Genomic DNA, 202,090 nt, shown 5'->3' with positions numbered 1-202,090 from the left:
CATGGCTTGTGTCCTTAGAGAAGATGATAACTGCACCATTCTTGCATATATATTCACTTCCGGATCTTGTCTGCATTTTGGACAAAACCACACATTATTTATTACACATTAGTTGCTGAGTTTAGGAGAAAACCCAAATATGAAGGCAACTCCATACCATAAAATATAAAAGAGGACCATGTTTTTGGCTCACTACGGACTCCATAAACTGTTTCATTCTTCTCTTGTTGTTCTGACAGGTCAGATCCGTAGAAGCCTTACTGATATACTCTGGTTTTTACAAACCTTTGACGTGGTTTTTACGTTTTAGGGCATGATTGGTTTTTCCGCTACCGTCTGCAAACGCAATTTTTGCGGTTGATTGCGGTTGTTGGCATTTTGCATCAATCACTCTGCATCAATCACTCAAACCGGTTTAAACCGTTTTAAACCACACTAAACCAATCTAACCTTCTTAAATTCAAAAGTTAGTTGCAGCTAACTTTTGCAGTTGCGAACGGTTTGTACAAAGGTAATTTTTTTTTCTTTTTAAAAAAACAACATAAATACAAAAATAAAAATAAAAATAAAATTTTTAAATTGAAATAATAGAAATACTAAAATTTATCTATTATATTTTGATTTATATTATAAATTTTTAAAATAAAAATACTTTTTATAATTTTTTAATTTAAAAATATAATTTTATAAATGTAATTTTTATATTTATTATAATATTATATTATTTAATATTTTTATAATTACATAAAATATAAATATTGTTAATTTATTATTTAATCGTTGTTGTATTTAATGCTTACCAGTCAAGTATCTCGCAAACGCACCAATTTCTAACCGGAGTACTAGTCATACAAATTTCTTAAAACCGCTTAAAACCGCAACCACCCGCATCTGCAAACTCCCAACAACAACTGCAGTTACACCAGTCAGTCTGTTTTAGGTTTTCTGGAGTTTTTTAATCTATGTTTTCAGGTGCTTTAGGTGATTAAGAGCTTTTAATGAATGTGGTGAGTTTTACAAGAATTTAAATGAATTTTGAGATGATTTGAAGAAGTTAAAATGAAGAATAAGAACTGGTGAATTAATTACATAAACGGATCGAGCGAAGGGCGACGGACAGAAATAGTGATCAATCAACGTGACATCATGATCGACGAAAACGTTCCTCGACCAGAAAGGACTGATCGATCTCATTTTCTGATCGTTTGATCCGATGCACACGACCCGTCTAAAGTTTTGCTTTCTCCTGTTTGATTTTTCCATTTTCAAGAGAGTCAGTGGTCCATTGTCTCTGAATTTACCATTTATGATGAAAATTAGGAGTTTACGTTTTATTCTTACAGACTTTAAGAGCTTTCGAGAATGTCAGCTTTGGAAAGGCCATTCTTTGACTATGTACTTTTTTGGACAAGTTTTCTAAACCTCTTTAATTATGCAATTTTATTCTTCTTTGTTTTTGTGTTCTTTAATTATGTCTGATTAATTTCACAGTTAGGTGTCAGGTAGGGTTCAGTGAAGTGAAGAAACTGAATGTTTAGGGTTCTTAGACTAGATAGTTATCATTAAAGTACTTCACTTGTATTGTGCTTAATGCTTCAACTTTATTAACTACCTACTTCATGATCATAAGTTAACTGAATACAACTAGAGTTGATTTAATTACTTAAAAATAATTCATGTGAGCAAAGTGTCATGTTGATGTTATTGTTATTTGTGAACATATCAAAACTCGAACTTTATGCAACTATAATATACTTCATTCATCCGTTCTTAAAAGATTTATATTATAGAAGAAAAAAAATTTGTTTCAAAAAGATGCATATTTTATATTTCCAATGTAATTTTTATCAACTAATAATGAGAAATTATGAAGTTCAAGAATATTAATTGCATTTCTTAAAATCTTATTGGTTTAAAAAATAAGAAATATAAAATTACCAAAATTTAAATGATAAGATCAGAGACTAAATGTAATATGACTTTCTAGAAATAGGTCAATTAGGTCCATTTTTAAAAAAAATCACACATGAATTAAAGTTGTGAGTTTTGTTTTAATATATAAGAAGTAGTTTTTAATTGATTTTTTAACTAACTATTCATAATCATGATCTGATTTCTTGCGTAGACGTCTATGCTGTCATAGCCAGAACCATTTATTTCTCAGAGATGAATTTGCAAGGTCTGTTGACTTATTTACTTTTGCCGCCTGCTAACTTGATGGAACTCATTCTCTGAGAGATATAATCATCAAACGTGAATCCTCCATTGTAATGAGTGAACGCTTTTGCCTCTAGGGTGTATCTTCCCCTGTTTCTCGGAGTCAGAGAATTGGAAATAATGGGTCACCAGCAGTGAGTGGATTACGAAGGAGAATAAACTAATGGGTCTACGGTCAATGATGGGATTCATCACTTCTAAGGTCCCACACACTGAAAAAAAAAAGTCATTGAAAGGCCACAAAGCAAGATTTGTAACCGATCAAGATAATAGCAACATCGGAAGAAATGAGGATCAAAAGCTGGTCGAGATTTCTCTCCCAGGCACTTTAACCGAGGCGTTGACATGAAGAAAGAGGATCAAAAGCGACTGATTGGGACAACTCCCACTGGTTACCGTTTTTAGCAAGTATCCCCTAGTGTCCTGCGGTCCGAAAGGTGGTTACCCTAATTTATTTCTACAAGCAGCATCCTCCACCCTTCCTCCGAACAAACTTCGCAGATCTAGCAGCAAAAGATCCTCCACACCAAGATTCCACCGTTCAATCTACGTTTCTTTGGTGCTCACAAGTTGCTCGATTACCTATTTCTTCATCCGCTGAAGTTACAAGACCTCCACGTTTTCTCTCGGAGTCGACTTGATCTTCTCCAAATGGAGCGCAGACTAACTTATGCAGAGAAAGGAAAAGGAGTAGTTCTGGAGCTAAAGGAACCAACCGTCAGAAGAATCAGAGCCCCCTCCCTTGACACAACACTTCTGGTAAGAGATAATGAGCTCACTCTGATAGGAAGACTCACGAACCCTAAGGAGCAGCGAATCTGGAACCTCATCCCTTCTCTACCACGCAAATGGAATATTCAAGGAAGAGCAGATGATCTTCAGAGCGTTTTAGACAACAGGCCCTACCACTTTGGGTACTGGATGATCATCCTCCAATGCTGGGAGCCGATTATCTCTGACTCGTTCCCCTCCCTCATCCCATTCTGGGTTCGAATTAAAGGCCTACCCCTCCACTACTGGCACGAGACCATGGTCCGGAACATCGGAAAGGAACTAGGCACCTACGAAGCCCACATGATAACAAAAACGTCAGCAAAGGTCCGAGTGATGGTCAATGGCCTCAAACCTATTATCAAAGAGACCATCATTGAATTTGACTCAGGAGAAGAGTGCAAAATTACCTTAGAGTATGATAAGCTGGAGAATCACTGCTCACTCTGCGGTCTCCTCTCACATCAAGCCTCACGCTGCCCTACGCTGTTAGTGGAGGAGGTCCACAAAAGAGACCAGAGTAGAGCCTCGCGGGGAGTAGCAACAGAAGCTCTGAACCAGTCTGCTGAGGAGAAGCAAGAAGATCCAAGCTATCATTCCCAGGCGTTTCACCAGAGAGTAGACCGCCATGGAAGAAGCTTTGGAAATAGAATCAGTACCAAACAAACCCGGGTGCCTCCCCCTCAACAGGATAACACATCACTGGTCATTAGGAACCAGCCTAGCCAACCCTCCCAAGAGAGGAAAGCATTACAAATAAAGAAAACATCCCGAAGCTGGAGGGAGAAGTCACACCATGATAGACCAAAGGAGGGCATGTTTCCACCGTACACAAAAGAGAGAGCGGTGCCCATCAGAAACTATCAACGCGGTAAAGACCTCTTCTCCTCAAGAAGTGAAGGTCAGTGGAGGCCCAAACAATTTCGAAACATGGAAGAGCATCCCCCCCCCTCAACACTGAGACACAAAATAGACGATCAGAGGTAGTCCTTTCCTCAGGAATTGCTAGAGAAGCAGAACCTGCCCCCCTCGTACCATCTATGGAAACAGTGATGGAAGAACTACAAGAAGCTACTAGACAATACCTCAGCTGCCCCGATCCTGTGGAGGCTGCAGCAAGAAGACAACGGGTCAACATAGGAGACGCGAAAGGAGAGATGGAAGCAGCGGCTCTGTCTATCATAAAAGCGGCAGAAGGGAAATTGGCGAGCTCCTATATAGTAAGAACTGGTGATAGCAACCCTGTGACACCTCCTCCTCTGCACAATGGTTACCCTGTGACACATCCTCCTCTGCAAGAGGTTTGCCTTCAAGATCTTGCCTCATCTGACTGTGTGGTTCTCCATACCCCCCAAGACAATGGAAAAGGAGAAGGTTCTTCGAATCAGCCTCTCAACGAAGTGATCATCCTTCGCTCTCCCTCTACCCCACTTGAAAAGAGGGCAGAACCAAAAAAACTCAAGTCGATCATCATTAGCCCGCCAGATGCTACCACGGGAAATAACCTAACGAGGGATGAGCCTACCCCACCTGTGGAAGTAGTGCAATCACCTGCTAACGTAACATTGCTAGAGTTTCAAAACAGAACGAGGAAAAGAGCACCTAAAACAACTCGAGCAAGAACTCAAAGAAGCTCACCTAACATCTTAAGAGGCGCAAGCTCGAAGAAGAGGAAGCTCTCTCAAATCCAGAACTCGCCGAGAGGTAGGAAGAAAACTCTGGCAGGTTCTTCCTCTAGAGGGCAAGTAAAGGCGTCTGGCCCACCACAAGCTGCTAGTTCACCAGCCTCTATCTCTAATCCACCGATCCAACTGATCCCACCTACGTCAAAGAGAAACTCGGATTTTCGGTTTCTCCCAACCCAGGCTCCTTAGTCGTACTGAGCTGGAACGTTTGTGGGCTGGGGAACCCCATTACGGTCCAGCGTTTAAAGGAGCTTCGAAACAAGAGGCGTCCTGATATCATCTTCCTGAGTGAATCAAAGAATACCGAAGAAAACATTAGAAAAGAACTACCATGGCTGAACGAAGAAGATAACTATTTTGTTCCCCCTCATAGCCCTGGTGGAGGCGGCCTGGTCCTAAGTTGGAAGAAAGATGTGGAAGTGTCAGTTCTATCAGCATCACAAAACTTCATAGACACGCGAGTTACATCAAAAGGAAAATCTTTCCTAGCTACCTTTGTGTACGGTGAACCTGACCATACGAAGAGAAATGCTATTTGGAATGCATTATCAAACCTCCATCCTAACCCTAAAGGCCCCTGGTTCCTCACTGGTGACTTTAATGAACTCATTGATAATAGTGAGAAAAAGGGGGGGCAGGTTAGAGCTGAGGGTACCTTTGGCGCTTTTCGATCTTTCCTCTCCGAGAATGACCTTTTTGACTTAAAACACTCGGGTAACGCCTTCTCCTGGAGGGGAAAGAGAGGCAACCACCTTGTCCGCTGTCGTCTTGATCGATCTCTCAGCAACCCGGAGTGGACTGAGCTATTCCCTTCCTGCCGGTGCCAATATCTCAAGTTCGAGGGATCTGATCATCGTCCACTGATCTCCTTCCTGGACACAAGACAGAAGAAAGGCCATAATCTCTTCCGGTATGATAGAAGACTCAAAGACAATAGAGAAATTAAGGAGCTGGTTGCAGAAATCTGGTTAAATTGCTCGTACCTTAGTGTAGAAGCACGGCTGTCGCTCTGCAGGAAAGCTATCTGCAAATGGTGCGAGCTGTTCCATGAAAACAGCAGAAAAGTCATTGAAGATCTTCGTGAAGAACTTGAGACTCAGATGACAAAAGACCACCCAAATGAGGACAGAGTTCGTGAACTAAACAAGAATCTCCTAAAGGCATATCAATCTGAAGAAGCCTATTGGAAACAGAGAAGCCGTCAATTATGGTTAACTTTAGGAGACTCAAATTCTGGGTTTTTCCATGCAGTTACAAAGGCTAGGAAAGCCCGAAATAGACTCACAGTTTTAGAGAACGAAGATGGAATACCTTCCTTTGAAGAGGATCAGATCTCAGCTCTGGTGTGCGCCTACTACGATAAGCTCTTCACTGCAAATGAAAAAGATCCAGATGAAGCTATATCAAATGATATAATCACCAAAGCCCTCAAACCGTGTGTCTCTCAGATATGGAGTGAACATCTTACCAGGGATCCCACGCCAGTGGAGATAAAAGAAGCTCTATTTGCCATTCATGCAGACAAGGCCCCGGGACCTGACGGCTTCTCAGCAAGCTTTTTTCATTCGAACTGGGAAACTATAGGCCACTCCATCGTCACTGAGGTCCAGAGTTTCTTTTCTTGCGGAAGCCTGCCACCTACGCTCAATGAGACACACATTAGATTGATACCAAAGACCTTAAGCGCTAAAAGAGTTGAAGAGTACCGTCCCATTGCTCTCTGCAATGTGCTCTATAAAATTATCTCCAAGCTGCTGTCCCTTCGTCTAAAACCGGTCCTCCACTCAATCATCTCTGAGAACCAGTCTGCTTTTATCCCTGGTAGAGCAATCACTGACAATGTGTTAATCACACATGAGGTGTTGCAATATCTAAAGACATCTCAAGCACAAAAGCACTGTTCTATGGCAGTTAAGATGGACATGTCAAAAGCATATGACCGTGTAGAATGGGACTTCATCGCACAGGTTATGTCAAGACTGGGTTTTCCAAATAAATGGATTAATTGGGTGATGCAATGTGTATCTATAGTGTCCTACTCCTTCCTAATCAATGACTCAATTTATGGGAGAGTGAAACCTCACCGTGGAATCAGACAAGGCGATCCAATCTCCCCCTATCTCTTCATCCTTTGTGGGGAAGTCCTTTCAGGTCTCTGTAGGAACGCTGAACGGGAAGGAGCGTTGCAAGGAATAAGAGTGGCTCGAGGAAGTCCTCGAGTCAATCACCTCCTTTTCGCAGACGATACAATGATGTTTTGTGAATCCTCCACAGAATGCTGCAACTCCCTGGTCCAAATCCTGCAAAAATACGAGAGAGTCTCAGGGCAAAAAGTCAACATCTCCAAATCGGCTATAACTTTCTCAGTCAAAACCCCTCAAGAGGTAAAAGACTCTGCTAAAGTGATTCTGGGAATACAAAAAGAAGGAGGTGTGGGTAAATATTTAGGTTTGCCAGAGCATTTCGGGAGAAAGAAAAAAGATTTATTCACCTCAATAGTGGATAGAATCAGACAGAGAGCTTCAAACTGGTCTACACGCTTCCTTTCAAGAGCTGGCAAGCTCACCATGTTGAAGGCGGTCCTCACAGCCATCCCCACGTATTCAATGTCCTGTTTCCAGCTACCGGGGAGTCTCTGCAAAAGAATCCAATCTACGCTTACTCGTTTTTGGTGGGATAACTCATCAGTGAAGAAGAAGATGTGTTGGGTGGCGTGGGAAAAATTGACTAAGCCTAAAGCAGCAGGAGGCCTTGGTCTAAGAGATATTCAACTGTTCAACCAAGCGTTATTAGCAAAAGGGGCTTGGAGAATCATGTCCTCACCTCACTGTCTGCTGGCACGAGTACTAACGGGGAAGTACTGCCACAAGAGAAGCTTCCTTGATGCTCCTATTCCAGCGGTTTGCTCACACGGTTGGAGAAGCATTCTCTATGGAAGAGAACTACTGCGGGAGAATCTAGGGAAAGCAATAGGCAACGGTCAGTCCACAAGAGTTTGGAAAGATTCATGGATTTCACCTAACACTAAGCTTCAACCTATGGGTCCAATACCTGAAGCAGCCCTTGACCTGAGAGTCTCGGACTTCCTTACTGATGACCTTCAATGGAACAAGAGCAGAATAGAACAATTCCTACCGGAGTTCAGTTCGCAAATCCAATGCCTTCACCCCAGCAAGGAAGGAGCAGAAGACACCTACGTCTGGCTCAAACATGACTCGGGGGTTTATTCAACGAAATCCGGGTATAATGCAGTAACAACCCCCCCCCCCCCCCCCCCCCCCCACAGATGGTCACTCCCAATGTTCTTGCTGCAACCAATCAACAGAACCTGGATTTTAATTGGCAAAAAGACATTTGGTCATTAAAAACGTCCCCAAAACTTCAGCTTTTCCTTTGGTCAACGGTTCAAGGAGCCTTACCTTTAGGAGTGGAACTCCAACGAAAGGGAATGAACTCTGCTGCGCTCTGCCCTCGGTGTAAAGCAGTGGAATCAGCAACACATGTTTTCTTCCACTGTCCATTTGCCAAAGAAGTCTGGAGCCACATCCCTCTAGCCACCCCAGTTCACATAGCTGAGGGCGTTGACTTTAAAGGGGCTTTGGTTCGCTTCAGACAAGCCCTCTGCCTCCCCCCATCAGGTGTAGTCTCACCCGTCCTCCCTTGGATCTGTTGGACTCTCTGGACAGCCCGTAATAAACTCATCTTTGAAGACAAGGCAACTCGACCTATAGAGACAGCAACAAAAGGCGTATCGGCAGCGTTAGAATGGTGTCAAGCTCAATCCACAAAGAACAGTGAAATAGTTTGTCGCTTACCTTCGAGAAGTGAACCCCGAAACGCTACGAGATCACCACCGGAGTTTTCTTGTTTTGTCGATGCTGCTTGGGACGCCTCCACGAAGCGAGCAGGGCTAGCTTGCTTCTTTCCAGGTGATCGATCAGAATCACCATTCACAGGAGCACAGATGATCGCGTCGGTTAGTTCCCCTCTTTTAGCTGAATCACTAGCTCTCCGAAGAGAAATCGAGAAGGCGCTAGAAGCAGGATTCACAACGATCACCATCCTCTCCGATTGCTCAACGCTCATCCGAGCTATCACCACCAAAAGCCAGATCACAGAGCTCTACGGTGTTCTCCAGGACATCCACCGCCTCTCGTCTCGCTTTGCTACAATCGACTTTCGTCTCATCCCTCGTTCACAGAACAGGGTCGCAGACAGCCTAGCAAAACAGGCCCTTAAGGCCCATTCTCAATTATCTTCTGTTCCGTAACTTTGCCCACGGGCCTGAACTCTGTTTTTCGCTTCTTCTAATTAAAAGTTCGTCGTTCAAAAAAAAAAAAAAAGCAACATCGATTGATTCAACATGGGTATGACTTCTATCGTTATTACTGTAGTTTTCTTCTCGTATTGATAAATTTCTTGGGCTTCCAACTTAAAATCAATTGGCAATTAGTGGATTGGCCCAAGTCCCTTATATATTACTCAAGTCCCTTTCATATATATCCGATGTGGGATCTTCTCTCCAATACTCTTCCTCGAGATAATGGTGCGTATAACCATTAATCTCGCAGAATCCATCGTATCCCCTCCGAAATCATATTTTATTTTCTAGCGATCTCGGCGGAACTGAGCCTTCTATGGGCCATCAGCTAATGGGATGATCGGGCCACTGTCCGGGCCGGATTAATGGGTCAGGGTATTAGGCCCGCTCTGATACCATGATAAGTTTTCTGGGCTTGCAACTTAAAACCAATTGGCAATTAGTGGATTAGCCCAAGTTCCTTATATATTACTCAAGTCTCTTTCATATATCCGATGTGGGATCTTCTCTCCAATATAGGAATCTAAAACTTGGTACGGTCGAGAGAAATTATCATACATGGGAAGTCCATGATTCAAAGTATAGCACTTTTGTTTTACTGAATTGAATTGTACAGTCAAGATTCTGACTTGTACACATTATTTTTTTCTTACGTTACAAACTTACACAAGATACATTTATCTCAGTAAATAAAAATACAATAGGTAACTCTTAAGCTAAAGACAAACATCTTACATCTTAGTGTATTACAAGTTCTGTTTTTCCAGGTGAAGAATAGTTAAACTTGTCGTGAGATTTTCTCTTTACATAGCCTAAAAATTTAATAGGTTAACTATAGGTGTAAGATTCTGGAGCCATGGGCTTATACTCAAGAACTGGTCTTGTCCCCATTCGAATCCTTGTTTAGGTAACTGCAGCTCAGGTAGTGGTAAGACTCCACACGGCAGCTTCAGTGATGAAGAAGGTTCTTTCATCTCTGTTTCCCTCTGTTTCTCTTCGGTATGCCCTTGAAGCATGAAGTTGTTGTTGTTTGCTTCTTTCATGGCTGCTTCTTGAGGAAAAGGGAAAGAAGTCATCATCATGTCTTCTTCTTTTCCGACGAAAGATATGGTGTCGGAAGATGAGAGAGGAGAGTTTGGGCATGTTTGGTTCATCTTAGCTCCCATCTCTGCTCTTTGCTCCAATACTTTAAGTGAAGTGGCTTTTCTATATACCTTACAAAGCACAACGTCCTGCGATCAAAAGATAACATAAGATTAATAACAAAGCTGTTACTTGATCAAATAACTGATTCATAACTTAAAAAGGTACCTTTGGTAAGGTGCAATTGTCAGGCATCCGGAACTCGTTCATGACCCAATCAGTCTTGCTTCCTCCAGGTGCTCTTCCGCTGTAGAACACAAGGGTCTTCTTTAGCCCAATCATACGTTTTGGTTCAGACAAGCTTATGATCTTACGATCGGAACCAGTTGCTTTCCAATATCCTTTCTCGGTTGTCCTGCTTGGTCTACCTCCGTTGCCATGCTTCCTTTCCCTTGGCACAAAGAAATACCATTCCCTCTCCCCAATTGTCGATAAGTCTGTAATCAAAAAAATTCAAACTTATTAATACCAATTTGAGAATAATGGATTTTATAGAAATGAAGAAAGCTAGATATACGTACGAGGTAAGTCCCATGGATCATGACGATAGATGTTGAGAAAACCAATGACCTCAACTTTGGATATGTTGCCGTAAACCATGTTTTTGAGGTAGTAATTAAGAAGCTCCTCCTCGGTCGGGTGGAATCTGAAACCTGGCAGCTCAATCTCTTTTGACATGATCTCTCACTGTCCCTCAAAAACACTTACCAAGTTTAGGTTGTCTTAAAAGCTGTGCAAGTGGAAAAGGTTGTTGCTGGTGATATCACTTAGTTGATTCTATGCACCTTTATATACAACACTAGGACATAATGCGTTAATAGAGGGGATTTTTTTTTTCTCTGGTTGATGTGGAAGCAGACCAAGTCAATAAGAAGTTGTGGAAGCATGATTTAACATATAGAATTTTGCGTCCTTTGTGTATTTTTTTCTAATGTCTATACTTTTAGCGGTTTGTGATGTTTACTGAGAAATAAGGGTCTTGATCAAAGTGGATGGAGCCCACGCGCTTTTATCTTAGAAAGAGTCTTGAGAGTTTGGACCAGAGCTTTGCTGCCTTTGTTTTTGCTTGAGAAAGGATTTTGCCTTTGTGTTTCTTCTCTGTTTTTTCTTTTAAACAATTATGTTTAACCATTTATTTTAATGTGAAAAAGAATCAAACATGTTGATCGTGGGACTTCCACCATTTGTTTTATCTTAAGCTTGACTTTGGAAGTCTCCTCCAAAGACTGAAAGTCTTGCCTCTGTGGGACAGAACCTTGAACCTCCATTTTCTGTTTTTCTTTTACCAGCCGAATTTTTGATTGAGATTTGTTTAACTATTTTCACTTGAGGTTAATTGCTCTTCTTCTGATAATAAAATTACTCTTTTTATATAAAAAATGCTTTCTTCCTCTAAATATATTACCAATATGTGAGTTTTCGGTTAGTTTAAATGTAATCAACAAAAACCAATATGATATACAACAAAAACAGAAAACCAAGAATCAATCATTTTGATAATATATTTTGTGAAAAAAAGAAAACCAAGAATTAATCATTAATAATATAAAAGTACATAAATTTACGTTAACATATAATAGAACGAAAGCATTTGTTAGAACATTTTGGTGAAATGTCATTAGATTTATATAAAGGGAATTGATTATAAGACATAACTAAATAAGTAAAAAAAATGTTACTCTTTATTAGTAATCACTTAACAAAATCTTAGAAGTTTTTCAATCCAATTTATACTTCACACACGTGATTCAATATAGGCCTCGCCAAAGCATAAACTATTGAGACAAAAGAGAGTATTTTTAGTTAGCTTTTTCATATGGAGCTTTTTATTAATGTTTATATGTAACTTAGTTTATATATTTTTAATAATAGTCATATGTGTATATACAGTATAGTTGTAGTATTGTTTATAAAAAAAATATTGACAAATATATAGACATGGCCAAGCAATCGATTAGAGCATATTTAGTTTGAGGGGCATATTTTAATTTATTCTATTCATATTTAAAAAATAGTATTTATATGTAAATAGAATTTATAATTTGTTAAATAATAATATCTATAAGACTTTTTAGCATTTTTATGAAATTTTTATTAATAACTATTTCGAATAAGTGTATTGTTAGATAATAATTATTGTAATTGTAAATTTTTTTATTAACAAATAATTTTAATGAAGTTATAATTGACTATAGTAAAACAATTATGGTAACATAGAGAAACATTACTATATATTTAAATCAGTTTATAATTTTTCAGCAATCATTAATATAATTAAATTTGTTTATAAAAAATTAAGAGACTTCTATTATGAGTGTATATATATATATATATATGTGATGTAAAACATCAAATATGATATTAGAGGGTTATTTTTTAAATCAGAATATCTAAAATCTGATTTAAGTATTGGATCTTAACAAAAAAAAACATTAAAAATATACTGTTAAAATTCTGTTTAGGCTATCTAAAATTGTTTGAAGGCACTGGATAAGTCGATATATATAGATTAAATATAATGTCAAAACTTATAATTTTCAGTAGAATTATCTTTTAGAATGAAAAATAAAACAGACGTCAAAAAAAAAAAAATGAAAAATAAAACTATGAATGACGTGGAAGAGGTTTAGTTCTTCTCCTGCTTTGATGGATTTGATTTTTCTTATTCACCTACAGTCTTCTTTTTATTATTGTCATTGTCATATATATATATATATATATGTATGTGTATGCATATATATATGTATGTGTATGTATTCATATATGTATGTGTATGTATATATATATATATATATATTTGTCAAAAATGTATGAGCTCTTTTTTAAACTACTTAAGTAGAAACCATACATTTTATATTATATAGGATAATAAGATTCGTGATGGTCAGCTGTTCTTTATGATAAGATACATTAAGTACTTTTTGGTTAATTAAGTGAAGTTATCTTCAAAATATTTATGAAGTTATATTGTAAAATTTAAATATGTTCTCTTATTCTCTAATCTATACTATTAATTAAAAAATATATTAATACATATTTTATAGAAATTTGCATGAAGCATTCAAAAATTTTAGAGCATGTCCATCCATAAAATTTCTTAAGTAGTATATCAAAACAAAAATATCATATTTGAATACAACTTATTTATGTAATTTTAAACATTAAAATAGATCACTTAAAAAGTGATATCTGTATTAAGGGAATTACGTTGATCAAAAAAAAATATTAAGGGAATTACTTCATGAATATATTGAGTTCTCAAATGAAATATTTTTTCTTCTTTTTCATCCTTCTATATTTTGTTCGTTTTGTGAGAAACTCAATCAATTTTTTTCACAGAAGGTGCTCTTAGACCGATTGATTCAGTACTCACAAATCTTTAGAGTTACCTAGAGGCTAAAACCTTACCGCACACCAACAATTTCACTTTTTGCTCAAAAGATTAATAACTACGGCAATTTTTTCTTTGTTCAATCACCTGAACCTAATCTAATCTCTCTTAGTTCGTCTGATGCTCCACTCTTTTTCTCTTAAAGCCGCAACTCTCTTATGTCAAGTTTCTCAGTTATTTACCACAGCCTTCTGCTTTCCTTATTCTTGAATCTCCACATGCAAACCAGAATATATTTACGAATATCTCTCTTGCATGCATATCACGTATATAGCAGAGGTTTGCAGTATGCGCCACATCATTGTTATCTTGGCATGTAACACAGGCTCGTAGCTCGTCTAAGGATTCACTTCCTGGTCATACAAAAAAAAAATCATTGAAACGAATCATCTAGGTTTATGAGTAAGATAGTTTAGATAAATCTTTTTTTTTTTGAAAGAAAAATATATACAAATTTAAATTCTGACCTGCCCGCGGAAACGAACCAGCAGTTTAGATAAATCTTGAAAAGTCACATATGCTACATTTAGGCAATATATGTGTGTTTATCACGAGTTCATGTGGTTGGTTTTAAAGATGTTCAAGTGTGCAATTCTATAACGATATTTGGCTGTGACAATTGTTTGAAAATTGTGGGATCGAAAGAGAAGTTTGAGATTTTCTGATTGTGAATTAAGAAAATAAAATAGTTTTCCATATTTTAACAAAAGAACAGACAACAATTAATGGTAATGAGAGCGACTAGTGCGTCGAGGTATATGTGTTAGCATATGAAAGTTTCTCGGCAATTGCAGAAAAGGATACTTTAATTCAATCGTTGTCTTTACATATGCCCAACAAGCAACATCAATACACTATTCAGTTCAATATCGACGAAACTACCCAAATAACAAGTAGGGTCCTAAGAAGATTTCCCTTATCTAATAGTACGCCGAAAGCAAAAACAAAGTTTTGTAAACTGTAACGAAGAATCTTATTAACCATAAATAAATGATTGATGTTTTATTTTGTATTTTCTTAGCATGGTTGATGATTTTTATTTTGTATTTCTTGACATGATTGATGATTTCTTTTAAAACCAAATGTATGGCCGCGTGATTGATGATTATTCAGAAAGAAATATCAAATAACCATATGCACTTTCTCAAAAAAAAAAAAAACCATATACATCTCTTTCAAAAAAAAAATATAACCCATATGTATAATTGAGACTTACTTTCTCAATTAATGGTATATTGTGTGTTTACTTATTTATACGATTTATAACGTTTCTGTATTTTATTTTATCGAGTTAAATTGTGTGTTTTAAGTATATTTTGAAGATTTTAGTAGTTTATCAATTTTTACAAATTTTAAGCTTTTTTAAAAGAAAAAAATTAGTTAACTTTAATGCAAAGAAACATTTTTGAAATGCAACATTGTGCAGGAACGTGAGAAAAAAATAAGATTTCCTTTCTTAATTAATGATAATTATGGTTTTTATAGAGTTAACATGTGTGTTTTAAGTATATTTTAAAGTTTTAGTAATTTGTCGAATTGTTTTTCAAGTTTAAAGTTGTTTTGGAAGAAAACTGAATAAAGAACATTTGAAAATTGCAAAACCGTGCAGAAACTTGATAAGTTTGGCATTTCAATTGTTTTACACAGATATATCTATCAGTTAACAAATGTACTCTACGTATTTTGTATAAATGTACTGCAATGTATTTGTCATTACAACAAGAAACCATTCAGTCTTGAAACAAAAACTCACTGATTACAAAAACTGCTAAAGAGTCACATCCATTAGCACATTATTGTGCTCTGTGTACTGTTTAAAATACTATTAAAACTTGTGAACCCAATGATTAAACTCACAGTTAAAATAATTTCATTGGCAAAGCCATTCTTTAACTGTTTTCCCCTTAGCAATAAAACAACCAACGTTCTTCCTGTCGATTCTCATAGGGCTTCCGGTACGAACCATCATCTTTTTCACCAATGCTTTAACCGGTGACTCTCCTCTCACGCTACTGTGCTTTCCAGAGCCAGAAACAACTACAATCTCTGCAGGAACCACACACTTGTCTCCACTAAACCTAACCTTGATCTCATCCATCCACTGCATCATTATCAAATACGCCGAGCTCAAGTGCATACCATGCAAATCCAGCTTGCCTTCTAACGAACTCCACTCCATGGCTTCATGTAAAACCGAGGACTGAGTCAATACGCGTACCAGAACCACCTCGTCTTCATTGAGAAAAGTAAGCAGTTCGGAAACAGAGAGCGGACAGCTATTCAAGTCTTTTAACAGTGATGTGATGTTAGGACAGGAATTCAAGACCGTGTTGTACGTTCTTAAGGACAAAGGAACGTTGAAGTCCTTCAGTCTCTGTAGCCAAGAACCCATTTGGGGAAGAGCGTCATGAGCTCCGTAGGAAGACAGAACCATGTTTGAACAAACCGTGTCGACTCTGTGACCTTCTGTCTCCATCCTATGCACTATTCTGTTCATGTCATCAAACAATCCTAACCTTCCGTAACCGTATAGAACAGACTTATATTCAAACACACCCGGCTTTAGTTTTTCGAGTCTCATCTCTTCGATAACGGTTTCAGCATCGTTAGGCTGGTCCATGTTGCATAGTCCAGAAACCATAGACTTGTAAGCTTGGGTTTTGACGTAAACTGATGACGATGTTTGGAGTATCTCTCTCAAACGAAGGCAGGCTTGGTTGAACCCTTGTGCTGAGCCTTGTTTGGAGTTTGATTCAGCCAAATTGCAGAGGAAGAGAGCCAAGTCTCGTTCGTTTGACTTGAGGTTTGTAAGGGTAGTGGAGAGTAGAGTTTCTGATTCTTGGAGTCTTTCTAGTTTATTGAGCAGAGCAACAAGATCAGCAATGAGCTTCGGGTTCCAATCAAACCACGAAGCTTGAGTAATTTCTGAATATAACTTGAGATATAAAACAAGAAAAATAAATCAAAAACCCAATTTCGAATAATTGACTGAGAGAGAGAGAGAGAGGAAAAAAAGAAGAAGTAAGACTCACATAGAGAGCAAAGAAGGAGAGATGGGGAAGTGAAGTGTGAGGTGAGAGGAGATGAGAGAGGACATTGAGAGACACTGACTTTGGGGAAGCAGCTACGAACTTCTTAATGTGGCGGTTAGTAGCTGATGGATCTCCAGCCAAGGCTGGGGAAGAGAGGGACGAGAGAAACTTGTGGCTTTGCTTCATCAAAGGCACTGCTCCTGCCTTGCACCGAACCTCCATTAGCTTTTCTCTCCTACCTTGGCTCAGGCTCTGAGGCGGCGGAGTGAAAAGGAAGCGTTGCAAAGCGATGCTACAGGTGCTTATCGTCATCTGGGTTATGAACAGCAGTGTTAGAGGATAAACAAGAGTCGAGGTTCTGGTAACAACCACACCTGCATAGAATAGTGTAAGTAACCAAGTACATAACAATAAAATCAACGAAGTGAGATCCAATTTTTCTAAAATTACATACTTCATTCATTCATCAGAATCAAAACCCAGACTTCGATTTCATCAGTTGCAGCAATTCAAGATTAAACGACAGATTCTCTAGTAAGACTACCCAATTCGTAATCAGAAAAAGGAAAGACCTTTGTAATTAATATGCTTTTAGGGGATGAAGATGAGGCAATTCGGGTTAGGCCGGTTGGCAGTTACAAAACCGACATTTTTCTTGACCGGACAGAGTTCAACAACGACTATCTTTCTGTTTGGTCGTAAAATCTGTTACCAACCTCACTCGCTCTCCATACGTTTTCACTCATCCACTGCATCGCCGAATACCGAACATCGGTTTAGAAATTTGAAACCGGTTTATGCCATGTCTTCTATTCGATATTTAACATTTTCTGTATTAAATCATCAACATCTAATTGAGTTCCAGAATTATTAAAATCCATGTGTTACTGTTTTTTCACATAAAAATCATTACTTGGCTGGCTCTTGCAGGGTGTAACAAAATATTTTGGAAGAAAACATGGGTTTGGTTCTTCAACAAATATCATCCATCATCTTTGAGAAAAAAAAAACAAAGAGAGAGTTTATCTATGTACAAATGCAAAGTTACTGAAAACATGGAAAGGGTGGGTAAACGTAAAAGAACAGACATAAACATGTGATATAAGTAAGAGCCTGCCTCTATTGGTTCTTAATCTCACAAATATCAGAGAGAGATAATTAACCTCCGTATCTGTTGAATCTCCAAGGCCGTAAACTCCAAATTACACATTTAACATTTTGATGATGTTTCTCCCGGATGATCTTCAGCGCGCTGAGACAGTAAAGGGTTTCACATATTAGCAATGAGCAGACATTTAGCGAGACTAATGGGAAATGAGAGCATCATGATAGTAGAGATAAAAAAAAATGATGGAAAAGCAAACTTATAAGAAACCTAATGTATGTTCAGAGACTACTAACTAACTCAAAAAAGGAAGGACGGAGATAGAGGATAATGCCATAGAGTCTCCGTAGCTACAATACACAACTAACTAACTAACTAAAAGCAAAGGATCCTAGAGACAAACAGTATTTCAAATGTTCCACTGACCACATGAGAAGTAATCCAAGGAGGTGGAGGCCAGAACAGCTTAGCATACTCAGGGAGTTTATGCACAAGCTCTATCTTCCCACTCCTGAAATCAAACACTCCCAAATCTCGATCCTGCATTGCATCCACATTATCCTCGTTGAAGACATTGCCGGTAAAGAACACACAACTCCCACCACATGAAGGCAACAAATCAGAAGCTGACGCGGTGAAGTTACAGTCATCCCCAAGGAACAACATCTTACCCCCAAGATCCTTAACCTCAACCCAACTCTTCTCCCTTTCCAAAAACTTAAAAACCTTAAACTTCACCGTCCTCTCATTCATAAAAACCGCATGATGCTCAAAAACCTCCTCGCCGAACCCAGGATCCCCATCCACCTCCTCCATGCTCAAATACATATCCACCATCAACATCTCGCCACACGACTCAATCAAGAACTTCTTGTCGCCGCCATACACAGGACTCGCAACCAACTCAAGCTTCAAAGATTCAAAATCCACAACCACAGTCCTCCCATTGTTGTCAACACCGAAGAAACGTCCGTTAAACACAATCACATCATCGTAAGGAGAAGGCATGTCGTTGATCACAGTCCAAGCCCGATCCCACGAGGTGAACACAGCTAACTTCCCGGAAACATGAATCGTAAGCAACACGAACTTGCTGCAACTATCTAAGTACCTAACAACGGCCTTCTCCAAGTACAAACTGTTGACGATATCACCCACTGTGTTGAAGTAATGAAGCTTGAACTCGCGGCCTAGCTCTCGAATCTTGAAACTGGACACATCGAGAGATCGAGGGAAATGCTCAGGGAGAGCGCGTCTCGTCTCGCTCATCGGATCGAGAAGCGTCGTCACCTTACGAGGGGCGTTGAGGTCTTCCTCGACCTTGACGAGCCATCCGAACAGATCGGACTCGCTGATCGGCGGTTTGTGAGGTTTGACGAGGAGGATGCTACGCTGCGAGAGGCGGAACCCCACGGCGGAGTCAGGGAAGAGGCTTGTGCCGTTATCGGGGAGGATCGGGAGGTGGTGAGTCGGGAGAGGAGGCTTGGGGTCGGCGGAGGAGCGCCATGAGGAGCAGACGGAGCGGAAGTGGAGGAGATCGAAGGAGGAATCGAGGGATTTGGAGATTAGGTTTAGGAGATCCTTCGGGAGTGTTGCCCAATCGACCATGGATGGATGGATGAATTTGAGGGGACCTTACAAATCTCTCTCTCACCAGAGGGATTATGATAATATCTCAGAGATCAATTCTGACCCGACTGGATACGAATTTTTAACGGGTCGATTTTAGACCTCCTTGGATCCTGGTATACTTCGAAGGTATCAATCACAAGGATCCACGATTCCCTCTTAAACGCTGCCGTTTTCAATCGTACAGAATCTCGCTTCCAAAACGCAGAATTAATATGCAGAATTATAATTGTAAAATTAATATGTGCATATATTTAAATTGCAGAAATAATATGTAGAATTAAAATTACGAAAACATTTTTTTTGAACAACTGGAATTTTTTTACAATATTATCACTACAAGAAAACAGCGACATACTGAGGGAAAAATCGTCGGTATGTCGTCGGAATAACGCTATTCCGACGACATACCGACGAAAAAAATCCTCGGAAATAACTCCTCGGAAATTCATTTTTCCTCGAAAATTCCTCGGAAATTTCCGACGGAATTCCGAGGAAATGAGTTTCCGAGGAAATTCCGAGGACCACAAGTTCGTCGGAAAGTCCTCGGAATATTCCGAGGAAGATGTCGTCGGAATATCCCGAGGGATACACTTCCTCGGAATATTTCCAAAATTAAAAAAAAAATATAAATTTATTTTTTTAAATTGAAATTCGAAAATATAAAATTAAAATTAAAATAGAAAACATATTTAAAATACAAAAAATAATAAAATAGTTTTTATAAATAAAAAAATGTTTTATAAATACAAAATTAGTTATAATAAATATAAATATTATTATAAATATGAAATCATCTTTTATAAATACAAAATAGTTTTTATAAATACAAAAAATTAATAAAATAGTGTTTATAAATCAAAAAAATGTTTTATAAATACAAAATTATTTTTAATAAATATAAATATTTTTATAGATATGAAATCATCTTTTTATAAAAATAAAATAGTTTTTATAGATACAAAAAATTAATAAAATAGTGTTTATAAATCAAAAAATGTTTTATAAATACAAAATTAGTTTTATAAATATAAATATTTTTATAGATATGAAATCATCTTTTTATAAATACAAAATAGCTTTTATAAATACAAAAAATAATAAAATAGTGTTTATAAATCAAAAAAATATTTTATAAATACAAAATTAGTTTTAAAATATGAAATCATCTTTTATAAATCCAAAAATCGAATTTATATACAAAAAACGTTTTTTATATTTAAAAATAGTTTTTATAAATACAAAATAAAAAAATAGTGTTTATAAATCAAAAAAATGTTTTATAAATACAAAATTAGTTTTAATAAATATAAATATTTTTATAAATATGAAATCATCTTTTATAAATCCGAAAATCGAATTTATATACAAAAAACGTTTTGTAAAATCGAATTTATATAGAAAAACGTTTTGTAAATACAAAAATAATAAAAACTTTATAAAAAAATTCTAAATCAATTCAACACAACCAAATCACAATTCTAAACCTATTACACAACAAATCACAATCCTACCCAATCACCCTAACAAAAATCTATCAAAAAACTTCTAAAATCATCAAATCTACTTAAGAACCTAACAAATAGGACATAAGAGAGTGGGATAAGGTCCTTACATGATTTGTAAGGGAATGGAGAGGATTCGCCGGAGATATCGTCGCGAGAGAAGGTGGAGAACGCCGGAAGGAGAGAGAGATCGCCGAAGAGGAAGAAGAGAGAAATGGGGAAGAAGATGTGTTTCGAGTTTATAAAACCTAGGGTCCGACGGATATTTTCCGTCGGAATTTCCTCAGTATTTTCAATTTCAATTTTCGCGAAATATTTGGCGGCTTGTTTGCCCGGTTAAATGAAAATATTCCGAGGAAATTCCGACGGCCACTTAAATATCCGTCGGAATTTCCTCGGAATAATTACATTAATTCGAGGAAAAAGAATATCCTGTGCATGTATTTCTATTAATTTATATTGTTCCTCGGAATTTCCTCGGAATATTCCGAGGAAATTCCGAGGAACACATGTTTGGGGTTTCAAAACATCAATTTTTTTTTGCCCTATATCATTTCTTATACAAATGCAATGCATACCATTGAGGAATCTTTATATAGATGATCATAAACCATGAAATAACAAAATTTCAAAACGAATTGTAAGTATTCCCTTTACCGTTCATTAAAGTGTATAAGTGTTTCTCTTATGTTGTGGGGATTTCGTTCACACAATCGGAAAAGTGTTATATAAGTGTTTCACTTAAACAAATTTTGACTTCATAATCAGTCTAAGACACTTAATAGGGGTTATATAAGTGTTATTCAAACCGCAAAACGTTGTTTTCGGTTTAAAAACCCTACTTCCTCGGAAAAGCCTCGGAATATTCCGAGGAAATTCCGAGGAAAAACAAGTGTTCCTCGGAATTCCCTCGGAATATTCCGAGGCTTTTCCGAAGAAACAGAAACCCTAAAAGCAAAGCCCTGAATCGTCGGAAAAGCCTCGGAATATTCCGAGGAAATTCCGAGGAACACTTGTTTTTCCTCAGAATTTCCTCGGAATATTCCGAGGCTTTTCCGAGGAAGTAGGGTTTTTAAACCGAAAACAACGTTTTGCGGTTTGAATAACACTTATATAACCCTTATTAAGTGTCTTAGACTGATTATGAAGTCAAAAATTTGTTTAAGTGAAACACTTATATAACACTTTTCCGATTGTATGAATGAAATCCCCACAACATAAGAGAAACACTTATACACTTTAATGAACGGTAAAGGGAATACTTACAATTCGTTTTGAAATTTTGTTATTTCATGGTTTATGATCATCTATACAAAGATTCCTCAATGGTATGCATTGCATTTGTATAAGAAATGATATAGGGCAAAAAAAATTGATGTTTTGAAACCCCAAACATGTGTTCCTCGGAATTTCCTCGGAATATTCCGAGGAAATTCCGAGGAACAATATAAATTAATAGAAATTCCGAGAAAATATGATTTCCTCGGTATTTCATCGGTATATTCCGAGGAAATATGATTTCCTCGGTATTTCCTCGGAATATTCCGAGGAAATATGATTTCCTCAGTATTTCATCGGTATATTCCGAGGAAATTCTGAGGAACCCCAAATTTTGGGTTTCCTCGGAATTTCCTCGGAAATTTGTTGGAATATTCCGAGGATCTCATTTTCCGTCAGAATGTCCGTCAGAATTACGCTGTTTTCTTGTAGTGTATGAGTTACACGAAAGCTTTACTGGAACCGAAATCAGAGTCCAAACTTTGTGGAATCTTACGGTTGAAAGCTTACAGTTCTGATTTGGAATCACGATTTCGTCTAAAAAATCACAATATCATAGATAAATCAAAAATATAAAATCATGTTTTTGTTTCTATATAAAATCTAAAATTTAATAGTAATGAAATTTAGAGAATAGAAATATATAGAATTAGTACGATAATTATTTTTATGCGTTGAGATTTTTATTAGAGATATAGTATATGTATATTTAAGTAAATACATGTCAATTATTTATGAAATGTTAAAAATGATTAATATAATAATTTCCAATTAATTTATGTGTATTTTCTCACAGCTGAAACCTATTACATGTGTCACAACTGACTCACACGTTGACACTTCGTCAAGAGGAAGACCATCCAAGCTTGAATGTAATTGCCCCAAATTATGTCAGTTTTCTGCTATAATTAGTTGCTATATTGTATCTTCCCCTATTATCATTTCACGAATTAAATCTGTTCCACAAATTTTTCTTATTAATAAAAAACTTGAAGAATCGCATATTTTAAGGTAATTCAGTCAATCTAAAGCTTTCCAAATTCCAATCAAAGTCTACGTCCCATGAAATTACACGTAAAGCTTCTTTCCAAACAATGTAAAGTTTTGTGCCATGCATCATAACAAGCGCCGAAGTTTATGTTTCCTTGTCTAAACATTTGTAATTTTGTTTTTTTTTTCATTTCGTTCATTTTTTTTCCGATGAGTTTCAGAAACTCTTTCAAATCTCACAGCACGTACAAACAGATACGAAGCCCCGGTAATCAAAGCGAAGCAAACCCTGAGAACCGTCCGATTCTCCATGACCACGATCACCACCTTGGCATGGCCCACCGCAAAACAGAGAGCTCTCGTTCTAGCCTCGACGACGGCCGAAACGCACCCCTGGACCGAGATTCCAGCTACAAGTTCTGGCAAGAAAACACTGGAACTTCCGAGGAGCCGGCACGAACCAGCCTTAAAGATCCGACCACTATTAATCGACAGAGCGGGACACTGAGCGACAGCTTCAACTTCGGATCAGGGAAGCCGCAGCCGCCTATGGAGGAGCCAAAGTCTGGAGGAGAACATCGACAATGGGGAGGTAGAGGAGAGATCACACTCGACGTGGATCATGACAACGATGACGTAAGTCACCAGACACAACCAACCCCTACATCAACGGCTCGTTCATCATTCGACCCGGCGAGGGACTTACGAGTCTCTTTCAACGTTCAAAAAGCTGGTATAAACTTCGTCGGCTCGGTTCCATCTTCGTCCACTACTCCAAGGTCCACTACTCCTTCGTCTTGTTGTTCGCCCAGAACAATGAGGACGAATCAAGAGTCCCATCAGCAGGAAGAAGAGGTTGTGAGATGCACATCAAACAGGTCATTTCAAAAGTACTAATTAACATGATGTAAAAAAGTTTTTTTTGAGTGAATAAATTTAACATTCTTTAAAAAAAAAAAAAACAGGTCGTTTCAGAGGAAAGCAGAGCTTGTTTCAAGAACCAAGACAAGATCCAGGCTTCAAGATCCGCCACCCGAGGAAGACTCATCGTACTCTGGATGGCGATCGGGTCAGTTAAAATCCGGTTTACTCGGGGATATCGATGAAGAGGATGATCCATTAGCGGAGGAAGATATACCTGACGAGTATAAGAAAGGGAAACTCGACGCTATAACCTTGCTCGAGTGGCTTAGCTTAGTGGCTATAATAGCTGCATTAGCGTGTAGTTTATCGATTCCTTCTTGGAAGAAAGTGAGAGTTTGGAACCTTCATTTATGGAAATGGGAAGTGTTCTTGCTTGTTCTTATATGCGGGAGGCTGGTCTCTGGATGGGGAATCAGAATCGTCGTCTTCTTCATCGAGAGAAACTTTCTTTTGCGAAAACGAGTTCTTTACTTTGTCTACGGTGTCCGGAGAGCTGTTCAGAACTGTCTCTGGCTCAGTATGGTTCTTATCGCTTGGCGTTACTTGTTCGACAAGAAAGTGCAAAGAGAGACGGATAGCAAGTTTCTTCCTTACGTAACCAAGATCTTGGTGTGTTTCTTGTTGAGCACTATCTTGTGGTTGATCAAGACGCTGGTGGTCAAAGTTCTCGCTTCTTCGTTCCACGTCAGTACTTACTTTGACCGGATTCAAGAAGCTTTGTTTAACCAGTACGTGATTGAGACGTTGTCGGGTCCTCCCATGATTGAGCTGAGCAGGATTGAGGAAGAGGAAGAGAGGGCGCAACAAGAGATTTTCAAGCTGCAGAACGCAGGTGCTAAGTTACCGCCTGATCTCTGCGCGGCTGCGTTCCCGCCGAGAAAGAGCGGGAGAGTGCTGAATCCGAAACTCTCAACGGTCATCTCGAAATCAGCAGCTGATGGTGGAATCAGCGTGAAGCACCTTCAGAGTATGAATCACAAGAACATCTCAGCTTGGAACATGAAGAGGCTAATGAAGATTGTGAGGCATGTTTCGCTCACCACGTTGGACGAGCAGATGCAAGAAACCACGAACGAAGATGAATCCACCCGACAGATACGGAGCGAAAAAGAAGCTAAAGCAGCTGCAAGGAAGATTTTCACAAACGTGGCTCGACGCGGTTCAAAGTCTGTCCAAAGTTTCCTCTTTTTCTTACAAAGTTATCCGCACTGAGGATCTATCAACTAGAGAAACTCTGAAATGAGTCTCTCTAGTTTTTCTAGAGACTCTACTATTAAAATATTATTATTTTTAGTGAGAAACTCTAGTTGAGAGATATTCAGTATGGATGACCTGCATTTTTTAATTTATAATCAATGTTGAGCTTCCTAATAATCTTCTATATTTGAATGAAAAATTAGGCACATTTACTTGGATGATTTGATGAGATTTTTGCGTGAAGACGAGGCGGTGAAGACAATGTACCTCTTCGAAGGTGCACCAGAGACAAGAAAGATCAGCAAATCAGCTTTGAAGAATTGGCTGGTAATTTTTAATTTCTGCAAAGAACTTTATGTCCTCCTAGATTCTCTCTATATATATATACATATCTGTTTGTTGACTTTGAGTAGGTCAATGCTTTCAGAGAGCGAAGAGCTCTTACCCTGACACTCAACGACACCAAAACAGCTGTGAACAAGCTTCATCACATGATCAATATTGTCACTGCCATTGTCATAGCTGTAATATCGCTTGTACTTCTGGAAATCGCATCCTCCAAAATACTTCTCTTTGTAAGTTCACAAGTTGTACTACTGGCCTTCATCTTTGGGAACACGGTCAAGACTGTCTTCGAGTCAATCATCTTCTTGTTCATCGTGCATCCTTACGATGTTGGTGATCGCTGTGAGATTGACGATGTACAGGTAAAACCAACAAAACGTGACACATTTTAAAGTGTACAGGTAGCTAACGAAATGTTGATTAAATACAGTTGGTGGTGGAGGAGATGAACATACTTACCACAGTGTTCTTGAGATATGACAATCTGAAGATTATGTATCCGAATAGTCTTCTATGGCAGAAATCGATCAGCAATTACTACCGCAGTCCAGACATGACTGATACAATCGAGTTTTGTATCCACATTACTACTCCTCATGAAAAGATTGCAACGATCAGGCAAAGAATATCAAAGTAAAAAAAAAAAAAAAACATTTGGTCTTTTAATGCTTATTATACTTTTGAAAATACATTGTGCTGATCCTTCTTTTTAATGAAAATGTATAGCTACATTGACAACAAGCCAGAGTATTGGCACCCATCAGCTAAGATCGTTGTAAAGAACGTGGAACAGTTGAACATGGTAAGGTTAGTAATTTGGCCAGATCACAGGTTTAATTTCCAAGACATACTTGAGAGATGGGCAAGAAGATCCGTCTTGGTCGAAGAAATAATTAAGATCCTCCTCGAACTCGACATTGAGTACCGGTTTTATCCAATGGGTATCAATGTCAAAGCAATGCCTACAGTTGTCTCCAGCAGAGTTCCACAAGGCTGGTCGCAAACCCCTGCTTGAACTTCATGAAGAGACCCTACTGCTTTTCTTTTTGCCTAAATGTAAGCAAAAGCAGTAAACAAATTTTGTAACCAAGATACAGTAGTTAGTTTCTAAATACCAATCATTAACCATCTATGACTCTACTCTTACATGTGTAAGGAAACAATTGTATACTATTTTGCACAGTTAAGGCTAATTTCATTTCCATCCACTGAATCATTACAGTTTAATTTGACATTTTGAAGATTAATATTTCACCTTTTGGCATGTGATACCACAAACACCAACCCATGAATCAAATCTTGCATGTGCTTTTAGGATGAAGGAAAATCTATAACCTCTTGACTAATCACACACTTAAGCCTAATCTCATCCAACCATTTAATAATTACTAATAACAAGAAATTGTGTCAAATTTTGTTACCTTCTGCTTCTAATCTATGAATTACTGTATTCATATCTAACATGCATTATAGTTTCTTACTGAGTAGAGCCCTGAAGATCCAATCAGCTATGGATTCTAAGATCATATCATGGTGATTTATTTCTGAGTATAACTGGAGAAAAAATAAACCACCGAAGTCTAAGGTTTTTTATCTCCTCCTTAATGACGTGACGAACAAGGGAAACATGAATAAAATGTCGCAGGTACTCAAGGTATTCAATGAATGACTAAGAGAAGGTGTTGTGTTTAGGTGCTAAATCTTATTAAATGTGCCAACCCTAATACTACAAAAATCATCATCATACCAAAATAGAACGTGATATGTGCAAAAACATTGTATTAAATTTAGTGATCGTTAGTCAAAACACGAATTAATTGCTATATTAAGATTAATCCAACTCATGGAGGTTTAAAAACTCGTAAACACATCACAATTGTTAATACAGTTGAGTAACAGAGAATCAAAAAAGATCATAATGCGATTAAATACAAATAAAAACTCGTAACTCTTCTTTCAAACTATAACGTAAGAAAAAAAAACAATGCATCATCACAGATTCAGAAAGCTTCCAAGTTTATGTTTCTAAAACATTCTTGATATGTTCATGTCTTTTCTCTTTCTTTCACCTTGTTTTGTTATGGTTTTGCGATGGATTTGCGAAAACCCTTTAACTCTTATAGGTCTTACAAAAAGATTATAAGCACACAGAGCGCAGGCTCCAGCCTCGACGGCAACAAAGCAGACATGGAACGTGACTCCAGCTACACGTTCTGGCAAGACATTGGAACCGACGACCACACGCAAGGCCAGAAGAGCGGTAGTTTCGATTTCCCGCAATACCGCGACGAGATTACACTCGATGTGGACGAGGAGGAAGCAGCGGAGGATATCACCAACACACCAGCCTCGGCGTTAGACGCGTCGAAAGTCTCTTTCAAAATCAATGATTCTTCAGGTTCGGTCCGTTCTCGTACGTCTTCCACTTCTTTTTCCTCGGCGACAATGCGGATGAACTTAGACCCGCAAGACCAGGACGAAGAAGTAGTTGTGAGATGCTCATCGATGAGGAAGACAGAGCTCGTCTCTAGGGCGAAAGCAAGATCAAGGCTGATAGATCCTCCACAAGAAGAGGAGCAGCAGTATTCGAGTTGGATGGGGACATCAGAACAGCTAAGATCCGGTTTACTTGCGAGACAATCAAGTCTCGAGGAAGAAGATGATCATTCATTAGCTGAGGAAGATGTTCCTGAAGAATATAGAAGGACAAAGATGGACGCTATAACGCTGCTTCAATGGCTGAGCTTGATAGCAGTGGTGATACTACTAGTGCTGAGCTTAGGGCTTCATTCATGGAGAGACACGACGCTTTGGAAGCTTCACTTGTGGAAATGGGAAGTGGTGTTTCTTGTTCTCATCTGCGGGAGGCTTGTCTCCGGGATGGGAATCCGAATCATCGTCTTCTTTATCGAGAGAAACTTCCTTTTGAGAAAGAGGGTTCTTTACTTTGTCTACGGCGTGAAGACGGCTGTTCAGAACTGTCTCTGGCTAGGGCTGGTTCTCATCGCGTGGCATTTCTTGTTCGACAAGAAAGTAGAAAGAGAAACTCAGAGCGACGTTCTGCTTTTAGTGACCAAGATCTTGACGTGTTTCTTGCTGAGCACCATCTTGTGGTTGATCAAGACGTTGGTGGTTAAAGTTCTCGCCTCTTCGTTCCACGTCAGCACCTACTTTGATCGGATTCAAGAAGCGCTGTTTCATCATTACTTGATAGAGACGTTATCCGGACCGCCGATGCTTGAGCTGAGCAGGATCGAAGAAGAGGAAGAGCGAGCGCAAGAAGAGATCTTCAAGATGCAGAAAGGAGGTGCTGATCTATCGCCTGACCTATACTCAGCTGCGTTTCCGCCGGAAAAGAACGGGAGTGTGTCGAACAGCGTGAAGACTCCGATCATCCCAAAGACAGGAACTGATAGTGGAATCACGATGAATGATTTGAATAGGATGAATCAGAAGAATGTATCGGCTTGGAACATGAAGAGACTGATCAAGATTGTGAGACACGTCTCCTTGACGACATTGGATGAGCAAGCGCTTCAAAACACATCTGAAGATGAGTCTATCAGACAGATACGGAGCGAAAAAGAAGCTAAAGCAGCTGCAAGAAAGATTTTCAAGAATGTAGCTCAACGTGGAACAAAGTGAGAGAGAGTCTATAACATTTTTATCTTCTTTCTTTAACGAAGGATTCCTTTTTAAAACCTCTAACGAACTCGTATATATATGCATGGAAACTAAAAAGGCACATTTACTTGGAGGATTTGATGAGATTTTTACGAGCAGACGAGGCGATTAAGACAATGAGTCTCTTTGAAGGTGCATTAGTGACCAAAAAGATTACCAAATCAGCCTTGAAGAACTGGCTGGTAAATTATTACAACAAGTTTTGTTGTTCAGTTTATGCATTCTGTAATTATGTTCTTGACTTTGGCCTTATTAGGTGAATGCTTTCAGAGAGAGAAGAGCTCTTGCCCTGACACTCAACGATACCAAAACAGCAGTGAACAAACTCCATCACATGATTAATTTTCTCACTGCAATTGTCATAGTGATCATATGGCTAGTCCTTCTTGAGATTGCCACTTCAAAGTCTCTTCTCTTTTTAACTTCACAAGTTGTACTCTTAGCCTTTATGTTTGGAAACTCTCTCAAGACCGTCTTTGAATCAATCATTTTCCTCTTCATTATTCACCCTTATGATGTTGGTGATCGGTTGGTGATTGATACTGTAGAGGTAATTTACAAAAGAAAAAACTAAAATATGAAATGTGGTTTTGAGTCTATTTACTGAATCTTAAATGATCAAACTTGCAGATGGTGGTGGAGGAAATGAACATTCTCACAACAGTGTTCTTGAGGGCTGATAATCTGAAGATTGTGTATCCGAATATTCTTCTATGGCAGAAAGCTATCCACAATTACAACCGTAGTCCGGACATGGGAGATGAAGTGCAGTGTTGTGTCCACATTACTACTCCACCTGAAAAGATTGTTGCAATCAAACAGCGAATCTCAAGGTAAAAAAACACATTATACCTAAATGTTATAGACAGCATAATGACAATGATGATGATCTCTTTTTTTCTTTTTGGAAAACTGCAGCTACATCGATAGCAAGCCAGAGTATTGGTATCCGAAAGCTGATATAATTGTAAAGGATGTGGAAGATTTGAACATTGTGAGGTTAGCAATATGGCCACGACATAAGATTAACCACCAAAACATGGGAGAGAAATTCACAAGAAGGGCCTTGTTGGTTGAGGAGGTGATCAAAATCCTGCTTGAGCTTGACATTCAGTATCGTTTTCACCCGCTTGACATCAATGTCAAGACAATGCCTACGGTTGTCTCAAGTAGAGTTCCACCTGGTTGGTCACAAAACCCTGATATACAGGGTAGTAACTAGATGAGTTGGTTTTATGCCTAAGTGGATAACCATACTATATGGGTGTTAAAGTAACAGTGGTATCTGAAAGAGAATGAGAGACATTAAACTATATTTTAGTAATGAGGGTGTTGTATATATTAGATATATATGAAATGCTAATATTTTATGTAGCTTGATTACTTCCATGGTGTTTTTTATCAATATAAGATAACAATAAAAATAGAGATTTTCATAAGATTAGACACACAGAAAACCTCTGGCTTTTAGACAAAATTATATACGGTTCTCTCTTGTGTTCCTAGTCATCGATGAAAACCCCAAAGAAAGGCTGCAACAAAATAAAGCTTGTATTGCTGACATCATGCTCTCTTGTTTCCTGAAATCATTTACTTGTTTGCTACACAATCAAGAACACTCTCTTTATATACTTAATTAGTGAGTTCCTGTAATCACACTTCCTCCCTCGAGCAGTTGTTGATTTCTTTGTTCAATTGTTGAGGAGGTACATCTTTTATCATTAGGCTCTGCAAGAAACCAATCATCTGCACATGGATGAAAAGTTTGGGTCATCATAATTCATAGTCAATGGAATCAAAGTACTCATGAAGGATGAAATGGTCACACCGAAGACAAGGCGATGCACAGAAGGCTGAATCCAGGGAAATAAAATGGTGCATTGTTGGAGAGGAACAACGCTGTACAAATTAAACCAATATATATCAATAGACTAAATGAAACTTAGCAGTAAGTTGTGTACTTGCGGCTTCACAAACCTGTCAGTGGACTGAAAACAAATGGTGCCACAACTTTCCCAAAAGATTTCACTCCAGATATGCATCCTTGCACTTTTCCCTTCATCAACTCAAAAACATAATTCACAAAACCAACACTCAATCCTTACAACAATATATACTAGTTCTTACCTGTTCACCGGGTCCGGCTTGTCTTGAAGCAATACCACAAACCTATAACCAAATTGTTTAGACTCAGTTAAGTAGAAAAAAACACCACTGTTAAGGACTAATGATAATGTCAACATTCTTACTGATGGCATCACAATTATGGCTCCAGGTACAAACACAGTGGTGAGATACGGAACCTGATGAGACATTAGAAACAAAAAATCAAAACAAAACATAAAATCATACTGAAATTTGAACATTGACTCAAGTCACTTAGTTTCGACCCACTCACCCATGGTGCCCAAGAAATGCTGACAATGGCCATCTGCATCAGAAACACATGCACACGTCTAATTACATGCCAATATCAATTATTTAGGATTTCACGAGAAATTAAATAAAGAAAAAAACATGCTTACATTCATGAATTCCATAAAAAGACCCGTAGATAAAAGTTTGCGTTCTCCAATGCTAGAAGCAAATCTTGGCAATACAAAAAGCTGATAAAAATACATTTATTTAAATCATGTTGTACAAAAAATATTGAAGTGTTATTTACTCATAATATCACTCGTAACTAATTACTTGAGAGATAGACCCAACGATGGTAATCAACAACAGGAGATCAGCAAACTGATTCTTGTCAAAGGCAAAACGCGCTTTCAGAAAATACTGCATAGTTAAAAAAAAATTCATATGTTTTTATTAACTAGTTGCTAATAATAAATAGTAAAAAAATAAAAAATAAAATGATATATATATGAGCTAGACCAAGAAAGCAGACTGCATTCCACTATCTGAGAAACTGCTGAAGAATGTAACAACCAATGCTTGCACGAATATGGTACTGCAATACAAATTCAGATCCATCAATATATCTAGAGTGATATATACACACAAATGCATGCATTTAAATATACCTAGTTTTCATCAAGAATATCATATCTTTCAATGAAGATTGCTTCTTGTTAAAGACACTTGTTTTAATAGTTGTGTCATTCAGAATCGGCTCTTCTAACATCGTAACCTCACTGCTAGCGTGGTCATCTTGATGATGATCACCAACTTCATCATTGTTTATCCTTTCCTTTAGGAAAATTCTCATGTACAACAGACCAACAAGAAACGATATAGCTGAAACCTAATTTATCCACACAAAAGCATGTCTCTTATATTTTCTAGAAAAAGTTCGATTGATTAGATTTTGAAGCACATGAGGGTTTGACCCTAAAGAAGACACCATACCTTAAAAATCAATGCTACAGGTAGAAATCGAGCAACTAATGTTCCGCAAAGTCCAGAGATCACTTTGATACCAGCTAAAATGCTAAATGCTGATATTCTTGTTCTGTCGTGAATATTTTCTCCCTGAAAGTTAAAAATGAAATGAAGTAGAATGACACAATTGATATAATTATTATACTAACAAGTAACAATAATATTACAACTTAAAATAAATCATAGGAAAAACAGAGAAAAATTACCACATAAGCAAAGGCGAGGCAGTCAACGGCACCTTCGCATACCAAAGCGGTCAGAATTTTGATTATGTAAAACAGGTAGAAAAAATGCGTATCCCTTCTGTAGCCTAATATTACTGAGAAAAAAAATATTTTCAGCCGCATAATCTTGATTTTATCGTCATATCATGAACTATTCAAAAATAATAAATACGAAAAACCGGTTCAAGTTGGGTACAGTTTTTGTTAAATACCCAAATAATCTTTCATTGTGGGTTATTTTGGATATCAGTTTGGGTCAGATGGTACCCAAGAACGAAACTAGTAACCAAAGTATCCATACATCTAATCAGAGTTTTACCTACATATACATACTTAGCTTTTCATACATGTAACAACGATATATAAATTTTCTTTGAGTTTATAAAAAACATTAATTTGGATTATTCTAACAAATTAAAATTATATGAAAAGAAAAAAACCAGAACTGTTGTTTACAGTTTTTTTTTTGTTTGGGCCTTGGAATCAAAATGTTTATTATATACCTTCTTCTACCTTCACGAGGCTTGATTCCGCTTCAGTGAGCCAATTATTTCTTGATTTTACTATGTTCGTGGGTTTTGCAAATCGTTTGTAGCCCTTGGATATATCTGGCTAGTGTCTACATGCATTGTTATTTGTTGGTATTTTAGTGTAGAAAGAAAAATCTTTCAATTTGTTTAATCCTTAAAGGTAGCAATTGTGACAGTTTCACTTTGATTTCAGTAGTTGTGACAATTTCTTGGAAGCTACTATTTTGTGTTCAAAACTACCAAACACTTTTCTCTTGCATGTTAGTCATTTTTAGTCGCATTTCAAGTGAATATTAAGATGGTTACTAGGTTGGCAGGGTGACAAAGCAGTGCTACTTAGAATTGCTGTTTATAGCTAATTGTTCATAGTTGTTCCTTCCTTTAATATACTCCATTCTCATGCTTTTTTTACAGGAGGCGTTTAGGATTGCTGTCTCAACAACATTGAAGAAACTGTACATGAGTGAAGAGGCTATTGTTACTCCAGCTAATAGTGTTATTAGCTAAGTTTTATATTAAAATTGTTGATATGTTCATTTATGAAATATAAGTTTGAAGTTAGATCTTTTTTCATGATTGAACATATAGCATAATTATAAAGTATAAAACATTTGAGTAGTCTAAGTATGTGTAAATATGTGAACAAAAATAATTAATGAAATTGGTTTGTGAAAATCGGTTTTGGCTAATACACACGAAATGAATTATATAAAAAAATGAAGTATAAACCACTTGGATTAGTATAAGTTTTTGTAAATATGTTAAACAAAAATAAAATATGCAATTTGTAAATGTATTGTGATAAAATATGAAATTCGTAACTGTTTTTGCGCAAATCTGTGTTGGTTTATACATACAAAATTAATTATAAAAACTGATGGAATTTGCAATCCGGTTTGTGCAAGTCATTTGCGGTTTACTCCCATGAGTCAATTGACTTGCTTTATTATAAAGCATATAAGAGTATACTCGTATAAATATTTAGATTTTGAACTATTCAAAAATAATAAATACGAAAACCGGTTCAAGTTGGGTACAGTTTTAGTGTCAAAATATCATTCTAAATTAATAAAATAGATGTACTGTTCAGTGGAATACCAACATTGGATTACTAAAATTCAAAATCAGAGAAAATGGGTAATGGTCCAATTAGTTTTGTTTTTATTACAGAAAAGGAAGATGGTCAAGTTTTTGGTATCTGTCTTTTAATTAAATAAAAATGATGGTCCAGCTGGAGTATATTCGTATCACGTTCAGAATTTTTTTGATGTACCTGTAGAGTTTCGGTTTGATTCTTTACGATTCGGTTTTCAATTTTTCAAAATTGATAAATATCTAAAAAATTAGATAGAGATTCGCATATTTATTATCCAAAATACATAAATATCTAAAACTCGTAAGTATCTAAAAAAAAACTATAAATCTGAAATATAAATAATATATTTGAAATACTAAAAATATACTTGAAAATTCATAAGAAACAAAATATACATTTCAATTATTTTTGTAATATCTAGAACCGAACTGACACTTACAGATAAGGACATATATGAACCATCAAGAATTTTTTTATAATTTATATATAAAAAATTATCTTTTTATTTTTTTGACAGTGAAAAAGAGGTTTGATAACATTTTTTTTCATTTTAAGTATTTTTTCTATTAGATTATTGTAATTTGACCAAATATTTTAATTATACACTATTTAATTATTCTCACGCTAATATAAAATTGATAATTTATTTTATTGTTTACCAAAATTCAAGATTATAAAGAAATAAAAAAATAATAGAAATATATTTTAAATATTTAATTTATTCACAACTAAAAATAACATAATTTTTTGTTGTTTTATTATTTTTTTACCATTTATTATTATTTTATTTATAAATTATATATTTATTTAAATTTTAAAAATATAAAATGACCAAATTAATAAGAAGAAACTGGAGTACAATATATATTCTACTTAAAACCTTTCACAATCACAGAAAAACACAAAATATTGTAGTAACACTAATTTAATAAATATTTGGAACTGAAAATAGATCAAGATTAACTTATTTCATTTCACCATAGAATATTTTGTTAGAACAAACAGATGTTAGAAAAAAAACTAAAAAAAAATTATGAGACAAAACAATCATTCGAACATAAATGATCGCTATCAAGTATTATCACAAAAAGCCAAAAAAGGAATTAGAGAAAGAATAATCATTGGAAGAATAAAGTCACCATGAAACAAAAAGACACGTGCATAAAATATTGGAAGGACAACCACCATCTAAAAAGTAAAAAGCACCTCACAAATTAACAAGCATATACAAAGCATCTATGCTAGCAAAGAAACCAAAGCTCCAAAAGACTAACTTCACACATCTACACCAAAAAACGCAGAAAAAGAAAAAAAATAAACTGAGTAAAGGAGAAACCTGAAGTAGCAAATATGGCAAAAATAAAGAGAACCACCAGAAACGTGATCAGCGATGAAAGGTGCAACGAGATGAGAGAACAAAAAAAGACAAAATGAAATCAACAAATCATAGAGCCATCCTCGAGTTATGAAAAAAAGCATAGAGGTCAAATCACCAAAAATCAGATCTTTATTACCATGATGAGGAGAGATTATCGGCGGTAAACCAACGACGAAGAAGACAACATCAAAGACAACTAAACTCTGACCCAACCCAATGAGATATAGTTTCTATCATTAGCCAAAATCTAAGGAAGATACCAAAATAACCTACAATGCCATAAGAAATAAATGCACAACTGGGAACTCATAAGCATGATCTATAACAAATATCAGATAATTTCACAGAAAAAGAATGTGAAGAAAAATAAGAGCACGGAGGTGAGTCTTTTTCCAGTGATGGTGAGAAGTACTGCACACCAGAAAAATAAACGAAATACATAGATGGTGACGGCTCAAAATCAAAATATTAGGAGAGTGCAAAAAAATCTGAAAAGAGTAATATTCAAAAATGTGAAAAAATTAAAATACAACTTTGTCGCTGAAACCGTTAATCTTAGAATCAGCAAATGCCTAAATGCAAAGTTATTGAAATACACACAACATCACATTATTAAAAAGACACATAATATATTAATTTATTACCTAGTACTACATAACACAATAAAACACCAAATAATGGTCTTCACAAATAAAGACTGGCCACATAATCACATCATCCAAAAAAATATATTTAACAGCTATAAAACAATATTCGCACGGATACCCCCTAGTATATTATATAATCAATCTAAAATGGAAATAAGATTCCAAGTACAAGCTGACTAGAATAAAACTACCCAGTTTCTTAATTCTCTTAAACTAGCTTTGTTCAACCCATCACCTCGGCATATATCCCTGGTCTGGATCCAAAATCACCGAGCATCGGTTACCATTCTAAACTATCATTGATAACCACAGAAACATGAGATTCACCTCGTTGACTCGGGTGCTGAGAATTCCCATGTTGTCTCTGTAGTAGCTGGATCCCGATGAACTTGTCTAAACTTGTAATCTTCACTGTCATTTAAGTGCAAGATGATCAAAAAGAGATAACGGGTGAAGGACAATAACCATGAGTGGCCGTAGACCCGACGGAAACACACACTTTTGCCTCCCAAAAGCAGGCCTCACCTCTAAGCTATACATCGACCGGACATAACTCTAACGACCTGCAGAAAATGTCACCCAAGCAACATTATTGATAGCAAGTCAAACAACCCACTATTGAAACTTGGAATTGAGCAAGACACAAATGTGACACCGCCACGACAGTGACGAGATCATGACGCCATTTACCGGCTTTGAGAAACAGATAAATGTGATTCGTAGAAGCTAACCACCAGTGGCGACGGGAAAATCTGAATGAGGGCCCGAGATTTAACCCTCTTAAAGAAAAGATGCTGCTTTCTTCTGCATATACCAGTCAGTGACGGAAGTAGGATATCCAATTACAGAGGATTACTGAAAAACAGTCATAACGACCATATTATAACATAAGATTATACATTGAACCTCATATTATAACTAAACCAACCTGAGTTAGCTCAAGAAAGATCCGAGTTCACTGTGATCTGATTTGAGCTGAGGGAGTCACGTCATTTTGACACCCCTAACCATCATAGAAGTCCGTCAACCTATCCCCATTGGAAGTGCTCTAATTTCCCAGCCCCAACAAATACTGTCTATCACTATGTCATTTAATCCAATGAGAGAACCATGTTTATGTTTGTATGTACTATTTAATTTATTAATTTATGGTAATTTATTTGCGTTATTTAAATGTGATAAATACTTTTCATTTAAGGCAATTTTTAACGGGGTCTCTCTTTAGTCCCCCATAATCTTCAACCTCCTTTCCTCTGCGTTTCTACTGTTGACCGGTGTGTGGCGGCTCTCTTAGCGCCAGTGTCGGTTCTAATCGGTTTCATTTCATTATTTTCATGTTTGGCTCTTCAGGTTGTGGTTGTGTCTTGTTTTTGTGAGGACAGGTTTTTCCCCAAATTGATTTCAAAGTCAGATCTAGAATGGGTTTTGAAGATAAAAATTTTGGATCTGCGGATTCACGGTGTGGCTTTGTCAATAAAGTTTTTATCTTTGTTTTTCTAAACTAGTTCCTGGTAGATTTGTCGATTTTGCAGTTTTCCTTTGCTGTTGGTATGCTTTCTTTTTACAGGTTTCTTTTTTCTTTTTGGAGATGACTGTGGATTCTTTTCTAATCTGTCTTATGCCATTGATGGCCCGCGCTTATTGTGACATGGATTGGAAGGGATTGGCTTCTAGATGTTTTAGCAGATCTTGCAGAGATTTGGTTCTTGAAAAACTTCATACGTAGGCGTTCAACAGTCGTGATCGACTCAGCCACTTCCGAGATGTGTGGTATCTATAGATGATTCTTATTTGTCGGTAGTTGAAGTTATGGTTACTCGGTTCTTGAGGTGTTTTTCTCTTTGGTCTAGAAGGAAGCGAGTTGCGGTGGTTTGGCCGAGGGCATTCCCGTTAAACATAGTTCATATGTTCTCCATAAGTTCAAGATAAATTTAAGGTTGAGACTATTGCTGATAGTTTGAGATTCTAGTCATTTTAGTTCAAGGTCTAAATGTTTAAGTTTTTCATATGGTTTCTATGGTTGGGATTTGCTGCATGTATGTTGGGTTTTAGTTTCTGGAGATATTTATGTTTCTGCAGGCTTAGGTAACTGAGGTTGTTCAGTTCTTTATTTCTAATAATATCAGATGATAAAATAAAAATACCTTTCATTTTTAGTCAATTTCAGATGAAACTGTAAAAGACTGATTTTCTTCTTTTTTTTAGAGAAAGGTTTATTGATTTTTTTTGTGTTTTTTTTTTAATTTTGTAGAAAAAAAGGGTTAAACCCGGATCTATTAAAAACACAGACCTAATCTCCAGGTGGGAGGTGCAACCCACAGATGGATCCTCTCCCGGGTATTCAAATGGGCCGTAAGCATGGATCCATATCCGCGTGGCCACATGTGGAGCTAATAATTTTGCACTAGAGGAGAATCGATCCCTGGTCTGGACCAACAGGGCAACTCTTCCTCTAGTGGAAACCACTAGGCCACCACAATGTGGTTTTTTTTTTAATTTTTCTGTTGTGTTGTCATTAAACTAAAGGAAGGAACGATGATGAACAGGCGTGCCAATCGTTGTAGTGGAGCAAAGCTTTTGTTTCTTCCACGCGTTTGTTTCCTAATAAATTACACATATCATATTCGTCGTGTGTTTTGTTATAGTGAAAACAGACATCGAATTATTATTATTTTTCTCTGTCAGTTTGTTAATGCGTCTAAAGCATCATTATCGATACATAAAAACTTTCTTAAAAGTATCTTACATAGTTACATATATATCGTCTAAAGCATCATTATCAATACATAAAAACTTTCTTAAAAGTATCTTACATAGTTACATATATATCAGTTGTTGAAATTTACTTATAAAATGTTGAATCAATTAGAAATTGACATATATTATAGAATTTTTAAAAAGGTTAAAAATTTCCTGAGAAAGGTAACGTATCCTTTTTTTTCTCCTTTTTTTTTTAATTTCATTATATTAATGTGGAAAAAGCGGTCAATGTGATCCTCTAAAATGTCTAACAAAAGAAACGTAAAAGGAAGTGTGAAAACTGACCAGGAGGAAGAATGGAGAGACACATGGGAAGAGTTAGAATTGCTTTAGTCCCATATCTGTCTGATAGATTCCCAATTACTGGCATCATTACCATAGTCCCCAAACCTATTGCCTTCATCAATAGCCACCCATCATCACTCAAATACTACTACTTATCTGTTTATTAAATCGCTTAAACATATTCGAATTATATGGCCGAAACAATATAATAAAAAATAAAAATTAAAAATTATATGATATTTTCTTAGGAAAATCATAATTTAAACCAAGTCTATCAAAGAGACAACAAATATTTTAAAAATCATTTGCTTTTAAAACAAATTCGATTATATGAGTAATATGTTCTCATTTTCAAGTTTAGAGACATCCTAAAGAGACACATAAATATATATATATATATGGAAGAATCTGACATTTTGAGTTTACGCAAAGATTTTAACAGAAAAAAGAGAAAGAAAAAAAAAACTTTAAGAATCAAGAAATTTAGATGATTTTACCAAAAAGAAAATCAGATTAAGAGAAAGTAAAGGTAGTAACTAATATATGTTAGCGAAGGTGTGTACCACTTGTTGGAAACCGGTGAGGTAGACAGCGAGAGAACATGAGTCGTCTGGTCTGGAGCAAACGGCGGCGACGGTTACGTCAGTAATCACAGGTGCTTCCATGAATCCGGCGAACCCAGAGAGGAACACAATCGTCAACATGTGTCTCAACCCTACAAACCCATCCTCCATCACCACCAATAAACCAAGTAAAGTGTTTAAGATTTGTTTCGATTTTCCAAAAGGAAAAGAGCTTGTTTAGTGAGAACTAGAGAAGATATGTTTTCACAAGTCGGCAGATACTTTTTTGAGTTTTTTTCATTCTATTCTTTACTTAAACAATTCGAGTGAAGCATGATCACAGCAGATTGGTAAGGACATTTTGGTATTTTGCGGACTCCAGCCAATCAGTCACTATCTCGTGTTCATTTACGTTACGCATTGCTAATTATGTGACATGGTGTAAGAACTATGATCGACATGAAGTTAAGACAAATGGAAAAGATTTATAGTACCTGTTTCAATCAGTTTAGAGAAAGAAAAAAACTTAGATTTGATTATCTTGCAATACTAAAAGGGGAATATGGTGAACAGAGAGTATGTCCACATCAGCATGGAAATTATAACCAATAAAAAAGTGTTATTTTGCCATGTCACTATAAATGCTTTCTCAACTAAAAAATCAAAACTAGGCTTTTCATGTAGTTTCAAAAAATTAACTCTTCGTCTTCTTCGCCTCTCCATTCACGTTGGCTTAACTCTCTCCTTTTCACCTCCTCTGAACCTCATTTGAAACGTCACCTTTCCACATTCATGAATCATAATGCTCATTATTAGCTGCAACAATAATGGCTATTCAATTCTTGCCCTTCCCTAAAACTTATAGCTTCATATACCTCTTCTCCAAATCTCTTCGCTTAGACTAATTCTCCACCTCAAAATAATCATCAATTGAGAAGGGAGTGGAAATCAATTGCGATTTACAATGTTAGATTCTATGGTTTTCATATATTAACTTGGAAACTTAACAAAATGGTTTTTTTCTTCCGGATAAGAATCAAGCGTTTCTTTTTTCGGGATAGTACCACGAGAATGGAGACTCAGTTTAATTTAACGACGTCAAATTGCTGAAGATGCAGCCTGAGGTCTGGTGAACCTTATTCAGTAATGATCTTCTTGCTAAGCCAATATCCATATTATAATTTTGTTTTAGTTTGGGTTATCTCTGTAATGTGACACGCTGTAAAGAGATCATCTTCTACTCAATAGTAACTTAGTATCAATGTTTTTAAAACCGGACCGGATACCGACTCGATAAAGCTACTGGTTAGGTGGTCGGACCGGTTCAACCGGTCGAACCGGATTTTCTATTTAAAAATAAATAAATCTAAATAATCATATATTTACACTATATAGATCTAAAATGTAGTTCTAGATATAATATGTTCTATGTTCCCTTTTATTAATTAGATAATAAACAATGACCATAAGTTTAGTTATATATACAAATGAATACTATATCAACTAAAACTGATTAAAAAAAATGAATGACCGTTTAAATTACATATTTATTTATTTTTACAACTAAAAGTCTTAAATTTTATGAATATAGAAAAATGAGAATAAAATATGAGAGTCAAAAAAAAATTTTTTTTTTTAAAATTCTTAAAAAAAGAATCAAGAGAAAACTAATTAAATAGCGTAAATAAAAATTAATTATGAAATATTATATTTTAATAAAAATTGCAAATACATTAATTATATGTTTATTTCTATTGAACCGGGTTTTAAAATTGAACCGGGTCACCGGCTTTACCGGTTTTTAGCCGGTTTCACCGGTTTATCTCAAATCCGGGTTTTAAACCGAACCGGACTCGGCTTCTTTAACGAGTCACGGTCGGACCAGTTCGACCGGCCGGTCCGGTCCGGTTTTCAAAACCTTGCTTAGTATAGATTAGTGTGTAAACTGATTTTTAGAAGAAGACCCATAGAGTTGAGTTCCAAAAAAAAAAAAGAAAAAAAAAGAAGACTCATTGAGAGATCTATATATATAAAGAAATGTTCGCCTCTCTCCCGTGAAGCCACGTCATCAATTCGTGCGTTCTGGGAGTGACACGTGTCCCATTTTATATTTAGGGCAAAAATAAATGAATGCAGTTAAGGGTAATTGAACCCAGCACCTCTAGCACTGGTAGTTTCTCTTAGAACCACTAGGCTAAAGTCACTTTTTATAAATATGTGGCCGCGAAAATACTTATTATCGTGTCAGCTGAAAGTCCATGCTTCTTCTGCTTGTGGCCAGGGCCGACACTGAACTGACGTCAAGATGAAGATCGTGAAGTTAAAAACTTTGCTCCAAACAGTTTTGCAATGTTTCCAACATTTATAACTTGATGCATATAATATATATCAAAATACATTTGTTGTACACGCTTTATTAGTTTTGCTTTTGAAAGAAGTTATTTACAGTTATAAATATTTTGTGCCAGTGAAGTAATGGTTGAAAAATCTCTATACATATGTCATTTTAAAATAACACTCAACTTCTATATATAGTCAATACATATGTCCATGTTATATTCTAGACTAAATATTTTCTCTTTTAAAAATATAGAAAACAAATTTTTTAATCTACAAGCAAATGTTGTAGAGCAAGTATGCATTATACAAAATAATATATATTTAAAATCCATACACAAAAACATAAAAGTTGTTATATGCCTCTTTCTGACACATGCACACTCCACTATGAATAAGCATTAAAAAAAACACAGTATTGTCATCAAACTTTATCACAAATCCACATTTGTACATCTATAATTATGAGTTGGACAATTAGTTAATTTGATACAATATCAAAGCAAGAATAATCGAAAAACAACTATACCACCGCATACTAATAAGTAAGACATAACATATAACCAAATTCTTGAATCTTAAAACAAATTTCAACTCGAGCATTTAGTGAATATCAAATTAACTAATATCCCGCCCGTAGGGCGGGCCGACCCTAGTTTAAATATAAATGCAATAGAACATTTGTAATGAATATTTGTCGTAATACTAGTGTCAAATAGAGTAACCAAACTCAGATGAGCATGATGGCAGAAGACAAAACACATTCTTTTATTGGTATCCACTAATCCACATGTCCAATAGTTCACCAAGTTGATGCACAATGAATATTGAATCTTCCTTAAGCTCCATCGGTTTAGAAATCTGATAGCCAAAACTGCTTTAACCTTCCATAAAACGTTGCCCACCAAAGATAAAGGACGAAGAGTTGATGTAGTAACAGAAAGTATATATATATATATATTTTTTTTTTGATCGAGTAATAGGAAGTATAGAAGACGTTAAAACCATGTTATCTGAAGAGCCCCACCCACACATACCAAACTCTGTACTGTTTCTTTTCTCTTGTGACCTTTCTGCCCTTCCATCTTAATTGTGTGTCAAAAGCGCCTTCTGCTCATCAAGCTCAGTGAATCTATTTGTTGTTTGCAATGAATAAGATAGATCAGATCTTTCTCATATTTGAGAGTAACCGGTGTACAATCATTATTACACTTGGTATCTCGAAAGCCTTTCTTTTACAGGAGGTTCCAAAGCAGACCAACATTCCGCCCATGAGTTTCCAAGCATCTGAAACCAAAAGACGTTATTAATCATCATCAGATTAGGAGCATAGTTTACGAGTTTATACTGAGCACAGCTTACGTGTTTATAGCCGTTCAGAACTTGGGAGACTTCGTTTTTGACGTCCTCGTTTCTTATTTCCTGTGATAAAAAAGTTGTCAACCAATTGTTCCAACGAAATTGACTTTCTGTTTACTTACATGCCAGCTTGCAATGGCTTTGCATATGAAAACAAGTGAGCTGACACCTCCTGATGGATTCACTTTAACCTGAAATGTAAGGAGAACACTCGGTAAATATCAAACTTGATTTACACGTTCCAAATAGAAAGTAAAGGGTAGAGAGAGAGAGAGAAATACCACTGCACATAATCCTCTAAATGCCTCTTCTTTCTCAATGTCATCACGTACCCTAAAAATAAAGTATAATACGAAGAAACTGTTATATGGAGCAGACGTTGGGAGTTGTACAGAAAGGTTTACTAACATTGACAATGCCAAGCACCATGGCTTCATGAAGTGCTCCATGTGAGGTGCAACGAGGTCTGGACGAATCCATGCTAGTCTCCCCAAAGTAATTGCACTGTTCTCAACTAGTGACTTATTAACAGCCTATTTTTACAAGAAAGGGTTCGTCAGATACCACAGTTGATAGAGTCGGAAACGGCCAAGAGGCTCTGGAAGTACCTCTCCATGCTGAAGAATCAGGCCCAGGGAAGAGACAACGTTGGTCACAATTGGTGAGACTTCTTGACGAACCTGAAACATTCGAGTTCATATTATCATTCACGAGTTTGCCCTTAACCCAAAAACTTCAAGCTTTCATAGCAAACATAGTATTACCTTGACTGCTAATTCTCCAATGGCCCAACAAGCATTATTTGCGACAGAAAGGTTTTCTCTACTGAGGTTTGCATTCTGTTACAAAGCATATAGATATATGATCAAATACAAAAACAAGAAGAGATAGTCGGAGTAAGACTTGGATACCAACCAGTTGCTGGCTTGCAATTTCAAGGAACTCAAGCAGACGAGGTTGTAGGTAGGCCGGGAATACCTGTCAGAGGTAGCCAAAACTGCATTATTACACTCATATAAATAGCAGAACGCCATCGAAATTATAGCATATGATAACCACATAACTATGGAATAAGCAAGCTTACTCTTGCAAGATCACCCATGAGGGCAAAAGCACTTTGTCTGACATCAGAGGTTTCATCCATGCAACACTTAAGAAGCACATCTCTTAGGTTACTTTGTGAAATCTGGGAAAAAAAATGGCAATGAAATGAGATATTATGAACAGAAAACTGAGCGAGTAAAATATTGTGAAAAGGGAATAACCAGAGACTCTATCCCACTGCCAAGTCCTTCAGCAAGTCCAGAAAGTAAATCAAGAGAGCAAACAATGAATTCTCTATCGTACTGAGCCCCAGCAGAAGCAGGATCAACCTACAAACAACACAACCAAGCTTTCATCAGAGAAAAAAAATACACATGCGTCCAATTTGAAGAACTGTTCCTATACGCACGCCTGTGATGCTTATAATGGGTAAGGAAAACTGGAAAAGAACGTTCTATTTCTCCAATGAGATGAAAACATCAAAAGTTCTGAATGAAACCTTAGCCAGTTGTTGTAGCTGGATGATATCCATACATCTCTGGAAAACAGGCTGAGCAAATGGAGCGAACCCAACACCCAAAGCCTGAGAGATTGACAACATAATTTGTTATAGACTAGACATAGACAGTTCATGCTGCATACTGTCTTAGATTCCCTCAAGATAAACTTGTCTGAAGTTAAATGTTATCTCCTACTACTCCTAGTAATTTCAGGCTCAACTAATCTTATGCCAATGAAAGAAATTTTGGCCTTTTTTAGCCGACCAACAACCGACAAGACTTTACAGATATTATTAGGAAGGCCTTGACAAATAGCACATACCTGCGAAATAGACGTGAAGCATTCCAGCAATGGAAATAGATCTTTGTCTGAATTTGAAAGTTGTTGCCACTTTGCGACCAGTGGAGGCATCAGAATTTCAAGATAAGCAGGCTGCAGTATATGGAATAAAAATACAATATTTAAGGAGCTAAAAATTTATTAGAACAAACTAAACTTAGTCAAACCCAATCGTCGTCATACCTTATTCAACTCTTCTCTAACCGAATCTGCCAGTGTTCCAATAGCATCATAAACAATTCTTAAGTTCCGCCTCTGTACATGAAAATAGTGTATAGAAACAGTTGTTTGAAGTAGTAAATAATAGCCTGTCACAGAGATTTATTCTGGCAAAGAAAGGATATATAACTACCTGATACTTTCCAAAAGCGCACATTAGATGCTGCAGTATTACTCCTAGGTGTGGCACTAACTCTTCAGCGGCATCCTCTTCAACAGTTGCAAAAGCTGAACAGGCAGCCTCCTGGACCCGCTTGTTCGTATCCAAGAGTCTGCGGAGAAGACCCATAAGAACTTTCTCAAACTGTTCGTAACCCTTTGGATTGCCAGTTTCCTAGAAAACAAAAAGAAGTAAGTCATCTTAAGACCGTTTTGAAGCATGGAATCTTCTGTTTCAAATCATACCTGGATAAGATACTTGCCAAATCGAGAAAGCGTCCAGCAAGATATGCTCCGTATGAGAGGGAACTTGTCATCTAAAAGAGGAAGAAGAAATGCTACGATCTGCAAAAATAAGGCACTAGAACATCAACGTACTTGAACTGAGCGATAATGCAGAACAAAAACGAACTTGCCTCAGACAAGTGAGGGTAAAGACCGTTAAAGCAGCCTTCAGCAATAGCCCCAAGGGTCAAAACAGCAGCTTCCCTTTCTTTCCAGGTCTCATCACCAGAAGTTGATATTTTCGCCTGCAGCTTGGAAGAACATGGTTTAGCTAATTGTATTCATTTTCAAAGAGCGAGAGACAAAAGCATATACCTGAATAAGAGGCATGAGTGCTGGAAGGATTTCATCTCCAAATACATTAGAGAGAACGTCAATAGCTGCTGCACTGCACTTTCTTAAATTCCAGACGTTAAACGAGTCATCATCCTATACCCAGAGATAGTCATTAATTAATTGTACACACATACTCAACATCTATATATCAAATAATACTAAAAGAAGTAGCTTACGTACATCGTCATCAAAATACTCTGATCCATGAAGCCTTGATGTATGAAATCGAGGTTTCAAATCCTGTAGGGGAAACCAAAATTCGTGAAAATAACTTTCTTAAGAAAAATTAAAGTGCAGGGAACAAACAAGTGCACCTGATCTCTGTCTGGTTGAGACTCATCTTCCTGCAAAAGTTAACAGCTTCTATAAGATTTTATAATTCACATTTATACAAAGTGTGACAAAACATATAATATCAACAGAAAACAACCTCCGCATCCAAAAGCGACTCGTCGTCATCTGCATAAGCCATGTTTGAGAGCAACACCTGAAACCGATAAAAAAAATTACATAAATTTCAAACTACACCTGCAAGTGCCCAAAAATTACAGAAGAAAAAGGAGAAGGTATCACTATACTGGAATAAGTCGTGGTAGTAACTCTTTTAAATTGTCCGGCGGAAGCTGAGCGTCACAGTACGCAGACCTGCGAAATAACAATATAGCTTTTTTTTTAAACTGAGGACAATGATGGAAAATAAAGACAAATAAAATTTTACCAAATGAGAGAAAAAGGTATAATAAAACAGTCATCCATAGAGCAAACAAAAAAAAAAGACAATAACACTACCAAAATTCACATGCTTCAAGAGCGACTTCTTCGTCAGGGTATTTGTTGACTTGTAGCATGTATTCCATTACATTCCTGAGATGTGGCTGAAATAGACAAAAACGGTAGAAGAAAGGCACGAACTAAGCATAAGAAGTGACGCTTAAGAGTAGATTTGAAATAATGTGTATGTTAAAACCAAAATGAAATATACCTCTATAGACGAGGGGAGAACTTCCGTGAGCTGCACAAATGCTGCGCATACCTTTTAAACAGAAGAAGAGTTATTATACATTATTAGCAAAAGAACTTCGAAATGAGATAAAAAAAAAAATCTGATAGAATCATGTATAATCAACATAAGATTAAATAAGTGACTTACTAATTTTCTGACTTCTGCTACAGGATCATTGGCAAGGACAAACAGGCCCTGGAGGTACTTATCCATGGAATTGTACAAAGCCTGCAAAACATAATCCACCGTACTTCATAAAACGAAAAAAGAAAAAAAAAGAATTATTGTAAATGGTCTTCTCAATACTTACAGCAGGCATAATTATGACATATTGGTTCACACACCCTAGGGAAAGCTTCCTCAGCGAAGCATGTGGCGATTGGAAAAACTGCTCAAACAAATGGTAATCAATCTTACAGAAACCAATCCATCAATAAGAAAAATAAATTTAGCAAGTACGAATATGAGAGATGTTCACCTGAAATAGCCTAGGCAAGAAAATGTTGATAGGGGTGGTTTCTGCTAAACCAGGCACTTCTGAATCCAATACATGTGGGATATCCTCACAAATCTGATCGATAAAACATGTTTAATATTACAAAAACTCTGAAAACCAAAAAAAAATAAAAATAAATACCTTTGACAATGCATCCATTGCACCATCCATGTGATTCAGATCATTGCTGTCTAAACAAGTTACAAGAGCTGGCAAAAGCTCAAGCCATCCAGAAACACCATCTATATTAACAATTTCACTGATGATAGTTCCAACCGTTGTCCGGATATGTCTGTCCACTGCTCCCAGACAAGGCAGCAGCTCCGACTTGATGTACTTTCGGTTCTCTTGAGCCATGGATGAATATCCACCTTTCAAATTGTTTTTCAGCAGCAATCCAGCAGCTTGGCGAATCTCTACTGACTTACCCTGATGCATCATAACATTACACATCAACAGAGATATATAAAAACCTCAGGCTAGCCTTTTGTCATTAATTACAAAACAACCAAACTAAAGTTCAAAACATCAACTATTAATATAAAAACCTAAGGCTAGCCTTTTGTTCCATTACAGAACACCAAAAAAGTTCTCTAACGACAAAGACAATCCGACAGGCAAATAAAAGTCTCAGGCTAGACATGTCTCTAAAGAAAGTCAAGTCGTCTCGGACAAGAAGAGACAGACAAATGTCAAGAAACGGAGAAGAACCTGAGCGCGGACGAGGATGAAGACGAGATAGTTGTTGAAATCGGGAATCTGGGAGAAGTGCTCAAGTTGCTTCCAAATCTGAGACTTGTCAACGGCGGCGGAGGAAGGAGAAATCTGTTGCTCGAGAAGAGCACAGATCTCAGAGAGGCCATCCTCTCGGGGCTGCCAGACCGCCATGATTGTCGTGGGGGAAATGGTCACTCGTGTGAGGAGAAGAATATATGATTCTTTGTACAACAATAAAGCACAGCAAAGTTTTGAAAAAGACAGTGGAGGAGGAGGATGCAGAGAAAGACCCTCCCCTCCCCCTCCTGAGTTGGGTTTAGGGCATCATTAACGCTGAAATCCGTTGAAGGTTTCTAAAAAAAAAATTATATTAATATTTAATTATTTTAGTGTTTTGAAACGTTGCAGGAACGACAACTGTCTCAAAATATGTGGAACCGGTTCCAAAACTTACTAAATAGGAACCTTTTGGCTGTTTCTCTTTCATGATTTATTAATTTTCATTTAATTTTAATTCTTAAGAACTCCTATATATCTTTGCGTTAAAGGTGCTCTTAAAATTCTTTAAAAAGTTTCTGTTATGGGCTTTTTATGACTTTTGCTAGTATTTCTTTTCTACTTTTTAATACAAAATGACAAATCTTATATATTAAAATAGAAGTCATGATTCATGTGTGATTTTTTTTAAAATGGACTTAATGAACCTATTCCTAAAAAATCATGTTACATTTAATATCTAATTTTATCATTTAAATTTTGGGCCTACAAAAATTTTTTATTGGGCTATCAATAATTAAATTTAAACAATAGATGATTCATTGGATTTATATATAGTATAAATAAAATAAATATAATTTAATATTGTAATACTATACCTCATGTTGAATATTTAAATATTTTTCGAAGTTAACTTTTAAAATTATAAAGATTTTTGTGTTAAATAACAAAAATCATATTATCTAACAATGATTAATCTTTAATACCTTAAACCAATGAAAACAAATTTTAAACTATATAGTTTATTTTAAAAACTAAACAAAAATTAAATGTTTAGTTATTTACTCAATAATATAAATCATTGAAACGAAAATTTTAATTTCATAAAAACTTTCTAAATTTGTGAAATATTACAATATCTTTGAATATGACAATAAAACAATATTTTACTAATCTTTATATATATAGTTATGATTTTAATAATGAAATAATAATCCGAAAATATATATATAGAAGAAGATACAAATACATGTGAAAGTATGAAACAATCTATTCAATGAAAAAAATATACAGTAAGCTTATTATGTTTTAAAAATTGATAAACACATATATATTATAATATATACTAATCTTATATATTAAAACATAAGTCACAACTTTGATTCATGTATGATTTTTTTAAAAATTGATCCTACCTAAAAATCAGTTATCATTCATTTATTACTAATAATATGGATTAATAATATCATTCCTAATATAACATCGACTCCTAAAAACTCGGATTGGTTAACAAACTCACCTTGATTCATGTGTGATATTTTTATTTAAATCATCATTTAAAATTTGTAGTAAATGTATTTCCTTAATGCTAATATATAATATTTTAACTGCTGAAATCATAATATAATTTGATATCCTTTAATTTAAAATATAAATATAAATATTTAATTTTCTTAACAAATGTGTTGAAAAACGTTATAACAATATCTTAATTATCAAAAAATTGTATATAAATATTTTCTCTAAATTTGTAATTAGTAATAAAATTAATGTTATTATACATTAATATATATATTTTATTATATATTAATTTTATTATACAAATAATCAGTTATCTTTTATAAAATGAAAAACAATATATCAAATTTTACTATTTTATAGTTATATTTATCATTTTAAAATAAAAAATTGTATTTAACTAAATATGATAAAATTATTTTAAATTGATAAATTAATATATTTTATTTTGACAAACATTAAAAATTTATGCTAGAAATATAATATTTTGGTAGAACGGATTAACATTAGTAAATTAGATAATTCATGTATAAAATTAACTTATCTTAAACTTTTATATATATATATATAGTTATTATCTTAAATGAATAATCATAAAAAAATACTGATAAAGAAAATCTAGCGCTTTGAATTACGGATCAGGATCATAATAATTGAATAAAAATAAATTTAAAATATATATAATAAAAAATACCAAATATATGTGATGATTTGAAATAATCAGTTAACTTACAGCATGAAAACTATCAAATTGTTATATTTAAGATAGTTATATATAAACATTTAAATATATAACTAACTTTAAAAATATATTCTAATTATGTAATATATATATATATATATATAAACATGAAAATTAATACCCGCACGGTTGTGCGGGTCCAAATCTAGTCAGTACTATTAAAACATGATACTTTTTTTTTAGATTTACCCTTATTTTACCTCGGCATATTACTTTTTGTGCCATTATGATTTTGCATAATAATTAAAATCTCATTAAAGATAAATCTGTAAATGAGAAAAGAACCACAACTATTGTATTTAATAAAATCTGGCCTTATAATTATATTGATATCTAATGAGTATATTTATATTATTAAAAGTAAATTACATTTCGTTACTGTTTGAAAACATAAATAGCAGTATAAATGAGAATTATTTGTAAACATGGATATCAGTATCAAAAAAAAATATAATATAATTTTAGTAATTTCATTAATATAATTACATTAATTATATTTCTATATTTCATTCAGTTTAAAAATTTCATTAATTATATTACCTTAACAATACATCACATCATTAATTATATTACCATAGTAATAATAGTGAAATTTTTTATTTATTAGTTAATTAAAATTAATTTTTTGCCAATTATAAAATAAAAAATATAAAATAATTGGATTTTGCATATGGTTAAACGTTTGATTTAATTTGTTTTACTAATTTTTTTATATTTTAGTTTCAATCGGTGGAAAATTACGTAGCCAAAAACATAACTCAAAAATATGTTTTGTGAATAAAATAATAACTTAAATCAAAATAATAAAAATGCATTACATTTATTGTCACTTAATTTTTCACTCCATATAATTATTTTACTAAATAAAAAAACTCTTTCTATTTCACTTAATTTAGCCCAACACATAGAAAGAGTCATTTTTATTAAGTTACAAAACCAGTTAGGTATGAACATTGGTTATCCATTTAGATACGGATTATTCTTTTCGGGTATCATTATTTTTTTTTGTTTTGAAATTATGCTTCGTTTTTGAATATTATAAATTTATGTGTGAGTTTTGAGTTGAGTCTTTCTGGGTCTTGATGTGTTCGGTTCTGATGTATAGAAACTTAAAAATATCAATGTATAAATATCTAAGAACCAATATCCACACGGGTGCGCGGATCATTCTATAGTATATTGTCTCTCTCATTAAATTAACATAGCATTGGAGAAACACGAAGAATAACAACTTCGATTGCTTCCTTTCTTCTTCAAGTTTCTGTCTCACCTTTTACGGATTCCACTCCAAGCGAGTTTTTTTTCCACCGATTCATGGACAAGTTGACTCAAGCCAACGTCGTTTACTTGGCTCGGTCGTTTAAAGCATTGAAGAATTTGGTGAACTGCTTTATGTTTTCTGTCTGACTCTTTTTCAGATCCTTCGTACCGTGGATTACATCATGCTCTCTCTGAAGATGTAAGGTGTCTGACTTGAAGTAGTCGATGACGTAGTTGCTAAGACAGACGTCGTGTTGAGTGGTAAAGACCATGTGGAGTCAAGATGCTGAGTTGGAGTCGTGTTGACTTGGAAAACAAGAGAGTATCTTGGAGATAAGGAAAGAAGAATAAACTTGAGAAACAAGTTTATAACTTAACGGAAGAGGAATAAGTGCATTTCAAGAAAAAGAAAGTTGCACTTAATGTTATGGAAGATGTTCATATCCATGTTGCCTTGGAGACTAGGGTTTTGGGAACATGGAGAATAACTATAAGATAGATATGGATCGTTTGTAGAGAGACAAAGACACATTCACTGATCTTATAGAGAGAGAGAGAGAGAGAGAGAGAGAGAGAGAGAGAGAGAGAGAGAGAGAGAGAGAGAGAGAGAGAGAGAGAGAGAGAGAGAGAGGTAAGCTCTTGGAAGTGTTCTGGGGTCGTGTTGAAGCAGTAGCTGAAGTACTTTACGGAAGAGAGACATAAGCGGGTAGCTTAGGAATCTTTCAGTAGCAGTTGTCAGGATATATCAGACTATGTAAAGCTGATTAAGCAGATCTTGTAATAGAGTGTACAAGATAATTTCTAATAAAGTATTGGTGTTTGTTTGTGTAATTTGTCTCTTGTTTTATCTTCTGTTTTACCTTAATTGTGTTTGCATCTGCATTTACAATTGGTATCAGAGCATGTCACCTAAATTACCGGTGTGATCCTTAAGGTGGAGATGGACACGATTATTTCTATGCAGAAGGCGAGATCATGCTGAATGCGGACCAGTATGGTCATTGGAAGGCTCGCATGAAGCAGTTGATTTGAGAAATCAATGAAGTGTGGACATATGAGATGAGAAGAAGCCAAAGCCAAAAGAGGATTGGTCAGAGGCAGAGTGCAATGCATCAAAATTTAATGCAAATGTGTTGTCGGTAATTTTTGGAGCCGTTGAAACAGAACAATTGCAGCTGATTCAAAGGAGTACTTCAGTTTAAGAGGCATGGGAGATCCTGCTGAATTCGTTTGAAGGAGATAATAGTGTCAAGAGGACACGTCTGGATCATCTTAGGTCACAATTTGAGAATCTCAGGTGGTCTGATAATGATTTGTGGCTAACTTCACTGCCAAACTCAGTGTCATGGCGCATGAAGCATGTGTACTTGGAAAGAAGTACAATGAGAAGCAGCTGGTAAAGAAGTTACTACGATGTCTTCCAACAAAGTTTGGAGGTCATAAGGTGGTCTTGAATATGACCACAAACACAGATGAGCTCAAGTGACAAACTTGTGGATATGCTGAAAGCAGAAGAGATGGAGACATACAGTAGCTCGATCTCTGCGTCAGGTGGTGCATCAAGGAGTATATCGCTTGTTGCTGACAAAGAAGGTGACACATCTCTGAATCTTGAAGATGCCATGGGGATGTTGACTAGGAATATTGGTAAGATGATGAATCCCTCTGGTTGGAGGAATCACTATTGTCGCTGGAGGTGATCATAGCAATGGTAGAAGAAGAAAATGTCTTAAGTGCTACGAGTATGAAGGAGTTGGTCATATAAGGGCTGACTGTCATGTAGCACAACAAAGAGAACTTAAGTGTTCTGAGTGTAGAGGTGTTAGACACACTCGGCGTGAATGTCCAAACTCAAAGAAAGAAAAAGGCGTTCCATTGCAGTCGTTAGATGATTCAGAGTATGTAGAAGATGGAAAGGTATTGAAGAACCTTGTTGCATTTGGTGTACGCAAGGAGGAATTCAGTGAATCCTCGGATTCAGATATTGATACAGACTCTGAGGATTATCACGTGATGCTCAACAAATGGTTTCAGCTCAAGGATCAGAATTTGAGATAGGAGAATGTGGCTCAGAAGCAAACCAATTTGCTTGAAGAAGTGCTTGAAGAACTTGCGACTGTAAATAAAGAGAAGAATGAGTCTCTTGAGCAGGAAGTTAGCAAGCTCAGGGAAGGATCTATTGGTGAATGAGAGAGAGCAAGGATGCTGGAAGATGATTTGGCTGAGAATCACAAGCGGGTCAGGATGCTCAATAGTGGAACCAATGATTTGGATAAGACACTTTCGATGGGACAACCAACTAAGACAAAATGGGGACTGGGATACCGAGGAGCTCAGAGTACTGGCGTACATCAGAAGGGGTTGTCACACTTCGTGCGAGGAAGCACATCAAAAAGTGAAGCTAAAGAAGTTCGTCCAAAAGTACGCCGGGACGTACGACAAAGAGTACAACAGGAAGGTCTACAACACGTAGATGTGAGTAACAAGTCGAAGACAATACATCACTACAGCAACATGAATGTCAGACAAGAGTTTCTGAAACATGATTGTGCATCTGGTACAAGGAAGGAGACTGATCAGTGCATCATCAACTGTGTCAGGCCAAACAAGAAGCAACATCGGATGTGTTGTTGGTTCTATGGGAAGGTTGGACACAAGAAGGTGATGTGTTTTGCTCGTGAGAAAAGCAGAAACATGGCCAAGAAGGTGAACAAGATGTTCATTAAACTCAAGAGGGTTGAAGAGGTAGTCTTAGCCAAGAGTGATCTTGAGGAAGGTCAAGAAGCATCAAATCTGGAGCCAGGACACGGAGTTGATTATGGTACAGAGTGGAATGAGATCAAAGTGCGCCAGGAAGTGATGCGAGATGATCTTCATGAGGATGATAATGAAATCACTCCAAGACAATAGCAATGAGTGCAAAGTGCACTCGGTGCGGATGGAGAAAGGCTCATGGTCAAGAAGACTACACATAAAGGAAGCCAAGTCCTCAATAGAAGCTAGTCGAAGAGTAGTTCGACATGTGCGTCAGATTGTGATGCAGTACTTGTAATATATTCTACTGCATGAGGAGTATAAACTAAAAAATTAATCAAATACTTACTATTTTTTTGATATATTTTAATAATTTTGTTATGTGTGAGCCATCCACCTAATAAACTGTACATTTAAATAGTAATATTTTAAAAAGTAACTTTATTGACATTTATTTAAATAAATTCATAATTCTGAAATAACAATAACTTTTTGAGAACATCAAAATTATTTATGCGCATAGGAAATAAATCCTTTTATTTGCTTATTGGAAAATGAACGAGTCTAAAGCTTTTACACATATTATATGAGAAAAACTTGGATTTTTCTAAATTAGATTCGTTTAAATCGGAACATATTAACGTGAGTTTCTAAAATTAGATTTTTGTTATGTATATATGTAAGAATACTTTGTATGATGTAACAAATAGAATAATTCATCTCTTTCCTAAACTTTTAACTCACTATCAATCCATTTCTATAATCCAAGATGAGGAAATCCGTTCAAATCTTGTCTACATTCTTAATCATCTTCATTATTCTCTCACTAGGTTTGTATTTACATCTTAATATATTGCATAAATTCATTTTATAGGAAATTGAATATAATACTTAGATCTTTATTACTTTTAATATATTGTGAACCCATATAAAAGTTTTTTTTGCTATATAAAATATAGCATTAAATTATCTCTTTTGTGTTCGAGAAGGCAACAAAATATAGAAAACTGATTCAAACATTTTGTGTGTTAAAATTAAAAGGATCATACCTGAAGTGCTTAAGATTTTGGTTTTTATATTTGTTTATTTTTATTTTTTTAATGTATAGGGTTAATATACGATGAAGAACAACTATGATTAAACAATTTTAAATATTTTCATTGTTTTATCATCTATTTATGTACATTTTGTCCTGCACATACAAATATGCTAACCAACATTTTCATAGTAGGGATGAACTATAGTCCTTATATAAATTTATGAGATATTTTGAGATTTATATATTTTATAGGTGATATGTTATGCTTTTCCAATATAAACATTAATTTCTCTTAAAAGATAAAAAAAAATATATTTTTATTAATATACACGCAATCCTTAAAAATATATACTTTGACCTAATCATATGCTCGTTTTTTATTTACTAGCAAAATATGTTTCTCTTTTTGCTTATAATGCTAAAAATAATAGTTCATTAAGCAGTTTTTGTTGATAAATAAGTTTTATAATTCTGAAATTTTTATATATTATCTCCCAACTAAAATTTTAGATTTTTTTTTATATTACAGGAATGATGGCAGATGCGAAAAAACAGTGTCCATATAAAATTCCAATTAATAAAAAATTCTCGTATTGTGCTGCAACACACTGTTTGGCTGATTGTAAGAAGCAACATGGAGCTGATGCTAGTGGTAGTTGTTCCGAAGAAAAGGGATTTTGTAATTGCGTTGCTAATTGCAAGGGTTCTCGCTAAGTGTTGTGAATATAATAATATCCAGCCAAAGTTTTATACTATCTTTTTACCAATAAATATCTAAATGTTAAAATGTTTGTCTCAGATTTGTGGATCTATTTATAATAAATAATAATAAGAGAATTTAATACATACAAATGTGAATAACAAGATTGTACTTTAAATAAAATAAATGATCACAATATTATTAGATGTATCCAAAAATATGTATATGATCAAAAAAGTTTAAGACGAGTTTTAAAAGATAGCGATGAAATCACAACTAATATTTAAATGATATATCATCATCACCTAACATGTCAATTTTGTGTACATTGTAAAGATATAAAATAAAAATAGCAAGACTAGATTAACTACACTAAATAAAAGGCACTTATTTGAAGGCCTCTGTAAATGTCTACATGAGCTAAAATTTGAAAACTACGTAGGGCTCGACTCTAACCGGTTAATAGTATTATTCCAAACCATCATAATGATCTCTTATAATTAATTTGGTTCACCTACGCAATTCTGAGAACACTATTTGTTAATGCGAATTATTAGTTTCAATTTATGCATCCAATGACTTTTCTTTAGGACAGTTTTAGATTAATAGTTTATATATTCGACATGTATCATGTATGATAAACCGGACTGAAAGTTTTGTTTATGTTAAGTTTAAAAATAAGACTAGTTTAATATCGTAAATTGTTCTTGGTTTATCCTAAGATGTACAAAATCTGCTTGCTTTGGTAAACAAAACATGAAAAACTTTTGAATCGGCTCTATTAGACTTTACGTAATCAACACAATATGATTTAGGTATCCAAACGAAATAATAGTTTGGATTAGATCTGATATATATATATATATATATATACTAGTTTAAGATCCGCGCAATTGTGCGGGGCGAATGTTATATATAAAACTAACTTTTATCTATTATTATTTATTTGTATTCATTTATGTATTATGTATATAATTAAATTAGAGTAAAGACATAAATTAAAACAATATATCTTGTTTATTTACGATAATGTTTTGGTAAATTCATTAAAACAATCATTTTATTTATTTTATATGGTATATAACTAAATTTCAATGATATGGAGATAGATATATAGTATATTTTAATATAAATATTTATTATTGAGAATTCATACTCACATGATAACACAAAATTTCTAATGTGTCATGTTTTGAATGCAAATTTCAAAATTAATATGTTAAGGTTTCAATACTTTTTCAATACAAATTTAGAAATAACCATATTTTAAGTATTTTTCTATGTTATATAATTTAATTTTAAACTATATTAATATGTAATATGAATGTCTACTAAATGACACTTCATATTCTTACGATTTATGGTCATTTGTATCTTGTTATTAACTTTCACAAAACTTTATTGTGACACATTTAGTAATTTATAGTCGTTTTAAAAATTAAAAAAATGATTAATGTGGTTGTTTAATATCTTTTAATGATATAAAATTAAACAAAAAGAGCTAAGATACAAAAGTTATTTATCAAATATTTATTATTCATAATCATTGATTTTCACATTACGTTAATCATATTAGGTAATTCTGTAGCTTTTATTTAAGAAAAGTGAGAGAATATTCTTTTGTATACTATTTATCAATTTAATAGTTAGTTTAATAAAAATTTATTATAAATTAAGATAGACCAACCAATTTCTCTAAGAATTGTGAATTTCGTTTTCATGGTGACACGTGACTAGAAAACGATGTTGTAATGTTTCTCAATTAATATATAAGGAATATATATATGTTTATTAATGACAGGTTCATTAAGTTTTAATTCGAGTTTGCTGAATGCAATAATACTGGTGGCCCACTTAAACCGAAAACAATGTATATGCATATTAATGTAATGTTTGATGCCTTGTTAATTTACAAAAACATCATTACTGAAGATCTTAAGATTAGTTATAAATTCAGTGACAAAAGTTGTAAAATACCTCATAAGAATAGGGTTATCTTATATTTATATAGTACATTTGTTTTAATGGGATACATATATATATATATATATATATTTCCTCACACTAACAAAAAACGTTTTGTCCAATTTTTGACATAGGTTAGTTTAGTTATTTATACATCAAATACATCTAGTCTATTAAAACAGAAGTACATTCTGTACTTAACCCTAAGTTTTACTCAATATTTACATTCCATGCCACTCTTTTTAATTAAAGATTATCTAATTAAATATAACACATACACAAATAATATTTATTATCAGGCCATGCAAATCCAAAATGTGATTCTCTAACATATATTTTGCTTTAATTAACTACATTGCCTTATAAATCAAAAACGTATTTATTATCTTGCCATATATTTCTCTATTATTAAAACTATATTGCCATGTAAATCTAAAACACGATTAATACATTATTATCATCTAAATAAACTACATTGCCATTATTATATTCCAAATATATAGATCATGTCCTATGTGTGATTACTCCTAAATATCATTCCAATTTTTTTTAATTTAAAAAATCTTCAGGTACAAATAAATAATCCATTTTTATAATTTACAATAACTAAACTGAAAAAGTATTATAATTTTGTATGTGAGTAACATAAATTCGACATAAACGAAAAATTTCGAATAAAATTTTGTATTACTAGCTGTTTTATACGAATTAAAAAACATTTAATACACATATTAATATATAAAATCAATATGACTGCTTTTTAATGTTTAATTAATATTGAACATATATTTTTGTCAAAAAATAAGTTGTCCATTTATAATATAGATATAATTACTAATTTTAACATTTAAAATAGAGAAATTTCCAATAATAGCCCGTTTTAGTTTTTCTATAATTGCCTGTTTTAGTTTTTACTAATTTTAACATGTAAAATAGAGAAATTTCCTATATTAATTTATATTTATATATTAAAAACCACTGAAGAGTCTTTTTTTACCTCCTTTGAACAATATTCTCTCAAATGTCTTTTAATCTTTTTCTTCTTTGAAGACATTTTGGTGATAAAAACTTAAAAAAAAAATGATATTGAGAAAATTACCTTTTTAAATATTAGGGTTTGAGCACAATATAAAATTAGCAGAAAAAAAAAATTATACTTGAATGTATTTGTAATCATTTATTTGTGATACTAATACATTCAATACAATAATAATCAAACAATAATCTAATATTGTTCGATCACAGTAAATAAAATGCAGTAATTACCAATATATTATAAGGTAACAATGATTTTACAAGTTAAAATAAATAGCCGCGTCGGCGCGCAGGTCAGACTCTAGACATGTATTTATTTAAAAAATCAAATAGATCAGATATGAACTTTATATATATATTTCAATAAAAATATTTGGAATGTAATTTAATAAAACTTAAAAGTATATCTAGATCTCTAATATTTACATTTTTTTGTTTAATATATCAAAATAAATTGAAAAAAAAGTTTGAAGAACGTGAAAACAAAATTTCTAATATTTTGGAAGCTAAACGTATTGAACATGATACACAAATGTCAAAACTAAGTAACATATTAATCTACAGCATGAACACAAAAAAACAAGTTGATAACATTACAAGAAATTAGAATATATAAGAACATAAAATAAATACCCGTGCAGACGCACGGGTCAACCTCTAGTTAATAACTTAAAACGCACATATCAGGTTTTGCAAGTTTGCTAGACACGTAAAAGAACTCTTTTTCATATCAAACTTTTTTTCTTCATTTCATTTTCGCTAATTTATTAAATATAAGTAATTAGGTCTAAAATAAAGTAACTCTAATTTTCATTTATATAAAAACTAAATTTTTATTTAAGAAATCCAATTTATATATATAATGCATAATATAAAATACAAATATTTACCTTTTTACTATTGGTTCCAAACCATATTTCTTTTTGTTACCATTCACATTTTATCATTCACCGTTCTTTTGTTTAACCGCTAATATTCTGCAGCTTATAAAACAATACTTAAACGGGACTGCATAACATTATCCGCTTATTCCGCTGTTCCCATTCAGTCTAAAAATTACTCTTTCTATCTAAATCTAAAACTGAATTCAATTAAATTATTTGAAGATTGCACAGTTTTCACTATTCTCTATTTTAATGTATAAACTAAAAAATTTGAGAACATCAAAATTATTTACTGATATCACTTAAATTACCCTAAGGAGTGATTTATACTCTCTCAAATAAGAGGTCGAGCTGTATTACTTAGGGATCGAATTCGTAGGGAGCTAGAGAACCAAATAAATCTAATAAGATGGATTAAGCTAGGTTGATTTAATGATTAAATGTAAAGTTGCAAGTTTGTGAGCAAGACAATTGCTCGATTGATTTGATTGGAGTTTTGGTGGAAGGATGGTTTGCTAGACTTAGGGTCTCTATCAGGAAATCATGATTATAATCCTACAGATGTCTAACAAGTTGTATGCATGATATTATAGAATTCAACACTTATAAACAAACCATTAGGCTCTCGCTTTCTAGGTTTGTCTATTGACCCACTATAAGTGTTGATCGATGATTCTATAAGAATATCGATCGATACACTTGTTGAACCGTCGACTGATTATTCGATTGAAATATCGATCGATGCGTTTGGTCAAGTTTTAACGTGCGGGTTGAATGTACTCACTAAGCTTCCTAGATCAACTATCACCTTACTCTAGCAATCTTAGCTCAATAAGGATGGATTCAGGGTGAGATGCAAGCTATCGCTTATGTCTACAACTCTTAGGGTACGTTCTAGGTAGCTAATCTAGAAACAGACATTAATGAGAATCCTAAAGATGAATATCACAACTTAACAATCTATAGTTGGGACTAATCCCTCATAACATATCTAAACCCTAAACCTAACAGGTGGATCTATTCAAGCAAGAAGTTTGTCACATTAATCATAGAAAGAATAAATAAAATTGCATTAGAATAAATATAAAAACCAAAACCAATGGAGTTCCAGGAGGACTCTGGAGGAGTTACTCCATTCTCTCCTCACTAAGAGAAAACAATGAATAAAATAAAGCTTAGCGGTTAACAATGGCTTAGAAAACACATAAATAGGATTTTAGGTTGTCCAAGGATATTCTGGTAATTTGTGGTTGCTTTTGGGCTTCAACGGTCATAAAATATGCTCAGTCCATATTCTGGGATCACCGTCGATCGACACCAATGATGTTTCATCGATCGACAGTTCTGTATCTTCTCGACAACTTCCTCTCGCGAGGCAGACTGACCACTCTTCAGTAAAACGGGAATGACCTCGGCTACAGGATGCTGATTAACCTCAAACTGGCGGTATTGCAAAGCTAACTCAAAGATCTATCTTGTTTAAAAATATGGGCTCAATCGAACGGTGGGAAGGTCTCCATCCAAAGATAAACATCTGACGCGTCTGTGCAGCTCTGCATTCAAAAGGCTCCAAAAGACACCAAAATCACCAATTTTCTCCAAATTGTCTCTGAACCTTTAAATACCCTAAATAGACTCTTTATAGTAGTAATTAGTTATTAAAACACTTATAAACCATGGCTAAAAGTGAGTAAAATCCATGCCTATCATTTACACGCATATGACACGTACCCTTTTATTTGCTTATTGGAAAATGAACGAGTCTAAAGCTTTTTCACATATTATATGAGAAAAACTTGGATTTTTCTAAATTAGATTCGTTTAAATCGGAACATATTAACGTGAGTTTCTTAAATTAGATTTTTGTTATGTATATATGTACGAATACTTTGTATGTTGTAACAAATACAATAATTCATCTCTTTCCTACATTTTTAACTCACTATCAATCCATTTCTATAATCCAAGATGAGGAAATCCGTTCAACTCTTATCTACGTTCTTAATCGTCTTCATTATTCTCTCCCTAGGTTTGTATTTACATCTTAATATATTGAAAAAATACATTATATAGGAAATTGAATATAATACTTAGATCTTTATTACTTTTAATATATTGTGAACCCATATAAGAGTTTTTGTTTACTATATAATATAACATTAAATTATCTCTTTTGTGTAAAATTCATAAATTTCCAGAAGGCAACAAAATACAGAAAACTGATTCAAACATTTTGTGTGTTAAAATTAAAAGGATCATACCTGAAGTACTTAAGAATTTTGTTTTTATATTTGTTTATTTTTATTTTTTTAATGTATAGGGTTAATACGATGAAGAACAACTATGATTAAACAATTTTAAATATTTGCATTGTTTTATCATCTATTTATGTACATTTTGTCCTGCACATACAAATATGTTAACCAACATTTTCATATTAGGGATGAACTATAGTCTCTATATAAATTTATGAGATATTTTGAGATTTATATATTTTATAGGTGATATGTTATGCTTTTCCAATATAAACATTAATTTCTCTTAAAAGATAAAAAAATTATATGCTTTTATTAATATACACACAATTCCTAAAAATATTTGTTCACAAAACAGAAAAAATATATACTTTGACCTAATCATATGCTCGTTTTTTATTTACTAGCAAAATCTGTTTCTCTTTTTGCTTATAATTCTTAAAATAATAGTTCATTAAGCAGTTTTTGTTGATAAATAAGTTTTATAATTCAGAAAATTTATATATATTATCTCCCAATTAAAATTTCAGATTTTTTATATATTACAGGAATGATGGCAGATGCGAAAAAACAGTGTCCATATAAAATTCCAATTAGTAAAAAATTGCCGTATTGTGCTCCAGCACTCTGTTTGGCTGATTGCAAGAAGCAACATGGAGCTGATGCTAGTGGTAGTTGTTCCGAAGAAAAGGGATTTTGTAACTGCGTTGCTAATTGCAAGGGTGCTCGCTAATATCCAACCAAATTTTTATACTATCTTTTTACCAATAAATATCTAAATGTTAAAATGTTTGTCTCAGATTTGTGGATCTATTTATAATAAATAATAATAAGAGAATTAAATAAATACAAATGTGAATAACAAGATTGTACTTTAAATAAAATAAATGATCACAATATTATTAGATGTATTCAAAAATATGTATATGATAAAAAAAAAGTTTAAGACGAGTTTTAAAAGATAGCGATGAAATCACAACCAATATTTAAATGTGATATCATCCTAACATGTAAATTTTGTGTACATTGTTAAAAAATAAAATAAAAATAGCAAGAGTTGATTATCTACACTAAATAAAAAGCACTTATTTGAAGGCCTCTATAAATGTCTACATGAGCTAAAAATTTGAAAACTACATAGGGCTCGATTCTAACCGGTTAATAGTATTATTCCAAACTATCCTAATGATCTCTTATAATTAATTTGGTCCACCTCCTTTTATACGCAAGACTGAGAACACTATTTGTTAATGCGAATTATTAGTTTCAATTTATGTATCCAATGAATTTTCTTTAGGACAGTTTTAGAATAATAAGTTTATATATTCGACATGTATCATGTATGATAAACCGGACTGAAAGTTTTGTTTATGTTAAGATGAAAAATAAGACTAGTCTAGTATTGTAAATTGTTCTTGGTTTATCTTAAGATGTACAAAATCTGTTTGCTTTGGTCAACAAAACATGAAAAACTTTTGAATCGGCTCTATTAGACTAACGTAATCAACACCATATGATTTAGGTATCCAAACAAAATAATACTTTGGATTAGATCTGATAGGTATATATATGTCTATTAATGACAGGTTCATTACGTTTTAATTCGATTTTGCTGAATGCAATAATACCGGTGGCCCACTTAAACCGAAAACAATGTATATGCATATAAATGTATTGTTTGATGCCTTGTTAATTTACAAAAACATCATTACTGAAGATCTTAAGATTAGTTATAAATTCGGTGACAAAAGTTGTAAAATACCACATAAGAATAGGTTATCTTATATACTACATTTGTTTTAATGGGATACATATATATCCTCACACTAACAAAAAACGTTTCGTCCAATTTTGACATAGTTTAGTTATTAATACATCAAATACATTACTAATAACTTAAAACGCACATATCAGGTTTTGCAAGTTTGCTAGATACCTAAAAGAAAATTATTTATATGAGATAAGATATGCGTTTTGCGCAAGGTGAATGTATATGAAAATTATTTAAAAAAATATTGTATGAAAGAGTAAAATTTATATTCTTGATCGAATTAATATTTTTGGCCCTTAAACAAATTTTTTAAATTTTTTTTGTTAATTACCTAATTTGTTTACTGATGAACTGTTCACATTTTAAAAAATATTTTAGGTCAAAATATCACTTATCGCATAAGAACCTAACGTTTACGCCGAAGAATCTCAAGCCTACTATTTGGTTACAATGAAACTATGTCAGCTCGGTGTTATATCATGATTTAGCAATTTAAAATTTAATTATGGTTATGAGAAGTTTACGTTCACGTGTCAATCCTATCTATCTTCAATATTTTTCTTAATTTTGTGTCGTTTTTTCTCATTTTGGTTATTGCTCGATATAAATATTGATTTTTGAGTTTATTCTCATTTCGTTATTTTGTTTTAGCCTGAGATTTAAAAAATGTTTAAGATTTTAAAATTATTTAAAAAATACATACTTAAGTAAGATTCACGTCTTGTGCAGAATAAATATTTTATATGTATTACTTATTTTATGTTTTTCTGTATATTAAAAGACTGGCCATTGCAAAGGATTTGGTTTTATTCAGGTAGGTTGAGTTAATGTCAGTCTTGAATTCTTACTGATGTGCTTTTTGATTAACAGAGATCTTGTCTTTTAAATACCTTGCAGTTTGCTCGCCTGGAGGATGCAAGGAATGCACTGAATCTGAACGGGCAGTTGGAGATTGCAGGTCGTGCAATCAAGGTATTGGTTGATCTTATTTTGAAATATTTATTTATATTAACCCGTAAGGCTGTAGAGAGCTGTAGCTGTGTTAAGTATTTTCTAGACTCTAAAAAACAAGCATCCTTTGTAAGAAACAAACATTCATGTTCTTTCTGCTTAGTGATGGTACATTATTTTGTCTACTAAGGAAAATGAACCATGACAACCTGCATGTTGAATTTTTTCCCGGATATTTAGAGCAGCCAAACAATTTTGAACCAGAGCCCATCAAAGCCAAAGGCTTCTAAATATGTATATTACACCATATGTTATGTCTGTTGATGATTTAGTATCACGTTTCATTAGGTGTCAGCTGTAACAGAACAACGGTGATCTGGATGATGATGATGGACAGGTCCTTGTAAGTAGTTTTCTTAAGCTTGCTAACTTATCCTCCAAAAGAGAACATATCTCATCGGTATATAGGTAGAACTGAAGTGATCTGTTTCAAATAATAGATATAGGCACTGCAATCACGTAGGATTTGGTATATAATCAACTTAATAAACCCGTCTTCTCTGCAGCCTCGCTGCAGTGCTATCTCCATTGGTGGCTCCTCTCGTAAAAGGGGGTTTTCCGCTGTTGTCGGTATTCCAGCTGTGGTCGACCCTGTTGGTGCCCCCAGCGAATGTCTACTGCTTAAAAACATGTTTGATCCCTCTACAGAGGTTGGCGATCTGCTGAACATTCTCTCGTCTCTTAATACTTTGTACCTGAAGCTAATTCTTCTTTACACATGTATATGTTTCGCAGACTGAACCTGAGTTTGACTTTGACGAGCATATCAAAGAAGATGTTAAAGACGAATGCTCCAAATTTGGAGAACTGAACCATATCTTTGTTGACAAGTGAGTGAACTTTTAGTATTTTTCATCCTCCAAAAGAGCATTACTAAAGTAACATTTGATTGCTCGAAACAGAAACAGCATAGGTTTTTTGTCTACTTGCCATTTGAAAATGCGCAAGCAGCAATGGGAGTGTAACGTGCTCTCCATGGTAGATGGTTTGCTGGAAAGATGATTACAGCGACTTACATGGGTAGTACATGACTTGTAACATTTTCAAGCTGTTCGGTTTAATTCTCTACTAACGAATCTTCTTCCTCTTTTGTGATGTCAGACTACGAAGCCAAGTTCCCTGAGAGGAAGTAGTTGATAGATTCATGAGAATGTAAGCCGAGAGAGATTTTAGGATTGTTTTTAAAAGCATCAATGAAGATGGTATTTAAGATAATGAAAGCTTGTCGTATGGCTTGTGTCACGTCTATTGTTTATGCTTTCACCCGCTTCTTACATTATTAAACATTCGAAATTGTGTGTTTGGTTACTTTCATTGATACCTTTCTTTAGGTTCAATTTAATATTTTAGGCCATAAGAATGTTTCGACTCTTTATATTCGGTTCGAAACCAAAAGAAAGTTGACTATTTTGGTTTGTATATATTCATATATTTTTTTGTTGGAATTGGTCTTTCACTCTGCCTTATTATAATGATCTGAACTCTGCCTAATCACCAAGTCATAATCATTCTTTAAGTAGTTAATAACAAATATATTAGTTTCATACCCTATCATTAAAAAAAATCTACTAGCCAAGACCCTTAATCGTTTGTATATTGTCATGTTTGTATAAACTGATTAGAAAATTTTGGATATTCCGGTTACAATTACAATTTCTTTTGATTTTTTTTTTCAAATGTTTTGGTTTATGATAATTATATCTTAAAATAATGGAATACATTGCTGTAATTTTGAAAATACATACATTTTTTTTTAACATATGATTTCAAAAGAAATGGTAGGTTGTAGTCTTGTAGATGAATACTTCCCCGGTTAGGTAAACAATTCGAATTTAAAATCGGTTTGGTTTGGATAGGAAGCGTGAACCGGGCGACAAGGTAAGCAAAAATCCAAGGGCCCAGATTGAATAGTTTGGATCATCGGTAATGCGGGTGGAATGTCAAGAAAAAAGGAAGAGAGAAAGACGTGAAGATACATTAGTGACGAATATATCCTTCCTTGACGCCGCTCCGAGCTTGAGAGAAACAATCCATCCCCAGAGGAAGATCGAACATTATTGCACATAAGATCGAACGAGAATAGAATTGAAATCTCCTCCTCTTTGCTTTCCGAACTTGGTACTCGCTTCTCTATCGATTCGTCATCTGTTTGAATCTATCGAACATTTCATCGGCGAGCTAAATGTGATTATTTTCCTCGTAAAATCTTTATTAGCTATTTGTAGTTTCGTAGCTTAACGAATCATCGAAATGTTCTGTTGAAGGTGGGATGATTCTGTTATGAATCATCGGAATGTTCTATGGACATGCTTTAGCTATTTAGCTTCGTTTAATAAATCATTTTGTTTTCGTTTTGACTTTTTTTTTTTTTTTTTTGCTATTACTTTGGATTGTTGAAGACTCTCATCATATAGGCACTTTTTTGTTTCAGATGGAGCATGAGCAAGATGACCCTGGGGTTGACTTGCCACTTGATGGTTCATTGGAAAGTGAGCCTATATGTGATGATCCAAGTCGTATAGATAAGGCTGATGATTCAGGAAGCAACGAGCATCCCAACATTTATAGACACGATATTGTGAGAAACAACAAGACAGGTAGTATTGGGGTTGTGAGCGAAGTTGCTGGTGATTCTGACTCTGAAAGTGATATTAGCGATGAGGAAAATTATGGTGGTGATGATGAGGACGATGATAATGATGATGATGGGGCTGAAGAGGAAGGGAAAAAGGCCAACGAGGAAAATGTTGGTCGTGGAGAGAAAAACTACAAATGTGGTACTCTTGAGGGTGATCAGATTCGTGTTCTGTGGATGGACGACACCGAGCCAGTTCAGGATGTTAACAATGTAACAGTTGTAGATCGTGGTTTCTTACACGGAGACTATGTTGCTTCATCTTCTGACCCAACTGGGCAGGTGGGAGTAGTAGTGGATGTAGACATGTCGGTAGATTTACTGGCTCTGGATGGTTCTACCCACAAAGACATCTCAACAAAAGAATTGAAACGCGTCAGGGATTTTTGTGTTGGTGATTACGTGGTTCACGGCCCCTGGCTAGGTAGGATCGATGATGTGTTGGACAATGTGACTGTGTTGTTCGATGATGGATCCATGTGTAGAGTCCTACGTGCTGAGCCTCTTCAACTCAAACCTGTTTCCCAGAGTAACCTTGAAGAAGACGCAAACTTTCCTTATTACCCGGGCCAGCGTGTCAAAGCAACCTCCTCGTCGGTTTTCAAGAGTTCCCGTTGGTTGTCTGGATTGTGGAAGCCCAATCGCTTAGAAGGTACTGTGACTAAAGTCACCGCTGGATCTATTTTTGTCTACTGGATTGCTTCAGCTGGCTTTGGGCCAGATTCTGCTGTCTCCCCACCTGAGGAGCAGAGTCCAAGTAACTTGACGTTGTTGTCATCTTTCACTCATGCTAACTGGCAAGTTGGTGACTGGGGCCTTCTTCCATCGGTGAATCAGTCTGCTACGATTCCCTTGCACAAGCATGTTTCTAAATTACGACTTTATGATTCTCAAGCAAAAAGGGCAGACCGGGAACAGAATAAATCCGATTTAGAAGATGAACTAAGCGAAGAAAAAAGTGAGCCTGTTGGCATTACTGCTGAAGCTTTGCCAAAAGAAACTACTGTTTCTTCTACTTCTAAGGAGCCTGCGCATGAACCTTGGCCTCTCCATCGTAAGAAGATACGCAAACTCGTTATCAGAAAGGACAAAAGGGTAAAGAAAAAAGAGGAAAGCTTTGAACGAGCTCTGTTGATAGTTAACAGCAGAACGCTTGTTGATGTAGCCTGGCAGGATGGTACAGTTGAATGTAGACGGGAAGCAACAACATTGATTCCGATTGAGACCCCTGGCGATCAAGAATTTGTCCCTGAGCAGTATGTGGTGGAGAAGGCTTCAGATGATGATGATAATAACACAACTGAACCTAAGCGTGTTGGGGTTGTTAAAAGCGTCAATGCAAAAGAACGTACTGCTTCTGTGAGATGGTTGAAGCCGCGTCTAACGGCAGAAGAGCCTCGTGAGTTTGACAAGGAAGAAATTGCAAGTGTTTATGAGCTAGAGGTCCATCCCGATTATGACTACTGTTATGGGGATGTTGTTGTTCGGCTGTCACCTGTTACCATGGCCTTACCAGCATCTTCTGAGGCAACAGAGCAAGACGATGGGCACCAAGATGCAGAATATCATCAAGAAGCTAAAGTCCATGATAAGGAAGAAAACGAAGTTGATACGAACATTCCGGAGCTCTCATGGGTTGGAAATATTACTGGACTTAAGGATGGTGATATTGAAGTAACATGGGCTGATGGAATGGTCTCAACGGTACGTCCACCTCAAATAATCTATTCACTTACAAACCCCTTGCTGGTCTGGCTTTTCCTCATTATATGATTCGGAACATGTGCAAATGTTTGAGTGCTTTACTACACTTGATGTTCTAGTTTAGAACTCTTTTGTTTTATTTCGATGGTCTGATGGCACTTTTATGAGAATTAGTCTATAATATATGCAAATTAGTTCTTTTTTTACGAGACTCTCTGCCTCTGAGCGAGAATAAACTCTTCTATTTTTTGAACTGATGGCACTTTTCCTGCAAACAAGGCTAAGTATTTATTAATTTTACTTTTCGTTTTCTTTTGGTTTCTCCTAGGTTGGCCCTCAAGCAATTTATGTAGTTGGTCGGGACGATGATGAATCAATTGCTGCAGAAAGTGAAGCAAGTGATGCTGCTAGTTGGGAAACTGTAGACGACGACAATGGTGGTGCTCCTGAAGAGGTTTGTTTTGTAAAGAAAACGTTACTGGTTCTTTTTGCCTAAACCCAGAACATTATGTTGCACAATCATTTTCTACGAATTAATGAGAATCGTTGATTTACAGGATCTTGGAAGGGGTAGTTTTCTTGAGGAAAACTCTGATGCAGGAAACAATGGTGAGAATGATTCTGGGAGGAATGGTGCCCTAGCTCTCCCACTAGCTGCAGTTGAATTCGTGACTCGAATGGCTAGTGGAATCTTTTCACGTGGACAGAAAGCTGAAGATTCTTCCAGTTCTAGTCTCACAGATGACAATGGATTGACGAACTCTTCCCACGAGAGGGGTTCTTTCCTTGATGATCATAGTCCTACAAATTTCAGTGCCACTGATAACTGTGATTTAGAGGGAACAGTTGTAGAAAATGAAGCAGTGGAAAGATCAGAGGGTGAAAAATCTGAAGAGCCAATACCTTCTGAAAGTGATAGTTGCAGTTTCAAACGCTTTGATATATCACAAGATCCTCTGGACCACCATTATCTTGGCTCAGATGAGCAGGTAGGTCAAGTACTTTACACTTCAGATGATTCCCGTAGAAAACGGTTTCTTCACGTTACAGTTGATATTTGAAACTTGAGTTTGAATCTTAAAGTGTCTTATCAAACTTGCAGAAAACAAAGGAAAGACGGTGGTTCAAAAAGGTTGATCAAGACTGGAAAATACTTCAGAACAATCTTCCGGGTAAGATTGTATAGATGTGCAGTTAAATCATTCACCAGTGTTTCATGATTGGTAACTTCTTATTGGAAAGAAATTCATTTACCTTTAACAGATGGAATATTTGTTCGAGTTTACGAAGATCGAATGGATCTGTTAAGGGCGGTTATAGCTGGGGCTTATGGAACACCATACCAAGATGGTCTCTTCTTTTTTGATTTTCACCTTCCATCTGACTACCCTAGTGTGCCACCGGTAAGAGTTTCTAGTTTTAGTATTGCTTGTTGCACACAACGCAAGTGAATCCATTTTAAAATTATGTTCTGTCTGCCTTTTCGTTCTGCAGTCGGCACATTACCATTCTGGTGGTTGGAGGTTGAACCCCAATCTGTATGAAGAAGGCAAGGTCTGTCTTAGCCTTCTTAATACGTGGACAGGCAGAGGAAATGAAGTCTGGGATCCCAAATCATCTAGCATCCTTCAAGTCCTTGTTTCACTCCAGGGATTAGTGTTGAATTCAAAGCCTTATTTCAATGAAGCCGGGTATGATAAGCAGATAGGAACTGCAGAAGGAGAGAAAAACTCACTGGGGTATAACGAGAATGCCTTTCTTCTAAATTGTAAAACCATGATGTATCTTATGCGGAGACCACCAAAGGTAAGGAGAAGAACTCTGCTTCTCTTTCTTTTACTCCATTACATTGATTTTTTTTTGTATTTTTCCCTAACCTTCCTTTGCTTAACTTGTGTTGAAATCTGTAGGATTTTGAAGAACTCATCAAAGATCATTTCAGAAAACGCGGTTATTACATCTTGAAGGCATGTGACGCCTACATGAAAGGATATCTAATAGGTTCTCTCAGCAAAGATGCCTCGGTTATTGATGAAAGCTGCAGTGCTAATTCAAATTCGGTTGGTTTTAAGCTTATGTTGGCTAAGATTGCGCCAAAGCTATTCTCAGCGCTGAGTGAGGTAGGCGCTGACTGCAATGAATTCAAGCATCTTCAGCAGCAGCAATAACACAAGCCTCAAAGGATATACACCAATTATATTGCCAATTAACCAAGTGAAGGTTTTGTGGCTTCTTTATTATTACAAGTTTTGAACTCAGATATGTCTGAAATGTGCGGGTCAGAGTTTTTTTTTGAGTTATGCAAGAATTGCATGTTCCTGAGTTGTAACCCCATCTGCTCCAGCAATATTGACAAAGTTTTTTTTGGCTGTTTTGGAGTTTGCTTAAAAGTTTTAGGGGTGTACACTACAACACTTGTTTTGTCATATGGATAATTAACTTCAGACAGATTATTTCAAATGAAGTTATTTTGCTTTTATAGTGTTCCATGTGAATCTACCACAGTCCATGTTTATAGTATTGGATACAGGAATTTCTCTCGAACTGTCATTCCTTTTTTTATTATCTGATGAAATGGAAAAAGACCTTTGAAGTGTATTTGCGCAGATTTTAATGTTTCTTTCTCATGTAAAGAAACACATCTTGGTAGCTCAGGGAACATGTTCCTTATTGGTTTTGGTAATGGTTGATGTGTTGGTGGTGATGGTGAGCGCTCTGGTTCATCTGATGATCATGTAGTTGATGATGACCGCCGTGATGGTGGTGATCATCATAGTGTTGATAGCCAACTTCGTTCTTTTCGTTTTGTATGGAACCAGTTGCCATCTGATCATCATGCCATCCTCTAGATGTGTTCCTGGTTATTTCCAGCAACGAGTTTCTCACATGTTCAGCTGGCACCATCTCGCTATCATTTTTCTGTAAAATGAATAAAAAAAAAGAATCATTTTGATTTTCTTCATTAAGCAGGTCCTTCTCCTTCAGATCATACCTCGACTTTAAAGACATTGGAGACAAGGCTGAGGAAACGAGTCGTGTTAGCATTTGTGACCTCAAGTCCAAGAGAATCAAGTGCCTCCATTAGCCTTGTGAAGCCTCCTGGTTTGTATTCACAAATCACCTTTACGAAAAACTCTCTGCCATCTAAGTGAGCCACGTCCACTTGCGGCTGAAACCCCTCACCCAAAACATAAAACCAAAATCATCAGCATGTGGTGTTGAGAGTTCGATACATATAGAAAGGTGAGAGTTTATGTTCTAACTTCCATTTCTTGTCCTTTATCATTGCAGTTCTCAAGATCAACATCTTGTTTCATGTCAGGAAGATTCGAGTTACACGAAAGCCCCTGGTGAAACCCAGTGAGCACTGTCCCGTTCATGCTCATCCCTCCTTGCTGCCTATTAGATCCATCCTCAGTCTCTGAATTATCTTCAAGCTCGTCTTGAAGCTCCTTTGCCTCATTCTGCAACTCCTTAACGTAGTTGATAGCGTCACCAAGAATCGATGCCCTATCCAACTTCCATGCCACAAAAAACTTGCTTCAGCCAAGAAAGAAAAACAAGAAACAAACCTTATCGTTATTCTATGTACCTTAGTTATCCTGGGAACAAGCGACCTGAGAGCGTAAAGCCTATCGTTAAGCTTCTTCCTCCTCCGTCTCTCAGCATGCAGGTTCTTAGCTTGAGTATGTTTTCCTGTCTTTTTCTTACACTTTGGATCATCTTCATCATCAATCTGGTCGCTACAATCCGAACCAGTTGCGTTCTCATTCATTTCCTTATCGTTACCAACTTGCTGTTCGTTCACAAGCAAGCTAGCCTCGCCCATCACTGACATCCCCTCTTCTGCCACCGTGTTAAAAGGGTTCATGTTGTTACCATTCTCCGGGAGATCATACCCCAACGTTTGATGATGGTGATCATAATCACTCTTCATCTTCAAGTGTTGTTGTGACTCGTAATCATTCATCTGAGGCAAGAAGTTGAGACGGATTTGATCAGCTGAGATATCGTATGGGGATGGGAGATTCATCATCTCTTCATCCTTTGATGAACCCTTTTGATGGATGTCACCAGGTAACAACATCCCATACGGCTTGGACTCGACCTCAACCCCTACCATCATGTTGATCGTTACGGTTTCATCCATCAACATGTTGCAATGCCCCATTACAAAGTCCACCACGTTCTGATCTTCAGCGACCTATACGTTACACACATCATGACAAACCAAGGCATTTTTTTAAACTTATACAACACTTGACACAACCAAGAGACGTTTATTACACATACATGTCTGGTTGCAAAGAGCTCCACTAATCCTCCCGGTATAGGAACCAAAACCCTAGTACAAATTGTTTCCTGGATTTTTAAAATACTGATGTTTTTTAAGAGTTCTTGTTCTTGTAGATCAATCATGTGACTGGTGATGCTTCAAACTAGAAAATTGGATAATACCTGCATAAAACCTGGTTCTGAGCTCTCAGTTAACCAACCGGTCTGGTTAGTCAGAAGAGTCTCCGCATATATCCTATAACACAAGTCCATTTTTTCCATCTCTAGATATATCATATGAAACAAACAATATAGTCTTATGTGCGCCGCATGTATATATGTTCATACCCGGAATCAAGAGGGATGGAAGAAGGAAGATGGGAAAGAACTTCACAAGATTTGGTTCGAGGATGATGGAACATTACATCTCTACAACTTCCGAAGCTAAACTCTTCTGTTCCAGCTTCCTCTATGAGCTGTGTCCCACCACAACAACATCCCATCCACTTCACAAACCTGTCTCCTCCCAAACCAAAAAGGAAACAATGTGACGAAAGAGATTCTTTAAAACTTTATTGCATTGAAGAACTAAATTAACCTTTGGTCCTCGTTTAGTCTCCAAAGAACACAATAGTCCCAAGCTCTTGCACCCACAAGAGGCCTTAATTTCTCCAACAAGTTTTGCATATTACTCTCCATTTCTCAAAATGATTACTACACAAAATAAGAAAAAATATTTTTTTTTAATATATCACACCTATATATAAAGTCCCAAAACGGCAAAGATCCCTTCAAACAGTATTGTGCCAATATTTTTAATGGTTTTGTTTGTCTACAAAGGAGAAATTTGAGATGGCATAAATAATTAGAAAAGAAAAAGATGCATCATTCACATGATTTTAAACTAAAGATAGAGCTACAGTATCATGAAAATATAAGCCAACAAGAAACTACACAAGATTCTTGAAAGAATATTCCTCAAAAATCTTGTGAATGTTGAAACTTGACAAGACAAAGCAACAGCTAGGAAAAGAAGACAAGAGACTGCAAGAAATTAAAGAAGAAGAGAAATAGAAGCTAGTTACATTCATACAAGGTTTTTTGCTTTTCGTGTAAAATAACGTCACCAATAACTTTTTATATATGTGTGATAATTTTCTTGCTTTCTCTGTTAGGAGAGATTAATTGTGGCTTTGGTAGGTAAAGTGCAAGACATGCATGACGATCAAGTATACATGTATATACGAATATGAGATATAAAATAAATACATTAAAAATAGAATTGGAATGATGAAAAGCGAAGATTGCATGACAAAAGGTAACGTGCAAAACCCTAACTACCTTTGTTGAGAGGTTCTCTTCGTACCGTTTTGGTTATGCATTCTTCTTCTGGCGTCTCAACAACTATTTTTGCTTTTCTTCTTTGTTATTTTATTTATTCGATTTATTTTCTTTTTCTTTTGGGGGAAATTTCGATTTATTAAAAGTATCTAACAAAACCAACATAGTTTAAGTTGTCATTGAATTTTTTTTTAGTTTCAACGTAAATATGTTCTCATGTCTTGAGAGATAACATTCACATAATTAGCATGTAGACTTATACTGTTATATGAGTTGACAATAAAGTGAATAGCGTACATATTTTATTATATATGTACATAATTATGTTTAGTTTTAGTGGGAAAATATGGCTTTGTCTCCTTTTCAATATACATAGATCCAACTGTCCACCTTTTATGAAGCTGAAATCCGATTACGTAACAAACCACTCCCATAGTCCGACGTAAGTTTCCGCGTCCTGATAAGTCTCTCATCAACAGTGAATGAGTTACATAGTTATTTTGTCTGTAAAAGTTATCTTGTTCTTTTTAACTTTTTTTGTGGCTCTCTACAACACAATTGCTTTCATTAGCTGCTTAGATACTTAGGATTTGATCTTCAAAGCCATGTATCTCCCTGCATCATTATTGATTTAATGAAGATTCACATACTTAACCCAAAAAATGGTTTACCAGTGATCTAAGAGCACTCCTAATGGAGGATTATTTGTGTCAAAATTGTGGTTAGAAAAGCCACAGAATAGTCATAGACAAAAACGTAGCTACAAATAGACACACTATAAAGTATTCATAGAATAAAACACAACTAACATCATAGGTAATCGATAAAAATATCTTGTTGTCATGATTTAGATACAAATTGTTTCGTGATTTTTTATATAATAAGCACGAGTTAGAAAAGCCACGGTATAGTCATCGACAAAAACGTAGCTACAAATAGACACATTATAGCTATGATTTGTTTGTGACAAAGTAGTCATAGAATAAAACACGACTAAAATCATAGATAATCGATAAAAAAAAAAATTTGTCATGATTTAGTCACAAATTGTTTCGTAACCTTTTATATAATAACCACGGATTAGAACTAACTCACGGAATAGTCATCGACAAAAACATAGCTTCAAATAAACACATTATAGATACAATTTGTTTGTGACAAAGTAGTCATAGAATAAAAGACGACTAAAATCATAGCTAATCGATAAAATATATTTTTGTCATGATTTAGTCACAAATTGTTTCGTGAGTTTTTTTATATAATAGCCACCAGTTTACTACAAATTTTTGCGATAAACTAATAAACTTCTATTAAATAATGTATACAACGTTAAACAAAATTATATACAAGTGAAAATACATAATTTATAGATACAATTTTAATTCTATTAAATAAAATTTTGTAAATAAAAATAGTTTCATGTATTTATGTTCTACAAAATTTCTAATTCATTAGTACAGTTTTATGACTATTTTTTGGTATTTTATCTACTGATTTTTATTTCTGCCCCCATACAAATAATTTCTAGATCCGCACAGCCACTGAGGAGAAGGTTTACAAGACAAAGAGACATCAAGGTGGTGACTGCGAGTGACGTCCACATGGTCTTGGACTCTTGTTGATCCATGGATTTGTATGATTTTTTTTTGTTCTCTATTAATCACCGGCCACATATATCGATTTTTTATTTTATTTTCATAAATTATTTTCGTTTTTCTTAGTTCAAAAAATATTATAGTTACTTTTCTTTTCTCGTCATGGTAAATTTACACTCCTTTCATTTTATTTTAATTGTCGTTTTAGACTTTTGTATACAAACTAAATTTTTTTATATATTTTATAAATAAAAACATCATAACGTATATATTTAACCATATTTAAACCGACAGAAAAATAAACAGGAGAATATAAGAAATTATGTAGCATATAAAGTTGATAAATTTTATATTGAAATTTTAAAACAGCATTTACTTTGAAATGAAAATTGTACTTTGACAACTAATATAAAACAGAGAGAGAGTACATATTTTCAGTAACTGATTATTTTATTAATTATTTTTGTTGAAAATATTAATGCATGCAGTCACTCTAATTAATGTTGTAATAAGTAGATGGCATTTTAAAAATGTTGAAGTAAGTAGATCTATTTCTCCATCATTAAAAAGTGAAAACAAAAATAATGTGAGGTGCATGTGATTTCCATTGAAAAGCGAATCCATGATTATATTTTTATCAGAATCAATATATATATTCTGTCCGAAATCAATATTATATATATTTGTGAAAATACTATACATCAAAGGAGATAATTAATTAATATAAAAGTAATTATAATATCACAAAATAGTAAAACAGCATTGTATGCACAAATTTTACAAATTCATAGTATCTAAGTTTGATAAAAATGACAAATTCTGGCTAAAAATATTTATTTGATCAAAACACTGATATAATTAGTTATTTGCTGAAAAGATATGGAATACTATAACGAGCAGAACATAAAGATATCTCCATAAACAAAGCCAAAAAGGGAATCAAATCCGAACAAGGACAACTTAATCAAATCAAACCACAAATAAATACTACTAAGAAACAATAGTAAGTTAGAATTACTGAACGAAGCAATAATACTTACGCAATTTTTATAGTAACCAAAACCCAAATCTAAAGAGTATAAATATAATATATAGTAGATATCTCCACAACTAAAAATAATCGCAAAGACGAGTCAAGCAATGAACTTATATAAAAGCGAAGAAACTAGAACAGAGAAATCCCTGAAGAGAAGCGGTAGCACCACGACACCAATACTAGTAACTATCTCAACTAGCCAAGCTGAACAGGAACTACCACAGATACGAGGAACACGATCTGATAAATTAAGAAAGTCCCAGGAAACTAACATGGCGTCCTCCCAACTCAAAGAAGCAACAAAACAAGCAAAACCAAACCAACAAAAGAAGCAAAACCGAAATAAGAACAAATCAGCACCTACACGTTTGTGTGACGAATCAAGAAAAAATGTACTACACCACCATCCACAAAAGAGATCCGGACCTGCGACTTCAGCACAAGGAAGAAGATTATCATATCTGAAACTTTATACCTCACCTGCTCCCATAAAAGCTCCCTATCACCGCAAAGCGAAATCTTGAAGAATTACAACTAAATACATGAGAACCACATGAAAAATAGGAGGGGAGACCGGCTTCAATACTGTCAGAGCCATCAAAACCAGTCTCATGCAAGCTTGGCGGCATTGCTACTTGCTAGGTTTATCACAGCAGAGGAGTTCAGAGCTTTTTAGCAATCGAAGAAAGCGTTTAGACTAACAAAACTCTGAAGTCTGAACATTAAATAATGAATAGTGTTACGTTATATTTCGAATATTACTGTTCATTTCTTATATTTGGTGTAACATATAGCTTATCATTGTAAATTATTTTACTTTATAAATATCATTTAGAAAAAATAGAATATTATTAGATATATTTTAAATAATTATTTTATCAATTTGATTTTGAACACCAAGATACTTTCTTCTCTTAAATAACAATGTAGTGCATAGTGCATAGTTTTTGTTAGATATAGTGCATATAGTGCGATGTGCTTGCTTTCTAACTTATAGTTTTTTTGTTAGATATAAAATCAAATTATTCTTTGCAAAATGTATATATATTCTTTTAACAAAATATAAATCTAGCATATGTAGAAAAATGTTCATTTACAAAAAAAAAGTTAAAAGAAGTTATATATATATTTACCAATATAATCATTTAAGTGAATCATTTTGGTTAAAATAATAAATTGAAATGAAAAGAGTGAAAAAAATATGTGATAAAAGGTAAAAAAAAAGGAAAAATGTTATTTATAGTTTGGTATTAATATATAAATATGCAGAGAAAATTCACATTAACTTTTTCTAAAAATATATATTTTGGCTAAATCTGCTAAGTTTTCCATTAATGAATTCATTTTGAGTTAAAAGAAAAACAATATCTCACACGTGCCCAATAAAGTAATAAAATTGGTTAAATAAGTAGGTATGAACAGAAAGAAGCCTTCTCGGTAACTACTTTCTTCGTCTCTCTCTGTTGTTGTCAGCTTCTAGAAGGCCATTTCATTGATTGTAACGTCTGCATTTCTCATGCGCAAATTAAATGAATAGTCTCAGTCAATCTCTTCGAATCTTCAACCCTTCTCTTTACAAAAGGTTTCGGTCAAATCACATCACCTCTTCTTATATAAGTTAGTAAATTCGTACAACGATCAACGAAACTCTATTTCGCTTCCATCTTCTCCGCTCAGGACCTTTCTTCACCACCACCGTTCCCTAGGTATCTTTTTATCTCTCAAGAAAGATCGGTGCTTTATTAGTATTACAAAGATCATTGCGGTCGGCCTGGACACATGTCTTAAATGATTGTCTGATTGGAGTTGTTGTTGTGGGGATTGCCTGATACAATATTATTAGTTTCTTCAATGTATATATGTATTAGAAAAAGTTATCATCTTTTTATTTTTTGAAGATATAAGTGAAACCAGAAAGGGCATCCAGTGGAGTTGTTGTTGTATGAGTTGTAACCTTTTTTTTTTGATCAAAAGGTTGTAACCATTTTAATATTTGAATTTGAGGTTTAAAGTCTAGACCTTTTTGCATACCCTGCATTGACTTTTGTTCAACCCACCAACAAAAAGTAAAAAAAAAACTTTATTTGTTTGGTTCTTTTCTACAATTCATGTTGTTGACAAAGCTCCTTCTTATTGCAGTTCTTGCATCTGGTTTTGAATCTACACATTAAGATATGGATACAAATAGGAAAATTCACCCGGATTGCAAATACTCTGCAAACCCTTTCCATGAATGTGCTTCAGATTGTTTAGAGAAGATTGCTCAAGGCCGTGGAAAGAAGACTTCAAAAAAGCAAGGTACCTTTTTAACTTTCTCTCTTCTTAGGGACTTGATGATGTGTCCTTCATTGATTGATTCTTGAATTATTTATTACAGCTGCGACGAACTTTAGCCTACCAGAGAGTTTAGGTAAGAAAAAGGTGGGATCACAGCCACCTTCACCTCTCAACACAAGGCCATATCAGAACGGTACCGCAAATTCACCAAGGGTTCATCAGTCAAGACCTTCACCAGTAGCTGTAACGAAGAGGTCAACAGTTGCAGAAACCAACATCTCTTTCCCTTCTCTATCTTCTGATGAAGTCTTTATTAACCTCAACGGTCAACATGATTCTTTTAACCATATGCCAGAGAAGCCCTCGCAGATGGTTCCTCTATCCCCAAACAACATGGTACTAAGATCCGCGCCTTGCGCGGAATGAACATTATATATATAAATTATTTTATATATTATATGTTTATAACATATTATAAAATAATAAATATATATTGAATAATTAAAAAGTCATTATCTACTACTTATATATTTAAATTGGTGCGAACATATAAATAAATTTTATAAATCGAAAAAATATTTTTCTATTTGATATGATATATAATTAAATTTAAATGATAGTAACATATATATGGTATATTTTAATATTAATATTTATTAGATGATGCTTTTTGTTATATTTTTATCATTTGTATTTGCATCTGTTATAGCAAAAAGTCTAAATTAGTGATAACAAAATTTTCACTGTGGGATTAATAGTTTAAGTAATTTATAATATTTTAAAAAATCAAGTTGTCAATATTTTTCAATTTTTTTATCAAAAAAATATTCAAAGTAAATTTCAAAATTAAGATATTTATGTATTTTTATATGGCATATAGTTTAATTTAAAATGAAACATATATTTATATTTTATTTTTGATACTTATTAAATAAGATTTTCAACTTATATTATTTTTTAATTATTTGTATCATGTCATAACAAAATTTTTAAATCATAGATCACAAAATTTGAATGTGAAACTTTTAACAATTTTAGTAATTTATATTCGTTTTTAAAAATTCAAAATATAATATATAAATATTTTTTAAATTTTTATTATATGGTTACTATGATTGTTTAATTTATTTTAATAGCTTAAAATTAAACAAATATAATTATAATACATACTTATTTTTATCAAATCTTTATTATTCAAAATCATTAATTGTCATATATATATTTTAGCCACATTAGGCAATTCCGTAATCTTATTTAAGGAAATAATGAAGCACATTAATAATATATTTATTGTGGTTTACTAAAAAGTTTATTATATATTTAGATGGACCAACCTATTTCTCTAAGGATTCTAAGAATCATTCTAGTGATGACATGTGGCTACAAAAAAATGTTGCAATGCTTCTCAAATAATATATAGGGGATTTCTAACTTATCATAAAGTCTAGCTTTTTTGGATTTTTATTATTTTCGAATTTTTAATATATTTAATAAACAATTAAGTAAAATTATTAATATCAAACATATAATATTAGGAGACCCATAGAGTCTTAGGTTACTAGGTCTGAATAGTAACATAGGATGAATCTTGCAAGTAAAGAGTGTCATCTAAACATGTTCTGTTTTGTTATAATATTCTTGGTCAGCCTGATCGTAGCAAAACCGTATCACCAACACCTCGAGAACATGAACACAACGGTAAGAATGACACAGCCAGTGAGATTAGTGAGTTCAACTTTGTAAGCCCTCCAAGGTCTTACGCCAACGATGATGATGATGATGAGAACGGAGTAGAGCTCGACCTTCAATCAGTAATGTCAGACTCGTGTGTTTCGGTTGGAAAGTACCGTGTGAACTCTAGTGTCTCCATAATCCTAAGGTCAATCATAGACAAACACGGAGACATAGCTGCAAACTGCAAGCTAGAATCAGCATCGATGAGGTCCAGATACCTAGAGTGCTTATGCTCATTGATGCAAGAGCTTGGGTCAACCCCGGTCGCGCAGTTGACCGAACTAAAGGTGAAAGAGATGCTTGCGGTTATTAAGGACTTGGAGTCAGTGAACATGGATGTTGGCTGGCTAAGGGCCGTTCTTGAAGAGTTTTCTCGGTTCCAAGAAAACGCAGACTCGGAGAAAGAGAGGCAAGAAGGATCAGTGAGGTCTAAGAAACAAGAACTGGAGATTCATGAAGCAGATTTGGGCAGGATGGAGGAGGAAGTAAGGGAAGCGAGGTTGAAGGTGGAGGAGATGAAGGCGGAACTGGCTGAGCTTGAGACAGAGAGGTTGCGGATGGAAGAGATGGGATTTAAGGTTGATAAGTTTAGAGGGAGGTCGTTTCTTGATGAGCTTCTTTGATGTTAATAAGAGTAATTAAACTAAATAAGTGTAATGTTTAATTAAAATTTGATAATGTTCTTTAATCTTAATCAAAAGGTGAACGATACTACGGTTGCTAGTGAATGGTCTAAATATTCACCGAGAGTATTATTTTCTTGTTTGATTCTTTTGTATCTGTAAGAATTATTTACTTTGTACGTTATTTTATTTTATTTTATTTTATTTTTTAACAACAAAAAACTAAAGAGAAACTAAGTAGATTCTTAATCTAAGAGCCAATTCGGGAGAATCGAATCAACATAAACCATAGCTGCAGGCTGATTTCTAGCATCTCGTGCTAGCTTATCCGCCATTGTATTTTGTACCCTTGGAATATGCTGAATAGTAAAAGGATGAAAAAATTTCTTACATCGCAGAAACTCCTCCATATGTGTAGTGAACGCCGGTCATTCTGTTGGTGTAGATACCATCTTCACCAGTTGAGAGCAGTCGGTTGCAAAAAAAAAAAGAAGAAGAATTATTTACTTTATTTTTATTAACACGTTTCTGAATATTAATGTAACCTCATATATATTACTCCCCTAATTTCACAAAGATTGTCATCTCCTATATATTAATTAAGAAACATTAACGACCTTTATTTGTATTCATGTGTCATTTCTAAGATGATTCTTAGAATCATTAGAAAAATATGATTGTCCATCTAATTATATAATAAGTTTTTTATTAAATTAACCACAAATTTATTATTAATATTTTTTATTATTTTTTAAATAAAAGTTACGGAATTTCCTAATGTGGCTAAAGTATATATGGCAATTAATAATTTTGAATAATAAAGATTTGATAAAAATTAATGTATCTTCTATCATATTTATTTAATTTTAAATTATTAAAATGAATTAAACAACCACATTATACCATATAATAGAAATTTAGATTTTTCTGTATATGTTATATTTTGAAATTTTAAAAACGACTGTAAATTATTAAAATTCTTAAAAGTCTCACATTCAAATTTTGTGATCCATGGTTTAATTTTTTTTATTACACAATACAAATGATTAAAAAATCATATAAGTAAAAAGTATAATTTAATTAATTATTAAGATTAAAAGAGATGTATATATATATATATATATATATATCATTTTAAATGAAACTATCTTCCATACAAAAACATAAATATTTTACTTTCGTATTTTGCTTTGAACATATTTTTTTGAAAAAAAGTTTGTATGAACATTGACAACTTAATTAAAAAAAATTATAAATTACTAAAACTATTAATGTCACAGTGAAAATTTTGTTACTAGTAATTTAAAGTTTTTGCTATAAAATATACAAATGATAAATAAATTATATGAGTAGAAAATATCATTTAATAGACATTAATATTAAAAATATACTATGTATCTTAATATCATTTAAATTTAATTACATATCCTATCCAATAAAAAATATTATTGTGTGGATTAATAAAATTAATTTATATGTTTACACCAATTTAATTATATATAATAGTTATTGACTTTTAATTATTTAATATATATTTATCATTTCATAATATGTAATATATATATATAATGTTCTTCTTGCCTAAGGGATCTTAACCTAGTTTTCTGAATATTAGTGTAACTTCATATATATTACTCCCTTCGTATATTTTTAAATATTAATATATTTCTGAATAATAATTTAACTTCGTATTATAATTTCCGACAAAAAATCGTCAGGAATAATTTTTGACAAAACAAAATCATCAAAAATTATTCTTAGTGAAACCTAAATGGTTGGTAATTTTTTGAAAAAAAAATCTCGATCATCATAAATTATTCTGGACTAACTTTAAATTGTTGAGAAAAACCTTGATGAATCTATGTCGATTGGGAGAATTTCTTACAAACATGAGTCGTTAAGAATTTTTTTCCGACGATTAATAATTCGTCGAATATTTTTCTAACGCAGGTCCGTCAAATTTTGTTTCCAATCGACTTAGGTCTGTCAATTTTTTTTTTCTAGATTTTTGTCTAATTTTCCAATGAATTATTTTGTCGGATATTCGTTAAAAAAATGGTCATTGAAATTTGTCGATGTCTTCTAACAAATTTCTTATGAGATTTTTTTTCTAATAAGTAGATTCGACGAAAATGTATTCATCAGGGAGCGTGTGGTCATCAGGATCAGGCCCGGCTATATTTCTTGTGTATTATGATTATCTGAGGAGAAGATGAATAGGTTCGACATAAGTGCGGACCAACCTTCTAACAAAATAAATATCTAAACTATATTTCTTGTGTATTATGATTATTCCAGACTATGCAATTTCTTGCAGATTGCACAGGAAATCCAGGTTTCAATTTCCGGAGCGAGCGATTTATTCAACAATTATGCGATTACGGAAGAAAGGATTACAAGAGTTTCTCAACATGGTGGAAGTAAATCCGGCCAGGCGTGATCTTCATAGGACGGCTCAAATGAGACAGTTAGGCGTAGATCCTCATAAGGCAGGTAGTATTGTCGGTAATCGAATCGTCTTTGTAATCTTTCTCATAATTGTAATATTTAAATAAATCTTCGACAAAAAAAAAACTATATTTCTTAGTTTTTTATTTATGTATGATCATGAATCAAATGAAAATTTAACTATTCCTAAGGTTAGGGTTTATTGTTTTCTCCACCGGTTTAGTTGATACTGATTGAATTTTCAAGTAAACCAAAACAAAACTTATATATATATTGGATATATTGATTTGATTATACCAACCGGTCTAAACCTGGTTAAGTTAACCAGTCCTCAGTCTTCATACTTACTAGTTATTAGCCTCGTTTGTCTCTCCACTCTTACACAACTTTTCAAAAAGCAAATCTAAATTCTTCCAAGATGAACCAGTCTCTTGGATAAGTGCTGCTTTAGCCATTTTTGAGTAGTCTTTTACATTCTTTCTTGATGTTTTCCCCGTTTCTCCTTCCATTAGTTCTTCAACCTGTAAAATAAAAATAGTTACATAAAAACATAAGATATATATATATATATATAGTGATTAATGATTAATAATATATGTTGTAATTTGTTAGATCTATGAATAAAATAAAATCAAAATAACCATTTATGTAATCATCATCTAGATACCTTTCGACTTAGTTCCTCTCTTCACTACAAGAAAACATCGGGATACTGAGGGAAAAAATCGTCGGTATGTCGTCGGAATAACGCTATTCCGAGGACATACCGACGAAAAAAGTCCTCGGAAATAACTCCTCGGAAATTCATAATTCCTCGGAATTCCGTCGGAATTTTCCGACGGAATTCCGAGGAAACAAAATTCCGAGGATACTCCGAGGACACGAAGTTCGTCGGAAGGTTCCTCGGAAAATACCGAGGGAATTCCGATGGCCCAATCCTCGGAAGTTTCGACGAAATATTCCTCGGAATGTTTATCGGAAAATACCGAGGAACATTTGTTCCTCGGACTTTTCCGAGAAACTCCTCTCCCTCGGAAATTTCCGAGGGAGTGGAGTTTCTCGGAAAATTCCGAGGAACTTTTTCCCTCAGAAAATTCCGAGGAACTTAAAGTTCGTCGGAATTTGCCGAGGGGAGAAAGTTCCTCGGAATTTTCCGAGGAACTCCATTCCCTCGGAATTTTGAAAAAATTTATTTTTTTTAAAAATTTATTTTTTTTTAAAATTAATTTTATTTTTAAAAATTAAAATTTTTAAAATTTAAAATTAAAATTGAATAAAACATAAAATAAAACATAGTAGATAATATTCAAATTTAAATAAAACATTCAGAGTTTTTGGAAAAAAAAAAACTACGGGTCTTGAATGTTCGGGAACGTCTCGTTCGGGTACATCCTCTTCATCATCTCCATCATCTGCTCGTTCAGCCTCTTCTGGGTCTCATAGCCCACCTGTTGAGCTGCCATCTGAGTCTCCAACGCAGATATCCGATCATCCTTGTCCTTCAGCTGAGCCGTAAGAACTTCTGGATCAACATACGCATGTGGTGCAGAAGAAGGAGCAGCCGACCGGGAGCGACGACCCAAACCGACCAAACGTCCCTTTTTCTTTGGAACCGACTGAAATATAAATAACCAAGTTTAGATAATTTAAATTGATGATAAAATAAAAATCAAGAAATAATTAAATTGAACTTTAAAAAAAAAAAAACTTACCGATTCAACGATTTCGTTGATTCGAACCCGAGACAAGTTGGTCGAGGCCGTCGAATCGTCATCATCGGTTTGAAGCTGAGACACTTCGTCATACACCTGAGTTTGGACCAGGTCGACCACGTCCCTCACAAGACCATCATCAATCTGGCCGGTCTTCTTGTTGGTATACGCCCTTTTCATAAGGGCGAGATCATCAACTGGGTGGCCTTCATTTTCTTCCGCCTTGAAAAAAAATAAATTAGACAAACATTAGAAATTTGAAAATGCAAAAAAATAAAATTCTGAAACTTAAATAATTGAAGAAAAAGCGGTTGAGCTTACCATGCGATCCGCCAGAGTGGCAATAGATTGAGCACCCAAGTTATGCTTGTAGATGCCCTTTCCTTTACGGTCGCTCCTGCGGTTGTTGGAGTTGGTGGAAGAAGTTTCTTTCGTCTCTTCTTTATCCCAATGCGCACACAACTCCTTCCAGACCGTGTCGTTCATCGACTTTGGGACCTTTTAATTTAAAAAAAAAAGTTTAATAATTTTAAAAATAGTGTAATAAATTAAAAATTGTTAATAAATTAAAAACTACCTTGTTTACTTCCCACTTCTTCTTCCACTCGTACATCTGCTTCCCATAGTTGTCCATAACTTTATGGACAAAATGGTGATAGATAGAGAGCGTATCATCGGCATTCCAGTTGAATTCTTGCTGAAATAGTTTAAAAATAGTTTTTAAACACAAAAATATAATAGTTTAATAATTACAAAAATCGTCGTTTTAATAAATAAAAAATAGTTTAATAATTAAAAAAATAATTTAATAATTACCAAAATAAGTTTTAATAATATTTAAAATGTCTAATAAATATAGAAATTAGTTTAATAATTACAAAAATAAGTTTTAATAATATTTAAAATGTCTAATAAATATAGAAAATAGTTTAATAATTACAAAAAATAGTTTTAATAATATAAAAAATATAATTTAAAAATTAGAATACTTACCGCAAACTGCTGAAACCACATATGCTGCTTCTCGACAGGGAAGTGAGTGAAAGTCGGATGTCCGCTGTCGAGGGCCGAGTACATCATACGGTTGATCCATGCGCTGATCCCATTCCCGGATCGGTTGAACCTAATAAAAAAAAATTATTAATAAAAAAATAGTTTAAATAAAAAATAGTTTAAAAAATAAAAGTTTAAATTACCATGTTTGACCATGTCCATGTGGATACTCAGTGAGATAGGGAAGATGGTCACGACCGGGCTGTCGAACCAACTCCGCAACCCTCATCACTCCCAGAGGACCGGGTGCAGCAGCGGGACCAGGAGCGGGTGCAGCAGCGGGAGCGGGAGCAGCATGAGCGAGTAATGGAGAGGGAGATGTATGGTATGAGCTGTGGGGCGAAACGGAATCCTGAACATGGCTGGAAGAACCCCGAGACTGGCTCCCCATACCACCCCGGCTACGACGCTGGCGAGGCCGGATCTGATCATCATTAGACCTGTAAATTAAAAAAAAAACATATTTAAAAATTAGTTCTAATAATTTTAATTAAAAAAAACAGTTTAAATAAAAAAAGTTTTAATAAATAAAAAATAGTTTAAAAATTTTAAAAATAGTTTAAATAAATCCCAAAAACATAATAATTACGAAAAATAGTTTTAAAAATGTTTAAAATGTTAAATAATTACAAAAATAGTTTTCATAATATTAAAAATGTTTAATAAATATAGAAATTTATATTTTACATATAAAATACAAAAAAAATGTTTTTAAATATTATATAAATGATTTTTAATCTTAAAAAAAGTTTTATAGATTTTAAAAATGTTTAATAAATATATAAATGAATTTAAAATGCAAAAAATAGATTTTATATACAAAAAACGTTTTCAATATATATATATAATTTCAAATTCGATTTTTATAACCACAAAATTAATAAAAACTCTAAAAAAAAAATTCAAATCAAGTGAAATACATAATCAAACTCGATTTTACACAAATCTACCATTCACCCTAACAAAATCTATAAATCTCATTCCAAAATCATCAAATCTACTTAAAAACCATACAAATCTAACCTAAAAGAGTGGGATAGGGTTCTTACATGATTATGGGGGAGGATTAGGGGAGATTCGCCGGAAAAACGCGAGAGAGAACGGTGGAGTCGCCGGAAATCGCGAGAGGAGAGGCTCAGCGGCGCGGAGAGAAAGAGAGAAATGGGGAAGAAGATCCTACTTCTACGATATGGATGATCTGGTGGTAGAAATCTCCTGTGACAGTCAAACCAACACGTTTTCCTTCCGTGTTTTAGTTGGAAAGCATCAGTGTTATCTTGACAATATGGACATGATAGCCTTCCATGCGTTGTCCATCCAGATAACATACCATATGCTGGAAAATCACTTATTGTCCACATTAGTACTGCCCGCATTTGAAAGTTTTCTTTATACGAAACATCGTATGTTTCAGCACCTTGAGTCCATAGTTGTTGCAACTCATATATTAGTGGCTGAAGAAACACATCAAGTGATCTCTTAGGATGCTCTGGTCCGGGAACGAGAATCGAGAGAAACAAAAACTCTCGTCGCAAGCACAAGTTTGGGGGTAGGTTGTATGGTGTAAGAATGACTGGCCATAGAGAATACTGTCTTCCACTCTTGCCAAACGGGCTGAAACCATCAGTACATAATCCAAGGTAGACATTTCTTCTCTCATACGCAAAGTCGGGATACTTTGATTGGAAATGCTTCCACGCTTTTGCATCTGAAGGATGTCTGATCTCACCATCTGTTGAGTGCTCCGCATGCCATCTCATTGGTTGCGCTGTGCGTTCAGACAGATACAGCCTCTGCAACCTTTCCGTCAAAGGCAAATACCACATCCTTTTATATGGTACTGGAACTCTTCCACTCGTATCTTTATAACGAGGCTTCCCACAAAATTTGCATGAAACCCGCTGTTCATCCGCCCTCCAATAAATCATGCAGTTGTCTCTGCATACATCTATTACCTGATACGATAAACCAAGACCAGCTACGAGTTTCTGAACCTCGTAGTATGAGCCAGGAGCTACATTATCTTCGGGTAGAATACCTTTTACATAATCAGCAATCGCATCCACACAGTCTTCAGCCAAATTATAATCCGTCTTAATGCCCATCAATCTTGTAGCAGATGATAAAGCTGAATGACCATCTCTGCAACCTTCGTACAATGGTTGCTTTCCAGCATCCAACATATCATAAAATCTCTTAGCTTCGGCATTGGGTAAATCTTCCCCTCTAAAATGATCATTTACCATCTGCTCAGTACCTACACCGTAATCTACATCCGTTCTAATTGGATCTTCTAATCTAACCGCTGGCTGAGGTTCGCTAGTACTACCAAGTTCATAATCAGTTTCTCCATGATGATACCAAATTTTGTAACTTCGTGTAAACCCACTCAAATATAAATGAGTCCAAACATCCCATTCTTTAATAACTTTTTTATTTTTACAATTAGAGCAAGGACATCTTAACATACCTGTTTTTGCTTCCGGTTGTCGGTGAACTAACCCCATGAATTCGGTTATACCTTGTTGGTATTCTTCCGTAAGCAATCTCGTGTTCGGATCCAAATGAGGTCGATCGATCCAAGAACGAAAATAATTTGAAGAAGACATGTTTTTTATGAATCAAATTCGTGTGTAAAGAAAGTGAGAGGGAGGATGAAGATATGGTGTGAATGAAGAGGAAGAGGGGTGCTTGTATTTATAGTTGAAATCCTGCCGACGGTCCGAGGAAATTCCGACGGAATTCCGATGCAAACGGCTAGTTCGTCGGAATTTCCTCGGAATTTTTAAAATCCCCCCAACGGCTCTCCAACGGCTCTCTAACGTCTATAATATTTCCTCGGAATTCATCGGTTTTTTCCGAGGAATACTAGTTTCCTCGGTATTCCGTCGGAATATTCCGACGAAATGAATTTTCCTCGGAATTCCGTCGGAATATTCCGACGGAATTCCGAGGAAGCAAAATTTTGTGTTTCCTCGGAATTGCCTCGGAAATGCCTCGGTATATTCCGAGGAATTCATTTTCCGTCGGAACGTCCGTCAGAATACCGCTGTTTTCTTGTAGTGCTTGTCACGAGTCCTTGCACATTCCCACATTGGGTTTCAACTCTTACACCAACTTTTATCTCTTCCACTACCATCTTCGCATTCAGTGGTTGCTCGGCCATCATCGGCCAAGCCAACAACGGGATCCCAACGCATATACTCTCTAGTGCTGAGTTCCATCCACAATGACTCAAGAAACCTTTGACACTTTCATGTGACAAAATCTCCCACTGGTCCACCCAATCTCTCACTATCATCCCAGTCTCTCTTATTCTATCTTTGAATCCTTCTCCAATAATCTCTTCCACGTCTTTTCTTGTGACCCATAAAAAGTTTACCTTGAAAATCATACGCCATGAAATAAATAATAAATTAGTACTTATTCAACATATATTTCATATGTAATCATATCTTACACTTAAAACCTTACTTGAATAGTCAGTATTTAAACAACATAAAATATGATATGGTATAGTTTACTGGCTTGTATTGATATCGATACACATCACCCATTCATATACAAATTCGCATGATGCATGTTACTGATTTGGAATTAGGTCGACGCAAGGCCTACGAGTCTACTTTAATGGTTTAATAGGCAAACTTGTATTTTGTAGACATTGCACGGCATCAATTATTTATTTACAGATTTTATGTCTCACGTCATCTATTGTGATCCACACAAAAAACAAACTACCTAGTACAATCAAAACACGTCATATAATACAATGTTTATTGTATCAATCGAGACTTGCTTTTATAAACTTAAGGCCAACTTGTAGCCACACTATAAATTAAAGTCATGGAATTCAGTTGACAAAAGTATTACGTCTACTTAATTAAAGTATTGACGCCTAATATACATAATACATGTGTGTATGTCTCCAGCCTCCTTTCAATCAAAACCGTTTCTATATATTTTGTAACTATAGTATTTGGATTGCATCATGGTCTATAGTTATGTGTACGTACCTTGGAATCTTCTAAGCCTAAAGCTAGTTCCTTGAGTTGCTTGTTTGATATCTCTGCCTGTGTTCCAAACGCCACGTACAAGACTGGACGTCCTTCCTCTCCTTTCTGGTCCAACCAATGAATCCAATCCGGTTTAGCACGCTTCGGTTTAGGGGGATCAGTCAAACACAATGGCCCAATACACCACGACTTTGGTGTTTCGGAGTTGTTGTTGTAATCCACAAATGTTGTCTCAAGCTCGTAGAAGCTATTTACTAGAAACCCATGACTTGTCGTTATCGACATGATTTGGTCCATGAATAATTCGGCCGCTGGACCAGATTGGTTATCAAGGTTGAGCTCGCACTTCTTAACCCGTATCCATGGAAAGTCCGGTACAGTGACCGGTTCTGTATCAGATTTAGTGTCCGGTTCGGTAAAGAGTTTATGTTTGAACGCTGAGATGGAGACGGCAGAGGCATAAGAGTTCATGCCGTAGAAGACCAATCTTGGAATCTTGAACTTAGCTGCAGATTCCGATGTCCACCAGAGGAATCCATCGGAGACCATGAAGGAAACTTCTGGAAGATTCTTTAGTGATTCTTCAAAGAAAGGTTGGAGAAGCTTTGTGGCGCGCGTGAAAGGTACAAAAAGTGACATGGAAGGGAGCTTGTCGGTGCTCTCGACGCCGGAAGGGATGCCGGAGATATTTTCCGGGAAAGGGAGAGAGATGACATTGATCACCGGCGTGTCGGAGAGGAAGTCGGAGACGAAAGGTTGGTTCTTAGGAGTGGTGAAGACTGTGACGGTGACGGAGATAGTTGATTGTTTACGGCGGTGACGGAGGAGGAGACGGGCGAACTGGAGGAGAGGGATTGTGTGGCCCTTGGACATGTAAGGAAAGAGAACCACATGATGTGTTGACACTGCCATTTTGTTATCTCTTATGTTTCTGACGTTGTGTTCGCATGCTTTTATATAGGACGTTGTCCTCGCATGCTTTTGAATAAATTATTAGTTACTTATATTGTTTAATAATGTAATATAGATTGCATTGATAACAACTTATCTATCCCTTATATATTAATTGAGGAACATTTGAAAAGATGTAACCTCAATTTTGTATTAATTAAAAGAAGCCCCAATGCATAGGTGGCACTCAATTAGGTAGTCAATTACATTCAATTGAAAAATAAGTAGGTCCACATTCGATTTTTATATGTTGTTAGATACATAAGTTGGTAAAACTATATGATATAATGATATGATATGATATTTTCTTTCCTTAAATAAAACCTACGGAATTACCATAAAGGACTAATATATATATGACAATTAATGATTTTAATAATAAAGATTTGATAACAATGTATATCTCCTCCATCACTTTTTGTTTAATTTTATATTATTAAAATAAATTAAACAATCAAATTAGCTATAAAAATAAAATTTAGTTTTTTTTCGTATATGTTATATTTTGAATTTTTAAAAACGACAATAAATGACTAAAACTATTAAAATTATTATGTTAAAAATTAATGATCAATAGTTTAACATTTTTATTATAAGAAGATACATATGATTTTAAAACCATATGAGCAAAAAATATCATTTAATAATAAAATAAATATATATATATATATATATATTAAACACTATATACCATAAGATTACATAAATATTTTAATATTAAAACTTTCAATGAATTTTCAAGAACATTTAAAAATTATAAACTTATTAAAGATTTCAGATTGAAAATTTTGTTATCGATGATTTAAATATTTTGTTATAAAACGATATGAACGATCATAGAACCGTATGATTATAAATTCCTATTTAATAAATAACTATACAAAATATACTATTCCTAGAAAAATAGGTTGGTCCATCTTAACTTATATTACACTTTTTATTAAACTAACTATCGAATTGATAAATAACGTACCAAAAAATGTTTTGCACTTTCCTTAAATAAAAGCTACGAAATTACCTAATATGATTAACGTATATGTGAAAATTAATTATAATGAATAATAAATATTTGATAACAATTTTTGTTTCTTAGTTCTTTTTTTAATTTTATATTATTAAAATATATTTAAAAATCACATTAAATATATAATAAAAACATTTAAAATTTTTCTTATATGTTATATTTTGAATTTTTCAAAACGTCTATAAATTATTAGAAATTTGAAGATCTCCACTCTGAAAATTTTGTGATCAATAGATTATTTTTTTGTCATAATAAGTTACAAATGATCATAAAATTGTATTAATATGAACTTTTATTTAATATTATAAGAATATACACATTATTTTAAAACCATATGAGTAAAAAAATATCATTTAATAATAAAACATATATATATATATATAGATTATACTATATACCATAAGATTACATAAATATTTTAATATTAAAACTTTCAATGAATTTTCAAAAACATTTATAATTTATAAACTTATTAAAGATTTCACATTGAAAATTTTGTTATCGATGATTTAAATATTCATTTATAAAATGATATGAATGATCATAGAACTGTATGATTAAAAATTCTCATATAATAAATGACTATATAAAATATACTATTCTTAGAAAAATAGGTTGGTCCATCTTGACTTACATTATATTTTTTATTAAACTAACTATCGAATTGATAAATAATCTACCAAACTTTTTTTTGCACTTTCCTTAATTAGAAGCTACGAAATTACCTAATATGATTAACGTATATATGAAAATTAATTATTATGAATAATAAATATTTGAGAACAATTTTGGTATCTTAGTTCTTTTTTTTTAATTTTATATTATTGAAAGATATTAAAAAATCACATTAAATATATAATAAAAACATTTTTATTTTTTCTTATATGTTATATTTGAATTTTTTAAAACGTCTATATATTATTAGAAATTTGAATATTCCCACTCTGAAAATTTTGTGATCAATAGATTATTTTTTTGTTATAATAAGTTACAAATGATCATAAAATATAACGCATATGAATTTTTATTTAATAAATATTCAAACTAAATAATATATATATATATATATATATATATATATATATATATATATATATATATATATATATATATATATATATATGTACACTAATGATTTAAAGCAACAAGATTGGCTGATCAATTTAGTCGTCCAGTTGAAATCTTTCAAAAGTATGTGAAAGACTAAAGTCAAAGTAAATATGGATTTAGAATAGTAGTTATATTTTACTAACCAAATACCGAAAAAACCGAACCGAACCGAAACCAACCCGATATCCGGATTGAACACCTGTAATCCAAATGAAGCCAAACTATTGTTTCATTCTCCAAAATATAATAAAAATAATAACTTAATTCTGCGCAAGGCGCGGGTCTTATCCTAGTGTACATGTTAAAAGCAAAAAATGCATATGCACATGCGAAATGTGACACAGCTTTGCATATTCTATACGCCTAATAAAGTAATAATGTGTGTATAAAATATATCGTACACACTTCTAGAAAATGTTACATAAAATATCAAATTCTAAGCAAATTATACGAAGTTCAACTAACTAATTTCAGTTTCAGATTTGTTAGATTTTTTCCATATTTAAATAGTGAGTTTCATTAAGAAGAACTATGTTTCGTTGTTCACAATTGATCGATCCTATGCCAACATGAAACTTTTCCTTCGCTTCCAAAATTTAAATGGTTAATATATATATAGATCATTCAGTTTTTAAATTGATCAAAAATAAAATTGATCATTTACCCCTGAATATATCAAATCCTAAAAATATCAGGACCAATTGCTTAAATAATTTTAAAGTTCATACTACACTTTATTTAGTATATGTGTGTAAAGTTGATCTTTGGTGTAACACTGAGAATGATTTTTAGGACTCTGGACATAAACAAAAATGTCAAAAATGGTTCCATTAAATCAAAAGATAGGGTTGGGAATAGATGCAAATTCTGGGAATATAATAGTCTTATCTTATCGATATCTGATACTTTTTCTTCTTTTGATATCTCTCATACTTTACTTAATACGTTTTTAATATGTGCAACAGTGCATGTGAAGAAGCGGTCAAATATAGTTATGATTCTAAAGTTTTTAAATTTTAAAAAATAAATGTATAAATTAGAGTATAAAAACATTAAATTTTTAATTATATTTATAAATTTATGATCTCTCATTTCAAAAAAAAATACAGATATTAATAGCACTAATAATTTTTAAAATTAAATCATCATCTTATATATATATTGTTAATATTTTTTGAATATGGCTTAGAAAGAATTTGAGATGTGATGGAGATTTCTTCGATTGTTGAGCAAAGTCTATAGATTCTCTGGAACTCTTCTAGAAACCAATGTTTAGGTCATATGATGCAGTTGCTAAAAAAAAGGGTCATATGATGCAATTGACATAGACGTGAAAATATTACCGTTAGGGTTCATGTTGGCTACTGTTAAAACTCACGTTGGATACTCATATTGTAGAGGATATGTCTTTTTATTTTTGAAACTTAGGATGTGTTGTTGTTCATTCAAAATCAATTCCACGAAGTGATAGAAGATTAGGGTGTTAGCACTCGTAGCTTTTTAGATTAAGTCTTTGAAGATTTGATGATCACATCGCTGATTTCATTATATGTCTTGTAATCAATCACCAATGAAACGTTTTTAATAACTTACCATTGCATTGGGGATATATCTATATATGGCGAATTCAGATCAAATAATTAACAACGGCATGAGGAAGGAGCTTACTTGTGATATTCACCAATCGAGAAGTAACTGCATTTACTATAACCAGCAGCATCCAATTTTAACTAGGAAGTAACGTTAGATATTTTTTGTCGATGAAACGAGCCAACATGACGTACAGAAAGTAAGCTTCTAGAAAAAGGGATTATATATAACGTTAGATATTTTTTGTCGATAAAACGAGCCAACATGACGTACAGAAAGTAAGCTTCTAGAAAAAGGGGTTATATACACGTATATATCTTTTAAAAAAATAAATACACGTATCTAGAAAATATTGATGTGAAGGGAATAAAGTTGGATGAATTTTGTGAATATTCATATTAGACCCTGATATTAAACTTATAACTATTTTACAGTAGAAAAGTTTTTGATGGTATTAGTTACATTCAATATTATCAGGATTCAGGAATAATCCTGCAAACGCGTGGAGGGAGTAAAGATAAACATATGTGCTTAATTTGTGTCTGCATGTTAGGTTATGAAAAAATACATAAACAATATTATACTATAGTTTATGTAGTCTAGTTAAGTTCTGTTACACACGAAGTCACAACAATTAGTAACTGTGTATTCATAAGAGACCTGAAAATATACAATACACCATCACAGAAACGAGACTACCTTATATTCAATGTAGTATGCTCACATTTCGGTAAAAACCATATACGTCCAAGTTCGCTTTGTTTCCACGTTTTAATGTGATGTTGAATAATATTCCAATACATATGTAGGAAGTGACCCAAACAAAGTTATACTATACAATATATGGTATAGTTTAGGCAAGGAAGTCAGATCTTCAATACATGCGTTCAAACAAGTTGCAGTGGTCTAATGTTGTGACATAGATTGAGGCGACATAAACACACAAAATAGAAGGCAATTATTAAAGGTAAGCAAGGAAAATGGGACCATACATTGCCTACTAGTCGCAAGATAGAATATGTTAAAGATGACATGAAGATAAACGTGATAATACAATACATAAGCATACACTGCTACGTAATGAAATGGAAAGCAAAGTTATAACAAACACGACTAGAGGATTTAGGTCACAAATAAAGGAAACATAAGAGAGGAAAACATAATAGGTATTTTGCGGCAACCCAAAACACTTTATGAGAATAGAAAATGAAAACGAGTATAAGACATGTGCGGAGAAGGACCATTCTTCGATGAGTTACTGCAAAACTGTGGAGAAAATGATAGCAATGGCTAAGAAAAACTATGCTCAGGAAATGGCAATAAATTGTCGAATCAAATTCTGTTTTTCAGCAGCCTTGAGAACTTCGAATTGAAGCTTCTTATTATCATCAAAAGCCCTGGAGGCATCACCGGAAGCGTTAGAGCCTTCGTGAACATAATTTCTCTCACGTAGGAATTCATTGTTCACTGCTTTGAGCTGTCTAATTTTGTCTCGTTGGCTGTGCATGATGTAGCAAGCCTCCATTAAGCTGGCCTTCTGCCATAGACATTGTGTTTCCTGGTCCGCCCATCCAATAAAGTGAGGGCGTAAATAAAGTTGTACCAAATAAGAAAAAACAAAATGCAAGGAAGGGGGGTATTCAGAAAAACAAAAACAACAATTGTAAACAGGGGTACTTTACTATTTAGTTGTATAGTACAAAAACATGTGAAATATACATCATAACATTCTATACTTTTTATGTTGTATTATATTTTCCAAATTTTTCAGCTGGTACATTTGGCATCATCCCTACAGCAACACATGTACTTACATTTCCACACATCAACCAAATCCAGAACTGTGTGTAATCCAATAGACCAAACAAGACAACAAACCAACCAACACACAAATATAGACATCGACAATTCCTGGTTTTCTAATGAAATCTAAAACTCATGTTTATACCGCAACTCAAACAGTTGTCTGAAAGCTAAAGGTTTCCATATATTATACTGACGGCCTTCACCTGGTACATAAAAAAAATTGCAAGTAAATATGTATATAGTTCACAGTACACTGAGGGGGTGACTGGTTTTCCCGCTACCACCCGCAAACGCAGCTTTTGCGGTTGGTAGCGGTTGTCGGCAGTTTGCAACAATCACTCAAATCGCTGTAAATCGTTTCAAACCGCTCCGAATCTCATTAATTCAAAAGCTGGCTCCAGCTAGCGTTTGCGGTTGCGGACGGTTGCAGGAGGGTAAAATTTTTTTCTTTTTTCGAAAACAATATATATACAAAAGTAAAATATTTAATAAAAATTTTAAAATTGAAATTATGAAAATAGTAAAATATATTTATTATATTTTAATTAATATTATAAAATTTTATAATAAAAAAAATTTCAAAAATTAAAATTATAACTTTCCAAATATAAATTTTATATTTATTATAATTTTATGATTTTTGATATTTTTATAATTATATTAAATGTAAATATTGTTAATTTATTATTTGACTGTTACCGCATTTGGTAGTTAACCAGTCATAAGTCACCCGCAAATGCACCAATTTTTAACCGCAATACCAGTCGTACAAATCTCTTAAAACCGCTAGAAACCGCAACCGTCCGCATCCACAAACTTCCGCAACCGCAACCGCTGCGTTTGAACCAGTCAGGCCCTGAATCAGTTTCATTAGTACAAGTACAATTGAATTACTATACTATTTATGTTTTTATATAGTATAAGCATATATCTTTACAGATTTATTAAGTTTATACTCACACCCAAACCCAAAAACGTCTTTGGGACAACAAACAAAGCAAAAAAAAACAGACACATACATGGCTAGAGATGGCATTTGGTACCACCCGCCCCGCATTGGCCCGCCCCGCTGCGGTCTCTCTCTCCGGCGGTTCTTTGCGGGTAAGCCCGCCGTGACCCGCGGTACTTAAACCTCTGCCCAAACCCGCCCCGCTTACTACATAGGACATTGCGGGCTGGCCCGCGGGTATGCAAAACATGATGTTTCATTGGGGTGAGCTTGAGAAGATGTTGTTGTTGTTGTTGCACGGTGCAACTTGCTTCGGACGAGGAGATGGAGAGTTCCAGTGGAAGCTCGAGGAAGGAGAGAAGCTCCAGTGGTGGTGGAAAGAAGATGGAGAGAAGCTCTGATGGTGGTCTTAGTCGAGGAGAAGAAGAATCGGTTGGTGGTGCTGCTCCTCTGGTGCTCGTTGGTGGAGTCGTGCTGTAGAGAACCCTGATCGCCATTTTCGTCTCTTGACTCTTTTTTTTCAGGTGTAAAGACAGCAAATGAGGAAGTGGTCGCGGGTTATGTCGACCCCGCAAGACCCGCTGAGCCTAGACCGCAAAAGCCCAAACCCGCATGACACTTACCCGCGAGACCCGCTTTTAAATGGGCTTCGATTACCTTTACCCAAATCCGCCCCGCATGGGTCTTGTACGGGCCAGGCCCGCGGGCTGCGGTCAAAATGCCATCTCTATACATGGCCGGTTCCCATTTTGAGGAGAAAACAATAAACCTTATGTCTCAAGTGCCACACTTACTGGTTAACTAAAAAATTGTCAAAAATTACTTTTGTCTTCAACAACCATTAAACTCTTCCATCAGATCAGCAAAATATATGTCGGATCTGATTTAATTACCAAAACCCAGATTAGGGTTGCTGCGAAAATATTATATTTTTTCATACTGCTAATAAATCAGATAGACTTACCTTAATTTATGCCCTTTGCGTTCAGCAATCACTCACACCGCAGTTAATTTTATCCAACTTCTGTAACGCTAACTTTTTCTTAACTCTTACAAAGATTGCTACAACCGTTAACGACGAGGTAATTTTTTTTCTTTCCCAAAAGCTAACAAACAAAAGTTCTCACTCTCCAAATCTATATTTTTTTGACGCATTTTTTCTTTTGTAAAGTGAAAAAGGATTTTTCAATTTCGAAGTAAAAAAAAACACAAAGAATAGTTTTGGAAACTGCATAACAATATGTATAGTCTAAAGTCTAAACTATGGCAATAAAGTGGTCTAAAGATAAGACTAAAAGCGAAAAAGACAAGAAACAATGATTTAAAATAGAAAATGAACAGTGGAAAATTAACGGAGAAGTATTCATTGCCTAGTACAACATTGTCACGGCAAGAGGGGTTGGCTACTGTCGCTTTAATGGAAAAGTGGGCCGAAATAATTATATGACCGAAAGTAGGTCTGAAATGGAAAAGTGAATAAATACGTACGTGAAAATGTTACCGTTAGGGTTCATGTTTTAACTTTATGGGTTTTGGCATTTCTAGTTTAATGATGCTTAATAAGAAGATTCATAATCTTCAAACCATATATCTAGATGTAAATTGAGATGTATATAATGACTAAAACTCTTGTTAGCTTTGTTTTGGTTCATCCTTTCAACCACTATTACACATTATAATCTTTTTAGCATGTACATTCGAGATATATCTATTTAATCTACATGATTGTTAACCTATAATCCACCGTTATTATCAGTTTTTTCCTTGAAAACTTTTGCACATTTATACTACTCTCGTTTGCTTTTAGGAAGCCGATATCTTGCGGTTCCGCAATCCATTGTTTCCAGACGTAGATTTTGAGATCGCGTGTGACCAATACAAGGAAAGTTCCTCAAGCAAGAGCAATGGGGTGAACTCAGGATTTATATACCTCAAGGCAACAACAAAACCCACTAGATTTTGTGAATATTGGTGCAAGTGATTTCCCTGGCACGAGAAGGGAGTGTTTAACCTTTATAAAAAAAGGAGATATTTTTGCAAGGGCTTAAACAGCAAAACTTGTCATCTTAGCGATATTTTTCGTGTTTGGAAGCCATATCTGTTGGAGGGAAAAAATGGAAACGTCGTCGTACCCATAGGTGTGGTCGTAATTTCTCTGCTTATAGATAGTGTTAGCGGATGTAGCTCAGGTATTATAATCAATTTGCTTATTAGTACTTCTCAACATCACTTCTGAGAAAATGATTCCATGGTGAGGTCTTTGGTTCCGAGCAACCACTGCTACAATGTGTTTACTCTGTGCATTTGATGAGTTTAGGTTCCTCTTTTTTTTTTTTTGGTCAACTAGTTTAGCGTCCTCAAGTAGGTGTAAACTACTATCTCAACTGTCACAAACACAACCTATGTTCCTTACAAACACATATATTCATCGTTCACTCTGTTTCTATTAAACTAGATCAGCAAAGCCAAGCAATTGAAATCCATAAGAACAGAGTGATGAGACTAATATCGTTCAAGTTCGAAACTGCAACTTAATTAGAAAAACAAGAACAGAGAGTACTGTCACTCAAAAATAAAGCAAAACATAAAACCGAACAACATTCAGATCATAAAGGCAAAAGAACTGCACCAGCTTTAGTCGACTTCCTCGATCTTGGGGCCAGCACCTCCAGCAAAAGGAGGAGCTTCATCATCATCCATACCAGAGGGGCCACCTGCTTCACCACCAGCTCCTTGATACATCTTAGCAATAATCGGATTGCATACGCTCTTCAACTCCTTCATCTTGTCTTCAAACTCGTCAGCTTCAGCCGTCTGGTTCCCATCAAGCCACTGGATCGCCTCCTCAACAGAATCCTCAATCTTCTTCTTGTCAGCAGCAGGAAGCTTCTCACCAATCTTCTCATCACGGATCGTGTTCCTCATGTTGTAAGCGTAGTTCTCAAGCGCATTCTATGCTCCAACCTTATTCAACTAACTTAGTTTTAGTTTCAGGTTTGTTAGACGTTTTTTTTTTGAGAAAAGCTTTGCTAGATTTTTTTTCCATATGTTATATGGTGAGTTTCGTTAAGAAAAACAATGTTTTGTTGTTCACAAGATCGATCCTATGCTGGCATGAAATATTTGTGAGATATCGAACAAAATTCACATTAGAAATTTAGATAAATAATGTTTAATATATAATACAAAGTCTAATTTTAATTAGTTTGAATTTTTTTGGAAATGAAATCAAAAGTAAATCCATGCAGATCACTCTCTTAGGTCTAAAATGGACAATATTATACTAATTGAAAAATAAAGAATTAGATATTAGCTTAACAATCCAAACAATTTGTATTAAAAGGGAATGAAGAAAAATCTGCAAGAATACCAAAATACAATTCGAAAAATAAATGGTATTAAAAGTATGTGGGATCAAGTCACAAGATTTTGGATGTAATACGAGACCTTTAGAAAGAAAACCAAAAATAAATCTATATGGACAAGCATTTTAAACCCAAAACAGATAATATCATATTAATCGGACAATAAATAGTCGGACATGAACTTTCACAATTCCAACAACATTTCTTTTTGTTCCAAAATTTAAATGGTTAATATATAAATCATCTACCCCTGAATAAAATCCTAAAAATATCAGGACCAGTTGCTTTAACAATTTTAAAGTAATTGTACACTTTATTCAGTATATATGGAAAGTTGATCTTCAATATAACACTGAAATTGATTTTTAGGGCTCTGAACATAGACAAAAATGTCAAAATAGTTCTATTAAACCAAAAGATAGGGTTGGGAATCGATGCAAATTCTGGGGATAAAGTCTTATCTTACAAATATCTGATACTTTTTCTTCTTTTGATATGTCTCATGCATACATTACTTAAGGCTTGTTCGTTTTATAAACGCCACTATTTGCGGCTGCGGCCGAAAATAAAACTAGGACAGGAAAAAATTCTTTGATGATCTGATTAAAAACAGCCGCAACGGACAATCAGAGAAACAAAAATAGAGTCGCCGCGACCGCTGAAATTTTGAGCGTCATTTGAATTTGACGCAGCGACCGTAAAAGATGGAGGATGCAGTTGTTTTACCAAAACCCAGCGACATCAATTAATGACGATGCCGTAAAAGATACTTATTTCCTTCGTATTTTTTGAAAAGCCGACGCTGCCGCGGCGTCTCTAAAAAGAACAGGCCTTTAATACATTAGAACGTAAACGTTTTTAATATTTGCAATTGAAGAAACGTTTTCATTGCTATTATTTATGGTTACACGTACTGTAGTTGTTGGAATTTTTATACCGATTATAGCTCACATTACAATCGTAAGGTATCGATTTTAAAAAGTGTTTATTAGATAAACTAATATAATAAACAATTGCCAAAAAAATAAAAAAATATTTTAAAATATAAAGATAATTCTTATATATACTGTGTTTTTATCCACAATAATATAACGATGTATAATTAAATACAAATTAAGGAAAAAAATCCAGTGAAGTAGTTTTCAAAAATAATTTTTAAAATATTTCTATTATTTGAGTATTTTCAAAAACAAAATTGAACATTGAATTATTTATATAAAACAAAAAATCAATAATTATTTATATACATAACAGTATAAACAATAACATATTATACTGATCTTTGAATTACTATTGATTGTATTAATAAATATTTATAAGATAATTATGCCTGCAAAACACCTAGTATAGTTATGATTTTAAGATTTTTAAATTTTTTTACAATAAATGTATAAATTAGAGTATAAAACTTTTAAATTTTAATTATATTATAAATATAAGATCTATCATTTCAAAAGAAATTACATATATTAATAGAACTATAAATTTCTAAAATTACATCATTATTTTAAAATACACTGTCGATATTTTTCGAATATGGTTTAGAAATAATTTGAGATGTGATGGAGATTTCTTCGATTGTTGGTGTATTTCAATAACTCACGGAAGCAAAGTCTATAGATTCTCTAAAACACTTCTAGAACCAATGTTCAGGTTTAATATGATGCAATTGACATAGACAGACATAGGCGATACAAAGGTGTATCATTTCGGCCCACTTTTCCATTAAATCGACACGTAGCGTTGCGTGACAATGTTGTTGTTCTAGGCAATGCTTCTCCGTTAGTTTTCCACTGTTCATTTTCTATTTTAAATAATTGTTTCTTGTCTTTTTCGCTTTTAGTCTATCTTTAGACGACTTTTTCCCCTTCACATCAATATTTTGTAGATACGTGTATTTTTCTTTTGAAAAAGAAAATACGTGTATATAATCACTTTTTTCTAGAAGCTTACTTTATGTGCGTCATGTTGGCTCGTTTCGTCGACATAAAATATCTAACGTTACTTCACTAGCTAAATTGGATGCTTTATAGTAATGCAGTATTGCAGTTACTTCTCAATTGGTGGATATCACAAGTAAGCTCCTTCCTCATGCCGTTGTTAATTATTTGATCTGAATTCTGTTGGGATAAGCTTGAAATAGCTTGGAAATCAAGCTATCCTAATCCTATATTGTTTGTGTTTATCTATAAGGATTAGGAAAATATAAAACCTGTTGAGTTTTGGAGTTATCTATTGATATATAAGGAGTTGCAGACTTGTTGCAACACTTAAGCGTTTTGGTGATTGTTTGAGTTGACTTGAGTTTTGAGGAATTTTCTCAAGTGATTAATAAGAGAGCAAGTTCTTGTTAATTGTGTTCTTACAATCAAATACGTGAAACTTAGAAACTATATTTGGTATCAGAGCTTCTAGGAAACGATCGCACTAGCTATGGGAGATCTAGTTACTACGAAAGTTAAAGGAGGAGGTGGACCTACCACCATAAGCTGTCCCATGCTATCATCGACAAATTACACTGTCTGGTCAATACGGATTAAGGTGCTACTGAAGATACACAAGGTCTGGGACGTCATTGAGGTCGAATCTGATAATGGGGAAAAGAACGACATGGCCACTGCTCTACTGTTTCAGTCAATACCCGAGTCACTGATTCTCCAAGTAGGAGAGTTAGACACAGCCAAGAAAGTATGGGATGCGATTAAAGCAAGACATATGGGGGCAGATCGAGTTCGAGAAGCAAGACTACAAACTCTAATGGCTGAGTTCGACAGATTAAAGATGAAAGACAGTGATACAATCGATGACTTTGTGGGGAAGTTATCCGAAATATCATCGAAGTCAGCTGCTTTGGGAGAAGTTATTGAAGAAACAAAACTAGTAAAAAAGTTTCTGTCTAGTCTGCCACGACGCAAATATATACACATTGTGGCATCATTAGAACAGGTACTTGATCTCAAGACGACAAGCTTCGAAGACATTATCGGACGGTTAAAAACCTATGAGGAAAGAGTTGCAGAAGAGGAAGAAGAGACGCAGGATAAACTCATGTACGCAGCAAACTCTGAATCTCAACCGGCTTCAAATTCTTCAAACCGAGACTACAACAGTAACTATAGGGGTCGAGGACGAGGAGGCCGATTCTATAACAGAGGACGAGGCAGAGGAAGGTATAATGATCGATACCAAGACAACTTTGATATGGCAAAGATCATGTGTTTCAGGTGCGACAAGATGGGACATTTTGCTTCTGTATGTCCTGACCGTCTACTCAAACTACAAGAGGCAACAGAAACAAAGGACAAAGACGCTGACACAACGGAGGCTGAAGAACTGATGGTTCATGAGATCGTTTACCTAAACGAAAAGAAGGTAAACCCGCTGAACTTTGAGACAAGTTCAGACAACGACAGAGTGTGGTATCTAGACAATGGGGCGAGCAACCACATGACTGGAAATCGAAGGTACTTCAAGACACTTGATGAAACTATTACTGGTAAAGTAAGGTTCGGTGATGACTCTCGTATCGACATAAAGGGAAAGGGACCAATACTGTTTCACACAAAGGACGGAGGAAAGAAAATACTAACTGACGTTTACTACATACCGGACTTGAAGAGCAATATAATTAGTCTTGGTCAAGCCACAGAGTCCGGTTGCGACATCAGGATGAAAGATGAGTTTCTTACGCTGCGAGACAAAGACGGAAAACTGATAGTCAAAGCTCAACGGTCTAGAAATCGTCTATACAAAGTCACCATTGAAAGCAACCAACAGTGCCTTCAGGTATCAGTTGGTAGCGACTCTGCAAGATGGCACGCGCGTTTGGGTCACATAGGGAGAGAAGCAATGCGAGTGATGATGAAAAAAGAGCTAGTATACGGACTACCAAAGCTCGTGATCGAGAAAGAGACATGTTCTTCTTGCTTACTTGGGAAGCAAGCAAGACAAGCCTTCCCACAAGCTACTACGTATCGAGCTGAGAAGACACTAGGTCTCATACATGGAGACCTTTGCGGACCCATCACGCCACCAACACCATCACAGAAGAGGTACATTTTTGTTCTCATAGATGATCACTCTAGATACATGTGGACTATCTTGTTAAAAGAGAAGGGAGAAGCCTTCGACAAATTCAAGAAATTCAGAGCCATTGTTGAGCAAGAAACCGGGGCTGTTATCAAAACACTCAGGACAGACAGAGGAGGTGAATTTGTATCAAACGAATTCAGAGAATTTTGTGAGTCGAAAGGGATAACAAGACATCTAACAGCTCCCTATACTCCCCAACAGAATGGGGTAGTAGAAAGACGAAACAGAACGTTACTTGACATGACCAGAAGTATCTTGAGACACACAGAGCTACCAAACTACCTTTGGGGCGAAGCGGTAAGACACGCTACTTACCTAATAAACAGAGCTGCAACTCGTGTCATTAAGGCAAAGACGCCATATGAGCTGTTCAAAGGACGAAAGCCGAACATAGAACATCTGCGCGTTTTTGGATGTATTGGATTTGCCAAGATAGAGTCGCAGCATCTCAGGAAATTAGACAACAGATCCCGAATGCTGGTTCACCTAGGGACTGAGCCAGGATCGAAAGCTTACAGGCTACTTGATCCAACAAATAAGAAGGTGGTGGTGAGTAGGGACGTGATATTTGACGAAACTAGAAGTTGGGATTGGAAGACAGGTAACAAGGATGAAGGAACAGGAACATTCCGCATCGCTATTGATAGTGGTACACTGAGCCAAGAAGAAGAAGAAGAAGAAGTACTTGATGAGGTCGAACCAGAGCTGAGGAGATCGCAAAGAGAACGTCGAGCACCAAGCTACTTGGACGACTACATTTTATTGGCTGAGATAGAAGGAGAGCGTCTATTACTAAGTTTAAACGATGAGCCGTGGAGTTATGATGAAGCTAAAGAAAAGAAAGTATGGAGAGATGCATGTGAAGATGAAATCAAGTCCATTGTTAAGAACAAAACATGGGAGTTAGCTGAGCTTCCAATAGGGGCAAAACCAATCGGTCTTAAATGGATCTTTAAGGTTAAACGCAACTCAGATGGGAGCGTCAACAAGTTCAAAGCGAGGTTAGTAGCAAAAGGCTACATACAGAGACACGGCATTGACTTTGATGAAGTGTTTGCGCCTGTAGCACGCATTGAAACAGTCCGATTCCTACTTGCTCTTACGGCATCTAGAGGATGGCAAGTACATCACCTAGACGTCAAAACCGCGTTCTTGCACGGAGACCTAAAAGAAGAAGTATATGTCTTACAGCCTGAAGGTTTTGAAGTCAAAGGGCAAGAGAGCAAGGTATACAAGCTAAGAAAGGCACTCTACGGTTTGCGACAGGCTCCAAGAGCATGGAATGAGAAGTTAAACAAGGTACTAGGAGATCTTAAGTTCGTGAAGTGTACAAAGGAGCCAGCAGTGTATCGACGCCAAGAGAAAGAGCACGTACTGCTCATAGCGGTCTATGTTGATGACCTCCTCGTGACTGGTTCGAGTATTGAGATGATTGACGAGTTTAAAAAGGGAATGTCTGAGAGGTTCGAGATGAGTGATTTGGGAACTTTAACCTATTATCTAGGGATCGAGGTTGATCAAAACGACGAAGGTATTACGTTAAAGCAAGAACGTTATGCCATGAAAATATTGGAGGAAGGTGGAATGCGTGACTGCAATGCTGTTCACATACCTATAGATCCGAGTTTAAAATTGTCTAAAGCACAAGATGAGCGAAGCGTGGATGAGAAGGAATATAGAAGGAGCATCGGATGTCTTAGATATTTGTTGCATACTCGACCTGATCTATCGTTCGCGGTAGGAGTCATGAGCCGATATATGCAGCATCCAAAGACCTCTCATGCCGCAGCAATAAAACAGATACTGAGATACTTGCAAGGCACGCTTAGCTTCGGACTAGTGTTCAGACGTGCAGCAGAAACAAAGTTGATAGGTTACAGTGATGCAAGTCATAATGTAGATGAAGACGATGGCCGAAGCACCACAGGGCACGTTTTCTATTTCGGAGAATCACCTATAACCTGGTGTTCTCAGAAACAAGAAACAGTTGCTCTCTCGTCTTGTGAAGCAGAGTTTATGGCAGCGACTGAGGCGGCCAAGCAGGCTATCTGGTTGCAAGAACTGCTTGCTGAGATCGTAGGAAAGGAAAGCGAGAAAGTGGTGGTTCTGATTGACAATAAGTCTGCAATAGCTTTGACGAAAAACCCGGTGTTCCATGGGCGTAGCAAACATATACATCGGCGCTATCATTTCATTCGTGAGTGTGTTGATAGCAGTCTGATCGAGGTCCATCATGTACCAGGAAGTAAACAACGCGCTGACATTCTAACGAAAGGACTTGCAAGAATTCGATACAAGGAAATGAGACAGATGATTGGAGTTGAAGATTTGTCTAAAGGAGACTTCAAGCTTAAGAGGGAGATTGTTGGGATAAGCTTGAAATAGCTTGGAAATCAAGCTATCCTAATCCTATATTGTTTGTGTTTATCTATAAGGATTAGGAAAATATAAAACCTGTTGAGTTTTGGAGTTATCTATTGATATATAAGGAGTTGCAGACTTGTTGCAACACTTAAGCGTTTTGGTGATTGTTTGAGTTGACTTGAGTTTTGAGGAATTTTCTCAAGTGATTAATAAGAGAGCAAGTTCTTGTTAATTGTGTTCTTACAATCAAATACGTGAAACTTAGAAACTATAAATTCGCCATATACCAGTGCAATAATAAATTATTAAAAACGTACGTTTCTATTGAAAATAATTGGTGATTACAAGACATAATATTGAAATCAGCGATGTGATAATCAAATCGTCAAAGACTTAAAAAGCTATGAGTGCTAAACCCCTAATCTTTCTATCACTTCGTGGAATTGATTCTGAATGAACAACACATCTTAAGTTTCAAAAAAAACATATCCTCTATAGTTTCCAACGTGAGTTTTACGGGTCAGCTGAGGTTTGGAATGTGCAAAAATACATACGTGAAATATTAACGTTAGGGTTCATGTGTTTTAATTTTTGGGGATTTTGGCATTTTCTAGTTCATTATTAAAAAAATGATGCTTAATAAGAAGACTCATAATCTTCAAACCATATATCAAGATAAATTGAGATGTGTCAGTAAAATGACTAAAACTCTTGTTAGCTTTGTTTTGGTTCATCCTTTCAACCACTATTACACAGTATAATCTTTTTAGTATGCACATTAGAGATATCAATACTATTAAAACAAAAGCAATTTTTATCTACTTACAAATAGTCTAGGTTGGACCATTATATTTAATTATATTTCCTATTATTTCTACTCATATCTAATTTAATTGTTAAATATACATCATACCTAAAATTAAGGAACTAACTAACTAATCTATTGTTTTTTAAACTAATGAATTTAATTTATATTAATTCGAAATTCAAATAACTAATCAATTATATTTTAGTTATTAATGTAATAAATAATTATATATATATATATATATCTATTCATTCGTATATATACAACTATATATTAATCCAAATGCAAAAAAAAAAAAATTGTTCAAAACCCTCACCAAATACATAAAAATATAATTCTTATAGTTAGAGTGTATATATATATATATAAATATATATTATAAAATAAATATTAATAGTAATTATATGATGAAACATGTTACTATTGATAGTTTAATGAATATATTTTTTACGGATTACTCAAACAGACATGTAATATATATATATATATATCAAATATAAACCAATTGAACAAATATTAACACAAATATATCATAAAACATTACATCAACATAAATCGAAGCCAGAGAGTAAGAGTCAATATTTTAATTGTTTAAAAATATAATTATATACATAAATTATAAAAATTAAGAACTAAATATAATAAAAATATATATCAAAATTAAAATAATAAATATTTACATTTCTAATGCGAATAATAAAACTAACTTTTAAATTTAAAATAAGCCATAGACAAAACATCAAAAAGTATCTAATAATATGTGAATAACAAAAGTAAACTAACTAAATAAACAATTATATTTTTTTGCAAACGTAAATCATTAATTTGTAATAGACGTATACACATTATTGATACTCAAATCTATTTTATTTTTTAGTATGCATCCACTCAAATATTAATCCATTAACAAGATGAAATTTTAGTTGGACTAAAATTGTATTAAAATTGGAATATCATTTCATAATATATTCACTATTCATCTGAACGTTCATGAATATATATTACAATACTTTAAATATAATAATAAATCAAACCGGATTACATATTAGGTCATCTATCAGTTCAACCGATAACCAGATCTCGGGTTTTAGCGGTTGTTACGGGTTTTATAGAATTTTTAAATAAGAGTTAAAAAAAAACCAAAATGGATTATATATGAACCACCGAATTTGGCAATTTAATTGCGGGTCGGGTCGGATTTCAAAACATTAAATATAATTTTTGTAATATCTAAGTGTAGATACAATTAAAATACAAATTTATATCAAATAAAATTGGAATGTTTCGAAAATAATCCCGCGCTTTGAAAGCGCGGGTCAAAATCTAGTCTTATATATTAAAACAGAAGTCATGACTTTTTTTCATGTGTGATTTTTTTAGTTTGGACCATTCCTAGAAAATATCATATTTTACATAAGTTCATTATTATATTTTTTAATATCTTTATATTTTTATTTGAAATACAAATGAATATATTTAAAATGTTCTAACAAAAATCTTTTTAAAATCTTCTTAGAATCTTTTTAAATTTACTTTCAAAAATTAGTTAGTTTTAATTTAAATTATCATAAAATATAATTAGAAATTAAAATTGAATATAGTTTTGGTTTATAAACGAAAATTTAAATAAAATGAAATTAATTAATTTCACAAATACGTTTACTAATAATTTTTAAATATATACTTTCATTTGTAGCCCTTTTATCAAAAAAAAAATTAATTTTTAAATATTTTGTTAGAAATAACTATTTATTTTTATTTTAATTTTTTCAAATTTGTTTTCTAATAAAATAAAAATCATGATTTTTTGATGAGTAATATTTTTATTTGGACCATCATTTAAATTTTATATTAAATGTATATCACTAATGCTAATATACATAATATTTTTAACTACTTTAATCATAATATTTTTTATATCTTTTAATTTTTTTAAAAAAAATTAAAATTATAACAAATCTCTTGAAAAAGATTATAATAAGATCTTAATTGTTATAAATTGAATATAAATATTTTCAACTAATTTTGTAATTAGTAATGAAATGTTACTAAAAGAATAAAATCATATCCTATTTTATCAAATTTATAATAATATCTATCATTTTAAAATAAAATTTTTATATTGAACAAAATATGATAAAATTATTTTAAATTGATAAGTTAACATATTTTATTTTCATAAATATAAAATATTTATGCTAAAAATATAATATGTTGGTAGAATGGGTTAATATTAGTAAACTATATAATACATGTATAAAAATTTAATTTATCTTAAACTTTTTAATATACAGTAATTTATTATATAAATTAATAAACATTAAAAATTTACTACAAAAATCTAGAAATTTGAATTACGGATCATGATTATAATAAATTAAATAAAAAATTGTTTTTATATATGTTGTTTCATGCATTAAAAAATTTAGTTTAGTAATCAAACACAAATTCAATAAGACAAATATATAATAAGCAACATATATATGTGATGATTTTAATTTACAACATGAAAACTATAAAATTATTATATTTGGTTTAATTATACAAATATTTAAATATGTGAATAATATTAAAAATATATAATAATTATGTAAAACAAATATCTATATATATAAATGTGAAAATATATACCCGCATGGTTGTGCGGGTGGAAATCTAGTATATATTTAAGGGTGTAAGAGGAATAGAGGATGTAGAGGTCTTTGGTTCCGAGCAACCAACGCTACAACTCTGCATTTGATGAGTTTAGGTTCTTTAAAAGAAGATGACACAAACCGATCAAGCAAGAATCATCTGAAAACATAAATGCAAAGAAAAGATGTATTGATACACATCTCTAATCGTTCCTCACTCTGTTTCGGTTAAATTACATGAGCAAATCCAAGCAGTTAGAACCCAAAAACAGAGAGAGTAATGTGAGACTAATATCAGCCAAGTTCGAAACTGCAACTTAATTAGAAATATAGAAAAGGTTCCAGAGTACTACATAGCTCAGAAATAAAGCAAAACATAAAACCAAACAACACTTGAAATTCAAACCATCAAGGCAAAAGAATGCACCAGAGGCTTAGTCGACTTCCTCAATCTTGGGGCCAGCACCTCCGGCAGAAGGAGGAGCTTCATCATCATCCATACCAGAGGGGCCACCTGCTTCACCACCAGCTCCTTGATACATCTTAGCAATAATCGGATTGCACACGCTCTCCAGCTCCTTCATCTTGTCTTCAAACTCGTCAGCTTCAGCCGTCTGGTTCCCATCGAGCCACTGGATCGCCTCCTCAACAGAATCCTCAATCTTCTTCTTGTCCGCAGCAGGAAGCTTCTCACCAATCTTGTCATCGCGGATCGTGTTCCTCATGTTGTAAGCGTAGTTCTCAAGCGCATTCTTGGCTTCAACCTTCTTCTTGTGCTCCTCATCCTCAGACTTGTACTTCTCAGCCTCTTGCACCATCTTCTCTATCTCGTCCTTAGACAAGCGACCCTTGTCGTTGGTGATGGTGATCTTGTTCTTCTGCCCCGTGGTCTTGTCCTCCGCAGAGACATTGAGGATACCATTCGCGTCAATGTCGAAGCAGACAGTGATCTGAGGAACACCACGTGGAGCAGGAGGGATGCCAGAGAGCTCGAACTTCCCGAGGAGGTTGTTGTCCTTGGTCCTGGCTCTCTCACCTTCGTAGACTTGGATCAAAACACCAGGCTGGTTGTCAGAGTAAGTGGAGAAGACCTGTTCCTTTTTGGTCGGGATGGTAGTGTTCCTCTGGATCAAGGTCGTCATAACTCCACCGGCGGTTTCGAGACCGAGGGACAGAGGAGTCACGTCCAGCAGAAGAAGGTCTTGCACCTTCTCATTCCCTTCACCGCTTAGAATAGCACCCTGAACAGCCGCTCCATAAGCCACAGCCTCGTCGGGGTTAATGCTCTTGCAGAGCTCTTTGCCATTGAAGAAGTCTTGGAGAAGCTGTTGAACTTTGGGGATACGGGTGGAGCCACCGACGAGGACAACGTCATGGACCGTGCTCTTGTCCATCTTAGCATCACGCAGACACTTCTCCACAGGCTCCATACACTTCCTGAAGAGATCCATGTTGAGCTCCTCGAACCTAGCACGCGTGAGAGCAGAGTAGAAATCAATCCCCTCAAAGAGAGAGTCAATCTCGATGGTGGTCTGAGCAGTGGAGGAAAGAGTCCTCTTCGCTCTCTCACAAGCCGTCCTCAACCTCCTCAAAGCTCTGGGGTTACCGCTAATATCCTTCTTGCTCTTCCTCTTAAACTCTTGAACAAAATGGTTAACCATTCTGTTGTCAAAGTCCTCACCACCGAGATGAGTGTCTCCAGCAGTAGCCTTCACCTCAAAGATACCTTCTTCGATAGTCAAAAGCGAGACATCAAAAGTACCACCGCCGAGATCAAAAATCAAAACGTTCTTCTCCCCAACGCTCGTCGCCTTCTTATCAAGACCGTAAGCAATAGCCGCAGCAGTCGGCTCGTTGATGATACGCATCACGTTCAGACCAGCGATGACACCAGCGTCCTTTGTAGCTTGACGCTGAGAGTCGTTGAAGTAGGCTGGGACAGTGACCACAGCGTTCTTGATGGTGACGCCAAGGTAAGCTTCGGCGATCTCACGCATCTTGATGAGAACCATGGAGGAGATCTCCTCGGCTGCGAAGTGCTTCTCTTCTCCTTTGTAAGAGACGACAATCATTGGCTTGTCTGCTGGGCCAGGGATGATCTTGAAAGGCCATAGCTTCATGTCGCTTTGGACTGATGCGTCACTGAATCTCCGACCAATCAATCTCTTTGCATCTATCATAATAATAATAAAAAACATTAAATCATCAGATCTTCTTATAAACCCAAAAGATTAAAACTTTCGAATTCAACAAAAATCTTCTTATAAACCCAAAAAGATTAAAACTTTCGAATTCAACTAAAATCTTCTTATAAACCCAAAAGATTAAAACTTTCAAATTCAACTTATAAACCCTAAAAATCACAATCAGCTAAGATCTAGCTATAAACCCTAAAAATCAAAACTTTAGATTTACATACCGAAGACGGTGTTGATGGGGTTCATGGCGACTTGATTCTTGGCGGCATCACCAATCAACCTCTCGGAGTCGGTGAAGGCGACGTAAGAGGGGGTGGTTCTGTTACCTTGATCATTAGCGATGATCTCAACGCGGTCGTGTTGCCATACTCCGACGCAAGAGTAGGTGGTGCCGAGATCGATTCCGATAGCTGGACCTTCTCCTTTACCCGACATTGTGTGAGTGAAGAAGCTTTTGAGATTGGGTTTGAGTTTTATGGTGTGGGGAGAGAGAGCGTAATAGGTTTGAGCTTATTATATAAGCACGAGGAGGGTTTGGTGTTTCCATTATGCATTAGGTTTTTTTCCACCGTTCGATTGATCCGACGGTTCTTAAGAGATTATGATTTTTCCTTTTTTTTTTTAAACAACTATTTTTCCAAATTTAAAAAAAAAAACTGCGTAAAATAGAAAAATCACAATTGGTGGAGCGTTCACATGTGGTCGGCTTGTATGTCCCAGTGAAAAATCAAAACAAAATAATGGGTTGTTTTCGGTTCAACTTAGGCGTAGACATTTTATCCGGATCCGAAGATCCGATCCGAAACCGACCCAAAAAACCCGGTTCGGGTAGAAACCGATCCGATCAAATTACCCTATCAGTCTTGTTGCAGAAGACCCGTGAGTCTTGGACCCGACCCGACCCAAACCCGAAACTCGATGGCTACCCGAATTAATAATGAAAATTAAATGCATCAAGGGGAAATCAAAGACGGGTTATTCGTCTAGAGAACATAGGAGTCAACCACTAGGAGACAACGAATTGTTGTTGTATCTCGCATAGTTTTTTATATATACACATTTTAATATAATAAAAACACAAATTTTGAATAAAATTTCGAATATTTTCGGATATATAAATATTTTCAGATATTTTTTTTGTATTTTTAGTTCTTTTTAAATCAAACCGGAATCGAATCCGACCCAAAACCGAACTGAATCCGAACCGATAAATTCTAGTTACCCGAATGGGTAACTATCTAAGACCCGACCCGACCCGGACCCGGCACGATCCAAACCGATCCGGAACCAAAAATTTGAAATTACCCTATTGGGTTCTAAACTCTTAGATCCGAAAGATCTGGACCCGAAAGGACCCGATCCGAATCCGACCCGACGATCCAAATGCCCAGGCCTAGTTCAAATATGAACTAGTCAACACATTTTTATTCATATACGATTTTTTAATATAATATATTTATTTTATAACAATTACTGTTACATATAATTTGTTAAAAAAAAGAAAAATACAAGTGATATAAAGATTTGAATTCACAAACGATATTAACTTTACTTTTGAAGCATTCACCACAAATTCATTGGAAACATTGACATGTAGCAACCTTGTGCTTATAATTAAAAGTAGGGAATTACTTTGGAGTAAAAAATCAACATTACTCTATATTTTACTCTAAAGTAACTCTATTATATAGTAAACTACTGAAGCAATTCTAATTCTATAATAAAGTTACTCTATTTTATAGTGAAACTAGGGGTTGGCCCGTCCTACGGAGGGTGAGTTTACACTAAAACTATTTTATAATAAAATATATTTTAATTTTATAAGACATTTGGAAATTTACTCTATATTGAAAATAATAAAGATAATTTATTTTTATTCTAAGATCAAATTGTAAATTTTATTAAATTTGTTGGTTTGAGTTAAAAAAAACCACTAACATAAGTTACAAAAATGACCACTAACATTATTTTTTGTCAGAAAACACAAAATTATTAAATTTTAAAATTATGGAAAATGTAATGATTTACATTTTTCCTATTTGATTTCTATTTGAATTTGACACTGAAGAAAATTTAAACTAAGAATAACTAAAAAAATCAGGCATGGGCATTCGGGGTCCCAATCGAGTTTCGGTTTTATCCATTCGGGTTTCGGTTTTTCGGGTTTATCAAAATCAACCCCATTCGGGTTATATAAAAGTTCGGTTCGGGATCGGTTCGGGTTCTATCGGGTTCGGGTCGGGGTTAGTAAATCTTCAAAGAACCGGTATAACCCATTGTACTTTCGGGTTCGGGTCCCAATCGGTTCTTCGGTTTAAAAATACCTGATTTGTACATATTTTGTAACTAAAACATAAATGAAATCGGTTCTTCGGATTTAAAATACATGATTTGTACATATTTTAATAGCCAAAACATAAGTAAAATCGATTCAAAAATAAGAAAAAACATCAAACGTGATCATTCAAAATCAAGCGAAAGATAAACATAGTTAGTGATAGAAAGAAAACCAGATAAATGAAATCATAAAACAAAAAATAAGTTCTCATGAAATGAGAAACATTATTCAATAAAAACAAAACCAAAATCTAAAAACTTCAGGCATCAACCGCCACATTCCACCATCAACCTTCATGTAACATATAATTATTTTAGAAGTTCAATAATATCTTAAAGTAGTTTGGATACATATTAAGAATTAAGATCATATTTGGTAGAAGTTCTTTTTGTGATTTTAAATATTTCGGGTTCTATCGGATATCCATTTAGGTCCGGGTTCGGTTCGGATAATACCCATAACCCAAAATACCAAAAAACAGGATCCATTCGGTATTTATGTCGGGTTCGGATCGGTTCGGATTCATTTTTATCGGATCGGGTTCGGTTCGGATTTTCGGGTTCGGTTTATTTGCCCAGCCCTAAAAAAAATTTATACTGTTGTTAATTATTTTTCCTATTGATTTGGATTTCATGTGTTTTTTATGTAAAGTTGGTACGATATTTATTGTATCTTATTTATAGTATTATCATGTTTGTTTGATTATGATGTGTGTTATAATTCTTTCCGGTGATTGTAGATGATTATTGTCCATACCACAAAATGAAATTTGGTTTGAAAATAATAAGTCAAACAATTTAGGAGGTCATTTGCCTATTACGTGTTAGCTGTAAACTTTGTTGTAGGAGAAGCTTTTGGTGATTGTGATTGGTGCTTAGGAGGCAAATGAGATTATTATTGGGATGTGCCTGTGTATTGATGTAATGGGATGTAAGCTATTTTATTAATCCGAAACGTTTAAAAGTGTTCGACTGCGTTTTTTGGAAAGTTCCCAACTGTTCGCGTTGTTTAAGTTTTGTTTATGCTTGAATAGGTTGCACCACAATTGTTAATTTGACTGAGTGAGCAGTGAAAGTTGAGATTTTAGTAGAATAGATAACTTGCTTTCTTGATCGTGTGAATGTTCGTTAGCTTATTGCAAGTGGTGCACATGCTACAAAAGGTTTTTCGTTAAAGAAACTTTTACTACAGTAAAGTTCAAAAAAAAAACGTGTACTACAGCCGATATATGCTCTACAAATATAGTAACATGCAATGATAATTTACGACGGTGAAGATTGAGTTAAGTGTGTGATACATGATATGAACCCTTTTTTTAAGGGAGTTAATGACTTTTTTTTTTTTGAACAAAGTGAGTCAATGACTTAATTGTTGTAAAGTGGTGCTTAAAATATGCGACTACATTGAACATTCAAGTCAGTGCCTCCACCGAGTTCATAAGGTGGTTTTTATTTATATATATATACATGTAAAAACAGAGCTTACTTGATGAGATATAACATGACGGTGGGAATGATTCTTAAGTCATATTTCATTAATATGCAAAATTTAAAAAAGCTCCAGCATAGTTTGTAGGAGTCGACAGGAGGGTCATAGACTCCCTTACTTAAGATTTTACTCAATGCATGCCTTCTTTACAAAGAGCCCATGTTCCAGAACTGTTGGCTTCTCCGCACTCCGCAGTCATTTCGGGAACAATAGCTCGAGCACCTGGTAGAGCTGTCCCGATTCTGTTTTCTTCAACCATCCCATGACTATCAAGCCTTCTGCTGGTCATAGAAACACCAATGTACACACCATGCGAGGGATTTGTTATTACAGATGCAGCTCCCGGCATATCAGCGCTGGGATCATTGAATATATGTCATCATGTAAGGAGGATGAACATGTAAGTTGTTGAACTGACCTGGACAGTAAAATAGAGGTGCAAGTTCATATAACTACGATAACAGCCACTGTGTAAAATAAATTCTTTAAATTTAGTAATGATTCAAACATATTGTTCAAGTCGCATATTTGCCATAGTGTGTTTTACCGTTGTGGGTGGTTTTGATGCCCATAACTTCCCCACCAATATCTTATATCAAAGAGTAAGGAGTTATAACATTTCCAATCTCAAACAAAACAATCGTAATCCATATACTATGGAGGCAAAGTTGAGAAAAAGACCTGGTAAGAGGATGTTTGTGTTAGCCAGTAACAACACTTGATCAAAGCTCCAGAACAGGAAGACCTCTGCCGGTATAGGATTAATGGTTTCTGTGATCTCTATCAAGGTAGTGTGCTAAGTGAACCTAACTGAGACGGGTGCAGTAGTCAGCTTGAAATACTGATTGCTCTTTGTCACATCAAATGAACTCAGCTCATAAATACCTCCTTATCTGAGGGGGGTTAGAAAGTGTTCAACCAGTGGACGCTAATTGATCCCTGGATCATCATGGACTGCTTCCTTTTTTTAAAAAAAACAAGATGTTATAAACACAGTCATATCCAGTAAGTGAAAGTAACAGAATATTCAGTGACTTCCCGTTTATGGAGTATCATAAACGTATACAAAAACAAATCATGAAGATCTTTATTAAGAAACATGAACTGAAACTTTTAAAAAAATCCAAGCAATACCTGTAGATATTTTGATATTATGATTTGATTTCAGAGGTCTTGGCAGAGGCTTTTGGTTTGTCGATTGGATTGTGGAAGAACATGTTTTGTGAACTTTCTAAAGATGATCACAAATATCAGGGGAGATGCCATTAAAATCATTGATCATGAGTGAAGATAACATAAGACATATCACCGGATAATATAAATATTACAAAAAATATTTACTTTTTTGGGCAAATACAAAGTTTCTAAATTTACGACTGGATCATAAAATAGTCACCATAACCATTAAAATTAAGAGGATGAACATGCCTACAGATGAACACATGATACGGAGCCACAGGCCCACAACCAAAGGTCTTGAAGAGAGCATGGAACGATTTGACATGTCTTCTCATCGACCTTGATCTGAAGCTTAATAACATCATTCTTTCTTAGTTAACTTGATGATTAAGCTTCACGTTTATTTTCAACTTCGTTCTCGACCCGTCCTTCTTCTGCTGATCCTCAATGGTTTAGTCAAATGAAAATTAGAAAAGATTTTGTTCCTAAAAAATAAAAAATTGAAAACGGAATAGTAGTGGGTTGAGAGCTCTACCTTTCCTCAAGCAATCATAGTGCAGTAAATTCAATTTTCAAATAATTATGATACAAACAGATAACATATCACAAAAAAAAACATGATAATAAGCCTATTTAGGTTGGGTCAAAAGTTTTGACTCAAAATCCACACTAAAAAAGCATCAGACGCATGAATCATAAAAAATCGTGACCGTAAACATCATCGGAGGAATTAATTTTTACCAAGATCCATAGAGGTCATTCCAAAAGAGACTTCAGTGACCGGGTGATTGTGGTCGAGTGGTAAGGAGACGGGGCTGAGACAGCAACATGTTTCAGGTTCGATCTACCTGCTGCGCGAAACTAAATCACAATTATCCTGGTCACCCAACACCGGATATGGGCCCATGCTTTAGGGTCCATTTGAATACCCGGAGAGAGTGTCTATCCGTGGGCTGCACCTCCCCTTGGGGATTAGTCTGGGCCTCTCCATGGGCCTGGGATATCCCAGGTTAATCAAAAAAAAAAAAAAAAAAAAAAAAGACTTCAGTTGAAACCATAGTGAGGCGGCTATAGTTGTGACTCGTGCAGAGATGAGGATGCTTGATTTGGAATCTCTAGATGACACTGTGGCTTTAGGTTAGAGCGGATTTAGATGATGATATAAAAAGTGGGAGAGGAGGAGAAGCCGAACAGTGATTCCAGATTTGTGTTTCGGATCTTATAAATGCAAAGTTATTGAGTGAGTGGAGCAGAAATTTAAGGCTCTTGACTTTTCAATTTCTCAGTAAGCTACGAAGGTTGAGGAAGAAATACAGCGAGAGGTTTGGTTATCTGACGTGTCGAAATAACTTTTTTTTATTGGTCGATTTGTATGCTGACGTGTCACAAAATGCCCTATGCTATACGATGAGCTGGATAGCTTAAGAAGAGAGACATATGGAGTAAAGTTTTGTGTATTATTGGAGATTCTCTAAGAGAACTTAACCATGACTCCTCGGTTTCTACGGCCACGATCTCCATAGCCACCTGAGTTATCACAGCCTTGTCCACCATGCTCCCCTGACCTATATTTTGTAGAAACATTTCATTTGCTTTTGCAGAAGCTTTGAGTGGTCGCTCTCTGAGAATTTTTTTTTCCTAGAGGTGTGTCATCAAATCCACCTTCTCGGATTCTTGTTCTAGCTCAGAATCAGAAGCTTCTGAGTTTGATTCTTCACCTTCAGAATAACTTTAAACGTACTTGCTAATGCTAATTAAAAAGGAAAAACCTTATCGCTTTGCACTACCTTCAAGCAATTGTGATTCTGCATTAGTGGAGACATATACAAAATCTGAAAGAGTTTATTTGGTATTAGCTGATGTAGATCATGGAACCTTCCTTGGAGATTCAATTGATGGGTTACCTTTGACTAGTTATGGTTTGGTTTGTTGAGTTTTATGAGTAGGGAGTTTGACAACCCTGTCTGCTGATTCAGTATTTTTGGAATTCTCCATGTGATTGAATTGAATGTTCTCAATAGAGATTGACAGCATAACTTCTTCTGTTCGTTATTGAGTCACTTGAGAAATGTTAATCAGAATGAAGAATAGAGAAAAGAGATATGGAGAAATTGGTATTCATGTGTTTGGTAAGTATTTATGTTACAAATATATTTGTGATGGAACACATTTGTTAAAAATTGAAACGGTCTAATGGCGGATATATTACAGAAAATGTCATAGGATCATCGAAGAATCTCCATTGAATGTTGTGTTAGATTGGACAGCTCGAGTATTAGTAGCTATGACAGTAGATAAACCTTTACACGAGAAGATAGATCTTGGTTTATAATTAAAAGTTCATTAACCTATGAGGATCAACATATTAATAAATCAAAGTTCTTTAACGAATTTGTATTTTTATTCAGCAAATAAGTTTTATTGTTACACATATAAAGACACTTTTATCATTTTAATTGGTAGGTGGAGGTCCTCCACTACCACCACCACGTCTTTTATTTTCTGCAAGATAATTGTTTCTTGAAGAATTAACATTAATTTTATTCCTAGCTTTTTTCCCAAAGTAGCACCTATGAAGGTCACAAAATGCATCTTCGCATCTACATGCGTCCATGCATTCATCGGTTGTTTCACATTTGACATATCCTCCTTAAAACACAAAATATACAAAAATGATATTAGAAATAAAATTACTGAAATATAAATAAACAAACCAAAAACTAATTCAGAATGAGTAATTTCATTCGAATTTACAAGGTCAATCATTTTTTAACATCAAAAGTTTGTATTATCACTCGAGCAGTAGTCTGAAAATCCAGACCGGAATAAAATAATTAACAAAAACTAGATTTCTATAAAAAAGCGCAAGCAATCCTGGCTAGAGCATCTGCAATCATATTCTAGGCCTTTGGTACATGAATGATCTTGCTACAAGCTCAATCACTGATACAGAGAGATATATAATTCTGGTGGTTTTGGGAGATCCTATTGTTAGTATGACATGTTTACTTACTAACGGTGACGAGAAGGGTAGATATCAAAAGCAAAAGCAAAAGTTTAAAAGAAACAGTTTTCATTTTCCTAAGTAAATATTTTTTTGTTTTTTTTTCAGTTGTGAGTTTGAAGACTACACCTCATTTGTTTTTATAGTACAATTTAGGTGATCAAATTATATTATATGATTTGACCATAAAATATTGAAGTTTTGATTGCGGATATACATAAAATATTATAGCTATAATCTTTTATGTATTGACTTACCATAAATCTATATTATTAGCAAACATTGACATGTAGCAACCTTGGAGATATATTAGACTAAGCATTTAAAGTAGTTTATCGGGTTTTATATTTGAGAAAATTTTATGATTTGGAATATCTGAAGAAGTTGCAAGATTCTTTACTAATTATGTAAGATTTATACTATTTTCTGAGATTTATGGTGAAGTTTCAGAAGATTTTTTTTACTAAATATGTAAGATTTTAGCTGCAATTAGTGACCATGTTTTATGAAACAAATATGATGAATTTGCTATTCTTTAGAATTAATACCAGTTAAGTTGAATTTTTTTTTTGCAAACTAGTAACATGTGGGCCCCATTTTATTCCTCACTTTTCCTCATATATAATTGAACTAATGAAAAAATATTTTTCTTGTCTAATTTTGATGTGGAGAGTCTGTTCCTCTCTTTTCAAAATTTTTTTTTCAATTCATTTCTTCAAATGAATTTTTGTTCAACATTTTTTTCTATTTATTCCATTCAATAAGTGGTCACCAATTAAACTTTTATGATTTGAAATATCTGAAGAAGATTTGCAACATTTTATACTATTATATTTGCTGAGATTTATGGTGAAGTTTTAGAAAATATTGAAGTAGTTTATGGAATATTATCTTAGACTTCTTATTCAAAAGGTGAACAAAAAAAAGGTGTTATTCAATAACAAATTTAAATTTAATTCTATATGATTTACAAACTACTGTTATTCAGCGATTGAGTTTAAGGGGGGGGTGTTAGTGGAAGTTTGATTTATGAGATTGTTAGAATTTCTACAATCTAATATTATTGGTTTATACATTTTCATTAAAACCTAGTGTTATTGGTTTGATGATTTAGTAATTCTATACACAATTTTTTCTAATTTAAAATTTTTAAATTTTAATGATTTTTTTAAATCTATTAAAGTAGGTGTTATTGCCAGTTGTATTCTCCATCATTTAACTCATAACACAAGATTTTGAGAATACTACTTATATACCTAAGATCCTTAGAATCATTATATCAATTTATTTTCATAGACTTTCACAATATACAAAACTCTTTACAATTGTTTTCAAATTTTAAAAATCTCTGATCTTTCAAATTAACAAACTCAATATAAATCTTATTTTCACTAATACCCCCTAAATATTTTATTAAGACTAGGAGTTGGTCCATGCTACGTTCCGAATTATTTATATATGTGAGTTTCAACCATATTGGTAAGAGAAGAAGAGTAATTGTTAACAATTCAAATTATCTATTTCTTAAATTATCTTAATGTGAGCATCATCTGAAGGAAATACACATCTACACTTAACTGTTGTCTATATTACGTGGTAGTTAAACATTTTATCACTTATTTAAACATCAACAATAAATTTTAGCCAATAACCTTTCGGGGTGGGCGTTCGGATATCCGTTCGGGTTCGGGTCGGGTATTTCGGATTTTCGGGTATTTCGGTATAGAGGTGTAGAATCCGTTCGGGTGTTTTTGTACTTCGGGTCGGGTTCGGGTATTTTTAGTTCGGATTCGGTTATTTCGGATCGGGTTCGGATATTTAGATTTTTTTTAAAAAAAATTAAATTTTTTATTTCTCAAGTTTCTTGTATTTAAAAATATAACTTTCAGTTAACTAATTTTTTATTTTTAATAGATTGAATGGTTAATATATTTGGACATAACATTTTAAAACTAAAAAGACATTAATTTAGTTATTCTTCTTCAAATTTTGGATGTAACTTTTTGTTAATTTTTGAAATAAAAAACTTGACATGCATTTTAAGTGAGTAGCAAATCATTTTTTTCCTTAATTGTATTTATATCATATGAACTTAAAGTATGTGTAGTATCAATATAAATATTTTATATAAAATGAGAGATGTAAACTAGAAATATAAGGTTAACTATACATATGTTCGGTTATCTTCGGATATCCATTCGGGTTCGGGTATTATCCGTTCGGTTCGGATATCCAATCTCTCCTTATTCAATACCCGTCGGGTATTTTGTTACTTCGGTTCGGATTTCGGTTCGAGTTTTTCGGATCGGGTTCGGGTGCCACTTCGGATATCGGGTAAAATGCCCACCCCTGTTACAGACTCTATAAAAAGGGCATAAATTACGAGAGTAATAATAATTAAGATTGTCACTATGGACCATTAATGTTTGTTGTTCCTTATATTTTATTCTCAAGCATCGATCTATTCCCGGTACATCACCTAAACTAATATATTAAAGATATAATTTCAATTCACGTTTGGTTTTCAAAAGGTTATAATGTTTGTTATCATATGGAAAATCAATAGTACGTGAAGCGTGAAAAAAAATACTTTGGTATGATAAATCGGTCAAAAACCTACATAAAATAAAAAATAATAATATTAGTTAGAGTTAGTATCATTTTTATCATATATCAGCTAAGCATACAAATAAGTATCATCTCGTGGTCATCTTCATAATATAATGTCAATCATTTAAGTTATCTAAGTGGGATAAAAAAATATTCATTTGAAAACCTACATAGAAAATGTTTCCCATAGCATATTAGACAGAGTTAGCTTCATCTTATGATATATCAGCATAATAACAACTAAGAGTTAACTATCAGCCTACATACAAGTAGGATCAAAGCACATTCTGTCCAACTTCATAATTTATTTAGTTCAAGTGATGTATGGTGGATTAAAATATCGATACTTAAACAAACTATTGTACCTAATATTTGTTAGTTCATGAATAACTAACAAAGTTTAGTTAGCGTTATCACCTACCTATTGTATAACTTACATGTTATGTGATGATACTATTGCATTTTGTTTAGCTTACATGTACATTTCATCATCATTTGTACGTGCATTTTGTTTAGCTTACATGTACATTTCATCATCATTTGTATGTAATGTATATGTTTTGATAGAAATTGATTGGACATTAATTTAGATTCCAGAATTGTAATCGGACTTACTTAGTTTCTGGTTCAATGGTTATTTACTTTAACATATAGATCAAAAAGTTTTCACATGCTAACCGGTTCAATCGTCGGGTATGCAAAGTCCTGCTAAGATAGACTAACCCATCAAAAGATATAAATCTCAGAATCACCTTGTTATAAAATATTATGTGATTTGATTATATAGTTAATACGTTAAATTTTTTAACTTGAAAAAAGACTCTCGTATTGTGGAATACATGACACATAGATAAATTTTAATCTTCCTAGTCACAAAAATACTGGAATAAATGATGACTTTCAACTCACCGTGAGGCTAAATTATTAATGTACATTGACATGCCTTGCTTAGTAGAGCATTAGCATAAGAATTATGCTCTACATTATTTCAATCAATATTTGTTGGAAAAACATTTACCAAATGCTAATGTTTTTTAAATGCTCTTTGATCAATGCTTTCATATGGAGTATTTAGTAGAACATTTGCATTTATAGTTTAAGAAAAAATATATAACTAATTCATTTGTTTTATTTAATAATATGATAAAATTATTTTTATATCCAAAAAATAAAATTTATATTTTTAAAATAAATTTCACAATTAAAGTATATCTTAAAAATATATTATTTAATTGTAAAATATATTTTTATAATAACATTTTTTGATATAAATATAATTTTTGACATTATTAAATAAAATAAATTAATTATATATATATATATATATTAGAAATATATTCAGTAGAAACAAATATATTATATATTGTATACTACTTTTTATAATAATGTTCATTTTACTTTACCAATCATTCTATTTAATAGTTTAGTAAGAGAATACAACTTATGTAGCATACAACTTATGTAGCATACTGCTTATAAGCAGTATAATATTGTTTTATCATCCGCTCTGTCAATCAAGGTTCCGATCCAAATATTTAAGCTAAACCAATATTTATGTAAGTTTAAATATTTTGGCAAACATTATTCGTATGTAATATTTTATTTTATTTAGATTTTTAAAAAAATTTAAAGTATATATAAATTTTAATTTTTAAAAAATAATTTAAACGGATGATGATTATCGGTTTGGTGATACGGGACACACGAACAAACCAAATGCAACACCAAGTGAAAATTCACGAGAAAGAGGTAAGAACCATTTCTGAATATATCTAATGACTGAGGAGAGGACTGATATTTCAAGCTTGCATGTCCTGTTCCACAGCTTCCTAAGACTCAACGGTTGCCTTGTTTGACCTATGGAAGCTGAATGTACCATTGCACGTCTTGAGCAGCCAAGTAGCCAACCACTTAAAACAAAGATTTGGATTACAGGGGAGAAGCATTCCAAGTGTAGTGGGATCTTAGCCATGTAACGGTGCTTGCATCTTCCGGTGAAGACAGAAGGCTGATGGTCTGGGACCTGAACAGGTACACTCACCTTTTTTGCAGAACTCTAAATATGGACTTTTTTATTCTGAAGATTGCTCAACGTTGAGTAAGAAGAGCAGCTTGAGATAGAGTTAGATGCTGTTGAAGACGGTCCACCAGAGTTACTCTTCTCTCATGTAGGCCACAAGGCTAAGATATCAGATTTTGCTTGGAACGAAAAGGAGCCTTGGGTCATTGCAAATGTAGCAGAAGACGACAGTCTTCAGGTCTGGCAAATGACGGAAAACATCTATCGAGACCAAGATGAAGCTGAGAACGATGAGGATATCAAACAAGGATAAACTACATAACAGCAACGAAATTAGGAAATGATCTGGTCTCTCCGTTACTTTACTTGTAAGTGAAGTTTGAGTTCCTGTGTTACTACTGAACATACAATAGTAAGCAAGAGGATTCAAGAATCATTATAATTTTTGTTCCAGTTTCCGCATCTCTACAAGACTGATCAAAATAATCGTCCCCAAATGCAATATTGAACATCTTCCATCAAAGCTTCAAGAACGAAGCTATTAAAGTACATAATTCGAATTTAATATAAACAAGTCTTACTTCTAGCTTCAACAAAGAAATGCAATTACATAAGAAACACAAAAAGAGAGATTCAAAAAATGAAAAATAGCACAAAAGGACCCGAGACAAGCTGGTGATGCAGTTCAACTCTACTACTTATTGGAAGATAATTTAACTACAGCCTTGTGAAAATGGAGAGCAGCCACATTACCGGTGGTGATACTTCAAACTGCTTTAGCTGCAAAAGTCCCACCTGTTGCAAAAAAACAAGAGCAAACACCATGAGTTCACAAACTAACTAAATCCACACAAAACAAAAGCTCAAAAGACATGATGACAGAGTCTCACGTTTTCTCTTATTACCAACCCCGGATGCATTGACACCGAACGTTCCATTTCCATTACTACACCCAGCTAAATCCTGATCACCACCCAAGCACTGAAGCTGGTCAAACTCACAACCATTCATCCCTTGCCCATTCATCAACGCACCTTCTCCACCATCCCCATCCTGAAAGCAGTACAAGCTGTTGTCAACACCGCACGGCACATTATTGCAAGGCTGCATCGTATACGAGTTGGGAACCACGCGTTTCTGATAAGGGAAAGCACCAATCTCTCCTTCGATCCTCCCTCTAATATCCACAAGCAAACACTTGAGCCTCGTAACCTCAGCCTCCAAGGCAGCTTGGCCTTGCAGCCTCTTCATCAGCTGACTATTCACAGCCCTGAGCCTGATGACTTCATCCTCCAAGGAAGCAGCTTTAGCCTTCTTCTTCTCTCTGTACTTTCTAACGGCTTCCCTGTTCCCCAAGGGCGTCTTCTTGCTCTTGCTCCCTGAAGACTCCGAGGTGTCGTCGGCCTGAGCGGGGAGGATCTTGGTGTGGACGTGGAGACAGGTGTGAGTATGTGTGTTCTCTGGTCCAGGAGGGTTGCAAGTGTGGGTGTGGGTACAAGCGTGAGAGTCCCGGAGAAGCTCGTCGAAGAAAGAGTCCATCGAGGAGCTGCTTAGTGGAAACTCAACCTCGCCGTCGTCCATTGTTACAGGAACCGAACAAAGACTCGAGCTTTTGTCGATCGAGTAAAGACCTGATGCAATTGAGATCCGATTATGGATTTGGAATCATCGGGTGATACTGAATTGGGAGAAAGTTCGTACCTTTATGACCCTAGAAGCTCGGAAACAGGTGAATTGGGTCACGAGAAGTGGAGGAGAATCGGCGGCGAATCGGGGAGAGGAGTTTAAAGAGAGAAAGAGGGGAGAATTAGAAAAGGAAAACCTAGAGAGGAGACGGAGACAATGATGATAACAGATGGCTTTATTTCCATGGCGGAGAGACATGGACGTACCAAAAGAGATTTCGATTTCCAGAGATTCCTTATTTTTTTTAAGTAATAGCAGTCAACAATGTTTTTTCTTACTGTATATTGGTGAATGGTTAAATTTTACATTCATACCGAAATTAAAACAATTTGTGTGTTGAATTCGACTACCATAAACATAAATAAACACAATTTGAAATGACATCAAATAGCTCTATAGTCTACAAAAGTCAAGATAATGATGCTGTTTTTTTAAGCTGATTTATTATAACGTTACAATTATGAAAGTTATTACATAGACGATTTAACAACCGGCAATACTACCTACCTTATAATCTACAAAAGTCAAGATAATTATGCTGCTTTTTTAAATCTCCTATTCTTTTAAACTATTAACAAGTAAACAAATAGGATTGTACATATTTTTTTTGTTGCAATGATCAATAAATTTAAAATTTCATCAAAAAAAGTCAAGATAATGTTTAAAAAAGTTGTTAGGCCATGGTTGCCTTTTAATGATTATTGCTTATGCGGATACCTAAATCAACTTTTTAATGTCAAGTTTTTAACATTTAAACTAATTTTTCAATAAATAAAAAATTCTATAATTTTTTCTCACCCAAAATCGATTTGCCGACTAGTTGTCACACATATACCATTTCCTACCGATATATTAAACAAAATTAATGATTTTTAAAATATTACATTAAAAAAATTCATATTATTGAATAAATATAATATATCTTAAAATTTAAGAAGATACTGATAAATATGCATAATATCTTCATAAAATTTAACAAAATATTCATAAATGTGTATTAAAAATATATTATGAAATCTATATCTAAGAAAATCTTCAAGACTATATATTTATTATAATTTACTGAATTTTAATTATATATATATATATATATTTAGTAAGATATTCTTGAATATGTATAATATTTTCTTAAAGTTCTAGGAAGACCTTCTTCAATTTGATTTTTGAATTTTATAAGAATATTACACATATTAAATATGCATATATGTAAAATTGAAGAAGATGTCATACACATTTAGAAAGACTTTCCTAAATATACATATAAACTATATTTAAAAGGTTTTAATTACACGTTTATGAAGATTTTTCTGAATTCAAAAAATAAATTTATAAATTCAAGAAGGTATCATCAATATTCAAGAATTTTTCCTAGCCCAAATTTTTTGCAGGAAATATTTTTCAAAAATAAATTGAATTTTTATTTAAAAAATATTTCGAAAATAATTTTAAAATAAAGTATTTCGAATTTATTATTTTAAATTTTTCAATATTTATTTGTTTTTATATACTAATAAATATCTTAGTTAATGTATAAATTAAAATATAGATATCATTTAACCCTTTAATGAAATTTAAATTGGTTATTTTGATTTTTGGGATCTATAGGGAACTGGATATTTAGAAAATTTACCCTTAAACAATTATTAGTGTCAAATTAAGGATAAAACCACCAGTTTAATTAACTCTTTTATTTCTATTATTATTTTGATGCATAATTTTACAATTTATGCTCATATTATATAAGACAGTGTAATATATCCGTTGGACTAATGTATTAATTACTTTTCCATTTTTTAGTAATTTTTCATTTTTCTAAACTTATATTTTAATATCATATTGCATCATTAAATAATTGTATCTTTAAAAAAAGTAATAATTGTGTCTTTTCTTTCATTGTGTTTACCATCGAGGAAGAAATTGTTTAGATATCTGAACTATCTTTCAACAAATCATAACACTCAACATGCAACGGATCTCACTGTTTAGTATATTTAGAGTAAATGAAATAAGTGAAAAAAAATTTCATCTGATTTTCTCTAATTTCAACAAATAAGATAGTGAGTGTAGAAAATCAGTTTTACCCGTTTACTCTAAAAGTGAAAATACAAATAAAAAAATAAAGTAAAATTTTCCACAACTCGAATGAAATAAAGAAATTTACCTAACGATACTATTTTTCTTCAATCTTATTTCCACTTTTGTTTTCCACCTTTTAACTCCATTATACAACCAAAACATGTGTGGAGTTTGCAAAAGGTTCTCAGTTCTCACTACAATTTTTGTATAACAATTTAAAAAATATAAGAATTATCTAAAATGATTTAGTTTGTCAAATTAATAACAAAAAGCAATATAAATATTTATCACAAAAACATATCATACTAATTATAACCATTAGTCCTGTTTGTAGAGCAAGAATTGTATTCTTTTTTAGTCAAAAAAAGAATTGTATTCTTTGCATGATATATTCTTGATCAAATTCTTTAAACTTGAATTGAAATTGAATGAAAACACTAATCAATTGCTCAATCATTGAAATCATTTTCACCATGTCAGTGACTTCCGTGAAACGACTTAATGCTTCAACAGTTCCTGACACGACAAAAAGAAAGCACAACATTGTAGAATTTTCATCGTTAATTTCAGACCATCAGATTTTACACTATAAAATAACATATATTTTGATTCCATCAAAAGTTAGATAAATAGATCCCCAGTCACCATCGACTATATTTCCCTTTTTCCTTTTCTTTAAAAATTATATTAACATGTGTGATGTGAACCAGTGATCGTGAAAGAAGTAGCTTTGTCAAAAAAAGCTTTATCTAAAATAACCCTTAGATTTGATTCTAGGTTCTTGATCTGTGGTCTCTGGTTAGTGGAAAATTATCTTATTCGATAGTTTTCCATTAGCTTTTTGCTATGTTCTGTGGACGGTGGACCGTGACCAGGATTGCTCCAATTTCTTACGCTCTGAAATTGTTTGTAACATCGGCTCTACCAGTAAAATATCTAGATTTTTTTTAAAGTAATACTAGTTTAAAACCTGTCACAAATTAAACTCAAGTACATATATGATCTTAAGATTCTCAAAATTCGAAACTAGATACACTACTTACTTTTGGCTACACCAGGGTTCATAACAATTCTCTGCTTATATAACGTAACTATGAATATAATCAGAACCAAATCTGATATTAGCAGATAATCAAATTTGCGTTTGAGATCGCTGATGTGTTTAAAGTTTTAGGCACCAATTTTTGTTTTTTTTAACAAACTCGTATTTGTTCATATCAATAGAAGAACGTGCTGGGTTTGTAAAAACTTATGTCCAATTCTACATTGTCCGATTAGTACAACATCGTCCACTATGGGTTTCAGAAATCAGCCTACATGGATTTACTTTTGGTTTCTTTCCAAAACTAAAAGTTTCGTACTAATTAAAGTTATACACGCATCAGGGTAAGCCTGTTCAGAAGCAAACCCGTATGGATTTATTTTTAGTTTCTTTCACAAAGAGCCTATACTAATTAGAGCTTGACACTTCTTTATATGTTAGACTTTATCTTGTCTAATTTCTGATGTGGGACTTAAATTGACATCTCTAAGAAGGAAACAAGTCAATTCCTTGTGAATGAATGGATCATCTCCTGAAAATAAATGTTGATGTTGCATGCATATTTGAGTACCTTGGCGTTTGGGAAAAGAAAATACCATCTTGAGGGATATACGTACAACACGTTGACACTGAAACCGATACTTAAGGCTGAGTTACCATGCACCAAGAATATAGTTTGATGTCGTGGAGAAAGTTCCATGTATCTGCCCAAGAAAAGGAAACTGACATGAGGATTGTGGAGTCTCTTGTAGATTATATGTGGCACAAGTAATAAGAGGAAACTTGCCTTTTGAGAAGATGGTGTGGCACCAATAAAAAAGGTTGGATCTCCGTAGAATAAAGAAAATTTGGAGGCATAAAAGTAGAATGAACCTAATGAAAATTAGGTAAACCGAAATAAAGAGAGTAAGAGAACATGCAAGAAGACTAGGTTTATGATTTTGGTGTATGAGTTATCTTGTGCGAGACGATTGCTGTGTAGGGTATTTTTGGATAATTAAGAATAAGTCAGTAATGGTGAATCACAAGTGTGTTGTCATATAAAACTGATTGAACATATCTTGTAAGATTGTTCATGTAACTGCTAATAGAAAATCATCGTTGGTGATATTGATTCGAGTCACAATCTTTCATTTTACCACTGCTCTAGGTTTTACAGCCATGGGGTGGACTAGACTCGGCACTGTGGAAATTCATCCAAGATAATTGAAAGATACTTTTGAAATATATAGTTTTTGCGCACTTTCTAATATAGACAATGATATCTGAACGTGTAAAACATATAAAACCGCAAAACTTATCATGAATACTGCAACACATACGAGCTCTGATCTATTATTTCTGTTATAAAAAAGAACTAGATGATAACCCGCGCGCATGCGCGGAGTTAGTTCTTATAACAATGTTTGTTTATGAAATTGTTTTAATATTTTGCAGCACTACAATCTTTATCCAGTATAAAATGACGAATACAAATGTTGGTCTCTTAAATATATCATCGTTGTTGAAGATTTTACGTATTACATCTCATTTTAATTTTTTTTAAGACTTCATATACACAAAAAAAAAATTAAGTTTTGCAGCTGACACAAATCACCAAAACTAAATATGCAACATCGATTGTATAATGACGAAAGAGGATTAGGTTTTCTGCTCTCGAATTGTTTACTATTGACTCTCCATAAGTGATTTCACTTTCTACTTCTATAGAATTGTGTTTTCATTATTGTCTTTGTTTTATTGATATGAGTTAAGTTTCTTTTTAACTTCTTTTATGAATCCGGTGAATTACATAAGTGTCAACTAAAAAAAAATGGACATCTGTAAAAATTAGTTTCACTTCATATATATATCTAAGAATCAAAATTTTGAAAAAAAATCACCTGCAAACTATATTAACAGGTTAGTGTTCAAATCTAATATATCAAGCTGTTGTAAAATATACGTGTAGACTCGAAATATAAATGTATGTCTAGTATATATTCACCATCTCGGTCTAAAAATTATCTAATTAAAACAACAAAAGTTTTACTTACTTCACCAGTTCGGGTAATATCAGGATATCTGAAAATAACCAAACATAAGTATACTTAAAAATTTCTAGTTTATTTCTCTCATTTTATTCAAAATATTTATATTAATGATGCTTATTGCTCAAAATTAGATATTATACATATAATTATGGACAAAATTATTTGTTACTCACTTAAAAAACATATCATGCTCTTGTTTCTTGCATTGACAAAAGTTGAATCTAAAATTTCAAAACAACAACTAAACTAGTGTTTTTCTATTTTTAAAGTTTTATCTCCAAACCTATTAATAGTTTAATCTTTTAAAAATTAGAAAACCAATTAGGCTAAAATATATTTTAAATAAAAAAAACTTAAACAATGAATAATTTATTTACTTTTTCTTCAAAATTTAAATATCCGAACCCGATCCAAAATATCCAAACCCAAACATAAAATACCGAACCCGACTCGAAGTGTAGAAATACCTGAACAAGTTCTATAACTTTATACAGAAATATCCGATACAACCCCGAACTGTATCCGAACACTCACCCCTATGATTTATTATCATTTGTATCTTATTTGAACTAAAAAAATTAAATTATTGATCACAAAATTTTCAATGAAAAAATCTAATTTTTTTTATTGTATGCTTAATGTGATTGTTTAATTTCTTTTAATATTATAAAAGTAATAAAAAAAAGAGAGATGTTAGAATTTTTTATATCAAATATTTATTATTCATAATAATTAATTGTCATATATATGTTAACTGTATTAGGTAATTCTGTAGCTTTTATTTAAGGAAAGAAAAAATATTCTTTTGTACACTATTAATTAATTTGATAGTTAGTTTAATGCAAAGCATATTATATGTTTATATGGACCAACTTATTTTTCTAACAATTCTAAAAATCATTCTTGTGATGACACGTGACTACGAAAATATATTGTAATGCTCCAAGATTTAATATATGGGGGGATGAGATTGCTCAACCACCAAGAAGCAAATAATCAAATTCAGCTTGAATGCCATTAAACTAATACAAAAAATAGAGGCATGAATCAAAATCGATATCAAATATAGTCAGAAAATATCCTAGGATAGCACTAAAAAAGACTTTTGTCAGAAATATAGATTCTAAGGCAACCTCAACGCATGTTTATTAGATAGATATCTGAACCTTTTAAATAGTAAAATAAATGAATGTGTGAGAAAAAGGTAGAGAGAAGGGAAGGAATGGTCCTCTGCCTAGGATCTCAACAAAAAAAAACTTACATACTGTCTGTATATCTGTTATTCTATGATTGGCTTAGCTCTTTTGGAGATTTATATTTTATTTATTAATTAAGTTGTAATAAAATTATAGATCTTAGATACTTGTCGCAATATACTCACCGTTAAGAATGCTCTAAGAATTAAAATGACCAAAATATTTTATTAAAAAGACAAATATACATTTATACCGGAACCCTAGGGTTAACTAATCCAAACCTTAGGGTTTAGAGTTAAGTGGCGGAATTTGGGATTAAGTTTTAAAATTTTATAAAATTAAAAATAATTATTAAAAATAAAAATTTGAAAATAGTTTCAAAAAGTATTTCGAATTACAAAAAAAAATTTCAAAAAAAAATTATAAAAAAATTTGAATTTGAAAACATATAATCTGAAACTATAAAACTTATTTATTTATTTATTTGTATTTATATATCTATGGTATTAAAGTCTTTTTTACCTATTAAATGAAACATTTTGATTATTTTTCTCCTTGTAATCTATTTTTATGATAAAAACTTGAAAATGATCTATTTAGAAGAATTGCCCATGTAGTAGTGACACTAATTAATTTTAAAACAAAGCAAGGAGAAATAGAGACCGCCAATAATATTCTACTTTATTGTTTTATAATAAGACCAAACGCAAAAGAAGAAGAAAAAGGACAAGTTGTAGACATTTTGCATAAGAATGAAGAAAGGTTAACTTGGAGTCTTGAGTTTTATTGCGACGCATACTTCTGGGTCCAGCTTCGAGCCGTGGCTTCATACCTGACCCTATCGGTCTTGTAAATGTTAGCTATCTCTGGAACCAGAGGATCGTCAGGGTTTGGGTCTGTAAGAAGAGAGCAAACAGAAAGAAGCACCTGCAATACCAAATATGTTGAGTAACTTGTGCTATCTATGCAATGGAGCCAAAATCATCTTGGTATATAATCTTAAAAATGATTTAATTTAAATGATTTCAAACAAACCTTAGAGATTGTAAGGGCAGGGCTCCATTGGTCTTTGAGAATGTCCAAACATATGCTTCCATTGCTGTTGACGTTCGGGTGAAAGACTTTGGTTTTGAATACAACCTGAAATCATCAACCAAAAACATAACAACAACAATCCAATCATGATGGTTTTTGTTTTGAGCCCTAGGGAAGAGACTATTTATAGAGTTGCGTATTGTTGAAGTTATATATACACCTTGGGAGGTTTAAAAGGATAATCTTTAGTGAAATTGATATCGACAAGGAAAACACCACCCGTGTATGGACTTTCGATCGGACCAATTATCGTAGCTTGCCAGTGAAACATATCTTCTCCTATTGGACCTGAATATCAAAAACAAAGGAGACAGAGAGACAAAAAATCAAATCTCCTATTGGATCATTACTTTGGTGCATGGCTTATAGTGTTACGTGCACTAGATATCTACGATGAAAAGTTCTTCTCTTTACCGGCACTGCATAATACAGGAGGGTCTCTCTGCAACTCCCTTAGCTCTTTCAATATCCGTTTCGTTGCCATCGTGTTTGTTTGATTCAAAGGAAATCAAAAACTAAACCTAATCCTTATATATATGATGATAAATATAAAAAGTTTAAATAAAATCCGAAAAGGAAATAAGAGTAAATATAAATTTTAAGTAATTTACCAAAATCACGAAAGGGAATAGAATGAACGAGTGGCCTGTTTTTAAAGCGTGAGCCGTAAGCCTCTTGCTGATTCTCTGAATGGTCTTACACGTGTTTAAGCAATATGGCCGCCAGCTTTGTCCCATAACGGTAATGGAGAAAGAATCATTCTTTGGTTCTGATTCTGAAAGAGAAGACTTGCCTTGAAGTGAATGATCTTTGCATGCTTGATGCAATGTACTATACTACTATATATATATTGAACGGTCTTTAAATGAGTCATGTTAAATTTCTCCAGAAAGAATCTGAGAATACGAATTTTTAACATAGAGAATCGTTATTACAATATCCTTTGGTATTGTCTTCTTGTTCATGTTCATTGGACCAGGAAAATGAACTGTTACCAACTTGCAAATCAAAGTCGTTTACGAGTACACAAAAGCAAGTAGTGTGAAAGAGAAGGCTCTTGGTCTCTTCTTGCGACCATCTCTTCTTCTTACACACCACCTAGCTTGGGAAAACCTTTAGAGCAGGATTATCGCGGTCTTTAAGGGGGGGGGGGGAGTTTAGTGTTTTTAGGATTAAAAATAAAAGATAAATATGTAATTAAGGTGAAAACGTCCCTTAAATGGAACATTGAAGAGGCGTCTCTTCTTAACACGTGTCACGCATTGATGGCATTTCTCTCCCGAGACGAAACCAAACCTTTCGTTTGGTCATTCATCGTCGACTCCGCTTCTCTCTCTCGTGCTCTCTCTCTCTTGCGTCGAGTCGACGGAATCAAGCGGTGTTCTCTCGTCGACGGAATCAATCGGCGGCGCTGTCGGTGTACTCGTCGTATCTCACCCTCTTCTCGACGGAATCAAGCGGAATCAATCGCTGATCACTCGACGACTCCGCGTCTCTCTCTCTCACCTCGACTGACACCTCGTCTCTCTCCCTCTCCTCGACGAGAACCCTTCTCTCTCCCTCTCCTCGACGATGCCGCGTCTCAATCTCTCTCCGCCTTGACTCGAATCGAAAGGTAATCATTTGTTCTTGTGTTCTTCTTTCATGCATGTCTTTGATTAGGCTGCTTCTTGTTCTGATCTCATGTTTGATTTGTTTTGTCGGTTTGATTCTGTTTCGCGGTGGCTCTCTACGACGGCGACGGAGCTCTCTGCGGTGGCTCTCCTCTGATCAAAAGGTAAAGTTTCTGATTCATGTTTTTGAACAAATGATGTCTGAGATTGTGGTTCTTCTGTAACGATATTGATTGGTTTGTTCAGTTCGATACCGTATGTAGATTGATTGGTTTGTTGTGTTGGATTAATTGTGATATGCTTGGTGGTAGTTTATTAATTTAGATTTTGTTTCAGTCTGTTGATAAAAACTTTTGTTTCTGTGTTTGCCGTTGTGAGATAGAGAGGATCAAAGACGTTTTTTGTTGCTTGGAAAGAGACACGGGGAAGGTTCATCGATCAAAGGACTTCAATTTCAAAACAAGGTTAGTGTACGTTTATGGTTGAATAGAGTTGCATAGAGTTTAATAGAGTAGAATTGAGTTAGCGTCTGTGAAAGAAAATATAAATTCATGTAGTTACAGTTTTAGCGTGCAAAGAACGAATACAAACTCGAAGTTTCAGTACTTAACAAATGTGTTTTCATTTTTTAGGACTACAAACAACCGATTCTAAACAAGGATTAGTCAACTGTTGATTCGTGTTTCTTCTTCTCCCAATCACAATATAGAACAGCCTTTCTGAGATTTTTTGTTTTTCTTGTTCTTGTTTTTGGGTAGCTCGAGAACTACTTTGATGGCCACATCAAAGACAGCTTTAACATTCTGTATAATTGTTGACCAAAAAAAAAAAACATTCTGTATAATTGAACGAGTTCTCCCGTCAGCAAGATTCTGAAAGAAAACTATAAAAATGATGTTGAATTTTGTAGTTACCTGTTGTGTCTTTGCACTGCATTCTGTATAAGCAAAAGCTCCAACAAGCTTCATTAGTTCTACACCCTACCATGAATAAAGGAAGCATATAAGAAGAAGAAACTTACTTCAAAGAAAACGATGATGAGGAGAGTTACATGAGAAGTAGATATAGGCACAGCTCCAGGGTGCTCAAGCAAGTACTCCTTATCATCTCGAAGATCTGAAAAAGCATCCATTAGTCAGAACTCTCTTTTATCTTTTAACAGATAATAAATGAAATAAAAACAGAACCAACCAAGCTTTGTCCCAACAAGGAATATGGGAACACCAGGAGCATGATGTCTGAGTTCCGGAACCCACTGAGAAAAAAACATATTGTATCAAAATGACTTAGATAATATCTCAGAATATGATTTATATCTAACCTTTTTAGCAACATTTTCAAAGCTAGCTTTGCTGACGAGAGAGAATGCGAGCAAAAAGACATCAGGAAGATGATAGTTCAATCGTCTTAGTCGATTATAGTCAGCTTGTCCTATATTGGTATTTAAGGCAAAGCATTAACACAGAAAGTTTAAAGACAAAGAGACTCGAGAACAAAAGAAAGGTTTCAAAGTTATACTATAACTTGCCTGCAGTGTCCCACACCCCCAAGTTGATGGAGTTCCCATCGACAATCACATTAGCGCTGATAATATCAAATACAGTTGGCACATAATCCTGTCACCACAACATTCCACAAAAACAATTGAGTATGTTATGGAAGCAGACAATCTCAATCCTATAGATCACCAAAGTAACATCAGTGAGACAAATGTCCTCCTAACTTTCTAATGATCGGTAAAACGAAGTTTTGGGATTAACCAAAAAGTGAACTCACGGTGGGGAAAGTGTTGCTAGTGTAGGAAATGAGTAGACAGGTCTTGCCGGTGGCGCCATCACCGACGGTGACACACTTTATAAACCTTGGATCACTCATCTTTTGGCCGTTGACTTCAGACCCTACTTTTGATTTGAGCAGTGGATTTTTTGTAAAGGGAGAGAGAGAGACTAGGATGTCGATTCTCTGACTTGGATTCTTGTTACATTTTATTTTCCTATTTGTTCTTGGGTTGACTTTTCTTGAGACCCCTCTACTATTGAATTCCACCTTCTATTCCCCAAACTTTTGATTTGTCATTTAACCTCCCAGTCCTGAAAATTTTATAAGTAAACTGTAGAAGCCGGTAAACCGGACTGATGTAAACGATATAATAAAAGCGAAGTTAAGGAAATAGACGAAGGCCATCCACCCAAGCCCAAGCCCACGCCTCTCGCAACAGTTTCGAAATAGACGAAGGACCTTTGGTTCGGAGTGGAACGTTGAGCAGCTTTCTCCGCAAATTTCTCTCTTGTTGACTCGTACTGATCCATTTCGAACAGATAAACTTTGTGTTGTTTTTAAACGAACTACATGTTGAGCTTGGTCCAAAAAAAATAATTCTTATCGGGCCCTCGGCCCTCGGACCAAGCCGGGCCGGGCCGGGCGGCAGCGGCGCGTGCGTGGGGAGCCTTCTCCTCTCTCAAGCTGTTTAACTCATGATATCATGGGATCATATATAAACACCTCAAATTTGCTTCTCCTGGCCGATGTGGGACTTTCCCCACTTCACCATTTCATTTATTTAGCATTTCTGATGGCCCAGATCCATATAATTTGCTATTCACATTTTAATAAAGCCCATTGGCTTTATTGTTCCAACATAAACTACCTATACTATTCAATTGGAATTAATTCCACAAAATACAAATCAATGAAATTTGTTTATCACGTTTAGTTTACTAAAACATGATTAACTAATTGAATTTTCCTAAAATGTGATTAATTGTATTTTGTGCCACATCTTCCCTTGCAGTCATCTTACTCCTTTGATGATTCAAAACCTCCTTAGTCGTATCCAAAATTTTGGATCTTTGGCCTCGAGATCACAGGTTAGAGCAGAAGCAACAGTTGAGGTTGAAGAGATGCCCATTTTAGTGCATCCTTTTGCCCCACTAGATCGTAGAATTTTTAACATAAAGAATCGTTAATAGAGTATCCTTTGTTCCTGTCTAGAGTCCATGTTCATTGGACCATGAAAATGAGCTTACCAACTAGCAAATCAAAATCGTTGCAAAGCAAGTAGTGTGGAAGAAAAGGCTTTGGTCTCTTCCCGCAACCATCTCTCGTTACAACACCACCGAGCCTGTGCGTAAACACTTAGGAAGAATAATTTCCAATGGAATCGAAGCAAATGTAAACACTTAGGAATAATTTAAAGATACAGAGTGCACACAAAGATACAACCCCAAAGTTTAAATACTTGACCAATGATGAGTTCTGCTTTTAGGACTACAAACAACAGATTCTTGTTTATTTAATGGAAATAAGAGAAAATGGGCACTCGGAAACAATGATTAGCTAACTGTTGATTCGTGTTTATTCTTTTCTCCAATCACAATATGGAACAGCCTTTCTGAGATGTACTAATGTTGTTGTTATTGGGTGGCTCGAGAACTACTTTGATGGCCTCGTCAAAGACAGCTTTAACATTCTGTATGAATGAAGAAGATATCTCATCAGCAAGATTTTAAAAGAGAATAATAAAAATTATGATGAATTTGACGTACCAGTTGTGTCTTTGAACTGCATTCTATATAAGCAGAAGCTCCAACAAGCCTCTTTAGTTCTTCACCCTATAATGAATAAGGGAAGCTAAGAAGCAGAAACTTCCTTATAAAAAGATCAGCGAGAAGACGATGACGAAAGTTACCTGAGCAGTAGATATAGGAACAGCTTCAGGGTGCTCAAGAAAGTACTGCTTATCATCTCGAGCATCTAAAAGAGAACCTGTTAATCTCTTTGAAGGATAACAGATGAAAAAAAAAGGTTAAAAAATAACCAACCGAGCTTTGTTCCAACAAGTACGATGGGAACATCAGGAGCATGATGTCTGAGTTCAGGAACCCACTGCGGAATCATAAGCAAAACATCAAACTTATTGTATTAAAAAATGCCTAGATAAATACCAAAGAACTGATGATTAATATTTAACCTTTTTAGCAACATTTTCATAGCTCGCTTTGTTAACAAGAGAGAATGCGAGCAAGAAGACATCAGTACATGGATAGCTTAATGGTCTTAGTCTGTTGTAGTCATCTTGTCCTGTGTTGTTTCAACAAGGCAGAACATAAACACAGAAAGCTTGACAAAGAGACAAAAGAAGAAAAAAAAATAGATATCAAAGCTATAACTCGCCTGCAGTGTCAAACAATTCCAAGTTGATGGTGCTCCCATCGACAATCACATGGGCGCAGACATTATCAAAAACATTTGACACATCACCCTGTCACCACAACATTCCATCAGTCAGAGTCTACATAAAGGGTAAATGGGCAGAAAAAAAAAGCGAGAGGGACAAACAAAAATAAATCTAGCGTTAATACTTAATATTGTCTCTTGTGTTTTGGAGAGGGAAAAAATTTCTTTACTTTTTCTGGTTTTAAGCTGAAAGTCAGCAAAAAATCTGATTAGTAATTTAAACCTAATTATGTTACGAAACAGACAAAAACTGTAAGACCCAAAGAGTTTTTTTTTTTTTTTTTTTTTGACCCAAAGAGTTTACTGTAAGACTATGTAATGAAGCAGACAATCTCAATCCTACAGATCACTAAAGTATCAAACACAGAGAGAAATGTCCTCCTAACCTTCTAATGATCCGTAAAACGGAGTTGTGGGATTACGCAAAACCAACCAGATAAAAATATCAACTTTACGTCTACACAACAAATTCAATGATCAGCTCATCGTTTTACCCAACGATTTTATTGGATCACAGAAAAAAGTGAACTTACGGTGGGGAAAGTGTTTCTAGTGTAGGAAATGAGTAGACAAGTCTTGCCGACGGCGCCGTCACCGACGATGACACACTTTAACCTTGAAGCACTCATCTTCTCGCCGTTGACTTTAAACCCTCCTTTTGATTTGGGCAGAGAGAGAGAGAGAGAGAGAGAGAGAGAGATGCTCTTTAGGCAGCTAGGAGACAAAAGAACAGCAGCTGAAAGTCTGAAACTCAAAAGTCTCTGGCAGACTTTTCGACTCTCTGACTTCTTGTTCCATTTCAGCATCTCCAACCCATAGCTATTTTCACTTCTATAATTATTTTGAGGTGAAATTGTTTCAACCCATCTATAATAGAGAAGAAATAGAATTCCTCTATTTTTTACTATACATTTAGAGATTGCTATTTTAAAGGAATACATTGGAGCATATCTCAACTCTATTATAGAGTTCCTCTATTTTAGAGGTAAAAATAGCAAAATACATTGGAGATGGTCACCTTTGTTTCTGCTCTATATTTACTTATATTTTTTTGTCCTGGTTGTGATATTTTATAAAAGATATTCATCTACACTACACAAGAGAAGGAAGTAATTGATGGCTCATCTTTCTCTCTTTATTTTCTCAAACTTCTTTCTAAAAGCTGTTTGAATAAAGATAATCGGTGACCTTAGCCGCCGGTTACTCTCTTTCTCTTTGCTTTTTGTTGTACATGTCGGAGGCAACTTCGGTTCCACTTCGTCGGTAGTTTTTTTCGCTGGGCAACTTTTTTTGTTGTGTATCTTTAAACTAATCAGAGTTTTTTGTCGTATCTTCATTTTCTATCTCTGATTTGCTTGAACCACTTCTTCCCGTGCAAGTTTAATTTCTTTATTCCAGATCTTTGATTTGTTCTCTTGTGATCTTCGAATGCTAGATCTCCTACATTGAGAGTAGTCTTTTTCTTCTTGTTGAAATAAGTCAGGAAGTTTTTCCTTCTTGGTTGAGATTCGAAGTTAATGGATGAGGCTTATCGATTGGAAGCGGATTAAGTGAAGTTGGGGTTTTGTTATAAAAAAATCCTGACACATGATCTGTTTTCTTGATTGGTCCCATAGTTTAATGATCATTTTGAGCTCAAATTAGAAGAACTGGCGAGCATTGCATGTGGGTTTCAAGACGGGTACGACGACAGAGCTTCATGCGTCATTTCCAAATAGACGATCAGAGGGATGATCGGAAAGTTGAACGGAGCACCGGTGAACAGAACTGGATGGATGACTCGGGAAACTTCTCACCCCCAATGACCAGCCCTTTCCTTAGCACTTGTAACGTTTGTATTATAGTTATCTATGATTTGACATTTTTTTTGTCTTTTAACTGGGGTTCTTATCTTCGTCATTAATCCAAGTCTCTTAGCTGGAGTTTTTATTTTTGGCTAAGAGATGGTTCTTAGCTTTTCTTAGATTTTAACTAAGAAAAGTTAAGAACCGTCTCTTAAATAAAAGATATAAAAGCTGTCTCTTAGCCAAAAAATGTAATAAAAAAATAAAAAAACAAAAAATATCAAATCATGAATTAAGAACCCCGGCTAAGAGACCAGGGTTAATGATGCCCTTAAGTTTTGTATTGGGCTCTTAATGTTTGTATTGGTCTTTAGAATCCACTTGTACTATTAAGCTTTTATAAAAAGCAATTAAAAAAATGACTACACAAGAAAAGCCAAGACATTATTATAGACAAGTCCATTAACCCATATGTTTAGGGTTTCTTAGAGCATGATTATCAGTGATTTGGGTTTTGGGTTTCTTAATTTTTTTTTCTTTTTGTCTGATTAAAAAAATATAAATGAAAAAATGAACCAATCGCCGACCACCACGTGTCAGTGGGGCCGCGAATAATGTTTGGTGACTTCTGTCACCAGTTTTTGTGTGTTTTGTAGGTTCCCCCTCTAAAAAACTCCTAAACTCTCCCGATAAACATGGTCTTACCACCCATGTCGGTTTTGTTTTAGCAAAAAAGAACACTTATAAGATTCTACCAAACGAGATTTTGGTAAATTCTCTTTACTTGGAAAAGCCTTAGTTTAGCTTTTCTCTCTCGACTAAAAATGATCGCCACTTGATATCTTCTGGCTGCTCCACTTTACCATGTTGTCTTTGTGGCCTCCTTCTTTCATATTCAAGATTCTATTTTGTATCCGTTGCATTATCTTCACTTGCAAAATAGAGTGGAAGCCATGAGGTATTATCTCAGTCAAATCCAATACTGGTCGCTGGAACATACATAACTAGGGAAAACCAAATGGCCATGAAAATTGCAAGGACTGTTACCAGAGACCAGAGATCACAGCCCTCCTCAGCTCATCATGTTCCCCTCAATGAGTAGGCTGGTCAACAGGGGCGAAGCTAGACTTATATTTCATTGTGGGTGCAATAATAATGAAATTCCATTTTATCTAATCTCTAATTTTTACTTTACAAAAATAATCAAAAATGAAAATTCAGTGGGTGTCTACTACTTGGCTTTGCCCCTGCCGGTCAGTAAATGCTAGCACCTTGACCTTGAGAGTTAGTACAAAAGTCAGTCTATTGGTTGGTATTACCTCAATCCTTCTAGGTTTTATTTTATATGTTCTTTTCAGTTCGGGTTCTATATATATCTGCTCTTTTAAACTTTTATGTCATGTATACTGGTAATTTCGTTTTTGTTTATCTTCATCTTTTAAACTCAACAGTGTGAAAAAATATATATATGTATTCTCCCAAACAGTTCGGTGCAAAGAGTATTTATATTGATAGATCATGCATATGTGTATCATATACTTTTGACAAATGATTTGATTAGAGACTCCACCTCAGATAGTTTTATATAATGAAAACAACAATCAATGGTTCTCCATGAACAAAGTTTTAAGCATTTCCTCAGCATAAGCATTGGCTCACATTTTTTCTTCCTTTTTGATGGTGAGAGAAGTGTATGTGTGTATACCCGCCAAGTTAGGCTCTCCAAACAAAAAAACTTAAAATTAGAAAATTCAACGTAAAAAAGAAAACAAAATTAAAGGAGAAAATTAGGAAATAAAAAGAAGAGTTCTTTATAACAAACCTTATTTCATTGTCCCAAGAAAAAAAAAGAAAAAGAAGACAAAGAAGATAGTCAAATGAGAATACATTCTTCTAATCATCCATGGCTTTTACTAGCCATTCTCGTTGTTCTCCTCTGCTTCCCTGGAGCTCTCTCAAGCAAGGACGAGGAGAAGGCAACCTCGAAGAACACGAAGAAAGAAGTAACTTATGATGGAACGTCTTTGATCATCAATGGAAAAAGAGAATTGCTTTACTCTGGCTCCATACATTACCCTCGTAGCACTCCTGATGTAAATCATTCGTAAATCATTTCTTTAAACTTTTATTTTAATTTTGTACTTACCTGGCCAGAATGTTTTGTTTTAGATGTGGCCCAAGATTATTAAGAGAGCAAAACAAGGTGGTTTGAACACGATTCAAACATATGTTTTTTGGAATTTTCATGAGCTTGAACAGGGGAAGGTAATTTCTTAGAGAATATATCAGAAAAATTAATAAGAAAACTTATATCATTTTTTGAGGTTATTTGTTTATTTTTGTTGGGACAGTTCAATTTTTCGGGTAGAGCCGATTTGGTGAAGTTTATAAAACTGATTGAGAAGAATGGTATGTACGTAACCTTGAGGCTTGGACCATTCATTCAGGCTGAATGGACTCATGGGTAATTTCTTTGACTCTCTTCTTATTCATAATGGTTTTGGTGTTTTGAGTTGTTATGTGACATGTTTCATGGTTATGGTTGTGATTAAACATCAGGGGACTTCCTTACTGGCTTAGAGAAATTCCCGGGATCTTCTTCCGTACAGACAATAAACCATTCAAGGTATTTTTATTTATACATGTGCATGTATGATATGTTTATATGAGTGTGATAATAGAATCAAAAGGTTTACAATAATTTGATGAAACTGCAGGAACATACAGAGAGGTATGTTAGGGTGATACTTGATATGATGAAGGAGGAGAAGCTTTTTGCTCCACAAGGAGGACCCATCATATTAGGACAGGTATCATTGACCCCAAAAATATATTCTTAGTTATATATGAATTTGGAACTATTGAAAACTTTGTAAACTGAAAACTGGATGCAGATAGAGAATGAGTATAGTGCTGTTCAACGTGCATATAAAAACGATGGATCAAACTACATTAAGTGGGCATCTAAATTGGTACATTCTATGAATTTGGGGATCCCATGGGTTATGTGTAAGCAAAATGATGCTCCTGATCCTATGGTAAGTCATATTTCTATCACATTACTTGATAATTATAACAAGGTAATTTTAACATCAAGAACTTTAATATTTTAATAGATCAACGCCTGTAATGGAAGACATTGTGGTGATACATTCCCTGGTCCCAACAGAGAGCACAAGCCATCTTTATGGACAGAGAATTGGACTACTCAGTGAGTTCTTCACTTGAGCTCCTTAATTATCATCAACTAGAAACAAAAGACAATGAGGTCAAACTTGTCTTGTACATTGATTGTAGGTTCCGCGTTTATGGCGATCCTCCGGTGCAACGATCTGTAGAAGATATAGCCTTTTCTGTAGCCCGGTTCTTTTCCAAGAATGGAAGCCATGTTAACTACTACATGGTAGATAAGAATACTGTATAAACCCCCAATTATATGTTCGAAGAACGTTATCAAATTGTTTGTTTTCTTGTAGTATCATGGAGGTACTAACTTTGGAAGAACCTCTGCTCATTATGTAACCACTCGTTACTATGATGATGCACCTCTTGATGAATACGGTAAAATAAAATAAAAAACACAAGTAGCAGAATTTTTTTTTTTAATTAATAAAATCTAGTTGATGATTAATGTATTTTTCTCGTGTGCCTTTTTGTTACACACATAGGATTGGAAAAGGAGCCTAAGTACGGTCATCTAAAACATCTTCACAACGCACTTAACTTGTGCAAGAAGGCACTTCTCTGGGGCCAATCTCGAACTGAGAAGCCTGGCAAAGACACAGAGGTAACTGCATCTATATATATGCATCGATAAATCCAAACATTTGAAATCTTTCTAACAGAATAAATAGAAATGCTCAATTTCTTGATTTTGATATGTATTGTTGTAATTGCAGATAAGATACTACGAGCAGCCTGGAACTAAAGTTTGTGCAGCGTTTCTAGCTAACAATAACACAGAATCTGCAGAAATAATCAAATTCAGGGGCAAGGATTACGTTATACCGCCTCGTTCCATCAGTATTCTCCCTGACTGCAAAACTGTTGTGTATAGCACCGGAGAGGTGATGATGATATATCAAAAATCTTGTTACAAATCAAGTAATTACTAAGAGAAATAAAAGATTCTTTAATTACATTTTTTTTGGCTGCTATATGTTTCAGATTGTCTCTCATCACACTGCAAGGAACTTTATGAAGTCAAAGAAGGCAAATAAGAAGTTTGATTTCAAAGTGTTCACCGAGACCGTTCCACAGGAGCTTAAAGGTGATTCTTATGTCCCCGTTGAGCTCTATGGCTTGGCCAAAGACGAGTCTGATTACGGATGGTACACAACAAAGTAAGCGTACAAATGGATTTAATTATTTTATGTATCAAATTTTTAAAGAAGAAAACATCAAAAAGAAACATAAGAACTTTATCTGATTAATTTTCTATATTATAGCTTCAAGATAGATGATAGTGACCTTAAGAAGAAGGGAGGCAAGCCTACTGTGAGGGTTGCTAGTCTTGGCCACGCGTTGCATGCCTGGCTCAATGGAGAATACCTTGGTAATATTGATAAGTTACAATATTTAGATTTCATGATTAGAGAACTGGAATAATTAATGAATTTTTTTTCAGGAAACGGACATGGTAGCCATGATGAGAAGAGTTTCGTCTTTCAGAAGCCGATTGCACTAAAAGAAGGAGATAACCACCTCACCATGCTAGGGGTTTTAACAGGATTTCCAGTAAGAAAACATATATTTTCTTACAAAAAATTATGTAATAACAAAAACATTCAAGTTTACTGATGATATCATCTATGATTTTCTTGTGTGTCAACAGGACAGTGGGTCTTATCTGGAGCATAGATTCACAGGTCCACGTAGTGTTTCCATCTCAGGGTTGAGCTCTGGACCAATGGATCTTACTGAGAAAAGCAAATGGGGAAACAAGGTTTGTCATGAATCTTACTTTCTCAACCGTCTAGCCGATTTTGATCTGATTTTCCAAATCTGTAGGTGGGTATGGAAGGCGAAAAGCTCGATATTCACACCGAGAAAGGACTGAAGAAGGTTAAGTGGGAGAAATTCTCAGGAAAAGCACCAGGACTTACATGGTACCAGGTGGAATTACTAAAATCTTTTCAGAAAAAGATATATTTGATCATCATATCAGCCATCATATAATAGGAGATAATTTAAATGATCTAATTAATGAACAATATTTGAAATATATGATGCAGACATACTTTGATGCGCCAGAAAGCCTAAGCCCTGCAGCAATAAGGATGAATGGAATGGGAAAGGGTTTGATTTGGGTTAACGGAGAAGGTGTTGGTCGATATTGGATGTCGTTTTTATCTCCTTTAGGCAAGTCAACACAAATCGAGTATCATATCCCTAGGTCTTTCTTGAAGCCCAAGAAAAATCTTCTGGTTATATTCGAGGAAGAACCAAATGTGAATCCAGAGCTTATCGATTTTGTCATCGTCAATAGAGACACCGTGTGTTCTTACATTGGAGAAGACTACACTCCTAGTGTCCGACACTGGGCTAGGAAGAATGACAATGTCCAGGCCATCACTGATGATGTGCAGCTCACGGCTAATCTCAAATGTTCCGGCACTAAGAAGATCTCCGCGGTGGAATTTGCTAGCTTTGGAAACCCTACTGGGAGTTGCGGAAACTTCACCCGTGGATCTTGCCATGCTCCTGTCACTAAACAAGTCGTCGAGAAGGTAAGAAATTTGAACTGGCGATAGTTTTGTAAATAATGTTTCTTGCTACAAAAGTAACGGGGACTGGTTTTCTTTGTTGCTGCAGTATTGTTTGGGTAAAGCAGAATGTGTGATTCCGGTTAACAAGAGCACCTTCCAGGAAGATAAAAAGGATTCATGTCCCAAAGTTGTGAAGACGCTTGCTGTGCAAGTCAAGTGTGGCCGTCCAAAGAAGAACTAAGTATATATATCTATACTTGCTTCGCTGAACTGTTTTGTATTTCATGTTGTGTAGATACAAAAGCTATGCATTGTTTTGTTGTTCCATTTTTGAATTTATTAAGTAAAACGTATATTATAAGATGTAACGAATTTTGAAATTATTCCTTATAAACTATAACTAAATTTGGTAGAGTGTAGCGAAGAAGACTGATTGTTAAATGAAATGGACTTCTTGCTATTGAAAAAAAAAGTTTAAAACAAATTTGTTATGCTTTTAAAAACCGATGTCGAAAACTGACACCGGCCGTTTACGCGGTGAAGACAGGGGCGTCCCTTGGCACAGCCAACTGAAGCATTGGCCTAGGGCCCCCATTTTTTAAGACCTCCATTTTTAAAAGTTTTATTATAATTTTTATAAATAATTTTGGATTTTACTGTTTTGTAAAGTAAAAAAAATATACCAATGTCAAAATGAATTAAATTCAGTCCATTACTAATATGTCAGTGAAAAAACAAAATAATATTAATATGGAAACATTAAAAATAAAATGAATCCACAATTAGATAGGCCCCCAATTTACTTTTTGTTTATGGCCTCCATAACTCTAGGGACGCCCCTGGGTGAAGATCGGTGGTTGGTTGGGAACTGTTTTAGATATATTGTAGAGTAGAAAGGAAAAAAATAATAAATCTTACATAATACCCTAAGAATGCGTTTTTAAGTGTATTGAATCGTGATATGATTTTTATTGAGTTTCTACATGATTGTAGATGAATCTGAGAATATAGTGTGATTTTTGTTAAACAACACTAGAATTTCATTTAAAGACTAAAAATATGAAATTTGAGTTTTTATTTTTATAATTAAGAAACTCTTTTCAAACATTTTAGAAATATTTTTTTTATTTTTGACCAATTCTAAAACATTTAAATCATTTTAATATCTCTAGTTTAAATTATGTTCAATAACACTAGATTATTCAGTAATACTGAAGTCTTTTTTTATAAATCCATATTTGAATAACAGTAAATTTATCATTTTAATATAAAACACCTCGGATTCGTAGTTGAATTCACCCCCTAAATGTCTAACACCAATCTTATAATTTACAATTTTTCGGTTTTAGGAAATTAGTATTTTGACAAACGTAAACCAAAATTTTTTAGACTTCAATTGGTGATCATAATTTAGAGAAAAATAATGATAAATTTTTCATTCATCAACTTTTATGCCATTTATGTTGAATATTTTGTTAGATTATATTCATGAGTTCCACTCTATTTCTTTCATTTCCTTATAAATGAAAAAAATTAAGAAGAAAAAAAATCTCTCTAGTTTTTATGAAGAATGGAATGAACACAAATTCATCTAGATATGCTTTTTCATTTTCTCGACTGAATATTTTTTCATTGTATTATTCACTTTTCCATTGAATTTAACGGTTACCCATCAAAGCCATAGATGGATTATAAAGAAAGAAATGTTTCTTAATACAAAACATGCTTGCCGTTTTATAACTATGTATTAACTCTCATGCCGTTTAGATGCTAGAAAAACAACATGCAGATAATAATACTCTTATTAGGCGAAATCCACTAGAGGTTAGATACTGCAGAGAACAGAAGATCACTGACACCGATCCATCTATTCTTTTAAGCCCATTTCCCCATTGGGTGGTTTTATCTCTTTGGCTCAAACTTCAACGTTAACTAAAAAACAATATTTGATTACATTATCTTCCTTTGAACCATATATTGTTTCTTATATATCTTCATCTCTCTCTCTCTCAAAAGACTCAAGGCTAACAATGGCGGCACTCATCGTTGACGCCGAGTACCTTAAGGAAATCGACAAGGCTCGCCGTGAACTCCGTGCTCTCATCGCCAAGAAGAACTGCGCTCCGATCATGCTCCGTTTGGCGTAAGTTTCTGTTTCTGTCGTTTGAATTTTTTTTGTGTACTGCATGTGCGATTTCGGTCTTGTCTGGTTTGTGAAAAGGTGGCATGATGCTGGAACCTATGATGCTGAATCCAAGACCGGTGGACCTAATGGCTCCATTAGGAACGAAGCAGAGTACAGTCATGGTGCCAACAGCGGTTTGAAGATAGCGCTTGATCTCTGTGGTGAGGTTTTATTTTACCTTCTCTATGTATGGAATAACGTTTCGATTTTGAGGTTCATTGATTGATTGTGTGTTTGATATGGGTTATGATATCTTTATAGGTTATACACATACTTTGAGATGGTTGGCTATGTTTCACCTGGATTTACTTGTACCTGTGATGAGATAGTTCTATTAGTATTGATTATGAGAAATCACAGGTTTAAGTTGTCAGAGTGTGTCTTCTATGCTCATCAATTTAGGAAACCTTTACCTTGTACTCATGTGGGGTGTATTTTTGTTGTCTTATGACTTGAATAATTTTTTTAAATATTGTTACTGCTTATATTGAATTTTAATGTTGATTATTTGATATTTCAGAGGACGTGAAAACGAAGCATCCCAAGATCAGTTATGCGGACCTGTACCAGGTAACTAAAACGAATGTTGCTTGAACGTCAATGATGATATGATCATTACAATTAAGACTCTGAAGTAAAATCAGTATCCCTTTTTGGTCAGTAAAGGTTACAAGACTTTTTATTAGTTGCCTTTATAACCTGATCAAGTGTGTTAGTTTGTTAGATATATTTGTTTCAGTTGTCGTGCAGTCCTTTGGGTATAGAAACAGGGAAACTGAGAATTACTTGTACTGAAATTATTTCGGCTTATTTTGTCTTTTTGTGTGTTTCTGGCTTTTACAATTGTAACCATAAAGTGAATGCTCAGAACAAAAAGTACACAACCAGCAAAAGTACACAACCAGGGCCAATATTATCTTATAGAAAACATGTTTTGCTCATTCATTTTCCCATGAATTTGATTATGCCAATTTCAGCTTGCTGGTGTGGTAGCAGTTGAAGTGACTGGTGGACCTGACATCAGTTTTGTTCCTGGCAGAAAAGTAATATTTTCTCAGCAATTAATAACATCTTACTGTCAAAAAGCAATATAACAACATTAGCTTTATGTTTCTTTCTTATAGGATTCAAATGCATGCACGGACGAAGGACGACTTCCTGATGCTAATCAAGGTAGGATGAAAGTTATATGCTAATAATCACAAGCTTTGTGTTTGTGTAGTAAATAAGTAAAATGGTGGATGAACGCATGGAATATCTGGAGTGTCATGGTTTTACCCCAATATACAATATACTTTATCTGTTGGAATTGTATTATTTCCTGAATGAGGATTTAAATATGAAGTTATGTCTTGTTAATTTGCATGTAGGTTCCAAACATCTGAAAGATGTCTTCCACCGGATGGGACTGTCTGACAAAGATATTGTGGCACTGTCAGGGGCACATACTCTGGTAAATTCTTTGTTGCACAATTCATATTAGTCATTTGGTATTAAATATAATCAATAATTTGTGTATAAAGTTTACAAAGTTTACAAAAAATAAGATTCCGGTGATTAGGGAATGGCTCATCCAGAGAGATCAGGTTTTGACGGACAATGGACTCAAGATCCTCTCAAGTTTGATAACTCATACTTTGTGTAAGATTCTTTAAATTCCTGTGACATTTGGGAACAACAACTAGTAATTATGGTTAGTGGTTTGTTTAAACCATGATCATTGTTGGTACCAGGGAATTGCTAAAAGAAGATGAATCAGATGGCTTGCTGAAACTTTCAACGGACAAGTCTTTGTTGGAAGTTCCGGAGTTCCGTCAATATGTTGAGCTTTACGCAAAGGTATGTAATATCTTCATTATTGTGCCATCTTGATTTTTTTTTTTTTTTGGTTAGCCATTTTGTTTGTTGAAGTTTGTAACTCTTTTTCCCAACAGGACGAAGATGCATTCTTCAGAGACTATGCAGAGTCACACAAGAAACTTTCAGAACTTGGATTCACACCAACGTCTACAGTCACTATGGCGATAACAGACTGCACCGCACTGGCACATACTGCAGTCGGAGTCGCGGTGGCTGCTGCTGTTGTGGCCTTTAGCTACTTCTATGAAATTCGCAGAAAGATGAAGTAGATGAAATAGAAAGAACGCATTCCCCTTCTCTTCTCTCTAGTTTGTAAGCATGCATTTATAAAAGATAATATGTACTGATAGATTCTTATATTTCTGCAATAAGATCACACATTGATCAGTTTATGTCTTTATGATCGAGGTGTTCCATTCAAGTTTTGGTTCAGGTTTTCTATTTTAGGAAATTTTTTTTTTTTGACAGCTTTTTTTTTTTTTGACAGCTATTTTAGGAAATAAAATCGTTAAAATCTACTTAGGATTAGTACTCTCCACAAAAGCTTAGGATTTGTAACAAAAGGTTTCAGATCCTAACCGGATATATCTAATTTTTAATAGAGCTAAGATTTGGAATCAAGGTGTTCATTGTTCACCTTGTTTCAGAAAAGCATAATTTAATATGAACAACTTTGGATGTGTTTATTCAGATATTAATTTTGGTGTTTTAGTTTTAACATTAACTAAAATGTACTTTAAATTATGTTGTTAAACTTTGTTGAATCAGATGTCAGTCATGTGTCTAAATTTTTCTAAGTCAACTTCCACACGCTAAAAATTATCAATAGGTACCTACAATGTTTAAAGTATATTCTAAAATCCAAAAATATATCTGAAACTCGAAAAACTTCAGAATAACCAAAATCCAAAAAATACCCGCAAATCTAAAATATACCCAAAAATTCAAAACAAAAAATATACCCAAAAACCCAGTAAAACTAAAATATCAAAACAAAAACCAAAATATCAATATAAGCCCAAATTAAATACACTGAAAACTGAAGAAAACTAAAAAAAAAAATACGTAATATCAAAACCATACTGTAAGTCTGTAATAACTAAAAATTTAAAAAATAATATAATGTTTAGACTATAGGAGTACCCGATCGATTCTCGGATAAAAACTGAAACCAAAATAATATCAAAGGTTTAAAAGTGCAAAACCTAATACGGTAGAATATCTATAACTGGACTTTGTGTGAATTGTTTTTTTTTTGTTTTATTGGTTCCACTTCGGGTTATGAGGTTCAAGTAAAATGCACAGAGCGTTCCCCAACCAAAACAACCCAAAAAATGACTCGAATCAGGTTTGGTTATGGATGTTTTACCCTATTGGATTCTCCATGCTTAGACCCTTGGATATGGGTTAGGTTCTGATTCCTACTTGAGTATAGATCAGTTACCCGAATAACTCAAAAAGTTGTATGTATTGATTTGTTAGGTATCATGTTATATTATGAGTATTTTAGTATCTCGAATTTTCATATATATCTTGATTTGTAGAATATACTTTTAGGTTTTAGGTATGTTAGTTTTTTCAAGGTTTTGGATATATTATGAATTATATATAATTATTAATATTTTTTTGTCGATGCATGGCAGATAAATCATAAGAAACTGTATATTTAACTCAGCCGAAACTGTATGCATGATATCTGACTCAATAAATTGACCAACTTATTTCGGTATATGTTGATTTTGGCTCAAATTTGATAGTTCATCTAGTTTATTTGATTTGAATTTTAGCTTTTGTTGAAATTTGTATAGTATCAAAGTTACAGTATTAAAAGGTATGATGCAAATTTTCTAGTTGAAATAAGCTGTTTTCCTATTTTGAGTTTTCGCTTATATTTTCAAACAGTGTGTTTTTACAATTGTAAATTTTATATATATATTTTACGATTTTTTAGATATATTTTTAGATATATTTTTAGATCTTCACATAGTTTTTGATGAATATTTATATTTGACAGCTTATTCAGAAAAATTAAATATATGATAACGGACTCAACATATAACTTTTTGTTTAACCAAGTGGTTTTGGTCTAATGGTAAAGAAATTTCAGCTGAAACTTTCATCATGGGTTCGATTTCTCTTGGCCATCCACATATGTATTAAGTGGCAAGAAAATCTAGATTTTTATTAATCTCTTGGTGATTAGTCATTGGACCTAGAAAACCTCTGGAATCGCACCAAAGTTATAAAAAAAAGACTCAACATATAACATTTTAGATATCCAAATTGACTAATACTATCATATTAGTTGATGTTGATTTTGACTTAAATTTGATAGTTAAAATAGTTTATTTGAGATTAATTTTTGTTTATGTTAAATTTAGCATGGTATCGTGAGATACGAAAATGTACTAAGAAAATTGGTTTAGATTGAATTAGGCTAAGAGCAGGATTATCCCAGGTTCTTAAGGGGGTTTTTAGAAAAATTCAGTGATTTAATTAAATCAAAAGTAATTATAGAGTGAGTAACTGATCCTTAATAAGGCATTTTGGGGACCGATTTAGAGGGGGTTTTATAAACCACGTGTCACCTTATGAAAAAGTTTCAAATTTTGTTTTTTTTTTTAATTTCTTTTCTTTGTTGTTTTCTTCTCTCTCCCTCGTGCTCTCCGTCTTTTGTCGGCGTCGTCTCCGTTTCTCTCCTCTTCTCCGCTGGACGACGAAGGGAGATTGTTAATCATAAGCTTCAAGAGAACCCTCTGTTTCGCGAGACCTCTCTCCCCCAACTGTATCCACTTCTACTCGGTGTTGTAGCCTCTGGGTACTTTCCCTTCAAGAGAACCCTCTGTTTACTTTTCCAGAGGATCTACTAAACTCTTGGAAACTTTGTCAAGGTTTGTTCTTTCTTCCTTTTAGTTAGAGTGATGCGCTTTTGGTCGTTGTCTGGGAATGTTAAAGTTTGAACCTTTGAATGATTAATTAGTACCTTTGGTAGCCTTATGTTTGTCATTTACAACTTGAAAGCTTCAGACTTTATCAGTTTTTAACTATTTGAATCATTCAATTGTAACTATTTGTCTGATCTGTATGATGCATGTAAAGATTAGTTTTTTTTTTCTTTAGAAAAGTCTTGGCTCTTTTCAAATTGTGTTTAGTGATTTTGGTTCTTCTGTGATGTTACTGTTAAAGGCACTTGTTAAGGAGATTGTGAGTTCGAGAAGGAATTGTGTGTTCGAGAAGGACGGTGAAGAATTTATATGAAATCAAGGCTCAGATGAATTCCATATCAATGCACCTTGGGGACTCTTATGGTATATAAAAGCTTTGAGTTTTCATCATTGTTTCATATTATGTTTGCAGTGTGATTGTGTTAATATCACTTGTTCGTTTCTTTTTTTCTGTTGAATGTTCAGCTGTTGGTCAAACAGTTGGGAATATGTCAAAGAGTGCAGAGGTTATGAAGCTTGTCAATAATCTCATGAAGGCTCCACAAATGGCTGCAACTATGCAGGAGTTCACCAAAGAGATGACTAAGGTAGCTTTATCCGTTTCCCTTTCTCTCACTCAGTTGAAAGCTCTCTGACATACAAGGTTCATATGATTTTAAGTAGATGTGGATCACGTATCTTTTTTTGTTATCTTGTTTCGTTTTAGATTTGGTGTATAGTGTGTCACGAGTCTTGTTTCCTTGTGTCACAAGACTTGTATTCTTGTAGATGTTTCCTTTTGTCACAAGTTGCATTGTTGTAGAAGTGTAAAATTTTATCTTCCAAAAAAATGTAATTTTTTTTTAAGAATCCTCAATTAAGAAACTCCCATTAAACCTTTCAAAATGAAAATTTCTTAACAAAAGTTTTTAAAGTTACATTTATTACTAAAAAATCATTAAGAACCCCATTTGGGGTTTTAGGGATAAAGATGGTCTAATTTTCCAGCTTGTTTCCTATGTGAGGTCCATGGTTACGTACCGCTGCGCTGTAGAGTTGCCTCGTACTCTACGCAATGTTAATATCTAATACCGATATAGCATTGATTGATGATATAAAATTGGTGAATAAGTACCCACCACACCTTACACCAAGTGGGACTTACCTGAAACCGAACCCTATTGAGGATTAGACATGGTTGGTATTGTTAGGTACGAAGCTTCTTTAGACTTTTTTTGGTTTTATGTCAATTTTTTCTTTTATTTCGAATGTTTAGGATAATTATAAGATCTATCGATGCTGGGGAAGATCATCTCTAATAGTTTTTCTCATTTTATTCTTCGAAATGAAGTAAACTTAACATGAATTTGTGATTTGCTCCAATAGTTTTCTCATTTTCTCTTTCAATTTTTATTATATTCATTTATCAATTTTTTATTTATTGCAAATAAGACCATTTATTTGATAGGATGTAAAACTATGTTTATTTATTTTAAATTTTTGGATTTCAAACTACAATCTATCTTTATTAAAACACACTATTTATTTTATTAATAAAATTGCACAATCACATACAATACAAAAGTAAACTTTTATTTAAACAATAATTAATATATTTTTCCCACACATAATCAATCAAAACATGTTCTATATATGTTCTGTTAGGTTTGTATGTGTTTTTAATTTGTATTAGTTATGTATTTTGATATTATTTTTTATTATTTATTATAAATATATATATCATATTAAATTGCAAGTTATAAAAATTTAATCAGTATATATATATATATATATATATGTTATATAAAAGTTTTAAAAGTAAGATTTTGTGTAAATGTTTATGCATAAAACAAAGTTTTTCAAAAAATTAGGGATCATTATACAAATAAAAAAGTTCAACATCAAAATGAATTTGTGAATAGTGTTCTCTCAAATATGTATAGCACTACTTACATTCTCATTTTTTTTCTTCAAAATGATGTATCATTGGAGATAGATTTTCCTCATTTTTAATGTTTTTCTTCATTTTGATATACCACTGGAGATGCCTTAATAGTTTTTAATTTATTTTGCTGTTTCCTTCGCACTTCTATTTATGTTCACACGTTACTAGAATAATTTACTTTCTAATGAGATTAACATATTAGTGGTTGATATGTTTTTTTGCTAAACACAGAAAATGAGGAGGTTAGCATGGTAATTACAAAATAGGTAGTTAGAACAACTTTCGGGATGACCGGTGTATGTTGCAATCTGTCTCTGTACATTGGAAGGTAAGGTCGGCCCATGAGTCATGACATCTCTCTCATTTCCAACCACTCTTTGTCACTAGTTTTATTTATTTTGTACGGATACAAAGCATATAGAGTCTTATATACATAATACACTTCGTTAAAAAACAATAACTATCATTCTATTTTTATAACAAATTACAATTCCTACACTTATCCTCCACCTAAAACTTTTAATACTCGAACTAGGTAATCCTCTCTACTTTGTGCGGTTCATCAATACTTTGTTTGTGAATTTTACAGAAACCTATAAATTCTTATAAATTAAAAGAAATAAACCAAACTTGCAAATTAAGTTGTTTCTAAGACGAAGAAAATTGATTTTCTATAGTAAGAACGCAAAGTAGTTAACTAAATTTTACTATTCTGGACAACTAGTTAAAGGCAAACATGGGGGACTGCTATTACATGATTCAGTATGGATTTTTTTACATAATTCTTAAAAATCTCTGCCCTTAATGAAAATCTCTGCCCTCCATGTTTGGTTTGGGAGATCGTTCTTGTTCGATTTTCTTACAAGGATATGCTTCATCGAGCGACTTTTCTTCTAGATCAAGATCTCTGATTAACTCTATTCTTTGTAAACATTATCACCGCATTTAAAGCAACAATAAGAGAACGTTGTTTATTAAATTCGTACCTACATTTACGAGCTTAAGCTTACATTTCCAATTTGTTATCAGTTTTGTATTATAATATAATGCGGATTTGTCACGTATTATCGTATAATAAACTATAGGTTTATTGTTATAGGTTGTGAAGGGCGAGTATATATATAACATTGAGGGACTTAGTTTAACTTATCAATCAAGTTTTGTCCTAACACATGTTCATTAAATAAGTAAACAATACTAGAACAAGCAATCTAAATCCGCAAGGAAAGACCAATTAGATTAAACAAATAAAATCTTTGTATCTGACTAATATTTTTAACAATCCATCAAATCATTTAGACAAATGAAAAGGAGGGTTTGGAGTCATGATGATATAATAGTAATTAAAAGAAACTAAGTTGGACTATTCCCTCACAAGGCGTCACGTATGGGCATGTAGGGCTTTTTGTCCCAACTAGATGATAGTGATATATGAGTTTGGTAACATCGATTTTCTAGAACGTTATTTTTTTTTCTTTTCCAATTTTGATCTGTTTGTATTTGAATTTATATATTTTGACAGGGTAAAAGGCGGTGACGCGTGGTTGCAATTATTAAAAATGTTATTCGATGGTGTGATAGTGTTCACATATTTTGACTACGGTGTGAACTTTACCAAATTTTAGTTGTTTCGATTGGAATATAGGATTTAACTAATCAATACAAAAACTGTAGAATTTAAGTATTTGTTAATATTAATTCCATCAAATTAATCTGAGGCTTGCGGACCAGCTATCAAGTTGGTTGAGCAACAGATGAAGATCAAGAATTTGACTAGGACTATACTTTTGTATCATTTCCCATCCATTATTGTTTGTTTGAAATTTCGACTATACTTTTTATTTTTGCTAAAACTCTCAAGTCTCATAACTCCAATCAAAAAGTATCAGTACAGTAATGTAAGCTACAATCCAAATTAAAATAAAATAAAAACTGAAACAAGATATTTTGTTGAACCAAACTCCATCAACTTTTACCGTAGATATGTAGAGTTAAGATAATTTTGTAACAAGGTAAAATTGATGGTTTTGTTGAACCGCAACATTTTTAACGTTTCATGTTGAGAAAATGAGATTTAATGAAATTTTTATTTTTAAAAATAATACATGGTGTGAGATCTACAATAGTAGTGAATAATGTGAATGTGGTAGTTATAGGTTGATGTAAAATAAAATACTAAACAAAACAAAATAAATTTTTCAAAAAAAAAAAAAAAAAAAAAAAAAAAAAAAAACAAAATAAAGAGCCCACCAGCCACTCCTTCAAACGTGTCCTACCAACTCTCTTCTAGAAGCAATTAGGCCCACCTTCCACCTCCAACCTTCTCTATCTCTTCTCTCTCCTCTCTCCATAAAAGCCTTACAACAACTTCTTCAGAGACAAGAGCAGAACAAGAACAAGAACAAGAAGAAGGAACCATGGGAAGATCTCCCTGCTGCGAGAAAGAACACATGAACAAAGGTGCTTGGACTAAAGAAGAAGACGAGAGACTCGTCTCTTACATCAAATCCCACGGCGAAGGCTGCTGGCGATCTCTCCCTAGAGCCGCCGGTCTCCTCCGTTGCGGCAAGAGCTGCCGTCTCCGGTGGATTAACTATCTCCGGCCTGATCTCAAAAGAGGAAACTTCACCCGCGACGAAGATGAAGTTATCATCAATCTTCATAGCCTCATTGGCAACAAGTAAGCAACCCCTCTTATTCATAGATTCTAAGATGCTCTGTTTTCTTTAAGCTTATGTTCTGTTTTTTTTTTCTCATCAGGTGGTCTTTAATTGCGGCGAGATTGCCTGGAAGAACAGATAACGAGATAAAGAATTACTGGAACACGCATATAAAGAGGAAGCTTTTGAGTAAAGGGATTGATCCCAACACTCACAGATCGATCAACGCAGGGAAAGTTTCTGATTCGAAGAAAACAGAGGACCAAGTTGTAAAAGATGTTTCTTTTGGGTCTCTGTTTGATAAAACAGAAAAGTCCGAGGAGCAGAAGCAAAATAAAAAACAAAAGCAGAATCTAATCAATGGGTTAGTTTGCAAAGAAGAGAGGGTTGAGCATCACCCAGCTGTTGTTGTTCAAGAAATTTTTTGCCCAAATTTGAATCTCGAGCTTAGGATCAGTCCACCATGGCACAACAAGAATCATGATGATCATACAAGAGAGAAATCTACTACTACCTACACTGCATCCCGTCTTTACGTGCAAAACGGCATGGAGTCTAGTAGTGATACTGCAAAATGTCAAACAGAGGATAGCAGTAGCATTAGCCATTCTTCACTTGACATTAGTAGTATTAGCAGCGTTGGTTATGACTTCTTGGGTTTGAATACGAGGTTTATGGATTTTCGGAGCTTGGAAATGAACTAAACAAAAAACAAAAAATAAAGTTGTAGATCTGATACTGCCTACTCTTAATCTTGCTTTTACTTTATTTTAATGGTTTTCCTAATCTTTGTACATAAACTTAAAAATATTATGATCAAATGTATCGCCGTCTCATTTGATAATGCAGACATATTAATCAAGTTTGAATTCAGTGTTTTTTTTTTATTTAATAGAATTTGTTAATGGTTTTTGGAATTAATTTATGCTTATTTCTTGTGTTTAGTGAACAAGAAAAAAAAGTGATTTTGTATTCGGTTTTTTTTTTGTAACTCAAAGATTGAAGAGAGGGAAGAGAATAACTATACTAATAATCTCGGTCGGGCTCAGAATCCTTTCTCAATCTCATGAGAACATGTACATTTAGACCTACAGTTTCCTGTGATATGGATAGAAGTGGTTGGATGGTACATGTTTATATCTATTATTACAAATTTACAATATTACATACTTTAAGTGATAAGTTATATGCGGATGATAAATTGTATCATTGTATGAGGATGAGACGTGTGATAACGATAGAAGTAGTTGGATAGTACATGTTCACATTCATCACATACTTTAAGGACTTTTCATTGATCCCAATATGAGATTTCCGTTGGGTTATTTTTTAGCTGAATAAAATTCACTCTACAAAAGAGTAGTTTACACTTTACAGTGTAAACTTTACACTAAACAAAAGCTCACCTAACCAACACGAATCTACTTAGAGCATGATTAATTGAAAATTTTTAGGATAGGGTTCTTAGCGGAATATAATAAACTGTCTCTTAACTTTTAACCAAAAAAAAACTAAGAACCGGCTTTTAAATATTTTATGAAAATATTTGAAAATCAGAGTGGCTAACGTAGATATTGTGGGACACTGGGAGACACATAATCAAGGCACAATATGTTAATTTAGATCCCACGAACTGGTTGGTTAAGGATTGTGGGAGATGTCTATTTAGAATTGCATGTCCATTTATTATAACGAAATGTGCAAATCAGAATGTGCATTAGCGGCAAATAACGCATATAAATGATGATTGGGCAAATATGCAAATTTAATATATTTTAGGCAGTAATCGTAAAGTTGACAAACAACGAGACTAGTGGCACGACTCAGTATATGAACTCGAGTTTGACAAAATAAGAATTCAAAGAAATCTTTGTTTGCTCACTTTGTAAATTGTAAGTGGACATGTTACTTCGTGTTTCAAACCTATCATAAATTGGCTGTTATAATATAACTAGACTTTTTGGTGTTGTTGTTGAACGGTTAAACTCATCAGGGTCACCGCAAATAATACATGCCTGAGACATTCCCAACTCCTCATACCTTTCCATGTTGATATTCTGTTTCGAATGACGAAGGCCTAACAGGTATGGCTTCATCAAACCAAACAATCCGATGCCAAGAAACCCAAGACTTTACAATACAAATTTGATCTCAGTTATGTTCAGTAAGGATTCTGCTTTCATAGTGATCCTGATTTTGCTTCCAAAGGAGGCAATCAGAGCCTGCATCTCAATTGTCGACGTTAATGAATCAAGACTGAAAAGTCTGATTCTTGCTCCTGCGAAACTTCCAATGGGTTCAGTCAACAACATCTACAACATTTGCATTTCTTAGCAGTCCTAGTTGTCAAGGTCCATTTGCTCCTGTGAGATTTATCAGAGGGCCTAGTTTCGTCAAGTTATCTGACCAGAAATGAGTTGTTAAACCGTCTCCTATCTTTGTTTTTACAAAACTAAAATCCTGAGTACAGAGCTTGAGAAGTTTTCTCCACACCCAAGAGTCTCAAGTTATTTTTTCAGGGACTCCCATAAGGATATATCTTGTAAAAGATAGTTACTCGTCCAGGCAACCCAAATAGATGAGGTGTTATTAAAGTTTCCAAATGAGTTTTAAAGCCAAAACTCGGGAAGCATCACTGAGTTTCCTTATTCCCAATCATCATTCTCTTTATGGTACGGTTAGGTCATCCCACTCAATGTTCCCCCGAGTGGTGAGATTAGGACTTCCTGACCATAAGAAGGCAGCACACACATTTTCTCTATTGTTGCAAAGCAACTGTTTGAGAGTCGAAAAGCAGAGCTCCAAAGGTTCATAACACTTGAGATCAATGTATGAATAAGTTGGAGCCTTCCAGCGTATGAAAGAGTCTTAGCCGACCTGTTCAGTAAGCGAGTTTAAATCCTGTCAACCACAGGTTCATAATCAGTCTTGTCAAGCTCATCTTTGTTAGCGAGAGGCCAATGTATCGAATGGGAAGCTGATCAGTCTCCGATATAGCATATGGAGAATTTCCTTCAATCTGTTGGACAAGATTCTCGCTATAATATTATAGATTGTGCTACAACATGCTATGGGCATGTAATCTTTCATCCTTTGTGGGTCAACCTTTTTCGGTATAAGAACTAGACTTATTATTATTTCAATGTCAAAGTTAGAAGCATTGCTTGAGATTTTAAGTGGAAGTGTATTCTTCTAATATTACTTTAGATTTTTTATCTAATAAAATTTAGACTTTTTTACATCAAACGATTCTTTTTTTATTCAAACTTGAGATGGTATAGAGAACCATACTGAAATAAAACAACCAACATAACAAAGTTCCCTGTGGAACGATCAAGCATTCTAGCTAAAGAATCATATATTGCATTATATGCCTACGAAGAACATATGAAATCTTGAATGCTTAGATTTACCTTTAAAGAATATCTATCTCTTTCAGCTCCGTTGAAAATTAGCCAGCATGAAGCTCATTAATCATTGTGATCATGTCCTTCTATGATTGTTATCATTTTGTTTATAATTTTAGGATGACACTAGATATTATAGTAAGCAGATTCAATAAACATCATTGAAATTTTTCAGTACTATTATTTGATAAATTATTGGGATTTTTGCAAAATTGACCTACAACTTAAAGTCAAACACAAAACTAACCTCCCTTTTTTTTGAAAATTGGTTTTGCCCTATTCACCCCACAAGTTCATATAATTTACGAAAATGCCATCAATTTTTTTTTTCTTTTTTTTTCGAAAATGACATTTTTACTCTCTCACCCTCATCATCTTCAAGTAATTACAAGATTGCCATTGTCATCAATACCACAACCACCATGAACAACCAATTTGAAGCTCTTAATGCTCCCAAAATCGATTTACCCTTCTTCTTTTTCCATTCTTGTGAACTAAACACAACATATCTCTCAATTTCTCTCCACAATGAGCTAAAAAAACCCAAGATTTTGATTTTAAATTTTTTATGGTTCATAGAGTCATAGAAGCTAACAATTATGGGTGGGTGACTTTCGTTTGTGATTCTGTGTGCTTGGAGAAGCCTTATGTATGCTAAGGAACTTATCTCACCAATTTAAGGTATGACATCGAGTTTTTTTCCAGATCTGTTCGTCAGACGACTTACTTGGGAAGTCGTCTGGCTGTAGACGACTTACCTTTCAGTCGTCTGGCTGTAGACGACTTACCTGGAAGTCGTCTGGTCAACGCAGAGGTTATTTTTACAATTGACTTTGAAATCTGTAACCTGAGACGACTGAAAGTTAAGTCGTCTACTATTGTTTGGATTCAAAAAAAATTCCAAAGAACCTAGACGACTTACATTTCAGTCGTCATAGGTTAGTTTTGCATTTGACTGGATAATTTCAGAAGTTTGACTTCCCCAGACGACTTACATTTCAGTTGTCTGGCGAAAATTAAAATAATAATATTTTTTTAAAAGTAGACGACTTAAAGTTAAGTCGTCATAGGTTAGTTTTGCAATTGAAAAAAAAAACTTCAAGATTTAATTATACACAGACGACTTATAATTCAGTCGTCCACCAGACGACTTAATTGTAAGTCGTCCAGGACTTTTTTCCGAGATTCTGGTCAAACCTCGTAAATCCTAGACGACTTACATTTCAGTCGTCTCGTGGACGACTGAATTATAAGTCGTCTGTATATAATTAAATCTTGAAGTTTTTTTTTTCAATTGCAAAACTAACCTACGACGACTTAACTTTAAGTCGTCTACTTTTAAAAAAATATTATTATTTTAATTTTCACTAGACGACTGAAATGTAAGTCGTCCAAAAAGTCAAACTTCTGAAATAATCCAGTCAAATGCAAAACTAACCTCTGACGACTGAAATGTAAGTCGTCTAGCTTTTTTGGAGTTTTTTTTTTAACCAAACAATAGTAGACGACTTAACTTTCAGTCGTCCGAAATAACAGATTTCAAAGTCAATTGCAAAAATAACCTCTGCGTTGACCAGACGACATATAGTTTAGTCGTCTAGACAACTTAGATTGAAGTCGTCCGCGTCTTCTCCACTAGTTTTTAAGTCTTCTACGTTAGTTTTTGAATAACTTGTATTTTTAAGAATGATAAGTAACTTCAAGATATGTAAAACTCATATTTACAAAATATGTTCTCTCCCTTAGTTTTACTAAATTTGACTAAGTTTTTCAATGCAAACTTATAAAAAATATGATATGCTTTGACTAGTTACTATTGTTTGTTTCCATCTCTTACCAACATTCTTGTTTATTATGATGAGAAAAAGGCCATTGGAGTTTATTATTGCATATGAGAGATCCAAAGATAAGAAAAAGGCTACTGAAGTCTATTATTTCATTGATTTGTAAATGTGTAAACACATTGTTAGCACATTTAATACATCTTGGAAAATATTATTACTGATTTTACAAAAAATTCACAACTAAAAGAGTATACATGCAATTCACAACTTGAGTAGATGAGTAGACAAGACCAGACAACTTGAGTAGATGAGTAGACAAGACCAGACAACTTTTAAGAAGTCCAGATGACTTCTAAGAAGTCCAGACGACTTCCAGGAAGTTCAGACGACTTTTAGGAAGTCCAGACGACTTCCAGACGACTTTACAGGAAGTCCAGACGACTTTACAGGAAGTCCAGACGACTTTACAGGAAGTCCAGACGACTTCCAGACGACTTTACAGGAAGTCCAGACGACTTTACAGGAAGTCCAGACGACTTTACAGGAAGTCCAGACGACTTTACAGGAAGTCCAGACGACTTCCAGACGACTTTACAGGAAGTCCAGACGACTTTACAGGAAGTCCAGACGACTTCCAGACGACTTCCAGATGACTTTACAGGAAGTCCAGACGACTTTTAGGAAGTCCAGACGACTTCCAGACGACTTCCAGACGACTAACAAGTAAGTCGTCCCAAAGTCTTCCAGATCTGAAAAACCTGCATATTAAATCCAGATCTGAAAAACCTGCATATTCAAAAACGTTCAAATGGCTTAAAAACAGAAAAAATGAATGGAAGATTAGATAAATCTACCTTTATAGAACACACAAAAATACATATCTAAAAATAATAGATCTACCTTTAAATTAGTGGAAGATGAGTACCATCTAATTAAAAACCTGCAAAAAAAAATAGATTAGTAACAAAGACATGAGACAAAATTGAAAAATTCATATAAAGTTTGGTGTTTTCAAGTCAAAGAGATTAAAGTGGGTTTGGAGAGTTTTAGTTTGGGAAAAAAGTAAGAACTTTATACAACAAGAAGTTACCAAATGAAGAAAAATCAGACATAAGAACTTACCAAAACGCTCAGAAAAATCCAGACGACTTCCTAGAAGTCCAGACGACTTCCTGGAAGTCTAGACGACTTCCTGGAAGTCCAGACGACTTCCTGGAAGTCCAGACGACTTCCTGGAAGTCCAGACGACTTCCAAGAAGTCCAGACGACTTCCAGACGACTTCCAGACGACTTCCAGACGACTTCCAGACGACTAACACGTAAGTCGTCCCAGAAGTCTTCCAGATCTGAAAAACCTGCACATCAAATCCAGATCTGAAAAACCTGCATATCCAAAAACGTTCAAATGACTTAAAAATAGAAAAAATGAGTGGAAGATTAGATAAATCTACATTTATAGAACACACAAAAATACATATCTAAAATTAATAGATCTACCTCTAAATTAGTGGAAGATGAGTACCACTTGATTAAAAACCTGTAAAAGAGATAGATTAGTAAGAAATACATGAGACAAAACTGAAAAATTCATATAAAGTTTGGTGTTTTCAAGTCAAAGAGATTAGAGAGAGGTTGGAGAGTTTTAGAATGATGAACATTACATTTTTGTTGCAGCCATTTGAGAGGAGGAGAGAGAATGTGTAAATTTTTCTTTATATAGGGAGGCAAAAAATCTAATTAGGTTAAATATTTTTGACTCAGACGACTTCCTGGACGACTTACATTTCAGTCGTCTGGTGAAGAAATTAAAACAGACGACTTACATGTAAGTCGTCCAGAAGAGTTTAATATTTTTAGCGGGAAATTAAATATTTTTAGTGGGAAACTAAAATAGAAGACTTTCCAGACGACTTACAAGTAAATCGTCTGGACGACTTACAAGTAAGTCGTCTGGACGACTGAAATATACGTCGTCCGGGTAAATTATTCAACAGACGACTGAAATATAAGTCGTCCACACCCTAAACATAACCCCTAAACTTAATTATCTAATTAAACACTTCATAAAACCAAATCAAACTTGAAAAGTGTTTACTATACACAGAAATAAACACATATAAGTGAAAACTAATTTCTGAAAAAAACATTTTAGTTTTCCAAAATCTAACCCTAACAATCCATACAATACTACAACATATGTTTGCCAAACTCCTAAACCAAAGTATTTCATGATTCACTACTTCCACTCATCTATCTTCAAAACAAATCAATTTTATCATATCTTAATTTATATCACTTAAAACTGTTTATAATTACTTGATTTTTATTTTTCACGCATCAAAATATTTTTTACAAGATTTATAAATTATTTTTAAAATAAGCTGGTACCAGACGACTGAAACTTCAGTCGTCTAGACGACTTCCAACAATTCAGACGACTCAGACGATTTACTGGGGCTATATTCGTAAAAATGGCTTCTGTTTTTTTGTTTGGTCACAAGGGGCTGAGCTGTAATTTCACTAGGCTTTTAGGTTAGTTTTGCATTTGATTCAAGTTTGGGTATAGGTTTGGGATTAAAATCAAGTTGTGGGTTAGTTTTGGCAAAAACCCCTAAATTATTTTGCTGATTTGTCATATTTTTCATAAATTTAGTTTTAATCATAAGTCTTAACAATGAATATTTTTAAAAATACCCTATTTAAGTTTTTGAATTTTGGAAAATATATTGTCTTTATATAAATTTGAAAACTAATCTTGTTCATATGTGATATGAAAATTTTAACTCAAATTTTAATAAATAAAATAAAATGTAAATTATTAATATTCTTATTAATTTATTTTAGATAATGATTATTATTATTAAACATACTTAAAGTTATAATTGCATAAGTTTTGCTGATTTTTCATATTTTCTATAAATTTAGTTTTAATCATTAGTTTTTATAAGCTATATATATATATATATCATTAAATTTGGGATTAAGCTTTTAATGTCACTGAGATTATTTTTAATCCACAATTAGAATAATTGATTGATTTTAAATCTAGACTAGGTCCTTGTCCGCGCGTATTTTGATTTTTTTCCATATTTTGTACTATTATATCAATTGTTTAGTTTTATAAAATATTATGTTTTTACTGTAAATTTGGAATTAAAAATTTAATTTTTCCTTACTGTAAAGTAAGTTTTTTTTTTTGAATTTTACCACAACACATTATACACGAAGAGAATATAGTTAGTTTTTATATTCTTATTTGGTATAATATTGAAACTTTTGATGGTTTGTTTAAATGGTTTTTTTAAATTATATATTTTAGGATTGATTTTCGTGACTATATTCTATAATTGTCTAAAAAAATTGTTTGTCCCATATAGACATCCACATAAATATGGACTTCTGATAAATTTGTTCATTGGGATATTTAGTTTCACTTTCAATTTTATTCTCTTTTTTGGCACCCTCATGCTAGCTTGTGGGGCTAGCCAGCTTGGTGCAAAAGGGTTTACAAAAACTGATCGAGATGCGCGTGATCGGACACCTTTTGCTAGGCTATTCGTACAGAGTTTTAAAGATCTAGGAATATAAACAATAGAAAGTTAGAAGATTCTTTGGATACATCATGTATTTCGTCGAGCTCCGAGTCCAACGCATGCTAATCTTCCTCATTTTGAATGAATATAACCCGTTGTTCACAGTCGATTGAAAGACCATCTCTCTGTGTCCAAACTTCAGTATCACTTGCATTGCCCATAGTAAACCTTCAGCTTCCGCTTGCAGTGGTGATTTGGTGCGTGTATATCGGCCCTTGCTCCAAACAGCATTGGAAAGTCACCATCCATTAACACAAAGCCAAGTCCAGATATGTCTGTTTTATTTATCCAGGATGTCTAGCAGGAGCGTTTCTTTACAGAGGAACAGTTGTGTCCGTTACCTCAACTCCCATATCAATCTCCATAATCTCGTCTATACGTTGGGCTATCCTCCAACACTCTGCTTCAATTTTATTCGCTAATGGAAAGACAAAATTCCTACGACACTATTAATGATTGTTTTTTTTGTAACACCGATACGGCAAACTTATGTTTTATTTAACAAAACTCTTATTTTAATTTTGTATTAAAGAATCAATCATATTTTATATTATCTATAATTTTAGTAAATTTGCTTATTTGTCATGTTTTTTTAGGTTTTAGCTAAATCATTGATTTATTATTTATTTTTAGCTAAATCACTAATTTATTAATTTAAAAATACCCTTAATTAATATTATATATATATATATTAAAAATGAATTTTATTTTAGTAATATTAAATTTCTATTTTATATTAAAATTTAGTTAGTTTTTCTTATTTGTCATATTTTATTAGGTTTTAGACTTTTAGATAGGTTATTGATTTATTATTAATTTCTAACTGATTCGCTAATGTGTTAATTAAAACAATACTCTTAGTGAACTTTATATATAATTAAAAACTAATTTTATTTTAATCATATAAGTTTTATATGTTATATTAATATTAAATATTTGATTCTAAAATAATATAATAAAAATTAAAATAAGATAATTATTATATATATTTTGTTGCTATCTGAAAACAATATTTTTATTATAAAAGTTAAAAAGATACAAAAAATTATAATTAAATATTATTCAAGAAAAAAACATTTATATAAATATATTTTCTAAACTATTTCTAAGATATGAGTGTTTTAAAAAATTTAACACGGGATGTTTAGAACACGGGATTATGCTTATGAGAGAGTGGTTCGAGAGTGGGCTAGGAGATGGGTCTAATGGGCTGCGAATTGTTGATTTTTTTTTAATTGCAAGCCCACTTCGTGATGACCTGGCATATTGGTTGGTCCTGAATATTTGTGCACATGTGGATAGGCTTAGGAAGCAATGATTTAGCTTCTTTTATATAGACGAATTTTATTTTAATCGTATAAATTTTATATGTTATATTAATATTAAATATTTGATTCTAAAATAATATAATAAAATAATAAAAAATTTAAAATAAGATAATTCTTATATATATTTTGTTGCTATCTGAAAACAATATTTTTATTATAAAAGTTAAAAAGATACAAAAAATTATAATTAAATATTATTCAAGAAAAAAATATTTATATAAATATATTTTCTAAACTATTTCTAAGATATGAGTGTTTAAAAAAATTTAACACGGGATGTTTAGAATACGGTATTATGCTTATGAGAGAGTGGTTCGGGAGTGGGCTAGGAGATGAGTCTAATGGGCTGCGAATTATTGAATATTTCTTTTAATTGCAAACCCACTTCGTGATGGCCTGACATATTGGTTGGTCCTGAATATTTGTGCACATGTAGATAGGCTTAGGAAGCAATGATTTAGCTCCTTTTATATAGTAGGATTGTCTAATGATGGTTTGGTTATTATTAAAGAAGATTTTGATTAAAAATTTATCTCTCTTAAAAAACAGAATTTAATACATTAATTTTCAATATTATGAAGTTAGGTAATTTTTAATATTAATTTAATTTTTTTATCTAATAAAATTTGGATTTAAAAGAAAGTAACATTTATATATATATTACTTCGTAAAAGGTGCAGATCCGCACCTAATTAAAAATAAAATAAACATGATATTATTGGAAGACATTGCTTTTTGGAAAATTTTAGAAAAACATAATTCATATCTAGTTTACAGAATAAATGATAGAAAATAAATATAACAAATCCTTGATAATTTATATCTCTTAAAGAACAGAATTTTTAGTATTAATATTAAAGAAGATTTCGATTAAAATTTTATACCTCTTAAAGAACATAATTTAATACATTAATTGTCAATATTATGAAGTTGGGTAATTTTTAATATTAATTTAATTTTAGAAAAACATAATTCATATCTAGTTTACAGAATAAATGATAGAAAAGAAATATAACAAATCCTTGATAATTTGTAGCAATCTACCAAAAGAAAGTATGATCTAAATAGTATATATATTTAGAGAATTAACATAATTTTAAAATGTATCAACTTTAAAAATCCTTAGAATCTACCTAAATCAACTTCACAATAACCGGAAAAATAATTTGGAAAACAAATAAATGAAAGACACCTGTCCCTCAAGCCAGAAAATAAAGTCTATAAATATATTCTTCCTAAGCGTCTAGGGTTTTCACCGTTCTCCATTTCTCATTTTTAACTCGTTAGTCTCATATATATCCTCCATGGACAATAAGTCGGTCACCCCTGCTGAAGCAGATCCTACTGTGATCGAGGCAACAACGCATCTAGAGGAAGTTCGTAGAGAGCAGAAAGATGATTTGGAGAAACATAAGAAAGACATGGATGAGAAGAAAATATCTGATGTGATGGAGATATTGCAAGGATTGTCTGATCGTCTGAAGACGATCCAAGAAAATATGGATTGTCGTCTTCAAAAGATGGAAGAAAGGATGGATTTGTTGATATCATCGATTAGTGAAAAAGCCGAGGCAGATAACATGTCTATCGATGAATCCTCTTTTGGCCAGGAATCTGATCAAAGGTATAGTAATGACCATTTTGGTCGTTTTTCAGATGGTCCTGGTCAGGAGCGTTATGATCGGTTTTTATTTGGTCCTGGTCGTGGTCAGGAGACCTTTGACCGTTTTGGTCGTGTTTCCGGTGGTCCTGGTCAGGAGACCGATGACCGTTTTGGTCGTTTCTTCAATGGTGGTGGTCAGTATAGCGATGACCGTTTACTTCGTTTCTTCATCGGACGTGGTCGTGGTCTTAATGTTGGTGGTCGTTTCGCCGGCGGGCGTTGTGGCGGCCAAGGCTACTGTGGCCATTGTTGAGGTTATGGTGAGGGAGGAGAAGAAACCTATTTTTCCTGCTCAGATACGGCGACTATCTTCGACGTTTTAGGAGTGGAAAGCTTTTCTTCTTCAAATCTGTTTGGTATCTTTAGCTTTTGATACATTATCACCTTTTCAGTAGTTCATTTTCTTCTTAAATTAAAGTAGTTCGGCTTCTTGTTATGCGAATATTTATGTTTTTTTGTAAGATTTGTAAAGCAACCTCAGTTTTCGTGTTAAAGATATAAAAAATATATAAAGATTTCAATTTGTGAGTTTGGTAGAGCACAATGCACATGTTAGCTTCAGTCATCATAGAACTAACCACAATTTCATACGTTCCATATTCTGATATTGTCTCCGAGATCATCTCAAGTAACTTGAGTAATAAAGTAGCTGTTTGATGTAAAAAAACAATCCCTTCATTACCCAAATCCATATTAACTTTGGACCCTACATTAGTCCCTCCTAAATATAAATGAACAAGCAATGACGTATGACCTGTATCTAGAGACAAGAATTGTTGCGGAAGAAACTAACTAACTAACTTTGAGAGACGACCATAACTGGAACCAAACATCTGCCTTAAAACTTCACTAGTGGGCTACTGTCGTTAAAAGAGATGAAACACTTTCAAAGACGAGCAAGCCAATAATCCAGCTGTGTTCGTAACTGAAGTTTTGTCTGGGCGGAAGCTAAACTTTACTGCGAGCTTCTAAGTACCATCTAAAACGGGACTCAGTTCCAGACTTCCAGGTAACTCCATTATCGATATTGAACTCTCGCAGGAAGAACAAAGAAACGGGTCAAAATTCAAAGACTGTTCTTATGTCGATTAGTGAAAACCAGATTGGTTAATTAATGGGTTTAAGGAGACAACAGAAAAGGCCGTACATTAATTTAAATAATCCATACATTTTATTATAACTTGGTGTTCTAAAGAATACATGAATTGATATCCAAGAAAATCACAAGCACAAGTACATAGCTTACGAAATATCTTTAAGCAACCAGACTGTTTATAATGTACATGTGATGAAGTGACCAATAAAAGCACAATTCTTACTGGTAAAAGCATTGTGTTTCTCAAAGACTCTGGTAACAATGTAATTATATGATAGTGCAGCAACACTATCAACTCTGTTTAGCACTCGAGGAAGTAGATGTTGTCATGAACGATTCACCACACCCGCATTGACCTTCCGAGTTAGGATTGATGAAGACAAACTCCGATCTGCAATTAAACACAAAACAAAAGTTAACACCGTTCTAAAATTTGTCAACAGAAATATAAAAACAGACATTGGATTTGTTAAATGTGACAAAAGTTTGCAAACCTTAGTTTATCATCTATAAAGTCCATCTTGGTGCCAATCACATGCATCAATGCCTTGGGCTCCACAAGGATCCTCACACCTTTTTCTTCCACCAGCTCATCAAATTTCCCTTTCTCATCTGAAGCAATACTTACGGAGATCAGTCCATAAACAACGGCTCAAAGACACACAATCAACAGCATGTAAACATAGCTAGAAAATTCTTGTTCTGGAACAACGAAAAGCAAAGAGGCAAGCATCTATAAATTAATTTAAAAGGTGAAACTATGTATTCAACTACTTTCCCCTCAGGAAACAAGAAACAGCCATTGGAGGTTTTCTCCACTGATCAAATTCGAGAACACAAAATGTAACGGATGTACTAGACTATAATCTAGACACTTCAAGACTAGAAACATCTTCCAAAACTAGATAGCTCTCTGTAATGGTAACATAGCAAGATATGGCTTTCACATGGACAGAGCTAAGAACCAAAGGAGGCGAACATACAGAGACTTTAACGGAACCTATAGTGTATAGCTTCATCATCAGATATAAATCATTCTCAGGTATGTAATAAAACGAGATGAATAGCCAAGGTAACATCTCATAAGCACAAGATTAAATATACAAAGCAATGCATATGGGTTCTTCATAAATGAGCTAACAACCAACCATAAGCAAATCACTAAATCTCAAATTTGACCAAGCCTCCTAGTCTCTAAATCTCAAAGACATGGATAAGAACAAAACATAGCAAGGTTGGGTTTTTTCACCAAAAATCAGACAAAAATCAGACAAAACAAGAAAATAAGAGTTTGTTTACCGGCGTAATTGAGGGTGTATGATAAACCGTTGCATCCTCTGGCTTTAACGCCCAATCGGAGAAAAGGTTTCTGCCTCTGCTGCAAGAGATGATGAACCCTAGATGCTGCTTCGTCCGTCAACGTTAACACCTGCTTCCTCATCGCCGGTCCTACCCTCGCTGCTGCTGCCGCTAGAACTCGAGAAGCCTTCATCGAATCGAACCCTTGGAAGAAATTATAATAGGTTCACGGGTTGTTGGATGATTTATGAAGAAGAATAAAATCTCAGAGCTAGAAAATGTCTCCTTTCGTTAGAAAATGAGACAAGAGACTAGTAACTAAAGGTTCGGTTCGATAACGGGTAACTTGGGTTTCGAGTATGTAGTTCGGTTATTGGAAAAGGAAACTAAATTTAAAATAAAAAAAGCCGGTTCGGTTCGGGTAGTTGTAAATTTAGCTTGGTTAGCGAGGAGTGCATCTAGGTGTGCCCGTTTTAGATTTGACTTTATAGGTCCCACTCAAGTTTTTTAGAATTTTAAGTCGGGTTTACTTTAGAACACTTTAGGTTCGGTCCAGTTCTAGTAATCTCAATGAAGATTCATTCTAGAATCGAAAACTTTTGGGTTCGGTTCCAAATCGAAATAACCGTAACAACCCAGAACTAAATAATGAAACAAAATTGCATATCAAACCTCAGTAATACGAAATTTAAATTCTCATAAAAGATTCACCAACCAACTATAGAAAGTAAGGTTCAAACTGCTTAAAATAATCTTGTTAACGTTTCTTTATATGATTCTTAGAACCATTATACATGGTTGAGTGACAAGGCATTGAACATAATATACGGGAACACACTCGGCCCTCCCTTCTATGCAAGTGTGTGAATCCCATATATAATGATAATTTAAATCCCCATGCTGTAACAAAAATAACAATCATCAAAGTAATTTTCAATCACAGACCCATGATTAATCGATTAGAAAGTTGCTTGTGTGAACCGAACAAAAAAAAGAAGTAAAGAAAATAAACATGAGTGGACATGACATAAAAGAAACAACGATTCAAAGGCTTTATCTGCGAACGGTTTCTTAGTCTCAGACGGAGGAAACGGTAAGAATTCAAGATCTAGAGTATCTAGTTTGACGTTGACAAAAAAAAAAAAGAGTATCCAGTTCGTAAAGTAACGAAGGCTTGATGTTTTATGTGGAGGTTTGATATAGGGTTCTTATACAATTACAAACCTAGTTACTTGTTACATTGACTAAAACAGATGCTGCCTGGGAAAAATCCACGAATCGGTCTTGGCTGGCATATCAGCTCCATCCCGCCCATGACAAGCAAAGATTAACTACAAATAATATAAGAAATTTGAACCATTCCACTTACCGACAAGTTTTAAATTAGAAGTCTATAAAACTTAGCAATATGTTAAGAACATGTTTGGGCCTGAACTTATCATTATTTCACAATTTCCTTAACAACTTTGACCATCTGAGTTAACTCATCCCCAACAAATTGGCCTTAAATTGTTTGTAAATGTACCGACTTCAAGTTGATGTCTGATTAATTTCTACCGAGAATCTCTGAGTACACCATTGGGAATAATTTCTATCTTGATATTTGATTAATTAGCCCAACGTCTAAATTTTTGAAACGTCATTAAAAAGAAAACTCACATTTTGTTTGGGTACCACGAACGTCATCAAGGGGATTATACCTTAGATGCCAAACAAAAAAGAAAAACAAAAGAAAGAAGTTGACTAATGTCGACGCCAATAATCTAATCTCTTCATAAATCACTGTTCTATAATTATCAGCTTTGCCAACTGTACGGTTGCCTATTTCTGCTTTCAACATCCCAATAATTAGTCCCTTCACATTATAAAAAAAGTCACGTACGTATTTTGTCTTTTTTTTAAAGGAGACTAATCTATGGATCATCTAATATGGCCATGATTTGGTCTTGAACCAACTATTGAAAAAAATTATTGTAGATCTATGAAAAAGACTCCTCATCTCACTGATGTAAACGTAATTATTATTTTGTCAGCAAACGTAATTATATTATGATAATATCGTTTCTATTAAGATTTGGGAGAGATTCACTCCTTTTCATGTGTGCTTAACCGACAAAAGGAGATAACAATGAAACATAAAAAAAAAAAGCAACATCAGTACATACATAATTAAAGGGTGCTGTTGGTGAGACTGAAAGTAAGCACTAACCACCAATAATTAACATTAATTGATACCTGATCAATGATAATTATCGACAAAGTGGGTCAGTCAGATCATATTATATTATACTCTTTTGATTAACTTATTTGGCACGGTCTTGGATAATATCGAATCCCATCTCAGTCGGATCGGTAGCTTGAAGCTCATAGTGAATCCCTTCCAAAACCCTCCTCAGACCAGCCTTCGACGTTGCGTATAAGATCTTTGCCCTTATTCTTGATGCCTCCGGCGACCTAATACGGTTAACAAATGTAATTACAATTTCACCTTTGCAGCACATATGAATGTTTTTTTGCCGGTGCATGTTAATATATATTACGAAATATCTATTTTACCTTTGCCAGTGACTTCGCCTAACCAAATCCTGCCGAACTCAATCAGCCGATTATTAAGGGTTAGTGTTAGAGTTTGGTTAACAGTTCAGCTCCATTCGATAGATTTTTATAAGTTCTGATTAGGTTTTGTAGTAAAAAATATCAATTTAAAAAATAATAATAATGAAATTATACCGGTTTATACTAAACCTAACTACAATCATACTGTATTAAATTTTTGAATCGAACTAGCGGAAATAACAAAATATGACCGAAATAATCTGAATTTTTAACAAAATTAAACCAAAACCTAATTAAAAATTCGAACTGACCAACTAGCCAATTAAACTAACTTTTTGGTTCAGTTGAGCAAAACTTTGTGCAAACCGTATTTACACAAACTGAACCGTTCAGACCGACCTGTAGGACTAATAGTAGGGCTGTTCAATATGGTAAAACCGAACCGTACCGAACCGAACCAAACCGAAATAGATAATATGGTTTGGTTTTGGTATATACCATATAAACCAAATGGATATAATTTTATAAAAACCGTAGGATTTGGATATGGTTTGGTATATAACCGATTAAACCGAATAAACCGAACAAAACCGATTAAAAGTAGAAACATGTAAATATGTATCTATTTTAAAACAATACATGAAAATCTATTTGTTACATAAGTTAAATTTGTGTTAATAACTATTACCATAATTTTATAGTAATAAAAAACCTTAATTTGTAAAACACTTGAACTATAACTAAATAACAATACATCGCAATTCATACATCTTATTTTCTAAGTTTTTTTTTGATCTTTTTGATTTATTTTAGTCTTCACTTAATTAATATGAAGATTATAAATTTGATGGACAATAATTAATGGAAAATTTTCAATTGAAAAAGTATGACTTTAATGAACACTAAATATGGATGAGTGGAAAAACTTTTCTTTTATGTTTCTGTTTTGTTTCATATTTTTATTTTCAAAATTTCAAGCTTTGATTTTAGTTATAGAATTGATTATTTTATTTGATGGTAGAAGCATTTTTACTTTTTTTGTTCATCTATTTGAACATGTAATATATTTTTAATAAATGACTATGTTGACAATATGACTCTAAAATTCATATAATATGATCTCAAACAAAATAATTATGTTTTTTGGTATAAAACCGAATAAACCGAAAACCGACGGTATATAAACCGAACCGAACCGAAGTAAATATGGATTTAGAATGGTAGTTATATTTTACTAACCGAAATACCGAAAACCGAAAAAAACCAAACCGAAACCGAACCGATATCCGGATTGAACACCCCTAACTAATAGTGATCATAACTGGAAGGGTATAAAGGTAACTATTGTAGTTCTGGGAGGTAAGACGACTAACCAGTAGATAAAGAAGATCTTGCTCTTGCGGCAGTTATCGACCGTGACAAAGTCGAAGTCAAATACGGCATAGCGACAGTCGTCCACGGGTAAGGAAGCAGCGAGATCTTGATAGTTTTCTCCGGCGCCGCCGACTTTGTCAACGGTGACTTTACGGGAATTCTCGTCGATCTTGAACACGATGTATCTGTGCACTTTCTTCCATTTCATCTCCAAGAATGAGCTCGTGCACTCTTCCGTAACTCGCATCCCCGTCGTCGCCTGCAAAATCAGATGATATTTAGTTTCAAATTCAGATGAAAAATCTTACGAGGAGATGCAAGAAAAAACAATAATATTCTTCTACCATCTTGAAAGCCATCGCCATTGTTGCTAAGATTCTGGGGTCTCTTTTTTTTGGCGTGGAGAGCTTTTCCGTTAAAATGGAATGACTTTGTGGTCTTTATATAATAAAGTTACCTCTATGCAGATGCGAATGCGATCATTAGTTTTCTAGTATTACAAAATTACCCTTCAACTTTTTAATTAGAAGCGAATAATTTTACCCGTGGGCATAAACTAAACTACTCAGTGCAAATATATATGAAAAAAAATTGATGTACAAATTCATTATACAATCTATATTGGTAATTTTAAACAATTTATTCTTTAAAAAACAACTTGAACAGTTAAAAAAAAAATCAAACAAAGAAAGAAAAATGTGTCTCAGTTTCACCGTCTAGATGATAAGTAATGGGTTGACCAAACACAAAAGATGGCAAGTAAGAACTTAGAGCATGTTCAATGGTGTATATTCACAATAGAATCTCTTAAATAACTTTTATTAATAAAATAATTATATAATTAAAATTTATTTTAATAAAATAAAATAAACCATTCACAAAAAGATAACTCGAAAAAAAATAAGAGACTAAATTAAGAGATGTTTCTTATATCTCTTCAATAAGATATTTTATTCCTCTCTCATATTTGTAATTACTTTTTTATATTTTAATAGTAAGAAACGTAGCTAAGAAACTTACATTAAACATGTTCTTAGAGAATTTTATTTTTAAACGTGGTATTTCAAATGGATGGTCCGGCTATATACCAAAAGAAAATTATGGAAAACGAATCAGAAATAGTCAAAAAAATTCATTTTTGTTATGCATGTGAAACAATATATCTTATATTTTTTTTTGCTAAAATATATATCTTATATTATTCATTCCTTTTTATTTATCTTAGATAAAGAGCTATATTATACATTTATGATCGGTGTAAAACATTCTTTCTTTAAAGCTATACTTTAGAAAACATCCTCGTCGGTAGTGTCTTCACCACTACGATTACAGGGTTGAGCAACGACGAAACGCATCATGTTAATAGAAAGAAACAAAAAGTATAGGGATCAGGGAAATGGGTCAATGCCTATATGCAATTAATATACACAAAAATAGTTGTGACGCTAGGAATGGAGAGGGTGGTCCCAAAGAATAGTAGTAGTGGATCTCAAAGTAACCCAACACCCACAATTTCATCGATCTCTGCAGTTTCGTGTTACTCAAAACTCAAGTGACCCTTTACGTGTAAGCTAAGGATTGAGACTACCATATTATTCCTCTTTTTGTTTTCATTATTTTTCAACTTCTTTAATAATTATCTAAGTTGACAATTTAAAAGTTTTCTAAAGATCGATTCAAAAGTAAATATGTTGTTATTTACATATTATCAGTCTTATTATATTTTTGGATCACAGTATCGAAAGTTTATTTTAAATCAATCTTTTTATTGTTGTACAATTCCATCCTTTGAATGCTATGTTAATCAAAATTATTATGTTATAAATTTTGTAGATACTATCTCAAGATCTATTGGTATATATGCACGTGTGTCGTCCAGGGCATAAAGAGTTAAATATTTGATATTAATACATCCCAAGGATACGTTGAAGGCCACTATACACAATTCCAGTATATCTTTTTTTCCTGAAAATGTTCGAGTCTTCCCATGGAATTGTCCAGTGCATGTATGGTACAACGTGTGGGAAACTTCACAACATTTGTATTTCTTCGTATGTGTGTGTGTGTGTGTTAATTTCATACATAAATATATAATTCTGTGTATATTGGTTGCCAGTGTGCGTATACTCTGAACTAATGTTCGGCTGTGTGTGTGGGTTCAATCAAACGTACTATATGTGCGGGACGTAACAGATCATTCCAAAATACCAAACACTAAATTCCAACGTTAGGTGAGAAGGAAATATATGGCCACGTGAGGTCGGCTAGCCTTTGCCTCTCCAGTGTTTAGACTTTGTTGGTTTCAGAAAGTTCTAATCAAATTGATAAGAAAGTCTAATACGATTTCGGTTGAAAATGGTATTTAATTTCGTTTTCTGTTAAGTGTGATTTGGGTAGAACAAGTTTATAATATGTATATATATAGTTGTTTTCTGTATATAAAAAGATAGGCAGTTAGTATAATCAGAAATTATTTCAAATATCCTCCATATATTTTATTCTCAAACTAGTGGGCAAGAACCTTTTCAAAACAAAAAAAAACTAGTAGGAAAGAACTTTTTTGTCATCAAAATACAAACTCAATTAAGATTCTGAAAACCATGTTAGTAATTATGTGTCTATAGAAATCGGCAAGAGTTAAAATGACCATTTTAGCTATCATTTAAAAAAATGCTAGTTATATCACTTTCTTACATATATAAACATAAATAAATGTTTAGATGAAAAATTTTGAAATATTTTTTCCAAATAGTTTTTCTGGGAAACGATTTTCTTAAAAAGACGTTTTAGGAAGACGTTCTTGAATTTGGATGGTATATTTATGTATTTGTGTTATATGCATAATTAAGAAAATATCACGGAATGTGTATAATATCTTCCTAAAATTTAGAAAGATATTATATATGTATAACATTTAGGGAAACCTCATAATGGTTATTTAAAAATATTTTTTTGAATGTGTACTTAGGAAGACCTTCTTGAATATATATTTATGAATACCTTAGTGAATTTTAATTATATGTATATTTAGTAAATCAAATTTGAATATGTATAACATCTTTCAAAAGTTCAAGAAGACTTTCGTGAATGTGTATGATATTTTTTTAAAAATTGATTTATATGCATATATAAGAAAAATTTATTAAAGATATAAAATATTTCTTAAATTTACAAAGATATTCTAAATATGTATAATATCTTTATAAAATTTAGGAAAACATTCATAAATGTTGTATAAATGAATATTAAGTATTGTAAATATATACTTTAGAAAGGATTTTCTAACATTTCTAAATATGTCATACACATCTAAGAAGAACTTCCAAAATATAAATATAAGTTACATTCATAAAGTTCAATTAAACGTTTATGAAGGCATCTTCAAATTCACACGAAAAAATTGCAAGAAAGTTTAAATTATTTCTGATCTTAGTATTTTTTGAATTTTAATATTTATTTATATATTTAGTAAATAATTAAGTAAAATTATACATAAAGATAGAATTGTCTTTTTACTCATTAATGAATGATAATTTGGGGACTTTTATCCTTGGGAGTTATTTGGTAAACAAAAATTAAAAAGGACTAATATGAAGGATTGCTCAAATATAATAGATTAACTCTCTTTTTCTGTAGAAATAAAAAATCCCATATAAAAATATTTTGTTCAGCAAAAAAATATCTGAAGTCTATGATATTTGTATCTTTTTCTTTTTCAAACTCTTTATATTGTTTATGTAATCGATATATTTCATTCATCGTTATATTTCATTCACACTAGGATTCTACATGGTAAACGGAAAATATAATTTACATGGTAAATATAAAATTCTCTATATCTTACCTAACATAACGAAACCAAAAATCATGAATACGTTCATTATGAATCTCACACACACTGACACACATCACATATATCATTCACAATTACCAAAGACGACTTAGACCAGGGTCGGGCATAATACCCAAAACCGAACCGAAGTGGGTTGTATACCTTGGTTTTGGATCCCTTAATTAAAATACCAGAACTGGGCTAGTGTCAAATACATTGGACTTTGGATTCGGCCTCAGATAAATCTGAAAACCGAAGATAGATCCGAACTTAACTGAAGTATTATGTTATTTTCTGTTCAAAAATATATAATTATTATTTTATGCTACTTAAGAGCACCTCTATTGGCGAACTCCTCCCAAAATCCACTTTTTATTATTATTTTTTGAAAAAAAAAAGAAAAAAAAATAATAAAGCAATCAATCGCGGACCGCCATATGTCAATGGGACCCGCAAAAATTGTTGATACAGGTTCATCCCAGCGAATCCAAATGATACATGTTCACAAAAAACAGATTATTATATTAATTTTGTTTCTTGGAAACTGTGTGAACTCCTCTTAATATACTTCAATGGAGATGCTCTAACACTCGTTTTTATATTCTTTTCTTGTAGACTTTGAAGCAAAAGATTAAAAGCCACAAAAAGTCTAAGTTTGTTGCTCGTCTGAGACTCGGCTACGATGTATTTTTAATGCTTTAACAGTATACTAGATTTTGACCCGCACGCCCGTGCGGGTGTATCTTTTAAAAAAATATGATGCTATTTGATTTTTATGTCACTATTTAGGGTTGGGCAAAAAATTCGAATTCGAATAATTGAAACGATCCCAATCCGAATAAATAGTACTAAATCCGAACCGGAATTGATTAAATATCCGAATATTCAAAATTTTGGTATTTGAAGAACTGAAACCTAATTCGATCCGAACCGAAGTATTTTGGGTATCCAAAATAGATTTATATACTTATATATATTAATTATTTTTAGATTTAATGAATATAAAAACATCCATAATATATATGATACTTTTAAGTTCATTTAAATGCTTGAAAATATATACAAATATTCAAACGTAAATATCTTAAATAGTTAAAATATACTCAAAACTCCAAAAATACTTACATAATTATTAATTCTCTATCCAAATATTTAAACCAAACCTATTTAAATTGATTATCCAAATTTGAACCAAATCTTCAAAGATCTAAACTGAACACGAAATCCCAAAAAGACCCAAAAACGAACCCGAACGCCCACCCCTAATCACTATTTTATATCTTATATGTGTCATCATAGGTTACAAAATATGTGTTATCATACAATTAATCATATTTTATATATATCATCAAATCATTTTTCTTATAATTAATAATATTTTATACGTACAATCATATAAATAATCACATATATTATATTTTAAAATTTAATGTGAAATATAAAAACCATAATTTAAGTTGGTGTTTGAAATTGGGATGTGTATAGTATTTTTCTTATATATATTGGAAACATTTTTATTATAGTTATTAGAAAATATGTTAGTAAAAATCAAATTTTGAATATATTTATATTTTTGAATGAATTTTTGATATAAATAAATTTTAAATTATTATTTTAATTTGAATATATATTTCAAGTAACATAGACCCATTACTTTTTAATATAATGTAATGGACTTCCAATTTTTTTGGTACCATAAGCCCATTATTTTTTTTCCTAACATACTGCTATTCATGTTTCCAAATAGTACTATTTCTTAACTACTATCTATATTGCCAAACAATCTCAATGTGTACTTCAACTTTAATAATATAGATGATTGCCTTTGGTACTTAACAATCCCTTTTTGTTTCTTTTGTTGTAGATTTTGGGAGTCCAAATCAAATGATAAAAAATATTAAGCTTGTTAATAGTCTCAGCCATGATTGTTTTCAATTTCAAATTGTGGATGTTGTTCGTTCTCTTTTCTAGTAGTTTCAAAACTTCTTTTAAATTCCACATTGTTGGTTTGTCACATTGAAACCAAGTTTAATTACTATGCTTTAAGATTCGATATGCAACATTGTTTCATTATTTGGTTTTGGATTGTTACGGTTACTCTGTAAAAACGTGGATTAAAATTTGTTAGAAAAAAATGAAAGTATCAATTATATTAAAATAGTTTTTAATTAGATATGGGCTTAATTTTAAGCAAAAAAATAATCAATATAAATAATCAATATTTAAATTAGTTATTTCAATAATATATAAAAATTGGTTGGCATAATTATTTTTTCGGAACCTATGAGTCAAATATGGTTAGATTTGGATATATTAAATAATCGATATAAATGATGACTGACCCGCAAGTTAAGGGACCAAAAATACTATGCGAACCAATTTTTATATATTGTTGAAATAACTAATATAAATATTGTTACCAAATATAATAAGTAATATAAATATGCTGGATTTAAAGGATTTGGTTTACGTATATTTTGGTTTCCAAATTTGTTGGTTACCTGCTATGTATCGATGTGGAAAAAGATGAGGATTTAAAACAGCCTTTTAAATAGTAGTTGTTTATTTTGAAAGATATTTTTTTATTATATTTGGAAATCTATATTATTAAAAGATCAGGATCTAAAAAAGCTGTATATCTTATATATTAAAAGAGAAGTCACAACCTTGATTCATGTGTGATTTTTTTAAAAATGGACTTAATGGACCTATTCCTATAAAGTCATGTTACATTTAATATCTAATTTTATCATTTAAATTTTGGGCTTACAAGAAATTTTTAATGGGCTATCAATAATTAAATTTAAACAATAGATAATCCATTGGATTTATATATAGTATAAATAAAATAAATATAATTTAATGTTGTAATACTATACCTCTATATGCTGAATATCTTATATATTAAAAGAGAAGTCACAACCTTGATTCATGTGTGATTTTTTTAAAAATGGACTTAATGGACCTATTCCTAGAAAGTCATGTTACATTTAATATCTAATTTTATCATTTAAATTTTGGGCTTACAAGAAATTTTTATTGGGCTATCAATAATTAAATTTAAACAATAGATGATCCATTGGATTTATATATAGTATAAATAAAATAAATATAATTTAATGTTGTAATACTATACCTCTATATGCTGAATATTTAAATATTTTTCGAAGTTAACTTTTAAAATTATAAAGATTTTTTTTTTAAAATAACAAAAATCATATTATCTAACAATGATTAATCTTTAATACTTTAAACCAATGAAAACAAATTTTAAACTATATAGTTTATTTTAGAAAATAAACAAAAATTAAATGTTTAATTATTTACTCGATAATATAAATCTTTGAAACGAAAATTTTAATTTCTTAAAAACTTTCTAAATTTGTGAAATGTTTTAATATCTTTGAATATGACAATAAAATAATATTTTACTAATCTTTATATATATAGTTATGATTTTAATAATGAAATAATAATCCGAAAATATATATATAGAAGAAGATACAAATACATGTGAAAGTATGTAACAATCTATTCAATGAAAAAAAATATACAGTAAGCTTATTATGTTTTAAAAATTGATAGACACATATATATTATAATATATACTAATCTTATATATTAAAACATAAGTCATAACTTTGATTCATGTATGATTTTTTTAAAAGTTGACCCTCCCTAAAAATCAGTTATCATTCATTTATTACTAATAATATGGATTAATAATATCATTCCTAATATAACATCGACTCCTAAAAACCCGGATTGGTTAACAAACTCACCTTGATTCATGTGTGATATTTTTATTTGAATCATCATTTAAAATTTGTAGTAAATGTATTTCCTTAATGCTAATATATAATCTTTTAACTACTGAAATCATAATATAATTTGATATCTTTTAATTTAAAATATAAATATAAATATTTAATTTTCTTAACAAATGTGTTGAAAATCGTTATAACAATATCTTAATTATCAAAAATTGAATATAAATATTTTCTCTAATTTTGTAATTAGTAATAAAATTAATGTTATTATACATTAATATATATATTTTATTATATATTAATGTTATTATACAAATAATCAGTTATCTTTTATAAAATGAAAAACATTATATCAAATTTTACTATTTTATAGTTATATCTATCATTTTAAATAAAAAATTGTATTTAACTAAATATGATTAATTATTTTAAATTGATAAATTAATATATTTTATTTTGACAAACATTAAAAATTTATGCTAGAAATATAATATGTTTGTAGAACGGGTTAACATTAGTAAATTAGATAATTCATGTATAAAATTAACTTATCTTAAACTTTTTTATATATATAGTTATTATCTTAAATGAATAAACATAAAAATATAGAATAGCCGTTTGTCGTTAAAAAAAAAAGAATAAACATAAAAATATACTGATAAAGGAAATCTAGCGCTTTGAATTACGGATCAGGATCATAATAATTGAATAAAAAATAATTTTAAAATATATATAATAAAAATACCAAATATATGTGATGATTTGAAATAATCAATTAACTTACAGCATGAAAACTATCAAATTGTTATATTTAAGATAGTTATATATAAACATTTAAATATATAAGTAACTTAAAAAATATATTCTAATTATGTAATATATATATATAAACATGAAAATTAATACCCGCACGGTTGTGCGGGTCCAAATCTAGTCTTATATATTAAAACAGAAGTCACAACCTTGATTCATGTGTGATTTTTTTAAAAATGGACCTAATGGACCTATTCATAGAAATTCATATTACATTTTAGTTCAGACTAATAATAAATAAAAATTTTAAAATATTTTAATCATAATATCTTTTGATATCTTTTCATTTTAAATATAAATATATTTATTTTAAAATTCTAACAAATCTGTTTAAAACTTTTTTGACAAGATCTTCATTTTCAAAATTATATTTAAATATTTTTGCTAATTTCGAAATTAGTTTAAAATATTATTATACATTAATATATTCAGTTATATAAAATTAAAAATAAAAAAAAAATTATAATATTTTATTTATTATATAATCATAATCAATCATATTAAAATAAAATTATTATATTGAGCTAAATATAATAAAATTGTATTAAATTTATATATTTATATATTTTATTTTCGTAATTATAAAATATTTATGTTCAAAAATAAAATCTAATATGTTGGTAAGATGGGTTAACGTTATCAAACTATATAATACATGTATAAAAATTAACATGTATTTCTTTAAAGTTAATAATATAAAATCTTTGTAACTACTTTAATCATAATATATTTTCATTTTAAATATAAATATATTTATATATTATATTTTAAAAATTCTAATAAATCTGTGTAAAAATATTTAAACAATAACTTAATGTATTTTAAGTTATCGTTTAAAAATGAAAATAAATAAATTATATCATATTTTATCTACTTTATAGTCATGATCATGTTAAAATATAATTATTATACTAAAATAAATATGATAAAATTATATTCAATTGATAAATTTATAAATTTTATTTTCATAAATATAAACTATTTATTTAAAATATAATATGATGATAGAACAGCTTAAAATTAACAAACTATATAATACATGTCTAAAAATTAACATATCTTAGACTTTTATATATACAATAATAAATTATCTAAAATGAATGAGCATAAAAATATTGGTAAAAAGAAATCCAGTTTTGAAAGACGGGTCCGAATTTAGCATAATTAAATACAAAATAATTTTAAAATATATTTTTTCATTAATATATTAATTTGCTTAATAACTAAATGCAAATACAATAAGATAAATATATAATAAGAAGTGGTAAATACATACGGTTTAAACAATTAATTAATTATAACATGTAAATTTTAAAATTATTTTATTTGAAATAGTTATATAAATATTTAAGTATATAATTAACATTAAAAATATATAGCAATTGTTAAGTTGTTTATCCTTAAATTTGAAACATGGATATGTCTGGTTTATATGAAGTTAAAGAAAACCTAATATATAAGTATGAAGACTGACCTTTTGAGTTTTGATGTATACCGTGATTTTTTTTGTATGGAAATGACAGAGATAATCGATTGTTAAGCAATGGAATAACTATAAAAGAGAAAGTATATATAAGGGTGATGTCGATTGTTTTTGTTAGGGTGATGTCGATTGTTTTTGTTAGGGTGATGTCGATTGTTTTTGTTTGGAAAGTATAAATTTAATTTCAGATAAATCAATTAATAATCCTTTAAAGACAAAGAATCCATAAATATAGCTCCGGTTAATACATCAGTGGTATGAGAGTGTAAATATATTAAAAACTAAGAGATAATCTAATTTTGTACTTCTCTTTTAATAGATTAGATATCTCATATTAATTCATATATTGATGATTTATAAAAAAACAATTTTTTGTTTTCATTTTCAAAAATAATATTATTAGATCAATTACTAAATAGATTTTTTTAGAAGTCTCCACTTAGCAGAGTTCGAGAAGTCTCCACCTAGTAGAGTTCTTTGTTAAGTATATACTTCAGAATGATAGAATCGTAAAATGATTTTTTTTAGTCATAAAAGATAAATGATAATTTTACTAACCATTTATGTTACTTTTGCATTTGATTGAATATGAGATTTACTTTTGGATTTCTATTGAAAATTTAGGTTATTTTTGGTGAATCCCCCACAAATTTACACACATATATCCATAATGAACACATGAAGAATTATGTGCAAAGGTTCAAATATTGATTAGTATTTAACTAAATAAATAATACACACATTATTTCGACTTGGATTGAGAGTGTGGTTCTTCATGTACTGGAACACTCAACTTTTAAGACCTATGTGTAACCAAAATCATAATTAAATGATGAATTAGTACTTTTGTCTTGTTTTTCTGTAATTGTAATCCAATATGTTTTTCTATTTTCCTCTAAAATAGGAAACAATTATAATAGCGATGAGATTTACTTTAATGTATTTCTTAAAATAGTAATCTTTAAACATAGAGTAAAAACAGAAAATGTGATTTTTTATGCAGAGTAAAATACTCATTTCCATTTTATAAGAAAAATAGAGGTGAATTGAAATAGTTTGACCTCTAAATGTTATTATAAAAACAAATATTGAAACATATTGAGTAAATGTTTATTTGTAATTTGTAAATGATCAATATGTTTACTCAATGAATATTAAATATTTAAGATTTTTGTGCTAACTCATGTATATTTTTTCAATATTAGAGCTCATGAATGAAATTTATAACTTAATGGTTAATATGATTTATTAATATTCATGTTTATTTATGTTTCTAACTAATAAGAACGGATTTGTCGAGAAGTATGTTGTTATAAATTTCTTGAACATGGCATGTTCATGTTTTCTAATATATTTTAATGTATTTTTAAAATAAATTTGTGATGTTAGATGTTTGAACTTATGTATTATTTATTTGTTGAGTTTTGAGCTTATGTGATATTAAAAAGTGTGATATGTTTGAACGTTATTCTGTTTAACTTGTAAAAATTTAATTTAATTATTTTTTGTGTAATAAGTATAACTTGTTATCATCATTATCGTCCAAATTAAATTAAATTAAATTAAATTGATAGGGAGACAACACATGAGCAACCTTTTATGTTGCATAACCAGATTCTTAATCACTTATTTCCAATGAAGACAATAGTTTATGGTTACATCAACTTGAAAGTAAAAACAAAAAATTAGAGAAAGAGTTCTTTTATTTATTTATTGGATTGGAGACAAAGTTGATGTATAGTTTACAACATTATATAAGCGATCAAACGAAGAGCATGTTTCTACATGTTTCATCACTGTACATCCAGGAGCTGAAAGTGAAGAATAATTGGGAAGGCCCCTATACATCATATATAAGACTTTTTCGAGAAATTTGTTAGTACAGTATAGTTTAGCAGAATTCTTCGAGAAATCTTCTTACCCAAAATTAGAAAACTTCATGATGAAGTCAGCTAATGCAAAATCTGTATCAGGCTTCATTATGAAGTCTTCTAATTTTGGTAAAATTTCTTTAAAATGTTTAGTTTTCCTTTTAATTTAGTAGATTTCTTATTGAGTCCTACTCAAAAATTCTGCTAATGAAGTCTAATATCATCTTCATATCTGAAAAATCTGCATATCCAAAAAATAATAATAAATGGTTTCAAAACAGAGAAACTTCAAAATAAATTATTTTAATTTAAATATGAAGTAAACAAACACAATTAGTTGAATATATAGTTTTATTTGAATCTAACACACAAAAGCACAAATATACTTTATAATGTTTGGAATTAGAACTTTTACAACTAAAATTGTTACAAAAACATATATAATCATAATGAGTTTGAATATATAGTTTTATTTGGATTAACACACAAACAAATAAAAACTTCAAAATTTAAAGATCTATATCTTGCCCTTTTAGAGAGTAATTACAAGTACATTAAGTTGAACTATAACTTTGTTTGAATTTAAGACAACAATAATTGAAAAATAAAATATTACCAATTCTGGTAGTTTGTATGACAGACTTTTAGAGAAGTATCCTAGTGCATTACCGTTTAGCAGATTTTTCATTACCGTTTAGCAGTCTTTTGGAAAAGTCTGCTAATGAAATCTTCTAGTAAAGTCTGAAGTCCTATATATTGTCCTCACTATTTTATTAAATATACTGTTAATATATATATATATATATATACTTTTTGAACATGATCTAGAAATAATTTGAGATGGCAATGCTTGGAGGTATCGAATAAGGCCGCAGTATGATTGAATACTTTGGTAGTTTACTTTATTTTTAGCATATCATTTGTTTATTTTTTCCCCAAATATTGTCTTGATTCTTCATCAATTGGGATAAGTAGAGATTAAAGGACCGAACCTTAATTTTTAATGAGTGTAAAAATATTAATTCTTACACCTTAAATTGGATGAGTCATGAGAAACTAAAATATAAGGAAATTTGATAAATCTACTCATTGTCAATTGATTTAAGTTCTAAGTCTATAAAACCTAACATTGTATCAGAGCCTCTCAGCTAGTTACAAAAATGTTTTGTTAATCGATCCATATGTAATCATGCACTGATTTATGCTTCCGTATATGAATGATTGTCGATAATGCCTAGAAAATCCATTATCTCCAGTGGGAATAATGAGATTAGTAGAGATTAATGGGTTATGGGTTTTAATTTTTAAAAGTGTGCAAAAGTATAAACTTTAACCTCGGAAATTTAGATATTGACACAAGTAATTTATCAATAATATAGATCAGTCACTAATTATCAATTAATTTTAAGTTTGAAACTTATAAAACTCAGTTTAGCAAAAAAAAAAAAACTTATAAAACTTAGCATCTTGGTCGTATTTTAAGAGTTTTGTAGTTGGTTATGTTACTCACACAGATATATTATTAATATTTTCTAGATTTAAGTTTTTGAATTTCAAATTTACAGATATCTAGAGTACAAAACAGTTAGGTGGGTTTGTCTTCTTGGTTCATAAAGTATAGTGATCTTGAAAGAAACCTATCACGATATAATATTCGTGGCAAATTGGGAACGCCATTATTAGAAGGTTTTATTAGAATTTTTTAGTAAATAATAAAATAAAAATGATATTTAAATATTGTTGAGTATTTTACAAAATTAAAAAAAAGCTTAAATCCAATTGTTTCTCAAGAAGATGGTCTTATGAGATTGTGTTTCAGATACGGTGATGTTACACAAGATCTTCTAAAAGCAGGTAATTAAATCACATTTTTAATTTGTCACGTTTCATTCGGTCAAGCACGAGGTGCGATACTTTTTTTCTTTGTTAGTGAAACATTTTTAGTGAAACAAGTTGCTTACTTTTAAAATAGACTAACATATCGCTGTGTCTTTTTTTTTTTGAACTGAGACAAACATATCGCTGTTCCAACAATGGCTGTTGAAGACAAACAATCTAAGGCCACTTGTAGTATGCCTTCAATTCAAATCAAAAGGATAGCAGCAATGGTTCTGTTTTTATTCACATAAGTAAGAAAGTTAGATCATCGACATCGTCATGGGAAGTTTCTTTGAAGTTTCTATTAACCAATCACATTCATCTATTACGTCTATTCATTTACTTTTTTTTTGATAAATAGAAGTTTCAAAATTCAGTGGTTTCTGTCTTTTTCGAATATGATAAGCAAATTGTGATAACCTATCCCGCAAATCAGATTAATGACTCACAAGTCACAACATCTCTATATGAATTGTGTAGATAGAGAGACGTCTTTATCAATCTATATCTCTCTTGTCCCCACTACTTTATTTCTAATAGATTATATAATTCGCTTACCATTTTTTATTAATAGATAATGTTATTAGTTGTTGACAAAAAAATATATAATGTTATTAGTTTAAAGAGAAGCATCTTTTTTATTTATATTATTAAAATATTTTTAGTTTAGAAAAATGAAAAGAATATTTCATTCACAATTAATATTATATAAGGGTTAAATTTTATAGATTAAAATTTTAACAATTTTATTAGACTATTTGATATACTTTATGTATGATAAATGCATATCACAAAATACAAATTCAATTTCATATTAAGTTCGATATAATACAAAAAAAAATTAGACATGAAATTCATTTTTAAGAGAAAATAACATAATGCTTTGTCTATGTTTATAGAAAATTGATATATATGGTAATTATTATTTTCTTTTGGTTTCTATGTTCTACAAAAGTCCATACTGAGCTCAGAATTGGGTTCGGTTAAAGACATGATTAACACTAATATATACAGAATAATTTTTGAAAATTTAAAATTTGAATATTATAATTGTATAAATAAAATTAATACTTTTTATTTTAAGAGATTTGAAACAATCCAAAATAAATGGAAGAACTTTTAGTAATGACTAATGATCGTCAAAAACCAAAAACCATTATCACAATTCACACACAACCTATTGGAAGAACCAATCAGCCTCTAAATTTATTAATGCGACCAAGTAGCAATTTGCTTCGCAAGCGACAACGTGGTCATGTGAAATTTAATATTTTCTGTAGGTCTCCCATAGTTTAGTTTATACATTGACAAAACAAGGTCTTTGAAATTTAGATAAAAAGAATCGAAGACTTTCAAAATGATAGTGTTTATATAAAGGAAATTGCATTCACTATACACAACAAAAACCAAAATTCATTAACTAACTAAAAACACCCCATCTCTCCTACTTTCTCTTCCTATCTCTCTCTACTCTCTCTCTCAAAATCTAATTTCCCTTATTTTTTTGGTTATTTAGCAAATAAGCCCTTTATATAATGTATATAAAAAAGCTATTTGACAAGTTCTGATTTAACATGGACCGGGACACTGTTAGACCACTTATCACAGTGTTAATTATTTTACTTATTTGGGAAATATGCCAATTTGGTTCTGACAAATTAAAAATTAAAAAGTGATAAGACCGTATTACATAAACTACGGAGAGCTGAATATTGTAAAGAATAAAATTGATAAAAGTATACCAAAGATTAAGAAAAGGATGATACAACTGCAGAGGCGAGATATTATCTCTTTCCTTAACTCAAAATACGTCCCGTAGTGCGACGGTTAGATAACGTAATGAGTCCCAAGATACAACTGCAAAAAAAAAATCTTCTGATTTGCGTCACTCTATCAGAAGCCTGGCGAAACTAGTTTTGTGTATACTCTCAGACTCAAAGAAAATATCAAAGAGAAAGAAGAAAAATAATAATATGAGGAATTGTTTTGTCTCGGGTATGTTGCTTTCTACACAAGTGCTCTCCTTTTATAATCAAGAGAAAGTGCACGTTATGCAATTTAAGGAGTTAGCCAACGTACGAATCAATTGTAGTAATGACATTGATTTCCAAGATTCTCGTAAGTTAGCTTTGCAAAGTAATGTCTTGGTTTTGACCAATTCAACAACCTTTATTATACTTTGCTTGGGTTTATAATTTTTATATATAGATATATAAATTATCATGAATAAGAATAACTAAATAAGTTGATTGACATAATGTCCAATTAACAAATTCAAATTCAAATTCTAACCCATATATCCAAAGTGATCCAATTTGCTAAATCTTTTATATTTAGCCAAATTTAAAACTTTATAAGTTTTGCATGTCACTCACTTTGGACCTCCATTTCTCATTCAACATAACTCTAATTTTGACCAACAAATACACTAACTCATAGTGTTTATGGTGACGATTACATCGTGCCCAAATTCCGGTTCTTCCGACAGACGTCACCGTCGAAAAACCCATCGGAAAAATGGTAAGCACCACTTTGTCAAAAACGAGTTCCAACAATCCCCCACATGAATAGAAATGACTCTATACACATGACTCAAGAAAAAGAAAACTTTTGAGAGTATGAGCGAAAAATCCACTGCATGATGAGTTGGTAGCAATTTTTCAGCCTTGAACCAGTCATTGTTAATAGCTATCGGATTTACTCGAACAGGAGGTGGCCATGATGTCTTGAACCCCCCGGACTTTGGTGTAAACCGAGACAATAGCTATAACACAGCTTCATTCTCTCACAAAAACTAATTTCTCTATTGTGTTCATTTTGGCCGTGAACATTCTTGGTAATCATGAGTGAACTTGGAGAATATAGCCTTTCCTTCATTCTCCTAGAAACGGCCCCATTTCACACTCACAAGGTGATTTGCCATTAGTTTTGTTTAGAGGAGTATCATGTACTACTCCATTCATATCTCAAAACAATGGACACAAATCATTAAAAGCTAATGCTTATCCTATATTCGTTACATGTAGCACTGTTTAATCATCCTAAGAACTGGGTATAGACCGAAGTCTGACAGTGCTTTGGGCAGATTTAGTTTGACTTAGTTGTCTCCTTGAACCTATTTCTTGGGATCTCCAGTCAATTAGGTAGAGTTACCGCCAAACCTCATCTTAATTCACAGGCTTTAAACCCATTCCTCTTGATGATTTTTCTACTTGATCTCGTGACAAACCTTTAGTAAATGGATCCGCAAGGTTTTCATTTGTTCTGATGTAATCAATCGTTATTACACCAGTTGAGATCAAGTGTCTAATGGTTTTATGACGTCTTCTTATATGACGAGATTTACCATTATACAAACTGCTCAGTGCCCGGCCTATTGCCGCTTGGCTATCACAATGTATACGTAATGCCGACACTGGTTTATCCCACATAGGAATATCTTCCAAAAAATTTCGAAGCCACTCTGCTTCTTCTGCAGCTTTATCTAAAGCTATGAACTCAGATTCCATGGTCGATCTGGCCAAGACAGTTTGTTTGGAAGACTTCCAAGAAACTGCGGCACCACCAAGTGTAAAAACATATCCACTCGTGGATTTAGAGTTTTTGGAGTCGGAAATCCAGTTGGCATCACTGTATCCTTCCAAAACTGATGGTTCTTTACCATAGGTCAGCCCATAAGTTTTAGTATGACGTACATAGTCTGATACTCTTGTTATAGCATTCCAGTGGTTTTGCCCTGGATTACTCGTGTAGCGACTCAGTACATTGACTGCATGTGCTAAATCAGGTCTAGTACAATTTGTCAAGTACATCAAACTTCCGATGACACGAGCATACTCTTACTGTAACACTGCTTCACCCGAATGTTTTGTCAAGTGAAACCTAGGGTCTACAGGAGTTTTTGCCTTTCCTTTTGAGTAGGATTTAAACCTCTCAAGTATCTTTTCAGCATAATGAGTTTGAGACAAGATGATTCCTTCGGAATTACGAAAGATCTTAATCCCTAGGATAACATCAGCTAGTCCCATATCTTTCATTTCGAACTTGCTACTTAGCATGTTCTTTGTTTGACTGACCATGTCTTTATTGCTACCAATAATGAGCATGTCATCTACATACAAGCCAAGCAATACATATCCATGTGGTGTATTTTTAAAGTATATACACTTGTCACATTCATTAATGCTGAAACCATTTGACATCATAACATTGTCAAATTTTTCATGCCATTGTTTTGGAGTTTGCTTAAGTCCATACAATGATTTTACTAGTCGACAGACTTTGTGTTCTTGTCCTGGGACAACCAACCCTTCAGGTTGTTGCATATAAATCTCCTCCTCTAAATCACCATTTAGAAAAGCAGTTTTGACATCCATCTGATGGATTTCTAGGTTTCTCAATGCTGCAATTGCAATCAGCATTCTGATTGAAGTTATTCTCGTTACCGGAGAATAGGTGTCAAAGAAATCCAAGCCTTCTTTTTGCCGGAAACCTTGCACCACAAGTCTACACTTGTACTTATCAGTTGAGCCATCAATATTCAACTTTCTTTTGCAAATCCATCTACACCCTAGGGCCTTAAACCCTTGGGGCAAATCGGTCAAATAATATGTATGATTTTGCATAATGGAGTCGATTTCACTATTGAAAGCTTCCTTCCATAAATCAGCGTCTGGTGAAGACATAGCTTCAGCGAAACTTCTTGGTTCATTCTCAAGAAGAAAGACCATAAAGAAATCTTCACCATAAGATTTTTCCTTACGAGCTCTTTTGCTGCGTCTAGGTTCATCTGCAAATATTTCTGCATCATCAAAAGATGTGCCAGAAGTACTTGCCTCATTTGTAAAGATGTTTGCATCTCTTACTTCATGAGTTCTTTTAGGATTATCTCTATTCTTACACGGAAACACGTGTTCAAAGAAAGATGCATTCCTTGATTCCATAATTGTATTAACATGAATATCTGGTACATCTGATTTATCTACCAAAAATCGATAAGCACCACTATTATGGGCATATCCGATGAAAATACAATCCACGGTTTTAGGTCCGATTGAAACCTTCTTGGGAGGTGGTACTGCTACTTTTGCAAGGCACCCCCACACTTTCAAGTATTTGTACGAAGGTACAACACCTTTCCAAAGTTCATATGGTGTTTTACCAGTGACTTTGTTTGGTATTTTGTTGAGGATATAATTTGTAGAAAGCAAAGCTTCCCCCCACATGTTCTGGGCTAACCCAGATTCCTGCAACATTGCATTCATCATCTCTTTAAGAGTTCGGTTTTTACGCTCCGCAACTCCGTTAGATTGAGGTGAATAGGGAGCGGTGGTTTGATGAATAATGCCATGCTCTTTACAGAACACATCAAATGGTCCATCATATTCACCTCCTCTATCACTTCGAACTATCTTTATAGTTCTACCGAGTTGGTTTTCAACCTCGAGTTTATATTCCTTGTATTTTTCCAAGGCTTCATCTTTGCTTCTTAGCAAATAGACATAACAATATTTTGTACAATCATCTATGAAAATCACAAAATATTTTTTTCCATTTCGAGTTTGAACAAATTTTAAATCACACAAATCTGTATGAATTAAACCAAGAGGCTCAGTTGTTCTCTCAACATGAGGGAATGGAGTTTTTGTGAGTTTTGCTTGTACGCATACTTCACATTTCTCTTTGCTCAATTTGCATTTCGGAATTAGGTTTAAATTAATCAATCTTTGAACAGATTTATAATTTACATGCCCCAATCTTTCATGCCAAACTTTGAACGGTTCAACCAAATAAGCATTTGGTTCATCTGCGAATAAGACTGTCTTAATACACATTTTGACCAGTCCATCCTCAACAAATCCTTTGCCCAAGAAAATATCATTTTTCTTTAGGACAAGTTTATCAGACTCGAAAGTTACTACAAATCCAGCTTTGCTTAATAGCGAACCGGAAATAAGATTCTTTCGCATATCTGGGACATATTTCACATTTTTGAGAATTATCTCTTGTCCAAAAGTTAGCGCAAGTTTCACTTCGCCACAACCTTCAATAATAGACGAGTCGGTGTTATTCATTAACAACCGCTCCTCATCATTGCATTTTTGATAAGTACAAAACATGTTCTTATCAATGCATATGTGAGTGGTGGCACCTGTGTCATACCACCAGTCTTTTGAATTATTTTCAAACGTATTGACTTCTGTGACCATAGCACACATGTCATTTTCAATCTGTATACTCTGATTAATTTCAGCAGACATCTCAGTTTTCATAGCAAATGGAATCATAAATGGCAGACCACTCTCAAACTTAATTTGAGGCGTCGACTCGTTCAATCCATTGCCGATCACACCATTTGATCTATCAAAGATCGATAAATTTGTGTTATAAGACATACTTGAATTTTGAATCTGCTCACAAAATCCAACAAAAGATTAGTATATTTCAGATACCCAACACAAATAATGATCTAACAAACAAAAATCAGAAAATATAAAATCTGAATCTTTAACGGTGCGACTCTATGAAACGCAATGTCAAAGAATTATACCGGATTAATTTCTAAAGCAAACGTCAGGACAGAAAGTATCAGCTGGTCAAATGATAAAAAAATCAATCTTACGTTACCACAAGTAACCAAATGAAATGAAAATATTAATAACCAAAGAAACGATTGATTGCTGGTTGGAAATTAAATTAAACCAGGAACGTAAACCAAATAATTGAACCACTACAGAAATCAACCTTTGACAAATAAAAGACGGCAATATATTTTTTTTTGTTTATCCTTTTACTCTTGACGTTAAACAAAAGAAAGCGACGAGGTTGAAAACAACGATTTATATTTTTTTAAAGACTTTTAACCAAATCTGAATGAAATCCCGTTTAGAAATATCAATACAGAAGCGTAAATTGCAGAAATATATAAAAATAATCCAATAGATCCTGTAAAATAAAAAAAACGTTAGAGCAAGAATATGACTTTAACGCTGACACCAAGAGCAATCGGAGCCCAATTCCGATTCCAACACTTTTTTAGAAAATATCAATCAACCTGTTCTTAAACAAAAAACTTATACAATAATCAGTCCGGTTAGTGCAAAACAATAAACGGATATTTTGAGTTAAGACTGATAAGACCGTATTACATAAACTACGGAGAGCTGAATATTGTAAAGAATAAAATTGATAAAAGTATACCAAAGATTAAGAAAAGGATGATACAACTGCAGAGGCGAGATATTATCTCTTTCCTTAACTCAAAATACGTCTCGTAGTGCGACGGTTAGATAACGTAATGAGTCCCAAAATACAACTGCAAAAAAAAAATCTTCTGATTTGCGTCACTCTATCAGAAGCCTGGCGAAACTAGTTTTGTGTATACTCTCAGACTCAAAGAAAATATCAAAGAGAAAGAAGAAAAATAATAATATGAGGAATTGTTTTGTCTCGGGTATGTTGCTTTCTACACAAGTGCTCTCCTTTTATAATCAAGAGAAAGTGCACGTTATGCAATTTAAGGAGTTAGCCAACGTACGAATCAATTGTAGTAATGACATTGATTTCCAAGATTCTCGTAAGTTAGCTTTGCAAAGTAATGTCTTGGTTTTGACCAATTCAACAACCTTTACTATACTTTGCTTGGGTTTATAATTTTTATATATAGATATATAAATTATCATGAATAAGAATAACTAAATAAGTTGATTGACATAATGTCCAATTAACAAATTCAAATTCAAATTCTAACCCATATATCCAAAGTGATCCAATTTGCTAAATCTTTTATATTTAGCCAAATTTAAAACTTTATAAGTTTTGCATGTCACTCACTTTGGACCTCCATTTCTCATTCAACATAACTCTAATTTTGACCAACAAATACACTAACTCATAGTGTTTATGGTGACGATTACATCGTGCCCAAATTCCGATTCTTCCGACAGACGTCTCCGTCGAAAAACCCATCGGAAAAATGGTAAGCACCACTTTATCAGAAACGAGTTCCAACAAAAAGTTATTTGACAAGTTCTAATTAAACATTTGTACCAATACTAATACAAATCTCTACATATAACGTAATGATATTCTTTATACAATTTGGTTTCATATATTTACCGTTGTTTGGTAAATGGTTTGTGCTTAACTTGGATTTTACCTATTTCACAAATAGTCGAACTAAGATTGGGTTTAAGAGAATCTCATATTATTGAAACTGGAGTTAACGATTACAAGAAAACCAAATCGTTTGAAAGACGAAGCAAACAAATTTTTATATTTATAGCTGCCGTAAGTTATACTAAGATATTGACCCGCGTTAAAACACGGTTTAAATTTCTTATTTTTGTTTTATTTGCCAAATTAAATAAATAAATTTTTGTGTTATATTAATTTTTTGAATAAAATTAATTAGCTGGAGTTATTTTTTCTTTTAAATTTTGTTTAGTAATTTTTATCGGTGACAACAACTTTAGATATTTGTAAATGTGTCATATTGTTAATTTATATTGTT

General features: G+C 33.3%; 24 protein-coding genes and 4 long non-coding RNA genes across 51 annotated transcripts; 10 read left to right on the top strand and 18 right to left on the bottom strand.

The window, feature by feature from the left end:
- Positions 1-8,195: 8,195 nt before the first annotated feature.
- Positions 8,196-8,808, bottom strand: LOC117132582. Its single transcript, XM_033287294.1, has 2 exons — positions 8,489-8,808; positions 8,196-8,398 (listed from the first exon to the last, which is right to left on the bottom strand). Exons 1-2 carry the CDS (start codon positions 8,757-8,759, stop codon positions 8,238-8,240), a joined length of 432 nt encoding a protein of 143 aa, XP_033143185.1. The 5' UTR covers positions 8,760-8,808; the 3' UTR covers positions 8,196-8,237.
- Positions 8,809-9,597: 789 nt separating this feature from the next.
- LOC103860505 (NAC domain-containing protein 22) lies at positions 9,598-11,048 on the bottom strand. The gene is made up of 3 exons (XM_009138117.3): positions 10,659-11,048; positions 10,306-10,574; positions 9,598-10,226 (listed from the first exon to the last, which is right to left on the bottom strand). The coding sequence occupies exons 1-3, from the start codon at positions 10,813-10,815 to the stop codon at positions 9,807-9,809; spliced, it is 846 nt and encodes a 281-aa protein (XP_009136365.1). The 5' UTR covers positions 10,816-11,048; the 3' UTR covers positions 9,598-9,806.
- Positions 11,049-15,214: 4,166 nt separating this feature from the next.
- LOC103860502 (pentatricopeptide repeat-containing protein At2g17033) lies at positions 15,215-17,370 on the bottom strand. 3 transcript variants are annotated; one of them, XM_009138115.3, is made up of 3 exons: positions 17,133-17,370; positions 16,561-16,934; positions 15,215-16,463 (listed from the first exon to the last, which is right to left on the bottom strand). In XM_009138115.3, the coding sequence occupies exons 2-3, from the start codon at positions 16,870-16,872 to the stop codon at positions 15,399-15,401; spliced, it is 1,377 nt and encodes a 458-aa protein (XP_009136363.1). In that variant the 5' UTR covers positions 16,873-16,934; positions 17,133-17,370; the 3' UTR covers positions 15,215-15,398. The 3 variants fall into 3 exon arrangements, with proteins under 3 accessions (XP_009136363.1, XP_009136364.1, XP_009136361.1); XM_009138116.3 differs by having other exon boundaries at positions 16,561-16,872; positions 17,133-17,330; XM_009138113.3 differs by having other exon boundaries at positions 16,561-16,872; positions 17,015-17,208.
- Positions 16,745-17,624, top strand: LOC117132583. The gene is made up of 2 exons (XR_004456221.1): positions 16,745-16,948; positions 17,126-17,624. It is a non-coding gene; the product is annotated as an uncharacterized LOC117132583 (long non-coding RNA).
- LOC103860501 (F-box protein SKIP23) lies at positions 17,520-19,421 on the bottom strand. Of its 2 annotated transcripts, none has more exons than XR_004456220.1 (2): positions 17,940-19,421; positions 17,520-17,907 (listed from the first exon to the last, which is right to left on the bottom strand). XR_004456220.1 is itself a non-coding variant. In XM_009138112.3 (2 exons), exons 1-2 carry the CDS (start codon positions 19,271-19,273, stop codon positions 17,771-17,773), a joined length of 1,224 nt encoding a protein of 407 aa, XP_009136360.1. In that variant the 5' UTR covers positions 19,274-19,420; the 3' UTR covers positions 17,522-17,770. The 2 variants fall into 2 exon arrangements, 1 of the variants encoding a protein (XP_009136360.1); XM_009138112.3 differs by having other exon boundaries at positions 17,522-17,812; positions 18,092-19,420.
- A 2,932-nt stretch (positions 19,422-22,353) lies between these two features.
- On the top strand, positions 22,354-27,468 carry LOC103860500 (mechanosensitive ion channel protein 8). Of its 2 annotated transcripts, XM_018657045.2 has the most exons (6): positions 22,354-23,945; positions 24,033-25,157; positions 25,392-25,515; positions 25,602-25,895; positions 25,964-26,166; positions 26,260-27,468. In XM_018657045.2, the coding sequence occupies exons 1-6, from the start codon at positions 23,215-23,217 to the stop codon at positions 26,546-26,548; spliced, it is 2,766 nt and encodes a 921-aa protein (XP_018512561.2). In that variant the 5' UTR covers positions 22,354-23,214; the 3' UTR covers positions 26,549-27,468. The 2 variants fall into 2 exon arrangements, with proteins under 2 accessions (XP_018512561.2, XP_033143534.1); XM_033287643.1 differs by having other exon boundaries at positions 25,616-26,496.
- Positions 26,725-30,604, top strand: LOC103860498 (mechanosensitive ion channel protein 7). The gene is made up of 5 exons (XM_009138100.3): positions 26,725-29,174; positions 29,276-29,399; positions 29,474-29,767; positions 29,848-30,050; positions 30,136-30,604. Exons 1-5 carry the CDS (start codon positions 27,625-27,627, stop codon positions 30,437-30,439), a joined length of 2,475 nt encoding a protein of 824 aa, XP_009136348.1. The 5' UTR covers positions 26,725-27,624; the 3' UTR covers positions 30,440-30,604.
- A 54-nt stretch (positions 30,605-30,658) lies between these two features.
- Positions 30,659-42,090, bottom strand: LOC103860499 (tetracycline resistance protein, class E). 12 transcript variants are annotated; one of them, XM_009138106.2, is made up of 16 exons: positions 40,085-40,217; positions 37,405-39,633; positions 37,167-37,331; positions 36,804-37,039; positions 32,808-32,920; positions 32,569-32,691; positions 32,244-32,464; positions 32,095-32,170; positions 31,909-31,995; positions 31,743-31,823; positions 31,616-31,648; positions 31,467-31,520; positions 31,345-31,386; positions 31,195-31,273; positions 31,046-31,116; positions 30,659-30,963 (listed from the first exon to the last, which is right to left on the bottom strand). In XM_009138106.2, exons 4-16 carry the CDS (start codon positions 36,892-36,894, stop codon positions 30,871-30,873), a joined length of 1,164 nt encoding a protein of 387 aa, XP_009136354.1. In that variant the 5' UTR covers positions 36,895-37,039; positions 37,167-37,331; positions 37,405-39,633; positions 40,085-40,217; the 3' UTR covers positions 30,659-30,870. The 12 variants fall into 12 exon arrangements, 11 of the variants coding, with proteins under 11 accessions (XP_009136354.1, XP_009136355.1, XP_033143538.1 ...); XM_009138107.2 differs by having other exon boundaries at positions 37,208-37,331; XM_033287647.1 differs by having other exon boundaries at positions 37,208-39,633.
- A 987-nt stretch (positions 42,091-43,077) lies between these two features.
- On the bottom strand, positions 43,078-49,226 carry LOC103860497 (transportin-1). Its single transcript, XM_009138099.3, has 28 exons — positions 48,874-49,226; positions 48,304-48,591; positions 48,145-48,237; positions 47,977-48,054; positions 47,814-47,894; positions 47,646-47,696; positions 47,453-47,538; positions 47,242-47,308; positions 47,094-47,150; positions 46,978-47,007; positions 46,844-46,903; positions 46,643-46,756; positions 46,459-46,572; positions 46,289-46,387; positions 46,017-46,217; positions 45,848-45,919; positions 45,647-45,757; positions 45,324-45,407; positions 45,046-45,153; positions 44,865-44,966; positions 44,696-44,758; positions 44,545-44,619; positions 44,389-44,460; positions 44,189-44,313; positions 44,062-44,113; positions 43,903-43,971; positions 43,784-43,843; positions 43,078-43,708 (listed from the first exon to the last, which is right to left on the bottom strand). The coding sequence occupies exons 1-28, from the start codon at positions 49,048-49,050 to the stop codon at positions 43,628-43,630; spliced, it is 2,670 nt and encodes an 889-aa protein (XP_009136347.2). The 5' UTR covers positions 49,051-49,226; the 3' UTR covers positions 43,078-43,627.
- A 3,885-nt stretch (positions 49,227-53,111) lies between these two features.
- Positions 53,112-72,626, top strand: LOC103860493 (probable ubiquitin-conjugating enzyme E2 23). Of its 3 annotated transcripts, XM_033287607.1 has the most exons (11): positions 53,112-55,980; positions 56,719-62,802; positions 63,577-67,994; positions 68,242-68,287; positions 68,318-70,149; positions 70,478-70,603; positions 70,707-71,138; positions 71,252-71,321; positions 71,413-71,552; positions 71,644-71,955; positions 72,060-72,626. In XM_033287607.1, exons 4-11 carry the CDS (start codon positions 68,242-68,244, stop codon positions 72,315-72,317), a joined length of 3,216 nt encoding a protein of 1,071 aa, XP_033143498.1. In that variant the 5' UTR covers positions 53,112-55,980; positions 56,719-62,802; positions 63,577-67,994; the 3' UTR covers positions 72,318-72,626. The 3 variants fall into 3 exon arrangements, with proteins under 3 accessions (XP_033143498.1, XP_009136342.1, XP_009136341.1); XM_009138094.3 differs by having other exon boundaries at positions 53,113-55,980; positions 68,242-70,149; XM_009138093.3 differs by having other exon boundaries at positions 53,121-55,980; positions 63,577-67,928; positions 68,242-70,149.
- LOC108870492 (RNA-binding protein 39-like) lies at positions 63,682-66,943 on the top strand. Its single transcript, XM_033287376.1, has 6 exons — positions 63,682-63,750; positions 65,697-65,771; positions 66,317-66,460; positions 66,546-66,640; positions 66,713-66,795; positions 66,912-66,943. The coding sequence occupies exons 1-6, from the start codon at positions 63,682-63,684 to the stop codon at positions 66,941-66,943; spliced, it is 498 nt and encodes a 165-aa protein (XP_033143267.1).
- LOC103860494 (transcription factor ABORTED MICROSPORES) lies at positions 72,445-75,600 on the bottom strand. Of its 2 annotated transcripts, XM_009138096.3 has the most exons (9): positions 75,510-75,600; positions 75,023-75,138; positions 74,773-74,940; positions 74,608-74,680; positions 74,443-74,511; positions 73,742-74,353; positions 73,413-73,667; positions 73,142-73,318; positions 72,445-73,068 (listed from the first exon to the last, which is right to left on the bottom strand). In XM_009138096.3, exons 2-9 carry the CDS (start codon positions 75,121-75,123, stop codon positions 72,817-72,819), a joined length of 1,707 nt encoding a protein of 568 aa, XP_009136344.1. In that variant the 5' UTR covers positions 75,124-75,138; positions 75,510-75,600; the 3' UTR covers positions 72,445-72,816. The 2 variants fall into 2 exon arrangements, with proteins under 2 accessions (XP_009136344.1, XP_009136343.1); XM_009138095.3 differs by lacking the exon at positions 75,510-75,600 and having other exon boundaries at positions 75,023-75,483.
- Positions 75,601-75,857: 257 nt separating this feature from the next.
- Positions 75,858-83,232, top strand: LOC103860491. The gene is made up of 4 exons (XM_009138092.3): positions 75,858-80,102; positions 80,536-80,694; positions 80,774-81,069; positions 82,320-83,232. Exons 2-4 carry the CDS (start codon positions 80,571-80,573, stop codon positions 83,028-83,030), a joined length of 1,131 nt encoding a protein of 376 aa, XP_009136340.1. The 5' UTR covers positions 75,858-80,102; positions 80,536-80,570; the 3' UTR covers positions 83,031-83,232.
- A 2,400-nt stretch (positions 83,233-85,632) lies between these two features.
- On the bottom strand, positions 85,633-93,223 carry LOC103860490 (UDP-glycosyltransferase 90A1). 2 transcript variants are annotated; one of them, XM_033288461.1, is made up of 4 exons: positions 92,260-93,223; positions 91,309-91,625; positions 86,146-86,164; positions 85,633-85,999 (listed from the first exon to the last, which is right to left on the bottom strand). In XM_033288461.1, the coding sequence occupies exons 1-4, from the start codon at positions 93,169-93,171 to the stop codon at positions 85,826-85,828; spliced, it is 1,422 nt and encodes a 473-aa protein (XP_033144352.1). In that variant the 5' UTR covers positions 93,172-93,223; the 3' UTR covers positions 85,633-85,825. The 2 variants fall into 2 exon arrangements, with proteins under 2 accessions (XP_033144352.1, XP_009136339.1); XM_009138091.3 differs by having other exon boundaries at positions 86,146-86,167; positions 91,312-91,625; positions 92,260-93,210.
- A 4,712-nt stretch (positions 93,224-97,935) lies between these two features.
- On the bottom strand, positions 97,936-102,033 carry LOC103860489. Its single transcript, XR_631374.3, has 2 exons — positions 100,654-102,033; positions 97,936-98,943 (listed from the first exon to the last, which is right to left on the bottom strand). It is a non-coding gene; the product is annotated as an uncharacterized LOC103860489 (long non-coding RNA).
- Positions 102,034-102,150: 117 nt separating this feature from the next.
- LOC103860486 (probable mediator of RNA polymerase II transcription subunit 37c) lies at positions 102,151-102,852 on the bottom strand. The gene has a single exon (XM_009138090.3). It carries the CDS (start codon positions 102,612-102,614, stop codon positions 102,324-102,326), a length of 291 nt encoding a protein of 96 aa, XP_009136338.1. The 5' UTR covers positions 102,615-102,852; the 3' UTR covers positions 102,151-102,323.
- A 10,382-nt stretch (positions 102,853-113,234) lies between these two features.
- LOC103860487 (probable mediator of RNA polymerase II transcription subunit 37e) lies at positions 113,235-115,651 on the bottom strand. Its single transcript, XM_033287207.1, has 2 exons — positions 115,371-115,651; positions 113,235-115,124 (listed from the first exon to the last, which is right to left on the bottom strand). Exons 1-2 carry the CDS (start codon positions 115,582-115,584, stop codon positions 113,386-113,388), a joined length of 1,953 nt encoding a protein of 650 aa, XP_033143098.1. The 5' UTR covers positions 115,585-115,651; the 3' UTR covers positions 113,235-113,385.
- Positions 115,652-115,769: 118 nt separating this feature from the next.
- On the bottom strand, positions 115,770-124,930 carry LOC108871257. Of its 3 annotated transcripts, none has more exons than XR_004456187.1 (3): positions 123,168-124,900; positions 121,590-122,803; positions 115,770-116,844 (listed from the first exon to the last, which is right to left on the bottom strand). It is a non-coding gene; the product is annotated as an uncharacterized LOC108871257 (long non-coding RNA). The 3 variants fall into 3 exon arrangements; XR_001957928.2 differs by lacking the exon at positions 115,770-116,844 and adding an exon at positions 118,103-119,936 and having other exon boundaries at positions 120,110-122,803; positions 123,168-124,930; XR_631371.2 differs by lacking the exon at positions 115,770-116,844 and having other exon boundaries at positions 118,147-122,803; positions 123,168-124,777.
- Positions 124,931-128,262: 3,332 nt separating this feature from the next.
- Positions 128,263-129,746, bottom strand: LOC103860484 (basic leucine zipper 23). Of its 2 annotated transcripts, none has more exons than XM_009138087.3 (3): positions 129,490-129,746; positions 128,679-129,419; positions 128,263-128,583 (listed from the first exon to the last, which is right to left on the bottom strand). In XM_009138087.3, exons 2-3 carry the CDS (start codon positions 129,367-129,369, stop codon positions 128,555-128,557), a joined length of 720 nt encoding a protein of 239 aa, XP_009136335.1. In that variant the 5' UTR covers positions 129,370-129,419; positions 129,490-129,746; the 3' UTR covers positions 128,263-128,554. The 2 variants fall into 2 exon arrangements, with proteins under 2 accessions (XP_009136335.1, XP_009136337.1); XM_009138089.3 differs by having other exon boundaries at positions 128,679-129,428; positions 129,490-129,720.
- Positions 129,747-136,395: 6,649 nt separating this feature from the next.
- LOC103860482 (ubiquitin-conjugating enzyme E2 29) lies at positions 136,396-137,544 on the bottom strand. The gene is made up of 4 exons (XM_009138086.3): positions 137,331-137,544; positions 137,077-137,204; positions 136,857-136,961; positions 136,396-136,748 (listed from the first exon to the last, which is right to left on the bottom strand). Exons 1-4 carry the CDS (start codon positions 137,398-137,400, stop codon positions 136,605-136,607), a joined length of 447 nt encoding a protein of 148 aa, XP_009136334.1. The 5' UTR covers positions 137,401-137,544; the 3' UTR covers positions 136,396-136,604.
- Positions 137,545-137,796: 252 nt separating this feature from the next.
- Positions 137,797-139,438, top strand: LOC103860480. The gene is made up of 3 exons (XR_631369.3): positions 137,797-138,693; positions 138,912-138,993; positions 139,162-139,438. It is a non-coding gene; the product is annotated as an uncharacterized LOC103860480 (long non-coding RNA).
- Positions 139,039-141,451, bottom strand: LOC103860481 (rac-like GTP-binding protein ARAC3). 2 transcript variants are annotated; one of them, XM_009138085.3, is made up of 7 exons: positions 140,306-141,451; positions 140,058-140,145; positions 139,851-139,960; positions 139,721-139,784; positions 139,551-139,645; positions 139,444-139,466; positions 139,039-139,332 (listed from the first exon to the last, which is right to left on the bottom strand). In XM_009138085.3, exons 1-7 carry the CDS (start codon positions 140,402-140,404, stop codon positions 139,296-139,298), a joined length of 516 nt encoding a protein of 171 aa, XP_009136333.1. In that variant the 5' UTR covers positions 140,405-141,451; the 3' UTR covers positions 139,039-139,295. The 2 variants fall into 2 exon arrangements, with proteins under 2 accessions (XP_009136333.1, XP_009136330.1); XM_009138082.3 differs by having other exon boundaries at positions 139,047-139,332; positions 139,444-139,509; positions 139,581-139,645.
- Positions 141,452-141,686: 235 nt separating this feature from the next.
- LOC103860479 (rac-like GTP-binding protein ARAC3) lies at positions 141,687-143,751 on the bottom strand. Its single transcript, XM_009138080.3, has 7 exons — positions 143,299-143,751; positions 142,703-142,790; positions 142,500-142,609; positions 142,351-142,414; positions 142,218-142,282; positions 142,075-142,140; positions 141,687-141,998 (listed from the first exon to the last, which is right to left on the bottom strand). Exons 1-7 carry the CDS (start codon positions 143,704-143,706, stop codon positions 141,900-141,902), a joined length of 900 nt encoding a protein of 299 aa, XP_009136328.2. The 5' UTR covers positions 143,707-143,751; the 3' UTR covers positions 141,687-141,899.
- Positions 143,752-143,852: 101 nt separating this feature from the next.
- Positions 143,853-150,669, top strand: LOC103860477 (beta-galactosidase 13). The gene is made up of 19 exons (XM_009138078.3): positions 143,853-144,028; positions 144,382-146,642; positions 146,719-146,814; positions 146,901-147,013; positions 147,109-147,175; positions 147,267-147,359; positions 147,444-147,587; positions 147,666-147,760; positions 147,847-147,952; positions 148,026-148,110; positions 148,218-148,336; positions 148,449-148,616; positions 148,717-148,892; positions 148,998-149,104; positions 149,177-149,286; positions 149,384-149,494; positions 149,560-149,664; positions 149,784-150,278; positions 150,364-150,669. Exons 2-19 carry the CDS (start codon positions 146,427-146,429, stop codon positions 150,496-150,498), a joined length of 2,541 nt encoding a protein of 846 aa, XP_009136326.1. The 5' UTR covers positions 143,853-144,028; positions 144,382-146,426; the 3' UTR covers positions 150,499-150,669.
- Positions 150,670-152,138: 1,469 nt separating this feature from the next.
- LOC103860476 (L-ascorbate peroxidase 3) lies at positions 152,139-154,723 on the top strand. The gene is made up of 9 exons (XM_009138077.3): positions 152,139-152,400; positions 152,479-152,603; positions 152,963-153,012; positions 153,420-153,485; positions 153,567-153,615; positions 153,813-153,895; positions 154,004-154,083; positions 154,176-154,281; positions 154,377-154,723. The coding sequence occupies exons 1-9, from the start codon at positions 152,288-152,290 to the stop codon at positions 154,569-154,571; spliced, it is 867 nt and encodes a 288-aa protein (XP_009136325.1). The 5' UTR covers positions 152,139-152,287; the 3' UTR covers positions 154,572-154,723.
- Positions 154,724-161,143: 6,420 nt separating this feature from the next.
- Positions 161,144-162,728, top strand: LOC103860474 (transcription factor MYB7). The gene is made up of 2 exons (XM_009138076.3): positions 161,144-161,851; positions 161,932-162,728. The coding sequence occupies exons 1-2, from the start codon at positions 161,589-161,591 to the stop codon at positions 162,533-162,535; spliced, it is 867 nt and encodes a 288-aa protein (XP_009136324.1). The 5' UTR covers positions 161,144-161,588; the 3' UTR covers positions 162,536-162,728.
- Positions 162,729-174,733: 12,005 nt separating this feature from the next.
- Positions 174,734-176,332, bottom strand: LOC103860472 (iron-sulfur assembly protein IscA-like 1, mitochondrial). Its single transcript, XM_009138074.3, has 3 exons — positions 176,002-176,332; positions 175,197-175,314; positions 174,734-175,093 (listed from the first exon to the last, which is right to left on the bottom strand). Exons 1-3 carry the CDS (start codon positions 176,192-176,194, stop codon positions 174,994-174,996), a joined length of 411 nt encoding a protein of 136 aa, XP_009136322.2. The 5' UTR covers positions 176,195-176,332; the 3' UTR covers positions 174,734-174,993.
- A 1,712-nt stretch (positions 176,333-178,044) lies between these two features.
- On the bottom strand, positions 178,045-180,480 carry LOC103860471 (actin-depolymerizing factor 5). Its single transcript, XM_009138072.3, has 3 exons — positions 180,276-180,480; positions 179,931-180,190; positions 178,045-178,455 (listed from the first exon to the last, which is right to left on the bottom strand). The coding sequence occupies exons 1-3, from the start codon at positions 180,294-180,296 to the stop codon at positions 178,305-178,307; spliced, it is 432 nt and encodes a 143-aa protein (XP_009136320.1). The 5' UTR covers positions 180,297-180,480; the 3' UTR covers positions 178,045-178,304.
- Between the last annotated feature and the right edge of the window lie 21,610 nt (positions 180,481-202,090).

This window comes from Brassica rapa, chromosome A03 (genome assembly GCF_000309985.2).
Source record: "Brassica rapa cultivar Chiifu-401-42 chromosome A03, CAAS_Brap_v3.01, whole genome shotgun sequence".
NCBI lineage: Eukaryota > Viridiplantae > Streptophyta > Magnoliopsida > Brassicales > Brassicaceae > Brassica > Brassica rapa.
Note: the sequence above shows the minus strand (reverse complement) of the source record. Positions and strands in the feature narration are given on the sequence as shown.

Coding starts and splice junctions, on each gene's coding strand:
- LOC103860474 (XM_009138076.3), top strand. CDS start 161,589: ATGGGAAGATCTCCCTGCTGCGAGAAAGAACACATGAACAAAGGTGCT. Junction 161,852..161,931: donor CATAGCCTCATTGGCAACAA/GTAAGCAACCCC, acceptor TTTTCTCATCAG/GTGGTCTTTAATTGCGGCGA.
- LOC103860472 (XM_009138074.3), bottom strand. CDS start 176,194: ATGAAGGCTTCTCGAGTTCTAGCGGCAGCAGCAGCGAGGGTAGGACCG. Junction 175,315..176,001: donor ATACACCCTCAATTACGCCG/GTAAACAAACTC, acceptor GTATTGCTTCAG/ATGAGAAAGGGAAATTTGAT. Junction 175,094..175,196: donor TTTATAGATGATAAACTAAG/GTTTGCAAACTT, acceptor GTTTAATTGCAG/ATCGGAGTTTGTCTTCATCA.
- LOC103860505 (XM_009138117.3), bottom strand. CDS start 10,815: ATGTCAAAAGAGATTGAGCTGCCAGGTTTCAGATTCCACCCGACCGAG. Junction 10,575..10,658: donor TGATCCATGGGACTTACCTC/GTACGTATATCT, acceptor TTTTGATTACAG/ACTTATCGACAATTGGGGAG. Junction 10,227..10,305: donor ACAATTGCACCTTACCAAAG/GTACCTTTTTAA, acceptor TTTTGATCGCAG/GACGTTGTGCTTTGTAAGGT.
- LOC103860479 (XM_009138080.3), bottom strand. CDS start 143,706: ATGTATTCCTTTAAAATAGCAATCTCTAAATGTATAGTAAAAAATAGA. Junction 142,283..142,350: donor ACTTGTTGGAACAAAGCTCG/GTTGGTTATTTT, acceptor GTTCTCTTTTAG/ATGCTCGAGATGATAAGCAG. Junction 142,141..142,217: donor TTCCTATATCTACTGCTCAG/GTAACTTTCGTC, acceptor TATTCATTATAG/GGTGAAGAACTAAAGAGGCT.
- LOC103860501 (XM_009138112.3), bottom strand. CDS start 19,273: ATGGTCGATTGGGCAACACTCCCGAAGGATCTCCTAAACCTAATCTCC. Junction 17,813..18,091: donor CTTGGATTACTTCTCATGTG/GTCAGTGGAACA, acceptor TTACTGTCTCAG/CGCGCTGAAGATCATCCGGG.
- LOC103860484 (XM_009138087.3), bottom strand. CDS start 129,369: ATGGACGACGGCGAGGTTGAGTTTCCACTAAGCAGCTCCTCGATGGAC. Junction 128,584..128,678: donor GGTTGGTAATAAGAGAAAAC/GTGAGACTCTGT, acceptor TTTTTGCAACAG/GTGGGACTTTTGCAGCTAAA.
- LOC103860477 (XM_009138078.3), top strand. CDS start 146,427: ATGAGAATACATTCTTCTAATCATCCATGGCTTTTACTAGCCATTCTC. Junction 148,111..148,217: donor TGCACCTCTTGATGAATACG/GTAAAATAAAAT, acceptor TTACACACATAG/GATTGGAAAAGGAGCCTAAG. Junction 148,337..148,448: donor AGCCTGGCAAAGACACAGAG/GTAACTGCATCT, acceptor TTGTAATTGCAG/ATAAGATACTACGAGCAGCC.
- LOC103860471 (XM_009138072.3), bottom strand. CDS start 180,296: ATGGCGATGGCTTTCAAGATG. Junction 180,191..180,275: donor TGGCGATGGCTTTCAAGATG/GTAGAAGAATAT, acceptor CTGATTTTGCAG/GCGACGACGGGGATGCGAGT. Junction 178,456..179,930: donor AAGATCTTCTTTATCTACTG/GTTAGTCGTCTT, acceptor TAACCGTATTAG/GTCGCCGGAGGCATCAAGAA.
- LOC103860498 (XM_009138100.3), top strand. CDS start 27,625: ATGGATTTGCGAAAACCCTTTAACTCTTATAGGTCTTACAAAAAGATT. Junction 29,175..29,275: donor GTAGCTCAACGTGGAACAAA/GTGAGAGAGAGT, acceptor GAAACTAAAAAG/GCACATTTACTTGGAGGATT. Junction 29,768..29,847: donor TGGTGATTGATACTGTAGAG/GTAATTTACAAA, acceptor TCAAACTTGCAG/ATGGTGGTGGAGGAAATGAA.
- LOC103860487 (XM_033287207.1), bottom strand. CDS start 115,584: ATGTCGGGTAAAGGAGAAGGTCCAGCTATCGGAATCGATCTCGGCACC. Junction 115,125..115,370: donor CCCCATCAACACCGTCTTCG/GTATGTAAATCT, acceptor TTATTATGATAG/ATGCAAAGAGATTGATTGGT.
- LOC103860481 (XM_009138082.3), bottom strand. CDS start 140,404: ATGAGTGATCCAAGGTTTATAAAGTGTGTCACCGTCGGTGATGGCGCC. Junction 140,146..140,305: donor CTAGCAACACTTTCCCCACC/GTGAGTTCACTT, acceptor TTGTGGTGACAG/GATTATGTGCCAACTGTATT. Junction 139,333..139,443: donor GCAGTGCAAAGACACAACAG/GTAACTACAAAA, acceptor ACAATTATACAG/AATGTTAAAGCTGTCTTTGA.
- LOC103860499 (XM_009138101.3), bottom strand. CDS start 40,255: ATGGAGGATGGGTTTGTAGGGTTGAGACACATGTTGACGATTGTGTTC. Junction 32,692..32,807: donor GCCTCGCCTTTGCTTATGTG/GTAATTTTTCTC, acceptor TTTAACTTTCAG/GGAGAAAATATTCACGACAG. Junction 31,117..31,194: donor TGTTTTCAGTCCACTGACAG/GTTTGTGAAGCC, acceptor TAATTTGTACAG/CGTTGTTCCTCTCCAACAAT.
- LOC103860482 (XM_009138086.3), bottom strand. CDS start 137,400: ATGGCAACGAAACGGATATTGAAAGAGCTAAGGGAGTTGCAGAGAGAC. Junction 137,205..137,330: donor TCCTGTATTATGCAGTGCCG/GTAAAGAGAAGA, acceptor TTTGATATTCAG/GTCCAATAGGAGAAGATATG. Junction 136,749..136,856: donor CTGCCCTTACAATCTCTAAG/GTTTGTTTGAAA, acceptor TTGGTATTGCAG/GTGCTTCTTTCTGTTTGCTC.
- LOC103860476 (XM_009138077.3), top strand. CDS start 152,288: ATGGCGGCACTCATCGTTGACGCCGAGTACCTTAAGGAAATCGACAAG. Junction 152,604..152,962: donor GATAGCGCTTGATCTCTGTG/GTGAGGTTTTAT, acceptor TTGATATTTCAG/AGGACGTGAAAACGAAGCAT. Junction 153,896..154,003: donor TGTCAGGGGCACATACTCTG/GTAAATTCTTTG, acceptor TCCGGTGATTAG/GGAATGGCTCATCCAGAGAG.
- LOC108870492 (XM_033287376.1), top strand. CDS start 63,682: ATGGAGCTGATGCTAGTGGTAGTTGTTCCGAAGAAAAGGGATTTTGTA. Junction 63,751..65,696: donor CTGCGTTGCTAATTGCAAGG/GTGCTCGCTAAT, acceptor AATACCTTGCAG/TTTGCTCGCCTGGAGGATGC. Junction 66,461..66,545: donor TGTTTGATCCCTCTACAGAG/GTTGGCGATCTG, acceptor TATGTTTCGCAG/ACTGAACCTGAGTTTGACTT.
- LOC103860493 (XM_009138094.3), top strand. CDS start 68,242: ATGGAGCATGAGCAAGATGACCCTGGGGTTGACTTGCCACTTGATGGT. Junction 70,150..70,477: donor CTGATGGAATGGTCTCAACG/GTACGTCCACCT, acceptor GGTTTCTCCTAG/GTTGGCCCTCAAGCAATTTA. Junction 71,322..71,412: donor ACTTCAGAACAATCTTCCGG/GTAAGATTGTAT, acceptor TACCTTTAACAG/ATGGAATATTTGTTCGAGTT.
- LOC103860490 (XM_033288461.1), bottom strand. CDS start 93,171: ATGGCAGTGTCAACACATCATGTGGTTCTCTTTCCTTACATGTCCAAG. Junction 91,626..92,259: donor TAGGCTTAGAAGATTCCAAG/GTACGTACACAT, acceptor ATGATTTTCAAG/GTAAACTTTTTATGGGTCAC.
- LOC103860494 (XM_009138096.3), bottom strand. CDS start 75,123: ATGGAGAGTAATATGCAAAACTTGTTGGAGAAATTAAGGCCTCTTGTG. Junction 74,941..75,022: donor AGACTAAACGAGGACCAAAG/GTTAATTTAGTT, acceptor GGGAGGAGACAG/GTTTGTGAAGTGGATGGGAT. Junction 74,512..74,607: donor CAGAACCAGGTTTTATGCAG/GTATTATCCAAT, acceptor TTAAAAATCCAG/GAAACAATTTGTACTAGGGT.
- LOC103860502 (XM_009138113.3), bottom strand. Junction 16,464..16,560: donor TCTCCTTCTTTGCTCTCTAT/GTGAGTCTTACT, acceptor TTATATCTCAAG/TTATATTCAGAAATTACTCA.
- LOC103860486 (XM_009138090.3), bottom strand. CDS start 102,614: ATGAGGAACACGATCCGTGATGAGAAGATTGGTGAGAAGCTTCCTGCT.
- LOC117132582 (XM_033287294.1), bottom strand. CDS start 8,759: ATGAGCGTTGAGCAATCGGAGAGGATGGTGATCGTTGTGAATCCTGCT. Junction 8,399..8,488: donor TCGGGGTTCACTTCTCGAAG/GTAAGCGACAAA, acceptor CTGTCTCTATAG/GTCGAGTTGCCTTGTCTTCA.
- LOC103860500 (XM_018657045.2), top strand. CDS start 23,215: ATGTTTCCTTGTCTAAACATTTGTAATTTTGTTTTTTTTTTCATTTCG. Junction 23,946..24,032: donor GTGAGATGCACATCAAACAG/GTCATTTCAAAA, acceptor AAAAAAAAACAG/GTCGTTTCAGAGGAAAGCAG. Junction 25,896..25,963: donor GTGAGATTGACGATGTACAG/GTAAAACCAACA, acceptor GATTAAATACAG/TTGGTGGTGGAGGAGATGAA.
- LOC103860491 (XM_009138092.3), top strand. CDS start 80,571: ATGGATACAAATAGGAAAATTCACCCGGATTGCAAATACTCTGCAAAC. Junction 80,695..80,773: donor GAAGACTTCAAAAAAGCAAG/GTACCTTTTTAA, acceptor TATTTATTACAG/CTGCGACGAACTTTAGCCTA. Junction 81,070..82,319: donor CTCTATCCCCAAACAACATG/GTACTAAGATCC, acceptor ATTCTTGGTCAG/CCTGATCGTAGCAAAACCGT.
- LOC103860497 (XM_009138099.3), bottom strand. CDS start 49,050: ATGGCGGTCTGGCAGCCCCGAGAGGATGGCCTCTCTGAGATCTGTGCT. Junction 48,238..48,303: donor CAATGGATGCATTGTCAAAG/GTATTTATTTTT, acceptor TTTATCGATCAG/ATTTGTGAGGATATCCCACA. Junction 47,008..47,093: donor AGTCGCTTTTGGATGCGGAG/GTTGTTTTCTGT, acceptor TAACTTTTGCAG/GAAGATGAGTCTCAACCAGA.